This window comes from Rhipicephalus sanguineus, chromosome 3, assembly GCF_013339695.2.
Source record: "Rhipicephalus sanguineus isolate Rsan-2018 chromosome 3, BIME_Rsan_1.4, whole genome shotgun sequence".
Classification (NCBI taxonomy): domain Eukaryota; kingdom Metazoa; phylum Arthropoda; class Arachnida; order Ixodida; family Ixodidae; genus Rhipicephalus; species Rhipicephalus sanguineus.
Genome location: NC_051178.1, coordinates 204,828,641 through 205,110,835, shown reverse-complemented (window position 1 = coordinate 205,110,835; position 282,195 = coordinate 204,828,641). Strand labels below are relative to the sequence as shown.

The window sequence follows — 282,195 nt, the reverse complement described above, 5'->3', positions numbered from 1 at the left end:
CAGTCCATAGTCACAAGCGCTTTTACTGATATCTTTCCACTCCACACGCTGCAAGAAAAAACTGCATTCTTCAGATAAACCCGTTCGGCTCATTTATCTTGCTTATAACGGCCACTGTTTCTAGAGCAGCAATGGCCACACCCCCTTCTATTTAAGGAAACCATGCATCTGTTCCCCTTCGGCTTCTCGCTTTCATACACCCAGCGTGTAAAAGGTCTTTCCCACATTCGCCTACTGCGCATCGTCTTTGCGCAAGTACGAGAGTATCTCCGACCCCAAGCTTCGCGCCTCTAACCCACCTCGACGGCATTGTTGGCAGATTGCTCTCAATGGCTGAGAGAGACAGAGATAGAGAGAGATAAAAAAATATGTTCTTTTGTAATCGAGAGAGAGAGAGAGAGAGAGAAGCAAGGAAACACAGGGAAGTTAACCAGACGCACGTCCGCTTTGCTGCCCTGCACTGGGGAAAGGGATAAAAACAGTCACAGTTTCGCCGCAAGGGCGAAGCAATGAATGCGATAGCAAGAAAAGCGGCCCGGCCCGTGATGGACGCGCTGCTACGCTGCATAAACATCCGCCCACCGGCAGCAACTATACTCGCGGACAACTTTTCTTGGCAATGAAGCGAAGGCTACAGAGCCACAATGCACGTATTCTACCGCTAATGAATGTAGTCCCACAATTGCGTCCGTATTTTCTGCATGAGATATATAAAATGCTCCTTCATATAAAATGCTCCTACATGTAGCTTTTTCAGACGGAACGCAGTGCACACAAGCGAGATATTTGTATTTCCTTTACTTCATACGTTGTCACTTTGCGTTTTTGGGTGCGTGAAAATGTCGCGCCTTTTACCCGTACCTTACAAGTTAAGCAGCGTTTGCGTCGAAATGCAACGCTAGCCATCACTTTCCACGGCGTTACGAGACGCGCGCCAAACCAGACTACTTCGCGTAGCAGTACATGTTCAGACGCTCCACCCCGTAACTTTCCCTTAATTGCCAAGAAAAGTTGTCCGCGAGTATACCACGCGAGCAGACAGCGGAAGGGCAAGGTTCTCCCTGCGCAAATATTATAAGAAGCGAGCGAGTTGGCCGACGACTTTTAAATGCGCCCGTTTAGGGAGCCTTCATGTGCGCGCCTCCGCGGCCTCCGTGCCTCCGTCGGAGCACGGAGGCGCGCACATGATGTCTCCCTACGCCCGTTGCGCTCCTCGCGCCATCTCGCTGGTAATGAAGAAACGCTTATAAGCGCCTGCCGTCTCTGAGTCCTACCAGCAGTAAAGAGTGTGTATATAACGCTCGCCGTTAGTGTGTATATAACGCTCGCAATTCTGCAGCCACGCTGTCTATAGCTAGCCTCAGCATCCGCGGTGTTCCCAGTAAATCCCTAGGAGGTATGTGCCACCGAAATAATTGGGCAAGCGCCACTACTCGCTACTGGTCCCCTAAAAATGCGGAAGTCGCCGGCGGGCAAAAATGTGTGTGCCACAGAAGTTGGGCAAATCCCACTAATAGCCACTGGTCCACTAAATTGAGAACCAATCTATCTATCTATCTATCTATCTATCTATCTATCTATCTATCTATCTATCTATCTATCTATCTATCTATCTATCTATCTATCTATCTATCTATCTATCTATCTATCTATCTATCTATCTATCTATCTATCTATCTATCTATCTATCTATCTATCTATCTATCTATCTATCTATCTATCTATCTATCTATCTATCTATCTATCTATCTATCTATCTATCTATCTATCTATCTATCTATCTATCTATCTATCTATCTATCTATCTATCTATCTATCTATCTATCTATCTATCTATGATCCGATTATATGACGTTGCTCATTCATTCAAATAGATATTCTAAATCTAAAAGCTGTTCTCAGTAGCACTGTGATTGCCATATGAATGACGAAACGGCAATGCACAGCCAAAGAAAAGAATCTATGCGCTAAGGGATTATGATACTTCTAAAATGTTACATACGAAATCCGCTCCTGCGACTGAAGGAACTGAAGTCTGATGCAACGAATCATATACAGTTGTTGCGTCTGTAGCACCTGCAGGGCTATTCATTTTCATAAGCCCTGTTGAATAAGCGGGTGTTATATAGGAACTGCCCCCTCAAGAAAATGCTTGCCGTGAACATGCATCCTATTCTTTGTACGGCCCACATAGAAACAAAAAAATGGCTGCGAAATTTCAGCGCTTCTGAATTCGCCGCATCATGCAATCGCGTCAGATACGCACAGTACTGGCGTCAGAGGAAACTGTTGATGGTAATTTGGAAGGCAACCCGCTATTGCAAAATTCCCACTGCTTCCTCATCGGTCAATGTCGAAGATTTCGCGCCTCTGTACAGAAAGAAAAAAAAACGTGGAAGGAGGGGCGACGCAAAACGTGCCTTGTTGGTTTACAACCCCCTCGCGTATTCCAGACAGAAGTAATTGCAGTAAGCAGCGAACCCGCGAGAAACGAAAGAATATTATGAAATGTTTCGAGTGAGGAAAGAAAGAAAGAAATAAATTGTGAGAGCGGCATTCGAAGTTTATGACATGCGCATTGCTCAACTCCGCGTAAACGAATTCCGTCCGTGCTCCTCATTCGTGTCTCCATCACCCCAAAACACAAAACAAAAAAGAACGAATAGTTGACGCTGGCCGAAATACGAAGGCGGCCGTCGTCCAACCAACTGCATCATCGCTCCAAGCAGAAGCTCTGAAACTTGCGGCCGAGGAAAATGAATTCTGCGGTGCTTCGGTTATTTGGAGTTCGGGTGTTGAATGCTTGGCATACATAGGAAACGCAATAGAGCATTCTGGTAACAACGGACCTTCCTGCATTTCCTTGTCTGGCAAATGTTTCTGTCTTCAACATTCGCCATTAGCAATTCATGAAAACTGAAAATGATCTTGCAGCGTAATTTTGTACCTCTTAAAGGGTTCCGCAATGCGCATAAATTTACATTGAGAATAACTCGTGAATGAACGTTCTTTTTTTTATTTTTCTTGCAGCAATTCAACTAGTAGCTCGCATTGGGGGTATACTTCATCACAAGCATAGCATGCTGCAGTTTTTTTGTTTTTTTTTCAGTTTCCAAAGCTTTACTTACTCCGTGTGTTTTGGTATCTGTCTGCTGGTTCAGCTGTTGCGCTGCTTGGCTCGAGGATGCATGGCTCGAGGATTGCCTGCCATAGCGACCGCATTTCAACGCGACCGAAATGCTAGAACACCTGTGTGCCTTGATTTAGACGCACGTTAAAGAACCCTATAGTTGACTAAATCTGGGGGAAATGAAGTGAATTAAATCTTCGCTTTCTTTTTTCATCTTGCCTGTCCCCACCACGAAATAAGTGTCGCATTTGTGGCTTAACGATCCTCGCAGTGGTGCAGAAAACAACAATAACGCTGATTATACTCCGTTTTGTAATAAGGTGTAATAGTCAGTGTTGTTTTATAACTTAGCATAGACACACTTCAGCTTTTTCTGTGCAGTATGGTTACCCGTGAGTTATAACGCCGAGCTATTGCCAGGGAGCGATCGCGCAGCTGTACACTGTACTGTCTCTGTCCCAGGTGTTGCACGTTCCCGTAGAGTAATAGAGCCTCCAGTGTTGAGCAACCTGATCTCTGTGTCGAGCTACAAAGGTTGTTTTCAATTTAACTCGGGGTATTGAGAAAAATAGTGTACATGGGCGTACCTGTAATACCATTTAATACAATCAAGGGCTAGAGGAACGTTTTGTCTTATGTGTTTCTTTCCCGAAAGTGAAGCCAGCGTACCACGCAAGCGTATTTTGAGAAAATGCGGCTGTCTTAGCAAAGAAAGAAAAATCGCTGCCATCTATACCATTGAAGGAACAAAACTTCGCCGAGGTTGTAAAACTCTAACAGCCGCAGAATGAGACCGTTTCTCGTTGACACTGTGTGGCACACACGCACGCGTCTTCTATTTCCAGAGGCGGTTGAGTCGCTTTCGTAAGTCCAGCGCTTAGTGTAAATCAAGATGTTCGATTCAACGCAACAAAGAAAAAAAATGAGCTGCACGCATCTATGAAGCAATCAAATCGCCATTAATGCGTAGAAACTTCGCGTGGTCGACATTCTACAGTGACACACAAAACAACTCAATAAAGTTGGAAAGAAGCCATGAATTCGTGAAAACGCACACAATATCAACAGCTCATCACCATTAACAGCGTTTGTGGGTCATACAACATTACAGCAGTCTAACAGACAGAAATGTTAGAAATGTTACAGCACAAACAGACGGGGACAAAGCGAAGAAAAAATGAGACCCAGCGTTGATGTTTTGTTGTAAGTGTTGATGTTTAGTGCGTCTTGTATTTTCTTTTCACTTTGTCCCCGCTGTGTGCGCTTAACGTTTCTAAGGTGCAATACCAACCAACTTCGTGGGCAGAAGTGCTCGTTGTTTTTACGCACCTGAAATTGACGTGATAGCTTCCCCTCAAATCTCCGCTCTGTCCTTTTAGTCAAAAGCTTGCTTCTACGTTCGAGCACATGCTCTTTATTCTCTTTATGTGTCTGCTCGCTTCCCCGTAACTTTTCTAGGGTCGTATGAGCTGTTGTCCAGTACGTTTTCAATCACCCGGATCTCTTGTCAATCACTTGATGACCCAGTGAAATGGGTAAAGCCACAGCTTCTAGTGCGGACTTATTCGCCACTTGCCTAGAAACGATGGGTACTCGAGAAAGTACGCGAAGGATTGCCAAGCTACAAATGGTCCCCACTATAAGGCGGCATCTCATGGGCGACATGCTCATGCGCAAAACTACTACTTGAATTCTTGCACGAGAAAGTTTCCTGACGCTTTCATCCAATTTTTGTGAAATTGAATTGTCATGAAAGAAACGGCACCCGACCTCCAGGCGATTTGGCTAACTGCGGATCGAGAACGGAAATGCCGGCCCTGCACAAGAGCTGCGTGTTCTTAACCATCGCCTGATCTCTTCTCTCTCTCTCTCTCTCTCTCTCTCTCTCTTTCTTTCTTTGGTATATGACCCTGTGCAATTGGGATCGCTCTTTGTCCCTAACCTTGCCGATCACTTTTACGCCAATCACTTTTGCTTTTCGTCACGTCACAGGCAGTTCCGATTGCGAAATCCAAACGACGAAAGCTCGCACAGGCTTCGCCTTCCTGAGCGGAATCAAGCTTGGGTAACTCCGATGGCCACATAAAAAGGACGAAAGAGGAAAGAGGCTGATCCCTACTTAAACAGTTTTCGATATTACTAGACCACTACGTTCACGGAGAGTCTTTCTGTTTTTCGCTCTTTTTTAGCATACACAGTGACAAGCAAATGAGCCCTATTACTCAAGAAATCGATTGCTCATGATCTCAAGCTGTCAGTAGTTCACTTACTCGGCTCTGCTTCTTTAAAAGAAAGAAAGAAAGAAAGAAAGAAAGAAAGAAAGAAAGAAAGAAAGAAAGAAAGAAAGAAAGAAAGAAAGAAAGAAAGAAAGAAAGAAAGAAAAACACTCGATGAGTAATGCGCTCATGCTTACTTTTTTTTCCTCTTTGCTTTTTGTACTCACATTTCATTGTTCTTGTCATCTGTGTGTTTGTCGGTACCTCTTCTTTGCTGAGCATGTGTATGTGCTTTCGTGCACAAACGCGTGTTTTATATCCGCAGCGAGACACCAGTGGCCACCAGTGATTGGTTCCCATTACTTTTTTAGAAAAATTTACTGATGAGCATTTTCGTTAGAAAAGCTTACAGCGTCTGATATTATTATAGTTCAGTCTTTGCCTTCTACTGCTTTCGGTAAGTTTCTTGACGAGTATGTCGACTTTTCTAAGTTTCCATTTATAAATTGTTACCACGTCACTAGATAGATACAAAAATCAAGACAGAGAAATTTACAGCCGCGCGTTCGTAGCACGAAACCACAAGGAAAATCATGCATATTTCTCAGAAAGAAAGCTTCTCAGTTGCCGAAAAAATTCGTCCTGGTACGGGGATCGTCCTGGTACCGGGACAAACGCCTTTCCGAGGCGGTCGCTTTACAAACGGGTGGTTGTCTATTTCCCTTTCTTAACTCTTCCGCCAACTTGCGGGATTCCGCAGGACCGACTTGCAATACAAAAATCACTGCGACTTTTGCAAAATTCGTTTGAACTCTCGCTTACTAAAGCAGTATGACCTATAAGACGTCCTTTGTAAAATAACCCTCGAATAAATTGTCCTTGTAAAAGCGAGAGTTCAACCGCTGTACCTTCTAATGAAAGAACTGGCTGTGCTTGCTTTCATATTACTATTTGAACACATATCGAATGCAGAAATTCCTGATTATATAACAGGACAACAAATATGAATAAAACTGAATATTCATCCCAATAAAACGTTGAATTTCACCATCTGCTAGGAGCCAAATCTACATGATGAGTTGGATGAATTTGCAGATAATTTCGGAGGTAAGAAAATACTGTAAGAAAGGGTTCTCTAATTTGTAAATATTGCCGTAAGAGCAGGCATAGAATATTTGCTATCGAAATCTATTCGGCTATCTAAACTGTGTAAATAGAAAAATTAAGGCAGCTTCGCGTTGGTGGCACCAAGCCTGAAGGAAGTGCGGAGCTGGGCGGGCCTGCCTTGTTTCTCGTAATTTTTCTCTTTCTTTTCTCTTCCTCTCTGTTTTTATCTGCCTCTTTTTTGTCTTTGTTTATTTTTATTTCTGTCTTTCTCTATCATTTCTTTCTATCTTTTTTCCCTTTCTCTTTTTTCTTTCTCTCTCTCAATTTCTCGCTTTTTCTTTCTTTCTATCTCTTTCTCTATGTCGCTATTTCTCTCTTTTTTCTTTGATTTTCTCTCTCTTCCTCTTTCTGGCTTTCTCGCTCTTTTTAAGAGCGGAGCTGTTTAGGCTGGCCGCAATTTGTCTGTCGGAAACAGAAATGATGATCATCATGAACAGGCACGCCCTCTCATCGTCCTCTTCTTCGTCGTCATCTTCATCTTTGCTTGCTTAACAAGTGGGGCGATTTCTCCGCCGCGGGTTACAATAACGTGTTGGGCGAGAGAACGAGTACAGACAGAGAGAAAGAAAGAGACAAAGAGGGAGGAGAAAAAGAAAGATATAAAGAAAAAAGAAACATTCTTCATGAAATAGCTTCTTGGCGAGGCGGGATTCGAACCCGCGTTCCCACGATTCGAAGGCGAGCATCGTAACCACTCAGCTATCCAGGCATCCTATAGCATAGCATAGCATAGCTTTGTATAGTATAGTATAGCATAGCAAGGGGATGGAAAAGGGAAGTGAATGTGAGGAGGAGGGAAAGGGGGAGGGAAGAGAGTAAAGCATAACATAGAATGAGCAAGAGCGAAATAGAGAGACAGAAGTGTAGAAGGAGAAAGCAAGAGTGGAAGAGAGAGAATCAATGAAAGATAGAGAAAGAAATAGAGAGAGAGGGAGAGAGAGAAAGAAAGCGAAGAAATAGGAAGAGAAATAGAAAGATCAAGAAAGAGAAAGAAAAAGATAGAGAGAGAGAAATCAATCAAAATAAGGAGAGAAAAAAGACAGAAAGAACTGAGAGAGAGAAAAAAAAGTCACAGTTTCGCCGCAACGGCGAAGCAATGAATGCGATAGCAATAAATTCGAATGTAACGCGAAGAAAAGAAAGCAGCTTAAAATTGGCAGCGCGTCGCTCGAGCCCGAAGGACGCACGAAAAGAACGCACACAGGACGAGCGCGAACTATCGTGCGTCAAAGCTTGACACTTGAAGCGCACTGCTCAAACATAAAGCAGGACGCACGAAACAAACGAACAGGTACACACAGGACGAGCGCAAACTGTCACAGTTGTTACTTATTTCTGTTTGAACAGCGCGCTCCTTTCGCAATCGCGGCCGCTGCAGCGAACGAAGTGACCTTCGTACGCTTTTTGACTTCAGCGCGGACATCGCGGGGAAAGCACAAGACATACAACCCCCCACTCCACCCCCCCCCCTCCGGCCGCCCCCTTCTTTCCTCGAGATGAGCGCACGAAGGCGACCACGCTCTGTAGGCCGAAGAGCAACGGCGTTCGCCGGAGTGGAGCGACGATCTTTAAAGCGCGCGATCTATGTGGTGACCAAGAAAGTATGCTGAAGTAAATGGTGCTCGCCGTTAGCAGGCTGAAAGACGGTGCTGTTGGTGGCCTAACCATCTAACGCCGCGCGCTGCATAGCAAGAGGTCGCCCGTTAAATTCCGCGCATCGGAAACTTTTTCTGAATTATTTTTCTGTGTGGCTTTTACATATATATATATATATATATATATATATATATATATATATATATATATATATATATATATATATATATATATATATATATAGAGAGAGAGAGAGAGAGAGAGAGAGAGAGAGAGAGAAACATATACGGTGCATGACGGCGGCGACGACGACGGGAACGGCAAAAATCAGCCGAGACTGTCCATGCAATTGCTATCGCAACAAAAAGAGGAGAGGAACATAGAAAGAGAAAACTAAAGAGAAACAAAGAAGTGTCAGTGTGTTTTCCTGCGTATGTCAAGCAATACAGAATATTTGAGTTTGAACGTACACAGGTGAACTGAATTTTCCCATTTGAACTTGTCATACAACACTTGTGTACATATGAACCTATTAGACGTATATGAACCGCCATGTGATGTTCGGCAGTGCGTATTTTGTACATATGAACCACTTAGACGTATATGAACTGCCATGTGATGTTCGGCTGTGCGTATTTTCCTATGTGTTCTACTGTATTGCATTTTGTGCCCTTATTAATTTTGTTACTACATATTTTGTCTTCTAAGCGAGAAGGAATAGCCGGTGTCACTATAATGGCACCAACCTCTCCTATTTCATCATTTCAATAAAAAGAAGGCCGCCCAACTCCGCACTTCCTTCAGGCTTGGCACTAGTGCGAAGCTGCCTCGTTTTTTTAATCTCTTTTTGTGCCTGTTTCGTTCTATATCTTTCTCTCTCTGTCATTCTATCTTTTTGTGCATTTATTCCCTTCCTTTCTGTCTCTTTCTTTCTATATTTTTCTTTTTCTCTCTCTGTATTCGTTCTCTCGCCCATCAGAGATATTGCATGTGATGTCGGATGAATCGAATTTAGGTTTGGGTCTAGTACGCGGGATCATATTTCAGCCATGGCGACTGCATTTTGATGGGGACAAAATGCCAAAGCCCCATTGTACTTAGATATAGGTGCACGTAAAAAAAAACCCAGATGGTTAAAATTTAACACGAAGTTCCCTACTACGGCGTGTCTTATAATCTCATCGTGGTATTGGCACTTAAAAAACTGCAAAGTCTATTCACTAGTGGCTCTAGCGAAATCCGTAGTGCACTCAGAGCCACGGCAGCGCAGTACCACGGCCGCTCGATGAAAACACACCGTGTGTTTTCATCGAGCTTTTCAGTGCGTCTTAATGCTTCTCAAGGCGCGCGTACAGACAACACGTGACCACGTGTAACGGAGACGCAGGAAGACTTGTTATGGTATATTATTTTTTGTGAAAATTCAGCGGCACATGTTTCGGTTGCCAGCCATTGGAAACGGCTGGCAGCCTGCGTCCGCAGAGCTGCTATGAAAACCCAGCTAGGGGGGGGGGGGGCAGTGTAAAGTAATTAATCATGTACGTTTATTTCACATTGTGAACATTACTTTTAATTAATTATTAATTAATTAATTAATCGCTTCACCAGGTTCGTGTTCAATCTGCGATTATTTACTGTTGTACCTAAGATATATTCTAATGTTTTTTCTTAGGTGGCTTGTTTTTATATCTTGATCAATACATCAATGTTCACGAGCAAACGCATGTATGCGCGTGCGCAGAAGGAAAGAATGTGCACGAAAATCAAGGGCGGTTGCTCCAATTGAGACTTGAGTAATGTGCACTTTCTGTTGGCGCTGTTCAAGCGAGTATGGTGTAAGATTGTGAAATGTAGCGTCGTAGCGTCTTGAAAGTGACTGCTAATAAGGGACATTAACATAAACCAAATTCGTTTGATGCTCGTGGCGTCCATACTTGTGCTTTTTACTTCTGTTGTGTGCACACTGTATATAAGTCAGAATTTTCATCGCTTGCATAGGACAGCCGCCTTTGGACATGGTGCTACGAGTAAAGTAGGTTAAACGAACCACGACAGTGTCCAGCCTTTCCTAATCGAGTGCTTGCCGCCTGCGTTCTCTCGCCAGCAGCGGCGACGTAATCGAACCACGCCTTGTTTATATATGCTTGTTCTAAACGCGGCTACGAGAATAATAGAATCTCTGTATGAGGGGAGTCATTCGACGGATCATTTATGCCGTTTGTAAAAGCATACTAGAAGTTTACTCTCCCTTCTTTAACACCCAACCCCGTCCGTCCGTCCCCCCCCCCCCCCCGCTTTTACCCGGACAAGGAGAGCATCTCCAGCGCCTTTAAAAATATCCCTTTCCTTCCAACCTCCCCCTCTCTATTCTTGACAACGCTGCTTTTTATGTCTCGTGCGTGACAGAATTCATGATTCCTAAACCTCTTCACTACCGATGTAGGCAAGAAAAAGAGATGCGGTTTGCAAAATCTTATTTTACGTGGTTCCACAACCAACTTGAAAAGAAAAAAAGTCCCAGTGTCGCCACAAGGGCGAATCAATGAATGCGATAGTAAGAAATTGGAATCTCATCGGAAGAACGGCAAGCAGCTAGAAACTTGCTGCGCGCTGCTCAAGCACAAAGGACGCAAGAAAAAAAACACACACACACACAAGGCGAGTGCGAACTAACAAATGTCACAACTCGACACTTGCAGCGCGCTGCTCAAACACAAAGAAATACGCACAAAAAGAACGCACAGGTATACACAGGACGAGCGCGAACTGTCACAGTTGATACTTCAACTAGCCCCTACTTTGGCTCTTCTAGCTAGCAGTTCACTCCTTTCGCAAACGCGGCCGCTGGAGGTAGCAAAGTCACCTTCATGCGGTCTTTAGCTTCAACACAAAATCTGTGGTGAAAGCACAAGACGTACAAAACTCCCCCTCAACAGATAAGCGCACGAGCACGGTCGACAACGCCATGTATGCCAAAGTAGAAGTCGGAGGCGCACATCCCAGCTCCGGCGAAACACCAGAGAGATTTAGAATTGGGGACCCAAGAAATTTGCGAGCCGCCAGCGCGCATGCACAGGACGCAAGCCACTCTCGGGCGCTTGCGCTCGCGTTGTCCCAAGACCCTTTAGCGCCCTCCTTTGGGCGGCGGCGAACAAAAGCGGGAGAGAGAGAGAGCTCAAGAGAAGAAAATAAAGGTGGTGCTTGGCAGTGGAACATGAAGCCACGGCTCGCGTTTCCTGCTTGCGTCGGTTATGGTCACTAAAATAAAGCTCCATTTGGGTCTAGTCGGTACATATTCCTGAGGCTAAAATTACAGCGCAAACGCACTTCTTTCTCCTTCTTACTTCATATTTACTTCTTTGTCTCTGCACCCACCGGAATAGGATTTCATGTCTTCGCGTATCTAATACACTATCATCCTTACTTGACGTTTCGGTTTAGAGCTATTCTTGTGTGCGTATGTGCGGTAAGGTTGCCTTGGGCTTATATAGGCATTGGCGTATGGAAGAATAAAGCAGTTGCTAGTCAGCGCTTGTGTAGTGCGTTTCTTTTCTTCGTGGGTGTCTTGCGCGTTTGCGCTGTAATTTTAGCCTCGGGGTTCTGGTCACAGTGTAAGATATGTGATTCTGGTTCAGCTGTCTCGTTTCTTCCTCCCTGTGGCATAAGCCTACAAGCGCGAAAGCGTTCCCACTAGCTCGCGCCACCACGAGCCACGGGACACTCTTTCCCCGGCCGTCTGGCCACGAGTGGCGCAGCGCTACAACCCAAAAACAGAAAACTAGCGTGGGTCGCCAGCGCTACGACGCAAACTCAGATTGTGCAACGATGGCCCGCGTCTCGCATAATTTTAATATCGCCACGTGTGGCGTCCCGTTCGTTTCACCCAACGCCGCGTGCGTTTGTATTCTGCCGTTAGTATCCTGGAGAACGAGTCTCTGAGTGAATGCATCACTACGTCATGACATATGTGTAAATTTCAAATACGCATTATAATAAATACCATAAAAGAAAAAATGAAGCATGGCGTAGTTGTGTAAGGCAGCGCGCTGCGGAGGGAGGCGTCGCAAGTTCGAATTCCCGTTCGCGCACTTCGGAATTTTTTTCTTCTAAATTAATTTTATTTCTGGCTTTTAAGTATACGTACGTGCATATACATATCCGGGACATGATGGCGACGGCGACGGCTAAAATCTGCCCGAGAGTGTCCATATAATTGCTATCGCAATAAAAAACACATTGCGTGAACAGTTTCATTTTCAAAGGGTAAAAAATCAGCCCCAATGCCGTTAAAAATCAGCCCAAGCCACTAATGTTCACTTCTGCTGCTCACTCTTGGAGTATGAGTGAAAAACACTCTGGGCGACAAAGACGCGATGTTAAAGACGGCCCGCAAAAAGTTCGCAAACTCGCTTTACACACGAGTCGAATGGACACGTGACGTAATGGACGCACAACATGACTCCAACATGGCGGCTTAGATGACGTCAAGGTCATATAATCACGCGGCGATTAACCTGCGCCAGTGTTATAACGACGTCACTGGAACGTTATTGGGCCTCTGTGCAAGAATAACGAAGGAACCAGCATGCGATGTACCGATAACGCTAACGTGACATCACAAAGTTCGAGTGCCACCATGTTGGTGCTCCAACGTGGCTGTCTCAGTGACGTCAGTGCAAGCCATCTATATGCAATTGCAGTTATTTAATAATTTGCACGTTTCTAATTGCGGAGCAGTTTAAGGGACCACCTTATTGTCGTCTCGTGTCTCGCGTTGGCGTCACGCAGGTTCCACGTTTTATACACATAAGCCGAGCAGGCTGTACGTTTGGAACGCCAGCGTTTGCTCGTCCGTGAAGGCCAGCGTAGCCGAAAGGCTAATTCGTCGGTCCTAGCGAGCGAAGCGACCGCAAAACGCCAGCGTCGGGAGTTAGACGCACCGCACCCGTAGCAGCTAACAGTAGAAAAACAGTAGAAAGGAGACCATAAAACAGAAAATAGATAATCGCAAAACAAATCAGATAATCACAAGAAAAATACAGAAGAGGATAGAAAATATCAGATAATCACAGGAAATGAACAGAAAAGAGCGGACAAGAGCAGATAAACACAAGATAAACCAATGGAAGCGCAGGCAAATCAATGTTCCGCAGCTTGTACAGTTTTCACTTAGAGTGGAACTGGCAATAATTTCTTTTCTTTTCTTTCTTTTTTTTTTTTTGTTGGGCGCATCGAAATTTCCACCTACCTGTGGCACGCTGCACACCAGACTGGCGTACCAGGCGACGCCGAGCATTATCTTTCCGCGTCGGTGCGCGTCGTGCACCTTGAGTGGGTGCAGCACGGCGAAGTATCGGTCCACGCTGATGCACACCAGGACGGCCGAAGAAAGGTACGGTCCGAAGGCACGCATCATCTGCATCAGCTTGCACATGAGGTCACCGGCCACCCACTGGCCCGTGATGCGCCATATCACCTCAACTGGGATCATCACGAACGTCACGATCATGTCGGCGATGGCCAGGTGCATAATCATGAGTTTGATGCGCGACTTGCGGTGACGGTTGCGAAGCAGCGTGACAAACACGGGCACGTTTCCGCCCGCAGCAACGATGAACAGGATGCAGTAGACGATCACTTGAACCAGAGACAGTGTGCTGAACGAGAGCTCTTCGAGAACTTGAGCATCATCCATGGTGGCAGTAGCAGACGTGTTGCCGCTGTTGTGAGCGCTGGCAAAGTCCTCGTTGTCCGACGTAAGGCTGTCCACTGTGTGGTTTCTTCCGGTACTACTGGGCCACATGGCTAAGATGCAACGCCAGCGAACCTTCGTGAGCAAGGTAATAATATACTTGAAGCGGCAACTGATCCCGTTCCGACGCAAGGATCACTCGATAACGCAGCAGAAAAGTTTGTTCTCTTGGTAGGCGTATCGAAGAGCAGAACGGAGCGAATTTGAGTTCTCAACAGTGCTTCCGCACTTATACATCAAAGACTGGTCCACCGGCATATTTGCCGCCGGGTTTACGTAGCGCTGGAGAAAACTTCCGATACACCGAATTGTCCTGTTTTTCTTCGGAAGGACACTTGACTGTAACAGGCCAACCAACTTCTCTCTCTCTCTCTCTCTTTGCTTTAAGATTACCTTAGGGAGACATGATACCGCTTTTGGAACTTCTCCGTCGAAACTTTATAACTAAAAGAGAAGTTGGGAATAAGTTGCTCCGATGACTGTAGCGAGTGAAGACGGGAGAGGGCAGTGCCAGAGCTAACTCAGAAGTTTTCTCTACAGTTGCGCGCCGGTCGGTGTCCGACACTCGACTGGCAAAGAGGTGTGCGGTGGTGAGCCCGGTCGCTATAGCGGCCGCTTCCACTTTCCCGCGCATCGATCGGGCCACGCGCGCCCCCACCGCCCTGAGCCAATGGCGATGAGCCGGAATCGCGCTTTTCTCCGCCGCCTAGAAAGTGAGCGCTTATTGACGGTGCTGTACCGCCGGTAAATGTCAAAGAAGAAACAGTTCGAGGGATCGGAAAAAAGTCCAAGCCAGTGTCACCTCAAGTGAAAGCTGTACGAACTGTGGAGCATTGATTCCCCTCTGTTTCTTCCGTGTTTACGCTGTATTTAACTGTTCTTTTCTGCTCTTTTCGCGTGATTATGTGATATCTTCTATCCTTTCCAGTTATTTTCTTGTGATTATCTGATTTGTTTTGAGATTACCCATTTTCTGTTCTCTGGCATCCATTCTGTACTGTTTTTCTACTGTTTGCTACTCCGTGCGCGGTGCGTCTAACTCCCGGCGCTGGCGTTTCGCATTCGCTTCTCTCTTCCGTAGATCAGTGTCTAACCGCCGACGCTAGCGTTTCGCTGGCTCGGGCAGACGAATTAGCCCTTCGGCGACGCTGGCGTTCACGGGTACGCAAGCGCTGGCGTTCCAAAGGTGCAGCCTGCTCGATTTATGTGCATAAAACGTGTGACCTGCGTGACGCCAAGGCGAGACATGAGACGACGATAGGGCGGTCCCTTAAACTGCTCCGCAGTTAAAAGTGATAATTCGGCGTCTTGAACGAGTTAGAGGTACGCCTGCTCACCGCACTGAGAAACGTGAATTGTCAGAAACTCGGCGTTAAAATTCATCTCGCAGAAGCAATACGGTAGAGTTGCAAACTTTGTTTATCATGCACGGTCAAATATATCCCATTTACTCTTCGATGGGACGGAAATAGCTGCGGCTGCGAGTTTACATTGAGCGTATAGAGAGAGAAATAGATGAAAAGGAGAAAGGCAGGGAGGTTAAGCTGTTTGTAATAACCGGTTTGCTACCCTGTACAGGGGTGGGGAAATAGGGGTCGGAGAGTGGACAGAGAGAGATAAAAAAATAAAAAGATATGCACACATGCAGGACGTTCCAATCAGAGCCGTTCTGATAGACCAGTTGAACGCAGAAGGCGCAGTAGCGCCTGCACAGCCTTCTTCTGTGAAGTTACGTCCTGTCGGTGGCGCAGGATTCTTTCTTATGAAAGAGTTCGGTCGTCCATTTCATCGAGCGCGTTGCAAAGCGACCAAACGACTGTCTCTGCGAACAGTACCGTGAACAGTCGCACGGACCGTGTGCTTAGATTTAGGTGCACGTTAAAGAACCCCGGGTGGTCGAAATTTCCGGAGCCCTCGACTACGGCGTCTCTCCTAATCATATCGTGGTTTTGGGACGTTAAACTCCAGATATTATTATTAACAGTCGCACGGAATATGATTGTTTTCAGTATGAGTGGAACGGGCAGCTTGGTCGACCCGTTCATTGCCGATAATCCCACAGGGACTTGGAAGTGACTGAAAAGTTATTTCACGTCCTTTCTCAGTTAAATGGCGTATCTCTTCTGCAATCTCAATCTGTTCTTTTGTGAGTCGTTTGACTCTCGTAAACCTCTATCGCTATTGTAGAGGACGGTACGAGGTCTGCGCACAAAAATCATTCAGCGGTCCCCATTCGCATTGGCCAGTTGTGTAGGCAAAGTCATGGAGAGGACGATCTTCGGACGCCTGGAGTGGTACTTCAAGCGCAACAACACCTGAGCGCACAAGTTTACATTAAGCGTATGACCTAATTTTCATTCTTTTTTTTCTCACTCTTCTTCTCTCTTCTCTATCCTATCTATTAATCCCCAATTCTCCACGTGTAGGGTAGCCAACCGAGCCAAAGCTTGGTTAACCTCCCTGTCCTTTTTAGAAGCAGCAGCTGAACGGCGGCGTGGCCCACTCTAGTCTCTGGCTCTCTTCGTGATTGCCAATAAGGCAACATTTTTTTCCCTTCGGCTACAAGGATTGTTGAGGTATACATTTATAGTCGTTTCTCTTACTTTAACTCGTTCTCTTCTATTTTGTGTAATAAATAAATAAATAAATAAATAAATAAATAAATAAATAAATAAATAAATAAATAAATAAATAAATAAATAAATCAGTGGGCGAATGACAGAAGCGGATGTTTACGACATGCAATACACTACTAAAAGGCAGGCGGTAATGAGCCAAAAGAAGAAAGTGTACGTCCCTACGCTTTATAAATAGGAAACTTCCGTAATGCTAGAGTTAAGTAACCGACTTAGGGAAAGGACCATAATGCTAAAGTTGCGTCCCACGAGAAAGCAGCTGCGCTTGCTGACGCTCATCTCGTTGTAAAGACTAAGTTTATCGAACTGGGGCTTTATAAGACAGGCGCTAATGAGCGAAAAGAAAAAGAAAGTGTACGCCCACACGCTTTGAGATCCAAGTTCCTGGGATGTGAAAGCATGAATGGATGTAAACTGAACCTTCAGACCAAACTTTCTACCGTAATGTCTTTCATTATGGGTGGTGTTTGCGAACAGCAAGTTATTATCGATACTACTGCATATTGGATTGGAAAATATATATGTCCTGAAGGACGCGCTTAGCGCGTAGCGTGCGTCTCCCACGCAGAAACCGACAGAGAATATCTGCGTATGATCTCATTTTTTTTCGCGCATGTGATGAACAACATGATCACAATCATTTCACGCATGTCATGAACAGCATGATTCACATGACATGGTCTCGCGGCGTTCGCGGCCGTTTAAGTAAATGAATATATACCAAAATTGGTATGACGAGACATTTCCATATGACGAACATAAAAACGGATGATAACATAAAAATCATGACATGCATGTCATGTACGACATGACTTACATGCCACACTCGTGGCGCTCTCGCGGCCGTTTCGCTAGCTTGACATGTACCAAATTTGGTAGCGCGTGACAGGACTGTATGGCGAACACAAATGACAAGTGGTAACATGAAAATCATGACATGCATGTCATGTACGACATGACACACATACCACGCTCATGTAGCGCTCGCGGCCGTTTCGCTAGCATGATATACACCAAAATTGGTTTTGCGCCACGTGAATGTATGGCGAACATATATGACAGGTGGTAGCATGAAAATCATGACATGTACGTCATGTACTTCATGATTTACATGAAACTGCCTTGCTTGGCTTCCAGCCGTTCTGCTAACTGGATATATGCCAAAATTGGTATATCATGACATGAGTGCATCACGAATATAAATTAATGGTATATAATTAATGGTCATGCATTTTATATGCCAGAATATGTTTTATTATCATGGTATGTACTAGATTGTACATGCATGCTCGCAAGACTAACATGCGATATATAGTGAACTAGATTTCATGACATGAAGGACTTCATTTGCCTCAATGAGAAACAAGGCGATGTATGCAGCTTTTTGCTGGCTGCTTCGCGTTACACCAATTTCCACAGTGCGTGGGATCTATCGGATGTTTTTTTCTAAATGACCAGCATCTTTATTTTAGTAAATAACGTTTAATTCTTGTCACGGCTACATTATTAACCAAAACTTCTTAATCTCATCTGGCCACCTAACTTTCTGCCCCCCCCCCCCCCCCCTCGCGCGCTTGCCTTCGCTTGGAATCCAGTCTGTTACTCTTAATGAAAAGCGCGGTTATCTTGCCTACGCGGTACATGCCTTGCCCATGTTCATTTCTTCTGGCTTTCGGCAAAGATGTCATTAACACGCGTTTGTTCCCGGACTCACTCTGCTCTCTACTTGTCCCTCAAGGTTAAACCTATCATCTTCCTTTCCATGGCTCGCTGCGCTGTCCTGAATTCAAGCTGAACCCTTTTCGTACGTCTCAAGCACAGGGCAGGGTTAATTGTAGCAACATGGGAGAAACCTTTGCTCGGCAGAGGGCGTAGTTAGGCTGACGATGATAATGTTTTATTCTTGCATAGGAAAGACGAATTGGACAACATCTGCAGATATTATAGTTTGTCAGAAGCTAAGTACACAGGACTACGCAGCTTCATGCCAAGTACGCAGCTTCATGAAATATGAAATGTAAGTGTCCTACGGTCGTTCAGAACGCAAGAGAAATATAGGCTGCACTCATAGAACCATGGTACGCCTACCCTTTACCTTTCGGAGAGAGTAATTTCTTTCTGTTTGAAGCATAAGTACTCTCTGTCATTGCAAGTGGTGGCCCTATTGGAGAATATGAGCTTCTCGTTCCTGTCTGAAATATTTCGTTTGGCTGAGTACTGATCTCAGAATCTCTGAGAAAATTTCCCGGGACGTTCGGCTTTGAACCCAAATACATCAACACAAACGTATATCTGTATCGCAATATCAATTAGCTTAAGTATGTGATTAAGACGAGAGCAAACGGCGCTAAACACGGGACGGAGAAGAACGACAGACACAAGCGCTGTGTCTTAATCATGTACCAACCAGCCCAGTTAAACGTACTCCTGTATCTTAAGTACGCATAAGTGCTTGACTTCATGAAAATGAAATACCTTAAATGAATGGATCATATGCTCTTTTTGCGTGCAAAAGTGATCGCTGTGGGAGGAGCTTATATTTTTCTTAGATTGGAACCGACTTCAGTGAGGGCTCTCGCTAAGGTTTTTTTTTTGCAGTGGGAATTGGCAAAAACGAGTACCCTGGTTGAAAATATTAGCAGAAAAAAAAACTAGCTAGTTTCGACAAGCTCAGTTTATCCAGACTCTTAAACCAATGTTTACATAAACTTTCAGTGGGTCACTCTCATAGACCATGCACTACGTCTTTTTCTAATACGTCTTTATTAAAAATACACTCCGCTACTTCTACTACTTTCTGACTAATTTTTAATACGTCTTTATTAAAAACCCACTTCACTTCTTCTTTCCATGAATGTTCATTCGCGTAGCAGATTATTGCTGAATGGCCCCTTTGAAGAAAACTTCAATTACAGTTTCAGTTTATTATTCGGTAAGTTTATTATTCAATAGCATGCTCGTTTGTTCAATCAAATAAGCTATGCATTTTTTAATTAAACGTGTTGACAGCATGCTTAGTATTCACCGAACTATATGTTTGGTCTTTAGTGTTTAGCCGCCATAGCAGAAGCAACATGAGCACGATGAAAGTAGTTATGAAAGGCTTCCCTTGAAATAATCCACGTGAAAGAACTAAAAAAAAAAGGAAAGATTAGGGTAGCTTCGCACTAATGATGCCAAACCTGAAGGAAGTGCGGAGCTCGGCGGCCTTCTGTGCTTCCCTTTAGTTTTCTTTTTCTTTCTTCCCGTCTTTCCTGTTCTCACTCTTCGTTTTTTTCTGTCCTGTTTTTCTCTCTTTATTTCCATTTATTTATTTCCCTCTCACTGTCTAGTTCTTTCTCGATCTTGCTCTTTCTATGTTTCTTCCTATTTATTCATTTTCTTTCTCTTATTCTCTCTATTTCTTGCTTGATTCCTCTTTCTTTAAAACTTTTTCCCTCTTTCTATTCTTTCTCTTTCTTCGACTCTCTTTCGCTCTATCTTTCTCCTTCTATATTTGTTTCTCTCTATTTCTCTCTTGCTCATCTTGTTTGTGCTGTGCTTTAGCGCCCCCCGTCCTCTCAGTTTTCCAAACTACGTACCGACCGGCCCAGCACCAGACTCCTCTCCCGTCCTCCTCCTCACCCTCCCTTCCCTATCTCACTCTCTTCTTTATTCGTCACCCTCACTTTCTCTGTCTCTTTCTTGCTCTTTCTTCCTTTTCTTCTCTCTCGCTTTCTCGCTTGCTTCTTTTCTATCTCTCTCTCTCTCTTTGTTTGATTCTTTCTCTTCCTCTCGTTCTTTGTTTTTCTGACTTTCTTGTTTCTATTTCTGTCTTTCTCATTGTTTCTATGCTATTCTTTACTCTCTTGCCGGCCCATATCCATTTCTTCTTCTTAATTTCAACTATGATATCCTTAACCCCCGTTTGTTCCCTGACCCACTCTGCTCTCTTCCTGTCTCTTAAGGTTACACCTATCATTTTCCTTTCCATCGCTCGCTGCGTCGTCCTCAATTTAAGTTGAACCCTCTTTGTAAGTCTCCAGGTTTCTGCTCCGTAGGTAAGTACTGGTAAGATACAGCTGTTATATACCTTCCTCTTGAGAGATAGTGGTAGACTACCATTCATGATTTGATAGTGCTTGCCGAATGAGCCCCATCCCATCCTTATTCTCCTAGTTATTTCACTCTCATGGTTCGGCTCCGCGGTTACTACCTGTCCTAAGTAGACGTACTCCTTTACAACTTCCAGCGTCTCGCCACCTATCGCAAAGCGCTGTTCTCTGCCAAGATTGTTCCACATTACTTTAGTTTTATGCATATTAATTTTCAGACCTACGTAGCACGTCGGCAGGATAACCGGTGGTCATTAAGGGTAACTGACTGGATTCCAAGAGATGGCAAACGCGTGAGGGGGAGACAAAAAATTAGGTGGGTAGATGAGATTAAGAAGTTTGCAGGTATAACGTGGCAGCAGAAAGCACAGGACCGAGTTGATTGGCGGAACATGGGAGAGGCCTTTGCCCTGCAGTGGGCGTAGACAGGCTGATGATGATGATGACTCTCTTGCCTCCTCCTTTCCCTCCTCTTCATCCTCACATCTCCCCTCCTCACCCTCAGTTTCCTTTCCCACCCCCCTTGCTACACTATAAAAGGCTACGCTACGCTCTGCCAGCGTACCTGGATAGCAGAGTGGTTACGATTCTCGCCTTCGGATCGTGGGAACGCGGGCTCAAATCCCGCCTGGCCAAGAATTGTTCTTTGTGTTTATCTTTCTTTATTTCTATTTTCTCTCTTTCTTTCTTTCTCTATGTACTCGTTCTCTCGTTCATCAGGTTATTACATCCCGCGCCGGAGAAATTGCCCCAGGTGTCCTGGGATCGAAGAAGACGATGACGATGAAGAAGAGGACGAAGAGAGCGCGTAGCGGTTCATGATGATCACCATTTATGTTTCCGAATGAGAAATTACGGTGAGCTTAAACAGCCCCGCTGTTAAAAACCTCAGTACGTCCGTGTCCCAGCTTTTTCGGCCTACCAAGATAAGTGTGAGTGGCTCAGGGCGTTCAAAGAAAGAGAGCCCGCCAGAAGCGGTGGTGCTTTCTGCACGCAAAAAAAAAGTAGAAAAAAGAAACAAAGAATCAAAATTGCTGCTTACGTATTCGTCTCGGGTAGCGGAAGCGTTTGAGATAATAGTCAAAGTGTCCGTAAGCGGCAATAAAAAAAAAAAGAAAAAAATGTCTGGACATCGCCGTAAACATTGGCCAATACTCAGGGTGGAGACCCGGCTGATGACAGCCTTCAAGACAAAAAGCGATATTTCATTCTCTAGAGTTCTTTCTTGCATCATTCCTCTGATCATTTTCCGTTTGATTTATTATTAAAGACGTCAAATAATCATAGTCTCGTGAAGGACGTTATATGGCTACAATAAAGGATAATCGTTTCGTGATAATAACCCGGGCGAATGACGTAAAGCTTTCTACATATTTATAGCTTGAACAGGCACTTCCTTCACTTCAGCGTCATCACCATCGTACTCGACAGCCTATCTTATGTCCACTGCATAACGAAGACCTCTCCAAATGATCTCCATCCCGCCCTATCCTGCGAGAGCTGGCAAGGCTGTTCAATATAATTGTTTTCAATGCTGTCTGATAAGGCGAAGGGCTTAGATGCCTCATCAACGCCGATGATCAATTTTCGCGTTTGATGAGGCATCTATGGCCTTGGCCTTAATAAGAAAAGCGTCGTGTGGCTCGAGACGCCCGAACAGTGAGATCTATCGCTGCGCTCGTTCGAGCGGTTATGACAGAGCCAGGGGATGACGCTCAACCCAGGAAGAGGTGCATAAAAGCTGCTCTCTAAATGATGTAGCTAGTAGCACGGATGCTATAATTATGTGAATGTCTATTAGTGTGTTAATTTGTGTAATTTGGTGACGGTTGACAACTTCTCGATGATGACTGTCCTGTAATAGAAATGGAGTAGCCGGTGCCACGCATAGGCAACAACCTCTCGTTAAGCACATTTATATTATTGCGAATCATTTCTGCGGAATCGCGCAAGGTAGCAGAAGAATTAAAAAAGGCCAATTGGACAGCCACCCATTTGTAGCACGAAGCCACAACGAAATCCATACGGATCTCTCAGAAAGAAAGCTTCTTAGTTGCCGAAAAATTCGTCCTGGTCCGGGGATTCAGCCCGGGACCATCGCCTTTCCGGGGCGGCCTCTCTACCAGTTGAGCTAACCAGGAAGCTAGCAATGGGCAGCGCGAGGACGAATTCATCGACAACTCGAGAAATTTTACGGTAACCAAGAAATCTGCATGGATTTCGTTGTGGCTTCGTGCTACAAACGGGTTGTTGTCAATTTCTCTTACTTAAGCATATTTATTTTAAAAAAAAAGGTGCGAGGGTAGACAAAGAACATTTATTAGAGGCGCAAGATTCTAGTCGATGAGTCGATCGCTCTCTGCTGGGTGCAGTAAGCGCTTCGATCCCCACTGCTTCAAGCGCACCTCCTTTTGTCGCGAGAGGTACTACAAGTATTGTAAGTGCGCTTCTCCACTGAATCTAGAAGATTTGGTAGCCAGCATCTATGGGCGGGCCGGAGATCACTAGAGAAAGCCTCACGCCTTCTAATCATGGAAGGCGTACAGACTAGGCATAAAGAGACAAGGATAATACTATATATTGTTGGTTAAGATTGCATAATAGTGGTAAAATGACAAAAAGGTGACGACGCAGGAAGCCGAGGCTAAAAGGACGTCCACGTATTAGTTCTCGCAAACTAAAGCGTGCTGAATCTTTAAAAAAAAATCGCGTTTTCATGAGATGTTGTTAAGTAGAGGAGTTAATTTTCTTCATTATTTTCTTAATTGCCTTACGTGCCTTAGAAATGCGTTACTCTTTCTCTTGTCTTTGCCCACGTCGCCCCCTTCCCCTTCTAAGAGTGCACCACAGGCGCTACAGGTACGAAATAAATAAATAAATAAATAAATAAATAAATAAATAAATAAATAAATAAATAAATAAATAAATAATGCTGTACACGTTCTCAGTGTATTACTTTATTGAATTAAAAACACCTGCAACATTAGCTAACCCACTTTTTCATGGTAAATCATTCATTATTCTTATGTGAGGAGACCCGAAACAACCATGAGGTGATACACATTGAAACTTATTATTTATCGCAAGATACAGAGGCACTAGGCTGCTAGTAATCTCACCAGAAATTGTTAGCAATATAACCACTGTCAAGTCGACAGGCCGCACTACATCCTTGAAGAAAAATTACTTTGTGCGATATTGAATATCCCACTAGCAAAAAACAAAAACGCTTACAAAGGCACCGCGTAGCGGAAAGTAAACACTGCACGACACGCTAATCAGGGATGTCTGGAGTTGATTAGCATCTTCTTGACAGCAGAGACAAAAATGAAAAAAAAAACTGCAGATGTGGCACGAAAACAACTGGTGGCCTGAAATCCGCAAGTGTCTCCTTGAAGGTTGAATGGCTTACTTTATATCGCGCCGTACCTCTCCCCGGAACTGAACAAGTGCGTCAGGCCTCGAAATAGGCTTACAACTCCAGTTTTTGTCATATATGCGCTGATTTGTTCCTTTTTCTTTGGCCGCAAGCTCCTCATGATCACGTCCAATGTCGTCGTCGGCAACTCTTGGGAAATTTCTATTGAAAGCTTTCTACTGCAGCGCAGAACTCCTATATTTGTCTAGTTGGCGTTATTGTATTTGAGATACTCTGTTTTCGCGCCAACACACCAACGGTCGACCCTTACATCGGGCTCCAAGCAGAATCGCCCTAAGGCCGTCCTTCCTTCAGCATTTTTTTAAATTCTTCGTTATTTTCCCCGTATCGTAGTATGTGTTTTCAAACCACACTCCCTGCAAACTGACATCGGATAGCGCCGGCTTTCATAAAACAAACAGGATAACGGCTGTAAGAGTTGCAGATATACGCGCACCAACTTGCGCAAACTGGCGAGTTATTTGACGTCTGTTTCTCCAACCGTCTCGAGTCAGTGTATTGCTGTCGCGATGAAAACCTGCTGAGACGTGACTGTGCAAGAACAAAGCTATTCTATTTTTCACGGTGGCAGATGTCAAAACTTGAGCACGAAGTTATAGCTTTGGTTACGAGTAGTCCTTGTTTAGGTGAAGAGAACGAAACGTACCAATAGGAGTTCGAAATGCTGTCGGCTGAGCGGGGACTACACGACTCGACGTGTTCCCGAGGCTACATCGCTTCGAGCGGACGATGTCCTCTTTCGTAGGAACAAACACAGCAGCAGCCTCCGGTAGAAATGCAGGCCTTAGTGACAAAAGCTGTATGAAACAAACAAACAAACTGACATCTGGCAGAACTTGTGAAGAAGAGAACTGTAATCCGAGTGGAGCCAACCACAGCGATGACGTGTCCGAGGACGGGTCGCTGAATAATAGATGTGCACAAAGATGATATGACTCCGAACGTTGTTATTGTTCTTGCTCGAAAAAAAAACGAAAACGTGATATTTTGCTTTCGTCTATTTATAATCTTAACACGAAGGACAAACCTGCCTTATACAGGGTGGTCTTTTTTTGTTTTTTTTTAAGAATATAGATTTTTAATAAAAATGCTATTATAGTCAGGGCCCTGTCGTTCTCGCGAACGAACTCTACGCCGAGGCGGAAAAACTTCGCCGCACCTAAAGTTACAATAAAATAGGTACTAAACAAAAACTCGCTAATTAACTTTTTAATTATTAACTTTCACCTACCACGGTGGCCTAGTGGTTATAGTGCTCGACTACTGACCCGAAGATCGCGGGATGGAATACCGGCCGTGGTGGCCGTATTTTCGGTGGAGGCCAGAATGCTTGAGGCCCGTGTACTTAGGTTTAGGTGCACGTTAACCTCTGGTTAACCTTAACCTCTGGTGGTCTAAATTTCCGGAGCCCTCCACTACGGCGTCCCTCATTCATATCGTGGTTTTGTAACCCCTACAATTATTAATATTAATTCTTAACTTTTAGGGCCGTTGTTTACGTGGAAGAGTCCGAAATACAGGAAAAGAGAATGTACAAATTATCGCACAAATCTTCATCGACGACAGCAGAATTGGTGGCTATCTTTGAAGCAGTTAAGCTTATCTGCGAGAATTCTGAGCCACGAAAGTGGGTGATATGCACGGATAGCAAACCTGCCCTTCAACTAATCAGAAATGCGAGATCACTTTACAAAAATGGTGAAATAGCACAATGTATTGCAGAAACGGTGGAATATGCCTCAGCGCAGGGTCACAACATCGTACTCCAATGGATACCCAGTCACATTGGAATAAAGGGAAATGAAGAGGCTGACAGCCTCGCGAAGAAAGCATTGAACGAAGGACGGGATTGCGCAATCCCTGTGTCTGGGGCGGATATTCGACATTTTATAACGCAAGGAGCTAGCCATTGTTCGATGGAGAAGTGGTTTGATAGCCCTAAATCAAAGGAATCAGTACTTTATGAAATTGATCCACACAGAAAATTTTTCATAGTGACAGATCTCCCACGACACATACAGACTTTAATCCACAGACTTCGATTGGAAGTAGTCTACACAAACAGCTTCCTGCACAAGATACATCGACCCAACTCCCCTAAATGCCATTGTGGCCAAGCAGAAGAAAATGTTCGCCATATTCTTTCGGAGTGCGTTAAATACGCGAATGAAAGAGAAAAATTAAAGAAAAAATTAGCAAGTTTGGACAGACGGCCCCTCACATTAAAGAAATTATTTGGACCATGGCCTGAGATGCATCTTCAGAAAAAGGCGAACATCTTCCTGACAGATTTTTTAGTGGAGACCGCACTGGATAAGCGCCTGTGATAGACAGCCAGGGATTGATTTATATGAAATGTGTTAGTGCATATACTGATAGTAGAAAAGGAAGGTGTGCGGGTGAACAGTTTATGACAGTGTGAACTGCTGCAAGCAAACTGTGTATTGGTATGATATTTGAAGTGGTTTCAGTGTGCGGATTGTTCATGTTTAGGTACCGTTCAGTATTCTTTTTTTTTCGCTGCATAACTTCGTGATATGGAGTAGCCGAGGCAATATGGACCTCAACCTCTCCACAGCAAAACAGTTAGAACAGAACAGAACAGAACAGTTGTAGGACGTGACAATTTATGGCATGCCCATTTTATAAAAAAACGCAAGAAACCCACGTAACTTCAGATAATAATCACAAAAAGACCCTGATCGATGCGGTACCGAAAGTGAGCGCACCGGGCGCGCAGAAAATTCGTAAGCCCTGTTACGCCAGACCGGAAGCTCAAGTTACAATTTTTGAAAAAGAAAAGGCGCGTCGCAGTCATCGCAGAAGAATATGGTCTGCCAAAACAGCAAGTCGTCCCAAATAGCGTAATGGCAAATAGCCGAATGGACATTTTTAAATGCGGAGCATTTCTCAGTCGCGCCTGCGGCGTCGGCGGCGCCGTCCACACCCCCACTGCGCATGCTCGGCTCGTCTCATGCCGGCACCAAGCCTCTCCTCTCCCTCCCTCCTCTCCCTCGAACGCGGGCGGTGTGTAAACAAGCGGCGGAGCGCGCCTTCGGAATTCAGTCAAGGGCGTCTTTACTTGGCTTTCGCTTGACTTGACGCTTTGCTTGACTCGAGTAGATGCGATGGAAGCAACCAACAGTACCTTCAATCAGCGTCCCACCACTCGTTGAAGGCAACGTTACCCCACCCTCACCGTCGTCGGCGTCAACAACAGCAAGCAACGCAGAAGACAAGGCTGCGAAGAGACGAGCATACGACGCTGAACGCAAGCGTTTGAAGCGAGCTGCGGACCCGGAACTTCGTGCACGCTGGAGCCGTTCAAGTCGTACTTGGTGTGCGCATCGTGTAACAATTAAGCATTCCCAAACCATACCCAATTACGCAACATTCACGCGATACCCCCACCACTCTGCGATGCATTTACTCGAGTTCCCCCCGTGGGAAGATGCGGGCGACTTTTTTATGTTTGGTGTATAGTGCTTAGCTGTTCATTTGTTAAACTCGACAGAAGTGCAAAGAACTCGTTCTCTTGTCTGCGAGAGTAGCGCCGCAGTGGCTGCCGCCTAGTTTTAAGCTGTACAGTGAAAGAAAAAGTGCAAATTGCGGTTTTCTTGGGCACAGCGCGAAAGAAAGAGATAATCACTACACACCGAACGCAAAGAAAAAACTAAACCACCTCACTGTTTTGGCAAATGAAAAGTTTATTTCATCATCATCATCCCACTAAAGGGAACCATGAGGGGATGCGAAGCAGCATTGGGGGTGCACACCAAGTTTCCGTTTACGTTCACTCGGCGTTTCCGTTAGTGTGTGCGGTTTGCATTTAGTGTTTGTGTTATCATTACGTAGCGAGCCCTGCGCTGCTGCTGCTCCGCGACGATCTCGGCAGAGGTTGGAGTGCTGCTGCAACTGGCGCCGACGTTGATGTTACAATTCATCTGAACGGGAGCGAAGCAAGAATTACGGAAGCCGACCGAGCGCACGCGCTTATATAAACATGAAATGGGGGAGGGAGAGCATGCAGAGAGTAGGTTACAGGCTGTATTTGGCTGCGGCGTGGCTGCATCACGTGGGAGGAGAGGCTGCGCCGCAGCTGCAGCGCGGGGGAGGAGAGGAGAGAAGGCGACCGAACACCTGCGTAAAAGAGGAGAGTGAGAGAGAGTAGGCGCATGCGCAGTAGAGCGCGGACGCCACCGGATCAAGCTCGCTCATAAGATGCTTCGCAACTAAAAGCGGTCCATTTGGGTCTTCGGGACGACTTGCCGTTGTTCGAGACAAAATTCTGCTGCGACGCGCCTTTTTTAAAAAATTGTCACGTGAGCTTCCGGTCTGAAGAAGCAGGGCTGACTGATTTTTTGTGCGGCCGGTGAGCTCAGTTTCGGTATCGCCTCGGTCAAGGTATTGAATTTCGCTGATATTGTCTGAAATTACGTGCGTTCTTCACGGTTTTTAAAAAATGGGCATGCCATAAATTGTCACGCCCTACAACTCTTCCATGTAAACAACGGCCCTAAAGTCAATAAATAAAAACTTAAAAAGCTAATTAACGAGTTTTTGTTAATTGCTCATATGAATGTAACGGTAGATGCGGCAGAGTTTTTCCGCCTCGGCATAGAGTTCGTTTCTGAAGACGACAGGGGCCTGACTGTCATAGCATTTTTACTAAATATCTCTATTGTCTAAAAAAAAGGCACCCTGTATATTTCGTTCACTGGCGAAGCAAAGGGGGGAGGGATGTTCAGACACCCCTCCGAAATTTTTCATTTTTGCATGCGTATATTACACGCACACATACAAACACACGCACGAACATACATAAGCAGTGGTTAAACACTCTTCCCCCCCTCCTCCGAAAACAATTTCTGGCTGTCCCTCTGATTTCTTTACATTCTTTACGAACCTATACTCAATCAATAAACCGTGAGAAAACCACACCGCAGGATTAACCTACCAAATAATACAAGGTCATTGTGGCGATTCAAATAAGTCGTGGTTTAAATTTATTATTGGGTAACCATTTTATTCAGGAACAAATTTCTTGATATGTTTTATGTCACATGTCGTGTCTCGGGCGTCTTCATCACCGCTCTGAATATTGAATTTGAGACACAACCCTACCAATTTTGGGGGTGCCGATAATACCACCTACACGTCATACCGGGAAGCATCTTTTTTAAATCTATGTGCTATTCTGTGCATGTACGGCAACACAACCACCGGTTGCTTGTTTTTTTTTTTTTCTCTCTCTTTTACTTTCCTGGGGCTGTTTATCTCCTTCAGGCAGCATTCCGTCACTGCCAAAAAAACTCCGTTTGGAAAACCACTCTTTCGCAATCGCTCTATTTGCGAATTCATGTTTTGGTTCATTCTGTGCTGGCAAGATTTTTTTAGTGGCCTGTAACATGCAAGATTTTGTAATGCCTCTTTTTATAAGTTTCGTATGATCAGAATCATATGACATCTTTTTCACTACGTACCTTGTACATTCAACAGGGGTGCTCAAACCCCGCACTAATTTCCAAATTTAGGAACTGCTGTTGGTTGTCCACCGCGAACTCGAACGTGACGGCAAGGCCGCTGTGTGTCGACTGAAAACCAGCTCATGCATTATGTATAACAGAATCCGTGCAAGTGTCGGCAGGGGTGCACAAAGGTAGTCGTCCACGTAGCGGAAGTACTTCACGACTACCTTGCGTGCATCCCTGCCGACACTTGCGCACGTGTATGTGGTTTATGTTGTTGATTGAGTACTTGATGTTAGGCTGCACATGCGCTGAGTTGTCGGTATCGGATGACTATTGGCTGTGTCCTATCAAATATCTTCCTCTTTTCGTTCGACGCGAAAAAGCGAGGCGTCCAGAATTCAAATAAGTGGGGTGCTTCACAGTACGAAAACCTTGGCCTAAACTTAGCCTTCAAGTTTTTCTGGTGATGTTCTCAATCTTCAGCTGCTTTGTACGAAAGCTCAGTATATACTTCTTATCCTTGGCGTGGACTTTTGCAGCAGGCACACTTGCTTCAATTTTTCAGCATCGCTATTGCCGACGACTAAATCTGTATGCTCCCTCTTTTTTAGAACCGCTTAATCCTATAACCTCAATATATCCGGCTTTACTTCTGCGTTATTTGATTATCATTAAGCTACACATATGCGCGCTGGCGACTTCGAAGCTGCTGCAGTAACAAATATGCTTTGTTGGCAATCAGAGGAGTAAGCTACGCTGAGGCAGCATTGCTTGCTATAATTTTTTGCGCATGTGCACGATTTGAAATGTCCTGCCCACCATCGTGGTCCTGCCTCTGATAGCGGGTTGAAGTTACGAAAGAGGCTTATTCCTGAAACCCGTTAGATATCACGGCGCAGCGTAAAGGGCATGGAATGAAGTGCAGTAAAAGACAGAAAAAAGTGGAAAGGAGTGGCCACCTTCTCGAGATGAGTACCCTTCCCCATTAGAGAAAAAAAAAAGCGGTGTGTTCGCGACGGCTCTGGGAATCCATTCCACATTAGAGGCGGACACTCTACCCCTTGACCACTGCCGCGGGTAACTTCCAGTCACTATGGCCACGGTGGGCACCAGTTTTCGGACGGCTTACTGCTATACCATAGTGGTACAGCTATAATGGTACAGCTATGGTACAGCTATACCGCTGTACCATAGGACGTCTATCTATCTATCTATCTATCTATCTATCTATCTATCTATCTATCTATCTATCTATCTATCTATCTATCTATCTATCTATCTATCTATCTATCTATCTATCTATCTATCTATCTATCTATCTATCTATCTATCTATCTATCTATCTATCTATCTATCTATCTATCTATCTATCTATCTATCTATCTATCTATCTATCTATCTATCTATCTATCTATCTATCTATCTATCTATCTATCTATCTATCTATCTATCTATCTATCTATCTATCTATCTATCTATCTATCTATCTATCTATCTATCTATCTATGTAAGTGCTCTCGTGGTCACCTCGGCAAGGCATATGTAGTGAGTTTGCCGTCTCTCTCTCTCTCTCTCTCTCACACACACACACACACACACACACACACACGCACGCACACACACGCACGAACGCACACACACACACACACACACACACACACACACACACACACACACACACACACACACACACACACACACACACACACACACACACACACACACACACACACACACACACACCTCCTTACGCGCGCGCACAGAGAGACGAGAGCGAGGTAGAGAGAAAGAGAGAGAAAAGGGGTAGGCATTCAAATGGTATGCATTCAAAGAGGCGTACTCAACTCTCCGGAGAAACTCCGAAGTAATAAAAGCGTTCATAGTCGATTGTAGTTGTGGCCGCACTTCTCGATTATCGTTCTTTTTTTCCCTTGCTAACCGTGTACCCGGCTGTAGCCTATTTGGTGCACAATATAAATTGCGTTGACGGAAAAGAACACCGATGGTAGTGTCGAGTAGCATTTGCACTAGTACAATTTGTGAATTGAGCATGAAAAAGAATTACGGAAAGAGGAAACAGTCTGTGTGTGCTGTCATTCTCTAGCCTGCTTATGTGCACAGAAAAAGGGGAACGTGGAAAAGAAAACTATTGTCAAAAAATGGCAATTAAGTGAACGATTTATCGGTAAATCCACGAGATAGGTACGGTGTCATGTATCAGGTCTATACTGTCTTTTGCGGTCACAGCTATGACACTTTTCATGAGACCAAGGATCAAGTCCTCTAGCTTTGATTGGAAGGATAAAACAAGCCAACGTGCGCTGTTTCTTGCTATAGCAAAATGAGTAGCGTGTCTTGGCGATGGGCGACTACATGTAGGCTTATTAGTTTCTAGTGTTCCCACTATCGATAGTATCTTTACTTGCGCTTCATCTTGTTTTTCACGACAACACGTATCATTGCAATATTGACACAGGACTTAACGACCTGACGCAGGACCAGTCGACAGGACTTAACGTCACAGAAGAAGGCCGTTCAAGCGCAACTGCGCTTTCTGCGTTCAACCGATCAATCAGAAAGGCTCTGGTTGAAACACCCTGCCTGTGTGTGTGTGTGTGTGTGTGTGTGTGTGTGTGTGTGTGTGTGTGTGTGTGTGTGTGTGTGTGTGTGTGTGTGTGTGTGTGTGTGTGTGTGTGTGTGTGTGTGTGTGTGTGTGTGTGTGTGTGTGTGTGTGTGTGTGTGCTTTTTTTTTCGTTTTTATTTTATCTCTCTCTGTGTCCTCTTTCCGACCACTATTTCCTCACCCCTGCGCGGTTGAGCCAGCCTGCTACTAGTACCAGGTTAACCTCCCTGATCTTCCTTTTCATCTATTTCTCTCTCTTGACACCTCCTTCAAAGCGTCCCCGTATTTCGCCTACGCTGACGAAAATTCACTGCCTTCAAACAAATTTAACGCGCATGATCCTAATGCATATTCAAGTTGACAAGCAAGCCCGCATTTATGATGGGATAAAATGGTTCTAGAAATAACAGAAATCCCGCGTCACATTTCAATGTCACGGCATTTTGACCTTTAAAATTGAAGAAAACAACGGATAACAGTGATGTCATGCGTTATTTTATCAAGAGGTTAGATACACCGACACGGAGACGTGCGACACCTATGATGCAGTCGCCCTTAAACCTACTATATCGAGCGAAAATAGGAAACTGTCTTACTTTGCCCCTAAGCAGCATCTCGCGTAAACAGATGCAAATGACAGAGCAACGTCGGCCAGCGTCGTGCTCCTGGTTGTTTAAATGTCCGATATAGAGGAGGAATGAACATTTTTCAAAGAAATCTTTGTCTGAACTTCCAGCTTCGGGAGATTGCGCTCCGAAATGCGGGCGACATTCGAGAAGTTTTGCCGCTGACGCCTGGAAACGTCCCGCTTTCGTGAAGGAAACCTTTGGGGTCGATAAAAAGCTAACAGAGCATACTGCTCGATTCACTCGAAAGTGACATGTCAGCGTCTCAAGATCTGCTTGATGTGCGCAGCTGTGAAGTAGGTGCATATTTCCCCAAGGGCGTCGTTTCGTTTCGTCTACACATAGCTACAAAAAATGAAAGTACGGAAATTGCCATAGAAACGCATCTCCAACAGCTGTCCAGAAAATGTCCTTTGCCATTCAATCACGCCGCAACTTGGTGACAGCTTCTGAGCACCGAAATGACTTGCCGGGAGCATTGGGGGCCGCTCCCACATGAAGCGAGCATAGCACTCGACGCATGAAGATAAAGTCAATTATGGCTTATTTACACCAGCGACTCGTAGATGTCACGAAAACCGATTTGGTAGGTAAACGTGCGAATGGTTGCCTTCGTGGAAAAACTATTGTTTCCAATCAGGCCTTTTCGAAGGCCACACAAAGGAACACAGTTGAAGGGGAGAGTCTTTTCAGCTACTCACCTATAGCTGGAAATTTAACCTTTGCCACGCGCACTTTGTGTTAAGCGTTTCGTGGGACTTTCGCACCATTCCACATATAATAAAGTTTAGATTGCTTCAGTAAACTTCAAAGCAGTCTTATTGAAATACGCAAATGCAAACAAAGCGCCGTTTGTTGAGCAATAATACTGCATTAAAACGTGTCAGTCAATCTTCTGCTAAAGCACTACTCATCTATTTAACACTTCTACTAGGTAATTATGCTTTAAACACTATACATAACTTTTGATCTTTTTACACTGAGTAGAACTTTGAATTTCAATAAGTTCACAAACACTTCTGTTTCAATAGTCACATCGTATTGAAGAATACGTAATCCATTTTAACCTTCCATAACAACAAGTCATTCATAAATAAAATGACAGAAGCAGATACTACGACTTCGACTGTATATTTTAAACAGTTTTTGAAAACATACTTTGCTGTCAACAAATTAAATATCGGGGTTTTACGTGCAGAAAGCAGGATATGATTATAAGGCAAGCAGTGGCGGGGAAGTCTGAATTAACTTTGACTAACTGGAGTTCTTTAACATCAATCTAAGTGCACGGTGTTCCTCCACTGCGCCGTCATCGAAATGCAGTCACGTGGCCGGTAATCGAACCCACGTCCTCATGCTTAGCAGCGCAACACCAGAGCCGCTAAGCCACCATGGCGGCTCACTTTACTGTGCTAATCACATAACAAACAGCACAAGCCAAAACACTTAGAATTTGGAAAAAGGCGGTGGTATTGCGGCAGAATCTCTTAGAATATAAATTTTTCTGAACCGGTCAAACCACTTGCCAACAGACCAGGTTTCTTTTTCTGTAAGTATATTTTCAAATTACATATTTAGGTGAAATGTAAAAACATTTGCTGAAAGCTGGTTAAAACTGGTGTACCAGTTTTAACAAGCTTACAGCAAATACCACTCTGTAGAGCACTGATTCTCAAATGGGGGTCCCGTGGACCCCGTAGGGTCCCCCACGCGGACGCGGACCCCGTAGGATCCGCGAATCCATATTTGGGGGCCCGTGAAAGCCATCCCCGAAAAAAAAAGAACGCGTTTTTTGGAGGCACACTGCGTCCCATGACCACGGCCCCCTTGTTACTTTTGGTATGCTTCTTTGCATAACAATGTTGTACTGCGGCGGAGCTGACTAACGTTTCCTCTTCTACATGAGATGGCTGTAAAGCTTTTGTTCTACTACAGATGCACGCAAGCATTCTTTTTGGAGGCTTGCATACTTGAAGAGCAAACATAGCTAGAAACAGGTTGAATGTGGCTGCATAACGCACTACTTATTGACAAGCTGTTGAGATCGAATTGGCGTGGCACTTTAGTTTGACCATTCTCTGTCAGGGGGAAATAAAATGCACTGTACTTCACGCGGAATGTTGTATTGATTTATGACCCACCCTTCGCGCCCCCTTTTCTCTCACTGCAAGGTGTTCGTCATCTCTTCCACCGGTCCACAAGGGGTCCCCATAATATCCATCCCAGAGAACCACTGCTGAAAAGTGTTATTCGAAAACCACGAGAGCATTACTACGTGCTGCACAGAATTAGGATCCTTAGTGATACAAACGGCACGGAGAATTGAATGTTCTGATGGAAAATGTGGCGACGAGCAATCTCAGACGCAGAGGAGTCACGAAAGGTGACAAACAGTGAGACTAGGGCACGAGCAAGAAATTCACTGAAGGAAGCCGACCTTACCGGAGAAAGGAGTTTGTAAACACGCAGAAACGACAGTCTCAAGGCACGCGGGAATCCGAATCAAGTCCGAAGGGCACTACTGAAGATGCAAATTAGCACAGCAAAAGACAAATGGCGCAAGAAAATACGCAAAAACAAGCGCTACTCACAACTTTCGAAAAGAAGGTAGCGAGAGTTCTAGATATGCACATCCTCTTGTGGCGCATGCGCATGCAGAATAACAGCAAAAGGACACGTGCACATTAAAGGCGGCTGCGCAAGTGAAACCCTGAAGAAGTATGCGGTTTACGGCCAACTTATATTTTTGTATACACCGATCTGTGTTATTTTTTATGAGAGGCTAACAGTGAAAAAATACGGAAAACGCGTTACGGCGCTTGCTTAAAAAGGTTGAACCCGAGGATCGAGCGTCGCACCCTTACGTGGAACCATGAGCCACCATGAGTGCACGCTTTGCCTCCTTCGAGGTTTATTTTTTTGCGTCTGTTTCTTTAAGCGGTCGTTTAAGCAATGTTGGGTTAAACTGACTTACAATTTTGCGCAACTTAAGGTGATGGCATAAACCAACCCTCCGGAGCACTTAGCAACTGGCGTCCCATGCCCAGTGCGACAGCCTAGCCTGCAGCAGCGTACCTTTGAGCTAGCAGGCGTGCTTACTTCGTGTTTGTGGAGAGACGCCAGTGATGATGCTTGTGCATCTTTGTGAGTGCGTCTGTGCGTATTCACTTGTACGAAAGCGTGCACATGCGCCTACAAGCGCGCCGCCACAGCAGAAAGAAGGTGCGACAAGAATCGGCAATATTTAAGAGAGAACCATAAAAGTGAACACGCGTTGAGCCCGTAACGTTCTTACGCTCCCCGGCATAGCTCAGATAAAGCAGTGCAGGAACTGCACTGCTGTTTTTTTTCGGTTGCATCCGCGCATATCAAAGAACCGCACCATAAACTTCGCTGAGGCACACTTTGACAAAGTGCAGAAATCTTCGCGCGCAGCTAACGGTATAATTGGATAAACGACGGGGCTGACAGCGAAGGTAACCAGATTTTGCTCTGCACACAGCAACGAAGTTAAGAACAACGTTGCGCACCCTGCTGGGCTCTTGTCACATCCTGTCCTTAAAGTGCTACCAGTCACAAAAAAATACACAGAGGCTGCATGAATTGCACTGCTTGCAGTGTATAATAACCTTGTTTATCATTAAGCGCTTGACCAGTAGCAGCCGAAGCAGAAGGCTTACTTGCGCAACGGTGCCCTTGATTCTTCAAGTTAAACTGATGAATCCCAGATGCAGTAGATGAATCATTTAGCTGCAATTCCGAAGTGGCAACTGGCCTCACATAGCAGATCACCCCTGTGAGGGGCCTTTCATTCGACTGCCGTCATTTCTTGCCACGTGACGCCAGTGCCACGTGACGCCAGTTGGCAACAAAAGAAAGTTCCACACTCGCCTTCATGGCTGCGAGTGGCGCTGGCTAACACTGCCAGCATTACATAAGCATAAGTACCCAATAATGTGGATCGGAAAGCGATCGCAGCTGTAGCTCAATTAGTAGAGTACCGGACGCGTTATGGGAAGGTTGTATATCCGGCCCCTACCTGTGACAAGTTGATTTTTCATACACTTTCATTCCTTTCCATTCATGTTATAATTACTATACTACACTTAAAATATACAAGTAACGTCCCCTATATCTTGTTTAGGTTCATCGTCTCTGGGCTTCATTAGTTTCTGTCTAACAAAAGAAACGGGCCGTCAATCAGTCCCCCCCTCCCCTATTTCGATCATTTCTTCAATGTCACGGCTAGTTAGCGTAAATTTACACAAAGCGTTCCTTCAAGCGAAAGGCTTTGAGAATCATCGCCCTGAATTCCGTTTTTTTTATTCGCCAGCAAGACCATTCATCATTTCTGTGCCGTAAAGTTTCCAAGACAAATTCCTCCTCAATATGAACCGATCTGTTTTCAAGCCGCCTGCTTTGTCAGCAGCGCTAGCGTTTATCGGTTCGCCTTTAGAGCACCAAGAAATGTGAAAGGTGTGCCGCAAAGGAGCGCCGACGTTTTTTTTTTTTTCACAGCTCGACGCAACGCTTTGAACTGAATTAGGCTGCAAATTGCCCTCGCTAATTTTACGACCCAGTCCCAAGAATGACCTCCATCTCCAACCTCTGTGAGCCTCCTCCCCAGCGCCTTTTGTGACAGCGTGGCGTTTTACAGCCAGGCGTAACGGTTTCGTTCATTGCGCACTGTTCATGGCGCTTGTACATTCGCGGAAATCCACTTTCCTCGGTGGAGATTGTACTGTTTTTTTTTTCTTTCCTTCCCCTTGCTGAGGTGATATACGCTGCTGAATTCTCGCCTTTGAGAGGTGGCCGCGTCTATATGTGTAAGGTGCCAAGTGTGTACGCCTTCGCGCGCGAAAGTAGGAAGTGGGTTGTCGTGGGCCCGAACTGACCCGCAACGTACGCCGGTGCTCAAAGTTGGATCGTAGTTCCTGCGCGCGGGCCACCGCCCCGACGACGTTCACAGTGTTCATGTCTAAGATGGGCACGTGTTTACTTTCCGGGTGCGCGTTCTGTCGCCGGTGACGTGTCAGTGCTGTGCCAAACGCCGAATGCTCGGAATGCGTACTTCCTGTGCTCGCCAAGTGATCGGTATCTTCCCATCGTTTGTGCTCTAACTGCAGTCTGTCGTGTTGGGTGCACGCACTTGAGTTCGATTTCAAAAGGCACGAGGACGCAGCGCCAGTAGAGAATTTTCGTGTTTCACTAAAACCCCGATAGTTCGACTTTACGCTGGTCATGTTCAAGGAGAGGCCGCATAAAACGGAGGTTTACTTTGGTTAATTGATCTTATCGACCTTCCACTGATACGTGTGTTTGATTATAACATACATAATCAGACGCCGAACTGTGGTCCTTCTGTGACAAAAAGGTGCAGTTAAGCGAAGTTTGTGAGCTTCATAGTTTTCTTGTTTGAGAGCCTGCCTTACTTTTAGAGGGCTCGTATTCTGTTTGCGTACTCGAGAACTGTGAGGCTTTATGAATAATTTCGTTGGCATGCTGTCAGTCGAGAAATCCGAAAATATGTGAGGAAGTGGCCACATGTAGTTCTGCAGCCCTTTGACTAAACCTAAAGAAAGAAAAAAGAAATCTGGTATCATCCCGCTTTGCTGCACTGTATGTACGCGTACTATAGCTTCATAAAGTCCGACTGACGACTGCTTCCAAATAGATAAATTGTATGTATACTGTGAAATGCGTACCAGATTATAACACTTGCGCGCTATTTGTCATTTTGAACCGTTTAAATACCCGTCAGGTGCTAGAAAGCAACCGTGTTGAAGAGTTGCGAGGTGCTTGCGGACGCACACGAGCAACGCTCTCACTATAACAGCACATCACTTGATGCGAGTTCAGTACTCGAAGAAGACTCCTGAACATTTCTCGAAAGCCATCGTCCTCGATTGTTGAAGGTTAGCAGCGCTCGCTCTCAAGATACCACGAGGTCTCAATCCAAGCTTCATGTTGGAAACAATCTGGGAAGACGAACTGGAAGGTGTGACCTTTCCACGAGAATCCGAGAGCTCTGACGATGACGAAGATGACTTCACGCTATGCGTCAGGAGCTCGGCGCACGACGACACATCACTCGACTTCAGCTTCACATTGCCTCGTACTTCACACGGTAAGCTACACGCATCGCTGTTCTTCAACTGCGCGCTTGCAATTACGAGTTATCTGAAGTTGCTTAAACGAAAGACCCGTCAACAAAGAAAACGCCAGGCCTGCGCTGAAACCGCAGCACAGTCACAGCGAAAGCTGGAAGAGCGGCGTTTCTAGAGCCCGTTAAGCTCTCTTGGGGCAACAAAACAAGTACACTAGAAAGGTACCCACTACGCCATAAATCACAATTTTTATGAAGTTGGGAATCACCTACTAAGCCATTCTTCGTCATTGTGCGGAGAAGCGAGGCACCAGCTGCACGTCTGTAAGGCATTATGGGCACTTTGTTGACGCGACGACTGATGACGATGAAGAATTATGGCTCAGCCCTTTGTAATGGGTTGGAATCATTAAACGGCCCACCAGTTATGTTTTTGCATTGGGTGACGCCCGGTCGCTATTTCCCTCTCCCGTCATGCTGTATAACATACGTTGGCGTGGGAGAGATAGGGGGGGGGGGGAGAACTTTACTGAGACCCCGAGGAAATGGATCATGCGCTTATGGGCTTCCTTGGCAACCAATACAAGTGCACTTGCAAGGGACCCACTACGCTATAAATCATTGTAATTTTATTGAGACCCCGAGGAAGTGGATCATGCGCTTATGGGCTTCCTTATCCTAGGCAACCAATACAAGTGCACTTGCGAAGAACCCACTACGCTATAAATCATTGCAATTTTTGAGAAGTAGGGCAGCAAGCACTGTGCCATTTTTCGTCATTCTACGGAGAGCGTTGGTACCTGCTAAACGCATATAAGGCATTATGCGCACTTTGTTGATGCTATGCCTGATGACGATGAAGATTTATGGCAGAGCCCTCTGTAATGGGTTGGAAGCATTCAACAACCTATTCGTTGCGCAATTCGCATTGTGTGACGCCTGGTTACAGAATTCGCGTTGTGCGACGCTTGGTGGTTATTTTACTCTTCTACCACGCTATATTGCATATGCTAATGTGGTTCCTTCCCGACATGAAGCCTGTATAGGACCTTTTTGCAATGCAGTTTCAAGCACCGGCATGGCTCAGAGGTTGAATACTGGGCTCCCACGCAGAGGACCCAGGTCGAACCTCGTTCCATCCTGGCATTTTTTTCTTATTTCGTTTTTTTTTTCTTATTTCGAGCGATACTGGTTACGGACACCGGCGGCGGCGGCGGACAACTACGGCACCAAAAACGGCCGGTGAAATGATCTCATAACAGCTTTCGCTGTAAAAGCACGCGTACTATAACAATGTGCTCGGGCATCTATGAGGGCATAAAATGTCGTTGAAGCAGTTACGAGGTGCGTTGCTTATGGCGGCTTCAATAGGTATGTGGATCCAGCACAATTTAATCTTTTTGATGCATACCTTATAAACCTTTAGGTTTCACAGTCGCAACTGGAAATACGTGTCGCATAGTGAGAGGCTTAGAATTAATAAGGACGACTCAAATCCTTATATCATGCACAGTAGTCTCAGTTGGTAAGAATTCTTAGTAGGGATTTCAGCTTCGTTAAAATGGGTCCGCAGAAGCGAATAATCAGATACACCGGTTCATAATCGTTCTTAAAACTTTCTAGACTGGTTAACGTCCCTGCCTTTCCTCTCTCTCCTGATCCTTGCTTCCTTACAAGCGTCATTTAGAAGTAGTATTCTTTTTGCCGCTTTAGGAGACTCTTCATTTCATTTTCGCAAAAAAAAAAGCAAGAAAAAAAAGCATCCGAATGACTTTTTAACTGCGGCTACATTCTATGTGATTGTTAACGTAGCCATGTCATATACTAAAGTCAAGAAGCCTAGCGTCCTCGTTGTCGCTGAGGATCAAGAATGCAATCACTCCACTGATCTTTTAACGTCTAATGAACCACGTGCCTGGATCCCAAGCCTTCATCCCTGACGTCGACGATGTCTCAACAGCAGCGCTCGCTCATTCGATGCGCGCAAAAAGAAAATATTGATCGCAAGAGCAGCTTAAAGTGCGCCGCACGACTCCATCTTATCCGGCGTACGGCGAGTCAAAGGTACTCCTGCGTTACGCTTTAGTGGAAGACACAATAAAAACCAGACAGCCGTAAAGGAGGTGCCTAAAGTTTTTTTTTCTTGCGACACCACTGTCATGCTGAAGAACGGCGTTACGATGAAAGGATGCTCTGTCATCTTTCCTCGCGAAAGATATCTTTTCGCTTCAGTGGAGGTTGCTCTACGCTCTGTAGCTTTCTCCTTTATCGTGTTTTTCAGCAGACCAGTTGATACTTTGCAACGGCGAACAAAGTCACGTTGAAAGCGGTGCAAGGTTTGTTGCACGCTTCATTCGTTCTTACTCTGGACTGCATCGTCGTCGACTTGATAAAGAATTGTAAGCTGCAGCGGCTGCCGTGCTGGTGTTATGCAAAGGGATTTGCATCAAGGCAAACCAATTGCCCATTTATTGCACATGCTGTTACGATAAAGTACAGTGCGAAATCAATACATAGTATATAGTTCCTAGACAAGGCGTGCGTGTGCCCCGCCACGGTGGTCTAGTGGTTATGGCGCTCGACTACTGAGCCGGAGGCCGCGGCTGCATTTGCGATGGAGGCGAAGATGTTCGAGGCCCGTGTACCTAGATTTAGGTGCACGTTAAAGAACCCCAGGTGGTCTAAATTTCCGGAGCCCTCCACTACGGCGTCTCTCATAATCATATCGTGGTTTTGGGACGTTAAACCCCAGATATTATTGAGGCGTGCGTCAGGCCCGTAGCCACAAATTTTTTTCGGGGGGGGGGGGGGGGGGGGCACTTGCTGAAAGGCTTGAGTATTTGAGAAAAACGCCTATTTTCATTGTTTATTTTCGTTAAAACACCATGTATCATAAAAATTTCGGGGGGGAGGGGGCCCCCCTGGCTACGGGCCTGGCGTGCGTGTATGCAGGTCACTGTATACTGCCCGAAGCGGTTACTTTGGCTGCAGATTTCATATACTGCTTTTCAAGGATCTAGAAAGACGGTAAGCATTTTGGTTCAACTGAAAAGATGGTAAGGGTGCGTACCTCGCGTGGTCAGCGCAGAGAATAGAAGCAGAACAAATGGAAGCAGAACAAATGGAAGCAGTGCTATATTTAAAGCAGATTTGAACGAAAAAAAATTGTAGGAGTAACATTAAGAGATAGGAAGATAGTAGGCTGGGCCAGGCAACAGACGGATAATATCCCAGTTGATATTAGGCGAAAGAAGTGGACCTGGACCGGCCACGTAATGCGTAATACAGACAGCCGGTGGCCAGTTAGAGCCGAGGACGGCAGCGAGTTAGGTGAAGTGATGAAATGGGGAAGTTCGCAAGGATAAAATGGAATCGGCTCGCGCAAGACAGGGTAAATGGAAAATCACTGGGGAGGCAGTCACCCTGCAATGGATGTAAACATAGGCTGGTTATGATGCTGTTGTCTACGACAGTGATGATGAGGACAGTGATAGAGGAACAAATATTACTCACTGCTGCCCAATTTACCTAGTGCAGATTGACAAGCTCGTGGAAAAAACGGCGAGCTCTTGAGGGTAAACAAACGCCTGGAAAAGCGAGGAACCAACACGGCTCATTATAAGAGTGTCAGGAAACTGCTATGAATATTCAAAACTGACACTAGATTTTTCCGAAAAGGCTAAATTTCTCATTCAATACGCTAACAGGAAGTCTGGTTGATGCAGTGTTAGCTCCTTCGGAACGTTCATTTCTCATCTTTGTAACGTGGCGTCTCGCTTTCCGTTAGTGACACCTCATTACTGAGAAAATGAGACTTCGCTTTCGCTTTGTGTCAAACGCCTCCAACGGAAGTACACGCAACGTTGCCTGTCAGTGCAGCAGTCGGCGTAATCGTATGCAGCCTGTAGTTTGCGGCCCTCGAACCGCGCTATTTGTATGGTACTTTAACCTTGACCCAAATTACAGGTTTCAGATAGCTTGCCTCCCTTAAAAAATATTTCGTGCATTCAGGGACGCGATGATTTGTATTTGAGGATGTGCGACAAAGGAACATTTTAAATGTTTCTAGCCAGCTTACAATTATCGCCCTAGATGTACGCCGGCTCTTAATGATTTATTCAAGCAGCTACATGCTAAGTTCATAAACGAAGCTTTATAAGCCTGCCCCATCGATAAAACGAGATGCATAGAGAAAAGCAGAGAGGTTAACCAGGTTCCACACAGTTCGCTAATTTGCAATGGGGCATTGGGGCATGGGGGGGGAGGGGGAGGGGGAATTATATATAAGGAAAACAGATAGAAAGACACGCTTGCACGCGCGACAATTTCGTATTCGAAAGCGGTTGCAGAGCGCAGTCGTTTTTAAAATAAACTGCGGCAGTGTTTTGGTTACTTTCTGAGCTGTTGGCAGTCGAGTCCATTGTTCTAGAATGGACACAGAGTGTGAGCTGCTCATAAGGGCCACCTTATTGAGATAGTGCCAAAGATGATCCTTATCCTATGCACGGGCACGACCCTGTCTTTTCGTCCATGGTGCTCGTTACCATATTGAGAGGAAGAAAAAGAGGAGTTCAAGAAGCGTTTTTCTCTCTCCGTTTTTTTTCGCTTGGCCTCACAGGTGCTGATTCACCGGCCATTGTTATGCGAAATGCTTTTGTGTGCTTTTACATCGATACATCGCGAGACGAGGGTAAAGAAAATTGGCAATCCCACTCGAGAAGAGCATTGTCTTGTACTCCGCGGCTGCATTTTTAAAAGTACTCCGTGAGAGCTCACAACGCAGCTGTACTAGAGCTATTTCGTTTTTCTTTTCTTGAAACAGCGATAAATTTGCCGGAGTCAATTTGTCTCATTGCACACAAAGTCTCTGATAGCTGGTCCGTATTCTTGCGTAATGGTATCTGGCTGTTTTGCCAGGAGACCTTAAGCGTAACCTTCCGTTGAGGAGGACCGCAGACGAGGGAACAATTAATAATTCATGAAAAATCAATCGGCTCAGCTTATTAAACCGTTTTACATAATTAATACTCCGAATACACTTTCAGACGTATTGGCTGCGCTGATGAGATTATGAACGAGCGATGGTGAAAAATTAAAAGAAAATGCGAATGGGATCACTGTAATAGGGCCTGTTAATCCTTTTTTCCTCGGCGCGCTCTCGGTGCACTATGAATAAAAAATCACCACCCAAGCTCTCCATAACCATCGAAGCTGAAACGTGCGGCCTCAAGTGTTTCCCAAAGGGTTAATCCAGACGGTTCATTAAAGGTTTTTTCAACTATTGATTACGTCTGTTGAGAAATATTAACAGGCGTTTGCCGCCCGTGTGTTTTCTTCTTCATTTTTTCTTCTTAACCAGTTCTCTTAACCGGTGGGGAGTAGTGGGGCTTGCCCACTTTCAGTGGCACGTACGCGTTGGGAGCTCTTGCGCACATAAGACGGAGCAATATTGGTTTCACCTAACCATCTTGCGCGCTTTGCTCTGACTTTGCCAGCTTAGATCACATGCTCTGGCGGTGCCCCGCGTTACGGGGTTTCAAAGACGTTACGTTGTCCGATTGGGATGCTGCCCTACGCAGTCCGGATTTAGAAGCACAACTACGAACAGTCCAAGGGGCCCGCGACGTGGTGGAGAGGCCTATCTGTCCCAACGTTTAAGCGGCCCGCTACGTGCTAGTTCACGTCCCGAAGGACCCAAATAAAGTTATTCCATTCCATATACAGTTTCACCGTAAAAAAAATATATTAAGAGAAAATACAGCGTGAAAATCACGAATGAGGGTTAGAATACAACTAAGAGGCAATAATTTTATAATATGGAACAATTTCGAATTTGCCTACAAGAACATGATACGCTTTTCATAGTTTTCGTAATAATTCCTCTTTTTATCTAGCTCGCATACGTTACGCTGTTTTATGCATTCAAAGCGGAGTTCCAGTATTAACGATAGCGTTGCCTTCACGGGGATAAATAGACAGAGGGCATCATTCAAAGCGCCTTGGGTTTGCTAAGAAATGCTTCGCATTTAATATAAAGAAAAACAAGGAGAGCCGCCTAGCTCCGCTCTTCCTTCAGGCTTGGCACCACCAGGCCGAAGCTGCCATAATTTTTTTAAAGCATTATGGGGATCGATTAGATCCCCATGACGTACGGGACCCGATTATAAAACGCGCCTGCATCGACAGATGAAAAAAAAAAAAGCGCAGCTCCGTTACACGCTGCTAAATTGTGCTATTTTTTATATAGATAACTGAGACGACTAAAACGTTTCTGAGTATTAGGAATGAAAGTGATGACACTGAAGCATTGGATTCCTACAGCCGATAGCTAAACCCAGTTTCTATAATTTTGTTTTAAGCTTATCAATGAAACGTGAATGGTGTAAATGTTCATGCCGGGAAAACTGGATGGAGATCTTATAACATAGCAGCTGTGGTAACCGCTTATAGTTCTGTCAAAATGATTGCGGAGAATTTTCCTTAGAGGTGTCGGTTCCGTTTCGCTATAAAATAATGACCCTCTACTTGAACAACATGCAAGGGAAGGCGCGTATGCAATGGTATACAGCATGCGTGCCACTTACAAACTTCTTTGCAATATAGGCTATAACAGCGGCAGTTCCAGCGCCTAGCCTGTCATGTCCGTGATCTTGCCTCGCTTTCCTTTGCTGAACTGATTTCATAAATACTGACTACGTGAATGACAGCTGGGATGGCATGCACCGTATTCACCCATCCTATTTGGTTAAGAAGTTCAAACAGCATAATAGTTTACACCGTAGTTCAGCATTCTGATGTTTGTAGAAGTAATCTCGCCTAACCAGCGAAACGACCTTGGTCGTAGTACTTATGCAACGGAAGTGAGCCGTAAGAGTCGAGAAGTGCTAACAGGACGTGGAAGCCGGCTGTTATGCTGGAATTGTTGTGCACTCGCCTGCGACCGACGGCGAAGGACAGGGTGTTGCGAAAAGACGCAGAAAACGGCTTGATAGCGCCAAAACTAGGCTAATATCCGCATATTAAATTATTTTTTCGCATTTCAGATTTGGCAATGCCACCCGCGCAAAGCGCGAGCTGTTGTTTCAACAGGAACTACGTAAAGATATAAGACTGCGATTTGTACAGGAGGCTCACGCGCTGATTGAATATCGTATGAAAACATGCGTGGCTGGGCCGACATTCGCAGACATATGCCTCTACAATTGTCTAAGGGCTCTAATCTCAGTGATTACGAATGCTATCTTGTTTTTCCTCTTGCGAACTTGCCAAAAATTTTCGCTCTGGAGAAGTCCTCGCAAGCATTATGCCGGGACGTGTTTCGCATAACGGAGTCCGGCAATGCATCCGCTAAGGGCCTAAACTGAAAGGAAAAGTTGTGTAGAGGGGTGGGGGGGCGCGTTCTCGAAAAATATTACTGAATATTATTCTAGGGGACCCGGCCTGCTTGCCTGGTGATCAGCGGTACGTGTACACATACAAAGCTCCCCCTTCCACTGTAGAAATTGACGCATGTCTGGCGTCATTACTAAATTGAATATTTGGGGGCTCATGGGACCTACTAAAGGTTTGGAAGTACTGGACATAGAACATATGGTACCTGCTGTGCAAACTGAGCCTATGGTGATTTGAGCTTGCCGATGAACACACGAAGTGTGCCTAGCAATGAGTTTATCCTTCTATCTTTTCATCCCTTAATCTTTTTCCCCCAGCGTAGGGTAAGGATAGCAAACTTGACGCACGTCTGGTTGACCTTCGTGCCTTTTCTCTTGCTCCTTCATACAACTACATACATACATACATACATACATACATACATACATACATACATACATACATACATACATACATACATACATACATACACACATACATACATACATACATACATACATACATACATACATACATACATACATACATACATACATACATACATACATACATACATACATACATACATACATACATACATACATACATACACGGAGCCGTGCGTGCGTTGGAGCCTTAAGCGATTAGACTTTAAATGCGGCCCTCGCCCGTGTACGTAAATGAGCAGCGTCAGCCGCTAATTATACCATCGCGTCGGCTTTGTTGTTGCTCTTCCTCATTGTTTCGTTCTGTTTCTACCACTTTTGTTTCACTTCCGCTAAGTCAGAGCCGTACCGCAAAACAAGCCTCCGCCATATGGTATTCCTGTCCTCCAGTCGGCTCGTCTCGGTTTTCAATGTCGTCGTCAACGACCGTGCTCGCACGGTCGCAACAAAACGGGTAGAGCGAGGCGGCTGCGTCTTGGAGGTGAGTTGAGCGCCATTACACCCACTTCAAGGGAACGCGTGTGCTCGCCGCCCCTCGGGGCGAGCACTCTAGGCGAGACAGCAGGCGTGGGCTGCCCTTGGCGGCAGGAAGGTGTCGCACGCAGTCTGGCAACCCACGACTTCACCTGGGGGCTTGGATGAGATGCGCCCGTGTAAATGCATAACCGGAGGCGGCAGCGCTGCTTGGTTATACGAGAAGTCGTCTCCCTAGCTCTAATACTCACCTGGTGGCCTTCTGGCGTAATCACCCTGCGTAAAGACAACCGCGGTGCAGTGCAGCGGCAAGCTGTGAGGCTGGCATTGGTCGTATTACGTATTGGTCGGCTCGCTGGTTCGTTAATGTAATTGGAGCCGTGCAAAATGAACGTCCAAGAACGCAACAGCCTGTAGGTATTTAATCTTCAGAAACAAAATAGGTGAAAACAGAAGGCGTGTGAATAGGATAAAACAGAAGGTGCTTGAAAGTTCGAACGGTTGTGTAGCCATGCCGTCTATTTTATTGAGAGTTGTTTCGTGTGTGGTTGGTCACAGATGACCAATGTCATAACGTGCTTAAGCATTTGAAAAAACTATACTGGACATACAACATTACATATTAGCTCTGTTTCTTTGTGTTAGGTCTCTAAAGAAGCAGTGCCGCGATAAATAAGGAGCATTGGGTTTCTCTTTATTACGTGTACTTCGCTAGTGCCCAGCCGCCTTTACTAACATTATGCCCAGCATCAATATGTGGAGCAGCTTTTTCGTACGAAGAATTTATTGCGTGAATGCTTTGCGCAAATACGGCCGCAGTATACGTCTCTTCTTCCTGTTTCGTCCTTGTCCCTTTTTGCGCCACCGTCTTATACTTTAGGAACACCAAGAATTACGAACCCGTAATAGAGAACGGCTTAAATTTAATGGTCCACGTTAACTGTTACTGCAGCCACACGTCATATAGGTAAGAAGGAAAGAAGTGGAAATTTTAAGGGCTTGTTTTTTTTTCTTTGTTATACACAATATTAATGAGAACGTCATATAGGTAGTAGCACTGCGACGGTTGGTAGCAGGCTTGGGTCACCGTCATAAACCCGTATTTAGAAAACACATGCTGAATTTTGTAAGAAAGCACTTAAGAACAAGAACCTTTATGAATTCGGCTTCTGATGCTTGGGCTGTAAGGCAATGTAACGCGTAATTTACCTGATACCATTTTGTCGTCTTGGTCGTGCTGCACGCTTTTGTGCGTGATACAGTAGGTAAATGAGCACGTGCGCGACAACGCGTCTCGTATGTCGCTACTCGCTCTCTGTCTCTTCTGTTTTCTTTGCGTGCTCGGCTTCTTCACCGCGCGCCAAGCACGCCCTCATTACGACGACGGTCATCGCCTTCGCCGGGCGTGGACTCGTGGCCCTTAGCCAGCGAATGCGGCGTCGGACGCCTTCAGCTCACGGCATGCGAGGCGCCGTGGGCCGCAGTGTGAGGCGGGGCAGCGTCTCACCGCTGCGCCCGGTGCGCGCAGAGATTCTTACCAACTGTCCCACTCGAGCCGCTATCTCTTCCATTCGGACCCTCTTCCGCTCTCTCGTAACTGCTCCGCCCTTTTCCTCTGATGACTTCCATTGCTAGCTCGTTCTGAGAAGAGGCTGGCGCATTCGCCGCGGTAATGCCGGTTCATCTAGGACGGTCTCCGACGGCAAACGGAGACACAAAGTGGGAGTAATGGCACCGAGTACAAAACACCTTATTGCAGCCTGCTTCTTCGCTGCCATTTGATGTCTGCCTCGCAGGGTCACCGACTTGCCGGCTTCGCTTTTCATTCCCTCTTTGCAATATAGCTTTTACCTGGAGACACTAAAGCCAAGGGAATAGCGTCAGTATAGGCTCTATTGAAGCCCTAACACACACACACACACACACACACACACACACACACACACACACACACACACACACACACACACACACACACGCACACACACACACTGTGTGTGTATTGGGCCACAGTGTATGGGTGTGAAAGGCAATGACGCCGCGTCCTCAGGATTTCAACGTGTCACTTGGCGCTGTGGCAATAGCACTATCCAGACTGAAATGAGGAAACTAAATGTTGGAAGGAAGACCTCGTCCCGCCTTGGCTGTAAAAAAGGGGGTATTTTGAAGGTGAAAGTTGTGCCCTTGACCTTTGATGCTATATAGCATCTGTTTGACATGAAATATTCTCCTAGTGAGCCTAGTTCTCCTGTTTTTCTTGCTCTTTTTATTGTTATTACCATTCTGTGTTTGCAGAATGTCTAGAGAATTCCGTTCTCCTGTGCCCTTCCGAAAATTGTACACCGCGCTATGTCTTCCTCAACTTGAGTATGCATCGGTGATCTGGAATGGCATTCCTAATTCCAGCAGCAACGCCATTGAGCGAGTCCAGAAAAAATTCCTAAGCATTTACAACCATCGTTTCGCTAGAAATGACTCTGGATCTCGTTCTAACGCTGCTGGATTACTATCACTGCCATCACTTTGCTGCCGACGAAATCGCGCTGATCTGTTATTTCTTTACAAGCTTGTGCATGGTATCATATCCTGCCCTGTACTGCTCAAGTGTCTTAATTTCCGAATTCCACGTAAGCTGACCAGAGAGAATAGACCTTTTCATGTAACCGCCTGCCTCTGTGAACATTCGACCATTGGCAGGATACAACGTCTTTACAATGCTTACTTTTCGGAGCTCGACGTTTTTCACAGCTCCCAGTCGTTGTTCTGCTCCGAGCTTTGCACTGTACTTACATAGCCTCGTACACTGTTGACATTTTTTTCTCTGCCTGCGCATAGTTGTATATGTGCAATTTTATAACGTTTTTTATCCCTGATATTTTATTATGAATGTATGCCTTTGTTTTTGTTTTTTTCGTGCGCCAATACAAAGACCTTACGGTTGTTCCTGGGCACATTAAATAAACGTTTGATTTGATTTGATTATTATTATTATTATTATTATTATTATTATTATTACTATTATTATTATCATCATCATCATCATCATCATCATCATCATTATCTTTTCATCAGAGTTGCGTGTGCCTTTAAAGTAAGAGGCGTCCTAAGCGTTTTCAGAACTCTTTATTTCTGAAAACTTCGTGTAGCCATCACCCTTTCATGAGAGACACAGGCAATTAGTTTAGCGTACTGCAGGTCATTACCGAAAGAATCTTGACGTGTCGGCATCATCGCACACGTTTAAATCCAATATATATAAAAAGGCTTAGGCTTTTGTGCTCGCAGTTTGCTGGAAATGCGAAGAAAAATTGTTCAAATGTTGAAAATTGCAGCGCCCAGTTAAGTGGCAGGCAAAGAGACGAGAGGCACGTGGCGCTGGGTCTTCTCGCCTCTTTCCTAGCTTCTTACCTGAGCACTGAAATTTCAATTATTTGAACTATGTTGCACCAACCAGTCTGTCTACCCTACAATCTAAGAGAAAAAATAAAAGAGGATGTGTTACTCTTTTTTTTTTCTAAAAATAAACGTAAGTTAAAGAAAGAACTAAGCGATAAAACATCGCCAACCTCGGTACTTCGCTTATCGCATCTTGTTAGCATATACTGTTTCTCTTCTGCAGTGTTCAGCTTCTTTCCCCTTAAATAACCTAGTATGAATGGTTTAAACAACAACAACGATGACAGCAGTGACGACCACGACAGGAAGGACGCGGGCGATAGTGAAAAGGGCACAGTGCGCTATGTTAGTGGTGTCAAAGCGAAGCTCCTCACAAAAGCGAGAACATTGTAATCGCAGCGGTAGCCAGACACTCGATAAGCAGGATTTTGCGATAATTATCTCGGTAAGCAGGGTTGAATTGACTGGAATAATGGTTTCGCCCAGTTGTTTCGCTGGCATCGCTGCCGTCGCTCTGATGTAGACGCTCGTTTCCATATCCAAGAGAGCGCGATAGCGGAACTTCTGGTTGACGTCACACGCGGTACAGTCACGTGACCTGCGATAAACGTCATGTATGACGTCATTGGCAGAGAGGTACGTAGTTGTCGGCTCTGGTTGTGGCGGTAGTGATACTGACCAAATAGTCAGAACCTCGAGGCGACGCGGTGTAGATTACTGGCCTTTCCAGTGACAATGGTCAACCACTGACACTGGCAAAATAGCGGCAGTTATCCAATGTAAGGGAGAACGTTTCCCTTTCATTGAAATTTCGGCGGTGGTATGACGTCACACGTGACGTTTCTGCTGAGGTCACGTGACTCTCCCGCATGTGGCGGCGACGGGAAATTCCGCTATTGCACTGTTTAGGATACGAAATCTGTAGACATCTGCTCAACATGCCCGGTAACGTCGATACACAGGCAGGTGGTGCCCCGTCCTCGATAGCAACAAGAACTGGACGCTCTGGCGTCGGTCGCTTGCGTCACAGAAGCGGCCGTTAAAGTCGTGGGAGTAAGAACGATTTCTGTTGGTAGGAAACGCAATGATTGCGGAAATTCCACCTACGCCATGCCGAATGGCGGGCGCACGAACGAAAACGCGGAAGAAAAGTGATGGCTCAGAGTGTTGTATTCTTGCCATATACGAGGTAATATAGATAGTAAAAAAAAGCAAAGTAGTTTACGATAAGAGGCGCAATCTGTGCCGTCGTTTGTCAAGCCCGCGGTGTTGCTGTCGTGACCACTGCGCTTTATCCTTTCACCCATTCCGACGAGCGAAACAAAGCAGCAGGAGTAACTTACCGAACAAGGAACGAGATATTAAGTTGTTGCTACATGTCGTGTGCGTATGGCAGCTTTGGGAGCTGTGTACCCGAAGAAACTAGAGAAGGCAGACATAGATATTGCTATAGGAGACCCTATAAGCGATGTGACCCATTTTAAGAAACTGTCTTGTAACGCATGTATCCCATGTATCCTTCAAATTGTTTCAAATTGAGAGAACACGGAATTCACCATGGTTATAGAAAGATTGTACTATGGCTTAGTACGACAGAGGATTAGGTCAATACGCTGATACGTTTTCTATACCCGCAGGAAACGTTCTTTTTCGCAATGGTGGCTACACTGCTTTTCCTCTTCGCAACGGTTCTTGGAAAACGTTTTTATATTGGTAGCTATTTCGGTGTTGACTTATCTACACTGGCGTCTGTTGCAGGAATCGCAAGGTGCTTCGCTTGTACATAAGGAAAGTGAAAAAAGTGTAGTACCCCGAATTGAATTGGATCCTGCTTTTGGAGGCTTGAGGTTTGCGGTTTTACCTTGCGGCGAAGCAGTCTTCTCTATTGTGGTATTTCCGGAAACAAATGACTCTTGCGGATAACATATACAAAACATTTGAAGCAGTTGGTTTTACCTGCGTGAACTGACTTATTAGGAATTTTTAACGACAACGACGAAAGTGCATCTGGAGAGTCTCTAAGTAATGGTTATTGGATTAATAAGTAAATTGCCAGTGTAAAATACCACTTTGAATAAAGTCCAGTTAGTTCAGAAATATATTTAGTTTGGACGACCACGGGACATAATTGAGCAGATATGAAAACTCGGGTGTTTGCTCCTCTTTGCAGGCTGTGCCATTCGTAGCGGTAAAATCACATCAAGTGATATGTGCATTGTCGCAACTTGTCGGCTCTAAATAACGTACAGAACGATAAAAAAATTAAGACAATGTTGAGGTAACTCGGAAAATATCATCCTATTTCCGTAGCTTATAAAACAAGGTTCTGTGGTTTCGAGCACACGAGGCTGATGTTGGTCAATGGATTGCGCAAAAATGTACTTCTAACGATTCATGTAAGCTCTTACACGCAAATTTGCTGACTCTAATTTATAAAAGAATTTTTTCGGCAGCTTTCTTTCTGACAATGCCGAAATTCACGCTGTTTATTATGTGAAAGCATAATTGCATATCCTATTCTCCCGAAGCCCTTTACCCAACTTGGCGGATAAATCATTCATTTCAAGGAAAATACACACCAGTATGAATTAGGCCACGTGCGTCACCAATGGCAGGAATTTCATCAACTTAATATGCACATCTAATAGGGAAGCCTACGACAGTCGATCAAACAGCGCAGTACAGACATAAGCTTGCAGAAGTCCACAGTATTTAGTACGAGTGATCTACCTCGAGCTACAGAGCGTTTTGGTTGCTGACCGAGTGTAAACTACGTCACGATTCATTATATTCATCAACCGGTCACAACCATTTGCTCGAGTTTTCTCATTTTACGCTTAAAACGAAAGCGTTAGTGCCGACAACGAGGATGGCTTGGTGGGCTAGTTGGTATTTCATCTTAGCAAGGTTACAGCGCGCACAGACGGGAAAAAGTAAAGAAAAAAAATACACGCATCGCCACGAAGTGAATCATGACGAGTGGGCGAAGCTCTGGGTATCGTATGGGCGAGTAGCCGTACGTTACCCGAGCGTTGCCCCATATAATATAAATTGAGTGACATAAGGTGACTTTAATAAAGAGTCGGCGACAAGGCTAGATCCTAAGGCCCATAATTACGTTGAAGTCGCTGACTAGCATGAAGGGTTTGTGATTGTAGGTGTTTTATATTGTTTCGTCGCAATCATGATGGATATTAGTCTATTGTTAAACCTGATGTTTCACCGTGAGCACAGACAGCGAACAACAAAGGACAAGCCTCGACCCTAAGGTGCTTCGTCCCTAAAAACAAGACACAGCACTGTCAGTGCTGTGTCTTGTTTATTCTTCACTTTGTCCCCGTTTGTGTGCGCTGTAACCTTTCAAACGTGCCGAGAATGACTTGGAGTTAACGAGAGCGCACTCTCGCCGGTAAGTCCAGCATCTCTTCTGCAGTCAGAAGGAGTGGATTGCCTGCACATCTTCGATGCTTCGGTGAACACCATGGAAGACATACATGCACATGCAACTGTTTACCGCAAGGAAAAGACAAGAGAGGAGGAGGAGGAGGATGTGGTGGATGTTTAAGGTTGCCTGCGGATCTAGCCTCGCGAGATATGCAGGCAAGCCCCGCTCGGTTTTCTCCTTTCAGATTATGTTGAAAACATGATTACTTTTTTAAAAGAGAAGATGTGATGGGTGTAGGGTAGGGCGGGCCAAATGCGACAAAAATGTGAAAATAGCGAATATTTTATTTTATTTCACTCGTTACCATAAAACATCAATGCAGAAACTTTCTCTTGGGTACAAGGTATGTGCTACATAATTATGGCGATGCTGCGACTGTTCAAAAGTTTATTTTAAAAAGAAACAAAAAATGCACCAGATGTCTCATTTTGCCCCAACCTGCGGGGCAAAACGAGACGCTGCGTGAGCCAAACGAGACAGTGTGAAAAAATTTTATCCTTTGAGTTCTTGCAGTAGAAGCACTTCAAATTCACTCAGTAGGCCCCCACGCAGTCTTCATGAGCCCAGTCTTTGCACTCCACACATTGAATCTAAACGGAACCCGACGTTGTATTGCTCCAAAACTCCTTAAAAGCATTCAGTGCATTTTTCATGTCGTTTTCCTCCCAGGAAACTCTAGATGATATTCTCTTGTACGTCCGTACTATCCTAAACAAAAAATATTATATATAATGAGCGTAAATAAATGGTTCACTTAATACGACACTCTCTAAGGCAATTCAATGCCGTTTTGTCGCGTTTCGCCCCTCTCACATGCCCGAATTAAAAAAAAATTTGCCCTTTGGCCCACGGCACCAAATGAACTAAACTTTTGGTGGAATGTAGCTAGTAGTATAAAGTAACAACCTAAATAATTACAGTGTTGAACTGATGCCGGAGTAGCTTCATGCACGGATCCGAAAATTTGGCCGAGCAGAATTTCGCCCCTTTTGGCGGGTCACGAACACACTGACATCAGCCGCGCAATTTTTCCCGCGCGAACGCTGTGAGCAATCATCAACTTTTACACAAAAAACGTCGAAAACTACCAGCACCTATCGTTGAAATAGAGAAACAAAGAAAAGGTGCTTTTTGCATTAGCTGTAGAGGGCGGCAAAGTCAAAATGTCGCGTTTTGCCCCGCGTCTCATTTTGCCCCGCCTTCCCCTATATCAGGTAGTTTTAATGCTCGCGTGCCTCGGTTGCTCCACCTTCTAGCCCCGCCACGGTGGTCTAGTGGTTATGGCGCTCGACTGCTGACCCGAAGGTCGCGCGGTCGAATCCCGGCCGCGGCTGCTGCATTTTCGATGGAGGCGAAAATGTTTCAGACCCGCGTACTTAGATTTAGGCGCACGTTAAAGAACCCCAGGTGGTCGAAATTTTCGAAGCCCTCCACTACGGCGTCCCTCATAATCCTATCGTGGTTTTGGGACGTTGAACCCCAGATATCATCATCAGCTCCGCCTACTGCAATAGATGGTGGTATGATTCTAGTAGTCTATTATTTTTATTTTGTAAGTTTAAAAAGTCGGGGACGCAAAGTTAAACAACGCTGTTGTCCAAAACCAAGAAAAAAAAATGAGAGGCGGTTTGGCTCCGCCGAGCAACGTAGTGTTGTGAGAAAGCACATTCGAGAGCCTTAGAGAACACCGAACGTAGTTGTAATCGCGAAGAATGTACAACTGTGACAGGCATGCTGTTGAAACCACGAGGAACGCCAAGCCCTACTGGCCGAAGCAAACGTGCACAAACACCGAGAAACGCTTGGCCAAAGCATCGGGTCGCGACCAATTCCCCCACAGAGTCCAGCTAAAGCCGCGTGTTCTTTCCTGCCATTCGTCGCGAAATCTCGATACGTAGGATAGGAGTGCTTTTACGTTTAAAAAATAAAAGCAAAACAAAAAAAACGATAATAAAGTACAATACGACTCAAAGGGCTTACAAAGGAGTCCAAATCTTTGATTCCTGCAAAGCCGCTTGGGGGCTGCTAAAGCTCTTTGGGTTACAATTCTGCCTCAAAGCCGAGAAAAGCTCAGCTATTATATATGTCAGTTTGCAGAAGGCTGCAAGAACCATTAGGTTTCGCATTCGATTTATTATATGTTTTCGTACAGCACAGTCGCTTTGGTAAAACAATCACATCAAAAAGGTCGCATGAACAGAACTGCCTGCGTTACAGTATGCCACCAACGAAGTTCTAATCTCCAATTATATAGTTTGCGTAACGAAGGTTTAAATGTGGACCTTTCCGGAAAACGCGCAATTCGCTCTTGCCCCACCTCCTTGGGTATTATAGAGACGTCCCTCTGCCTGTTCTCTTAAATAATCCACTGCGGAAGGTCTTAATCCCAACATAATGAGACCTGTCGGGCAACCACTGCCTTTCAGAACGTAAAACGGCGAAGTCCTTGTTTCGACAAAGCAATAAAAACAACTACCGTATTCTCGCTGTTCTCGGATAGCGCAGAAGTGACCCTCGCAGCAGTGTTTAGCGACCTGCATTTTTTATATCGACAACTGGCTTCGTGCGGGTCTCTTTGAAGTCACCCGGAAGCCGTAAGGTGGATCTGCGTGTTCAGTTGTTTTAATCTGCGTCGCGCCGATGTTGCTATGCAGTAAGCATTCCGTTTCGCGATTATAACAGTTCAGCTTTTCTGTAATACACTAGTTTTTTCTGCAGCAAGACATCACCAAACCCGTATTCTCTGAAACCTATTCTCTATTCTTTGAACAGACGGCGTTTTCTGTTGCCTAGACGTTTCACTGTCCCATACTTGTACCATGCTTAATCAAATATAATCGTCAAACTTAAATTTCAATTCAACATATTTCCCGTAAGAGGGCGCTATTCACCTTTACGCATGTATGTATGTATGTATGTATGTATGTATGTATGTATGTATGTATGTATGTATGTATGTATGTATGTATGTATGTATGTATGTATGTATGTATGTATGTATGTATGTATGTGTGCATGCATGAGTGCACAGGAGAAGGTTACCACCAGCTTATACCTGCTTTCACTTGTTACGACGTTCCGCAGCTGAACAAGCGCCGCCACTGAATCTCTCACAGGGTTATGACGCCGCCACTGACTCTCACAGGCTATGACATAACGCACAAGATCGAACAAATTCATACAGTCGCCGTCGAACAAAAAAAAAAGTGTAAATACACGAAAACTTCACAAACTGTACCTTGTAACACGCAGTTACCGTATACCAGAATTCTCTCACTTCTGAACAGGTAGATGGAAATACACCTGCCTAGCAACGCAGCGGCGTGTTCTTGCCTACGTATGCACCCGTTACGCAAACACAGCCCGCATACAGATTATACATATAAGATGCGAGAACACAAAGGAGACAACATGCGGAGTGCTCGCAGGGGCGCGAACTGTGCACGCGCGGCCTACGTAAAGCGGAAGAAACCGAGTTACGGGCGCACATCTCCGGGGGGCACCCACCGACGCCACCGTCTGCGCGATCTTCCGACCGGTCGGCGAAGTGTGTAGGATGGAAGTGCGGGAATCAGCACAGGTGCCGCGTCTGGACGCGTCGGTGGCTAGCGCGTTTTATTCAGTATTTTATTTCTTATTGGTGTTTGGAAGGCGAATAAAGACCTCCAGCGGTCGGCGGGAAGCAGGAGCGTGAACTGGGACGGTTATTGTTCCGCCTCCGCTACAGCAGCAACGCCTCGATGAGTGTCTACACAACCATACGCAGCTCATCGCAGGCGAGGAAAAGGCCTGTATTCACCGGCGTCGCCACATATAGTGGCTTCGCGACCCGAACAAAGCCATTTCTATTCGGATTCAGACTATACCACGCATTTTTTTTCAATTGTTCTGTTGTTTTCTCTCCTTTCTTGTTTTATTTCCGTGCCGTGTGCGCGTTGCTTGCCGAAGGTGCAACCACGGAAACTTAGTATATGGGTTCGTGAGCAAAGGGAATTCTCCCGATTCCTTTCGGCTGGGAGGTGCTTTTGTTTGCCGCGCCCGAGACCTGCGCTACCGTCACTGCAGCTGCGTAGGGAGCACAAATACGAGGCGAAGAGCTCTCGATCAGGCGAAAACATATGCGTTTCTGGCAACAGCGAACGGGGCTTGGTGCACTAGTGATTTCCGAACCGCGAACACGGTTACGCTTTGCATGCGCTGATGACGGCCGCGCGGGTAGCATGCCCTTTCACTCGGCGCTACACCCGTTGATGCGGTTTATCAGTTTCTCATTAACGAGCTTGCTTGTTGAAGCTAATGAATAGGAGAGACCTCGGTAATTATCATGCACACAGCGCCTGTATTACTGAGCAACCTCGTACACTCATTTCAGTCAAGGTTCGCACTCTATTAGATGCGAAGTATCATAAGGCGGAGCTCAATCCGGTGGTGGTGGTGGTGGTGGTGTGCGGCGTGACCACCCTTACTGCGCATGCGCATACCCTCTCCACACACCTCCTCTCCGCTCACCCTCTCCCCCTACCCCTCTCCACTTTCCCTTCCCCTCTCTCATACCCCTCTCCCCTCCCCCTTTCCACTCTTCCTCTGAAACGCGGGCTAGACATGCCGAAATTCTCTCCTGCGCAACGCCGCGATGAGCTCGAGCGCATGCGCGTCCCTCCCCTTCTCCCTCCTCTCCTGCGCTGCCCCCTCTCGCCCGCCTGTCGACCGCGCTCCCCGCTCGCCCTGTGAGAAATAACGGCCAGGCTAGATGGAAGATACGACGCGCGTAGCGTGCCTCTTCGCGTTCCACGACGCGAGGTCGGTAGCATGCCCAACGAGCGCCAACGGAACGCGATCGTGCAAGTGCTCCGGCTTCGCATCGCCTCATGGTCCCCTTTAGCGGGAGATGGTGTAATTCTTTATGAAGCATCATTCGTGCGACTTGTAGTACACCGACGCGTGCGCGATACACGGCGATCGCTGGACTTTACTCTGCCTGGCATCCGTATTGCGCATATTCCATTTTTGTCCGATTAATTATCGGGTATTGTCATTTCATATTTAAGCGTTTTAAAGGAATGATTTAACGGAACAAGAGTCTAAAAGAATGTAGCGTATTCATTCGCGTTTGATACCACGCATATTACTGCCGTGTTTTACAGATTCAAGGATTGTCCGCGGCAGTAACCCTTGCGGCGCGTAAAATCACACAGACTTGAAGAAAGCGGGTTGTGCCAGCGTCTCCACACATACACATTTTTAAGCTTTCTATTTGAGTGGGCTGCATAGTTGTTGGCCAACCTTGTGATGAGAAACATTCTACTCCCAAACTATGACACATGCTATAGAGACCCAAATTTGATCATTCAATAGATATTCTATACTTCTGTGGTCATAGTCATGTAAAAGTCACGTCGCGAGCGTGTTTTAACGAGTAACCTCCCTACTGAATTTAGAGTTTTAAGCTGCATACGGCATCGTAGTTCATTCCTTTATTCTCATCTTTTTTTTTTTTTCGCATGGGAAGCTTTGGTACCTTGCGCTCAACGTGAAAATAACAAGAAAACTAACAGGTAATTTCGATGTGCTCCGGCAACAAATATATATATTCATAGGTTCCTAAAAACGTGCACACTCGCGAGAGGTAGCCACGCGAGAAACGACTGGACGAACCCAATGTTTTGTTTTCTCTGACGAGTTCTTCTTAAACAGATGAGTCATTGCCACTATCACCCAATGTTGAAAATTATTATTGTAAAAATTTAAGAAAGCTGCGCGAAAAAACAAAAACTCAAAAGGCAGTGAAGTGGAGAGATTTCTGCAGCGCTCGTCCAATCGACTTCTTTTTCCTTTGTGTTTTTTTCGCGCTGCTTTCTTAAAGATGAACCACGGTGTAAGAAAAATAATTTAGGTGTGGACACTCTCCGCCCGCCGCGAAGGAGAGCGCGTCCAGATAATGTTCGCCTTTAATACATGCGCCGGCCGCAGTTTCGTGGGGGGCGCTGCGACATGGGGGCTTAAGAAACCTATTGCGACGAGGCGAACGCGCGTTTTTCTTCATTTTGTTTTACACCTCATTGCATTTTTTTTAACCGTGCACGCTAGCAACTAGAGAAAGGAACGCATACCGCGTTTCTCGCGACCATGCTCGCACCCGACGCACATAGCGTCCCTAACAGCGTTGCGTACGTAAAAGCGCGGCGTCTTGCTTAGAGCGCGTGAGCAGTCTTTCTGCTCGCTGACTTCTCGGACGCTACGCACGCAGCTCGTCTTCTATAGTACATGCGCCGGCCGCGGTTGCGTGGGAGGCGCTGCGACATGGGGGCCGAGAGGGGGAAAGAGGCGAAGATTATGTGGACGCGCCGTCGGGCGGAGTGTCCACACCTAAATTATTTTTCTTACACCGTGAGATGAACGTATAACAACTGGCCTATCATTCAGCACTTCTGCATTCAGTATTTTAAAATTAAGATTTGGGAAGTTAGTTCAGACGAGTCCTTTATGAACTCTTAAAGGAGTTCACTTTAAATGAAGTTGTATTCACACAATGCTACCAATTGCAATTAATGAACAAAAACGAGTGGGCCAACGGCACAATGTCTGAAGATTTGGATACGTAACTTTTTTTTGTTCCGCCGGTTGTGCGTACAGTAAAGGTGACAAAGGGTGTGGATTTTTAAATGAATTCACTACCCTTCTGAATTTACTGACTCTTTCTACAGGTTTACTTGATTACGACCCCATATTTCTGCTTTATTTTCACTCACACACTTGTCCCAGCATCTATCTGTACATTCATGGTCATATATTGGAAGTCACAAAAGCGCTAAAAATTACTTTGAAATCAAATTACGATGTGTAGCATGCCTCACCAAATTTAATCTTTTGCGTGATGCTTGCTGTTAAAAAATATATAGGCAGGCGCGTCCCAGCCTTTTTCGAACAAAGCAAATGCAATTTCTCCTGCTCCTGCAGTGTCTGGCTAGTAGCCCCACAATGTTCAGACGTGACAAAAATGGCATACTTTTATTAACTTTCGTTCAGGACTTGTAAAAACAGCGCGAACTGCTCTTGTCGTTGTTCATAGAATGATGCGATTTTTGGGAAGCTAGGCCACCGCTACGGTCCGGCTTTCGCAGACACATCAAAATGTAAACCACAAAGACCACGGCATGTGAAGGTAATGTCAAAAAGGGCAAAATAACAGAAAAAAAGGGAGAATGACAGAAGGCATGAAACATCAATAAGTAAAATTAATTCATCGGCCATGTATAAAGAAAGCAGCTGCTGATAGAGAATTTTTACGTGTGAAATATACGAGCACGGCTTTTGGTGGCCACATTACGTTTTTTTATATATACACTTTTAGCCGCAAAGGTGCGAAATGGGAGTAAGTGCTGCATTTCGTCCCCGCAACCGGTAGTTCGTCCCCGCAGGGATTAACTGCAAGACGAGGGTGCCGTGTGCAAAGTGAGGGAGGAACTGTTAGACCACAGGGAGCAACGTTTACTCCCATGGAACTTTCCGGCGCAGTGGCGACCTCGAACGAATGGTCAGCATGCGCGTATTCAAAGAGTCCGCTAAAGAAATGAACTGTTAACAGTTTATTTAAGTGTAAAAGGTCTTGTCAACTACGGCAACTGCGGCAGAAGTAAAGTAATATCGTTCATATGGCATAATAATAAACAAATGTGAAGAAGCTTTCACACAAAAAAAAAAAAAATGTGCTCGCGCCCAAGCTGTATCAATGCGCTGCTTGGTGTTCTCGTCGTATGCACGGCAAGCTAGGACTCGGCGGTTTTGCGGTGTGTTGTGGATGTGTTCTCGTTTCGTGGTTGCGATTGCTGTCGCTTGTGGTGCACTGAATCATCTTCGCGTTGTGGTAAACGTGATCTGCTACTGGAATGAAGTGCTACCTATCGAAATGCTACGCGCCGACTGGGACATCGCCTGAGAGGTGAGTGTAAACAAGGCTGCCATCACTCCGCGTGATTTTAACTGTGTGCAGTTGATATGTAACGATCACCGCTTGTTTAACATTCACGTTCTGCGCGAACAAAACACGCATGATTGATGAGCTCGCGCGATACAGTGTCGCGAGTGCGCCCCGCCTGCTATAGAATTACAAGCATGATGGTTGGGCCATCGAAACATGGTAACCTCGGTGAAGGCTCAACATTAGCTGTAGCAAGTACAGCTGTTCAAAAATAGCTTTGTTTTCAGTGCTGCCCAAGTAAGCGTTGTTTATCAGAAATATTCGCGACTTTTTAAAAAACATTCACGTCAACTCCGCGCAATATCTTCTATAGCAATGTAAACAAGTCATTTGGGAAGATTGGCTGTTAAAATAATATGTCTAGCTAAAGCACCGCTAACACGGGCAGTCGGCGACGGCATCGGCGATTTCGCTCGTTTGTAGCGATGCTAGGAATAATTTATTTTTATATCTCTCAAATGAAGAGCAAGCTTCATTGCTAAATAAGTGGGCCCACTAGCGTGTCGCTGTGAAAGCGTGAAACGTTAAACTCCACCCCCACACCCCCCCGAGGACGGGTTTTTCGAACTTCATAACACATTCTGAACTGTTCCATTGCACTATATGGCAGGTTTTGTGAAAGAGCAGTTTTCGTCTAATTTTTACGCATGCAGCATTTCTAACAGACGCCTTGTGACGTAACTGCAAGTGCACGAACAGTTCTGCCGGAAATATTAATGCTTCTGCAATTACTTTTTCAGGAAATCGATGAATGAGAGCGTTGCGCCTCCTGAGAAACGTCTTCAACATCTTGCTGCTATGAACACGCTCTCAGCAGCTGTCGATGGTGCTGTTGCACTTCCTGACGTCGGCTGGACAGCATCCATTCGGATAAAACATTGCACTTTTCATTGTCTCTTCTATAATGCAGAGAAGCCATCCTATCTTCTGCATTCAACAAAGTTGCTCAATTTATGTGTACACGCGATGCTGCAGGATTTACACGAGTCGTTGAATAAACTTGGTTGTTTCTTTAGACGTTTTCGTTTTTTTTTTGTCATTAAAAAGACATTTTCATTGAACGATATAACCAACCGTGTTTTGTACAGTGAGAAGCGAGCAAACTTGGCACGTCGACGGGAGTATACATGAGACTGTTTATATATACATACATTCATCAAGCGCCCAAATTCGCTCGAAACACGCGCGCAGAAAAACCAATCCAACGCATTTTACAATTTCATGAACGTGATCACCGAATGGTTGCTTGCGAAACACTGAAGGCTGAAGTCTAATATAAGGGATCTTGCTACTTTGACTAACATGGCAGAACGCGCAGCTTCCAGACGGTGCCTGTACATATATAGCCCCGGTAATATTCACTCTGCTGCGTACTGGCATGTGGTATAGTGGTTAGCGTACGCGACTGCTGATTCAATGGTCACGAGTTCGAATCCTGTGTGTTTGTTGTGAATTTTCTGTAGTTTACTTCTGAATTTATTTCTGTATATTAATTGTGTATGTCGTCAAATGCGTGTATCAACCTCCAAATTCTCGGTAATTCAACCAGAAACTGTAATAAATTGATTTTTTTTATCCAGAAGGAGCAACTGTTAGTCCCATCAGGGGTAATAGTTCGTCCCTACGCAGCTACCATGCAATAAATCAGTTACTCCCTAAAGGGGTAACTTTTACACCCCGACATTTCGTCCCTCAAAACAACTGAGGACTAACAGTTCGTCCCCTGGCAGTTACTCCCTAAAGGACGAATCGTTCATCCCTTAAGGAGTAATGGTTGTGGCAGTGCAGTTACCCCCCAAAAGGACGAACCACAGACCCTTTTTCGTCCTTTGCGGCTTAGAGTGTATAACGACGTTAAAAATATACACAGAAATGGAGGCACAGATGACGATTAAAAACATGACGTGTCTTAACAACATACTGCCGCGGAGTTTCCTGCGGCAACTATGTGAAGCATACCTGATATTACCTGAAATTGACACAGTATATTTCTTCACGGCGGAGCGCTGCTACGCGGTGAATCCGCTCCTTACAGGAACCCTGATATGTTCGTTTTCGTGTGAACTCAAGGAACGGACAAAGGAAGAAAATCACGAGTTGCGCAGCAAGAAAAAAAAAATGACGCGTCGTAAACAGGCGGCAGCATTCCCCTACTACGTAAAGCCCAAGAAAAAGCCCCTCGTTGGATTTTTCAGCACGCTGGCCGGTTGCCCCGTCCACGGTGTAAGATATACACCGTGCCCCCGTCCGGATAGCCGCTCTTCGGTCTCGAAATGGGTGGCAGTGGGACGCCGCTGGACAAGACCAGCCGTTTGTCGCTGCGAAGAAGCCGTTGAAAGCCGCCCGCGGACTCTATAATCACGGAGAAAGGAAAGAAACAGATTGTGTGCGTGTGTACTGCCGCGCTGCTCGGTGCGTATAGCGCGCGCTGAATCACCCCCGCCTGCGTGCCATGTCTTACATTTGTGTTTTCTGTACACACGAGCGCGTATGTGGCGGCCGTTTTTGCTTTCGTTAGCGTTTTCGTCTTTATTTCTTTTGGCGCCTCTTGCGGGGGAGGCAGTGGACTTTGCGGATGGCTGACCGCGGAGAGGAAAAGGCTTCGTGAGCGAATCCCTCTCTCCTACGGTCCGCCCTCTCGCCGCTCTTTTGTTTGAGGCGCGCGCGCTTTCCACCTCTGGTCGCCCCCTTTCCACCTTTCTCCGCGCTCGGTGAGTAGCCTGGGCCACGGACGGACGCCCCGATGAAGGCGAAAAAAACGCGTGCTCCTCGCGTAACGCATTTGCCGACCGAGAGACGCGGTTGCTGATGCATGCCCTACCGCCGCTGCCTGTCCAGGCGAAGTTCGCGTTTCGTCACCCTGCCGTGAGCTCTGTTCTCGATCGTGCTCCTACTGGAGAGCGCGCGTCGTTTGTGTGGTGTGGTGGCCTCCCGCAGTGAAGTTCGGGAGACACCTGTCGACACCGTTTGACTTTTCGGATACCATTTGGTGAACCACGCTTTCGAGGAAGGTGTGTTGATCAAGCTGCTTGTGTGACGGAAAGTGCGACACCTTCGGCTTCGCAGTGCGTCCAAACTAACGCCTCCGTAGTGCTGCCACCGTTGCGACCGGAGACGTATGCGCCGTTGAGTAAGTGCCACCGCTGACGTGCGTTTGACGGCCGTGAAAACAGCGATACCACGGTTCTAGCGCTGTGTGCTGAGACCCAACTCTGCTTTACTTTATACCTGTTGTATTCGTCAAAACGAAAGTGTTAAATCGCGTGCGGGTTTTGTAGCAAAATTAGGGATGACGGTCTGTGTGTTTTATGGCATCAGAGGAAAGAAAGAAAATTATAGAATTGATAGAGGGGATAATCATTCATCAAAATAGTTTCCTACAACGCTGTTCCGCCTTCTAAATCAAAGTTTATATGCTAGTTGTGTGCATACACAAGGCTGAAATACGGCAATCCTACTAATGCTGCAGTGCAGCTAACAATATTGCCTTGCATATTAGCACTGTAACATTGCCTTGTATAATAGCGCTTAGGAAGAACGTGGATACATGCAACACGAAGCGCCAACTGAAAACTGTTTATTTCGGGCTGTTTCATCATACATAGATGCATGGGTAGCACCACAATTACAAAAACAACACAAAAGAACCACATTACACGTGCGCAAATGTACACCGCAATTCGAGAAAACAAGTATTTTAGCAAATGTGCATGACAAAATCGAAATTATCATTACTGAAGCATTTGTGATGACGCACGCACATGCAGGAGAATCTGTTGGTACGCATCAATAAACTTCTCATTAAAGGAAACTCAGTTCATGCGAAGGGGGTAACATTCAAAATGATAATCAGCAGTGTTGCGAGCGCAAACGTTACGGTGCGCATGCGCAGTTTGGTTGTTCTTTTATCTTGGTTTTGTAGCCGTGGTGCTACCCATGTATATATGTATGATGAAACAGCCCGAAATTAACACTTGTAAGTTTACGTTTTTTTTTTTGTCGTGTTGTGTGTGTTTACTTTCGTATCTTAGGTACAGCGCCGGTATTCAAGACAGTGACCAAGAGGTCCCTATAGCAGCGCTTCCAGCTAACAATAGCATTAAGTAACATGACATTTCATAGTGATTGGACGCATTGGCAAACTTCTCAAATTTTGTCAGCTGCTAAATTAAAGTTTGCTGTGTAACGACTTACCGCGATCAGGAAGTCGAATGACACACCCCGCAGTTCTCTCGTAAAGGAAGCTTGAAGTACGAACAGTCTTGCTTGCATAAAAGTACATTCGTTAGCAGAAGCAAGCAGTGGAACAACGTTCTTGTACTTCTTTCTGACAGCAGCGAAGGAAGCGTGTTTTGTCGCGTGGACGCGGATGTCCGGTGTCGGGGACGCTCTAAACGGTCACGTTTTTATCCTTTGTCTCTCCTCACGACTAATTAATAAGCGCGCTTCTGCGAAAGCCACCAAGATTGTGACATCTGCCACGAGCTACCAAAGGAGGACCGCGGCAGCCAAGGTGACTTAGGAATTAAGGTGATGGTTACGGTGATAATATAGGCGAGGCCAGCCTGGCAGACCTGGTCGGTAATTACTCCATCCGAGCGTCTTTTTCCACGTTGCCTGTCTCACCAGGTGTCACTTAATCCAGACTTACCCAGAAAAGTCAGTTACTTGCATACTATCCACGTTCTTTCTGGGAGAGGACTATCCATCTCTTCAACCTCTGGGGATACCTGCCTTTTGCAATGCTGTCCGGAAGTCTCCTTTTTTTTTTTTTTTTGTCAGGATAGATGGGCTAGCAGAACCAAACGTAGCGCTCTCTATCACGCTCTCGCACTTTGTGGCGTACAGTGCACGATGCAAAAGTAGCCCCCGTGACTTTTGAACAACCACGCAGGAGTACAGGCTGGTCTTATTTCTACCGTGTAGAAAAGGGTAGCTTCTAGGTGGCTAAGCAATACTTCAGTACGGGGCCGATGCGGTGGTTTCCGTAACACACGAAAGTAGCAAAACGTTAAAATGCTATTGATCTACGACAGCTCTCACTTTCGGCTGCCTTGAAAGCGCTTCATTAGATATAGGCCATTTGCACTTGCCTTGCGAATGAAGCCAACATGCGAGCATTATCTTAATTCTCCGTCCACCCCAGTTTTTTTATAATTACATTAAGTGTTACCAATAACTGGGGACAGAACTTGTTTAGAGGAATGCTTTGCGATAGTTTTTGAATAGCGAACCTGGTGTCCGAGAGAATGAAGACTTGATCTACCTGCCCGTTGTTGACCTTCCGCAATAGCGGTAGCAACGGAGGAACTCTCCGCATCTGTAGAAGATACCAGGTTGTTCAAAAGGCCAGATCATGCAGCCGTAATAAAAATAATTGTTGGGGTTTTACGTCCCTAAACCACGATATGATTATGAGGGACTCCGTAGTGGAGGACTCCGGAAATTTTGACCATCTGGTATTTTCTAACGTGCGCCTAAATCTAAGTACACGGGCCTGTATCATTTCGCCTCCATCGAAATATGGCCACCGCAGTGCCGCGACCTTTGGGTCAGCAGTCGAGCACCATTACCACTAGACCGCCGTGGCTGGTATGTGGCTGTTATTGACGATATTCAACGTGCAATGGTAAATATGCAAGTTGCTCGGTGGTCACCTATCACTTATAATAACAAAATGCCAAGCATGCTTGCATGCATTGTAGTTCGTACGCAATAATTTGATCATCTTTATTGAAACTAGTACGCGGGCTTCCACGAGAAACTCTGCAAGCATGTAAAAGTATAGAAAACAGGGCGAGTTGGTATGAATTCATTATTGAAAATTTCCAGCGCGTCCACAACAGACAAGGCCCCGAGGAAAGAAAGCAAACAACCGCTTGTTTGTCTTCTTTACTCACGTCTTTGCCTGTTGTGTGCACGCTGGAAATTTCCAATAATGTCTGCAAACTCCTTGGGTGGGTTGCGCATCAAGGCGCAGGAGATATCGTGCTTGTGGATGCAGGTCCTTAAAAATCTTGGCACAAACCCATGCAGTTCAAAATAAAATAATTAAAATATAAACAAGATTTCTTTTTGTTTAATACGAATATCTGTGTTAAAATCACAAAAGAAATAGAAGGGGCGGGGAGGAGGGGGTAGAGCTAGTAATAGGTAACTTGACAAAATAATAAAATGCTATTATCTGGAAGGTAATTTGGTTGAGAGAAAAACAGCTGTTTCATTTCTTATGTAAAGCTTAACGCTCATAGTATAAGCTGTAAAATCTTAAATGGCAGCCGCAAACCTTCCCGTCGCTGGGCGCGGGAGTCGGGGCACGCAAGGATAGTATACTAGACCTTAACTGTAAACCCATTGTGCTCACAAAAATTGTGATTTATGGCGTAGTGGGTACCTTTCTAGTGAACTTGTATTAGTAGCCCCAAGGGAGCTTAGAACGGGCTCTAGAAACGCCGCTCTTCCAGCTTTCGCTGTGACTGTGCTGCGGTTTCAGCGCAGGCCTGGCGTTTTTCTAAGGAAGTGAATATTCGATGAGGAGTGAGAAACTGTTCCGTCACCCCGTCTTTTCTACAATAAGAACAAAGCGAGCTTGACTCCGTGCTCTAAGTGTCTTAACTTCTTGTCTTTTGGCATCAATAGATTTTCGAATCATAAAAGTCCGCACATATCTCGTACAAACATAGCGACAATATCACTAGTTTCATTTATTTGGACACTGTTTTAATGGCGGACGAAAGGGCTTTGCCTGTGCTTTCTATATAGGCGCCATGGGACACAGCTGTACACTCTGTTTTTACATTGAAAAGTCTGGGCGATTGGAGAACTTGATGATGATTATGAGGACCTGTTCCTGGTGGCGCTCACCCACAAAGGGAGATGGGCAGCATGCTTAAGATAAAGAAAGATCAATTAAACTGAACAAAGCTGGAAATTTAGATTAAAAATCAGACATCGAATAAATGAAAATGCTTAACGAGCAAACGGTCAGACTATCGTCTGGACTTTCTAAAAGAAATAATTACAGATTTCAAACCAAGAATATGAACAGAGAAAAATAGACTAACACGGTAACCTTTTTGTTTCATTTATGTAATCAAAAACAGATATCTCTGTGGCTGTAACGTAACAAAGTGCCGCCAAATGATAGAATTACTGGAACATTTATTGCTAATCCTAACTTCTGAAGTGGAGCTACAAGGTATCTTTTTCTCTGATTAGAATAGCGGCGACAAAATAAAAAGAAGTGCTCTATTGTTTGCATTTCGTTGCAAAATATGCATAACGAGGACGCCTTGAGTCTAGCTTTATGTGGGTAATAATTCAATTGCGGAATTCTACATCGTAATCTGGTGTAAGAAACTTCTAAGTGGTGAGATAAAAACCACTGTTTTGCCGACAATATCTTAGATGCGAGAAGTCTTTAAATTTATCCAATGAGAATTTGCCCATTTCACTTTTCAAGCAAACATTTCTGAATATTAATGCCGTCGTGTAAGCCGTATCTGGTAAAATTGGGATGAGGGGTCCACTTAGTGCTATTGTGGCCAATGAGTAAGCCATTTCGTTCAAATATAATCCGCGGTGCCTGGTTCCTATAGCAACTGAACTTTTTGTAAGTTTGCCATTATTAGGTGACGAAACATACTAATGAGTGTTAACTTTGTTGCCACAGAAAGTGCTGTACATACTGAGGGAGAATCTGTAATTATCACTGCTGCTGATTCGCTTGAGAGAGGTTTGCGTAGTGCTAGAACAATTGCCCATAATACTGCAATGAATGCAGGAGTGTAATCTGCAAATCGAATTGAAAAAGGCAACTCAAGAGAAGGAGAGAAGACGCCAACCCAGCCTTTTCCTTTGATACCGATGCATTATTTGCAATTATATTGCTTATTTTGAGGTGAGCTAGATATTCTTCTGATTATTTAAATACCGAAATGGCATTTGTTTCTCATTAGAAGAGAACATATCGTCAAATTCTATGTGAAGGGTTCTATTGAGAACATGTGTTGAGCCAATATGTTTAATTTTTACATTCAATGGTTCTAGCAACGCTTGTACAAATATAATCTTTGGTGTGTGTAGTCGCGACCATTCTTTTTCAAAGAATAAACTCGGTTCTTTAATGAAAACATAAAATGATCGTCTCTGAGGGAACTGTGTCTCTAAGAATGTTTGAACAGTAAGTATTTTCAATCTGTTTAACAAAGATAGTAGTCGCGCTTCCATATACAAGACATTGTTTGCAACAAACTTTGGAAGTCCAAGGCACAAACGCATAGCTTCCCTTTCCAATGGTACCAGGGGTCTCATTTTATAAGTTGTGCTAAATAATTCTCTTCTAGATCCCGTTCTGCTGTTTCCGAGCTTCCGTAGCCACCTCATTGGGCGTGTAGCCTTTGAGTAGACTTCTTCATTATGACTTCTCCAATTTTATGTTTCATTATATATGATGCCCAAATACTTAAGGGAATCTACCTGTGGAATGAGCTCTTGACGATAAATCAGCGAGATGTTGACAGGCTCCTTAAAAGAGAACACAAGATGCGCGCTTTTCTTGACGTTCAACGACATACGATTATTTTGAAGCCATGATTCTAGCGTATTTAGATAATTTTGTAACGCCTGATATAGTGAGTTCAGATCATTATTTGTCGCGAAGAAAGCGATGTCATCTGCGTACACATGCAGTTGAATATTCTGATGGGGCCGAATGGAGAAGATATTAAAGGGACCGACAACTGGGCCGAACGTGTGATTAAATCCTGGCAGAAATGAAAAGACCGTGGATTACAGTGACAAATTCCAGCATCCTTTTTGCGTTCTGGGTATGATTTATATTTTTAAATCGTGCTTAAAAGTAACAAAAACCGGTATGTCGCGCAGCCTAGCGGAAGAGCCTTGAAGCTGGATTATGAAGTCGGTCGCATTGCTGTATGTAGTCACGTAGTCTGATGCTGTCATGCGTGCCATAATTGGTCCTCAAAGTTAGAGTATGTATATTATTATCTATCCCCGCTCTGTTCTGTGCTGCCCACGAGGTAAAAGGAGTTGCACGATGAGAAGCGGCGCTGCTTTCGCGGCCGCCAGTGGCCCATGTCCAGCTGCGGCGCATGCGCGCGGAGTGCACGCATGCGCAGTAAACCGCCGCGCTCGAACACGAAACGCTCTCGCGCTCACTATTTGCAGCATGTGTTGTCAAGTGTGTTTAAGACTTCATATTCGCCGCAGATAGAAAAATACTGATTAAAAATGTTTCACGGCTTTTTCCACGTTACCATTCCGTGGCTAGACACTCTGACCAGTTAGATTTCCGTTGCGCTAAAGAAAATAAGTGCCCGAAAAATTGGTTGTCAGTCCCTTTAAACTAAAGGGGCGACAGAGAGAGAGAGAGAAATAGATGAAAAGGAAGAGGGAGGGAGGTTAACCAGCACAGACCCTTGTGGTACGCCGCGTCTCTGCTTATATTTGTGAGATGAGGAACCATCTTTAAAGCAATAAAATTCCCTTTCTCTTAAAAACTCTAAAATCCACGCTGTTATGTAGTTTCGAAAACGATAATTTTCCATCTTTTTAATTAGTATCGAATGCTCAACCTTATCGTACGCCTTAGATAAATTCAGACTAACTAACACACAGCATTCTCGCCGACGCCGAACCTGCTGTATGCGACTCTCTAAATCAACATGCGCACACCATATTGAGCATCCAGATCTAAAGCCAATTTGAATGGGGTTTAGTATTGAGTGATCATCTAATAATTAATTAACCGGACATTTAAAACTCTTTCTATGAATTTAACCAGGTTAGACGGGAGTGGTATTGGCCGTATATTGTCAAGGGCTAATCCAATGCCCTGTTTTTTTAAGTGGCGGTATTACTTTGGAAAGCTTCCAATCTGCGGGTATGCAAGCATTTTTCAAAGAATAATTGATCATATTAAGGATTGCATTTCGAAATATTTCGGATATTACTTCTATCATTGTATAACTTGAAAGAGTATGTGTGCTGCCAATGAGCTTCGTCGTCTCTGGTATCGCTGAGCTTCGTGAGCACCTTCCTATGGCATGCAAGCTTATGCCGTGCTGTCGTTCTCCTCCCGCACCAAGGTCAGGGATGTCGCAGCGTCGAGTAAACTGAGCCATCTCTCAGACAGCGTATGCAATACATAGCTCACACCAAGCCGTTCGGTGATGTGTTTAAAGGAGGGCGGCAAAGCATTTCGAAGTCGAAATAATAATTCCTGAGGTTTTACACGCAAAAAACACGGTATGATTATGAGGCAGGCCGTAGTGGAGGGCTCCGGAAATCTCGGCCACCTGGTGTTCGCTAACGTACGTTGGCATCGCATGGTCCACGGGCCTCTAGCATTTCGCCTCTATAGAAATGCGAGCCCCGTGACCGGGATCGAACCCACGACTTTCGGCTGAGCAGCCGAACACCGTAACCACTGTACCACCACGGCGTACTTTTCAAGTGAAATAAAATTGTGGGGAGGAACTTAGAGAGAGAGAGAGAGAAAGACAGGCGGCGCACCGTTATCCTCCGTGTGGGTGTGGGGCAAAAGTGAGGTGATGTGATCGCCATTGGCGTACCCTCGGCCGCAGGTAACAGCTTTGGCCATGCGCGTGGAACCACTGTTTTAAAATGCTGTATAAGTTATAATACTAAGGCAAATAAGTCACGATTGAGTTGCTCGTACGTATGCACTCGTATTTTTTTTTACTGCGTTACTTCACCCTACGACACCAAAACACGCTGCACATTATTGTGCAGTCCGGCTACCTGCCTAAAATCCTCTATAGGGGCCTGGGGCGGCGATGTCGGGCATGTCGCAAGTGGCGTCAATTAGCCATTTGTAGCCCAGGACATGTCCGTATAGGAGATGACGCAAGTCAACAGAACGGCCAGCTCGAAGCATGGTCGATTTATCATCACTTCGAGCGAATTTATCTCTACTGCAACACTACACGAGTTATTATCTATCTTCGAAGAGCTGCTTAGTATTAAAGAAAAGGCCATCTAAGATCACGTGCGCAGCTCATCCGAAGCCAATCTTTCCTGACCTGTAAGCTCTTTGCAAAGTTCCAGGTCCTACGTAGGCTTATGCAGAGCTTAACGAACTCTGCGCTTCGCTTAAGCGCTCCTGTGAAAGAGCGTGCTTAAACATGTAGAAAAGGAACAGTCGAATCTGTTCGCGACAGCCTATTAATTACGCGGCAGATAATCGGATTTGCCGCGTGCTCCACAAGGAAAGATCGCTGCTACGTCGTAGATTGTCGCCAGTTGTGTAATTAATGCACTATGGAGTTTCTTTTTCATAAACGACATTCGTTGTTTAACCTACATTGTAGTGTTACGAACGTTCTACCCGAAAATCTCGCACGCCTCAAAGTTCTAGATTAATGATATACCAGGTATTCATGAGTCTTATTAACGTCTCTCTTCGCTGTTAATCAGGACTACATGCGATTACACATGCTCTGCTTTCTGTAGGCATGCGGACGCTTGGACATATTGCAGAAGCTCAAAAGTAGCCCTAAACAGTGAATGGTAATAGCAATTAGTCAGGGAATAATGCAACCATATGTGATGGCCTTAATACGGAGATGCCTTCAACTTTACTTTATTCAATACTGCGGAGATTATACAGGTCCAAGCAGGGTGAGGGCAAAAGCAAGAAACAAACAAAGAAAACATAAACATAATTAATACAGTTTGAAATAATCACAATGTGACAGAAGGCAACAAAGACTTATTCCAGTCAGTTACAGTTCGAGGGAAAAAAGAAAATTTCAATAAATCTATCCGCGTAAAATATGGTGTCATTGAATTAGGATGATGGTGGCGAGTGTGTCTTGATGTTGAAGGTGAAAGATAGGGTGAAGGATTAATTGCTAGTTTCCGATTCCAAAGAGGTAAAGAAATTGTAAACGTGCGGTTTCCCTTCTTAGTGCAAGGCATGGAATGCTGTTAGCCTGCATTAGTTCAGTGGTTGAGTCATACGAAGGAAATTTTGAATAAATAAACCTTACAGCTTTTCTTTGTACATTTTAGAGACGGGTAATGCTGGTTTTAGTAATACACACTCCGAATACACACTCTTCTTGTAAATCACGCTGTGTAAATGTCAGTGATATGAGAGTATAAGTGCATGATGTTGTGAGAAAAGAGGGCGGACGTTTAGTGCTCCTGAAAGTGGTTCGTGATATTAATTTTTTAGGATGCCATCAGCCAGAAGATCTTAAAGCGCACCTTTGACACCTTAAATGTTGAGCTTCACGAAGCTGACATTCATGAAGCAGTTCTCATGGGAAGAGTCGTGATCAACCCGGGCTCAAATGCTGGTCGGATCAGAAAAACAAAACAAAAGAAGAAACATCGGAGATTCAGATCGGATGATAAGATTAGCAAATTCGCAGGCACAGGATTGGCTACGTAGGCGCGTAGTTGAGATAACCTGAGATTGGTTAGCAAGCCCTTCATCCTACAGTACGAGTGAAATAATGTGATGGTGATGACGATGACGCTATGATGCTCTTTTTGGATTCCGTATGTGTGTGTGCCCGAAAAAGGAGGAACGAGCTTAAAATCTTTGTTTTAACAGCGAAGCTGTTTAGCAAATCGTTCCTTGCGAGTCGATCGCAGAAAACTATTGTAATAATACACGTTGGGATCGGCTGCGCCAATTTGTAATAATACACGTTGGGCTAGGCTATGGTGTCAGCCATGTTCTTTATTTAGAACACCCTCATCTTCCTCGTCTTCCCTCAGTCCTTCTCTAACTTCTTCACCACGTCCACGTACAACTATCATCGTCTTAACGGATATGTGCCACTGTGCGGCTACCTAAGAGCGAGTACAGAGAGAGAGAGACAACAAAAAAAAAGAAAGAAAAAGAAACAAACAAGTACAGAGATGGAGCGAGAGATATAAAGAAAGAGAAACATCTTTATGGAAGAAAATTCTTCACGCGGCGGGATTCTAACCCGCGTACCCTCGATCTGAAGGCGAGCGTTCTAACCACTCGGCTATCCAGGCACGATAGCAGTGCATAGCATAGCCTTGTGTAGTATAGTGTAGCAAGTGGAAGGGAAAGGGAAGTGAGTGTGAGGAGGAGAGATGTGATGGTGAGGAGGAGTGAAATGAGGAAGGGAGAGAGTAGAGAGTAGCACAGAAAGAATGAGAAAGAGAGAAACAGAGAGAAAGAAATGTAGGAAGAAAAAGAGAGAGAGAGAGAGAACATCAATAAAAGAGGTAGAAAGAAGAAGAGAGAAAAAAAAAGATAAAAGTAAAGAGGAAGCAAGCATCGCGTCGTCTAGCGATTAGGTACCGCACCACCGGGCCAAGCCGCGCATGCGCAGTAGCTAAGCCACGCCCACCGACGGAGACATCGCGCGCAACCTCCACTCTATAATGCATAGCCTGGCTGCGTACTCCTGAGGAGGAGGCCGCGCGCATCTCGAAGCAAGATGTGTCGGTCGACGTGGAGTACGAGCGACGACGGTTCCGTGCTTCGCTGTGCCAAGCTTTGCGCGACTTAGTGCAAAGTTCCCGCATTTTTTAAAGAGAAAGACCTGTATTTAAAGCACCGTTTAAAAGCTTTATGAAATGAAAAGCCCGTAATTCAGAACCGAATTATTGAACAACCAAAAAGAAAGGAACAGCCGAGGTGTTTAACTTGAAGAGAACGTGGCGAGAGTCCATGTAAAATAACACCGCATTTCTAAATACACGGCACTTTATTTACATTTCTTAAGCGCTTTTATGTGCCCCCATGTATTTCTGTTTACCTGCGATAAAGGCAAGAAAGGAAAAAAAAATGAGACATTAAAAATTAAGACTCGGTTTCATCAGGCATGTATGAAGGCTTCCTTGCGCTTCTCCTGTTTCTGTGAATGTGATCGCTGCACCAAAAGTAAAACAAGACAACAACACCCGCCGTAACAGCTGAGTGGCTAAGGTGTTTCTTGCAGAGCAGGGGGGCGTGGGCTCAACTTCAGACCATGTAGGGGTCCATTCGATGCGGGCGAAATGCAAAAAGCATCCGTGTACTTAGATTTAGGCTCATGTTAAAGAACTCGAGGTGGTCAGAAGTACTCCGCAGTCTCTACAACCACGCGTCTCGCAATCATATCGGACTTTCCGTTCGTAAAACCCCAGAATTTAATTTAAACGACAGCAGCGAAAAAGCATGTCGGAATCGTTTGGGCACAACGCTTGCTTTTTGTTTTTGTTTTTTTTTATACAGCGGCACTCGTGAACAAAAGAAGGCTCAGCATGCACTAAAGCAGAAACGAAGAAAGTGTGGACGATCAAATTCTGCGTGGCTCTAGCGGGGTTGGTCTACGAAAAATAAAACAGCCAGGAAACACAAGCATGGAGTTGCCGTTTGCACGGTTTCGCCGCAGCTCGCCTTTGCAAAAAAGTCGAGGTCACGGTCAGACGAGCGCCGAGCGCACGCGTCTTTCCCGTAACTCCTGCTTTTGTTTGAGATCGGAGACGTAGACCTTCACAACTTCATCGGCTACAGCGGACCGACGACGTGCGCGCTGAGCAACTGCTCTGATGCGCCCTGCACCGACCCCGGTCATCCCCCTGGCTCGCCCCGAACTGCCCTGTATGTGCGCGCCGCCCTCGCGCACACCTGCATTCCCTGTGAACGTTTCTGTGATGACGCAGTGGAGTGCCTCGCAGTGACAGTGCGTGTGGGTGGTGTGGACACTTCGGTTGCGTGTGTCTACGTCCGCCCGAACCTCCGTTGTGATTACGCGTTTGTCCCCCGCCTCGCCGCGGCGCTGACAGTTGACTGCATCGTGTGTGGGGACTTCAACGCTCATCACAACAGCTGGGGTTGCGGACTGACTGACCTTCGCGGCCGGTGCCTGTCGGACGCGATCGCCACCACAGGTCTCTCCATTCTGAACACTGGTGAGCCAACGTTTGTGCGCCGCAACACACGCCCCTCCACGATCGATCTGGCACTGGTGTCTCAGTCCTGCTCGTACATCTGGACACGAGCCCCAGACACTGCCGGATCGGACCATTACCCCATCGCCCTCTCGCCCAGCCACCCGAGTCGCGGGGCGAAGCGCGTGTACAGTGTCGTGAGGTGGCGTGTTTTTCGTGAACTTTGCGCGAAACCAACGCTCGCCAGTGACTTTTTCACTCACATAGCGGAGTGCGCGCGTTCAGCCACAACGCGCTGTGTTGTGCCTGCCGGCTCCCCGTGCCCTGACGTGAAGCTGCTGAATTTGCGCGCCGCTCGCCGACGTGCACAGCGCATTGCGACCCGCACGGACCGTGTCGAACATTGGACGGTGCACAATCGCATAGATGCGGTCTGCAGACGACAGGCACGGCGACTCAGGCGCAACAGCTGGTCCGGCGTCTGCTCGTCTCTCAGCGATCCACGTCGCCGTAATCGCGCCTGGCCCATCATGAGAGGACTTCTCAACCCAAGGGCCCCTCGCCACCCTGTGCTCGCGATTGCGGTGGCCCGCGGCATCACGGAGCTGGAACTTTCAGAGCTCTTAGCAGACGCTTTTACCCCAGCCCTCCCTGCGCCTCCAAGCGTGAGTGCCGGCACTCTCGGAGGCCACCGTCCGACCTTATCGCCCTCTGCGCCGACAGACGCGGCCGTCTCGCAGCAACTCGCTTGCCTGTGCGACGCCGAGTTCACTGAGCACGAACTCGCTCGTGTGCTCAACCGCAGACGTCACCGCAGCGCGCCGGGGCCGGACGGCATAACACACAGCATGCTGCGGAACCTCAACGACGACCAGCGCCAACTCTTGCTCGTCGCCTTCAACGAGGTCTTCAACAGCGGCGCCCTCCCGGATACCTGGCGTACAGCGTTGGTCGTGCCGGTTTTGAAGCGCGGGAAGCCACCGCGCAGCCTCGCCTCATACCGGCCGATATCCCTGACATCGGTGCCGGGGAAAACCATGGAGGCAATGGCGCTTCATCGCCTCCAATGGATAGCCACTGCGAGCGGCACCTTCCCTCCACAACAGTGCGGCTTTCGCGCCCTTCGCGCCACGGCTGACGCGATTGCCGCGGTTGTTGGCACCCTGGAACAAGCGCTACACGACCGGGAGACAGCCCTGCTACTTCTGCTCGACGTGCAGTCAGCTTTTGACTGTCTCCCCCACACGACGATCATCCAGGCGGTCTGTGCGCTTGGTGTGCAGGGCAAACTCCTGCGCTACATTGAAGCCTTCCTCGCGGACCGCTCACTGACTGTCCGTGTGGGGAAGGCGAACAGTACGCGCCGCCCTGTCACCACCGGAGTGCCACAAGGAAGCGTGCTGAGCCCGTTTCTTTTTAACTTGGTTCTAGCACCGCTCACCGAGTGCCTTCCCAAACAAGACGCTTTCACTGTGCACGCGGTCACCTACGCGGACGACATCGCCCTGTATGTGCGCGGCCCCACCCGATGCCTCGCCAGGGTGCGTAAGTGCCTCCAGAACGCCCTAGAGGCCGTCGCCGGGTTCCTGGACAGCATAGGACTGCGCATCTCGGCCGCCAAAACAGAGGCACTCCTCGTCCACCCGCGTGCCAGTGAACGGCGTACAACCCGCCCCATAACACTCCACGGTGTTCCGCTGCCCTGGAAAACCCACGTCCGCTATCTTGGTATCACCATAGACCATAGACTAAAGTGGAACTTGGAGGTGAGCCGTGTGAGACGTGAAGCACGCCGTGTCGAGGGTGCGGTCCGACGGATTCTCGCGCGAGGAGCCGGATGCCCGGCCTCCTTCGCGATGAACATCTACGAGGCCATGGCAATGTCCAAAGTGCATTACGCGCTTCCTCTGTGCAGCCTTCGCCCCATACAGTGGAGTGCCATCGACGCTGACCATCGCCGAGTTCTCCGCATGTGTCACGGACTCCCGCGCGGTTCGAGAGTGGCTGCCACGCTCGCGGAGACAGGCGCCTGGCCGGCGTCACTCACAGGCGAACTGCGCGCGCTCTACCACCTCGAGCGCCTCCAACGTGCACCGGATGGGGCCGCCATCCTGTCCCAGTTGCGGGCACTGCCCAACTCGCGTGTCGGAACACTATTCGACACGTTCGACTCTATCGTCGTGGACTCCGCACCCGAGATTCCCCCGTGGCCCCCCCCTCACCAAAGAGTGCCGCTCCCCATCGGCTTCGAGCTCTCAGGCGTGCGCTCGAAGCGCAACACACCGGCCTGTGCTATCGCGCAGGAAGCCGCAGCCAGAATGGACCAGGACCTTGATGGAAGGACACAGTTTTTCACTGATGCCTCCGTGCTTCGGGACCACTCTGCGGCCGCTGCCTGCGCGGCACCACAGCTGGCATTGAAGCGCCAATGCCGGCTCGCCTACCGCGCCTCCTCCACGACGGCTGAGCTGGTAGGAATACACCTTGCTGCCGACCTCATCCGCGAAACGCCGCAAGTCACACGCGCGACAATCTACACTGACTCGAGGTCAGCCCTCCGCCAGCTCGCCAAAGAGGAACGCGCCCCCCCACTCGCACAACGTGTGGCGTGGTCACTCCACAGTCTGCGCGAACACGGATGCGACGTGGCTCTCCAGTGGATACCGTCGCACGTTGGCATCGCAGGGAACGAGGCTGCCGATGACCTGGCAAAGACAGCACACGACCCAGCTGTTCCACTGACAACGTGCGCGGACTCCGTGGACTCAGCGCGCCGAAACCTTTGGCGAGAGCTCGTGCGAAACCACCCCGACAAGCGCACGGCCGCCGGCTCTCCACCACGCATTCTATCGGAAAACGTGCTGACCAGGAAAGAGCGGTCCCTCCTCCTCGCACTGCGGACAGGTTCCGTCTGGCCTGCTGAGCGCCGGCACCGCCTCCGCGGTGCGCCCTCGCCCCTCTGCAGTGACTGCGAAGAGAGGGAAACCGTGGCGCATCTCTTCCTTTCCTGCTCCGCCCTCTCCACCCACCGCGAAGCGCTCGCTCGTGCCTTCAAGCAGCTGGGACTTCCGTCTGCCACGGTAGATGACATTCTGCACCCGGTAGGATCAGCCCATCGCGTGCGCCCTGCCCTGCGCGCGGTCCTCAACTACATCGAAGCCGCGCAACTGGCCGACCGTCTTCTCTGAACCACGCCGACCAAGCCCCCAACAAACGGAACTTCCGTGTTTTTTTTTTTTCGAGTCATGCGTTTATCGCGTGTGTCCCCCCCCTTTTTTTTTCTTTTTCCCCCTCTCCCCCCAGTGATGTGTTTAACTCCCCCAGGCCTCCTCCTCCACTATAACTCTAACTTCTCCTATACTTTTCTCCCCTTTCCCCCAGGTGTCGCGGTTGTGGTGTCCTCGCCTGAGAGACAGTTACTGCGTCACTTACCCCCACTATTCACCTAATTTTCCCAAATAAAGAATCTCTTTCTCTCGGAGACGTAGACGACTCCCGAAGCAGACTCGTATGTGCCCATCTCTTGGACATGCCTCGTATGAAAAAGGCTGTATAAACGAGGCACCGAGGAAGTAGAATATAGGAGAACAAAAAGCCGCGCTGTTCGCAGAAAATACGCGACATGAACAAGGAGGGTTGCGCCGCCGTCACGAGCGCGGGTTAGTCACGCTAGAAAACGAGCCTTATGTTATCTCCCTCTCTCGCTTATCTCTCCGTCGTGAAAGAAGACGTGACAGAGACGGCGCTGAGTCATGAGCGGCGTGGTCAAGTCGTGAGGTGACTCGTTCGTTTGGAAAACGACCACGCGCTCGGTCCGTGATGGCGCCGCAGCGACGGCACGTGAGTCCCTCATTTTGGCACGTTGATAATTACGCCCTTTTCACGAGTGCTGAGAGCACTCGCCCGTATAGCTTATAACGCGAACGATGCGCGTACTTCTTTAAGCCGAAGCTTCGCGTAGTTGACAATAGTGCCTGAAAACACAGAACGTCTAGTGGGCGGAAGAGGCGAGGTTTGAAAGACGCTATTCGTATTTATTCTAACCCTTCCAACGCTTTCCGCAACCCACAACGGTGGTCTAGTGGTTATGGCATTCGACTGCTGACCCGAAGGTCGCGGGATCGAATCCAGGATGCGGCGGCCGCGTTTAGGTGCAGGCGAAGTGCTTGAGGCCGGTGTACTTAAATTTAGGTGCACTTTAAAGAACCCTAGGTGGTCGAAATTTCCGGAGCCCTCCATTACGGTGTCCCTCATAATCATATTGCGCCTTTGGGATGTAAAACTCCAGACAGACAGACAGACAGACAGACAGACAACGAACTTTATTGGATCCTGAGGAGTTACTGACAGGACCCCCTAACGGGAGGCCGTCCAGCAGTTATTATTATCGAACGCTTATCGCGGGGCAAGGAGGAGGCATAAACGCTTTAATCAAACAACAAACTGAGGTTCTCGTGGGTGGAGCCCCTATTCCAAGGCCCCACTACGTCGAACGGCTTGTTAGGCCTGGTTCAAGGTTGTCTACTGGCTTCCCAGGTCCTGCCGGGTGAGTCGCACCTCTCACGACCTTTCGAATTAGCTGCGTGTGGTGAGGTTAGGGAACGCGCTCGAGTAAGACAACATGGTCCTTCTCAAGCTTGAGCTTTGGATTGTCAGAATGTCGGCGTGTGAAACATGGACGCGCCTTCCTTACCGTTCGGAAGGTCGCATTGTTTCATTCGCAGCCAAACGGCCGTCGCGAATGGCACAGGGATGGCAAATGAAGGAGTCGCAGCGTCGCTGAGGCAATACGTCCCTATACTAGCTTCACATGGACGTAAATGTCCGTGGAAGGTGATGATGCAGGTGCTCGAACTTCAGGAAGACAGACATACGTGGCTCAATCGGCGTGTTATGTCAGCTTGGGAATGTGCTGAAAGTAGAGCTCAGACCATCAAGGACGATTTGTAACTCTTCGGGCCAGATAAGCGCAGGACAAATTCCTTTGACGAGCACGTTAAAGAGACAGAAGACACATAGATACCATACTGTGTTTCATCACGACAACATGCATGATACCACTCTAGCACTCGACATGCGCCAAATTATACAGGTATGTTTTTTTTTTCATTTCGGCCTTATAGAAATCTGGCCCTATTGTCATCGACACTCACTTGATCGCATATGAGATGCTTTCTCTGAGACACCACGTCTGAAATGTAGCTTTATGCGCAATAGCTTTTCTTTTAGTCGTTATTAGATGCAGCCGAGGTGCACAAGTGTACATAGTTATAGCGTAGCTAAGTGCAACACCTGTTCATAAGAAAAGGAGTAGCTGGTTGCATAATAATAATAATAATAATATAATAATAATAATAATAATAATAATAATAATAATAATAATAATAATAATAATAATAATAATAATAATAATAATATCTGGGGTTTAACGTCCCAAAACCACGATATGATTATGAGAGACGTCGTAGTGGAGGGCTCCGGAAATTCTTTAACGTGCACCTAAATCTAGGTACACGGGCCTCAAACATTTTTGCCTCCATCGAAAATGCAGCCGCCGCGGCCGGGATTCAGTCCCGCGACCTTCGGGTCAGCAGTCGAGCGCCATAACCACTAGACCACCGTGGCGGGGCATAGCTGGTCGCAGGTATGTACGTCAAGATTTCCTTTTGCTATCATGCGAATAAAAATTTTAAAAAAGAAAAAAAAAATACAGTGCTGAATTTATACATGTACAGGACCAAGGGCGTAGTCAGAAATTTTTTCGGTGGAGATTCAACCGGACTTTTTGTATGTTGGTGCGTGTGTTTTATGTGTACACATGCAAACGCATCCAAAACTGAAAATTGGGGGAGATGGGGTTCAAGCCCCCCCCCCTCTCCCCTCTACGCCATTGTTCAGGACCTCCGTTTCTTATTGATGTATGTACAGGGGGATGGAAAAAAACGGGAACAGCGCGGTCCGCTGTTTTCATCGCGATCTGACTTTGCTGGCAATAGAAAGATGCTAGAGTGGTCCTTGATTGTGTCATGGATGACTCTGGTGGCTTTTTATTGCCATCCAGGCTACAACCACTTGAAAAGAAACGCAAAACAGCAGAGAATGTAGATGACGCACTGTCCGCGTTTCTTTCCATCGCCCCTGTACAAATGCGCGCCATATAAGGTTGAGCTGTTCGAAGAAAGAAATTCAAAAAGTCTTTAAAAGAAAATACACACTAGCGAACAAATCCAGATTCGGGCACAACATTTGCTCAGCGCTTAAGCAGTCGTGCGAGCGGGATATTTAAACATACATTCTGCTTTAAAGTATGTCAAATAAAATCTCAAAACTCAGAAGATCACGAAGGAAGAAACATAATGTGTAGTATATATGTATACGTAACACATGTCAACTTCGTTCCCGTCCTTCTCTCTCCATACAGAGTCATCCTCCGCTTAGCGTAACGGCACTCTTTACAACACTACAGGCAAGTTGCGCTCTCAGAATGTAGATATGTATATAGGACGTCAGGCCTCGACCGATATGGCGTCGAAAGCGTTAAATGCGCTATATTCTCTTCTGCCCCCCCCCCCCCCCCCCAAAAAAAAAGAAACCGTATCGCGCGATATATTGTGATCGCCGTTGCGACTCGGTTCGGCTTGTTTGTTCTCCTTCATCTTCTATGACTCCCATTACCCTTGTTTTACCTTTATCTCATACGCGGTAGTCAACAGCAGATTTTCTCCGATTAACCTCTATGTCCACGTGGCTTCCTTTTCTCTGCGCCCCGGTCACCGAGCGTAATAGTGGACGTTAACCCGGTTGTTGAAAAGCGAAAGCGTGGGAGGCAAATGGCTTTGAAGAAATATGGATGCACGATTCCGCGTCCGCACTTCCGCGGGCCCACACACGACCCATGCAAACGGATCGCGGGTGGCCCGCTTCCATAGCGCGTGGAGGAGCACTTAGGAGAGCCCTCTTTGATGTCTGCCAGCGTATCTAAAGCGGAAATAAGAGCATAAGTCACAGCGTTTGAATTCGCTTTCAGCCCGTAAGTGGGGCATCCATAATCCTTATCGTGAATGGACCTTTTGGCTTTACGCTAGTATGTGCTACGAAAGATTTTACATACGTATAGGGACTTGCCTCGTCGTTTAGAGTTTAGCGTTTATGTGAGCATATGGGAAATATGCTCACATGTGCACACTATATTAAAACGTATTTCAAAACATCAGATGAATTTTAACAAGTTTAAGTATAGAAATTACTTTTATCTTCTTATCCCTAAATTATTTGGTCTGACTAACAAAGCAGCTTCCCTAACATAGCGCTGCCTGAACTCTGCAGCAGTGACTGACGCTCTGGCTTGCAGGTTGGCAGGAATCGTTCGAACGCGCAGATTAAGAGATCCTTTTGCTGTTGTTGTAGCGTGTACCTGAGCTGTACGGTCCCGGCAGGAACGGACCAAACTGTCGGCTGTTTTGGCGTTAATGACGACCATGAATGTGTGGGAGTCGGCGCGTAGCGACTGAGGTATAATGAGCCAGGCAGCTGCGACTGCGTAAGCGGCCGCGACCTCGAGGCTCCTTATTTACGTGGCACTTTCGCATTTGCTAGACCATAACGGCCCGATCCACGTGGCCATCGGTGATTGCGGCTCGCGATGCCAGCCACTCTTGGGATTAAACATGCCGAAAGTGCGCGGAACCGTTGAACACATAGGCGACTATATTTTGTTTGTTTTTTAAGGCGAAAACATTAGATGCTTCATCAAACGAGAAAATTGACCATCGGCGGCGTCAACACGAGTAACGTAAACAAACATCGTCACGTGATTACGTCGCCGTATGATGTCTCACATCACCGAAATTGGTGACGTCATCGTGACGTTATCTTGCTGTCACTTAACGTGACGTCATATGTTGACGTCATCACATGAAATCTTCGCTCTGTCAAAGGTGGGCCGATCACAGAGGCAGTGCAAAATCACGTTAGGTGCAGAAAGCTTTCGGAGGGGGGTGGGGAAGGATGAACACATCGAGGGAGAAGAAAAAGAAGATGGCTGTCGCCTTCAAGTTGTCTTAGGCGAATGAATAAGGGACCCTGCGAGTGTTTTTTTTTTTAAGCGTTGTGTTTGTGTTGTCTTCATCTGCTACTTACCTAAGCAAAAAGATAGAGATAAAGAGAAATAATGGGGAAGCATACTTCATAGCAAAGGCAGGCGAGTCAGCACGGCGTCATTTTGGCTATCAAAACAACAGATGTTGTTCCTGGATAAACATGTATGCTTCCACAAGTGCCCATGCCTGTCAACCGTTGGTTCCTGCTGGTTGTTTTCGACAGAGTATAAATCATGATGCTTCCTAAAAAAAAAGTTCAGTTGGCAGTCAGCGCTCGTGCCACTGCGGTTGTATTTTTGTTGCTGTCCTCATCTCTTCGCGCTGCTTCGACTAACATTTGCGCTTGCTCATGTTGCAGGTAGATGTAGTTGAAGGACAGCGCGACAAAAACGGTATATGGACAGACTGAACCACAAGACGAGCGCTGATAGCCAACTGAAACTTTAGTGCCAAAATACAGGCTACGTAATGACATCAGCCACAGCGCATGTGCAGAAAGGAAAACGAAGAAAAGCAAGATAAGTTTTAGTCTGTCATGACAAATTCAAGCACATCAGTTCTTTAATAAGCAAGACAAAGGAGGGCCGAGCGACTTATGCTTCCTACACACTGCTGTTGTGGGCGGCTTCCACAATTTCCTGCTGCGTCTGTCCTGTACCGAATAATGGTGTTTGAAAACTGGGGAACACATCCACAATAGCAAACTGATGTACTTAACTATCTCATGATAGGGTTACGTATTAACAGGGAAGCAGTTAAAGCTGGTAGTAAAACGTGTGACCGGAAAAAACTATCATCATCATCATAATTGGGTATGTGCCAGAGAAATTGGGTGAATCCCACTACTCACCACTGGTCCACTAAAAACGAAAAAGGCAATAGTTATCCCAAGAAATGGCTGCGAAGCGACGGCGGCGAGCCGAAAACCCCGAGTACGTGCAACGAGAGAATACTAGGGAACGGGAAAGGCAACGGCGGCTACGAGAAGACCCCGAAGCGATGGAAGCCCTACGCCAACGACGACGTGCCCGTAGATCTATGAGAGGTGCGAACGCACGGTTTCAGCGCGAGTTTCTGTGTTCTGAAGTTTGGACATCCGTGTCGTGTCTGTGACTGTCTGTGATTTACCTCGAATCTCTGCACTGAGAATGAACCTACAAACAACCTAGCAACAACCTAGAAGCAACCAAATTAGACTTCAGAATCTTCCAGTTTTGCTGTTTCAAGCCTTGCGCGACTTAGTGCAAGCTTCGCCAATTTTATATTTTCAGCGAAGCTTCTGTGAGCTACAGATTTCGATGGCGGCAGCGGCGGGGCACAATTCGCGAAGAACCCGGTGCCGGCGAATGCACAGAAATGACGGGGTACGCAAATAGGCTCTCGAAGATGCGCCGGTCGCATGCGTGTTTGTATGCTCCGTTGTCCAATAAGTGATGCTCTCTCTATCGTGGACTTGTAGGCGATCACCCGTTTCTGGTATGGCAATCTGATATGCTCACCTGTCACTTCACGTTGCCATATTTCCCTGTTGCCTTGCATTGCTGCATTTCGTTGTTTCACGCATGGCAATCGTTGTTGCCTGTAGCAGCAGAACTGCTGCGCGGCTGAACACATAAGCGAAGGTCCGATTCCCGACACGGAGGAAGGAAAAATTTAATAATTGCTGGGGTTTAACGTCCCAAAACCACGATATGATTACGAGAGACGCCGTGGTGGAGGGCTCCGGAAATTTCGACCACCTGGGGTTCTTTAACGCGCACCTAAATCTAAGCACACGGGCCTCAAACATTTTCGCCTCCGTCGAAAATTCAGCCGCCGTGGCCGGGATTCGATCCCGCGACCTTCGGGTCAGCAGTCGAGCGCCATAACCACTAGACCACCGTGGCGGGGCAGGAAGGAAAAAGTTAGGAGGGAGCATTGTGCAATGCGATAGAAAGAATGGAAGAAAGAAATAAGGAAAGAAAACTAGTAGGTCAGGCATGCACACACCAAGCTTCGTCTGACCCCATTTTCCCGATAGCGGAAGGGCTCCTGATATTTTTATCTTTGCTTTTCTTTTCGTACCGATCATTATTATGCACGTGGTGCGACACATGTCATTATATAACATGTGTTTCCGCATTAAATGTTAAATTTGGCCGTTGACCCTCATCCCGTGATATGCTTTCCCGGGGAGGAGGGGGAGGGGGAGTTTGTCGCGCTGTTTAACTATGCAAGCGCATCAACTGGCTCAGCTTTCCGTCTCACGGACACACGTTCTGCCATTTGTGCTGTGGAACACAAACGGGCATCCGGACGCTTCACATACGTTCCCAACACACACAGGCGCACGCGAAACACGTGTGTCCGCAAGTGTGCATATAAACGAAGATGGATGAGCTCAGATGCGCATATACGGACCTAAATACGAAGGGAAACACGCGCACACATGAGCACTCTCGTGCTAAAGGGTACGGCATGAATGTTCTTCTCATGCGTCCTGTAGCAGTATGCATAGTTTGCGTTCCACGCCGAGTTATGCGAAACATTTAATTACCAGACTTTCCTTAATTAAAGGTATTTGTGATCGAGCACACGAGCTGTTTCTCCATTTTCTCTAGTTACTCAACGTTGTTTCGTGAAGGCTGGCACATTTGGTATGTATGCGACGGTGTGGAATTGCGGCTTGGAATACGAAAACTGACTGGAGTGGAACGATCAAGACAAATCATGAACAAGTATATACATATACCGGAATCGTTAGCCAGTTTCTTAATTATCCATTTCGCTCTGCTTTGACTGGATTAGGGAAACACGCACCCTGGCTATACTCATGAAAGGCTCAGGGGGAACAATTGCCAGCTATATATGCCAGTGGTCATGCATCAAGACGACCAAGTTTGGCTCCTAGAATTGAAGAGACCGAGTTTCACGGGAAACTGGAGGCTTGTTGATGATCAACAGCGTGTGAACAAGAGATGTCTGTAGACACATTTTGATAACTAGACTAGCCTTCGTCAGGGCCCCAAAGATGGCAAGTCTTTCTTTTAAAGGGAAGCAAATAAACTCAGTTTAACTCCGTTTTATTCATGCTGGGAGGACACCAAAACTAGTTAACATTATTTTCTTTTTCCACTTTTATCAGCCTTTTGACTGCGTACACATTTTTCTGCGGTTTTTTTTAAGCTCTAGTGTGTTTCAGTTTGAAGCCGTGTGTTCTTCTTTGTCATTGGCTGGAAATACTTACCTGAGAGCGGAGACTGCGCCATACATACCGTATGTCAGCGGGGAACTTCCTATAGTGGTGCAGGATGCTTACAAAAGAAAGGAGTTTACCTAAAAGAACTTGAATACGCTCGTGTTTCATTGGTGTCCACTCACTCACTCACTCACTCACTCACTCACTCACTCACTCACTCACTCACTCACTCACTCACTCACTCACTCACTCACTCACTCACTCACTCACTCACTCACTCACTCACTCACTCACTCACTCACTCAATCAATCAATCAATCAATCATCAGTCAGATCAGTCAGTCAGTCAGTCAGTCAGTCAGTCAGTCAGTCAGTCAGTCAGTCAGTCAGTCAGTCAGTCAGTCAGTCAGTCAGTCAGTCAGTCAGTCAGTCAGTCAGTCACCTACGCACAGGCAAAAGAGTTAGTCAACTGCAACTTTATCGATCTCTCTTTCGGCTTCGACAGTGTGCTGGCAGTGGTAACCTTGAAACAGCAAGTGCTTTCTTGCTTCACGCCATACACGACGGACTGTCTACTCAGCGAAGGGTAATGGCCATCAGACTCGAGTGAGCAGCTGGGTCAACGCGTCTCGCCATTCGCCTCATTGACTCGCTTGGCCGCGACAGCGCACATTGCGTCAAGACACGTGTTCCTCGATTACCTTCCTAGCAGCCTGCATATCCCCAGGTGCCTATTGCTGTTGATGTTCATCGAACGCTCATATTCACTAGGGAATACGTACCAGGCCATGCACCAGAAAAGAGGATGATTTCTGCCGAACTGCTTTTTTTATTTCCGTTGGGATTATACAATGGCGGTAGTTCAAGTCGCTTTTCTTTCTTAACTAGGACGTTAATAACCATAATTTAGATATCGAAGTTGAATTGCCAGCTAAACTTTATCTCTCTTTAGGAGTGTTCAAGGTTAAACTAGCGTACCCAACTGGTAAAACGCGAGAAATCACTAGCAAGACGTGAGGCGCCCATAGCAACGTCCACTGCAGTCATTACGAATTCTACCGAAAACGACGGCAACAACAACATAAAATGGCACTCTCGTTAAGCGGGTAAGTGTAGCCTGTCGATCTTTGCACAGGGGAATGCTAAATGATCACGAGCACTCGTTAACCAACTGCATCGATAACTACGAGTCTTGTCAGAGCCTAAGCACCTATTTTGATCTTTCGTCTGTATGCACTGAATTGTCTCGGTTAGGACAAAAGAAGAAAGAATATTTCCATTGCGTAAATTTATTTTAATAAATATTGATATAATGGTCTGCAATAGACTCCGCGTCGGTAAGGGTAAGCAAAGCAAAAACGGCCGCCAGTCGTTGAAAACAGCGCGCTTTACTTAACTGTTCAGGAAACAGATTATCTCTCTAGCGAGGCATTCTAGTCATCATAATTCAGGCAGTTCACAGAGTTAACGTTATAATTACATAAAAATACGAACGGGTTATTTTCATCAAAAAGAAAAAAAACTCACTTGCGAGTCAAGTGTTCGTGCTGTAAGCGTCTACATTTTTCAGCCTGTTATTGTTGTTTAAAGTAACCAGCCCGCCTCGCTAACTGCATATATACGATGTCGATGTTATACGACGCGAAATATAGCGTTCCTTTTGATATGGAAATATAGTGAAAGCATCCTATATCAGAGAACATTAACTTACTTATTGCTAAACATAAGAGCCCCGAGAGGTCTTTTTTCTTGCCACTAAGGGTGCTCTTCAGCAATTAAGAAGGAACAGGAAAGGAAAATAGGACAAAGCAGTGCGTAGACCGGCTGACTACCCTGTGCTGTGATAAAGGCGTAAAAAATGTAAAAAGATGTAAGGGAACAATGAGTGTAGGTATAAGCAAGATAAGTGTAGACAGTGTAGGCAAGATAAGGAGGATCACAAATAGATAATAAGAGTGAGCACTGAGCTCGTAGAAGGAAGCACATCACGGCTACAAACGGCCTAGTGTTAATACAAGGTGTTTGGTGTTCCCTATAAACTGGAGCTTTCTTTGCCATGTACGTATGTGTCTAGGCTGTACGAATTTTTTTTCTGTAAAAAATGTTTTTCTAGAGTCTGGTGCACTGAGTGTCCCATCGACGGCTAGTGCACAACAGGTGCTCGATAATTTCTAGGGGAAAGTTAAAGACGTCAGAAGTACGAACAGCCTGTATTTGCGACTTAGAGAGAAAGAAAGTTGAATGGTGCCTGGGGCTCCATTAGCTTTCATGTTGGAGGCTTTTCATGTAATGTAGCACGTACTGTATGAGTGACACTTCAGTTTAACTTTTCGCTTGTCACTGTATTCTGTCCGTAGCATAGCACTTCTTTACAATACAGAGAATAGTGTGTCGTGTATGTTTATTGTTATCATGGTTGAATAACACACTGCCGTACGAATACCCGCCAGAGTGCACATGTGTCAAAATGTGTAGATGAAATCTGCATTCGTTAACCCGATATCTTTACTCGCGCTCGACAGCGGTAGCGCTTCGAAATTTTTTCTTGTTCGAGCTCCTTACGTTAGTATAGTTTTACGAAGATTAAGCATCGCAGCAGACAAGCCCCACTTTCGCGCTGTTTGCCGGGCTGTGACGAGAAGGAACGTCGTGAATATTACTATACTAGAAAAAACACAATTAAGCCCACTAATGACAATTTCTTAGCGTTCTATACTTGAGTCTAGTAATTAACGGTGCGTTACTGTAGACTTCGCTGCCTTGACACTCGTTCAAGGTGGCTGTGCTGGTAGGTCATCTTCGAGCATGTTGCTTACGCTACAAAAGTTTACAGGATGGCATTCGGACAACAGCCGTGAAGGACCGAAGGCTGCAAGCGAACAAATGCTTCTTTCGGTGCTAAAGTTGCTCCGCGCACTGCTTTTGATTGTGGGTTTTCTGCGATTTCTTTTATTTCGAGATCCGGGCACCAGAACGATGGCACCGTTGCATAGAAACAGCCTCAGGGCAGCTGTCGCTCAAAGACAGCTGCTAGTCGACAAGTCTTAGTCACCGTCACCACCATTTTCTTTATGCGAAAGAAATAAAAGGAAGAAAAGAGGTTTCTCACCGCTCCCTGTCTTTCTTGCATCTCAAAGAAAACTCTTCCAAGTCATCTTCTCAGTAAAACAAATCGAGGCACAGTTCGGACACTTCGGTAGCAACCCGTGTCTCATGCTTTTTGTATCACCTAAGGCTCTTTGCATACTTCTGCAGTTATTTGGGAAACAGAATGTTTGAGGAAAACAAGATTGGCACTGAAGACTCCGCGGCAGCACGAAAAAAGAATGTCATTCCAAGAACTCTAACACTCTCACACAGCATCTTACGCACGTGGATGAAGCAGGACCTTTGTTGACTCATTTGTTGACTCCTTGCCGAAATTTGCCTCTAAAAGGCTCTCGTATACTTCTATACACGGAGGATTTGGTTGTCGGTGGAAGTGAAGCTACGTCGGCCGCACATATGATACTGACTGCTAGTGACACATTGTGAAGCTTCATCACTTCGTTTTTTATTTATTTACTTTTTTGTTTTTGAAAGTGTTGCAATCGAAATATTCCCAGTAGTTTAACGTTAAGACCTGCCGGTCGCAATATGTTTTGCTAACTGACAGCGAGGCTGAACCGCAGTTATTATCACCAGAATTGCAGCCTTGACAAACACGCGAAGTATTCGTTACGCACAGGTAAGAAATTACGCAACAACAGACTTACTGTTAACTTCCGGGGGCTACAATCTCGTATCGACGACGTGAAGAATGCAGCATGCTGACAGCATAGGTCAGCATACTTACTTAATTGTTCACTAACGGCTCGCACTCGCTTCACATTCATTCCACAGGCACGAGAAACAGTATTAGCAACTGATGAAGGATGTGGGTGGACGTCAGTTTGAACTATTTGATGAGTTCCAGTGAACTTGAGTATACCTGATTAGCTGTGCGCATAGGTCGGCAAAAAATGTGGAGCTCACTCAGACTCACTCACGAAACATATCTTACCCTTAGAGCTCACTCGGACTCAGACTCACCAAACTTTTCTTCATCCGGACTCACTCGGACTCAGACTCACTATAATTTTTCTCAACCGGACTCACTCGGACTCAGACTCACCAAAATATAATTCACTCGAACTCACTCAGACTCAGACTCACGGCTCGATCTGAGTCTGAGTGAGTCTGAGTGAGTTGACTCATGAGTCCGTTAGCCTATAATTAGCCTTTTTCTGCCATAATGTCAATGCTCTTTAATGCTAATATCTCGCATAATCGGTGCGCTACTTAGCACCTTTTGATTTCGTACCTTCAAATACGAGTTGTCTGAGTTTGCAGCTCAATATGGACCTTTTTATTGAATGAGATGGCTCACACGAGATATTTTTATCAGTAAGTTCCCGTGAAAATGTTTACGGGGGGGAGGACAAGGCACCTCATCCCCCTCCCCCTTCTCAACTCACCCCGCTGATCAATAAATATTGAGCTGACGTATGAATGGTAGCGCGTTGAGGTATGTGGGACCATACGTGAGTATAAACAGGAGCCGACATAAGGCTGATAGTAATGCTGAAGTTGAGTAGATAGGACCATAGGTCGGCAAAAAATATGGAGCTCACTCAGACTCACTCAAGAAATATATTTTGCCCTTAGGGCTCACTCGGACTCAGACTCACCAAACTTTTCCTCAACCGGATTCACTCGGACTCAGGCTCACCAAAATTTTGCCCAACAGAACTCACTCGGACTCATACTCACAAAAACTTTACTCACCCGGTCTCACTCAGACTCACACTCACGTCTCGATATGAGTCTGAGTGAGTCTGAGTCAGTCGACTCATGAGTGAGTTTGCCGACCTATGGCTGTACGTAACAATATTTATTGCCAAGTTATAGTAAATGAATATCGGCTCACTGTGGAGACTTATGACTTCAAGTTGTTTCCATATGACGTGCTGCTCGTAATATTATATATACCTAAGAGACCTCTAAATGATGAAGGAGCCTTTAGTTTTGCTGGAGTTGGTGCAATCTCCGTTATTGTCGGGAAAGACTGGTCTTAGTGTTTCATCGTTGTACGCTTGTACGGTTAGACTGTTGGTTATTAATGTTAGTTATTTGTTGAAGCGCTCTACACATAATATGAACCGCAAGGAAGGCCTGTATATTACTTCATTCATAAAGCTGCCCCGCATACAACTGTTAATGACTACGCTCTTGAAGTCACTTGATATTTAGGAAGGCTTTCGACTTCGGTATTTCTGTCATCGTTCGTAAATTACAATGTGAACGTCAGCCGCGTGGTCTGGTAGTGAAGGGAGGAGGTATAAATTAACGGTGCCCGATCTACTATAGCTGTCTGTTGAACGTCGTCTTCTCTAGTGTCTTGCCTATTCGCGCAGTGAAGACGCCTCTTCCCCGTACAAACGCGCCGGTGTCTATATTCATGTGTTTCATGGCACCGCAATTGCCCACAGCGCTTACAAGGCTGTACGGGTCTGCTTGCTGTTAGCAGCTTTCCTCCCCTCATGTTTTATGTTGTGTACGATTTGCGTTTGCCATTCTTGAAGAGATTGTTTAGATTGCGAGATAACCTCTTGCATTGTGCGGGAATTGTTCGGAAAACAACTCGATGACGGCTGGTTGGTCCATCTTTACAACTTAGGACGAAACAGCGCGATTTAAGCAGTTCTCGTTTTCTAGTATTTATTTTTTATGCCTCTTTTTATAGTCGAGCTGTTTCATCCTCAATTCTTTACCTAACAGCGAGTTTCAATGTTTCACTTGGAGATCAAAAGGTTCACTGCATGTGCGAGGTTTCCCTTTCACTGCTTTGTTCAGTGCTCACGCAACGAATACACGCATGAAGTGCGGGCGTTTTCGATCCAGATTTTGTTAAAGGGCCCCTCACCAGGTTTGACAATTTTGAGCTAACGAGCGCAATGCATACACTGGGCGTTCACGATAACGTCTGCTAAAATTTGCAACGCTACGCGCCGCGGAAATGGGTCAAATTTCAAGGTGAACGCTGCTTGCCCTTCCCCTCGCGGGCGCGCTTTAGAGAATGAGGGGATGACGTACATGAGAAAATGGCCCTACGTAGATGGTAGTGCTGTGACATCGCTCCTCTACGTAGACGACTGTGCTCTGACGTCGCCAACAGTAGCACGTGACACTGCGATAATTATTTGACACGACATGTGTTGTTTGTGTAATTTGTTGCTTGAATAGATTAATAAAACTTGAGAGAAATAATGAGACACACAAAGGGAATGTGTGCGCCTTTTTTCATTTTTTTTTTTCGTGAATTGCAGCGACATGCGGGGCTAATGTGCCTCGCTTTCCCATGCGTTCGTGTCCCCGCGGTTAGCGCATCGAGCAGACGCCTGCCCTGGAAACGAAAGTAATGTTCTGGCGCGTTCGAGCACTCATTATGCTCATTTATTCTACCGCGTCGAAGTAAACATTAATGCAGCACTGGCTCATGATACCGCCGTTCTCGTGCCCGTACAAATGCCGCAACTTTCATGCCCGTCCCGCAGAAACAGGTAGTACACCACGGAGAACACCGACACAACGCCCACGACCGCTACATAAAAAAAAGTAGCGTCCATGCGACGCCCCTCGCGTGCTCGGGCTGGCTCGGGCATGTCATGCGCACGTGACCATGCATGCGCATGACGTGTTCATGCGTATGTGTCAAGTGAAGAGGGCAGGGAAGGGATTTGGCTTGCGAAGGCTACGCGGGGCGAGTGGCAAGGGTTTGAAACTCGCCTCCTCGCGTCATGGTTTCGCGCCGCTACAAATTATTGTTTTTCTCAGCTCGTAATGAACCGATTTCAAAAATTCTTGCGGCATACTGCTTTACATTCGGCACACAACAACTTCCAGCGTCTAACTAAAATTTGCTATGTGGCCTGGTGAGGGGCCCTTTAAACGTTAGTCTCTTTATTCAACTAGGGCAAATATTTGCGTTTCAAAAGAAGTACTTGCTAGAAAAGGTTTGCGTGGGAGTGGTTTTATGCATGCCATAAACGAACATTGTGAAAATCGGCGGGATGAATAATTTGTCGATTGATTATTAACAGTAATTTTTAATTCATTGCTGAATCACTATTGTTAAGCTTAAAGCATTAAGTGGCTCATCAGACGCCGGCCTTGAAGGACGCGGCGTGCGGTACCGCTGTTGGGCTAGTTGGTGCATGTTCAGTATAAATAGTAAACTTGGCGCCAAAAACACGATCACGCAGGAACACAAGATCTATCTGTCCATGTGTTCCTTGTGTTCCTGCGTGGTCGTGCTTTCGGCGCCAAGTTTACTATTCATACGGCACAAAAGCTCACGTGACCTTAGTAAGTTTAATAAAAATAAGACTAAAATCATGCTTCGAGCCGGAATCGAACCAATGTATACTGCGTGTCGGTCAAGGGCTCTACCACAGAGCCACCGCAGCGTTTGAAACCGACTTGAAAAAAAGACGCTGTTCAGTCATCGTGTCGAGTAAGGAGTGACGTTAACAGATGTAATATTGCGTGGTACAAACGTAAAATCGGGCCAGGCGTCACACCATGGGAATTGCGTCAGAAGTGGGCGGTATAGAAAGCTGCGATCCCATCAGAAAGGGCCGAGCTATAATCCATTGTCGTCATCAGCCACAGCATCAACAAGCTGTGCAACTACTCAAGTGACGTCCCAAGCTCCGATGATAATCATGTCGGTGACGATAATCAAATAGCCGCATGGGTTGACTCTCGCCTTCGACTCGTCTTAGGCGAACGCATAAGGGATGCTGTGAGTTTCTGATTATTGTTATTATTACAACAGAGCTATTATGCTCGATGTTGGCCATGTGCCGTCGATAGAAGATTATCATCATTATGAAACACAGACATAGTAAGAAAGGGAGGAGAGAAAAAGATAAAAAGACAGAGAAAGAAACAGAGAGAGAAAGCACAGCAGTGTATAGTATATATAGTAAAGCAGGGGGTGGACCGGAGGTAAGTAGTGGTGCTTCCGCGATTTCCGTGGCACATACCCGCTAGGCTAGAAAAATAGAGAGAAAGAAGGGGAATAAAGACAAAGATAGAAAAAGGAAAGAGAGCGAGCATAGACATGTATAGAGCATAGACATGTATGCAAGGGGTGTGAATGAGAGAGGTGAGAGGGTTAAAGCCTAGCCAAGCCAGGACCAGCCCGGTACCGACCACTGTTGGTGTGGCAAAGTCTTACGCGACTCTGTGCAAGCTGTGCTACTGTATTATTATTATTATTATTATTATTATTATTATTATTATTATTATTATTATTATTATTATTATTATTATTATTATTATAACAACAAATACAAACAAATGGAGGAATAAAGGCTGAAAGAAGGTTAGCAAGTGTACCCAGAAGTCCGCCTTATTTGAACACTAATATTTATGCCAGCGTTATTAAACACTGCCTTCTTGATTTATCTCCTTATCCTTTTTTTTCTTTCTTATGACATTTCTCTGTAGCTTTTTTTCTTCCAAGCTCCTTGTTAGTCTCCTTTTGTGTTTCTAAAATAAATATTTGGATAGTGACGCGCTCATCGAAAATTGCGCCGGGAATTAAGGAAAGCTGGGGATCTTTGAGGACAGAAAAGACAAGGCTAAAAATGAATAAATAAATAAAAAAGACCAACCTGAAGGTAAAAATGTGCCTTTCGGAAATTTTATAAGTGCTAGTTCTAATCGATATTCTTTATTTGAAGTAAAAAAAAATTATACGAGACTACTCTGATCGGTGTCACGATTGGAATATAGCAACAATCAGAACAGGGTATCGGATCGTAGTACACATACGATCTCCGAGGCGTTATTGAAAAACTGATCTGAAGAACGGTTCCGCAGCGCCAGTTTTTCTTTGAACGTTGCAAATGCTGGATAACATTTCAAGAAAAAGCTGCCGGAGGCATCGGCGCAATTTTTTTCTTTTTTGTCGTATAGCTGTACAATGTGAAATCGTAGCTCAGCTTGGATGGTTTGCTAGGCTGGGAAGAAAAAAAACAATCGCTGCATCCGCGGTCTTAAGATTTTGACTCGCGCCTTTCGGTAATGTGTTTATATATCTGTGAACGAGAAATAACAAACGGAGGAGAGGTGTACGTCGGCATGGAAAAATATGAAACGTAGTATATAAAAAAAGTATTATATAACGACAGTGGGAGGGCGGTTGAGGGAGACCCTTATGTTTGTTAATAAAGTAAGCTGACTGGCACTAACGGCCACTGTTTGCGTTCTCACAGAGTAAAACAAAAATACGCTTCTGGAAACTTGCACTTGGGTTTTATGTTTTACTTTCTTTCAAGCTACGTGGCCTGTGCGGTTGATATTAAGTACACGCTGGTTATACTTCATATTTTCTAGCACGCGCCATATCTGCGACTGGAAGTACCGGTCGGTGTTCCTGCTTTTTCAGTTCACGCCGCAAGCTGGCAATGTGCCGAAACTCCCCGAAACGTGTATGGCGGCATGTAATTTTTAAGTTTTCGCGCACAGAATTCAATTTTGTTCTTATAGGAGTGCGCTACGGATGAATGCGAGATGGAAGTGGACATTGGGTCGAAAAATAAAAAAAAATAGAACGAAATCACTTTTGTGACGAAAACATTTTATTCACCGCGTATTCAATATCAGTTACGTCTCTCTTCAATTTGTCTTTCGAGCGCTCGATCGCGCGATGTGAGTCGCTCATTATTTTTTCCTCTGAGTTCATTATGTTCTCAACGCAATTTCTCTTCTTTTCTTCCATCCCTATTTTTGTCTTATAACACATAGTTTTGAACAATTCAAACTTGAGAGAAGAACCTAATCAAAGCGTCTTGAGTCGGGATGGAACAACGTGTCATATGCCTCCCCTGCTTCTTTTCACTTTCTGCGTTGTTATCATATACCTAAATGTGTATGTGGTATATTTAATGGGCAGTTATTATCGAATCATTCGAAAGAAAGAACACAAGCAGGCGTTTTCTCGCATAGGTTTCTCAGTTATAGTTTTCTTTATTTGTCGTTTGTCGTTTGCCGTTTGTCGTTTTGTGTACGCCGTGTTACGCGTGCAAGTTTCCTCGACCAGCCTTTATCTGCTCTCACATTTGTTATCTTCATCTCTCCTTTTATGCTTCAACGATCGTTGTAAATGTGATGACACACCACCCGAGTTGCCTGGAACCTCGTTCCCTTCTTCCCAGGCGTGTTCTTTTGCATGTGATCAAAACAACGTCGTTTTCACCCGTATCACGCAATTGCTAGCTTCCACAGCAGGCGACTGACCGGCGGTCCGTACACAACCTTGGCAACCGCGGTCACGCGACACGCTAATGCCCACCGGTGTTTCTCTCTTTCTTTCCCGGAGGAATCAAACGGAACTTACGTCCCCTGCGGTCACTCGCGGAGTCCGCAGTGACTGCATTCGCTGACGAGATGCAAGCGCTTCTGAGAACACGCAGCACTCCAGCGTAACGAGATAGAACACACGTTGAAGAGCACGCTGCAATCTCACTTTGTGCGCACTGAATACACGCTCAGGAAGACGCGATAAAAGAAAAATGGGACGGCACAAACAGAATGGTTGTTCGGCAGGAAAATCCAATCGTCGAGCTAGCAGAAAATGAAGAAGAAAAGACGAATGACTTCGGAAATGAGGCCCAATAAAGGATACGGTTGGCGCTGCTGGTCACCGGTTGCTGATAACCGCAGTGTTTGGAGGTGTTATCAGCAACAGAATTCAGTAAGCCGGCTAAGGGAAAGTTGCATCCGGACAAGCCTTATTTTTCTTCCCTTTGTCCGCCCGATGAACCTTCGTGAGTACGGTAGGTTTCTTCTTAGAGAGTTTAGACATTTTCAGCCTATTGCAAAACTTCGAAAGTCTTTGAAGTTTTCCCGATAGGATATGGATACCGTGGACTTTATTGATGGACTTTATTGACAAGAGTCCTGAGAGAAATCCAGGCCGCCCTAAGGCAGCATGTCGGGTCCGTCCCACGGGGGAGCGGGTAGGCCAAGCCTAACCGCCACATTGTAGGCCCTCTGGATGGCTTGTAATTGACGGAGTCGGTCCGAGCTCCGTAGGTCGGAGCACCACCATTCTTCGGTGATTTGATTGGGACCCCGTAACAAGGGGCACAGCCAAAGCATTTGATCAAGATTGCTAACCTCGCCACAGTTCTGGCAGAGGGGGTCGAAGACTTCAGGATAGATGATGTTAAGAAGTGCTAGTTTAGAATGATTTCGTTTGAAACATGGGAAGGTACCCGTGGTGTTGATGGTGTTCCAACAGGCGGTGTTAGCCTTGCATACAAAACAGCCCATTTTTCCGCCCGAATCTCTCATGAGTCCATAGTATGGTTGCGTCACTATAGCTGTTGATCAGTCTCGTGTCTCGCAGGAGGGCGACCAGCAGACGTTGCACTCTCCTGCTCGTTCAAATGACATTTTAGGGCGTCTTGCATTTGATTATATACTCCAGGTGCTATATGAGTAGAGGCTTCTCATGATTGTGATTGTCACATGCCATGCACAGTCTCTCAGTTAAGCCTGATTTACATGTATTAAGAACTTTATACCGTGTGGAACTTTATAGTATACGGTCGGGATTTATCGTATTTCTGTCGCTCTAAGCGATTGTTCAATTTATTTATACTTTATATATATTTATATTATCTCGGTTGTTCTTGCTGTTGTTCTGTCTCATAATGACGTAGTTTGGTGGTGGTGGTCAAAACATTTATTAACCATTAAACGGTTACAGAGAGGTGATTGGTTTGGGGCCATATTGGCTTCCTCCCCTCAGAGTACTAGGTGGAGTCCCTATTCGAGGGCTCCATTGGCAAGCAACGCCGCCCGCGTGCGTTAAACCAGGGCCCTTTGGGCCTTGGGGTCTTGACAGCCGAGCAGGGCCGCCTCCCAGGCCTTTCTCCTGGGTTTGGGGTTGGGGGAGGGGGGATAGATGGGTTTGATTGGCACGCCCAGACTATGTGGAAGGTGCCAGCCATCTCACCACAGAACTGGCATGCGCCATCAAAGGATGAATTGAAATGCTTTAGCACCGCCGGGCACAGTACAGTGTTGGTGAAAAGTTTTAAAAGGAGGCGCTCTTTAGCGCGATCCAGTCCCTTACAAGGGCCCGGATAGCGCCGGTGCTCCTCCTTGTAGTAATCGGTGATGTCTTTGAGTGAAAGGGCCGCCAAATTGTCTGATTGGCAGTAGGTTTCCAAAGAGAGGGAGATAGCCCGGGAAGAGAGTGCCTGATCGGCCTGTTCGTTTCCCTGGAGCTCTTGGTGACCGGGGGCCCAGACCAGATTACGTGGAGTTGGATCGAGGTATCGGCAGCTAGGTTGAAGTATGCGCTGAGCAAGCGGGGAAGCCCACCCTAGCTCATAGTTCCGACAGGCCCCTCGCGAGTAGGTGATGATGTGCTTCGACGAGGGATAGGTGAGAGCCAGGACGACAGCAATCTCTTACGCGTGTGTTGCGCTGCAGGCGGCCCACACCACAGGTGGCATACGTTCGCAGTCGTACACAAAAATAGTAAACGGGCTCACTTTAAATGCCTACAGCGCAACACACGCAGTTTAAAGATGACAAAACCTTAGGCGCTGTAACGCGCATCTGTACCGCCCACACAAGGACGTGGGCGGTATAGCTGCAACTTTTCCTAAACAATCCAATCAAACGCTCTCGTTATTTACAGGAAGTGCCGTACTTCAATGAAAACGAATGGGATTGCCTGCGCTGAACCTTTGTTTATAACGCCGGCTTACGAGAGTCAAGTATTACGTGGAAGGTTTAGAGGGCTCAGGTGTGACGAGCTCGCCGAACGAAAACGGATTACCGCTGGAGAAAGCTTTCGGCGGCATCTCCGAATATTCGCTTCCTCTTTCTTATCTTGCAGTTGCTCGTTTACGATAGCAGCGGCTTACAGCGGGGTGTTAAATATAACCGATTCTCAGCGCACAAGAATAGGCACAGCGGTGCCTTATGAAACGGCTCTACAGTCATATATGACTGTAGAGCCGTTGCATCAGGGAAATATTTCTTATACCCAAATAAATTTATTCTGACAGAGTGAGTTACCAGCGTCAAGCGATCGTCGGCCTGCCTTGTTTAATTTCTTTCGAAAAGAAGAACTACCGGGCCGTTCAGCAAAAAAAAAAAGTTTGTTTTGTCTGTGATATTATTGCGCTCTGCCGTGCGTACACGTCACTTTGACGTGATAAACTTTCACAGTTTTGTGATGTCGAGTGGCATACGAGCGATATTTGCGTGGTTGGGAATTTGCCATTAACAAAGCGCTAACAGCGACAAAGACGCTGACTGAGTCATCGCGTATAATCTTTAGTCCTGGCTTATTGCGCATAACACTTTGTACGTGCCACATTTAAAAGGGGAGTTCTCGTGGTTTTCGCGGCATACGTGACAGATATAGGTGCGGCGGCCATGATTTTACCGATTGTGGCTATTTCGACGTGATGTCACCAGGATCCAGCTGTGAGAAAGTTAAAACAAATCACAGTTTCACCGCAACGGCGAAACAATGGATGCAATAGCAACAAATTGTCAACAAATTGATCCGACCTTGCGTAACTCTGCAAAACGCTGGTGTAGGAGAATACGGCCGCTCCAGGGAGAGAAGCAGTTTTCGTGCAGTCTCTTCGCGTTGAGAGCACAGCGCGTAGATCGGTATACGAGCCGTTTCCTGATGCTTGCTGAGATAGCGCGCGCGCCGGCGATCGCGACCGCGCCCTTATAATCAAAGTTCACAGTCTATACACCAGAGCACACCTGTCTTGCACCCAGGCTGCTGGCGAGCCGAGCGGATACTCTCGCACCCAGACGCCGGGCTGACCGGGGCTGCCAAAGCGCGCGAGGGCTGCACCAAGTAAACAGGGCAAGCTGCAGTTCTGAGGCTTTAAAGTGCGAAAAACTAGCCGTTCACGCCGCTTCAGCGTATAAGAGCTCGTCTCGGCACTACTGCGTCGTCTTTGGATACCAAAACAAGCTGCGCAACAAATGGATATTAGTGTTGTCTGCGACGATTACGACGCGCCACGGAAATAGTGCCGGTGCGGTGTTTTCAGCTTCGCCTCGAGTGGATAACTGTGATTCCAGCAAAAAAACTACGAGCCGAGTGAAAATGCGCGAGTAAGTACACTAACAGCGTGTGTTCTGCAGTGTGATGCCCACCTATTTCATTTTGCGAACCTAATTTGCGTGACACGCAGCTGGGTTGAAGGCAGGCGAGAACTTTATGTGGGGGTGCACTTCATACCTTTGAGCGTTTCCTTTGACGAAAATCTAGTGCAAGGTAAGGCTTTCAAGCACAAGCAATCAGCGTGCTTTGCCACTTTCAAAGTAGTATTAAGCTTTAGCGCTTTTGATGGCATCCACGCCTTCGAGATTTCGTCTTCAAAAGGTAATAAATGGCACGGTGCTCCTCAACAGCTGGCCAGAATTTCGTGCTTTCATTTCAGTGTTTGATGTCCCCAAATTTATTTGGACACGAGGCATCCAGCTGCACCTAATGCATATATTGGCACGTAAGTAAACAGTACTCGCGCCAGTGTCCTTTACGTCGCAGGCGTAGCTGACCGGCTTAACTAAGAGTAGCACAGTTTCGCTTGTAAAGCACCATCGTTACAAGAATAAAATAGCGCAGGTAGCTTCCAAACGGGATCGCTGAACGATACTTCAGGTTATACTCTCTGATAGCACGCTTTTGTGAGCAAGACGCATTATTGTAAGAGCGCCCGCGAACCAAAAATTACGTTCCGCGAAACTACCCGTAAAGCGTACTCTAATTATTACGCGATGCATGCTGAAATGATGAGCTTTCACAAAACTTTGTGCATAACTTGTAATATGGGGCAACAAAACATCGTTTCACTCTTTCGCGAGCTGGACAGCAATTACGATTCACGCGTACTACAGCGAGAACGTTTTTTTTTTTTTTTTTTTACAAATGTAACAGCGTACATATCTGAGGAGGTTGCTTCCGCAGCCCACTCAGCACGTACTGTATACATTGTGGACTTGCATGAGGAAGATGTTCTTGATGTTCCAATAAAATCAGCGAAAATGTCCAGGCTAGAAAAGACGCGAAACACGCTCTCCGACGGGCTGAGTTTCGGAAGTTTCACGTTTGCTCTGTGTAGCGTCTGCTGGCGTGGCAGCCCGCGCGTGTTGTTTCGTCGCGTGTGCGATAGATGGCGCGACGCGCGATGCAAATATGGCGATGCGCATAGAATTCGCTGTGTTCTGGTCTATAGCTGCTCGAGCGACACAGCCCCCTCCCCCCCCCCCCCTTCCCCAGCGTCCCTATATGTCCCTTCAAGACAGACGGGGCGTTTCCTCTCTTCGTGAGCAGCAATCAGGCCTTGCAAGCAGGGTGATGTTATGTTATGCGCCCTCCGTGCGATGGAGATGGGCCGGCTCGTTTCATCTCTGTTTCAGCCACTTTCGTCGGCCTAGCTAGCGCGGTTTTACCTGCGGGTAGAACATACGATGCGCGAGGGGATGTTAGCGATTTGGACTTTATACGGAACATTACGGCGACGGCAAAAACCCGTCGAGAGTGTCCATATAATTGCTATCGCAATAAAAATACAAGTATGTTGGGGAAAAAAAGATGGTTGGCCCTCTGTCATAGGAATCGGTATAACACGAAAGTGAAACGTGTCGTCTCAGAAGTAGTTGATTGCTTTAGTGCATTGGTATATCAGAGCTTGTATAATGTCTACTGCTGTTTGGTAGATGTAGCACCGCATTATGTGGACGCACTCACGTTGACGACTAGTGGCACATCTCCGTACCGACGACTAACGCCCATGATCATGATTTAACCCTTGCGGTAGCTGAAGTTCTTAACGTATACGTGGACACCGCATATGGGTGAATTCCGCGCAAATATGGCATCAACAAGCACATAAAAATGACACCATCTCCCGCTAAAGGGGACCATGAGGCGATGCGAAGCAGTGTTTCGGCATGTAGAGCCCGCGTTTCAGAGGCGGAGTGGTGAGGGGGAAAGGGGAAGGGAGAGGGGAGAGAGGGAGGGGAGAGTGGGAAAGGGGAGGAGAGGAGAGATGGGAGGGGAGAGGAGGAGTGGAGAGAGGGTGGTAAAGGGAAATGAGAGGGGAAAGGGAAGGGGAGAGGTGATGTGGAGAGGGAAATGGGGAGAGAGGGAGTGGAGAGGGGAAAAGAAGAAGGTTTGCGCATGCGCAGTAAGGGTGGTCACGCCGCACACCACCACCACCACCACCACCACCGGATTGAACTCTGCTATAAGATGCTTCACATCTAATAAACACTGATACTCGATATACACTCCTCCAAAGCGTCGTGAAACGCGAAGAGACACGCTACGCGCGTTGTGTCTTCCCTCTAACCTGGCAGTGAATTCTCGCAGGGCGAGCGGGGAACGCGGTGCGACAGCCAGGCGAGCGTCGGAGAGCTATTTTTCGATATGGATGGATGCTATGAGCGAGGTTTGGGCTAAAGCCACCACCTCGCGGTGTGTTAAACGAAACGAAGACGAAGTGCTTCTCTTGTGGAACACATCTTGCCCGTCTCTGCCGTTTTCTGGATTCTACACTGCAATTGTGGGGTCTGCCGCCCCCTACATCACGGTGATGGACGTGCAACCCCAAGAGGTTCCGTCTGGTTCCGGTTCAACCGCGGGGATCGCCTCGAGGAAGCGTGGTAACACAGCAAGCGAGAGCGAGGACACCGAGCTGTTCTCCGCATCAGGCGATGAGTCCTCCGAAGACGGCTTTCAACCTGTGTTGTACCGCAAGGCCAAACGAAGAATCATCAACGCATCGTCGGCGTCAAGCACAACCACTGTGAAAACTGCGCCTCAGCGGTGGCCCCACTCCATCCTGTTTGTGCCACAGAACGCTATCGACAATCTGCGTGTCCTCAACAGGCAAGCATTGTCTTTGTACCTTGAAAACACAGTGCCAAACGAGATCAAGGATATCAGGCTAAACACGAGGAAAAACATTTTGGCAATCGATGTGATGAACCCGAGTGCGCTGAGCACGCTGCAGCATGTAACGCAGCTGGGGAACATCAAAGTCCGGCCAATCATTCCAGCGGATGGTGCCACCGTAGCAGGTGTCATCTATGACATCGACACTGAAATCGCCAATGAAGACCTCTCAGTGCTTATAAAACCGGCGAATGAAAACAACGTCATTGTGCATGTAGGTCGCCTAGGTAACACACGTTGTGTGCGAGTAACGTTCAAGGGTGACAGCCTACCGTCTTACGTGAAGGTTGGCCATTTTCGTCACCAGGTCCGTCCATTTATACCGAAGCCTATGCAATGTTTCAACTGCCAGAAGATTGGCCACGTGAAGGGCGTTTGCAGAAATTCCGCAGTGTGCCCCCGATGCGCCGAACCTCATTCAGAAGACAACTGTAGTGCAACTACGCTGAAGTGCCCGAACTGTCATGGTGCTCACAGTGCTTCCTCCAAAGAATGTCCTCAGATAAAGAAGGAGATTTCTGTTCTGAAACAGATGGTGAGAGACAGCTCAACTCACAAAGAGGCAGCGGAAAAAGTGAGGCGAAGACGACGTCGCCGTCGAAGGTCGTCACGAAGGACAATGTCGCATTCAGTGAGAAAGTCCGTTCCTCCGGTTCCCAGCGCGGCAACCACCAACGCCGCTGAAACAGAGGCTACTTGTAGATCTCTCTCAACAAACGAATGGCCACCACTTAAGGAAACGCGACCAGTAGAGAAGCCACAGCAGAGGGAGCCTCAACCACAAGTGCAAGATGCTACAACGGCATGGCACACAGATCACCAAGTGGTAGCGATTCTGCGATCATTGATGAACGCCATTCGCATGTTGTTAGGCAACATGAAGACGACGTCAGCTAGAAGTGCCCTTCAAGTACTGGACGCTCTCAGTCCGGTGCTGGCAGCCCTTGAATAGACCATGGCTCAGTCACCGATGCCTTTCAGGGATGAGGTCCGGAATGCAGCAATATTTCAGTGGAATGCCAGAGGACTGAGATCGCGCATTGCTGATTTTCGGCGATTCGTGTACGCCAATAAGTTTCCCGTAATCGTCATCTGCGAGCCGAATTTATCCAGTGCAATAAGACTTTCTGGATACGAACCTTTTATGTCGTCTGCCATTACTGAAAGAAGCAAGGTTCTGGTGTTCATCGCCGCGATCTCACTTACATCCTTCAGCCTGTACCACCTCATGATGATAATCAATATGTATGTTTAAGAGTGAAAAAGAAGAGACTTACCATTACAGTTGTGGGCGCATACCTATCACCATCAAGTCGGTTTGATCATAAAAGATTACGAGATATCCTATCATCAGCCCCGGATCCATGTGTTATCATCGGGGATTTTAACGCCCATCATACTCTATGGGGAAGCCCGAAGACCGACGTGAAAGGCAGAAATTTGGTGTCTTTCGCCTCCGATAATGAACTTTTGTTGTTGAATGATGGCAGTCCTACATTTTTACGTGGCTCCACATACAGCAGCTGTCTCGACTTGGCTTTTGTTTCACGAAGCTTAGTGAGGCATGCGGGGTGGTTCACGGACATAGAAACGCATGGGAGTGACCATATTCCCACATACGTCAAGATTAGAGGATTGTCACCTTCCAAGATACACGACACGATACGAAGAGTGGACTGGACGAAATTTGAGTCTCGAATGGAAGATCAATGTCAAGACCACATACTAGACTTGGAACAGGCAATCAAGAGCACTGTACAGGAGTCTGTGCGTACCTTCAACTGCTCTTCGAAATTCACGGACTTCGACCTAGAGTTGGAGAGACTTCGCGCAATCCGGCGACGTGCTGAAAGGAGGTACCGACGCACGAAGGCCATTGACGATTTACGGACTGCCAGACGTATGCAGAAAAAGATCCAGCGCCGGTTGGATAAGGTCGAACTCCAACGCTGGACTGCTTTCTGCGAGTCGCTCGACCCTCAGTAAGCCATTATCGCAGCTATGGAGGACGGTACGAGGTTTGCGGTCATCCCCCGTTCAGAGGTCTCCATTCAAGGCGTTAGGCATTTACCAAAAGCGACCAGATATTGACGTAGCAGAAGAATTCTGCGCCAGATTAACTGGACAACTTACAGCACCCGACAGTTTACAACTTTCGAACAGCTGTCCACCACCACGTGACCCCCGCATGGACCTCCCCTTCTCCATCCAAGAACTGAAGGCAGCGCTCGCTTCGTGCAAACGTTCGTCAGCGCCAGGACCTGACGGAATCTCCTACAGAGCCCTGTGTCATCTGGGTGAGCGCGCGAGACTTGCTCTGCTTGAGCTATATAACGAATCTTGGCAGGAGGGCACACTCCCCTTAAGTTGGAAAACAAGTCGTTTGGTACCACTGTTGAAGCCTGGCAAGTCACCGCTGGAACTGGCATCTTATCGTCCGATCGCATTGGCAAGTTGCGTGGGCAAAGTGATGGAGAGGATGATCCTCGGACGCCTGGAGTGGTACATGGAATACAATAACATCTACCCAGGTACCATGGCCGGCTTTCGCCGTGGTCGATCATCAATTGATAGCGTCATCGACCTAATCACCTTCGTGGAGCACGAGAAAGGCCGCAAGCGTCTTTGCGCTTCTTTGTTCCTCGACGTCAAAGGGGCCTATGACAACGTTACTCATGAAGCCGTCCTTGCCGCGCTAGAAGACGTCGGAGTGGGCGGTCGAATGTTCAAATGGATACGCAGCTACCTCTGCATGCGATCCTTTTTTGTGATCACGGAGGACGGGGACACTTCCCTACACTACAGTTATCGTGGTGTTCCCCAGGGCGGTGTGCTCAGCCCTGTGCTGTTCAATCTTACGCTGATTGCTCTCCATACACACCTGCCAAGCACTGTTTGTTTGTCAACTTACGCAGATGATATCTGCGTCTGGACATCTGCGGTAACTCGCCTGCAGCTGCGAGCGAGAATCCAGAGAGCAGCCACTCAAGTTGCTCTGTACCTCCGTGATCGAGGCCTGGAAATTTCTACCGGAAAGTGTGCTCTTCTGGCATTTACGCGCAAACCAATGTCTAACTACAGTGTATCAATCAATGGTCAAAGTATACCGTATTGTCGATCACACAAGTTCCTGGGTGTCATAATAGACAGAGAACTATCATGGAGTCCTCACGTCTCGTACCTGAAAAAGCGGTTGGCAGGCATTTCTCACCTCTTCAAGTTTTTCGCTGGAAAGACTTGGGGAATGTCGCCCAGTGCTATGTTACAACTGTACAGGGTGCTGTTTCTCGGTTTCCTGCGATACAGTTTGCCTGCATTAACTAACGCAAACAAGACAAGTCGACGCATGCTACAGAGTGTTCAGGCCCAGACCCTCCGGATTTGTTTAGGCCTGCCTCAAAGTGCTTCAACAGCGGCGACCATAGCCATCGCCAAGGACCACCTCATAAAGACTCACATTGAGGTTGAAGCACTGAGGACCCACATAAGGCATCTTGCCCGGACACCACACCACCACCTAGCCTCTCTACCAGCGGACAGACCACGCACCTCCTTTTGCCGAACAGTAACCGCACACGGCGACTCTCTACCGACTGGCTTCACACCGGCGGCGAGACCTTCGGTTCCTCCATGGTGCCTGAAACAACCAGTCATCAACCTGACAATACCAGGCGTCCAGAAAAAACAAGATCTGTCAGCACCAGCTCTTAAACAGCTCGCTTTACTTCTATTGTACGAGAAGTATCACGACTCGACTCACGTCTACACTGACGGCTCCGTCCTACCGAGCAGTTCAACAGCGGCGGTCGTGATTCCAACGATCGCCACAACTATCAAGTTCAGGACGGCTCACCCAACAACATCGACGGCAGCAGAGCTCACAGCGCTTCGCGCCGCGCTTGCTTTTCATTAACGACCAAATGAGAAAAAGGTGGACGATTTTCTGCGACTCCAAGGCGGCACTGCAGTCTCTACTGTCGACTTTACGCCGCGGTCCGCACGAACTAATTGGTATTTGAGACTGCCGAGATGTTCCACCACCTCACCGAGAAAGGACACTGCATTACATTTCAATGGCTACCAAGTCACTGTGGGATTATCGGCAATGAACGGGCCGATCAAGCTGCCCGTTCAGCCCATACAGAGGACCGCGACCTGTCGATACCTCTTTCTAGGACAGACGCTGCTCGGAAGCTCCGCATGCTCGCTCGCCAATGCACCATGTCAAATTGGAATGAGCCACATTTCATGCATGCACGACTACACGCCTTTGATCCAACGTTAAGCCTTCGACTGCCATCAAGACTTCGCCGAGGTGACGCTACCGTTCTCTGTAGATTATGGCTGGGCGTCGCGTTTACCCATGCGTATGCATTTCGCATAGGGATGGCCGACTCCACCGCCTGTGAACACTGCGGCGACGAAGAAACGATTCGGCATGTTCTGTGTGACTGTCCGAAGTATAGAACACAGAGACAATCTCTTTGCCATGCTCTCAACAAGATAGACGACCAGCCTCTATCAGAAGAAAGACTTTTACGCCATCGTCCGGACATAACGTCGCAGAAGAAGGCTTTACAAGCACTACTCGCCTTCCTGCGATCCACTGGCCTGTCAGAGCGCCTCTGAGCGGAACGCTCTTGTGTGTGTGTGGTTGTGATTGTTTTTTTTTTGTTTTTTCTTATTATTTATTTTCTCTCTCTCGCTTTCAACTCCCTATTCCCCAACCCCAGTGCAGGGTAGCATACCGGATGCAAACTTCTGGTTAACCTCCCTGCCTTCCTCTGCTATTTCTCTTCTTCTTCTACACTTCTATTGGAAACGCGCCGAATGGGACGGTCGCAGCAACGGCGTGTTCTTTTTTTTCGAGCCAGGTGGCACACGTCACCACCATGTTATAAAGGGGACACTCATAGCATCCATCCATCCATCCATCCATCCAAGAGCACTGTGAGAGGAAAGTGTGAAAGATAAAAGGCGCGTTCACGTACCGTCCGTTATGTGTTTACGGTAGCTCAGGGGGCTAAACGTCCGCCAGCCATCGTCGCGAACCGAGAGGTCATGGTTTGGCTGTCAACGGCACATTTTCTTTGCCATTTGATGGCGTTCATTTTGCTGACGTATTTCCGTGAAGGAAATTTGTCATGAAAATCTTGGTGGACCCTGGCACAAAGCACTTTCGTGTTAAAATGTAAAAAAATACAAATGACGTCCCGGAGCCGACACGTCAGTTAAATTGTGTTCTATTTTTCCTACATGCTTGTATTTTTCAAGCGATATACAGATATGCAATGCGTCGTTGCGGTGGTATAGCAAGTGACATAGTGCGTATTTGTAACCGATAACAAGCTTACGTAAGCCAGGAGCGTGGTCATAAACCAGTGAGTCAACGTCCTCGGGACACAAGTCACACTCTACGCCTCTCTATAAGAAAAGCTGGCAACTGCCATCAAGGAGTGAAATAACTGCTGCATTTTCTTTATTGATGTGCAGGCTCAATTTTCGCATCGTTTGCGACTTAACAGAGTCCCGTTTCCAAAGCGCCGGAAAAATGGGAATGCAACCGGTGAATGAATCCTTCGATGTAGAGGAATAAGTGTACTGTAGCGAGAAAATATAACGGGAATCTAGCCATCGTCTCAACAAGGATGGCAGCCTCATGGTGACAACGTCTTCAGTTCCTGCAGCTAATCGCCTCCTCGCTGTGACAGACCTGGCGGGTATTGCTGTAGAAGCACGAGTTCCATACTCCTACTCTGCCACGTACGGGAGGATACAGGACGTCCCAGTTGAGTACTCGGATGACGACCTCAAGGAGTATTTGAGTGAACAAGGAGTCATATCTGCTAAAAGGCAAGTTGCTTACATTCCAAACGAAGATGGTGCTGTAACAGAGACCCGAAGACGCTCGGTCATCCTCGAATTCTCTAAAGACGCCCCTTTACCAAACCGAGTGTCATTTGGATTCTGCAGCTATCCTGTAACGGAATATATAGGATCCGCTACTCAGTGTTTCAGATGTCAAAGGCATGGACATATAGCGAAATATTGCAACGGCCCCATCCGCTGCAAGATATGCGCTGGAGCACATACGCATAAGGAGTGTACGTCACGTTCTCAGCCTCGATGTGCAAACTGTGGAGCTGACCATGCAGCATCATATGGCGGGTGCCCCAAAAAGAAAGCAGCTACCCTAGCACGGAGAATGGAGCAATTCCAGGGAAAAGCGCGGAAACGACGAGAACCACCACCGAATCCGGATGTGATATTCACATCTACAAATCAAAAGCAACAAGATACAGTACAGCGCAGCGACACAACCTCGAAAAAGTCTTTTGCATCAATCGTGAAAGGAAACCAGAACAGATCATCATCTGCAAAGAGCCAAGAAAAGCCCTCAAGTGATCCAGATGCAAGTGAACAACAAATGTCCCCAAGGTCGCAGCAGAGCAGGAAGAGCCAAGGAAAGCTGTTGGGTGGCAGCACCGTACAGGAAATATCAGGAATGCTGATCCCCATGATGTTCGCGGCAATCAAGGCTCTCCTATGTGCCAACCCATCGTCGAAAGACATCCCAGAGGCAGTCCTGGCTTTCGAACCACTAGTGACGACTTCTTTCACGGCGCAACGCCGTGATTCTTCTGAGTAACAACCATGGATTCGCTACCAATTGACTCGCCAGCGGTGTCCACCAACAAGCACCTTCGCACATGTACTATTTTCCAGTGGAATGCTCGCGGTTTGCGGTCAAAGTTACCAGACATTAAGTATCTTGCGCGAGTGTACCATTTCCCGTTCATGGTCATTTCTGAGTCTCGCGTCGACGAGCAGTTTAGGTTAAAAGGTTATTATTTTCATCATCCCAGGCGACAAAACGGAATTAGCCGACTCCTCATTGGATTTCGCAACGATGTGCCTGCATCTGTGATTGACGTAGGACCACATGACAAGAATGAGTACGTTTGCGCAACCACAATGATTGGATCTGAAGTGTTTACCCTAATCGGAGTTTACTTGGAACCAGGATCACCGTTCGATGTATCAAGACTCGAAAACTTGTTGACAAGCACTCAGTCTCCACATATTATTTGTGGCGATTTCAACGCACATAACGAGATCTGGGGCAGTTCATATACATGTGCTCGTGGTGCTAAGCTGGCCAAACTTCTTGCAAAATACAATATAGAGCCCTTAAATGATGGCAGCATAACTTACCTGAAAAATCCGAAGACTGTCAGCTGCATTGATGTCACATTCGTACAAGTCAAGTGGTCCCAATGTTTGGATGGTGTACAGACTTCGAGACTCGAGGAAGCGATCACTACCCTATCCTAATCGCTGCCCGTCATCTTCGGACGTCGCCCAGGAAAGTGGCACTGAAGTTGGTAGACTGGGACGCTTACACAGCAGTGGTAGACAAAGGAATCACAGCCTCGACAACGAATGCAGAATTAATACCGACAATAGCTCATTGCCTCAAAAAAAGCACCCGCTCTGTCGTCAAACGTTGTAATCTGCCAACGAACGACGAAGAATTCGAACGATTATGTGCCATTAGAAGGCGTGCCGAAAGGAAGGCTCTACGTACAAAAAATATTGAAGACCTCAGAGCTTGCCGACGGGCACAAAGGCACATACGACGGTACTTAAGCAAACTGAACCGAAAAAGGTGGAAAGATTTTTGTGGTACGCTAGATATACGAAAACCGCTCAGCAAAATCTGGCGAGTCATCAGAGGCATTCGCAAAGAGCCGCAACAGCTTTACCCTTTCCTCGCGCTGTCATTGCATGAGCGCGCTTCGCTGAAAGAGGTAGCAGAGCAGTACCGTAGGCTCCTTTCCAGCGGGACAACACCATCTCTGAACATTGCAAATCATCAGACTCGTACTCCTCGAGCGACCTTTTTTGACTTAGAGGAACTTTTCACAATTGAAGAGCTCAATGCAGCAATCGGCGACACGAACAAGAGATCAACTCCTGGCCATGACGGAGTGAGTTATGCAGCCCTCGCAAATTTAAGCCCCACATCTCGCCTACGTCTTTTGGAGTACTATAACGCCTCGTGGATAAGTGGGGAGGTTCCGAAGGAATGGAAACTAGCCAAAGTTATTCCTATATTGAAGCCAGGAAAGCAGCCAACAAATTACGCTTCCTTCAGACCCATATCTCTACTTAGTTGCGTAGGGAAGCTATTCGAAAAAATGATTCACAAACGACTCAATTGGTTTCTGGAGACTAAGAAAATTTACCAGGAGGAAATGAATGGCTTCCGTCAAAATAGGTCTGCCATTGACAATGTCATTGCCTTGATCGCATCAGTTGAAGAAGAATTGGCTTGTGGAAACACACCTACTGCATTATTTTTAGACATTAAGGCCGCGTATGATTCCGTCTATCATAAATCAATACTCGACGCTTTGGAAACCCTTGGTCTTGGAGGACGGCTTTACGCATGGATTGCAGACTATCTTCAAGGGCGCCAACTTTTCATCTGTACACCGGAGGGCCCTACAACGTTTCATGCCGTAGAAAAGGGAGTACCGCAAGGAGCTGTGTTGAGCCCAGTATTATTTAATCTAGTACTTATACATCTGAAAAGAAACCTGCCCCGTGGCGTCAGCATCACACTGTATGCGGACGATATCTGCATTTGGAGTGCGGCACGTTCCCGCAGAATCACCCAACAACGTCTCCAGAGAGCGCTGGCAAACATATCGGCCTACCTAAATTCAAGAGGTCTCAAACTGTCTCCTGACAAAAGCGTTGCTATGGCTTTCTCGAGGAGGAGAATGGAAAAATATCCACTAGTGTTGAGTGGTCGCACCCTTCCATACGTGAAGACACAAAGGTTTCTTGGGGTTACGATTGATAGGAATCTCACATGGTCTCCCCAAGTGAAGAAACTGACTGAGAAGATTTCGTCGGCATCGCACGTATTCCGATTTTTAGCCGGGTCACAGTGGGGCAGCGACTGCCGATCAATGGTGCTCCTCCAAAAGGCCTACGTCGACGGGACCTTGCGTTATTACCTGCCCATACTGCATAATATGTCGTATACAACCAAGAGAAAACTTGAGGCAGCACGCAACAACTGTCTTCGAATATGTCTTGGCCTTCCAAAGGGATCGTCTCGATTAGCAACTGTGGCAGAAGCCGGATGCCTGCCTCTTGAAGTGATATCTTCACAGGAGACACTTCGGATTCACCTCAGACACGTTATTCACAACAAGACCCACTTTTTAAAGAATATTTCTACAGCCAATGCCGCATCTAGCTTCGGGCAGGCCGTCGGAAGCATATACGCACGCATTTCGATCCCTGCTCAGGCGTCACCTATTATGCCAAAGAACATCTCACCCTGGACACTGGCACCGCTAGAAATTGTGCCATATATCCCCGGAATCAGTGCAAAAAGGAAAATGCCCCAAGCAGCAACTCATCAGATAGCGCTGGAGTATATGTATAAAGAATACGCAACCGAAACACACATATTCACAGACGGTTCTACAACCCAACGTAGATCGTCGTACGGAATTTATGTGCCCTCTACAGGACAATCCCTCTCGTATCGTCTTGAGAGAGCGACATCATCTACGTCAGCTGAGCTATATGGCATTAAGGAGGCTCTTATGTTTATACTACGACAGCAGCTGCCAAAAAAATGGGTGATATTTACAGACTCTAAAGCAGCCCTACAAAGTATGTGGAACAGGTATAAGCATGGTAATCACCAAAGTGTAGCATCTGATATCGCCTATCTTCATCACAAGGCTAAGATTGCAGGACATTACATTAAGTTCCAATGGATACCTGGCCATGCTGGTATTTCAGGAAACGAAAAAGCGGATGAAGCAGCCCGAAAAGGACTCCACTACCGGAATTTCAGAAGGATATTTTTTACTAAAGTCGACGCCTCGAAGTTCGCAAGAAAATATGCCTGTCAAGAAAAAGACCGCCTCTGGAATCTGCCGCTCCACCAAGATAACTGTCTGCGATGCATTGATCCAGAAGTGAGAGTGAAAATTTCCCCAACACTTCCTCGCCAACTTGAGACGCTGTACCATCGTCTTCGACTGAATGTGGCGTACACGAACTGTTATTTGTACCGCATAGGGCACACCACTAGTCCCTGCTGTGATAACTGTGGCAGCATAGAGACTGTGGAGCACGTATTACTGGAATGTTCCGCGTACCGCGATGAGAGACAGTTGCTTGAGCGACAAATGGACATGATCTGTCACGATCAGTTAACATTACACAACTTATTAGGCCCAGTGACCAGCCCTTCAAGGCAGCGACGGGTTTTACAGGCACTGTTTAATTACCTATCAAAAATCGGCCTAGTCGAAAAGCTTTAATGGTTGGCTATTTCACATAGCAAAGCCTTATCTTACCTGACACCCTCCTTGTAAATATTTCTATCAGGTTCACTTGCTCATTTCATTTTTTTTTATATTCTTTCTTTCTATTATTATTTCCTCCCCTCTCTTCTTTAATCTGTCAATCCCATTCCCCATCCCTACACAGAGTAGCATGCCAGCGGTATACTGACGCCGGCAAAAATCTCTGTATTTCTAATAAAGAGCATCTCTCTCTCTCTCTCTCTCTCGCTTGAAACAGTTGTAAACTATCGCTCGTTATTATAACGAGCCTAAGCCTAAGTCGCTTTGAGATCTTAAACCCCACAAACTAAACATTGTAACGACTTACACTGAAAGAAGAGCCAACAAAAGGCCTTGATCTCCACGTGTTCATATTTAGGTCGACGATTACCAAGTTTCAAATCCGGAAAAGCTTTCTTAAAAATCTCAGAGCTTCAGAAAGACTATAATGATCGAGTGCCTTGTTCTGCTGCGCCACCGTTTGTTGCCTCGAACTACGCTTGTTTTCATAGGTAAGTACATAGTTTAATCGTTCTTCCATTTTGTTGTTTGTCCGATAATAGTTTGCCCATCATTACTTCCTTTCTGCCAGTCAGCATGATTTTTGTAGACCGGCGTCGCTTAATGCAATGCCATGTCGTTTTTGAAGAAAATCTAAGGATGAAACATTAAATGGCAACTCGATATTGTTCAGAATCTAGTGAGACCACTTAGCGTTTTTGTTGAACTGGAAATTTCATTTTCAATTTGTCTCAACATGCCGAAAGAAAGAAATATATCGTTGCTGCTGGAGCGATGGGGATTTCTCCTGCCGTGTTTCCAGTAAAGCCAGCTGACGTATAGAGCTGATGCAACTCTGCGAACGAATGTAAGCTGATTAAAGAGGATGTCGCTCTGTCCAGCGTCCGGGTTTCCTTTAAATAGCACAATCTTTCTCTACTGCGACCCTGCACGCCTCCTGTCTGTTCCAAATTGGTAGCCCAATTCAGGAACTGAGCTTTACCCTGACTCTTACTTTTTTAGTGTAAACGCCTGGCCATTAACGCTAACAAGGAGGCAAGAGCTGTTCAAGAAGCCAACTTATCATCGTCAGTAATGTCACCCGACCCAACGGTCCCTTTTTTTAATTTTTGAAATCTTGCGAACCTATTTTTCAGGGGTACATGAGTTGACCGAGTCTCAGAGTAGGTTTTTGCGGCACGAAGGAAACACACTGAGTTATTTTCTTTTAAAAAAATGAAATCGATAAACTGTTAAGCTCTGAAAGATTATATTCTTTCACGGAATCGCAGAAGCAATTATTTTAGAAAATCATTTCTGCTTAATTCCGCAGGGTGGAGGAAAGATTTGTTCACTCACACAAAGAAAAGCTTGCTTATTGAAAAATTCGTCCGACGAATTTTTAATCAATTTTGAATCAAATAGAAAGCTTTTCTTTCTGAGAAATACGTATGATATTTCTTGTAGCTTTGTGCTTCAAACAGGTGGATGTCAATTTTCTCTTTCATAATCAATAATTTTCCGTGCTTAGGTAGGATTAAATCTGTAACTCGACCATTGGCATGAATGGGTGCGCGGCTTTCTAAACTTCGATTCACTCGAGGCGTGGTTGAAGCCCGGATCACAAAGGTCTGCCCGCCAGCTTCTTGAGATGCCGTTCTCAGCGCGCTAGTTCGAGCCGGTGTGAAAGAAAAAGCAATGAAACAGAAAACCACGCGGCCACTATGTCTTGTTTCTCCGCCTCGTTGTTGCCGCCGGCGCGTGGCGGCCGGTGCAGAAACGGCACGTAATTGCACAGCGCCGCGCTGTTCCAATCTACTGAGCGGCAACAAAGACAGCTCCTGGCTTATCCACCAAAGCTGCTACACTCTGAGGCGCTCACTGTACTCGTACGTGCTACATAGCGTAGCGTGTAAGCTGCGGAATAGTGGGAACGCGGTGTTTGGGAGTGTGAGGTGTCGGCGTACGAAGAAAAGGAACGGCCAGAGCCGAACTTTCACACTGCACATTTTCACGCTTTCGCTATCTTATACGCCCGTATACGGACGCGCGACGCGGAAGGAGTGTGCCGTTCCGCGGCCCAGTTTCTCTTGTACGGTTACTATGTCGCGGCCTTAGAGAGCCATTCTCTCGGAGTCCGCCTGCTTCTATATAGAAGTCTACTTGCTTCACCTTGCTCGAGTATAAAATAAAATCCCTGTCAAAATGCAAGTGCTGCCAAGGCAGTGGCCAAAATGAAGGCCTGGGATGGATGGGGTTTTCGCGAAAGTAGAAATCTCAGCCCACGATACGACAAAAAAGAAAGAAAAGAAGAGAGACTTTAGGCGGAGCGCCTTCCGCGCTTTGGAGGCAATCTATTTCAGTCGACGAGAAATTAACTATATAAAACAAGACGAAGGCGGAGAAAGCACATCTAAACCTCAATAACATCGAAGTGGCACCGTGTAAATTTATCAAATTTGCGGCTTGTATAAAAGCCGGCATTTGCTGTGCCATTTTCTCGAGTGCAAGCGAGTTGAGTCGAGTGCGTAAAATGTTGCATAGTTTTTTGTTTTTTTTGCCCCACACGACTATTAGGCCACTCGACTCTCTCACTTTGCTGACGACCCATCGCTCTAGCAAGTAATCAACTGAGAAAATCTAATGAGTGCTTTGGAAGCAGGAAGTGCGTCTATCGGTATGTTTTTGTGAGGGCATGATAAGGACTAAAAACATATGAGTGATATTTAAAAGACATCACCACACCAATAAAATGCATTTCTGGGCTATAGCTGGTGCATGAACAATTCCTAGAAAAAAAAAGATTATCTTCCTAAATTAGCTTTCCTAAAAATTATCATACATACTACAACAGTTATATGTTAAGCCTTAAAGTTCATACCGGAGATGCCCCTAAAATATTGTTCAGGTATGGTATCAAACATCTCTAAGATAAAGTAGGTCACGTCGTCTTCTTATTGAGCACGAAGCTGGTTTAAGTGACTGCGCAAGACTATGCCAAAGCGAAACAACACAACAACGCAACGTCAAAGAGACGCGAGACAACACCGCCACTCCTGTCATATCGAGGTTCGCCTTGCTCTCGCTCGCTCTACTGAGCGATAGTGTCACGACTTTTCGATTCTGTTTTGGTGAAGAAAAAAAAAAGGTACGCGCACCTTTCCAGCATTCACTTGATTTGAACGCGTGCGTTAAGATGCCCTTAATTATGAAAATCAGTTATCCTAAGGCTTTTACGTAAGCAATGGCAAGGAGATAGCGCAGAACCGTTTGTTGTAACCAGGGGCGTAGCCAAGGAGATGGGGGTTGGGGGGTTCAAACCACCCGAAAATTTTCAATTTTGCTTGCATATATATACACGCACTCACAAATACACACGCACGAACATACATAAAGTATGGTCGAACACCCTCTACCCCTCACCCCGAAAATATTTTCTGGCCACGCCACTTGTTATAACGCACGCGGCTGTGTTCCTTCGATCGCTTTCGCGCTCGCGTCCTACATCTGGTTAGGTCTGCACGTTAAACCATAACACGCTCCTCGCGAATATATTGTACTCTCTTCTAGCGAAGTAAATCGTGTCTGACAATGTGTCGAATCAGCTCATCATCTACGTATTTGAAAGCAGCGTACTACACAATCGGTCTGTCCGCATGTTCGAAGCAAACCTTTTTTCCACGTGCCTTAAAATATTGCTTGTTAAGAATTACTATAACGTACGACGTAAACAGCCAAGTAATGTTATTCCCCAGAGGCAAACAAGTTAAGTCTGTGTCGAGTCTCTTCCCGTGTGCAGCGTATCAGTGCGTAATTGGCTTGTTTAGAGACGCAGCTTCAATCCAATTTTCCGGCCAGCTTGTCAAACTAGCTCCACGTTCTGGGGACTTCTAAAGGAAGTTTCGTTTTGTCAACGTAAGTCTGATCCTAGAAACGTGCTCTTGAGGCGTCAGCCTTCGGGCTGAGGGTCGCTAGATGTCTTCCTAGAAAGTGACAACGTAAAATGTCTGAAGAACACGAAGAAAAAAAGGGGAGGTGGACATGAAAGAGCTCCTATTTCAAAGAGGCTAGAATACAAGTGTGTTGTTGGTAAAGCATATCGGTTTCTGATAAAGTGTAAGGAGGGTATCGCAAAAAGAATATCAGTCTATATATTACAATTTGTTGATATTATACTTAGCACGACGCAGACAATTCTCAAGTTATTTTTGTGTTTGACTTCCTATTTCTTGCTGCTTTAAAGTTTGTAACTTTAACGTGGCCTGCTTGGATAAAACTGAATGGTGAGTAATCGCACTGTATAGTTTTATACGAAAGTGTTTTATGCCGGGGTCCACCAAGTACATCTGTCACGGATATGACGTTGATAAAATGAACGCCAACGGGTGAGAAAGAAATCCAAGAAAAAATACCCCCCCCCCCCAGGGAATCGAACCCACGACGTTGCGGCCACGACGGCAAGCGCCCGACGCGCTACCGACTAAGCTAAATCGGGAGATGGTAGACACGGCGCGAACGCGCCTTATATCTTTCACACATTCTCTTTCGTGGCGGGCGGAGCGGGACGGTGCCGCCGTCTGTGAGATGTGAAAAGAAGTAATGCTTCACGATCGACACTTACTAGCGCTTACTCCGAGATTGCATGCGATATCGGAGGTCATGGTTAAAGCGTCTCGATACCAGAGAGCTAGACTGGCCGCGCTGGCGTCGCCGAGGCACCCTTGACGCAGTTACGTTCTTTGCCTTTGGCTTCCTGTTAGCGTGCGTCGGCTCATCGGAGTAGTGCAGCTTATACGTGCACCAACGGGATTTCTCCGCCGCCGACTGCTTCAATTGCGAGAGCACCGACTAACAAAACTGCTGCAATATGCGTTGCAGAAAGGACGCGATTTCGACGGGCGAATGTCGTGCCTTGGTGGAGCGAGAGCAGCGCCTGCGAGACAGAGGCCAGCGGGACGCACGCGTTTGCGGCTCAGGCTACGAACCTCTACCTCCCGTGTTGCTGAAGCGCAGTGTGTGTTATGTATGCACGAGCACAGGCGTCGGCTACCCATTACTAGGAAGCGCACGCCATGCCGTTTCTCTCCTTAAATGACGACGCTTTGAAGAAGTGCATACCGGGTACCAGTGTTGATTATGAGCTTGTTGATATCATCCTTGCGCGGGATTCACGATTCGCTGTGTCCAAATATATGTTCACACCGTCAGCTACCACAACGGTTTAATCACGATCATGGGCGTTAGTCGTCGCGATAGAGACATGCTGTCAACATGGGTGCATCCACGTCAAACGGTGCTATAGCTGCCAAACACGAATAGACATTGTACAAGCTCTCATATATCACTACACAATAAGCACTACTTCTGTGAAGACACGTTTCACTTTCGTGTTATACCGATTCCTATGACGGAGGGATCAGCCATGTTTTTTTTCTGACACGAAGGTTTCCGAAATATTGTGCATCGGCGAAGGTTAGTGCTTGCAATAATAAATGACCTCAAGCCGTGAAAACCAGCGTCCTGCCGTGGTGGCGCAGCTGCTTTGAAGTTGAGCTGTTGAGCACGAGGTCGCAGGATCACAAATCCCGGTCGAGGCGACCCTGTTTTGTAGAAGGCGAGATGCGAAACCGCCAGTGGTACGACATTTCGGCATTTTGTGCATGCAAAGAACCCAAAGGGGCCAAAGTATTGTCGGGAGTCTCGCAGAGAGAGAGAGAGAGAAGAAGCAAGGAAAGGGAGATAAGTTAACCAGACGTCCGGTTTGCTACCCTGCACTGGGAGAAGTGGTAAGTGGGTGAATAGAGATACAGAATGAAGGACAGAGAGACATAATCACGCGCACACTTGGGGAACACATCTAGCATTCAAGTGGTCGCACAGTCCTGTCGACTTTGAGTAACGCCTTTGAGTAACGCCTTTGAGTAACGTACTTCAGTAACGCCTTCACCGCCTTCTGCGCCACTGAGGTCCAAGCATGTTGAATCCATAAAACGGCCTGGAGTCCAGTTTGTTCAGAAACATCCGGATCGAGTATCTGTGGGTGTTAGCGTGCGCAGCTGCATAGGAAGTCTTCAGTTGTCTCTTCGGTTCCGCAGGAGACGCATGTAGAGGTTTCTGCCATCCCTATGCAAAACGAGCACGTTTTTGTGACTATAACACCCATGCAAAGGCGGCCTATAGTAGCGTCGGATCGGAGCGAGAAATTCACGGTGGTAGTTGTAGCTTCAAGGAAGGATCAAGTTCATGTAGATAACACCTTTGGAAGCTAAGAGACAGGAAAAAGTGTATGCGGCGTCCTTAGTGATAAGCTCATGGTTCTGACAACTGATATTTCAGAATGTTTTCGAAAATTATTCTGCGCGCTTGAGTTGGGAAAGAGTACAAGGAAAAATTCCGTCGAACCCCTATATTCTGGAATCGGCGTCGCTGAGCTGTGTTATGGCACCTCGTTTATCAGCAGCGGTGGATGAAGCATTTTCACTCCTTGCGTAGCTCATTGTTCAGAAAGAACTGGCTGAGTCTATTTTGTATCTCCTCCTCCGCTTTCCTCAGCATGCCTTCGCTGTACCTTCCTTCTCTTTTCTCCTCTCTCCCTCTGTCTCTCTCTTCGCCATCACTTTTATTGGTTCTCCATGTGGGCTCATAAAATATATATTGGCGTAACAAATGGCAGCGGTGATACCATCGGTACTACTCTAACCACGTTTAATACCGAAATAAAAGTAAAGAAATTGGCAAATGACATACGCTTTTCTATGTTTTATGTCCTTAACTTTGAACGTGGGTCAATTAAACCATTGCCCGCGAGTGTTCTAGCGTTATTTACTTGACGAAAATTTTTACTCTTACCACAAACAATACATCACCCACTATTGCATAGCCTATTAATGTTATAAACGTACATCATACGGACATAAAAACAGAAGCTTCTAAATCTTTTGCAAAACTATATGACAGTATATACGACAAACTTAACCCTGCAACCTACATTCACTCTCTCACTCACCCAGACACAGAAATAATAGAGAATCGCATATCGTGTATAAGACTAATACATTGCAACCAACGGAAATAAATGTTTCGAACGGAGTTCTTTAACAGATGCGTTACGCCAGCCCTCCATTTATTTGCGATCTTTAGGTCTGATTAAAATAGTCCTCACCATATCTAAGCACAGTGCACGGGTCTGTTTTCCGTGACATACATTGTCGCAATCTGAAATAGAACTTTCTCAGTTTCCATTGCTTTGGAATCTAGCGGGGTGGAGGGAGGGAGGTTGATGAGCACGCAATTCAGCAAAGCATTATAAGTAAAGGCGTTTCTCAACCGTATAATAGACTATTTATGTCAGTAACAAACGCGAGCAGCTTCTGTCACTTGCCAGACGGCAGGATCTAACTTAATCTGGCGTCGGTGGTCTCTCTCCGACCTACGAACAGCTGAAAATGGCAACGCAGCTTAGCCGAAGCACCGAGATGATTGCTCTCTTCTTAATCCCCGACAAAACAGAAGAAATAAACAGTGTTGTTAGATTCTAGCTTGGAGGATGTGTTCCCCGCTCCTATTATCTCTGTTGACCCAGTAAAATAAATGTAATTAGAATCGAATGAGGGCATCTGCGGTCGCACGGCTGCTTGCTCATTTATGCATATGTCTAGTTTCCTGATTCATTCTTAACGATGACGGCGAAGTTAAAACAAAAGTGTGCAGAAACCATTGAAGGAGTGGATAAGTGAAAAAAAAACATGAAATGAGGAGCTGCGGGTTCAAATATCTGCAGTTTATCGTACGAGTTCTTTGTTTACACTGTTGCGCGACTTTGTTAATTGAACTTCAAGACAACGCGGGAGAGAGAGAGAGAGAGAGACAAAGGCAAAGGAAAGGCAGGGAGGTTAACCAGGTCGTACTCGGTTTGCTACCATACACGGGGGGAGGGGAAAGGGGAGGAATAGAAGAGAGAAAGTAAGGAAAGAGATGACAACTAATACGCTCGCACGCATAGCAGCGTTCACCGCAGATAGGGAGTTTTAGAATAGGGTGTCCAAAGCTTTGCGTACGCTATCCTTTGTGTTTTTCGCCCCTGCGCGTGCGTCATACGCTGTCCTCTTGGGTAGCCAACGAACGCGATCTCTGCGTAACCTATTCTAAAACTGGGTGCGCGAAACTAGAGTGAAGGCGAGTCCTAGTTGGCCACTGTGCTCGTGTAAAGAAGAAACCGCGTTTAAATTTGGCATATAACGAGACAAATTGCACGAAATAAACCTCGAACGAAAACGCCAGAGTCAGGAAGCGTAAATGCAATGAGATGGTCTGCGATAGATATGACATGAATTACATTATACGAAGCCATCTCATATAAACGCAGAAAGGACAACTCACGGAACAGGTCTGATAAAACGTAGTATACCGTAAAGCCGTGTCACGGATACATGAAATCCAGGAAACACCAAAGTCAGGCCGCTGAAATCTATATAAATTTGGTCATAGAACGTATTACGAACTGCAATCAGTAAAGTCCAATATTATTACTCCCTTTCTGGAATGTCTGGAGGGCCACAATATATGTGCATTTGGCCGTGAGCATAGCATCTCTTTTTAGGCACAATGGCTGGTGGCCTACTCTCATTAAGCGCATATCATATGACACTTTTGAGTAGTCCACCGTGACTATCCTAGCAACAGATAACGCACGTCTACCTCGAGAACTCTTTGCACATGGTTTTACATGAAGGGTGGGTGAACGTGCAAATTAGTTGGGTTTGACGAAAGGCGACTCAACGGCGGCTTGAAAGTTAGCGTGCTTGACGTGAAGGAGGGCGATTGAGGGAATTGTTTTTAACACGAAAGTGTTTTATGCCGGGGTCCACCAAGATTTTCATGACGTATTTCCTTCACGGAATTACGTCAGCAAAATGAACGCCATCAAATGGCAAAGAAAAAAAACAAAGAAGAAGTTCCGCTGACAGTAGTCGAGCCCATGACCTCTCGGTCCGCGACAATGGCTGGCCGGAGTTTAGCCCACTGAGCTGCCGCCAAGCACATAACGGCGGGTACATGAACGCGCCTTTTATCTCTCACACTTTGCTCTCACAGTGCTCTTGGATGGATGGATGGATGGATGGATGGATGGATGGATGGATGGATGGATGGATGGATGGATGGATGGATGGATGGATGGATGGATGAATGGACGGATGCTATGAGCGTCCCCTTTATAACGGGGTGGTAAGGTGTGCCACCAGGCTCGAAAAAAAAAACGCGCCGTTGCTGCGACCGTCCCATTCGGCGCATTTCCAATAGAAATGTAATTTCGTTTAACACATCGCGAGGCGGTGGCAATAGCCCAAACCTCACTCACATCATCCATTCATATCGAAAAATAGCTCTCCGACGATCGCCTGGCTGTCGCACCGCGTTCCCCGCTCGGGGAACGCGGTGCGACAGAAGGATGACACGACGCGAGTAGAGTTTCTCTTCGCGTTTCACGACGCTTTAGAGGAGTGCATATCGAGTATCAGTGTTTATTATGTGCTTGTTGATGCCATATTTGCGTGGGATTCACTATATGCAGTGTCCACGTATATGTTAAGAACTTCAGCTACCGCAAGGGTTAAATCATGATCATGGGCGTTAGTTGTCGGCACGGAGATGTGCCACTACGCGTCAGCATGAGTGCCTCCACATCAGGCGTTGCTACATCTGCCAAACAACAATAGACATTACACAAGCTCTGATATACCAATGCACTAAAGCAATCAACTACTTCTGACGACACGTTTTACTTTCGTGTTATACCGATTCCTATGACAGAGGGATCAACCATCATTTTTTTTTCTATAGTCGGTGGCTGTCTTGATGAAAAATTCATTGCCGGTGCGTGGCGGATAATGCATTGAGCTTTATTGATATGACCTTAGGGCTGAGCACGAAAAAAAATTATGCAGTAAAAGTCTCGCAATTTTGTGGCGTACTGGAAGACTTGGTAGATGTGCTTTTTTGTTATGGTTATTTATGTAAATAAGGACATAAAAGCAACCACAATCTTACGGCGTGGTTTCGTATTAATTTAATTACATTGGTTAGAACGTGTTAAGCGGAATCCTAAACCGAACAAGGATGAAGAAGACAAGCAGATCAGGCGAGTTGGTGAGGTTCCATGATAGCAAGCATATTTCAGTTTGGGCCAGATTACTGCTTCCTAGTTTTACTGAAGGAGAAGTATTGGGTAGATTCCGCTTGAGGAAACCCAAAGTACTGTTAGCATCGTTAGTAATTTTAAGTATGTGCGTTGCCCAAGTTAGGTGTGTGAAATAGTAATGTCCAGGTAATTTTTCGAGATGGCGTAGGGATACCGTTGCCGTCAAAATGTGTTTAAATGAAGGGTACTCATGCGGCCTATGAAAAGAAACCAAGGGCGTTTTCTTAGTGTTCACAAGCATTAAGTAGTCATTGTTGTTTCATGTATCTCATTTTAGCACATCGTTTTAAAGTGTCAGGTTATTGTTTACGTCTATGATCAGGCGAAAAATGACGCCGCCATGAATAAACAGGCATAGACTTGAAGTAATAATGGGCATGCTCCTCCTTTCTTTCTTTCTTTCTTTCTTTCTTTCTTTCTTTCTTTCTTTCTTTCTTTCTTTCTTTCTTTCTTTCTTTCTTTCTTTCTTTCTGTCCTTCTTTCTTTCTTTCTTACTTTCTTTCTTTCTTTCTTTCTTTCTTTCTTTCTTTCTTTCTTTCTTTCTTTCTTTCTTGTTTGCTTGCTCGCGTGGTTGCTTGACTGCGTTGAGAATTCCACCGAGGACGGTTGTGTCACACTCTACCGAGTAGCAATTGTGATTAGGTGATAACATTTCATTTCGATAGTAATGATATAGACGCTCTCGGCCGGTTTTTGCCGTTGCCGTCTCCTTAATGTTCCCTATAAAGTCGAGATCAATAACACTGCCGCACGCATTGTATGTTCAACTCGCAACTAACAGCGTGCGAGCGCTGGGGACAAACGCAGCTGATGCAGAGATGAAATGAGCCGGCCATCTACGTCGCACGAAGGGCACATGCCATAACATCGCCCCGCCTGCGAGTACTGCCGTCCATGGCTCATCAAGCAAAGAGGAAACGCACCACGCGTCTTTCGTCGGGACTAAGGAGCATGAAGGCTCGGCGAAGGGGGCTCTCCCCGCTTACTTCACGTTGAGACGACAGACAGCGCGAAAACCACCTCGCTCCCTGGAACGTCCGCATTCACTTACACCAGCGTTTTAACGTGATAGCGTTAAAGAGCTCGTTTCGCAGAAATGCCGGTATCGGTGGCGTCGGCGGTGGCGTCTTTGATTGTGAGCAAAAAAAGCAGCGTTGGCCGTGAGTGAAAATTCGAGGTAGGTGCCAATAAAGATAAGAGCCGAAGCCCGTTTGCACTTTGGCTTTTCTCGCGGCACAGTTTAGGTCTCCGCTGAGAAGCGATTGGGAAGGCGATAGTGTGTGTGTGTGTGTGTGTGTGTGTGTGTGTGTGTGTGTGTGTGTGTGTGTGTGTGTGTGTGTGTGTGTGTGTGTGTGTGTGTGTGTGTGTGTGTGTGTGTGTGTGTGTGTGTGTGTGTGTGTGTGTGTGTGTGTGTGTGTGTGTGTGTGTGTGTGTGTGTGTGTGTGTGTGTGTGTGTGTGTGTGTGTGTGTGTGTGCACGCGTGCACGCGGAGGATATCGCTGTCGCGAAGCTTGAGGGTCCCCCACATTTTTGTAGAGTTACGCGAGATCGGATCCAAGAGCGTTAGCTGCTAGCGTTACTTCGTATAACATTGCAGTTTGTAGCTATCATTTTCTTGGTATCGCAAGCACCATGAGCGGGGCTAATAAGATCAAATAGTCCTCTTATCTTATTAGGACAGAAGCAGCGAAGACTAAGACGTTATTGTTATGAGGTAAATAGTCCCTCTGAGATGAGAAGCACCATGATATTCGGAAATCTCTGCGCTATGCGGGCTGCACATTTCTCTAAAGAAAAATGCCCTCGTTTTGCCATTCAGTTATATTACGTTTTGTTGTCGCTCTGCATGCAGCTCCCGAGCGCCCTGTCGCCGTTAATTTAGCGCCAGTATGATACACCAGACTAACTCCTCAATCAGATTGTCTTTGTAGATGCGTCTGCGTTGATACACGATGTTTCAGATATTATAGCTGCAGTGAAGCATTGCTCGCAAGCTGAATAGGGGTAGAAATATATGATAAATATGAATAACAGCAGTATGATTATTTTGCAATTGCAACTCCTTTGAACTTCAAAGGATTGTCCTTAAGACAGTACTATGTTTACCTCAGCGTTCTTATCTTGAGCATTGACATGTGCTTGGAGTTTACATAATGCCCTTGTCGTGTACCCCTTCTGTAGGAATGCACCCTTCATTTTTTAAAGTGACACTGGTTTGAACAAACGTTTTGATAATGTTTGTTGCGTTATCCGCGTGATACGTCAACACTATGCAGTACGAAATGTGTGAACCGATCTCCCTGGACATTGTATGACAAGGAGACGTCCTTACCACATAATGCAGGTAACATTAACAGCTGCATTAATCATTCCTGAACGTACATTTCCTGCTTACCGTGTTTTTATGTTACTGCGTTGCGCGAGCCATTTGTGCGCAATATACAAGCGAGTATCCAGTGTTTCCTTTTACTTCTCATATTCAACAAGGGTTTTTTCAAAAATGAACGTCTGACGTTACAGCAAGCGCTTGCGTCGTGCAGCGCACCCTCTATCCCCGTCATATGAACACTATACCCACTTTCTGAACTAATAACGTTTCGAAGCACTAAATATTGTACCGAAATAAAGGGAGGGGGGTAGTGTCTAAACTTTAGCAAAGTCAATCACATACGCTGAGACTACGACATTAATTCAGCGATTGCAGTACGGCTAGGGTAACTGAGCAGCTCTCTAATGTATTCGCCACTGATATGAGTCACTCTGATGTTAATTCGCTGTCTGGTCTGCAACCAGAGTAGCACCCGTTAAGCAAGCACGCGAGGGTTCTCTCGTAGTTGCGGGATCTCGCAATGGTGAAAATATCAAGTAACTGCTTAGAAAAATTGCATACCGGTTTTCTCCGAAATTTTGTTGTTGTTGATGAAATAATGTCCTGAAAAATAGCGATCCTTAAATATTAAGCCTGAATCATTACAAGTAGGAGTGAGACATGGCATCCTGACATACTGGGCTCGTTGACTTTCTATTTGCAACAGCATGCATATGGCTTTATATAATTTTGGCGAGGCTATCATTTCATAAAATTGTCGATATTTTATAGCGTGCAGGCGAATCAGATGTCCCGTGCCTGTTCGCCGTGCGAGTGCGCAATATTTGGCGTAGAACGGAAACGTGTTCTCATTTTCGTCATCAGCCGTCATACGACGACAAATCGAATTGCCCTTCATTTGACGTTTTTTCTGTTCGACACAGAGACTAAAGGTTAAGGCGTCCGGTTACAAAAGTTCTGCAAGATAATTGCTGTAAGACTAAACCTATGATGGCGCGGAAGGTCTCGTTAAACATTTCTGCAATGCCTGCAATCTTAATGCGGAATATTTTTAGATTATAGAGTGCCTTAAAAAGTACGTTGTGTGATTATAAGGGACAACTCACGATAGGCGTGCTATTGACGTGCTATTGACGTTCCATTAACGTGCTAAAATCACAATCGACAACACAAGTTGATAGATTTGCTTACTGATATTTCAAAGGTTGGCAACCCTTGCCGCCAGCATGATATTTGGTTGTGCAATGAATATATAAAAGGGGCACGAATAAATTGCCAAATATGAGCATATATTACAAATATACCTGCGTGTGTGTGTGTGTGTGTGTGTGTGTGTGTGTGTGTGTGTGTGTGTGTGTGTGTGTGTGTGTGTGTGTGTGTGTGTGTGTGTGTGTGTGTGTGTGTGTGTGTGTGTGTGTGTGTGTGTGTGTGTGTGTAAATTGAACAGACCCATAATGTCTGCACTCAATATACAAGGTGTTTCAAGAAATGTGTCCAAAAATCCTCAAAAGTCAGAGAAATGCGATGTTTGTTCGATGCCTTCACAATTACTTCTTCTGTAGCCGCAGGCATCTTAAACTGACTTAATACATAATTTGGGACAGTCATTAAGAAAGTTAAGTTACTTAACTTTTAAATTAGTGGAGTTAGGCAGCTTGTGTCAAATGGCAGAATTGAAGTCCTTCATGCGAAGAACCCATTGCAGCTTTGAGATTTTGGAAACGTGGTCTAGGGTAATAATTGCGAAGTATTGAAGTTCAGCCAAATTCAGCGGCGAAACCGAAACCGAAACGCGGAAGAGCGCAACTGCCGTATTCTTCTGAGACGTCCAGGATGAGCGAGCATTGGAGTGAACGTCGTCATATCAGACATGAACCGACTTCGTTGTGTCGGCGTGCGGGCTGCGCTTGCAGTTATAGCACGCATGGCGCACATACGTTAACGAACGCGAAAGAACTACACCTCCGTAAACGTTGTCTTGAACAGTGACGTCATTCTGGTAGTCCGCTTGTTGCGCTCACCGGGGCTTCGGTTTCGATTTCGCCGTTGAATTTGGTTGAACTTCATTACGCCGCAATAGTTACCAGAGGCTCCTTTTTCTATATCTGAAAGCTGCGATGGTTTCTTCTCAGGAAGAACTTCAATTCTCCCATTTGACATAACCACCTAATTACACTAATTGTAAAGTTAGTTAATTTAACTTTCCTAATTGCTGTCTCAAATTGTGTCCCTAACTGCCTTAAGATACCTGCCGCTACAGAAAAAGCAATTGTGAAGGCAGCGAGCACCTATTTCCTGATTTCTGAGGATTTTCTGACACCGAAACACCCGGTATACTACCGCTTCTGTAGTGTGGTGAAGATGACCAGTATGCGACTGCAAATTTGAACAAGATTATTACGCTTTACCAAGTGTAGACTGCAGTCGATCGAGTGCTAGACAGCGAGTACTAACGCTTAAAGAGTTCCTGAGCTCTATTCTCCGATGAAAGAAGCTCAATGTGAAAACTTCACTCCGCACAAACATGGCTGTTATATTTAGATTATGATGGTTCCTAGATGAGGCCTGCTAGTTCAATACCAAAACGGAGTTTGCTAGACGGCAGAAATAATTGCAATATAGTTTAATGTCCTTATTAAGGACTCATCATCTCGATGCTGAGCAAAAATAGTTAGATTCAGTGACGCTAGGTAGGGAAAGATCTCGAACATAACGGTTATTTCTGCTCGGAACTTGATTCTTTTTCCCGAACATGCAGGAAGTTTAGTCTTTCTTATCGCCCCTCTCCCCTCTTCCCACCAACCCCTACCGTGTCCCCACGAAAGAAAGAAAAGCAGTGCACAATAAACTAGTTTTCAAGTTAAATGGTATATGCTTTAATCGAGCAGGTTCTCTTTTATCCTTAACCTAGATATGCGGCTCTTTACATCGTCCGCACAGCAACTTAATTCCGTGTTCCTCGACTGATTCAGTGAGAACGTCGGTTAAGATATGCTCTAGGAAATCACTGCAGGTCATTAACACCGTCTGTAAGGTAAAACTCTCTTCCCTTGCAAAGTGGACCTCCTTCTTTTCTCGCAATTCAGCCGCGCCAGGTCGGGGGTGGTGAAGCACGAGCAGCCAAATTTTCCGCAAGAGCTCTAATTAGCTTAGACGCGTCATGGCCGCTTCAAGCATCGTTGACTTCTGACTCCGGTCACGTTCGCGTCATTTTGTTTTCTTCTTCTCCTTCTTCGTCTGAGGAGGATAAATGTAACAGTCAAACTCTAAACAACAAATAAGAAAGGGGGCGAGTAATTCGCGAGGAAACGGATCCTATACCAACACAACTGCGTGTTGCGTCGATCATTTTTCTTTGCTACCCTTGGAAGCGCTCGTCCGTGCGTGAGGTCGCTCGCTTTCGGTTTTCAGCGGCACGTAGCGAGACCACCATCGCTTCGGTGCAGACGCTCGAGGCGTGACCTATAACGTTGCGCGTGGAATGGTGTTTAGTCTTTTTTCCTCGTTTGTCTGTTTGAATTCCCACGACCTGCAGTGCAGCTGACATGCATTAAAGGTGAAGGGGGAATTGTATAGAAACCTGTAGTATTTCACCGCTATTCTGTGAAATTTCCGTGCTGCCGCATTGTATACCTGGACCTTACTCGCTGGACACGCTGTGTAGAGGAGACAGGCTGCGGAATTTTTCGGGGGCCGCGTGGAATTGCCGACGAGGTTGCAGCTTACATTGCGCAAACTCCGTTGGTGTGCCTTGACGTGTATATATATGCTAGGTGAACTTCGATTGAGAGCGAACCTTTGTTTTCGACGTACAATAAATCAGAAACGCAGGGATTAGCCACCTGTTTCTCGTTTATCATAAACGTTACAGACAGACGGTGACTGAAACAGCAGGTCTACTTGCTCGATACAGATCGAATCTTTTCTCTTGCCAAAACATTATGCCCGGGACAATAAAAAAATCGGGCACAAAACATGTAAAGTACTTCAAGGCTTTTCTGAAGGCATTGGTATTTGTGATGTCCACTGAGTTTAATAACAATAATAATAATAATAATAATAATAATAATAATAATAATAATAATAATAATAATAATAATAATAATAATAATAATATAGGAATCTCAATATGCTGGAGCTAAACAGAGCGGCAGATACATGGAAACCAGCAGGGTGTGATAGACATGGTTTACCAATGTGCGCGAGAATCGCGCAATTGCCAGCGCTGACCAAGGGAGTTGCACAACAACAAGGTCGACAAGTTGTTGTGCGTGAAGCACGCAGTGTTGAAGAAGCCAGCCAGTAGAACAGCATGCCTTTATTGCATGCTAACGTAACCGGAGAGCAACCTGGCTGCCGGTGGACAGCTAAAGGTCAGATTACAGAGTGGGGCAAGTTGGATAGTCGCCGCAGCTTATGAACGCTTCGGTGGGCTGATAAGCACAGTACGCGAAACAGTACGTGGCGTTATCACACTTCGTCACTGATATCGTACCACACAAACAATTCCATTTTTTTATGCTTTGCATTTGAGCAACACTTTTTTTTTGTACCATCGTCTTGTAGATTTAATGTGTTCGTTGTTTTTCTTTTTGGCGGTGACTTATTTGTGAGCTATTTAGTACACATTGACATTCACAGCGCAAAACGTATGCTTCATCCATGCTGACGCGTCGCCAAAAACTATAACGTATAGACTATGTTACGTAAGGCATATGGGCACCGCAATCATGGGCTGTTAAACGAATGTTTCCTTATTTTTTATCCCGTGACGCGAACTGATAAAGCCAGAAACCCCGAATGCACCAACCCAACAGTTTTCATGTGTATACGCCCACCGTAGCACTGTTCGCTTGGTTCAAGATAAAACACGGCAAGGTTAACAGCCCAGCATGAAGGCACCGAAACCCATCCGTAAAATAGTCTATAGCTTCCGCTTGGCTGTTCGTGCATCCGACAGACTAGACGCGGTTCTCGCGATAACGTTACCGCTTACCCACGCTCAGCGCTGCACAAGCACGATAGAGACGCGCATTCGCTGAGCGAGACAGGCACCCAAACGCGCCCATCCGTGCATACACCGCGAAGTTCACGGACCACGCACTCCTCCTCCGGCCACCGGAAGTCACTGGACGCCACTGTGCTTGAGACCGGATGTCACGTAACAAATGACGGATGACACGCACCAACTAACACATTTTCAGGAGGATGCAAAGCACGTGAGCCGCAGACCAGCGTTCGGTAAGGCCGCAGGCGACCGGCGGTTGACGGCTGCAAACACTGTGCTCTGCACACATCCGGAAGGGGGAGCTAGGTGACCGCAATGGCGGGGAAGAGATGTGCATGGGCTGCTACACGCGACCACATGCTTTGGAGCAAACCAACATGCAGTATTCGCGCATACGAAGAGCCTGTGCCTTCCAGCAATATACATGCGATAAAACACGAAAACGATATTATTGACAAATATTATCGTAAGACATCGAAACGGGTCAAGCAAGAAGATTGGCGATAACAGCGTAATTTTCAATGACGCGCGTTCCGAGTCCACGAGAGTGGTGTACTTTACCAAAGCTTTGACTGTACATGTCAGTTGGGGTGCCGCGACGGATCAAAGCACTTTGAAATTCGTTATGTCACATTGACGTATCAGCTCTAATGTAATATATCGCTGTGATATATTACACGGCGATAAGTGAAACTTTGACCTTCACTGTTGTAATGACCATATGTTACCAGTATAAAGTGATAATGTTATTCTCTGTATCTTCCCGCAATGAATGAGCAATACTAGGTCGTTTTAGTATGGCGGAAAGAAGAAAAAGCAATGATTTAGCTTTAGCGTGAGCATTGCATGCACCACACTGCGCATGCTCAGAATGTAAACGCAGCCAAAGCCCTGTTGGCGCATAGGCCAACACGACAGAAAAGTTTGGAAACAATCGTTATTCTTTTGATTTCCTTGCTTTTCTATCTGCAGATAATTAGACAGATGGATAGTAAATGCGCCAAAATAGAAGTTACCCGCCATGGTGGCCTAGTGGCCATGATGCTCGACTGCACACCTGATGGTCGCGGGATCGAATCCCGGCCGTGGTGGCCGCATTCCGATGGAGGTGGAATGCTTGAGGCCCGCGTACTTAGATTTTGGTGCACGTTAAAGAACACGAGTTAGTCAAAATTTCCGGAGTCCTCCATTACGGCGTCCGTCATATTTGTAGCCGTGCAGCCAACCTAAGTTTTCATAGCAAGACAATGCCGTAAGGTACCTAATTTGGCGCAAACTAGCCACCAAAGGCAACCTTGGCCAAAAACTTATTACAACGCACACACGTACAAAAGGAGAAAAAGGAAGCAAAGAAAAAAGAGCGAATCATTAAGAAGCTAAAGAAGCGGTGTTCCATGACGGTCTACGCTGCGCAATAGGCGCCAAAAAAGAGAGTTGTATTGTCGTTCTGATAAGAAAGCACAGGGCGTATGCGTATTCCGAAAACGACAAAAGCATGTGCGTTTCATTCTCGAGAGCGATGCTGCGGCCACAGCTCGTGCGATGTGCCTCCGAGTGAACGCAATGTTGCCGTGGTTCAGCGTCGGACTGTACGCGGGGAGCCTCTCAAATGGAGTCAAATATTGCGCAATTGTTCCTCTGGCCAGTAAACGTCTGGTTCATTACGTTAAATAGCCTTTGTTTGTTCGTTTATACAGTTGTTTGTTTGTCACGATTCTTTTTTCTTCTGGGAGATTGCTTTTCTCACTGGAGCGTGCTCTCCACGCAGGCGACGACGAGGTGCGGGTGTGGCTGACAGTTCCGAGCAGCGCGCTTCTCGAGCCGCTGATGAGCTCATCAGCGGCGGCGCTCGGATGCCGCTCATCCAAGAAGAAGACGGTTCACTTCGCGCTGCCCGGTCGCGTCATCCGTCCGTTGCAGTGGCGCGACGACGTCATCTGGGCGCGCGTCGAGCCCATCAAGGGACGCCGGCACGCGACCTCGACCGGTGGCCACCTGTTCCAGCCTCCCGCGACGGAGTCGTCGCCGACGACGGTGATCACCGCGGAATGCACCACAACAACCACCACCCACGTGCACCGACGTAGCCCCAGTAACTGTTCCTCCGTGGACTCAAATTACGCCAACACGTCCTCGCAGGAGGACAATCAGTCGTCGTCGAGCGGAGACTCCGTACCGGTAAGCATGTGCCAAGTCATAACAGACACCAGAAGCGGATATGAAAGAAAAAAAAAAGGAAAAGTTGGAGTGAATTTGGGTAGGCTTCATTTCCTGCCATGTAGGTCACATATTTTACGAGACCGCTGACATATAACCTTTTTTCGCTCGCTAATTTTGGTCGTTCTTTCCTTCTCGTCGAGAGGCACCTTCAAAGCGCAAAACTCAGTCTACTTCAAGGGCCGGCCGCGCTTCCTTTTGAGAGCTACTTCCACCCACATTGCTTTATTGTCGATGTAATTCCGTCTGTTTCCGATGGGCTTTCAGTCGATACTACACCTCAACAGACACACGCGCCAGCTTTTGGTCTTCTGAAGACTACAAGTGTGCTTTCGTAATAAACAACGTAAAAAAGGACGTTAGACTTGGAGGAATTAATAAAGGCGGCAGCTTTCCTGAGGAAGAAAAAGAAAGCTATTACGCAAACATAATATATAAAGTGCCCTTACAAAAGGTTATAAGACTACTGGCCTATATAGTTGGTGCCAGGAAATGCAAGGAGCGTCCACGGAAAGGGACGAACGGGGCAAGCACTCCTTCTAATTCCTAAGGGAAGCGAGAGGCTGAGTAGCGAGAACATTGCGAAGAAAGCCCACAAGAGCAGACAGGCCAGAGGAAACCAGAACTGCACGAATGGCACAATGCAACTTCGAAGATACAAAGAAGAAAGATTCGCCCAACACTTTAGTAATGGCAGGCCCAGCCTGATGGCCCAGTGAGACAGTAGGTTCTGCAACACAGCACTCTCGCTGCCCCATGTAGGAGGTACTCCCAAGTTAGGCCTGCTACGGTCTCGGTGGACATCACACCTCGAATAATCTGATAGCTAGGGCACTGTACCATTTGTTTCATCTGCGATCTGCTCGCTCGGGCGGAAACGCTCGGCCCTGAAGCAATGACTCAACCTTGAAATGCAGGCGTTCAGGGAAATTACTTCTTCGGTGAAAGCAAAGGCTACAGTTGTGCAAAGGCGTATTTGCTGCCGAGCATGTGAACAGATTCACTTGAATTACAGTCAAGGTTGATGCAATGTGTAATAAAGCAATGCAGTGACTCACTGAATTGCCACGTGCCAATACAAGCACACACACACACACCCACACACGTGTACACGCGCGCATGCGAGCATGGCAACAAGCATGTGCACACACGCGCATGCAAACCTTTCAGATGCCTTATCACGCAGTCTCCGTTCTCCCAAGTGCTCCCTGCGCAAATAATTGCAACTTCGCGATGCCCGATGATAGCCGGCCATTTCCTCGCACAAAGAATTGAATGGCAATTCCTAACTTGAAATCGGCACTGCGCTCGGTGACATAATTCTTTTCTCGCTTTATGGCGAAACGGCGTCAGTGTTTCCTTCAGTCCATTCGTTCCGGCAATTTCGCGTGCTCTCGTCCTTTCTGGCTTCGGCTCGCCTTTCGACGAGCCTGTCGTTTGCGACTCGCAAACTCGTTTCGCTTCTCGGGGGAGCTCTTGCCAAGAAGCTCGTATTCTTTGCCCACTTGCACGGCTGTCGCGGAGCCCGCAGCAATGGGATCTTTTTCACCCAAATCTCGTGCTCCATCCTCGACATCATTTCTGCTATTACTTTTTAAAAACTTGTTCTGAGGTGCACAATTTCGCCTTTAGAGAAGAATGCGATGCATGAGTACAGCGCGGCCGCGAGAAAGCGTACAGGTGGCTTGCTTTACCGGCTGCCAGCTGGCGCTGGGAAAGCGAAAGAAAAATAAGAATAATGCATCATTTATCAATGTTTGTCGCAGTCAGTGCGCATCATGTTGTCCTTGTTGAGGTGCTTCTTAAGGTACTTAGCTGAATGCTCATTCGATTAAGTTATGGCTGAAAAAAAACAAGAAAAACATCCCGATGGCGAATAGATTGAGAATCGCCAAGCGCGGAATCATGTTCAACAAAAATGATCGATCGAACTCTCGATCTCGTTCCGGATTGTCAAGGGGAATTTTAAGCCTCCACCACGAAAAAGAAGTATTAGAAATAATCAACTCTTTCGTGCTACGAAAACTAATATAATGTATATGCTGAGTAGGCGTACGTAATTTGTAGCTGCATTTTCGTTGATTACTACAGTACTTGAATTTCAGACTTTTTTTCTTTTTTTTTTCGTTTCAGAATATCGTCATTCTTACCTGTTCCGGACAACGGTCAATAGGTAAGTATTCAATAAGCTGCATGGATACAGCAATCATTATAAACAGCTGGTTCATCATAGCCTCACGCAAAAAAAGAAAAAAGAAAGAAAAAAACGCGTATAAGCCATGTAGCTGTGTTTTATGGTTAGGCGTCCTAACCTGACGACAGAGATTATTGCATGAATGGCGGATCCTGAGGAACATTGACTGATCCTATTTTCGCTATGACGTCAGAAGACTAACTCATAAATATTTACGTTTCATCCATTAATATTTCTTTTCTTCGTAAATTAACAATCCAAGATACCTAGTAAGTCAGTCTTCGCTGTCGCGATACGGATTTCTTTTTACGTACAAATTTTTGAAGCGTTATCTATCCTCTGCTATACTGAGCAATCATTTCTGCTTTAATTCCGGTATAAACGAAAATACGATGATTTCGGTGCATGGGACAGCATCTGAAAAGGCGCCAGTAGCCTCAGACGCGCTTCTCATTAAAAATCGTCTTAAATGCGTTCACATTGCGTGTGTCAAAAAATGAGTTGCCTACCTCGCCTATGTCTTTTTTTTTTTAATGTAACGTACAGTTAACTTATTTGGTTCATTAGGTCAGCTTTAAAGGCTAGAAAACGACGAAGACTATGCTGTGGCAGCCACCGCAAGTGTACATAGACTTAACTTCACTTTTATCCAACTTAATCTACAGTACTACTGAGGCGATTCAGTTTAAAAAACTTCGTATCCAGAATAATACTGCTAGTCGGTGTGCTCTCGCTCTTTTGAGTGGAAGATATATATATATATATATATATATATATATATATATATATATATATATATATATATATATATATATATATATATATAATATATATATATATATATATATATGTGTGTGTGTGTGTGTGTGTTGTACTGCGAAAGTCTCTCAATTATGACGTAAAAATACGTCTCAGAAATATATTTACCAAAACGTTTTAACCCGTCTTACTTAACGCGCGCTTTTATTAGCTGGCACTAGCTAAAAGTCAGTAGCAAGATTGATTATGTAATTAATGAGTGGCCACCGTATATACCACTGACATTTCTTACAGTTCACATCGGTTCTGAGTCGACATCTGTCGACAGCAACCCTAGTCAGCAAAGCAGTCGAAGTGACTCCGACTACCAGGTGAGCAATGGTCTTCTTCGGGATGAGCATGTGCTCGAAGTTATGACACTTGTGGGTGACTCTTACCCTTTCCCACTTACGCTTTCATTCTCTGTCGCTTCATTCTTCTCGATCTCACTTAAGATAGTATAGCAATTAGGACAGGAATGAAAACAATAAGCTAGGGATTACTCGACCACTGCCTGACCGCATTAAATGGTTTAGTCAGTACGTTAATCAATCAATCAATCAATCAATCAATCAATCAATCAATCAATCAATCAATCAATCAATCAATCAATCAATCAATCAATCAATCAATCAAATAAAATAAATAAATAAATAAATAAATAAATAAATAAATGTTTGTTCGCGCATTTCATTTTATTGCCAAAGGCTTAGGAGGAGGCTAATCGACAATATCTCGAAATATCTATCTCGTGGCTTGCCTGGCATGTTGCTCTAGCTTAATGTCATAATAAAGGAAACGATTAGCACATGACATGCGCTTGCGACAATAACACACTCCACTCAAACATACTGCCAAGCACACAACATACAAAGCATAGAGTCAAACTTTATGTTCAGTGCTTCACATAAAAAAGTTACAAGTCGTTGTAAGAGATGCTGCAGTCTTAGGCAATCCTTGGAGAGACAACTGAACCCAGAATGGCTTCGCGTGTTATTTTGTTTCAAAAAAAGGGGAGTTGGCTTTTTTTTTTTTTGCTTTCTCAACGCCCCAAGCCACACGTGTTGGGAACTACCAGTGAGAATGTTTAGTGACACCTTCATGTCAACGCTCGAGTTTCCACGAGGTTCAGTAACACGTTACGGTTGCGCTGAATAGGAAGAGTGCGAGACGAGTGCGAGAGCAAGGAGCCGTGAACGAATACATTGTTTTGTACTCCGCGCTCTCTCTTTTTAAAAAGAAAAAAAGAAAGGGAACGGTGGCGTACATTGTCTTCTCCAGCCCGTAAAATCAGCCAACTTGAACGGACGTTTCGGCGAGAGAGAGAATGCAGTCCCCGTGACGTAATGAGCCACGTGAGCACTCCAAGCGGGGGTGGATGGTAGCGCTGGCTCGCCGCGCTGCGGTCCACACGAATAAATATAGTAGCGGCTGCCCCACTTTTATTTCTCAAGGTCGTGCTGTATCACGCGAGCCGTAGCGCACAACCGTCCTAACTGGATTGCGCGGGCTAACGGTCACACGTGTTGTGCGTTGTGGATGTGCATCTGTCATACCCCGGTGTCGTGCTGCAGAAGGTGAGCCAGTGGCAACGCTTCTCGGTGAACTTACTTTAACTTAGATGTCTCAACGAAGCTTATGTCTTTCCGTGGACAACATTGCTACATGTTTACTGTAATGAAATATAGAACCGAGCCGTGGAACGTTTTCTGTGGGACCGCTATTCCGGACTTTGTTATGCAGTCAAATCGAAACGCGCGGGCGTGAAATCAAGCTACTGTTTTTTACTAGATAGAAAAAGATTTCAGTCTTGCTGTATAGACAGAAGGCTCTTTTATTGGAAGGCAGATATATTTGCTGGTCTGAAGATGACCGCTGGAATGCTACACTGCATATGCGAGGGCGACTAGGACTTAGCAATACATATGGTACATCCATAAGTCAGCAGGAACAATGTGGTTGTCAGTGTTGACTATGAAAGTTGACAATCGGCAGCATTGCGCGCGTAGTTGTGTGCATCGCTGTCGTCGCTATTCAGAAAAAACTAAAGTCAGTGTATGATGAAATGAATACCGGTTCAAGTGAAAAGGAAAGCTAGGGCCAAGGATCCAACCTGGACAATGTAAAAATCGAGGTTTCCATTAGATAATCACGTACTGATGTCTAGAATAGCATCTAGATAACCGGACAATTTTTGAACGATTAGGAACAACTCAAATTATGGATCTTAACAAAACGGCACATCAGGTTGTGAAGGCTCCACTGAGAAGTAGGTGTGTAGTAGAGCACTGCACGGGCCTGATTTTTCGGCCCGGGCCCGGCCCGGGCCAGGGCGTACATGAACGAACCCAGCCCGAGCCCGGCTACTTATCATTACTTATCATTACTAAACTTATCCAGGGCGCGCGTGTTCATGATCAGGCCCGGCCCGGGCCCGCTAGAGGATATTATTTGTTGATGATGATTGTTAATGATGCCTTGCGCTTTGTAGTGCGTAATCGGACAGAAAATCCGGCGTGTACATGCATCGAAGTGATGCTTTGCCCGCGGTGGTAGCTCAGAGCTTAAGCTGTTTAGCTAAATTCCTACGACCATGGCGGCCGCATTTCGATGGGGGCGAAATGCAAGAACACCCGTGTACTTATCTTTAGGTGCACGTTAAAGAATTCCAGGTGGTCGAAATTAATCCGGTCTCCACTACGGCGCACCTAGTAATCATACCGTGGTCTTAGCACGTAATACCAAGGAATATAAATGAAATGTTGCTTATATGGCACAAGGCAAGTCATTACAATAACAGTATAGTGAAAATAAAACATAGCATCAAAATTTATTTAAAAGAAGTGTACAACTAACATGAAAAAGCGGATAGAAGCAAACCCGGGACATTTTCTTTAATGCTGTTTTGTACACTCGCGTTGGAAATATTAATTACACATTTTTTTAAAAGAAGCTCATGAATAATAATTTGCTGCAGCGCGATAAAAAACGTTACCGTTATATATGGTGAACAGCCACAAAAAGAAGATGAGATATAAATCGTTCATATTCTAACGTCGTCACGGAAACGTTATCGCCATGTACAATATAATTATATAATCAAGCTAATTGGCACAGAATGCCTTAGACCATGCAAGGCATAATGTTCGCATGTGCTCGAAGGCCCGACTTACAGGCCTTTTAATGAGCGGGCCCGAGTCCTGCCCGGCCCGCAGCGTCAAGCCCGGGCCCGGCCCAGGCCCGCACATTCAAGCCTGAGCCCAGCCCGGGCCCGCCAGAAAACGCTTCGGACGGCCCGGCCCGGCCTGCGGGCCGGGCCGGGCCGGGACGGGCCCGGGCTTTCGGGTCGGCCCGGGCCCGTGCAGTGCTCTAATGTGTAGGGAGTCGGGGGAATGGGGGGGTTGGACTAATGTACCTGATTATTTTCAGTAAATGCGATTCTATAATATGCGCCTAAATCTAAACACACAAGCGTTCTTGTATGCCGTCACCGTTGCTCGGGAATTTATCGTGTAAATTCGTGTGGAGCTGTGTGTGGTCTGAGTCACCGTGGCGGGACCCCACGATGACACAAAAACTGCCAAAGGGTTAGGACACAAATGCCGCATTAGTGAACGCGAGCAGAAGTGTGGCTCTTTGCCACCAAATAATGGCGTTCACTTATGCGCTCAGCACAAGAAAGTTTACGCCAAGATAATGAAGTAAGCGCCTATTTTCAGTGTTGAGGACTAACTACTCGCTGTCTATTGATTCTACATGCTCGTTTTTGCATGTAAAGTTCAAAATCGTTCATATTAAACGAATTGTGACGAAACAATTTTTAAGTATTCTCCCGTTGCAACGTCAGTGGCTGTCTACTTTATGATGTCAGGTCGTATTGAATGTATGGAGTGAGGCTCTTATCATCCTGAACCAATTAAATATGGAATGCTTCAAGAGGTTATTATTAAACTTAGCGCAAAATAACACGGACAAAGTGAAGTGGTGACATACACAGCGCAGACTATCAACTGAAATTTATTGAAGAACATTCACATACATATACACAATGAACAAGACACGTGATGAAAGAATAAAAACGAGTTTTAGTGGCTAGCACTCAAGTAATCTATTTCGATAGGGTGCAACACTATCGGTGGCCTCGCGACACATGCTTCACCACATCTGTAGATACAGAACGCTTCCTCAATTTCTCGCTCCGTTTTTCCGTTAAATCTTGCTAGCACACTTGCTTCCGTCAGCCTGGGCGCGCAGCCGCAGTCCCTGCAATGAAGCGAAAGGTTCGAACATGGTGGCCCATTCAAAGAGGCTCTGTGGTTAAATAACCTATTATTTAAGCAGCGCTCTGTCTGCCCGACATAGCTTTTCCCACAGGACAAAGGTATGTTGTAGACCACTTTCTTACCACAGTCAACTAACTTTTCTCGGTGCTTGACGTCGCACCTGTAGTTCTCCCGACCTTGCCTCTGTAACTTCATATGCACCGCCGGGCAAAGCTGGCCAAGCTTCCTTCCACCTGAAAAAACCACATTACACCCATACCTGGCCCCTACCTTTTTCAACCGATGAGACACCCGATGAAGGTACGGAATACAAACAAAAGGACTGCTGTCGTTTACCGAACGCTTTTGTGACCCTCTCGTTTCCTTCTTCATTTTCTGGTAAAGCCTTTCTCCAAGGAAGGCCAAGTGCGCGTGCTCCGGGAACCTCGAATCCCTAAGGCGCTCCACCTGTCTCGCCCAGCAAAACGTGATTTTTTAGACGGAAGCACATCTCGCTCTGTGTTTCTACTCCAGCCTATATATCTGTCAACGCTATAAGGACTCCGACGAAACAAACGCTGTGCGATAAGCATATGAAACACATCTGCACCACAAGAAAACTATAAATTATCACAACACGTTGCTGGGCTAGTTGGTTCATATCCTGCGAAATTGTAACAGTGCAACCCAAGCCTTTCGATCAAAATAAGATTAGTGCGCATTTACCTGTGCGCTATGAATCCTGCGTGTGTGGGCCGGATCTTACCAATTTCCGCATACTTCGAAAAAGCAAGAATACCGCAGTACGAGAATTAATGGAGGCCCACTTTGTCTATGCCTGATGCCTGTATCAGCGATACTTCACTGACACTGCGCAGAGCGGAATTACAATTCTTTGAAGCCATGATTACATAAGCACGTGGTTATGTCTGTTTATTCAGCGCACATGTCTTTGCGCACGTGGCTGTGCTCTATTAAAGGGAACCTGTCTTATTCAAATAAATATGGTCGCCATTCCTGTCCTTGTTTCTTCGCCTCGTGTTGCGTTGTTACCATTTTGCAGCAAAAACTGTAATGGACACCGCACTTCTATTTCGCAAGGAACCCAAGCAAATTTCAGCAAAAAAAAAAAGAAAGTAGAGAAAGTGAATGTTTGATAAACACCATTTTCATGACTTTCTCGAAGTCTGGTGTATTATCTTTATGCGGCACTTACGATAACCGGCATTACGAGATAACCAACGAAATGTATGCATGTGCACAGATGCACGTTAGTAAATCTTTCTGTATATATTCTTTGTGTCGAGGTGCAGGGACGTAATCTTTGATGAAAACATTCCGGGAATAAAGTAACCAAGCTGCGTTTCACTAGAGCATGGAGCAGCGTTATCATTGCAAGTAAAACTTTTTAAAGAGCTTTTTCTTTTTCTCTGTCTTTATCGACGTAAGTTGCAAGATATATGGGCTCTCTTCTTTTAGTATGACTCCTTACCGTGATACAAGTCCGCATGAAACTTCGGTTTTCTGTGCGAAACCTGAGCGTGGCGGAAGTACGGGAAAAGTACACCGCACAGATAAAATCAAGCGGGATTTGCAGCGGTGCCTTTATGCACAATATTTCATTTTCTTCGTTGCATAATGCAACCCACCCCCCTCACATATTTTCCACCCTGATTTCGAGTAACGTCAGAAAAAGAAGAAAATGGCTTTCGCCTTCCAGTCGTCTTATATAAGTGCATAAGGGACCCTGTGAGTTTTTTTAATATGACCGCGTGGATTTCTTTACCGTGCATCTCAATCTAAGCATACCAGCGTTTTCACATTTCGCTCGGATGTAAGTGCGACCGCTTAGTCCGGAACCAAACCCACGGCTGCAGTTCAGCAACACAATACCGAGGCACAACCGCGTCGAATGGCACTGTGAATACTGGGCAGCGAATGGCAGTAATCGGTCGGCTGTACAAAAATATTTAGAAAGGTGCCCGTTTGCTTCAGTCATGAAGCTGCAGGCATAGTATGTATATGCGTAACTGTAATTTCTCCATCACTAATTGCGAAGAGGTACGCTGTAAGAGCGAGCGTGCTGTTGATTGAATTAATGTTGTAATTTTGAACCAATTTTCAAAGTATGCAATAGCGTGGCTCAAGTTGACTTAGCAATGTCTGAGGAATGCTTGGTCATTACGTTAATGCCTCTCACTTGCTTTATTTCTTTGTGTTGTTTTTTTGTTTCGTGAGAGCAATGAACAGAGACACTTTGGTTGACAAATATTCAGACTTCTTTAATTGCAATAACTGCGGTGCATACAACATAAAAAACAACAGCAAAGTGTTCCCTGAAGTGGACTGTAATTATCATAATTATAAAACGACACACGTAATTTCATAATTATGCAAGCTCTCGCGGCTAAAATTGTATTCGCTACGTTAGGAACACATCGTTTCGCAAATGTGCAGACAGCAATTACTGGAAACGGGATCGGTCATTTTTAATTACGAAAGTATTTAGGCATACGGCGCCGCTGCCAATGTCAGCACCCCGGAAAAGCCCTTATTAAATTTGTTGAGGATGATATCTAATGAGCATTTTGTTATGAAAGACTTTATGTGAATCATTGTAAGTACAGGAGGAGGTCTCACGATGCAGCTGTCAGGGGGACCGCATGTCAAACAACGAAACAGCGCTTCAAAGAAAGCATACGCTTTCTTCTTCTTTTTTTTTTCACCGGCTCACGGCTCTTTCTGCACGCATTCGCGGAGAAATGTTTTCGTCACGGCGCTTGTCACGTCAAAGTCAACGGCTCTCCAAGGTGACCTTCGATATAGAAACCTAAGGTTTTCGCCTCCAAATCGCTGAGGGGAACAACTCCCGCAAGCGATAACCTGAGAAAACTATCTCGCAACAATCATGATACTGTTGCAAACGATTGTTTGGACCCCACACTGTGTGTGCAAAACAAAAGTCATGCTTACTTTGAGCGTGCCGGAGTAAACAACAAAAGAACGTGTTTTAATTAGCATCGACATATTTACACAGCGAAAAATGAACGAGGACAGATGAGAGGACACAACACGGCGCCTGTGTTCCTTTTTGCGCTGCGTAAATATGTCGATGCTAAATCAGCACCTAACCTAAGCCACCGCTCTATCGTGCTTTAGTTGGCCCTAACTTGCTCGTATTTCAATTGTCCATGACTGTACACATCAGTGATATATTTCGGTTGACTTCAGTATCTCAAGCACATACACTGCACGACAGAATAACTGCAGTTACAGCACACAGACGTCTGCATGCGATCCGTGTGTTCCTCGAACACGTCAAATGCAATGCCCAGCACATGCCTTGAATTCATCTTCAGCTTGAACACACTTTCATTACGCGCAACGCTCTTGTAGCACACAGATTTTTGATGTTTTGAAAAAAAAACGTACAGGAAAAAAAAGCTAGCTTCGTATTTTTGATGAGATGGGTAGATTCAAGAGCATTGACTTTGAACTTGTAGTCTGAATATTCGAAATTTTCGGATTTCGAATCGAAGATTGCTATATCCATAAATACAAATATTTTTCGAACAGTTTAAAGATATTTTAATATGTCGACTGCCCGCTACTAAGGAAAAAGCGATGCAGAAGTACGATGATTTTACTGTCTCCGCGGGACACATTTATAAAACATGCGTTTACGTAAGCAAGCAGGCTACACTTGACACGGATGATGAGACGTTACCGGTATCAAACCGGACGTGCGTCTGGTTAACCTCCTTGTCATTCCTTGCTTCTCTCTCTCTCTCTCTCTCTGCTTGTTTGTTCCTGATGCTCAGTTCGTTGTTTAAATGCTAAAGATACGACTACTAGGACGTGAACACCATTTTATATCAATCGTAAAAATTACTACTCGATTTGTATAATACCGGTGTCGCACGGTGCCCTGCTGATCGCGATAGAGCGCGATCAGTAACAATTTCTCAACAGTGATTGGCTCCCTTTGCAGCTTGCATAGGGAGCCTATTGCAATCGTGAAATTCGATCGGGGCCAGGCCCGATCGCGATCAAAATGACCGTGTGACACCGGTGTAAGACTATGTGTCAAAAACCACTTTTCCCAAAACTACGCAAGTTACTACAAGCAAGTTAAATGGAGGCATCACAGAGCATACTTTCATGCTCCTTTGCAGAGCAAGAACGACAGTTCTGAGTTGTCTTCGATGACCGAGGGCTCTCCGCTGCCTCCACCGTCAGCACGGGGCCAGGACCAGCGGACGGGCGGCAGCGGCGATGTCCCCGCGGCCTGGCATTCGCCCAGCGGCTACAATGCTCCGAGTGTGTACAATGCGCCCTCATGGAGGACGCTGTTCAACGCTTGGAGGCCAGCCGAAGAGAGGCGGGACTGAAGCTGCGAAGCTACGAAGCGCAGATCCGCTCGCTTCAGCAGGCGAGTTCCCGTGTATTGTACGCACGTTGTATAGCCGTAGTAGCGTGATCATTCTGTTCACCGTGAAAGAAAAAGTCAGTGCTCATATGAGCTTTGATTTCGATCATCATTGCTGCTGTGCGTTTGTTGGCTCTGGAACATATATCGTTCGAGAATTTCTCGAACACGCTTCCCTGCGTTTCCTTTTCGTCTATTTCTCACTCTCTCGAACGCGCTGCAGTAATGCTGTGTAATAGGTGAGGAATAGTCATAACAGCAGCATGACGGTCCGTGATAACAGCGTTGCCGCAATGTCACAACATTTGACTACTGTAATGCACACGCGTTATCGAACTGTTCTTTTCTTTGCTTTACTATTGTTTTTATTCCATGTTTATTTCTCTGGGTAATCAAAGAAACATTTTAATGCCTTCCTTTATGTAACGCTTTTGAGTCCTTAAGAGGAAAATAAATGGCGAACCCGCACGCTCACACCTTTTCCACACAAATCACTTCTATGATATAGACAGACCACCTCAATTTCTGGTGCGTCTTGAGATAATTATGTCACAATGTGGTGACTAACAGTGAGGGCGACGTCCTTATGTGTTGTCCTTATTTGCACGAATAAGGCATTGATGAACAGAGAAGGATCATCACGGATAAGGTGTAAGCACCCGACGCTTCCATTCGAATAGGAGCATTATAAAACGATATACGATTCCCGCCACGAGAAACGAGTCATCACTGACGGACATTGTGACGCGCACAGAGCCTAGCGTCCACCTTTGACCTCAAGAAAACAAAACAATAAGAAGCTTGTTTTTTTAATCTGAAGAAATGCATTTGCAAAAAAATTGAACATCTTGGACTGGGAAGTTCTTTTGCGAGGCGTCTTCGTTTCCAGTTTTTAAAGCTCGCACCCTCACGGGCCAGTGAGGAATGAGGATGACCGTCCAACGCAGCAACAGGTCGGCGGTGAGCTCGTTGGTGCCCATCAAGGGGGGCCTCTCATCATTTGCGGCGAGCGAGCGTGCAGTTTGGCGCAAACAACGCTCGTACATTCGGTGGCTGGTCTCCGGCCTCGTCGCCGTTACGATCGGCGGCGCGGGAGAGTGGTGGGCGTGCGCACGCGACCAGTTTCTCAACTACGTTGGTTTTAAGCCGGCCGGCCGGCCGGCCTCTCTCGGTTGCGCAGGCGTGCTGCTCGGCGGAGGCGACGCTGCGTGACGAGAAGGCGCTGCACGCCGTGACGCGCCAGGAGCTGGGCCGGGTACTGGACCGGCTCAAGTTTTACACGGGATCCAGGATCGCCTCCTCCTCTTCCTCCTCGTCGGCCGCGCTCAAAGATTACAGGTGTGTGTGTGTGTGTGTGTGTGTGTGTGTGTGTGTGTGTGTGTGTGGTGTGTGTGTGTGTGTGTGTGTGTGGGTGTGGGTGTGGGTGTGTGGGTGGACACCGCACCGGGTGTGAGATACGCTTTCGGTGCTGTAGCGGCGAACGGAGAGGAGGGAACCTAGTGGTGTACGGTTATGGTAGTATGGTTATGCAGCTCGCGCCAACGATGGAGGAAAACAGCACGGTGGCGTGGTGGCTGCTCTATGCTGATGAGTATGACAGAGGGAGAGACGAGGTGCAAAGGCTGGGAGGTTAACCACGCACTCGCTTGGTTGGCACTTGGGGTGGGGGAAAGGGGTATTAATAGACAAGGTAAAGAAAAAAATAAGAGTAGAAGAAATGAAAAGTTAGCGTGCCTAACTCGTGCTGTGAAGTCGTTGGTTCGATTCTCGCTTTCAACGTCTGCGTCTCAGTGAGATTATTATTATTATTATTATTATTATTATTATTATTATTATTATTATTATTATTATTATTATTATTATTATTATTATTATTATTATTGTTATTACTTGGCTTGAATACATAGAAAATACGACTACAGGCTGACAACTGCTACCTAAAGAGGCACAACGCCTGCCTGCTCCTTCAGGGTAGGGGGAAACAGAGGAAATAAAGATATTGGGAAGAAAGAGGAACGAAAAAAGACAAAAACACAGACGTACACAGAAATAAGTAGGCACATGGAAAAATGTCTATAAACGCGAGGCCAAATCGGTATTGTTTAAGAAAGTATAGTAGGGCTCGATGGGCCTGGCCATGCCGAGCAGCACAACCTCCCGGGAGCAGGCAATCATCAAGGTGTAAGAACAGAGTGCACGCACGCAGTGTGTGCAGAACCGCATTGCGGTGATTCGCGAGGCAGTGTCGTTGAGATTCGTGGCAATCACGCCTAACATCTGTCTGGTGGATGCCTAACGTCTGGTGGACGCGCACTGATGGTCCAAGTAGTACATCGTGAGTAACATCGAAAAGCGGACAGGCATTTAAAAAAAAGACAATAAAGACAGCGACATTCATACATTGTTACCCCAAAATACGCGTAATCTTAAGCAGCTAGCCCGGATGTTAGTTAGGCCGGCATACATGAACTGGAGCACAGGTTCCTACTCGTTTTCGTTGTATCCTCACCAACGACTGGCAAGATTCATGTTCTGAGCAAAGTTTTTATAACGCGCTATCAATAATTTGCTATACAGGCATATGTCCTTGGAAAATGACTTAACCTGTTTAGACGCCACCTATGAGAATTGGTCGGTAAATGTATCAAATCGATATAACGTTATTTCAAGGCACTCAATAGTCTATTACAACAAAAATAATATCATAATATGTTAATTTATGTTGGTTATAGTAACTAATCCTAATTAAGTTGCAGTTAAATATCTATTTATCGTGACGTCATTGATGCTCTGTCTTGGCATAAAGAGGTTGAAATCTCAGGCTAGTAATATAGTGCAAGTTCATTTTTTAAATGCGAAGCATTTCTTAGCGAATGCGAAGCTTTGACCGTATCTATCTATCTATCTATCTATCTATTTCTATCTATCTATCTATCTATCTATCTATCTATCTATCTATCTATCTATCTTCTATCTATCTATCGTCTACTTCTGCGTCTATCTATCTATCTATCTATCTATCTATCTATCTATCTATCTATCTATCTATCTATCTATCTATCTATCTATCTATCTATCTATTATCTATCTATCTATCTATCTATCTATCTATCTATCTATCTATCTATCTATCTATCTATCTATCTATCTATCTATCTATCTATCTATCTATCTATCTATCTATCTATCTATCTATCTATCATCTATCTATCTATCTATCTATCTATCTATCTATCTATCTATCTATCTATCTATCTATCTATCTATCTATCTATCTATCTATCTATCTATCATCTATCTATCTATCTATATACTATATCTATCTATCTATCTATCTATCTATCTATCTATCTATCTATCTATCTATCTATCTATCTATCTATCTATCTATCTATCTATCTATCTATCTATCTATCTATCTATCTATCTATCTACTTGACCGTATCTATCTATCTATCTATATAGCCGCCTACGACTTCGTGCTCTCCTGGTCGCTTGGTTAATCGAATATGCACCAAAATTGGTATGGCGTAACATGACTGTATACGAACTAAATCATTTTTGGTTATGTGTCTATCTATCTATCTATCTATCAAAGAAAAATTATACTTTATCTATGGCTCGCAGGGAGCGGCACGCCGAACGACTATTATCGCCGAATCGTGGTGGTGCTATCTTCTATCTATCTATCTATCTGATCATCTATGCATCTATCTAGTATCATCTTCTATCTATCTATCTATCTCTATCTATCTATCTATCTATCTATCTATCTATCTATCTATCTATCTATCTATCTATCTATCTATCTATCTATCTATCTATCTATCTATCTATCTATCTATCTATCTATCTATCTATCTATCTATCTATCTATCTATCTATCTATCTATCTATCTAGTTATCACTATCTATCTATCTATCTATCTATCTATCTATCTATCTATCTATCTATCTATCTATCTATCTATCTATCTATCTATCTATCTATCTATCTATCTATCTATCATCTATCTATCTATCTATCTATCTATCTATTATATCTATCTATCTATCTATCTATCTATCTATCTATCTATCTATCTACATCTATCTATCTATCTATCTATCTATCAGGGGGTATCTATCTATCTAGCGCCTACGACTTCGTGCTCTCCTGGTCGCTTGGTTAATCGAATATGCACCAAAATGGTATGGCGTAACATGCTGTATGACGAACATAAATATTTTTTGGTTATGTGTCTTTGAGCAAAGAAAAATTATACTTTATCTGGCTCGCAGGGAGCGGCACGCCGAACGACTCGCCGAACGTGGTGGTGCCTTCAGCAAAATGATCATATGCAACAGTACCTTCGGAATGAAGTCAATGAAGACAAAAATATTATGCAGGGGGTTCAATTTATCCAAGGCTCGATAATCTCGCTCTTTCGTTGCCCCTAGTTATACAAATAGCAAAAATAAGCGGTGTACACAATCGCGTACATAGCGTGTCAAAGGGTTAAGTACGCTCTGCCCGTGTTCGCGGCTCACTCCGGCCAAGTGTGGTACACTGTAGCGAAAATCGCTCCTTCTTGCTACCCGTAATGTGCGTCGCTGTCGGTAGCCCTCATTAAACAACACACGATAAAGGCTGGCCCAACCAAAGGAGCTGTTGCAGATAAATGAGAGAATAATCGCATTACGCGTTGGGTTGTGAAAGTGCCGCCGCTCGCTTTAATCCTCATAGCAAGATTTCGAAATATGGAGCGATATAGCCCGTCTGCATTTCGTTATTCTTCTTTGCTAATATATATATATATATATATATATATATATATTATATATATATATATATATATATATATATATATATATATAATATATATATATATATATAATACTACGCAACATCATAACACCCATGTGACCCCCCTCCCCGCTTTCTTTTGTGCAGGGCGTTGCGGAATACGACGAACACGTCGCAGACACCCTGCCTCAGTTCAGCACAATGGAACCGGACGTTCCGGAAGAACAGAGCCGGCATGAAAGTGTGCGAATCAAAATGCCAGCATATTATCAGCATCCAGCAGACAAGGGGGTCCCACAACTCTGACATTGGCGTTCAAGTCAACCTCCTCGCGAGGTCAATAGATGATCGGCCGAAGCTGTCTGCAAAGGTAAGCTCGCCCCAGTATAATCCTTCTAGGCCCCTCCATATACACTGTGAAAATCTCCGCCTTAAATCATCCGTTTAATTATGAAAATCAACAACATCCAACCACTGTTGCCTTGAAGACACAACATTAAACAAAAATTACTTAAACAATTTTACACTAACAATTATCCCTGGACTCATCTCCATATCTACTTTTTTTAAAATTTGGAATGCCTGCCTTTAGGCGTTGTGCAACATGTTGTCACAGATACACAAAATTCAAAAGCCTGTCGCAGCAATTAGCCAGAACTACACGCCACCGTACACCTGATGCATTGACACTTACTTTGCAAGAATCAACACACATAAATATTATGTTTTCCTCGTACTATAAACGAACAAAGCTGTATATAATTAATCTACATCATAATTTTTATTAATATTGTTCGTTTTGTTTTGATTGGTCAACCTTATATTCACTCTATGTACCGGTTGTCGCCCCCCTGCTTTGACCACTTGTCCGTAGTGCTTGCTAAACCAATGAATGAATGAATTTGTCTCGGGCTATGTGTGCTAGAAGCAGCGTCCACAGGGTTTCCTTAGGTGGCGCCTTGTGCAATGTCTGCATAGTCTTTAGAATGAAGGGGGTCCAGTGCAGCTAAAGGCCGAGCAGAGCAGCTTATAAGTTTGCTGTGGGAAGCGTAGCTTTTGTCAGGTTTGCCCTCGAGGCTTATCGCCGACGCCTGCAAGAAGCCCACATGCGATAGGGCGATCTCGTAAAGGGATTTAGCTCGTTCTCGTCAGTGCGTGAAAACCGCACGCGCTCAGGGCACGAACAACGATCGATAGGCTTTATCGTGGTTCCACAGTGGCGTCTCGTTGCCACTAACGCTTTCAGCACCTGCGCCCGGACGGAGCGCGCGTTACAAGACTAGCGCAACCCTTGGAGGCCAGTGAACCAGTGTTAGCTTTTTACATCCTCTACGAAGTAAAATCAATGCATCTGCAAGCTTTCGGCACAGTGAGAGATGATCGGTTTTTTAAAAAGGTTGGTATACATCGCCGAGAGTCTGACGGAATGCCGTCTGATCTGGGGCATACATAATGGTATAAAAGGAAACGCCGGCCATGTTAAAACGCCGTCTTTGTGAACAAACAAAAAATTCATTGTGAGCAATGCTGCCGTGCGGAAGTGGAAACATCTTTCAAAATTTGTGTATTTTACCTTGCTCGGCGTTTTCATTGATTTCACTATGGTAAAAAGTTGTTCCTTTTTTCAAACACCAATTGCAATGGTCTTGTTATTCTTTCACTTGCCAGCCCGGTCGTAAACACTTCCATAGACGAACTAAAACTCCTGTAAGTTATACGGATTACGGCTTCGTTCGGTCTCTTAAGCTCCATCTCAATCAAGAGCTGCCCTGATTTAAGGCCTACTTCTAGCTGTGCAGAGGGATAGTGTCAGTGCACTTTACCCACACGACGGAAGTAACAATGAAATGGAAAGATGACACTAAAACGCTGCTATATTTTCCCTCTCTCTCTTGTCGTTAGTTCTTTTCAATTTGGCTGTAATTGGGTGTTCTACTACGAAGAGAATGGCGGAATCGAATGAGAAAACGGCGCAAGGCTAACCAGATCAGATAGATCCGCTTGGCTACCTACAGGTACGACTAGTGTCCGGCGGGTCTCGTCATTGGTAGCTGGGCCCCGTCGTCGTACCCATAGCCCATCATTTCCAGTGAGGAGATCGCGTTCTTACAGGAACATATGTTCAAGTTCAGAGTTACAAGAGAGAGAGAGAGAGAGATTTTCGTACAAAGTCTTCGGCTATTATAGTCCCGCGTCCGCTAGCATTGCGGCACTATAGGGAAGCGGTGACAGCAGCTCTCGCTAATCGGTGTCTTGCTATCTCAGTTCTCCGCCTTCAGAAAGGGAGAAGTGGGCACTCGAAACATCCGATGGGGAGCATGGTCGAGATCGATGTCCAGTGAGACACAACTGCACCATACGATGCCAACGTACGAGTCCCACGCTCGGCGATCCCGAGAACTCCATCGAAGAGGTTGAATCCGGGGGATTCGGGGTGGGGTCGTTGACCTCGGAGCAGATGACAGCCACTGTCTCGAGCACCTTTAAACGCTTATGCCTGCGTGCAGGTGAAACACCTGGTTCGATGGTATCCTCTCCAGCGGCTCCGTCCCACTTTGAGGCCGCCTCGCAAGCAGGGTGATCGCGATTCCCCTACCGGGCTTCTGCGTAAAGCAGGAAGGCAAGCCGCCTTGCTCGCCCGACCACAGTGCATAAGCTCCTTCCAGGGCTCAGCACACCTGTCCAAGCGCCGATCCCTGGGGGAAAGCTTTCTGGCCGACAGGTCCATGCACAATGGCGTCTGCCATGATGAATTTCAGGGCCATACGTACCACTACATAGTAGGCCGGGCTAATGGTAGGCAGAAAGACAAGAAAAGAAAGGAGGTGGAGGAAGGGAAGGAATGAAAGGCAGGGAGGTCCGGTTTGCTACCATCCACTGGAGGGAAGGGATGAAGGGATTAAAAGAAAAAAAGGAAGAGGGTACATATGCGCCTGTCCATTGCACGCCTACAAGCGGTCGCTTAAACCGGTCGATTTAAAAAAAAAAAAAAAACATTAGCAACGTTCGCGTCGCTTTGCTGGCCTGCGACGCGTAGGGCCACGATCCGAGGATCTTCTCTTCGGAAAACGGTCTGACAGGGGTCGATAATAGGCAAATGATCTCACCGGTAAACGGTCAGACCAGTATACATGCAAGACAAAAACCGGCTCAAAAGAAACAATGCTCTTAGTTATGTTTTCTGTACCTATGCCTATCACCGGTTTTTTACCCTGAATTTCTTTATCTATACTCGTAGTAGCTTTAGGAATGCAAAAGGGTTTCATTCATTCATTCATTCATTCATTCATTCATTCATTCATTCATTCATTCATTCATTCATTCATATTTGTTTGTTTGTTTGTTTGTTTGTTTGTTTAGGATACTATATTATAACTTGATCAGCTTCACAACTGGTCGTCTGAAGCACTCGTCAGGAATCACCTCTGTGCCACGACGTAATATCGTAATATACCGCCGCGGCTCCACGGCTTCTTTTCCTGATCGGCTGGTTTCACTTCCACAAGTATTGAGGTCCTCGCTTTGCATTTCATAATACGAAATGTATCAAGGTAAAAGCTCATTGCCTAACCCTAGAGTGGATTTCCTGAACGGCCGAACAGGGACCTGAATTGAAAACATTCATTACTCATGTTGGTTTCCAGGATACACAGACGTAGAAATTTGATGCAGCCCACCTAACGATAAATTGATGCAGCCGATCTAACAAGCATGCTTCTTTGTATGTAGGCAGGTTGGTAATAAAGTGTATTCGGGTGCAGAAGAATCTTCGCGCCGTTTTTTACAGGGGCAAGGCTGCGGGGCCGCTCCCACGTTGGACGGCAAGGCCAATAGCGCGACTTTGGCGCAGGCAGCTTTGCATTTTAGATTTTATTTTGGTTTGAATAGCATCAGGTATAACATATAGAGAGAGACGCACACAAATGTGGGAAAGGCGGGGAGGTCAACCAGAATTGAACATCCGGTCCGCTTCCCTTCATTGGGGGGAGGGAGAAGGGGAAAGAAAGAAGGGCATATATAGACAGAAAAACAGCGTAGAAGGGCATGGAAAAGAACATGGAAGAAGAGATAGCATACAAAAAACGCTTAGTCAGTGCGCTAGGTATGCGTGACTTATTAAATGCGAGTAAACTGTACTCCTATGCTCGGAACGGATATATATCAGCACTGTATGGTGCATGGTTTCGCGCTTCTGCATACTTCTTTGGCTTAGTGATTCCGTAGATACATTCAGAAAGCTCTTTTACAATAATTATGGCTCAGCTCAGGTAGCACTGCTAGCGACGATTGTTTATGACGAGCAGATACAGCAGAATGACAACTGCGACGTGTACGTGCCCTAACGGAAATAATTCAATATCAGTTGGTTGCTGCAAATTAATAGACTGTCGGCAATCACCCGACACGTTGTGACGATCGTCCACCACGACATGCAGTCTGTTTCTAGAGAATCAACTCATATTGACTACACTGATGTTAACAGCTACCTGAAATATCCCGGAAAACTTCAGCATTTAATAAGGTACATATACACAATAAGCGACTTTGTTTCAGGCAAAATACGTTCATTTATTTGTATTTATTTACTTATCAAATAATGCAGAGACGCAGTCCAGTCCAAGCAGGGAGGGTCACAAATGGTACAGTGAATACGTTTGGCAAAAGAAAACAATACTAATGCAGGGTTAGGATGAATAATTAGGCAAAGCAAAGCAAGGCAAAACAATAATAATACAAAATTACGATGTCGATTCAATTATACATTCCATTCGGTTTGTAGTACGAGGAAAGAAATACTTCAATAAGTTCGTTCTTGCGAAGTAAGATGTCAGTCTACGTTGTCTCATGTCTACTTTGTTGTGTAGTTCTGAGTACTAGCTGCACTCTAAGAAAAAAAAAAGAGTATGCGTGACTCTTTTCGGAGAGTTCTGACTTGCCACGTATAGGACTCTCTTTAAATAGTCACGGTGGCTCTCTTGGTGGGTCAGGGTCGGCTCGCTCTAGGAGAGTCCCCTGACCCTCTAGGAAGAGTGGAAAGACTATCATCCGGAGGATCACGTTACCACTTATAGGGAGTCAGACGACTCTTGCCGGTAACACTCCTACGGGGGTCAAGTGAGCCACACCGAAGCGTGAAGGGACTCCACAAGTATTTTAAGCTACTCCTTTGACCCTTGCTCTACTTTTGCGCGACTTACTGTTGAAAAATAGTGGAGTATTCATTTTAAGCAAGTGCAATAATACTTGCCGTTCTGACCAGCGACTGCAAAAAAAAAAAGAATAGTTCAATTTTAGCATTATTTTAATTAAAACTCATCAAACAACACATATTTTCTAGCAAGTTATATAGAAAGCGCGAAAAGATGGTCAGTGATTTTCCAATTAAGAAGTGAGGTATTTCCTCATTTACATGCTTGTATGAGTATAGCCAACTTAAAATGTGTGACTGTGATGTGCCCAATGTCATATGGTGCTAAATAAACAGCAGAAATTGGCATCATGTTTCCATATTTATTCTTATGATTAAGAATAAATCAAGAAGTGGTGGACGGCTGGAGACATCAGACTGTGTGGCTTGCTAGGTTCTCGCTCCTGTTCAGCGTGAGCACCATGAAAAAACGGTATCTGAAAATAAGAACGTGATATTATGATGAGAAAATGAAATTGCAGTAAAGGTTGCGAAACCTTTACTATAATATAATAATAAGTGGTTCACACAGGACATAATATACTTTACTATATATAATAAGTGGTTCACACAGACATAATTAAAGGCTAACAACAAAACAACAAATGCAAAACAGGCATGGTCAGGAACCAGTTTGTTGACGTCGAGATCAGGCATGTCATATGCTAGAATTACCGCACATAGCTCCCACAATCACGCACACTCACTCGATTCTGTAATAACGCCCAACGTCATCGCAGTGTATGCAAATCACGAAACAGCAAACAGAAACGAGGGAAGAGTGCACGGCCGCGGCCGCACCAACGCGCGCCGTCGAAAGTCTAAAGCTTTTTCACTTTACCGGTGAAGCGTGTCTAACTTGAATGACTACCGCGTACGTTCTGGAAGCACCGTACTATATCTGCACCTCAAAACTACCGTCTTTAAGCCAATAAAGACCATTATATATAGTGCGTCTGAGCGTTCTGTACACAGGCATTTTTTTTTTTTCACGTTCCCACGCGCCGAAGCACGCTACACACTCAAGGTCGATGGAAATGTTATTGAAGTAGACTAAAGTGCATCTCAAAACGACATCTTGCACATTCAGTAGCGCATGACACAACGAGCGATCAGCAAAAAATGACCCTTGATAATTGTTTGCATCGCTCACTATAAGGGAGCTTGCACAGCAACGCGCATAGCGGTGGCAAACTCGTTAACTGACAACTTTAGTTGGGCCTCCGCAACAGCCCTGCGGACACAGGCTGCTGTTGGAAATGGCTGGCAGATAACTTCCGCAGAGCTGCTGCAGACGCCCAGCTAAAGCTGTATAATTAGTGCCTACGAAAGCAGTACACTCACCGTAACTGGCGCCCCGTTGTTCCTGTCCGCAGCTCCAGGACTATTCCGTCCTCCAAGCGTCACCGCGTCACTTCGTGCACGGAGCCGGCGTCAACACCAACACCACCGAAGACGCGCATGAACAGACACAACCCGCGCAACCAACACGCAACACTTTCCAATAGACGAGGAGACAGGAAAACAGAAGCGGCACGCCACCCCGGCGCCGTTGTGGCGCGTTGCCTCGCCTCCGTCGTCAAGCCAACGCGCCACCACGGCGCCAAAGGGCAAGCGCGCGATATGTATGGCGTATACGGCGGCGCCGCCAATCGAAACGCGCTTCAGGAGAGTCCCGTGACTCCAGTCGAATTGCGAACTCTCTTTCTCTGCCTGTACCTTCCAAAAGGGGCCAAATGGACACCCGAGAGAGTCACGCGGCCGTGAACCTCTTTTGACTTTTTTTTTTTAGAGTGTGCAAGAGATATAAATCGGTCTACGGATAAATGATTAGTGTAAAGCAGATTAAGGAATTATAACCTCTGCTTCTGTCTTCTACGCTGGGTGGCTCGGGGCTTATAATTTTCGTAAGTTCGGGGGGTGGGGGGGACTGGGATCTTGAAAATTTGTTAAATATAAATCTGAGTTGTCGAAAACTTAGCTTTTATGTGGCGCACGCGAGCGATGTTGGTTTTCTGCACAGCGCGGCGAATAATCAATCGATGAATTCATGTACTATACCTCGAAAGATAATGAGTAATCTACTTTGTACGAGGGTAAAGCTTATACTTTTTAACAAAGAATTCAAAACTGGAGTGTTTAGGTCATTCTAAAATAATGTGCATTCCCTACTTCTCTGAGCAAACGGAGCAGTAATGAGTGTGTCTTTCCTGCTAAGCAATAAATTAAGGTGTGATAGTGCGTGTTTTATTTTGGTCAGATTTTTTTTTTTAATTTGTCTACTACAAAAAGCGGACTACTGTCTGTCTTGATTTTTCTACTGAATACTTATTTCATTTTTTCTCAAAGGAAAAAGAAGCCGTGATTAAGATGAATAGTCCTGACAATTTTTCACCCCCAATAAAAATAGCTGTCGTTGGTATTAAGAAAACAATTTGTATGACTTAATGTTCACTGCTTGTGTCGAGGTAAACAAATAACTGAGCAAGGATAACTATATTTTAGGGCAGACAGCAATTAGAACAGTACATGTGATAAAAAACTAAATGTAAATAACACGAAATGCAAGAGTGCATAGAAATGCAGGATTTATAAAAAATGGTAAGCTATAATAATCCAACGAGAACAGCTGCTGACATGTATTTAAAAGCAAGTGGGTCTTACAGTCAACTTTCTGTCTCTCATAATGAATAGGACCTTTTGAGATTGCCTAGCGGTGCTTATAGAGAATGCAGCATGGCAATGGTTTTGAATAAATGCATTGTAACAAGTGAACAAAATGTACAGAATTTCATGTATTTATTCTTATATTTAGGACACAAAGGCATTGAGAGCGAGTGAACTAGTCTACATTATATCCCCGAATAACACACAACGTTTTTTTTTTCTAGTGCGGTCAAGACTTCTGATGAGGGATAGAACATGTGGGGCCCAAAATCATCATGCAATGGTAAAGTTTAGAATTGAAAACCGCGTAGTAAATGTTTATATGGGTAGTAACTGTGCAGTTATTTACAAACAAGCCACTCCCTTCCTCAAGGTCACCAAATACAGGACCATGAATGCCACTGAAAGGCGCACTATAAATATGAAGGTTGAATTTCAGTTTCCGATTTCCGACAGCTCTGCAATCGAAGGGCTCTTTGTGACCGGCCATCGTTTCTACTTTGTTGGCTATAACGGCTGTTGGCGATAAATATAGCCAGCCTTCAGTGTCTAACCACCAGAAACAATAGCATAAAAATAAAAAATGGTGCTGCGCTGCTTCGCTGGTCGTCTAAATCGTTAGATTTACCTCGCGTGGGCTTTTGACTTCACTTGCGCGACTGTAGTGAAAGTCGTAAATTTTGAGCACTGAGCACAGAATGGCTTTACGCCACCATGAAAGGGAAAGCTAAAGGACACATTTGACACAGCTCCAGCTTCGGTAGTGTTGCATCGAAGAAACGAAAATCGATGACAGCAAATCGACAAACATCACTTCTTTTTTTTTGTTTTTAATCTGCCAAGAACACCATTCGGAAGCCGTGTAACCCGAACAATAATATTTCACGTCGCTTCAAGAACATTCTTTAAATACCGTAGACTGTTTTGTCGGATCATTACTTCGTGTCACTGCTGTTGAACAAAGGATGCAGTGAACACAGTAGCACGCGAGATTAATGGGGCAGGGTAGATCAATCCACTATTTTTGGAGCTATTTTTAGCCTTGCGGACATACTAGACACGAAAGAAGTGGGCTACAGAGAAGTGAGCTTTCGATACAGAAAGGGGTGGCGAGAAGATATGTCGCATATGTGGAGTATATAGTACGTAGCGGCTAAGCACACTTAGGTTGCTGGTGTTTAAGTGCAACGCTGCTGTAAAACACGACCATTTGGCACCCGAAGACATGGAGAATGCTACGAACGCACTCTTGTTAATGTAAGTACGCAAAATTATTACGGTTTCTGGTAACTATAAATTCGAGCTAACAGTTTCAAATACCTTCGAAACTCCCCAGCAAGGGCTTCTATCTTACACAGAATTGTTTGGAAGGGTTTCGATTCAAGTAAAACACACTGAAGCGGCGCAAAATAGACTGCATATTATGTACAGCTACTTCTACTTATTCCCTCCAAATGGCAATCTTTCCAATAGGAACGACACTCTTTGCCGTTTGTTGAAAGTGGCGCCGCGATCAAAGCACAGTAAAACACACGTTGCACACGCAACGATATAGATTGGCGGTTGTGACGTTCTGCTGCTGAGTAAAAGCTGGCTAGGTCAATAATTGCCGATATCGGCGGCCACGCTAAGGTTTACGTAAATTTAATTGGCTTACATATTGCTGAAAGAACCACGCTTCGGGAAAAACAAATGAGATTCATTGAAAAGAAAGGAAACCGCCTTTGTGAACAAATTTCAGTCGAAGCCAGGCAGCCAGGTACTCCCTGCATGCCTCGGAAATAATAAGGTGGTATCAGCCGTGTACAAAATACTGTTGCAACAATTTGTATGAAAGCCAGTGTCTTGCGTGGCATGATCGGGATATTCGTTTCAGATGCGCTTTTCTAACCTGAGACGCTATTTCACCGGAATTCCAGGGGTTAAAATACTGCTCATCACCTTCTAGCTTGGTCACCTTTTTATTGAATTTATAGGTTTGCAAAATGAACTGCATTCATTCATTCCGCTCCTGGCAGGCCCTACAATGAATTAAGTAAATGCTAAAATATCTTGCATGTTAGAATGCAGAACTCTCCGAACGCCATATAATTAGGTTTCACTCTGTGCAATACACTGTTGCAAGGAAGAGGCACATAACCAAAATGCGGCTAATTACGCGAGGCGCAAATATCGCCCTATCAGCGGCGGCATTCTTCATCGTCGCTAGCTGGAGTTAGTCGTATTATGCGTTCCTTTCATCGCACGAAACGTTCGGCATTGTATAAGCTTGAATACCGATGCTTGTTGATAAAGAAGGCTCTTTGATCTGAAACACAGTATCGCGTGCGCCTACATATGTGTCTGTATGTGTACGTGTGTGTGAGTGCAAGTGTATGCTGCAAGCTTCGATGAAAACTGCGAAGCTCTGATGAATGCGACACCCTTTTTTTTTCGGAGAAAGTGGCTGTGTTTGTCACTATTGATGTGTAATAAATGTAATTCTGTGCAATTTCGCATAACTGCGAGAAACGCTTGGAATGCGAAGAGGTTCATGTACTGAATGTCTCGTCGTATAATTTGATCAAGCGCGCATTTGAATCGCTACCTTCTGTATACGGTTCGTGAAAGGATGTAAATGTCACAAACCAGAAAGGAAAGCTCTCAGATATCTCTGCAATATGTATATTTGTTCCTTCAGTTTGAAAGCATGTAATACATTAGCACTAATGAAGAGACGGCTGTATATTTTATGTGCCATAATGAAAGCTAGCAATGTTAAACATGGAATAGATCATAGCTTATTTTTTCTTTATTTCTTTTCGTTAAATTGAAGTTTTATTTAGTTTCGTGTTCAGCCTGACATAAGCAAAAAACTTGACAGCCTCGCGCTGGTAGAAATGCCAGTACTTCGATCTCGTTTTGTCCTATTGAACCCTCATTGAATTCCGATACATGTAACATTGGCTATACTCAAGCTTATTTTCGGTTACTTCGATCGCGCGCACATCCTTTCCTGCAGCCTCCAAAAATGTGGTATGACTTCAATGTTTTAATATTGTAGTTCACGTACAGCCGTTCTAGCAGAAGTTAAAACTTCGAGGAAAACAACCTCAACGCCGTTTTTTGTTACGGCAACACCTGTTATAGGCTTACTCCTCTGGTCCTTTTGATTTCTGCCGGTGTCATCGATGCAGTTTCAATATTTCAAAGAAAGAAAACACAGCGTTGTGCCGCAAACAATCCTACTTTTCAGACGCTCTGGCCATCCGAAATCAGTAGATATTATTGATCTAGGAGAAGAGAGAAGAAATAGTAGAGAAGGAAATGCAGGGAGGTTAACCAGTTTAGGAAACCGGTTTGCTACCCTACACGTGGGGACAGGGTGGGGAGATATGCAGATAGAGAGGAAAGAGAGAGAGAAAGATAGCACACGACACAGCACACACAGAATCAGTCGGTCACTCTTGCGTGGTACGCGACATTTCTGTCACAGCCGCTTGTCCAGGTTCGTCTCTCTTAAAAACCTCAGCAGTGCCTTCGTCTCCTTCAGCTGCAATGTCTTCTGTTGACGACATGCAAGAATTGTTTCAAAAGACATTTGTCTAATGTCAAGGTGTGCTAGAACGGACGCCAGTGACTGTCTCTGAACATTATATATCGGACAGTCGCACAGGACGTGGTGTAGCGTCTCCTCGCAACGACAGGCATCCAGGAGAAGCCTATTGTGCCAGCAGCTCTAATACTCGTTCAACGCCCACTCAACAGAAGTGTACTGTATAGTGATAGCGTGGGCGCCTACGTATTTCAATACATTGCCTGCATGTGTGCATTTTTTGTCTTGTTTTATTTTATCTCACTCTCTCTCTCTGTCCTCTTTCCGACCTCTATTTCCCCACCCCTGTGCAGGGTAGCAAACCGGTTATTACTACCAGGTTAACCTCACTACCTCTTGCTTTTCATCTATTTCTCTATCTCTCTCTCTCTTGGCTCGCGTGTTCTCAGGAGCCTCGACTACCGATCGGCAGCGTTTTCTGACCATGCTGAAAGTGTTGCAGGGCCCCTTTAAATTCAACTGACTACGTGAGCCAGATACTCAAGCACTGGCAGTGAAGCTCCTATGCCCGCATAAGAGAAACCTGCTTTTACGGTATCGACAGAAACATTTTCTTGCCAGCCAGTAAATGCGCGGTCTGAGAAAAAAAGGCCTATACAATACACGTTGCCCCGTGAAATCGTTAGGAAACTTGCAGCTGTCACTGTAAGCCCTCTGCACTTAACCTCGCTCTGTCGCCGCCTATAGACCTACTCCATGTTTGTAAACAGCGGTAGGCGCCGTCGACATACTGAGGCGCTTGTAGCGACGTCGCGGCGCGTAGGTTCCGCCCAGCCCAAAGCTCGCCACCGCCCTCTATGATCACGTGACAACTGGCACAGCAGCTGCAAAGCTGCCTCCGAGCACCGCGCGTCGGGGCGCCTCCCGCGTGTTACAAGGGACGGCCGGGCGTCCGCGACACAGGAAGTTTTCGTGGCCCCAACAAGGACTCTGAAATAAATATATAAAAACTATGTTGACGTGCAACTCTACCTATGATGACCTCACCATAACATCAGGTATCTTGACGCCACGAATGTGACTGATTCGCGAAATGCCATCGACACTGCTGTAGTACACTTGTACGTATTAATTTGGTAACTAATGCAAGAACGGGCGTCTTAGCCCCGCAAGACGCTCTCTGCTACCGTATGAAAATGCGCGGAGTATAACATTACGAACAGATCCATAATCGTTACGGTAAATCCTCGCACATAAACAAATTTGCCGGGTAAGTTACTCATTCAAAAGTGAAAGGCGATCTCGGTGACGCTTTAATCGGCGATACAGCTGCGATAACGTATTAAACAATTACTACATGTCATGGACAAGGCTGCTACATATCTGTCAGGTTCACAAACCGCGGGTCGCGGCTCTGCCCGTAGGCTGATTCGAAACAGCGGAGGCCTACAGCCCGTAAACAGACTCGGAACATTTCGCGCTTGCAGTTCGCCTGTGGAGTGTGACAGACATGGAAATGTCTTAATGTGTATCGCAGCCAGAACAGTCGTGTCCATTGCACTTAATTGTGTTGTGTGTGTCATCGCAGCCGCATAAAATTTGGAAAAGTGTAGCCGAAATCGTGCTTTCGATCGCTGCTGCGTTAATGAACCGAGCCATGACTTTAGTTCACGCGAATACTACAAAATCCTTTTGACACCTCTGACTTCCACATTTTTCAATCGTGATGAATTCTCCGCATATTACAAAGCTACCACCGCTTATGTAGGTAGACATGCTTCCAATGGCTCCACAGAAGCTTAAATGCCAAAAAATGTGGTGCGGGATGTAATAATGACCCACTTTTGACAAAGCTAATCGTTTTCGTTAGGTAAAACGAGCCGCGCAAACCGCTCAATTTTTATCACATAACCGATGAGCCGGTGTCGCAGACGAGTTCTCATGTTTAGCAGCTGCGGCCAATTTCTTGCGACGGTGTTCGTAAAAAGAAAGCGGACAGAAGTTTATTCCGCCTCTTCTGTGCCTTTCTGCGTAAGTAACCGCAACATATCTCGTCGGTAGACCGTTTTTTCTTCGTTGCACGACGGCACACAGCGCACGCACCAGCGAAAACACGGCAGCAACTGCGGTAGGCACAGCGGCTTTTGCCTACCGTGCGAAACTAAACGCCCGACGACAGCGCCACCGCATTTTCGTGACGTATGTCGGTGGAATTCGTCTATACCGAATACGAAACACAGCTGCGAAAAAGACCAAAGAAGAAACGCCAGGCCTGCGCTGAAACCGCAGCACAGTCACAGCGAAAGCTGGAAGAGTGGCGTTTCTAGAGCCCGTTGTATCCTCTCTTGGGGCTACTAATACAAGTACACTAGCATTGTACCCACTACGCTATAAATCATTGTAACTTTTGAGAAGTAGGGCAGCAGGCACTGTGCCATTTTTCGTCATTCTAGGGACAGCCGTGGTACCTTCTAAAGGCATGTAAGGCATTATGCGCACTTTGTTGATGCTGTGCCTGATGACGATGAAGAATTATGGCGGAGCCCTTTGTAATGGGTTGGAAGCATTCAACAACCTACTCGTTGCACAATTCACATTGTGTGACGCCTGGTTACAGAATTCGCGTTGTGCGACGCTTGGTGCTTATTTACTCTTCTACCACGCTATATCGCATGTGTTAATGTGGTTCCTTCCCGACATGAAGCCTGTATAGACTTTTTTGCAAAGCAGTTTCAAGCACCGGCGTGGCTCACAGGTTGAATACTGGACTCCCACGTAGAGGGCCCAGGTTCGAACCTCGTTCCATTCTGGAATTCTTTTCTTATTTCGTTTTTTTTTTTTTCTTATTTCGAGCGATAGTGGTTACGGACACCGGCGGTGGTGGCGGAAAACTACGGCGCCGAAAACGGCCGCTGAAATGATTTCATAACAGCTTTCGCTGTAAAATAGGGTGACTTCACCGCAGACCCACGTTGGAAGAAAACAAGTTGTCATTCAGTAGTGCAAGGCCTTAGCAGCATTCAAAGGGGAAATCCTTTTACCTTTAAATGTTACGTAACCGCAACCTTAATTTTAGTATTCATGAGAAGTTTTATTACGCGTAAAGTTTCCCTAACTGAACAATACAGCTCTCACATGAGTACGTGAAATTTAAATGCTCAGCTAGTTGGGTGCGTTGGTTGAGCATTGCCGGTGTGTAAATGCGCTCAATAATGTGGCAATAAAGAGGACGCGACATACCAAAAAGTCATTCGGAGCTATAGTTAAGCTTCAAACAGGTAAACGCGCTCAGTAGGTGTGTACAAAAATAAGAACGACTGCAAAACAGCGCGAAAAACGAAGACACAGGAATAACAGACAACACCAAGCGCTGTTCTTCTGTTCTTCCCGTGTCTTCGTTTTTCGCGCTGTTTTGCGGCAATGCAACCATACCAGCAAACTCATTGCCAGTCTCTTTTAAAAGAACGAGACATATGTTGCATCGCTACAAAGTACGAGCCTAGAAGTGTCGCAGTTATAGACACAGCAGCAACATATGAACAGATAACAACGACGTATTCACTAGAAAACCCACATTACAATGACATCATTCGTTGTGGTCAACGCAGATGCGGTACGGCATAGCGGCGGTGTTCCAGGACAAGTCGTCCTGCAAGACGCTACCGGCGAACGCCGGCAGGGGCACGCGAATCAGCAAGCCCCTGCGCGGCGTGATTACGGAACGAGAGGCTGCGCTGGGCATTTTGAGCCGCGAGGTGAAGCTGCTGCAGGGAGGAGCGGGACCATCTGCAGGAACTGCTGCAGCACTCGCTTCAGGCGTGGTACCGCAGCACGCTGCCCACGTCGCCAAGGGCCTCCAGGAGCAGATCGAAGCGCTGAAGGCCGAGAATCAGAGGCTGCTGGACAGCTATAACGCCGAAAGGGTGAGTACTGGTAACGTCTTTGCGTGTAGATATCTTGATCGCAATTAGAACAGTGCAAAACGATCAAAGAGGCCAGCGCGTTTTGAAGAGAGAGCGACAGGGCGAAGTGTTTTTAATTCAAAAATGGTTCCTCAGGTGGGCTAGTTGGTTCATGAACAGCGCAAAAAACGCGGCGCAAGAACACAGCGCTGCAATTTTTTTTTTGAAAAGGCAGATATATAGCTATATAGACTGCCTACATATGCTCTGCCTTTTTAATAAAAAACCAGTTGATAGCGCTGTGCCCTGTGCGTTCACTGTCCCGGTTTTTGCGCTGTTTTACCACAATGTTTTTACTTCAATTTGGAGGTATTCCACGGGGAGCTAACTATAGCATCACTTTTTTCCTGTTTTCTTTTCTTTTTTTTAAACTTTTCTTTTCTTTTTGGTAATATCTGTTTTCTATTATCCCTTATTCTCCTTACGCCTTTCCCCTTTCCCAGCACAGAGTAGCCAGCCGGTCTGAGACTGGCTAAACTCCCTGTCCTTCCACCTCCTCCTCGTCCTTAGCGTTTTTTTTTTTTTTGGCAATTAAATAGCACTGAAGAGTAAATAAAAGCTATAGGAAAATATTGCATATACCAACCACTAGCGCTCGTTTCATGTGTACCTTCCTTGTGCCAAGTAACTTTTTATCTTTTTAGCAACCACTAGGTACAGGCACACAGGTTTTTTCTTTTTTTTTTGTTATTGCTATTTATTAAGCACATTCCTGTCTGTCACTGAGGGAAATGGATGAACCGCGACCACGGTGCTATAACATGATAAAAGACACTCCTCGCCCCCCACTTATAACGTCATACGCAGTGGCCTGCAACTTCGGCATATAAATAAAAAGGCACACGTTGCAGCGAGACATGCTGTTTCGATTTCAAAACCTAATTTGTCGTCGTCATCTTTATCCCCACAAGACCCAGTGTCCCAACGTCGTGGACAGCTGCTATTCCTTTTTAAAAGTCGAAGCAGGGTCGATAAACTCATATACTCTGCTGTAATATAACCTTTTGAAGCAGGTCACGCAAGTGTGTCAAGTACTTATTATAGTTGCTGCCGGTATTTCGAAGAGACTCACACTTTGCCTGAAAAGTATAAGGGACGGATGAATATAAATGTGCCGTGCATTGCGAATGTCACCATACTACGGGGCAATGAGACTGACAACTCTGAGCGAGAAACTTGCGTGTGGTGTTAACGTCTATATAATGCCGAAGCAAAAAAAAAAAAGAAAGAAAACGAGCTTGTCTTAAAACGCAGGCAGCATTTTTTCATTTTGTTTGGAAGAGACAGCTTGATAATATCATCTGGCTTAAAGTTTGTAATTTCTCAACAATATTCTTAGACTGACGGGGCTGAATTGAGAGAATTTGCTTAGGAAAGATCAGTTCGCTCAAGAAATTTCTAACGCTTCGTCAAACGCGTGTTCTAACGCTTGTCTAGGAAGCAAATGTCTGAAAAGGAAAAAAAAACACAATGACAGCATGATAGTGGGTACCGGTTTTAATGTTTTAATGTAACACACTGGTTTTAATGTACTTGCTAACATTAGAGATAATATAGACGTTGCTTCCGTTTACCCTGACAAGAATATTCATTGTATCTATCAACAAATTGCTCCAAATAGTGTTGAAGAAGCGCACACTGATGATATTCTTGAAAAGGCCTTCTTTGTTTCCAAGCTTGGATCTTTCAAAGGAGTAACGCATTGTAGCGTCAGCTAAATGCAAGCGAACTAAATCTGAAACGTGCAATGGCTGAGGCAATTTGCAAACGTCCCCACCCTCAAACGAAAGAGCGGTCCTTGAGATTTTATGAGGAAATTGCACCAGCTCGACATAAAAGCGGAGCCATCTGCGCAGACCTATAACGTGGGACGAAGTTGCAAAATGCACTTCGCTAAAGGTTTTACGACTAGGATGTGTAAACGAATAAGAATGTGGCTCCAGAGGGCGCTGTGTACGTGAATGCTGAAATGCGATGCCACGGGTACATTTCAAAGACCACACTCTGCAAAGAAAAGACAACGGCTTTTTGGGTGTTGCTCTTCAGTAGTACTCAGGAAAGTACGCCCAGCTAAATAAAAAGACGGTGCCTTCAAAACACGGGGCTTTCATCCAGAGCGGGTTCTTAAAAGAGTTCGTGAGTGTTCGGATATAATTTGCCCTGATCTCTTGTTTACAAGGAATGTATACAAGTGCAGCTTTTTTTTTGCTGTCTTTTATTACCATAAGCGGAATCATAAGTGAAGCTAATGTACAATGGCATAGCATATATATTGTTGCGAATATATTTAGGAACATGGCCGCTACAATGTATTTAAGGCGTTGGCAGGGTTCATTCACATAGCCTCTACATCTTTTTTTGCTTGTCAGTATAAAAAATAAGAGGACGAGATGAGTACACGGGACTGGTCCCGTACTCGTTCCCTTCGCGCTACTCTATTTTCCTCTCCAGTCACGAACCAGTTCACTCAACGAAACGTTTTATTGGGCCTTAATAAAGTTGAAGAGACATAGAAAAATTTCGTATAAGTGAACTAAACTCCTTCTCAGCTTCAAGTGCCATTATAGTGATGGCTGCGCCCAGTCTACGCTTTTTTTATCTTTTTTCATTGCGTTATGCTTACGTGGCAAAGCCTTAGCTTATTTTTTAAGCCTGAACGCTCTTATACTTTCTCAATGCAAAAACAAATCGCAAAAAAGTCACTGCCGAAAAGGTTTTTTGGCAGCGACTTCTGCAGAAACTGAGGGGAGTCTCTCGCACAGCGAAAGCGTCTGTTGTGTTCGTGCAGCACAAGCAATCTTTTTATAACATAGAGTGAACACCGTCATGAGGAACTTTATAAACATCCGCACTTTTGCATCGAGCCTCTTGTGTATTTCTTTCATTTATGACACTGTGTTGAAATCATCAGGATGCTTTGCTTTCTTCTTACCTTTAGCATATATAACATACAGCGGCAGTTAATGAGAAATTGCTCGAAACGCGGGAAACCTACCGAGGCGAGAAATTATTCGCTTTCAGGGCTCGCGATCGCGAAGAAGCTTGAATGGCCATATAAAGATAAGCGCAGTCTTGCTGCGTGTAAATAATTAGAATGAATTTAACATTGTCGAAGGTATAATTGCTCCGAAGGACGTTTACGGTGCATGAAGCAATACACTCGGTCAAAAACATTATCGCTGAACGCCTGCACCAATGTGAAAACTGCACTAGTGAAAATGGTCCCTGTTCAATTAACGATTAGTTAGATTCGTACTCGGTTGCTAGTGGATTTGTAAGATGCTGCCCATTTCTTAAATTTCTGGATAATGTGCGATGAATCTGTGACAGCAGTGCTTTTATGATAGTACATTGGGCAATAGTTATTCACTTGAAAAAGAAACAGCTGAGTCCACATCCCCATCGCCTTGATGTCTTAGCTATCTCTCAATTCCCCAGCCGAGAGCCAGACCACTGATGTCATGTAGGTCGGAGGAGCTCCGGCCTCAGTGACTGATTGTACCCCTTTGTACGTGTAGTGCTCTCCTTCTCTCTCTCTTCCTCTTTGCATTCCCCATTCTCTTATCCCCAGTGAAGGGTAGCAAACCCGGACGCTCGTCTGGTTAACCTCCCTGCCTTTCCTCTTCTCGCTTTCTCTCTCTCTCTCTCTCGGTAGCCTTGTAAGTAAGCTCCTTCTCAGACTTCTGCGTTTAATTTTTTGTAATCTGAGGATACTCACATGGAGTATCTTGAACAAAATATTTTTATGTCGCAATATTTCAGGATGTTTGCTCCAACCATTCATAATTACAGGCTTTTAGGAGTCTGTCTTGCGATGGTTCGGAAAGTGAAACGGCTCGCTTTCCCCTCGCGTGATTGCGCAGGATCCGCTTGCAGAGGCAAAGGGGTGATCTTTAGTGATTACCTATGCAAAAGAGTCCCAAGCAAAACCACAAACTTGAATGCTTCCCAAAAGTTGAATCCGAAAGTGAGCTTGGATATTGACGATAACCTGTCAGGTTTGACAACATTAGCAATATTGAGCATTTTCTGTACCCTCCTTTTTCGGTCTAATTTCTCCTTCAAGGAGCTCAAGATGTATTGTTGACTTTGTAAAATTTTAGCTAAAGATATCTCGGTTGCAGAAAATTATAGGATTCGTCTTTAAGCGGAAAATCAACCGTTCAGCTCAAGTTACCGGCAATTCTTTATCGCATTTAAACTTTTTTCTGTGTGTGTAATGAGAGGAATCTCGCACGTGAAATGTCTTCCTCAACTATGGCGAGTAATTGCTGTAAAAAAAAAATGTGCATTGTTGGCGGTAAGTTGCCCATAGCGGGTCTCTGTGTTTTGCGGTAGGTGCACAATAAGTGATGAGGAAAATGGCACCGCTCGATGTTGGATTACAGTGAGAACTTGCGGGAGACATTCATCACTGCTGAACCTTTCACGGCCTGTCACTGAGCCGTGCCAACCATGTGCTCATCACTACTGTATACCGCGGAAAATGGGCGCAGAAGGTGCCATACCTCCTAAATCAGTATCATACACCTTTAAAAACACGGCGCCAATGCATGACGGGATGCTGGTCTTACCAAGCAGCCTTTCCTCTCAACAAGGGTAGCTCACTACTTATCCTTACAATGTAACATGCATGACGAAGGAACAGGATCAACAACCTTAAAGGGACACTAGAGAGAAAACCAATTTTTCTCGCATTAGTAAATTACTCTTTCAGAATACAAAAATCACCACTCTTGCCGCGAGAGACGCATGGTAAGCGAGAAAACGTGAAAAAAAGAAAATGCGGATGTAAGACCCCGCACCGATCGGCGCGACGTCATAGATTTCGACAGCGTCTACTATAGTGCCTACGTATTTCCTGATCGGCAACTATGAAGTCAGTTGCCTTCTGAGGGGGCCAGAGACCAAGTTTCAGAAGGAAATAAGGAAGAAACAAGTGGAAACACAGGGAGGTTAGCCAGTTCTTAGACCGGCTGGCTCCCCCTGTGCGGGGGAAGGGGTAGGGGGAATAAAGATGAGAGAAAGAAGATGTTACAAAGAAGAGAAGAGCAAGAAAAAGAAAAAAAAAAGGAGAAGGAGAATACGACTGCTCAAAATCTGTCTCTCAGATAAGTTGTCCGCAAGAAACGCAGTAATGCCTTCAAAGTCGTCTGTGCTGAGGACTGACCCGGCCAGGGTCCCAGCACCCCTTTTTTCCGACAAAGAGCGATTATCAAGTGTATCCAGCGCATCGGAAAGTTCTTGTCTTTGCTCACTGAAACGGGGACACTCACTTAGAAGATGGGTGATCGTTTTCTTAGTAGCTGCAGTTATTACGCGTGGTGTTGTTGCCCATTCCAATCAGAAAGGAGCGTATAGACATTCGTGAAGGCCGTGTCAAGCCACGGGCGTCACAGAAGCGTCTCCTCAGCTCGAGATATTCCTAACGGAAGACGGAGCTGGAGATTGGGGCCCAAGCTGTGTAGACGAGCGTTGGTGAATTCCGCCGAGTTCCACTCTGCAAGTGTGAGTCACGTGCCAACGAACGAAACCTTGTAGCTGCGTCGGTTCTGGCGAACGCTATAGCTGTGGAGTGGCCACCGTCATGTGCAGATCTGGCGGCCTCATCTGCGCGGTCATTACCGTACACAGGGTGTTTCAGCTAAAAAGCACCAAGTATTAAATATTAACCAGAGGCGCAACGCGTCTCCAATTAGCGCAGTATTTTTCTGAGCCACATGCATAGAGCACGTCACAATATTTTTCCAATCTGCCAAGCTCGGCAATTAACGAAGATTGCTTAATGAAATTTCTAAATAGTAACTGTCGAGAGAAGTTTTTAATACAAAAGTTGTAGCGCTTGTTCAGGAAAATCGAATTTTTCAGTCTATGTTAAGATAACTCCCCTGCTAGAGTGTACTAGAAAAGGGGAGTGCCCGGAACGAGCTTCGAAAAGTGAAGCCCAAACAGGGTCAATCCGCTTGCGGCGCTGCGATTGGTAGTCTGCAATGTGTCGTCGTTTAAGAGTTGCGCGCGTCTCCGCCGAAGTAGTGCAGGGGTAGAATGGCCGCTTCCCACTCAAAAGGCCCGGGTTCGAATCGCAGCTGTGGATAGTGGGTTTTTATTCTTAGCGCCCCCTTTTATAGCTGTATTGGTTTTCCTTTGTTCCTTAAAAACTAGCTTCAGTGGCCATGTGTTGCTTCAAAAAGTAACGCAAAATGTGAAGTGAAATAGAATAAATTTGACAGTGAGCGCAGTTATTTGCAGCGCCACCGCCCGGTATTGAACGAAAACGTAAAGTATCGCCTCCGAGATTTTCGCGAATACGTAACTCGAAACGATATTTCACATTTTACGTTACTTTTTTGTAGCAACACATCGCAACAGAAGCTAGTTTTAAGAAACAAAGGAAAACCAATGCAGCTATAAAATGTTACACTAAGAATAAATACCCACCATCTACAGCTTAGATTCGAACCCGGGCCTTTTGAGTGGGAAGCGGGCATTCTACCCCTGCGCCACTTTGGCGGAGCCGCGCGCAACTCTTAAATGACGACACATTGCAGACTACCGATCGCCGCGCCACAGGCGGATTGACCCTGTTTGGGCTTCACTTTCTGTACATTGGTGCTGCGGCCGTTCCGAGCACTCCCCTGTTCTACTACACTCCACCCCTGCTTAATTTTTTCCGGCCTTTCTTTAAAGCGCGCGAATTTTTAAAAATATCACGTGACTGCCGCCAAACGCGCGGCGCTCTTAGTGCCCTCAAATGTAACTTAAACGAATTATCAAATGCTGCTTCGCGCACGCAGATCGATGAAACAGGTTATCGGTGGCTGGGATGGACGGTTAAGCGACAAAATTAGCATACCGTTCCAACGACAATAACGTAAAAAAAATCTTTCAGTAAAAAAGCGGCAGCCACAGAGAAAATGCTACATGAGACCGTAGGCAGCATTTGATGCAGCGTAGGCATTTTTTCTTTTCTTTTCGCACCAATGAAGGAACACATTGGAAGGGCCCCGGTTACAGCATGATGAAGGGCCTAGATAAAAGATTCACTCGCTCGTGGCGGCCGCTCTTTCGTAGATTATTTTTCTTTAGACGGTACGCCCCTATCATCATTTAGCGTCCATCACAGTCACCGGTAGCCTGCTCAATCGAACTTCGTGCGCGGAGCAGCCTTTAATAATTCGTTCAACTTACATTTGAGGTCACTAAAAGCGCCGCGCGTCAGCGGGCAGTCACGTGCAATTTTTATAAAAATTCGAGCGCTTTCTGGAAAAAAAATTAAGCAGGGGAGTTATCTTTGCACAGACTAAACAATTCGATGTTTCTGAACAAGTGCTACAACTTTTCTATTGAAGATTTTCTCTAGAGCTACTATTTAAAAAGTTCATTAAGCAATCTTTGTTAATTACCTAGCTTGGCTGATTGGCAACATATCCTGACGTACTCTTTATGGCTTAGAACAATACTGCGCTAATTGGAGACGCGTAGCACCTATGTTTAATATTTTTAATTCTTGGTTGTTTTTTAGCTGAAACACCCTGTATACCACAACGACCCGGTATCCACTGATACGCTATGCTGCGTTGTTTCTCGATTGCACGGTGGTGAAGAAGCCTTATATCAGCAACTAACCGCTCATTTGGTCCATAACGAAATGGCGACATAAGAAATTGAAAAGCTGTCTTGGAGTCGGAGAAGATGGACCAAGCTTGCGAAGGTTTTTCAACTATTAACTCTAGTGCTGCACGGATGGCGGCGAGTTCCGCAGCCGTCGATGATGTCAAATGCGATGTCTTGAATTTAATGGTGACGGACATCGCGGGAATGACCACTGCCCCTACTGGGCTTGCAGAGGAAACAGAACCATCCATGTAAATTTTAAGGCGTCCGCTGTGTTTCTCATGCAGGTACAATAGTGTGGCCTGTTGTAGGGCTAAATACGACAACTGTTTTCCCTTTCGGATTCCGGGAACAGTAAGAAGGGTTTCGAGTGGGTGTAGGCACCACAATAGTAACGGCGGTCTTGCTGCTTACGTGAAGTTCGAGGGAATCACTGCGCGATGTGATGCTACAGTACCGCTGAACGCAGAGAGCGACCTAGATGAGGGAAGTGAGGCGAGGTGGTGCGATGGAATCCGAGCGAAATGCCTGATGTGCATTCTTAAAGCATCGACGCGTATGCATGTAGCGATTGGATGGTCACGCGCGATGACGACAATCGCTGCTTTAGGTGCGCATCTCAGAAGGCCAAGGCATATTCTCAGTGCTTTCAGAAATTTTCGTTGAGCCAGTGTAGACGAAATACGAATAAAACATTTTGAAATCCATGACGTCATGTACGGAGATTTCGGCAAGAAATTTAAAAATGAAATTTTTCTTTTGATTTTCTCTTCTATTAATCAGCCTATGATGGTGAAGTTAACAAAATAGAGTTTTCATAGTATAATTTATCAGTCTAAGCTGATTCATTGTTTCACTTTAGTGTCCTTTTAAGCGTTGATTATCGAGCGTAGGTCGAGGCTGTCACCATATGGCACTGAAAACCAGGTTACTGCTTCTGCGCAGTTAGTACCTTCACAGATTCTTGCGTTATTTCAGAATGTTATGGCGTGAAAAATGCAAAGAAACACGACACATGAAATGAGCACCACGAGCGCCAATTTCCAACATGTTTATTGAAAAATTGTGCGTGAACCCGGTACACATTAAGTCGCGTTAACTGGGTTCTTCAAATAAACATTGATTCGTGGCTTACTAGGCATGCAATTCCCCCAGTATAAATTAGTACCAACTGCCGACAAGTTTATTTCGAAAACGGCGGGCAAATATATTCAGAATACAACCGGCAGCGCGCAATTTCTTTCTAAGGTAAACATTGCTTCTTGACTTAGTACCATGGCAGTGCGCATCATGTGTCTCCTGTATATGCAGCGCCCATTTATGCGTGGTAAGACGCAAACCAATGTTTAGCTTAGAAAGCAATTTCACGCTACTGCTTCTATTCTGGATACATTTACGTGCCGTTTTCAAAATAAACTTCTTGCAAGTTGGCGCTCGTTGTGTTCGCGGCTTCATGTCTCTTGTGTCGTCGTCTTTTTCGTGTCGTAGCATTCTTCAATAACTGTGTGCCAACAAGTCAAGACATAAGTTATACTGCAGCAAATGTTTTGGAGCGATAGTTCATTAAGTCATCGAAAGCAGGAAGGCCTAAAAAAGCCGCCTAGGTAGCGGACGGAATGAATTCGTGGTGGTGATTGTGGTGATTGTGCGAATGTTTCGTAGTCGATTATTTAAAGCCACAGAATGATCGTAACAGATCTCCCTGGTCACTGGTTGGCCGTTATATCTCTAAAAACAAAGAGCTGAACACACCAATAATTTATACTCTGGCCACATATTGCCGATAGAACGGTTAGGTTCATGTTTAATACGACAAGGAAGCCTTGCCCGGAAAGCTGGAGATTTGCTTCCGATGGCAGTGGAATAGCCCACCATGATAACAATGGTACTTAATGAGTAATTCTACCATGGCGCAGGCCAATAAATGCCGCCTTTTCGAGAAATCTCTGATTGGAGGTATTCAGGTCACTTCGGTAAGTTCTGAGTTCTACGAAGCTAATTAAACGCATAGTTTTAAGACAACGCTGAAATACTCAAAACGTGTACGTTAAAACGCTAACTCCCAACCCAACTTTGTTGGCAGGCACTTTGAATAATCCTTAACGCGGAATCTCTAGTGGGGCTTTGGGAAATCCTGAATGCAACTGTAATCCGCCAGCACGACAATTTTGCTCCGAAGGGCTGCATCGCCCGACAATTTAAGAACCGTTCCATTTGTGCCTTAAAAAAAAAACGTAGGACGCTAAATCCTTTAGTTCAGTGTTTCCAAAGAGACGCACAGGACCGCTTGATCAATACACACGTGGTATTATCGACCAACTGTGACCGCACCGAGTGACAAAGAAAGCAATGCTTCGTTGACAAAAGAATACGCGGTATTGCGTGTATTTTTGTTCTCTGCGCCTAAGGACAAACACTGCAGAATCGCTATCCTCAAACAACTTGTTGGTTGTAGCCATGTTGCTTGCTAGGAGCAACGGTAATTGGAACACATACTTTCGTCATCCGAAAACAAATGTCGACAACTTGTGCGTCTATGTCAACACAGACTTCGAAGGGAATTCTCGGATCTCTGACGCAATTTTTGCTGTACGTTATTATATAGCAAACCGTGGCTGGACAGTCGGCTTGTTTTCGCTGTGAAAATCATCACACTGACTCTGTTAGTTCTACTTCGTACCCAGCAACGCGTTACTTATTTCAGTTCGCTACCGTTGCTTTTCGCAAGCTTCAGCCATCAAACGAACAACGACTTTTTCTCTATCAATTTGTTCCACGAAATAACATGCAGTGAACCGGGAGGGTGGCGTACATTCTAATACAACAAAAGGCATCTTGGTCAAAATTTTTTATCATCGAAGGTTGTCTAAACTAAACCGATCTTCAGGATATTGAATCTCATTTATACATAGAAAAGCGAGTTTTAGAAACACGACAATATTTTTTTAGCGGAACTATTTCTTTAGCCGCAGTGGCAACCAACTGCCGCGTTGTCCTCCGGGCTCTCCTGACTTCTCAAGTTGTATTTGTTTGTAAATACCTTTGGGAACAGAATTGAAATTGCCAGTTATAGTCGATGAGCTAGTAAGAGTCTCCATTTTGTAAGACTTTACAAGATGTCATTGTTTTTTCAGTATTTAACGCAAAGTTACACTGGCGTGTCAGTAATTATCGTGCTTTAACAACGAAAACGCATTTCTTGATACAAGGTAGCAATTTCACCGACGGGCGACGCGTTGATTTGACAGTAATGACAAGGTGTTGCATTTCGCTTCGACTCCTCGGACAGTGTTTCTAAGAATACGCGGTTGAAAAATGTTGGTACTACGTAACATGCAGTATATTTATATTTACTGACACCGATAATAAATGGTTGCCAAATGCTTTTCAGACACTTCTTACCGAAAACCTCAAGGGCAGAGCTCACAGAACCAATCTTTCTTTAGTGTTTTTATTTATTTATTTATTTATTTATTTATTTATTTATTTATTTATTTATTTATTTATTCATTGCCACCAACTGGCAAGCTTCTATAATATGTCAAGCATCAGCATTGACTGAAATTTTTTCTTACCGACATTTTAGCGTAAGACGTCGTTGTGAATGCGGGCTCAGTTTCTGTTATTTGCTCGTTATAACATATTCTTCAAAAAGTATTATAATGTCCCATGTTAGTCGGATATTGCTGAATGTTGACTTGGAGGCCGTGGCTCATAACATTTTGAGAGTCGTGGAGTTATCAAAATGTACGTATTGCAAAATCTATAAGTTTCTTAATAAGTTCGATCTTGTTCGAATAAAGACGCGGAGATATAGGTTAAGCTCCGCTTAAAAGATAAGGAGTTGGGCGATTTTATGCGGTAATATAGGAGAACATGATTATTTACTAGTTGCTTAATCTTCTGTTTATTTGTTTAGACGTTACTAGCGCAAAAAGGATTGGCGTTATAGCATAACTGTACGTAATCATGAAGGCTCCTTGGCGCGGCAAGGCTAGTGCATGAACGAACGAAAAAAAATATAATCAGCGCAGCTCTGAGAGACTGTGTTCCACAGCTCTGCCCTTGAAGGTAAAATTTGGGCTATCTTTCGGGCCGAGGAAGCTGCCAGGACTCGAGAACTCCTGGCCGTCACCTAGGCGGGAAAATTTGCCCGTCCCAAAACGCACAGGACCTTTTATTAAATTTCTTTGTACGTATGTCGCACTAAGTCGCGCAAGGCTCGGTCACAGCAGAGCAGGTGGGCACGTTTCGGCTTCTCTTGTTAACCATCTGTACCGAATGCTTGAGCGCTCCTTGAGCGCGTGCCGGTTCATAATGATGATACTTTTCTATCTACGACACACGGCAAAACTCGACGATAACAGCTCTGCTCTAAGAAGAAGCAGTACGCACACACCTAATGTGTGTGCGTGTGGGGGTACATCTTGTTCTCACTGTACGTTCATGTCAGTGCTACACACAGTTCATTAAGTAGCAGTATGAGATTCTTGAACCTTGAAAATAGACAGATTTAGTTGGGCGTCCGCAACAACGTACGGACTGTTATGAAGTGGGTAGGCCCTCGGGTGCGCAGCTCGAGATACGGGGGGTCGTGGTATCCCACCGCTGCCACCACTGTTACGAATGGGGGTTTCGTGTCGAGGAAAGCCGGGAGGCTGGCGAGCCGATGATGCCGGAGATCGGACTTATCGCTGAGGAGCAGAGCAAAGAGGCCAAACGTTTATAAAACTTATAACAACGTTTATAGCAGGTAATAGCAGGTTAATAGCAGGTTATCGCAGTTTATAGCAGGTTATAGCAGGACAGAGCCTGCCAGCACGACCAAGTCGGCTGGGGCGTCTCTCTAACAACGGACCAGGCCGGTCTTAAATAGGGGACCAGTCCATTGTTGACAGGGTGGCTCTTTGGTCCCAGGTGTTGACGTTCTTCTAGTCTCCTGACCATCCGCCGGCCGCAGGTGTTGACGTTCTTCTAGTCCCCTGACCATCCGCCGGTCGCAGGTGTGGAGCAGCCTTTCCATCGTCCTCAGGAATGCTGCTTTCCGTAGCAGGGTAGCTTCGAAGAACGACTGGCGTCAATCGACGTGGCTGGCTGAAACGACTGGATTTCAGACAATGCATGCAGGGCTAAGTCCCTGCTTCCAGGTGGCAGGTGCGGGCCCTTTTCTTGGTCGCAGGGTAGACGCTGACCTCGATGCCTTGGACTTCCAACGAAGTGCAGGTGTTTATTCGCCTCCCCGTTCGGTCAGGTGCTCTGGCACAACAGGACGCAGCCTGCCAGCCATTTCCTATGGCAGGCTGCGTCCGTACGTTGTTGCGGATGCTCAACTAAATCTGTCCAATAACACGCGAAGTTTGTAACCATGAATCGGTCTTATCGCAGATATTGAACCTTTTTCGTTTTATGTGGCCTTCTTTCTTATGTTTTGACAGTTTCCAAAACGTTTATAATTCCTGACGCTGTAGTGTAGGGTAGCAGACCGGGCGCAACTTGGTTAACCTCCCTGTCTTTCCTTTGCATTTCTCTCTCTCTCTCTCTCTCTGGGCGAGAACCCCAGATGAAATCTTTGTGGTATCTTTTTGAAGTGTTACGATAAGCAAGAATTCTTTAAAAGGACTCGCATTTATCGAGAATCGCAGCGCTGCTGTGCCTATTTGTTCCCTAGATGTTCTTGCTCCTGTTTTTCTGAGCTCCAATTTTTAGAAATACTGGGAAACATGTTTACGCCGGGCAAGCGTACAAATGCTCCTTTCAGTGTGGAGGCAACCATTGGAAGTCCTTTCTAATGGTGTAGCAGAGCACGATCGCAGACACAAGAGCACCGTATGAACGTATGCTGCTGCTTTCAGATGGATAAATGCGAGCACTTGAGAGTGCTCGGAAAACGCAGGGCGCACGATGGTCTTGGAATAACCACATAGCATCGCTTCTAACGAAACTCCCGCATCATGTCATTTTTAAACCGTATCTTCGCGGCCAAACGCTGAGTACAAAATCAATTTGAAAGCATCACGCTGATAACGCTTGCCACGTTTCCATTTCATAGCATAGTCTTGAATTGAAGCACGTGCCGTCCTAAAGCTTGCATATCTTCCATTCTTTCACTATCCTTCGAGCGATGTCAGATTCCAAGCGGCGAGAGTGCTCGTGATGATTTCAAGTGCTCCCATGGATATTCCAGAATCAACATCGTACGACTATGGCCTCCGAGATCAGCTCCGGCAGCACGCCGTTGCTGGCTGCCGTTGCTCGCTGTAATAGCTAATCGCGGAGGCCCCGGTACGACCAATCCAGTGCAGCGGGTGGCAAACATCCATCATGTATTTGTCCAGTCGCGTGGGTAATGCAGCACGTAGTGAAGCGGTAAAGCGAACCGTGGACGCATAGAGACGCGGCCCTGATTTTCAGGCCTTCTTTCCTGAATCTTTCATCTTCGCTTTACTTTTTTTCTTCGAAGGCAGAAAAGATACAGAGAAGAGGGAGGGGAGGCTGTACTGCCGATCGAAGCATGGACTGCAACTGGCTCAAAGCAGCTATACGTTCAGGGATCCAAGGGCGAACGTAAAGAAAAAAAAATGGAGGAAACAGGGGATGTAGATGGAGGTGACGTAGGGCCCTAAACCTTCACAAATGGGCGCACCTTTTTCTTAACCAGCTAACACTTTCTTTCTTATAAAGAGCTGTTTTCGACTCGTTCATTTATAGCACCTTTACAAGATCCGTGTCCCCACTCTAAATGGAACCGATAAGCCGTCGCAGTTCCCGTGTTCCTTCTTATCCTCCTTTCTTTTCATGGAGGAAGGAGAAATTAGCCACGTTCTTCTCATTTGCGAAAGCTACTCTCACCTCGCACAATCGTTCAGTAGGAGGAGAAATAATTCCACGTTTACTAGCTACTAATCACCGCGCTTTGTGATGACTATTTTCCCTCGAGTTCGTGTAATGTTTAGCGCTCGGGCTGGTCTCGGCAGAGCAGTTTATTGTGCCTCTCTATTCCTAGCGGGCACTTTAGAAATGGATGGCAGTTAGACTGGGTCACGCTTCGAGCAAATAATTCTCGTTTTGCACTCTTCGCTGGAGCTTAACACAAAAAAATTTGCTTTCCATAGATATGTCCCCACGGTAATCAACTCCGTAGCTACGTTTCAGACAACTGGCAAATACTAGAAGTTATAGCACACATTTTGCATACCTGGCGAAGAGCTTAGAGGGATCGCAGATTGTGCGCAAGGAAGTGTGGCATTCTTCTAACTATTCTGTGAAAGACTTGATTAAGTGCCAGATGGTTAACTATGCTACGCCGAGAGAGATGCTCAGACGGAGCAATATCCGGCTGGTATGTCATACTTACCTCCGACTGTAGCAGCATTAGTACCGCTCTACCGCCACTACCGGCTTACATATTTATCTTCGTGAGTCGGTTTTCATGCGCTCGACAAAACAACTCACGAACATTCGGTAGACGTAGTAATCAGGAATCAGGAAGTGTCTCTAAACAAAAGTTCAGAGTCATTTTAGAGACAATGCGTTCACTGTGCTCTATAGCAAAACGACTCAGGCCCAAAGTTTGTTTTTGTTTTATAGTTACCCACATATGGTAAGGTGGACTACGCTACAGCCAGCCGTCCCAATACATAGTTAAAATGTTTCGACGGCTTCTTTCCCCATAAATACACAAGGTCCCTTTTTGTTGTTCATTCGATTCAGTTGTCTCCTTAGTGACCTTTTTAAAAAAAAAATCGCAGATGTAGAATTCTTGTTCAAGTGCATCGTAGATAACCTCCCAAGATACCCCTCGTGCAACCCTGCCTTTGCACTTAATGCGTTCTTTATTGAGGACGTGTACTTATAATAAATATTTAAAGGGACTGTCTACCGCTCGGAAAAATTTTTTTGGTTGTGGTGAAAATAAGATCGTTCGTCACATCGGCGGCAACGAGCGCGCTTTCGTCCCATAAAAAAAAGAATTATAATTTTAATCTGATGTTGAAAACCGTGAAAGAATGACCGCTAGCGTCACCCAACAGCAAAGTGGTCGCAATTTCCGCATTCTATAGGTGTGACAAAATATCCACGCAGGTGGACTTATTTTGCTTAAAAACAAATATGTAGAACTTGAGGGTGTATTTTCCGCTCTTGAAACAACTTTCGATTGCGTCAAAAAGTAATTTTTGCTGTTTTTTTTTTATCTCACGCGTCCAAAAAGACGCCTGGCGGCGCTGCCGACGCCGCCGCTTTCGAGTTCGCCTGCTTCAACACTCCGTGCTGGTTGTACCGTTACGCTGCACTGTCGTTAGGATGTCTCGCGCGTGCTGCGCTGTGAAGGCATGCATTTATCATCGCTACATCAGTACAGGAGTTTCGTTACATCGTTTGCCTGCAACAGCATACGTGCTCTATTGCTGTGGGCATTGCAGTACAGCGTTTGCAACGACACCTGCGTGACAGGTTTGCATGAATTAGAACCCAGTCGTTCAGTGCCTACTTACCAGTCGACATTTCCAAGGCGCCCAGCTTGCCGTGACGAAGGCCTGTCAAAGTCTGGGTCATCGCTTGTGCTGGCGCTACTCGAAGAATCATCGCGGTCCGGTGCGTCGACGTAGGGGTCTAAGTTTTGTTCCCTCATGCGTTCCAAAATTCTCTTTTCTAATTCGCTTAGGTTTCCCAACGGCATGTCTCGTCCCTTGATACGGTCTGCTACAGCGCCAAAAGCGCTGTTTTGTTTTTTTCCGGGTCGACTTGGCTTGGATTGCGGCAGCAGTGCTAAAATGAACGCATAGACTGCAATCATAGCAAAACGAATGTTCTGTAATCGTATAATAAGGCTTCATTTAACCGATGGCGCGCTTAAAACTACTGTTACATTCATTGCATTAGTGTTCAGCGAAAATAAAGAAATCCTATAGAAATGACATGTGCTTTCGGTTTTAAGTTTTACCGGCACTACAATCGTCATCGCGTCCACCAACCAGTGTTGTGGGGCGTATTCACACCAATGGAAGAAGACCGAACGCAGATCGAAAAATTCTGTTTTAAGATTATCTACTCACTTTCCAGAGAAACCGCTGCAAAGTTGAACACTTCAGACGGTACGCTTTCTATCGCAATACAAAGCGGAAAAGCGATGAAGGACGGTAGACAGTCCCTTTAAGCAATTCACATCAGTCCCTGAATGATCATTTGCTATCGTTTTCGAACTACGTCTTACCGCGACAGCATTGGTTTCGCATGATTTGCTGAAACCATGTACTTTTTTTTTACCCACTATGCCGTTGTAGTCCGGTCACATCCTCACACTCACCTTCACCTTACCATAATAGATGGAAAGCATAGGCGCAAAACCGTTCGAGCAGGCTTTGACATCACGGCTTTTTGCACTGCGGTCGTTCTCAACAATTTGGTGTCATTATTTTCTATTTTTGTTTCTTTTCCTTTCTTTCTCTCTGAGTTCATCGCCGTCTTCGCTATTGCGGCCACACTTTCGTCCATGTAGCGGGGTTCTCGCCAATGGATATAGCTTAGAACTTTGTCGATTGCAGCAGTTTTCGCAAAATATAACACTAAGATTAATAAGTCATTGGACTATCCTTTAGTCTTGTTGTTAATAAAAATCGCTTCAGACTAGTAACTGTCTCTGAGATGAGCTTTTCTTTTTCTTTCTTTTAGGTGATGAGGAAAAAGTATTACAACATGGTCGAAGACATGAAAGGAAAAATACGAGTCTACTGTCGTGTGAAACCTCTCACAAGGGATCAGCAGAACAAGGTACGCTTTTGAACGCCGTTTGGCTGTTAAATCCTACATGCCTTTTTGCTTCGGAGGCCAGCGTTCACTCATTTGTCTGTCGAATTGATGTTCTTGTATTCTTCTGCTGGTTTTAAGAATCTCAGCTCCATTAACTGACCTTATGCTTCAGCCAATCTGCAAATACGTGACCCTGACAAAGAATTTCTACGAACCCAATGCACACGACCAAATCCATGTGAAGCGATGTCTTCCTAAAATAGTCTGTAGTTATATCTCACATAAGTAGCAGCGATGTATACAATTTTATACTTTCATCTTACACAGCGCGAGCTTACGAAAATTTTGTTTGATGATATTCAAGGAAAGAAAGGTGAGGGCAGCAGTATGCACAAATATGTAACATATGTAGCTTTATGTAAAGATTCTGTTTTTCTTGTGTCCGAGTGGCACACATCAGTTCGGAAGGACTGGCCAAGGCTTAGCACACAAACGGTGACACATCTGAAATGGCTAAATAAAAAAATGACCAAATCTATGTTTAATATTATAGTGATATATTCCATTAAGAATCCAATGTGCAATAAATATAACATGCATACCTCCCTTGCCACGATTTGTCAGCTGTGCTTCACGCTGGCAGCACTCTTATCAAACCATGTACTGAAGCCATCCCAGAAGCAGCCTTCACCCACAGCCTCACACGGTATTTAGAGCCCCAAGTGCGCTATAGAAAAGAGCCCTAAAACAAGAGCCGTAAAAAAATCCAAGTTGCAGACCAACGCCAATATTTGTTGCGACTTTGAGCACATGTGCGCAACCTGGGCTGCTCGGAATAATGGGGCGGTGTGCGTGAAATATGGGGCGAAGCTGCTGCTGTTAGACAACATGAAGAGGCTAAAAAGGTTTTTCTTTTCTTTTTTTTTTTTTTGCTACCAATTATCTGCTGGACTAAAAACACTTCTGTCATGATTCTGCTGAGCTAGAACTATAAGAGAACCTTAGAAGATTGAAGTAATGAAAGAAATAATTGAGTGAGTGAGTGAGTGAGTGAGTGAGTGAGTGAGTGAGTGAGTGAGTGAGTGAGTGAGTGAGTGAGTGAGTGAGTGAGTGAGTGAGTGAGTGAGTGAGTGAGTGAGTGAGTGAGTGAGTGAGTGAGTGAGTGAGTGAGTGAGTGAGTGAGTGAGTGAGTGAGTGAGTGAGTGAGTGAGTGAGTGAGTGAGTGAGTGAGTGAGTGAGTGAGTGAGTGAGTGAGTGAGTGAGTGAGTGAGTGAGTGAGTGAGTGAGTGAGTGAGTGAGTGAGTGAGTGAGTGAGTGAGTGAGTGAGTGAGTGAGTGAGTGAGTGAGTGAGTGAGTGAGTGAGTGAGTGAGTGAGTGAGTGAGTGAGTGAGTGAGTGAGTGAGTGAGTGAGTGAGTGAGTGAGTGAGTGAGTGAGTGAGTGAGTGAGTGAGTGAGTGAGTGAGTGAGTGAGTGAGTGACAGAAAAAAACAATACGCGCATCATGTTGAATTGTCCTCGAGGCACGCCGAGTTGTAGAGCGACCTTAAGTGAGCTTGCTGACTTCCGTATTTCTCAAGTGCTATTGCGATGGCCTTTCAGGTTATGCAGAGTGTGATTGATGCCACGGACGACTACACACTGGTTGTGCACGCGCCGCGAGGTGACAAGGAGTTCACCTTCGACAGGGTGTTTATGCCGCACCATACGCAAGAAGACGTCTTTGGCGAAACAAACGTAAGATGAACTTTGTACTTCATTTTGAAGCAATATTCTACAAGTCCTTTACTTATTTCAAAAAACACGTGGCGTACTTCCTATTACTAAACTTAGTACCGAACAGGACATGTTCGTCACATAATGTAAACACTGAGCGAACGTTTTTGTTGGAGAAAATACTACGCCCATGGCCGTCTAGGAAAAATCGAAAAGCAATGAAAGTGCTCCAACGTTGTGTTTTTTTTTTGTTTGTTTTTTTTGAAGACACCAATATGTGTGATGATTACGGAGCGGACTATATTGAAAATGTGTACAGCGACTGCATGTGCGCTCTCTTCAAACGAAAGTTTTTGAACTTACCAAATGTAGGACGGTATATATGTGTATATATATTATTTTCGTTTTTTTTTAATCATAACAACCACGTGGAAAAGGGTAGCCGTCACCAAGCAATGGTGACAACTCATTCATTTATTTTTTATTTCAATAAAAAAAGAAACACTCTTTATCGTTTTGTTATTGCTGTTCTTTTTTATCTGTATCTGTGATAGTATAGGTAATACTCTAATCAATTTTCAGAGCATAGCTATCGAGATGAAAGACGCGTCGAGCTCCCTTGATACAATCATCTTGAAGTAAAGTGTGAAAAAGCGGGTCACAGCTGGTCTTACGCAAGGGCGCTTTGGATCCGAGTAAGTGCCAGATAGTAGCAGACTAATGATAGATCTACCAACCGCCGAATATAAGCAAATGTATTTACACAAATAGACGTTTACTCAAAGATCTTTTTGGAGCAGTCTGCTGTGTGTTGGAGCATAAATATTAGCGCGAACTTCATAACCAGGTATAGGTATTTGGTTGTGACGTTCCCGCTAATATTTATGATCGTCATTCAATAAACATATTGAATCATAGGCAGCAGCGAAGGTAATGGAAGGATTCATCTCTGCTAATAGAAACACACACACCATATCTCATGTTCCTGTGCAAACAATTTGATGAAAGTGACCTCGTAAGATATCGGGCCGAAAAGAGAGCACAGTATTTACTCAAGCTAAGGAGCCTTCCGTTTACACCTGTTGCTATGTCATTAAACCTCGATTATTGAAGCTTATGGCGACAAAAACAAGAACGGTACAGAAAAAAAACGGAAGAGTTATGTTTTCACGTCGGAGATGGAGACGTGCACATCAAAGCGAGAAGTTTTCTTTTTTCATTGAAATAAAAAATAAATGAAGGAGTTGTCACCATTGCTTGGCAACGGCCACCCCTTTCTACTTAGTTGTTGGGAAATTTAAAAAATAAGAAACAAAAATAATATGCATACATATATACAGTGCTACATTTGGCATGTTCAAAAGTTCTCGTTTCAATAGAGCTACGTATAATTCCATGCAATAAGTCATTTTGTTCCACAATGAAACGGTCAAGTGAGGCCATACGTAAGTAAGAAATAGCAATGCGCATTGCTGGACCAGTTTATATGTAAATCTGGGTGGTAAAAACGAACACAAATATACCAGGCGTACCATTATAGGTACCTTTCTCAAGGGCTTCCTCATTCCTGTTCTTTTTGTGCTTCTATCTCCTTTCTAGGAAAGACATTAACGCAGCACCGCGCGTCTTCTACCACAGGCTCAAAGCATAGGGGTGAACCGCTATGCACGATGTATTTATTACAACGTGTGACCACACTGACTCAATAATCCAACACTTCCACTCAGTCATTGTATGACTCCTCTCGTCAAATATTCGCTCAACGCGCCGTATAACAAGGCGAAAAAAGGAAGTACCCGAACAGAGATGTTGCCCTTTGTTTCTCACATTAACGGCGACTGCATTCTACCAGTTATGACGTTCTTGATATTTGCTTTCGCTCGTTCTGCCTTCCACGCGATGCCGTGTAAAAGGTCGACTCCTATATCATGCCACGTATGATAGGGCTCTGAAGGGCACCGCGGTCAAAGACGCATAATGGATCTCGGGGCTGGCGGCGCCTCTATTGTATCCTTTGCGTTCATTCGTTCTTTATGCCTATGTTCAGAGCCTGGTGCAGAGTGCCATGGACGGCTACAACGTGTGCATCTTCGCCTACGGTCAGACGGGCTCGGGCAAGACGTACACCCTCACCGGGGTCTCGAACACGGAGCAGTTACAGGCCGAAGGCATCGCACCACGCGCCTTCCGCAGGATGTTCGAGCTCGTCAAGGAGAACGAGTGAGTCTCGGAGCATGCACGCTTGGCCCCGGGGTGTCGGAGATTAAGTTCTCGCGATCGCTGCACCTGCGACACCAAGCGTGCCGACGCGAGAATAACTTTGCTCGGGCCTCGCACAAGCTGTGGGTTATTACGGGCAAGTTCAGCGAGTGCCTGTTGCTGCAGCAGATCACTCTCTTTCGGTGGCCCAACGGTTCGGCCTGACAGATAGACCGAGGCCTCACTAGAGCTAAGCTGAGCTTGTGCCATTTTCAGACATCTTTCAATTCAGAAAGTCTTATCGTGTACAAAAGAAATGTAAAGGACTGGGCGAACTTGGCGAATGTTTTAAAGCGGATGCTTCTCTGGGGAATTACTTCGTAAGAGCAATGAATGAAGTACCAAAATTAAGGAAGCTCGACGACTTAGTATATGTAAGTCATCCTTGAAAAGCTTTTAATCTGCATGCTTCACAACAACCATACAATTGCTTGTCCACCTCAGAGCGAGCATTCGGCACTAAGGTGCGTGCTCCAAATGTCTTTCAGAAAGATTGCGAAATGGGTCCGGGACAGTCCCCTATCGGTGGGCAAGCCAAGAAAAGGTAGTTATCTTGACGGGTCCACATGCAAGTGACAAGGTGTCAGACTGGGCTAGTTGGCAATCCATTCTCAAGAAACAGTACAGCAGAGGTCAAAGAAGAAGGGTGCAAGGACAGGCGCTGTTTTTGTGGTCCCCTGTAGAGACGGGCTTGGCTTAACCACTCTGAGCATAGGTACAAGGACGGCGCTTGACCCTTCTTCATTGTCAGTTGTCTCCTGCAGCGCTGTTTCTTGAGAACGCAAGTGTCATGGGGGCAGTGCTGGTGCCTGATCTCCCTGCTGCGGAGCAAGCAGTTTACTTTTCCAGCGATTCCCACGACATCTTTCCTATACTGAGTATCGATTTTAAAAAAGCGCTTTTCTGGTGTACGATTCCAGGCGCAGATTCATTGGAACATGCTCAAACATGTAAAAAATACTGCACCGACCGAGACTGATTTCTTTCTTTTCTTTTTCCTTCAATGGCTCCTTGCAGCGAGAATTTCGCAGGGTACTACAAAATCGAGTTTGTGCCGCGTAGGCACTACCGTCGGAGAACGACGACGACGACGTTTCAACGCAGACGTGGTTTCTTTGGCTTCGTTAGAAATTGCTCGACAGCAACGAAAATCTCGACCGTATCCGGATAGGAAGCTCCTCGGAAGCTTATGGGGACCTGAAGACTCCGGTGAGGACTTTCCTTTGCCCTGTCCTGCTGAGCCTGCTCGACCCATTGACTTGAAACACACAAGGCTGTCGTTTAGGCCTAGTGCGGCCGTGCGGCCGTACTCGCCCGACGAAGAAGACGTGCTGGTGGCAGATGTGGGTGTTTCATCTTTGCCTTCTACTGGACTATCGCACGTGACCTCATCCGCGCCAACTATGCAGCAGCAACGAGCAGACAACAGTTCGAAGACACAAGGTGCAACGCCCAAGGACAGTCCACTTCATGATGCGAGTGCGAGCCAATCGGAGGTCGTGTCGGCGGACAATGGTGACCCTATGGACGTGCAGTCTTCTGGCGGTCCTGTGAAGCGAGGTCCTCCTGTCAACGTGCTTCAACAAGACGTCATCGCATCGGAGCAACCAGCAAAAAAGGTAAGGGCCACCCCAGATAATGCCTCCACGCCCTCCCCTTCTCAGTCTTACCCAACGCCTACCCCTTCCCAATCCTATCGAGTTCACATCCGCCCCCTTTCATGCTATGACATAACTTCAGTGCCCACAAAACATGTGCAAAGGGTCATTGACCATGCTCTTGAAACCAAGGGATACAAAGGGTTCGCAGCATATAAATCGACCAACACGATTACTGTGCACTTGGCATCTCTCAATGATGTGCAGAAAATATGCACTTTAACATCTATACCACTGTCAGAAGATCGGCAGCTACCTGTGCAGTGCTACTTTGCATCGGGTCCTAATATACAGAGGTGTGTTGTCTATGGCATTGATCCGGAAGACTCTCCTGAAATAATATGTCGGGAATTGACTTCCACGACGCACAGGGTTCTCGCGGCCAGATTCATGGGCAAAAGTCGCACTTGCTTAGTAACGGTACAGGGCCCCCACTGTATCCCGGACAAATTTTACTACTACGGGTGTTTATTGCGCCCTAAACCCTATCTCCCTCGGGCAATTTTCTGTTACCGTTGCTTTCAACGTGGGCACATGCAGGCATTTTGCCCACAGCGTACTATTGACCCAGAAAGGCTCACACCAGAGGGTGAACCACGATATCGATGTGGCCTATGTAAATCTGATGAGCACGACATGACAAGCATAAACTGTCCGACTAAACAGAAGGCCACAGCGAGACTACGAAAGGCTATACCGAAAAACAATATCATAAGAACTAACAATCGCTTTGAAGTTCTTGCTGAAGAGCCGGAGGTGCTCACGGCAGAAGATACACAATGCCCAGAGACACAACTGTACTCTTCTGTGCTTAAACGTGGCAAACAGTCCCAGACTAAGCAGCAAAAGTTAGCTGCACCATCGCTTGAATCGGATGATGGCCATGATGACATTGACGCTCGGATTGACGCACTGGCCAGAGAGATTGAGAGACTACGCAAACATAAAGAATTAGTAATTCTGCGGCGTCAGAAAACAGGACCTACACGCAACGAATCCCTGGGTGCGAATTCCCCAGTTACGCCAGCAACCCGCCCGGCACAACAGGTCAACCAAGCTGTTTGGACAGCAGTTTTAGATCAACTTGCTCAACTAACGTTACTCATACAGGATTGCCTGCATCATGGCTAACTCTCTGCAGCAGCTGACACAGGATGGAATTCTACAGTGGAATTGTCGAGGCTTAAGCTCCAAGTTAGGAGAAATTCAAACCAGGCTTCAATACAACAAGCTACATGTATGGGCACTGCTTATTCAAGAGCATAATAAGCTCTGCTCCCTACATAATTTTAATGGGTATCATTGCCCGTCTATTAGAGATAGACGTGCAACGACAATGGCTTCAGCTCCGGGAAAAGCCGCAGTATATGTGTCATCGCATATTCCTCATACAGTGATTAATATGGAACCATGGTGTAGCGACAATCAAGAAGTTGTCGGTGTCCTGACACGACCATTGAAGACTCCTGTCATTCTAGTGTCTTTCTATGCCAGACCACAGCGCACACGTTTGAACTTGGGATGGATAGCACACCTACGTTCCAAGTACCCGGGCATTCCTATTCTCGTAAGTGGAGATTTCAATGCTCCACATACAGATTGGGGATACAAGTACAACTCTCGAAGAGGATGCCAAGTAAAAAACATAATGACTGACGCTACATTTACACTGTTGAACCATCACGCTGTGTCTACCTGTTCTGTGCGCACAGTATCTAGAACGAACGCTCCAGATCTCACGTGGTGGTTGGGTCCTGGGACGCCGCAGTGGCGGGTGGAGCCGGATACATGGGGCAGTGACCATATGCCAATCATAATTGGTTTACAAAGAAGATGCATAAAGAAAATTCGACGACGTGTAGCAATCACGCATTGGGATAAATTTCGGGAATCATCGATTGATAAAGTACCCACAGAGCCCTCGGAAATTCTTCCCGCTTTACAAGAACTGCTCCGCAGTAACACAATCATGACTACCGTTGACGAAGGACAACCTCAACCGGACCTCACTCTTTTGCAACTTTGGGCAAAGCGACGTCAGGCAGAAGTGTATGCGTCGAGGAATCCAGATGTACCAGGTAGCCGTGCTCGTGCTAACCATATAGCAGCAAAGGCGCGTCGGCACGAAAAGCAGCTTTCGCGACGACGGTGGCATGAGTGGTGTGAGAAACTTGGATCTGGCATGGGAAACAGAGCACTGTGGCGTACGTTCCGGTCGATGGAACGTGGTCCCAAGCAACCTGACCCTGCAGCAAGCGTTCGGTTAGCGATGCAAAGTACGCCACAAGAATTTGCAGAACAGGCTGCAAGAGCATTCTTCCCGAAGTATGACAGCGCATCATCTATAAACTGCTCCGAAATCGACGAGTCTGATCATAGTGCCACATCAGGTATATCCAGTCCTTTCAGCATGGCTGAACTAATAGCGGCGATTGAAACTTCGCACAAAGGAACAACACCTGGTCCCGACGGTATTCCTTACGAAGTTTTCAAGAACATGGAAGGTGAAGCTCTTGGCGCACTTCTACAGGCTCTTAATAAAGTATGGGAGACTGGGGACGTCCCATCTGATTGGAAACACTCAGTTGTTGTCCCGATTCCAAAACCAGGAAAGTCTCCAAATAACCTACAAGCTTTACGCCCAATTTCACTGACTGCGACCGTCTGCAAGCTCGCTGAAAAGATGCTGGCCACACGTATTTCCTGGTGGCTTGAACGAGAGAATAAATACCATCCGGCTCAAATTGGATTCCGTTCTCATTTGGGAACTGAAGATGGACTTTCTATCTTGTCAGACGACATTTTACAGGTTTCACCACACAGCCACGCAGTACGCACGGTTGTAGCAACCGACATAACGAAAGCTTATGACAATATAGACCATGAAGTCATTATTTCCAACCTCATCGAGCTGGGACTTCCGCCGCGGGTCGTAAGATTTATTTACTCTTTTCTTCACAACCGCACATTTGCTATAAGAGTAGATGGAAAGCCAGAAGGTTGCTTCACGTCCAACAGAGGTGTCCCACAAGGTTCCGTTTTGGCTCCTCTTCTGTTCAACGTTGCGCTAATACCTCTAGCTTGGCAACTACACCGGATTCCAGACGTGAAGTTTCTAATATATGCTGATGATGTGACTTTGTGGTCTGTGCATAAAGACGTCTCAAGACAAGCTCAACAGCTTCAACAAGCCCTTGATGTACTTGATAACTACACTCGGAACGCAGGGTTGGACATTTCCGCTCAGAAATCAAGCTATGTTGTGGTGGCTAACAAGGCAGGACGCAGAAAGATCACGCAGTGCCCCTTTACATTTACACTTGGTACAGTGACAATTCCTGAGGCTTCGGAAGTCCGCATACTGGGTCTTGACATTCACCGGTCCGGCAGTGGTGCGCACTGGCTCCGAAAAGTCAGGCAGAGTTCCACAAAAGCGCTTCATCTGATTCGCCGAATTGCATCAAAAGCAGCTGGAGCTCGTACTGATGTAGCTCGACGGCTCGTACGCACAGTTCTACATCCAAGAATTGTATACCAGGCACAATTTCAACGTTTAACTTTGGCACAGCTGGCACAGTTGGAGACCATTAACCGTGATGCCATGCGCACAATAACAGCGTTACCCCGCATCACCCCAATACCAACTTTACAGGAGCACGCCCAGCTTAACACCATTGCAGAGCTAATTTCGCAAAGGGAAAAAGCGCGTGAAATAAAAAAGCAACTTGTTCCGGTTGTTGCTGCATTGCATGCTCACTTTCAACGCGGGTCTCGTATTGACAATCAGTCCGATACAATGCCTCCCTGGGAATTCACCACCATCACATCTAATAAGACAACCAAGTTACGGCGCAGCGATACATCAGGCATTATTGACGAACGCTCTATCATCGATGCACCATGCGCTAACATCTGCAAAGTCTATACAGATGCTGCCATCCTACAAGACGGCGGAAGGACATCATTCCTAAGCACCACGCATAATTTCATTAGTGGTCACCAGCATTATCTATCTACGGAAGCCAGTCCTCTTGTAATGGAACTTCAAGCCATTCATGACGCAGTGCGGGATGTCACCTCTAAGCTGTCTACAATTCAGCAACTTGACGTATTCACCGATTCTTTAGCGGCTATCCAGGAACTCAAGAAAGTTCACAAGGTGATGGAAATCTGCGAGGCGATACATAAGATGAACCGCAATACAGCCACTTGCATCAGGGTACACTGGATTCAAGGCCATGCTGCGAACCCTCACAATATTGCTGCTGACCAACAGGCACACTGCCCTCCTAATACAGACCTCCCATCTATTCCCCTTCCACCTCAACCCCTAAATACTCTCCGTGCCCGTAAAAATGTTCTCCGGCAGGATACACGCGCTCTTATCCCACCGTGTGTCTGCTCTCTCCCCCTTCACCTTACTAGGGCGGAGGAAGTTGTGCTTAGGAGGCTTCGGGCAGGGGTGGCCCTTACACCGGCTGTTATTTCAACATGGAACTGGTCGCATTTACCAGTTGGTTCTACATGCCCGTACTGTTCTGTTCCGGTGATACAAGCAGATGCATACCACCTTATATGGACATGCCAAGGATTACAGTCGGAACGCTCCCGTCATCTCCTACAAGCTGGTCTTCGCTACAGTGACACAAACAGTTATGACCGATGGATACATGACAACACATTCCACAAGACACTTCTTCACTTCATACACAACACCGGCCTAACGGCGCACATTTAACACAAATATACAAAACAAATATTATGCCTTAAGGGCAAGTCTATGTCGCAAAAAAAAAAAAAAAAAAAAAAAAAAAAAAAAAAAGGCACTACCGTCTTATTTTTCTTCACAAGTAAACATGTTTAGAATTCACTTACACAACCTACGGTCGCGTATGCATGAATCATTTCCTCCGCGGAAACTGGTTTTCCCATATTTACCTACGTTTAGTCTTTGGTGTGTATAAGTGCTCTTTTTTTTTCGCAATAGGGAACTGCGCAGGCAAACTTACGCCCCTACAATCACGGCTTTCAACGGCGTGACTATGGACAGTGAAGGCATCAACACCATTCGAGCAAAAAAAAAAAAAAAGAAAACACGTATTCTGGCCACGCCGGGACGCGTGGGCGATCGGCAAACGTTCGTCGTGGCTAAGCGCTGAGCTTATTGATGCCTGTGCAAACGCGCGAGCGTGAGATAGGATAAAATTGCAGAATCACTACAAACGCGAGCGCTGTTTGCCTTCGATAGATTTTATAACATACCCCGAGGCGCAATGCGATAATGTTCACATTCTTCTTATCGGTGAGAAAGCAGGCAGCATTCTATATGCGCATATTTAACGAATTTTCATTATTGACAGTTCCGCGCGTAAACAAGAACATATAACTAGATTGTTTCTCTGTATTTAGTTCTGCGCTACATCTGATCAATGTTTGGTAACAACGATTGATGCGGCTGCGAATAAACGGAGCGACCCATCGCGCGGAACTTGTTTGCCACCATCTAGATCTGAGGCGACGTAACGTCCGTCTGCGAGCGTGCTTCAGATTATAACAGCCGATATAAAGATGTACACCCACCCGCCTAACCAAATAATAATAATAATAATAATAATAATAATAATAATATAATAATATAATAATAATAATAATAATAATAATAATAATAATAATTATTATTATTATTATTATTATTATTATTATTATTATTATTATTATTATTATTATTATTATTATTATTATTATTATTATTATTATTATTATTATTATTGCTTGATATGCATACAAAGGGACACAGAGAAAATAGGGAAAGAGCAGGCTGACAATTGCTACCATAGAGGGGAACAACGCTCGCCTACTCTTTTGGGAGGAGGGAAGATATAAAGGAAGTTAGGAAGAGAGAAAGACGAAAGAAGATAGGAGAGTAAAGAAAAAAAAAATGATGAAGACTCGGATCAAAATGGGTAAAAACAGAAACAAAAAATAAGGCAGCTCTGCACTAGGGGTGCCAAGCGTGAAGAAAGTTCGGAGCTGGGCGGCCTTCTTTGTTTCTCTTTATTGTTCTCTTTCTTTGCTTTGTTGCTTTGTTTTTCTCTCATATCTCTGTTTTTTCCCTGTCTTTTTTGTCTCTATTTCTATTTCTTTCTCTCTCTCTATTTCTCGCTTGCTTCCTCTTTCTTTCTTTCTTTTCTCTATTTCGTTCTTTCTCTTTCTTTGATTCTCTCTTTCTCTTTCTGCATTTCTTTCTCTCTCTTTCTCGATCATTCTTTATATGCTATGCTTTATTCTCTCCCCTTCTTATTTCCCTCATCCTCACCCTCACATCTTTCCTCCTCACTCTCACTTCCCTTTCTACCCCCTTGCTATACGATACTATGCAAGGCTATGCTACGTTCTGTCAGCGTGCCTGGATAGCCGAAAATAGTACACAGTATCACAAAAGTCTATAACACAGAGTTACACTACTACAGTCACTTAGCGACAATGAAAGTACAAGCACTGCCACAAAAACTGGAAGACTAACTTATAGTCCTTCTTTCCAGGGAGAGTTCTGCATCAGGTGTTGCACAGAAAAGGTGGCGAGGCTAAGCACCTCGCCAAGATTGTGTACCAGTACGGTCTGAAATCAAGTTCGTCGTAACTTCTTTTAAATTAATAACCATTCGGGTTATTGTGTGTACTTACTTATATTATATTATATTATATTATATTATATTATATTATATTATATTATATTATATTATATTATATTATATTATATTATATTATATTATATTATATTATATTATATTATATTATATTATATTATATTATATTGCTGTACTATTTTCATACGCATTCTATTAAATGCCATGGTCAAAAAAAAAAGCCTGGATAGCCGAGCGGTTAGGACGCTCTCCTTCAAATCGTGGGTACGCGGGTTCGAATCCTGCCGCGTCATGGGGATTTTCTTCCGCCAAGGTTTTCACTTTCTTTATATCTTTCTTTCTTTCTCTGTATCTGTTATAGTTCTCTCTCCTCCTCCACCATGGTTATTACAGGCCACGCCGGAGAAATCTGCGCACGTGTTTTGTCAGCGAAGCAGAGGATGAAGAAGAGGACTGAGATGCAGAATAGGACGAAGAGCGCGCGTGCCGATCATGATGAGATAGTTCTGTTCGCACTACCCGGCGCAACGAAAAGCTTTAAGAGCTCCAATGTGCACAGCTCCCACTAGTGGTGCAACCAACAGCGGAGCTAGTGTTCGACCTAGCTTCTTCTAACGTTTTTCTAGTAATGCCAAGGTTTTGCTAGAGATGCTAAGCTTTTGCTAATAGTACAAAGTATGGCTAGGCTTGGCTATTGTTCGGTTTAGGCCGTTTCCCCACCTTATGCACGTGTTACGTTTTTTTTTTTTTCGGCGGGAACATGTCACGTGACTAGTTGTTAAGGGATGTTGTGATTTTAGTCACGTGACTAGCCGTTACGTGGTTTTGGCAGCAACGTGTCATGTGACTAGTTACGTGATGCTAAGTCAAGTGACTAATTTTCACCTGTTGTTACGTGATTTAATCACATGACTAGGTTTACGTGATGCTACGTGATTTCAGCCACGGGGTTAGTCGATACATGTGGTTACGTGATTTTAGTCGTGTAACAGACTCGCCCATCAGAGTTATTGCATTCCACGCCGGACAAATCGACGCACGTGTTGTCGGAGCGAGGCAGAAGATGAAGAGGGCGAAGCGAGCGCATGCGCGGTTCCTGATGATGATCATTTCTGTTCGCACTACCCGGCGCAGCGGAAAGCTTAAAGAGCTCCGCTCTTAGGAAAGAACGCCTATATAAACCGGTGGCCAGCCACAGAAGCAAACAATTACATCTAAAGAACACATTTTAAATCTGGTTCTGTAAGTTGGGCACAAAAGTAAAGTTATCCGCTACTTCTTCCGCATGTCCATGGACTCCCCAAGAATGAAGCAGTCGTTCCTGGTGACAGCAACGTTCCTCGAGCTCTACAACGAACGCTTTGTGGACTTGCTCAAGGCGAACAGCAATCCGGAGGTAACGTTTACCGGCTAAACTCTAGTAGGTGCAATCTCTTTTGAAAGAAGTGTATGATACTCTTGAAAATAGAGACTTGATCGACCGTGGCCGGTCAAGAGCGGCCTGCAGAGACAACTTTCCGGCAAAGATATTTGTCCTCATCATAGCGAGCATATTTAGATTTGGCGACTTATCGGGTGAAGAGTTCGGAAGCATATGCTTCCTGCTACTCTATTTCGTTTACCTGTCTACCAGGGCACGGGGAATGATAAAAGTAAATAAATGAAGGCTATTTACATTTAAAAATGGAAATCAAAAGGATTGAAATGGTGGATGGAATGATGTCTTACTTCTGCGCTAGATTAGAAAGTGAATGAACATAAACTTGCCCGTTCAGTGGAGCCTAAAATAAACAAAAATACAGAGTTGTATTGGATCTACGCTTTCTGTAAATTGAAGCAGAATCATAGCAAGCAGTAAAGTCCACAGCACGTATTATGCCATTTTTAAAATATCTGGTGTTCACGGTTCAAGAACGTGCGCCAGAACAAAATGCAAGGCCTCCCCGTTGTTGCAAGTTTTCGTATCGAAACTTTGGACACAGAGGCATATATCTAATTACGAAAGAAAAAAATGACAACCACCCGTTTGTAGCACGAAGCCACACGGAAAACCATAAGGATTTCTCAGACAGAAAGCTTCTTAGTTGGCGATATATTCGTCCTGGTCCGGGGATAGAACCCGGGACCAACGCCTTTCCGGAGCAGTCGCTTTAACAATTGAGCTAACCAGGAAGCTATAGTAATTGGCAGAGTGAGGGTGGATTCCCTTATACCAATGTTGATTATGCCTTAAATAAGACGTCGTCGGATTTAACTCTTGACCAAATGGAAGCTAGGGGGTCTCTAAACTTGATGCTGTTCTCATGAACACTTTGTTGCAGGAGAAGCTCGAGGTTCGCAAGGACTCGAGCGGCCACACGTTCGTGCCCGGTGTGACGACAGAGGAGGTGTCCAACTCGGCGCAGTTGTGCGAATGCTTCGCGCGCGCTCTGAGAAACAGGCGCGTCGCTTGCACGCGCATGAACGCCCAAAGTTCGCGGTCACACTTTGTCGCCACGGTGGAGGTCACCAGCACGAACCGCTTGAATGGAGCCGTCCTCAGGGGAAAGGTACGCCGTCGTATATACATGTTGGCCCTCTCTCTCTCTCTCTGTTTGTTTGTTAGCTGCTTATTTTTTGTCTCTTTGTTTGTCTGTCCATTTGTTTGTTTGTTTGTTTGTTTGTCTCTTTGTCTGTCTGTCTGTCTGTCTGTCTGTCTGTCTGTTTGTTTGTTTGTTTGTTTGTTTGTTTGTTTGTTTGTTTGTTTGTTTGTTTGTTTGTTTGTTTGTTTGTTTGTTTGTTTGTTTGTTTGAGTGCGCGCATATTGGTCGACTTCCATGGTGCAAATTGAGTGCTTAACAATAGAGACGAGCATAACAGAGCACATATTTTCACAAACCACATGCAGGAGGGGGAAGCGGCAGGGGGCGGCCGCCTCCTCTAATCTCCAATCATCTAAAGGGGCGCCATCTCTGCCTCATATCTTTATTCAGTCGCGTCTGCATGCTTACGGCCATGCACATATTTCCGAGAATGGCGGCCAAGGACGCCTGATGTTGCATCGTAAGAACGGTTTACTTCCCACCATTACGCTCTGGAAGCCGAAGAGATAAAAGGCAGGCCGTGTTAGAAGGACGTCATCGCTTCATTTTCATGTTTTGCATCCATTGCGAAGTTAGTTTTCTTTAGGACTCAGCCACTTGTCTGGCACTTCTCAGCCACTAAGGTGACCCCCCCCCCCCCCCTAGTGAACCCTGCGCACGCCTATTGCGGCACTTGCAGGCAGATGGTTCCATTCCCGTGCGGTTGTTACAATAACGGAGCGAAGATGGGTGGTAGTTTGTGCCGGGGGATGGTACATGATATCTACCACGACTTTGCACAACCGCGTGGCTTCCATATGTCGCGCTTCTTGGTTTCTTCTAACACACTGCACAATAACAAATGATGCACAGAAAATATGAACGTGAACGAGATACAAATAGTTCTTCAGCTCTTCTTTAACATGTAGTTCAGTTCATTATCAGGTTTTACGCTTACGCTTCAAAACGTGTTGTACATTAAAAGTTTTTACCTTTCTTCCCCAATTCTATTTCACTGTTATGCGGCATTGTGCACTGTTCGGGGATCAATTATGTACGCAAAAAAAAAAATGTGCCAGCTTTGTTCGTCTCTGCTGGCTATTTTGTAAACTGGTTCTGGTCCCCGTGAAGCTGCTCCAAGGCAGCTTCGAATCTTGTGTCTTTTACTGCGTCATCAATAGGATGATAAGCTCGGAAGAATGGTCCATATTGTTGATCTTAAACCGGTGGCGTCTGCGTAGCTACGAATGGGGTGGGGGGCTTCAGAAAGTACTTTGTCAGGGAAGTGGCACACACACGCTCAAGCGCGCGCGCGCGCGCGCGCGCACACACACACACACACACACACACACACACACACACACACACACACACACACACACACACACACACACACACACACACACACACACACACACACACACACACGCGCGCGCGCACACACACACACACACACACACACACACACACACACACACACACACCACACACACACACACACACGCGCGCGCGCGCGCGCGCGCGCACACACACACACAGAGGGAGAGAGAGAGAGCCATATCAAGTTCGCATTCACCTTACCTCTTAATCCAACTAACGTGTAGATTCACCTGCGGTGCTCAGCTATTAACTTGTTTAGTTCTTCCGCATATGGACGCGCCTTTTCTGCTAACACAGGGAATATACCGGCGACGCCAATATCGCGAAACACGTTTGTGCGTACGCAGCTGTTGTTTTCTCCTTACCTGTACGAGCGTTCGCGTTAACGTGAGTGAGAGAGATCGATAATACTGCAAAAAAAATAATAAATAAAACACCGGAAGAGCGCGAATCAGCCTTTTTAACACTCTTACATCCCGTATACTCGGCAAAAAGCCACGTCGGGGCAAAAGCCATTGCAGAGTCACGGCATATTGATCAACACATTCATGAACACAATCTGCATTGTTGCGAGCTTTAATACGAGTATATGACTTCTGAGTGAAAACGCGCTTGATAGCAATACGAGAGGCATGGAAAAGCGATTCGAAAGCCTTTTCGGCTATAGCTTTTCAGTGATCCTTCTGTACGCATATTAAGCCGTTCGTCCCCGAATGTTGAGCGCTGCTCTTGTAGTGTTGGTCTTAAAAATGCAAATTGCCACGGCATAAGCTGGTGCGCTTATCGTCGTGCGTGGTTTTCAATACAAATGCAATGAGAGTATGTTTCGTTACGCTTGTAGATTCTTTCATTTTGTTCTGCAATAGTTCGTAGAAGCCCCTAATCTGTCGAAGTCACTAAATCAATGGGTTGTGCAATCATGCGCAATGCAGCATTTTACTTGCAAAACAGGTAGTGTTTAGTGCTGTCAGAATAAGCCCCGATGCTGAAATGTTCTCGAGCTCTGAACCCCCTCCTTTTTTTTTGTGTGCTAAAGCATGGTTTGCAGATATTCAGAGCAGCATATGTGCTGGCTTCGATGCCGTATAAGCACATAGAATAAACAGCAGCCTGTCATCTTAAAAGTGAACAACCTGACAGCCCACTGAACACGCAGTACTCGCGTACACTCAGCCTCTTTTTAGCGCGAAGCTGACCTTGCGGACTTTGTGCCGATGTCGGCGTTCGCTAAAACAGGCCGCGTGACCAGGGGGAAAGGAGGATCCTCGTAGAGAAGAAAGGGAAGGTGGTCACGTGATCGACCGCGGAGAGGAGGTGTAACTGAGAAGGGAAGCGAGTAAATTTTCTCGGCGAGACGGGGCTTGAACCCGAGCCCTCACGGTCCGAAGGCAAAAGTCATAGCCAATGGGCTATACACTCACGCTCACACAACATGAATTTATGGGAAGCACAGAAATTCGAGAGGTGAGTGGCCACGTGTGCCACTCGCACTTCCCCTGTCGCAGCGAATGGCGCGCCCGTCTGCGGGGCTCATTCTCGTTCCGATGTCGTCATGTTCGTTGAGCGGACGTGGTGCACCCGAGACGCCGAGCGCTAGCGACGAGACGACGGCGACGACGACGCCGGTCGTTCCGGCGGTGCAAACGCGAGCTTACTAGGAGGAGGCGCTGCTAGGAGATACGCAACAAAAGAGGGGGAAAAAACTTTTTTTTTTGTCGAGACTGGCGGCACACATGTCATCGCCCCGCTATAAAGGGGACGCTCATAGCATCCATCCATCCATCCATCCATCCATCCATCCAACCATCCATCCATCCATCCATCCATCCATCCATCCATCCATCCATCCATCCATCCATCCATCCATCCATCCATCCATCCATCCATCCGAGATCAGCGAGAAAGAACGCGCTCGAGATATCACGCCCTAGCGACGAGACGATGGCGATGGCGCTACCGGTCATTTCGCCAGTACCAACACGAACTTATGAGGAGAGATGCTCGTCACGAACAGGTTAGGAAGTATATGAAATACTTAGTGCCTGGTGAAAGGGGCGACGGCTTCGATGTCCGACGGTTTTCACGGCGTGGGACTGGCTGATTTTTTTTTCTGTCTTGATTTTGCAGCTAAGTCTGGTTGACCTTGCCGGCAGTGAGAGACTGGATAAGAGTGGAGTTGAAGGACATCACATCAAGGTAAGTCTGATTCTTCATAATCTCAAATGAAAAGCCAACACTGACGCTTTTTAACACTGCGTTGTGTCATCAACACGGGTGATAACACGCCTAAACGCTTTTCCAATTGGGCAACTTCTCATTAATTACATCAGAAGCCTACTTTGTCTCGCTTAACCGCTCTATTTTTAATAAGGGCTTCTAAGAGGTGATCTTAAGACTACAATGACAGGATAGAAAAGTGTGCATATTGCGCTGCATTCATGCCTGCGCGGGGTGCTTTTTTTAGGGGCGAAGCTCCTTAAGGCGGCACCCGTTCGTCCCTCGTAGTCGTAGTCGTAGTGCGTAACCAGTCTTACGCTTTGACCTCCAAGGTGGTGCCGGTGGGAGATTTTTCCTGTGCGTTGTTTGAACAATAAAAATTCGCAGCGTTAGCTAAAAGCCGACTTCTTCTGTCTCTCATTCCCATTAGCAGCCATTCTTTACCTCCAAAGTAGTGCCTGGTGAGATTTCTCCTGTGCGTGATTAAACAATAAAAATTTTGTTCAAAACGCCGTTGATTGATGAAATAAACCAACCGAAAGACGCCAGATGTTTGTAAAAGCAAAACGAAGAACGCCAGATGTTTCTAAAGCAAAACGAAAAGGCGCCAGCTGCTTAACGAAAGACGCCAGATGTTTTCTAAAGCAATGGTTTTCTAAACAATGAAAATTCACAGCGTACATGCAAAATTAAAGTGAGCTGCAAGTCGTCATAACTCATCGAACCTTTAGTATAAACGCGCCCGATCTCACGTCGGTGATGATGTACTGGGCAGAATTCACGGAAGATTCACGGTTTACCGATGAACCTCCGCAGCTTCGCCCACTCATCATCATTCACTCCGTGTATATGCTGTGATTTTAAGAAGGGCCTGGCACACATGCAGGGTAAATGGGTTTTACCTCTCGTTTGAAAATGCGCACTTTATTGTGTTGACTATATATAGCGCGCCTCCACAGTCTCCAGCAGGTATATAGGTACAAGACGGGAGGGTGCGCCATAAGTCACAGTTATATATAGTTATCACAACACTTTCATTTATACCGTCCATTTATCATACCCGCGACACTTGTTGAATTTCAGTACTTGACAACACTGTGTTCAAAATTATATCTTTTGTCTAATCCACTCCATGCCGCCTCAGCGGACGAGGGTTTACCGGATCACCAGCTATAGCGAAATAACATAGCACTATGAGGGCGATTTCTCCTCCGGGACACAAATCTTTAAACAAGAGCCGGGCGGTAGCGTGGCGCCTCCTGCAAGCAAAAGCGTATCCAAACCCAGTGGCCTTCAAACTCTACTTCCCAGACCTTTATTCCGGAAAATGCAAATTCTGCGAAAACGGGGCCTACCTCCATCATATCCTGTGGGCCTGCCCAAAAGCGGCTCGACAAGGCAAAATGGCAGATAGAGAGCGGTGGGGGACCTCGGCCCCCGATGACCAGAAATGGGCCGTCCAGCAAACAGCAGACGCCGCCAGAGCACATGGGCCGCCGTCTAGGCGGGGTTGGCCCTCTCCACAAACTGGCCGGAAAATAAAGAATTGTTTCGTTCATTCCTTACTAATTTGCCCCATACATTCAACACTTGGCAAAGCTATTAACAATCGTGATTTTTAACACGATAGTGGTTTATGCCGGGGTCCACCAAGTACTTCCGTCACGGTTATGACGTTGATAAAATGGACGCCAACGGGTGAGAAAGAAAAAACTACGAAAAAGATCCGTCGCTGGGAATCGAACCCACGACTTTGCGGCCGCGAGGGTAAGCGCCTGACGCTCAACCAAATAAGCCAACTTGACAGATGACGGGCACTCCACGAACGCGCCTTATATCTTTTACATATCCTCTTTCGCACGGTGCTCTCTGTTGGCGATGTAGGTAGGCGGGCGGAGCGGGGCGGTGCCGTCGTCTGTGCGAGGTAAAAAGAAGTAATGCGTCACGATCGACATTTACTAGCGCTTACTCCGAGATTGCGTGCGATATCGGAGGTCATGGTTAAAGCGTCTCGATGCCAGCAAGGGACACTGACTCGCGCTGGCGTCGCAAGGGGAACCTAGACGCAGTCACGTCTTTGCCCTCGCTTCGTGTTAGCGTGCGCCGTCTCATGGAGCAGTGCAGTTCCACATGCACCAACGAGATTCTGCGGCCGCCGACTGCTTCGATTGCGAGAGCACCGACTAACAAAACTGCTGCATACGCGTTGCAAAAAGGACGCGATTTCGACGGGCGAATGTCGTGCCTCTGGTGGAGCGAGACAGTGGCCAGAGGGGACGCACGCGTTTGCGGCTCAAGCTACGAACCTCTGCCTCCCGTGTTGCTGAAGCGGCAGTGTGGTAGTGTATGCATGAGCACAGGCGTCGGTAATCCATTACTAGTAACGCACACCGTGCCGCTTCTCTCCTTAATTGACGACGCTTTGAAGAAGTAGCTGAAGTGCATATCGGGGTACCAGTTTGATTATGAGCTTGTTGATGTCATCTTTACGCACAATTCACAATTCGTTGATTCCAAATATATGTTCACAACTTCAACTACCACACCGGTTTAATAATGATCATGGGCGTTAGTGGTCGCGATAGAGACATGCCGTCAACATGGGTGCATATACGTCAAACGGTGCTATAGCTGCCAAACACCAATAGACTTTGTAGAAGCTCTCATATATCTCTACACGATACGCACAACTTCTGTGAAGACGCGTTTCACTTTCGTGTTATACCGATTCCTATGACAGAGGGATCAGCCATGTTTTTTTCTACAAAGTATATAAATAAAATACGTCCAATGTGAACTCAGTGTGTAGGTAACCCGCATGAACGGTCGTGCGACATTTTCTACGTGCGCAGGAGACAAACAGCATCAACAAATCACTGTCGGCACTCGGAGACGTGATCCAGGCTCTCGTGACGCAGCAGTCTCACGTGCCCTATCGCAACAACAAGCTGACCATGCTCATGCAGGACTCTCTGGGCGGCACCGCCAAGACGCTCATGTTCGTCAACGTCTCGCCCAGCAGCGAACACGTCGAGGAGACCGTCAACTCGCTCGTGTACGAACTACCTTACGTATGCTCTGAAATGCGTACAAATCTTAATGGTTACACAACATTACCGACTTCAGCGTGTGATGATGATGGCTCATCAATGGCGCATTGTTCGCTTAGGCGGTGGTAGTGTTTCGTCGGGCGAGACTACCCCGGCGATAGCCGAAAATTGTTTCGCTTGAGCATCTCATGCGTTATCAGCAAGGCGTGTCATCGCACGTTTAAGTCTGTCTCTCGAACAAAAGCAACCATTAGTCGCAAAACTCGTTTCCGATTAATTATTGATTTTTTCATTGCGATCGCAGTTATGTGGACAGTCTCGACGGGTTTTTGCCGTCGCCGTCATGTCCCTCCCGTATGAAGTCCAAATTGATAAGATCCCCCCACGCATCGTTTGTTCCACCGCGGGTAAAAGCGCGCGAGCAGGGGTGACGAACGCTGCCGAAGCAGAGATCAAACGAGCTGGCCCATTTCCGTCGCTCGGAAGGTGCATGCGATAACATCACCCCGCTAGGGAGGCCTGCCGTTGAAGCAGACAGGAAACGCCCTGCCCGTGTCGCGCGAGCAGCAACTTTGAACTTTGAATCTAAGGGTGCGGTCGCGATCGCTGGCGCGCGCGCTATCTCGACAGCCATCACAGCGGGCGGCTGTATACTCTTCTACGTGCTGCGCTCTCAACGCGAAGTGACTATCTCTCCCTGGAGCGGCCGTATTCTCTTACACCAGCGTTTTGTAGTTACGCGAGATCGGATACAAAACAGTTAGCGGCCAGCCTCACTTCGTATAACACTACAATTTGTTGCTATCGCATTCATTGCTTCGCCCTTGCGGTGAAACGCCGACCTTTTTTTAAAGCGGTTCAGTTATTCCATATTACGACAGACATACCGAATTTGTGCATGCTCATATATGTGGTGTACTTTGCGTGGCCAACTGCTGTTAAATCTATCGTGAGAATTCAGTGTTGAAATATGTATCATGCCGGTGCTGAATTTGCAGCGACACCGCCAACGTTCTCACGTAAAGCAGGGCTCACCCGTCTACTTTGTAACACTGCCAAATATATGTCACAAAATCCACAGAATCATTCAGTTCGGACAACTTCTGCGGCAAAGCAATGTAAAATAGGAGAAAATACAGGCCGCACATGCGCAGGGCGCCCTCGGCATTCAGATGTTGCTTATATATATAAGGAACAAGAGAGAGTACGACGCGCGTTGGTTTTTGCGGTATGTTCACTGACGTTTCGGCTGGTGGACCAGCCGAAACGTCAGTAAACATACCGCAAGAACCAACGCGCGTCGTACATTCTCTTGCTCCTCATTCTACCGGGGCCAACGTGACTTCCTTGCTGCAACTATATATATATATATATATATATATATATATATATATATATATATATATATATATATATATATATATATATATATATATATATATATATACGTGTGTGTGTGTGTGGTGGGTATTTTGGTTTGACTAAATATTAAATCCAGCAGCTACCAATATGTGTAATTTCTGCGAACAGCCGTGCAGTCCGTAATCGCCTACTCGCGCTCTTTTCACTTTGCGCGCAATCCTAAAATGCGTATCACTATATTTTATGTATATTGCGCTCGTAGCCAACGGGACCTCCACGCGTGATTAATCTCCTGGAGCTGCGAATAATCTATTCTACTAACATGGACAGCCACAGCGCTTTTCCTAAATCTGCCCAGGGGATCAACGAATCGGCCTTTCGATTATCCTGTTTTATGTCACTCTCCCTTTTTGCCTACTCGAGTGAACGATTTCGGTAAATTGGTTTCTGTGGGCCGCTCCAAGCATCCTTACGTACAATCAGGCATTGTGCATGAAAGCGCACTCGCATGGAATGAGAGTCTCAATGCAGCTAATTTGCAGTGTTGCCACAGTTCAGCTGATAAGCACAGTTGCTAAGCTCTTTGGCAATACTAAGAGCTTTGGCTAAGCTCTTTGGTACTGTGGTGCGTGTTTGTGCGCGAAAGGTCACGCATATTGATAGGCCAATGACCAATGCCTGGCCTTTTGTGTTTCTCAACAATTAAAGTGTGGTCTCTGTCAAGAGAACAATGACAGTGTTCTCGCAATGTTCTGTAGTGTGCATTTGAACGGCGCATTTATATTTTCTGATTTGCTTCATCCCAGGTACGCTACGCGCGTCCGACAAATCACCAACGACATCATAAGGGCATCTGAAACGAAAGAAATCGCCAAGCTTAAATCTGTGAGTACATTTTGTGCGGGCACCATTGCTAGCTTGATAATGACTAAGTATATTTAAATGAAACAGCGCAAAATGACGCGAAACGTCGCAAATGGTACCCGCAAGGTCCTGTTTGTCAATAACCGGTTTTTTTTTCGTCGTTTTGTTGTGACTCGTAGAAATATTTTGCCTGAATAATTAGGTCTCATTAAGACCTCAGTATGTCAAAATATCTCGAGTCACTTTTAGGATATTGGAATGCAGTGTCGTTGGTGTTGCTTAAAGGAATCTAGGTAGCACGAATTTCACGGCGATGCGAGACCAACGGAGCACGAATTCGTACCAGCTATTCCAATTTAAAATGATATGTATTTATCAATTAGTAACCTAATCGGCTAAAGATTCAGATGCTTGATTCACCATAACATTGTACGCTTACCCTTCATTAGGCAGTTCTTGTGTAATCTCTTCCTCGCTGCTTCCTACGTATAAACTATCGAAACTAGCGTCAACCAATGTTGTCTAAATGGCCGTCCAATCAGGCTCTAAAGTTACCAACGTCTCGTTTTTCTTGTCTACGTTGTAGCGGGCTCACGAGGAAATGCGAGACAACATAAAAGTCCGCGATTCATTTGCGCCGGGTCGATAAAGCTGCGGTTTAGTAGCTTTGTTATGTGTTTCGCGGTGAAAAAGTGCACTACTCCTCTGCCCTCTGCCCCACTCGAAGAATATAGCCTGAACGAGAAACGGCACAGAACTCTGCCTTCCATTTCTCAATTTATGCCGACGAAAACTCGTCAAATGCCTACTGTAAAATGCGCATATAAATATTCTCCCCGAACTGCACAAAGTCGCTTAACTATCGTGTTTTTGAATCAGTTTATAATGAACGTACTTAATGAGACAGTGCAACATGAAGCCAACTAGGAATTACGAAAATATCTCACTTTTTCTCACAAACGATCGTTAAAGAACGCAGTCCAAGAAGCTGACTCATTATTAAATTCTAAGTAATTTAAGGCAAGGGGGAGGAATATATGAGGCAAGATGGTGCTTGAGCTAAAGGTGAAAATTTTCCAGGAGAAAGTGCGGTGCTGGGCGTTGGAATTCTCCTGTGTGTTGTTCGTGTGTTAATGAAGTTGTGTGTGTGTGTGCGTGCGTGCGTGCGTGTCTGTGTGTGTGTGTGTGTGTGTGTGTGTGTGTGTGTGTGCGTGCGTGCGTGCGTGTGTGTGTGTGTGTGTGTGTGTGTGTGTGTGTGTTTGTGCGTGCGTGCGTGCGAGATATGACACAGAATACGTTTTCTTTTTCATTATAAGTCGAACACTGCCGGCAATTATGATGATGAAATGCGAGGCCACGCATTCTGTTGCGTCGCGATGTGTTTCGAGGTGAAGCGATAGCTACCTCTTCACTGATGGTAAACTCGCACTTCCTTTCAGGTGATTGCAAAGCTGAAGAAAGAAATAGCGCCGTGAAGAACGACGCAACTTAAGTGGTGCAAAGACTACATTAAGATGAGTGGGCCGCGAACGAAAACGGCCGGCGGGCCACATCTGACGAACTTACGAAAGCCTGAAAGCGATTGTGTTTGTATGGTGTAACTCTTCCACGTCGGGCTTCAACATCGTCACTGTGTCCACCCTTCCAAAAGCCAGAGGGGTGTCATCGTAAAAAAAAGGAAGCTCCAACTGTGTTGATTCATGCAGCGAAGAAAGTACCTCGGGGCGAAGCCTTGGCCAATTTTCGTTCCAGCGTCTTAGGGACGTGCTAGGCACGGTTCGAAACGTCGATGAACATTATTACAGATGAGTGTCGGGCTAATTTCTGCGAATTACGGAAGTGATGCATATCAAATTAGCACAAGAAAAGACGAATGGTAAGAGAAAGAATAAGAAAACAACAAGCAGCACTCGTTCCTGTCGGTTTCATTGTATTGTCAATCGTCCTTTCGTCCGCTAATTAGATATGTATCAAGTCAGTAATTCGATTAACAAGGTGCCTGCTTCTCCAACTCAGTTTTGGGACTTCCAAGGTTGAAAGCGCACCTCCTTTTCCCGCTGCAGGACGGATACCCATGTTTCCTGCGCAAATTTCGATTGTCTACACAGCCACAACCAGGCACGTGACATTATCGCCCTTTTGAACGCACCAGCAGCGAACAACAATGTTCTAAATAAGCAGTCTCGCTTACAGTGACCTTAAGCTGAACGTAGGAATTTGGGAGAGAAATAAGCACATATTTCCTCTTGGACTGCACATTGTTTCACAGTTCTTATTTATCGCATCTGTAATTTCGCAGTAGTTTCTAGGCTGTTGAATAACGGATGCCTATCTGATCTCAGGTCCACAATAAAGCTTCGCGTTAGGTGTTAGAAAATTGTAGTCGTAATAAAATGTCATCGCAAACCTCGTTGTGACTTTTATTTCACTGCAAAAGGACACTCTCAACGTTCCGATCTGACGTAAGTTGTAATATCATTCCGGTGTTTATTGCTGCTGAACTATTTGGCATAACCTAACCTCGCTCTTCTGCGAGCATGGTTGCATTATTTTGTAGTAAAAGAAGTTAACAAAAGTAAAGCCATGCAGCTCCACGCAGTGAGAGCTGTCGAAATGCAGTGAAAGCTCTCACGCAGTGAAAGCTCTCATGCCAGCTGCCGCTCGTGACGAGCGGCTTCTTCCTCGTGCGTACGAGAAGTCTTGCTCATCTTCGGAAAGGGCGCGGCGCACATAACCGTGGCTCTTATACCCATAGCCAGTCGCCTAATCTCCACATCGACTCGCTCCTGCGCACCGCGCGGCCTTGCATTGGCTACCGCCTCTCCGGCCAACACCACCTATAGAAATACCGCTTCGTCCACCACCTAGGCAGTTACGCCATCTATAAGTGTATCTGGGAACCGAAGCGTGACATGATGGACACTCATCTGTCGTCAGGCCCAGCCCTACAACAGATCCGCTGTTAAAACATGGCGAAAAACCTGTGTCAAGTATGCGTCAGAACCTCGTGAGTTAAACTTTGCATGCCTTATCCTGGCGATGCATTCAGTGGCGTACCAACTCGTTCGCAAGTGGGGGGGGGGGGGGGGGGGGGGGGGGCTGGCGGCTCTCACTATGTCCGCCGTATATATATATATATATATATATATATATATAGAGAGAGAGAGAGAGAGAGAGAGAGAGAGAGAAAGGGACAGAGCGAGAGAACTACATTTTCTCTGAATTGGACGTGATTTTTTTTATATTCACAGAGATGATTATATGATTTACTTTTCAAAGCTCGTTTGTTTTAAAGGGACACTAAAGGAAAATATTAAGTCGACGTTGATCGTTAAAAGTGCTGTTCAGAAACCTCGTAGTGCTACTTTTATGCTAAGGTAGTGCTTATTTTGAAATAATATCACGTTTTAGTGGTCCGCATCGCGTTAGCGCACTTCAAGTAGCCCGCCTGAAATCAGACTTTCATACGTCACTGCTGCCGTGCCCAACGTTGCCCGCCTTTACTGCGCGGCCGCCGACACTAGTAGCAGCAGAGCGAAAGTAGCGGGACCCACAGCATCAACAACGGCCATCGAAGCCATCGAAGCTTGCCGCAATCGCCGCAATGGATGTGGACGGAGAACTTGACAACGAGACATTGGCTCGCGACGCTGGGCTCCAATTCAGCGACTAAGTCACTTCGATCGTAAGGGTTCATTCCGCGGCACCAAGTGAAAAGACACATCGGTTTCCTTGCTGCAGCACTGGCGTTGTGCACCATTCGGGCATCCGGCATGCAGTTAAGCGATGCGAGAGTGTTATGCGGTGGCAAGAAACGATAGCATTTGCCTAAAAGACAAAGAAAGCCTTCTTTTATTTCGTAACTTGTTGTGATAAGTGGACCCGAGATTGTAGCTCTGCACCAATTGCGAATGGACAGTCGTAAGGGGCGAATAGAGCAGCTCTGTTCGGCATATATTACGAGGTGTCAATTATGCTTGTATGAGACGTACAACGGAAACGAATATCCAAGTTTACATGTGAGAATAATTTTTTTGAAAACGACTAGCTTTGCATATTTTTGGGCTGTTGCTATGTTTGTTGCCGTGTATGAAGGTGTACAACCCTCGAAACTCGCATGACACGACTACATACTATGACATTATTAAACAAAAGATTGTGTATTTTCTACAAGTTCTTCACTGTATAAACCTGATCTCTCTTCCTGAGCCCCGACCGCTACTCATGCAAACAGGAACAGCAATCACGTATTCCGTGGCTGTTCTTACTTATAAATACCATTAGTGGCATTTATAACCACTACGCTTTCCCGAAACAACTACGCTTTCCCGGACCTACGCTTTGCCGGAACAACTTACTCAAGGGATAATACACGTGGAAGCGTAGTAGATTATAAGCCACTGAAAAAGAATGAAATAGCGATTGCCTGTGCGAACATTGTTCGTGATAGTTCGAAAAGCCGCCTTATTCTTGTGTCCCACTACGACACATGCTGCGTCTTACAGGCCTTGAAGAGCAACTGTGTGTCTAAGTTGGCTCATGAAATGCCCAGATTCATTAATGTTATATGCAGCGGGCTATGCGACGCTCGTACTGTGCACGAACTGGAGCTACAGCTACCACAAGCCAACGACAAGCCTCCGTGTCGTCCCCGCCCCGGAAGTACTTACACCGAGCTCTATATATTACGAATGAACCAAGTTTTCTCTCCTACATAATTGTGCAGCCACGATGACAAGAAAGCATGCCACCTACTCCAGGGCTTGGCTAAGCACGATACACATAGCGCCTCGAACGTCTCCTATCTCTGTTAACTCGACTGAAGTTACTCTTTCGAACTTTAGAAAAAAAAAAAACACTAGATCCATGGTGTATCGCCAAGCAATAAAAGTGCTTCTGCGTTTCTAGGAAGCTGCTGGTATATTTAATGACGCCAAGATTATGCACGCCTGAAATTCGCGAACTTTATCGCAGTTATGTCTTTCCGCGGGGAGACTTACACCATTAGCGTCCCTACACTTATATCATTTCACTTATGTTTTAACAAGACTGTTTATTACGTAACACTTATGTGTTACGCAATACAACAATGCCAATGTTTTGGTTAACTTTTGTTTTTACTGAGACCAATTTAGGAGAACTAGCAGTTCCCAACAAATAGCAATAACAATTCTATTTATTTGCATCTCTAATTTAGGAAAACCACACTAAGACTGCGGATCCTTGCGCCTTGTTAGAGATTTTGGTGTATCATCTTTAAATTAACTGTCTTTAAATAGCTGAGCGCAATTTCATTCGGCTAATGTTTTATTGTTAGATTCGTTCGAGCATTGCCGTGTTTCCGTGGAGCATACCATCTCCTGGTCGAATTTCGAAGGATGATTCAGGTACAATATGTGTATATGTACGTCGTTCCTGTCTTACATGAATACAGTAATCACCAAATTATTCGTATAGTTATGGGTGCTGTATTACAATGATCTATTGCATACACGTATCGTAGTCATTTCACGGCAGAAATTATCAAATAGGACTACCACGTCAACAGAAAACAGCGCTCTTTGAGGCCATTACGCGATTCGCAGCAGCCCCAAAGAATTCCGAACATGTACTCACAATGCTTTTTCTTCGTAAGTACTCTTTACCTTTTTGCCGTTTGTGCTTATAGACACTTTTCGTAAAAGGGCGCCCCAAGCGCCCTTCACGCGAACTACCGCAAACCGCCATGTTTAGGTCGCCGCAGCAGAGGACACTGCGAGACTGCAGGTGCTGGTGCGTGACATTTCGCTAGCGCGGCAGCCAGCTCGCGTGTTGTGAATCTTGCCAGAAACGTGTTGCTAAAGATGGTTCAAAAAATGTGTTCCCTTGTGTCACCAACGAAGCTGCCGCTACGAGAACAAAAAAAAGTAAGCCACGTACATTTGAAAATTATCAATGTAAACAAATACATGTGCTGCCCTCCGGCAATACAGTCTCGGGGTCGTTATGGCCGTGGAAGCGCTAGGCCCTGTACGTACGTAGGCATGTTGTGGATTTGTACTTAAAATGCTTGTCCGTGTAATGGATGACGCGGTATGGACCATCGTAAGCGCGTTGCGGTGGCTTCCGACATCGCCAGCTCTGCGGAAATATGGGATGTAGTGCGTTTGCTGACAGCGTGGTTCAGGGGCACGAAATGTGCGGGATGAAACTCGTAGTCTGTCGATGTAGCCGGCGCTTTCAGGGCATGGTGATGAAGCGGGTATAAGGCAGTAACGACGCCAAGCCACTGTAAAAAAATATATTTTGCCGAACAGAAGGACAAGGCTAGCATTCCAGTTGTCGTGAAGCCTCGGCGGGCCTGACTATACTCCGTTTCACCAATCAAGTGCAACGCTGTTGAAGCTATGCAAGAAGTTCGGTCAGCAAAATGTATAGCTACGCGCGTCTGTTTTTGTCTGTTTTCGCGGCTGTGAATGCTCGTGCGTGTCTAGCACGAGCCTGCGCCTGAGGCGTCGCGAACGGCTTATCTTCAAGCATTACTCAGCCTAAAAATGAAAAGAAATCACATTCGGCGCCTCAAAAAAGTTGAACTATTTGTTTGCGCTGTAAGTCTCGCTATACAGGGCACTGGCCGCTCGAGACTTCCTGCGTCACGCGCCCGCCTCGTTTCTCAGGCGGACACTGCCCCTCTTCTACGTCAGCGATCTGCTAAAACGTCGGCCTAACTCCGTCAACAGCTTGTAGCTCCGACGAGCATGTTTCCTTGCCCCGAGGCGGACGCCAGCCGATCCATGACTCGGTGTTCAACAGCCGCGCCAAATCGTTCGTCCATCCGGTCTACGGGCCGTTCTTACGACGCTGAAGTCAGTTGTACAGCCTTTGAAAAGCAAAGGCACGGTGGCATTCTTTCGTAGGTATATCAGAGACTGCAATTCAGTCGGCTGGCACGATGCATGGACAGTCTACGTATACGGACACACCCCCATGCCCTAAACATGGCGATTTCTATCGCAGAATACTGCGATCCGCCTGACGCCGCGCGCGCTTGGCGGCGGCTTCGCGGGCGCGCACCGCCTCGAGATCCGCCTGGCGCCGCGCTCGCTTCGCGGCGGCCTCTCGAGCTCGCACCTGGGGATCCTGCCGACGAGCACGAGCCGCAGCGGCCTTCCGCACCCGGCGCTCCTCGTCGTCCATGGTCTGCCAAGCAGCACGATCCGGCAAGCGCTCTCGTACCGCGACGATCCGGGGAATGAGAGATCCCCGCGCAGCCCGCGCAGCAGCCAATCGGAGAGCAGCTGCACCGCCAACGCCATCTAGCGTACCTTCACCCAACCGCCGTATTGTACGCATGTCTATGGGACAGCGCCCTCTCGGAAACGAGACGAGAAATGGAGATGACGACACAGAATGCGTACAGCGCCATCTAGTATATCGTCACCCAACTGCAGTTTGCATGCATCTCTATGGGACAGCGCCCTCTATTGTACGATAAGGGAACACTGCGGGTACGCCGGATGGATTGATAACCGACCAGGTCTCGCTATAAGGAGCTTCGCCCCTAAAAAGTCAGGTTTCTTTTGATAGAAGTAGATAGAAAGAGAAAATAGATGCAATATGGTCAACTAGACTTAACTATTTGATACCCTACCTGTAGGGAACGGAACAGGGGTGTAAAAGCGAGAGCGAGACAAGACATAACCTAAATGATTCACAAGCATGGCGCAGGATAGCTAAAGTCGGGCACTTAGGTCAGACACAATCAGAATTGGAAGAATCGCTCGTATGGCTCTCTGATTTGATAAACTGTGAGCCGTATAGTGTACAAACTATTTTTTTTCTGCTTTCGTATAACAGCAGTAGCGACTACATTACCACCAACGACGACGAAAGCAATAACAAGGTCTCACATTGAAACAAACTACGTCAACATCAAAGATTTAAAACCTTATCTGTCCCATAAATGTCAACTTCTGAAAAACGCGTCGAATTAGAACAAGTTGAGTGCTGTTCCTTTCACCTTTTAAGTCACATATTAGAAATTAGGACATTAACGTACCTTACGAATAAGTTAATAATGAGATATGGGAAGCGGTTGTCACCAAAACTGGTCAGGTAGGCACGAAGGTTCAAACGTTGGACTCGTTGGATTCTGCCGAATGCAGTGTTTTACGGGATAGTCGATAACCTGTCTATTTGATAATCAGGGATATGGAAACCTGCACTCTAGCTGTCACTTGTTGTAGATGCGTCCATGAATGCAAATGTAAGTGAATTCTATTTGCTGGAGCGTGAGGTGCTTTGATTTTTTACGCTGTATATTACCATACTTTTTTCAACAGCGAAGTTGTTTAAGCTATCGGTAACTTGTGCTCTGTAGTGCAAACCTCCACAGGTGGGTATGCGCCACAGGAATTGTACGGGCAAGCCCCATTACCGAGAACAGCAGGTGCGAGCATTAATTAAACGAATACTTTGCTCGGCGAAGCGGAGCACGTGAAACACGTGAAAGAGCGAGAGTCAGAAAGAAAGAGAAAAGATAGAGAGAAACAGAAAGCAAGAGAATGAAAGAGAAGGAGAAAATAGAGAGAAATAAAGGGAACAAATTTTAAGACACACAAAGATAGAAAGTCAGAGAAAGACATAGAAAGAGAGAGAGAAATATGTAGAAAAAAACATACAGGATAAAGAGATAGAAAGACCAGAGAGCAAGACAGAAAGAGGAAGAAAGAAGCAGAGAGAAAGAAAGAAAGGGAAGAACAAGAATTAAAGATAGAAAGAGAAATAGAGAAAGAAATTAATAGGAAGAAACAGAGAGAAAATTTAAGAAAGAAAGAAAGAAAGAAAGAAAGAAAGAAAGAAAGAAAGAAAGAAAGAAAGAAAGAAAGAAAGAAAGAAAGAAAGAAAGAAAGAAAGGAGCGAGGAAGGCCACGAAGCTGCGCTCTTCCTTTGGCACCACTAGTACGGAGCCGCCATAATTTTTTTTTATTGATAGGGTGTTCAACTCCAGATAAGGTGTGACGGGCTGCCAGAATAGACAGCAGATATCAGAAAGCAGAAAATTGTTTTCCTTCTCCAGTACCTGATGACGATGATGTTGACGCTCCTTGGATGAATGGCACGTATCCACTCGGGGGAATCGGCCAAGAGTCTGGCGGGTCATATGGTCTTAATGTTTTTCAAATCCTACTAAAGGTTATGGCGACAATTAGAAAGATGAGTAAACCGCTTCTTAGTAGAGTTATATTACAATGAATCGTAATTCTAGACTACTAACAAAGCCATTTTGCGTGAACCTTAAAACAACCCTATAAGCTTGTAAAGTGTCCTCATATCGTCCACTTCTGTCCATCGCGAATAGAGTAAGTACAGTAAAAACTCGTTAATTTGACCCTTCCGAATCATCCATAAATTGGATGATTCGGACGTGTTGCCTGGTCCCGGCCAGCATACACATTGTTTAATGGCATCAAACTCTCGTTAATTCGGTCATATTTGGCCGCAAGCCTGTTAATTCGGACGACCTTCGGAGCGCGCCGAGCGCGAAGCGCCGCAAACGTGCGACGCAGAAGAGCGAAAACGGCGTTCGCAGACAACCGAAACGAAGCGGTGCGGACAGCACCGCTTCGTTCACATGCGGATCCTCCTCTCAGCAGCTTCGTTTTAACTTGACTCGATGCGCGCGCAATGTCACAAAACTCAAGCATGACGGAAGCCGTTGAAGATAAAGAGCTTTTAGCCGCCGTCAGAATGCTGGCATAAAACTAGCTTGCTACATCGCGATGGACGAACTACCAGTTGGCGGCCATTTCACCTGCGAAATAACGATCGTCACGTGCGCGTGGTGGTGGTGGTGGTACGTAATAAAGGAGAGCTGCAGGGCGCGTTTCGGGCTAAATAAACGCCGGAGTCTGGCGCCGTGGTTGCATTGCGAACGAAGTCTCAGATGACGAAAATTGAGGCTTTTACACCGCTCTTATGCAAAATAAATACAGAATTTACGTGTTCATCAAGAAAATGAAAGTGAATTGATGTAAAAAACACCTGTTTAATGTTTTCCTGATAGTCTCGATAATTCGGCATTCGATTATTTCGAACACTTTTTTCCGGTCGAGTGAAATCCGAATTAACGAGCTTTTACTGTATAAAGTATTGTTGATAAGCTAGCACAACGTAGGAAGAGCGCCTGAATGTAAAGATTGGCTAAGCGAGCAACTTTTAGATTGCCGATGCTCAATTTGGATTGCTGATGAGCAAGTCGAGCAAAATTCACGCTTAAAAAAGAGGTAAAGAATATATTCTACCAACACCTATGCCACGACGTCGCCGCGAAAATAATTCTTGTGGCTTGAATAGACATGCCTCATACAAACCTGTAAATTTGAGCATTTCTCTAATTTTAGGCGTGTTTTCGTTTTCTTCATCCTACACATACTGAACGAAAAGAAGAAGGAGGAGAACCTGCCAAGCCTGACTAGGAAAACAAGCACTCTGCTGAAGGTACGTTTTGTTGGACCTTCCTTTGATATTTTACATAGCGCTATAGTTGTCGACTGTGCAGTTTATCACGTGTTTGTTTCTCACATGCGTGGCTTATTACATGCATAACTTTTTCCAAGTAAATGCAACCTAAAAGAAAGACCCTGTTGTCACTTGAGCTGCAGGCCGCAACACGCAAACGGCGGAGCCTTGGAAGAAAGGAAAACTGGCTGACGTTACACACATTCCTCATTTCCTCAGCACGAAAGAACGAAGATTATAGAGGAAACGCAATAATCTAGTCGTTTCCGTGTCTCATCTACAACTCTCGCTTTTCGCTGTAGAAATATTGATCAGAACCTTGCGTCTAGCTAATGTTATCTAGCTACGGTTTTCCGAAGGATGTAGGTTCGGTCCCTACCTGCGGCAAGTTGATTCTTCGTCCGTTGTATTTCTTTTCTTTTCTGTCATAATTACTGTACTATAGTTAAAACATACAAGAAATGTATATATGCCTTCCATAGCTTCACTGCCTTGTTTAGTAAGTCGCGCAAGGCTTGAAACAGCGAAGCTGGGCGATTCTGAAGTTTGCTTCTAGGTTGTCGCTAGGCGACGGTACGTTGTTTCTACGTTGCTTCTCAGCGCAGAGAGGTTCGAGTTAAACCACAGACAGTCACAGGTACGACACGGATGTCCAAACTCCAGAGACAAACTCGCACCGAAACCAAGCGTTCACACCTCACATATATACGGGCACGTCGTCGTTAGCGTAGGGCTTCCGTCGCATCGGGGTCTTCTCGCAGCCACCATTGCCTTTCCAGCTCCCTAGTATTAGGCAGTTTTAGAATAGCGTACGCAAAACTTTGCGTTGGCTTTTCGCGCAACTGCGTATGCGTCGTACGCTAACCGCTTGCGGGCTCCCGTTAAGTGACGGAAATAGCGGGCCGCAAACGCTAACGCTAACTTAGCGTACGCTATTCTAAAACTGCCTGTTATCTCGTTGTACGTACCGCTGAAGCACTCTGTACAGATTCTTCAGCGAAGCTGAAACGTGTTTATTACTGGGTTAATCCCGACGGTTTAATAAAGCGTTTCTCAATTGCTGGTTACATCTGTCTAGAAATACTAATTGGTGTTTGTCGCCCGTCTGTTGCCTTCATATTCAGTGAACCAGCGATGAGTAGTGGGATTTGTCCAATTTCTGTGGCCCATACCCGTTCATGATGATGATAGTTTTTTGTACACATTTGTACACACCATTTTTTTTACGGCCGACTTAAGCAGCTGCGCTGTTAAAATAAACTAGCCATCGATCAATCACCCTCTTTCGTTGTTTCATAGCGAGTGTCTCGTTCCGGCAGACTCGATGTCTTACGTAGTATGCGTGGGTCTATTGGTCAGCTTCCAACTCGTAATAATCCTTGCTACGTGACGCCAGCCGCAAAAAAAACAGCGTTCCACACTCACCGTCATGGCAGCGAGCGGCGCTGGCTAACACTCCCAGGATTACACAAACATAGATACCTAATAAGCTGATGGGAAAGCGGCCGCCGCTTTAGCTCATTTGGTAGAGCATTGGACGCGTTATCCAAATGTTGTAGGTTGGGTCCGTACCGTACGGGTGCCTGAACCCGTTGGGAACGGGTTCAGGCACCCGTTCCTGCGTTGAGCGGCGTCGCCGTTGTAGTCGGCGTAACCGGTAGAGCAAACGAGGACGAAAGAGAGACTGCCCCAAGGAGTTTTCCACTATGACAGCCAGCGAGACGCTGTGTTGGAGTCTGCAATTCCTCGTGCCTGCTCGCGCATCTTGTGGCAGCGCAACGCATGCATTTAAGGGCCCTTTATAGTACGGCGCAGCGTTCGCGTCAGCCAGCGGTGGCGGAAGTTGGCGACGCAGGGTTCACCACGTTACGTTGCCGCGAAGACTGAGCCACGGCCGGAGTGGAGAGGAGTACGGGCGTGACCGAGCATTCTATATATACTCCCACTCGTGCCGCGCCCCGTCGCCTTGACGCATGCGCATTTCCTAGCAAAATCAAAACCCCTAAACATCTGCGCTCAGGATTCGCATTAAGCAGTATCGTAATCGACGGTGAATTTTTCATCCACTTTGATTCATTTCCATTGATGTCATAATTACTATACTAGAGTTAAAACATACAAGTTACGTACCCTATGCCTTCCTTAGGTTCACTGTGCGTTGGTTTCATCAGGTTGTGTCTAACAAAAAGAAACGAGCCCTCGATCAACCCTCCCCCCCTCCCCTTTTTTTTTTTTCGTACGATGTAAAGGTATTATATTGAGCATGGCCGACTCTGTGCAACACGTTAGTCAGTGGAAACGGAATGAACGTTCTCACGGATTCTGCGTGCTGCAGTTTGTTTCCCGCCACCGGAAATCGACCATGTCCCGCACGCTACAGTGTCGTACCGCGTGGGTTGCGCTCCTGCTCTCTCTGACGCGAGCAGCGCAGCCACCCAACATCGTGATGATCCTCGCTGATGATCTGGTAAGTAACGCCAGTACGGCTGCCCTGATCGTCATAGTGTAGCGCGAAGACACGAATACAAAGACACGGAAACGTGCAACATGTGTCATTGTATTTGTGCCATCGCGCCACACTATGACGATCAGCAAACACCATCTATATAGGCCAACAACGAGTCCTCCTGTAGAACATGGCTATCCTACTCGATGTTAACTATCGCCGCCTGCAGTCTTCCATGTATAATAGGTCATGGTACTAGCGAAATAGGAGATGAGGACGAGATGAAGAAACACGGGACCACGCTAGTCCTATGTTCCTTCATCTGATTATTCTCGAAACTAGCTAGCCCATCTTTCCGCCTTTCCATGTATACTTCCATATTCCCCATATAATCTTCCATATTTTATAATCTTCTATGTAATCCATAATTCCATACAATCTTCCACATCTACTTTCATATATATTTACTAGACTGCGGGCCGGTTTCATAAGGTTCTTGGTTATTATGTCCCGCATCAACATTGAATAGAACAGTTTTTTTTTTTAATTCGAGTGCAAGAGCTTCTTTTCTTCACATACACGCTATCTGATATCTGGGTGAGTTACCGTTGCTTCGTCATAAGAAAACCTAGTTCAGAGACTCGGACAAGCAAACGAAACGACAAGTACTGCTTTTATTCTTGTTTGTGTACCGCCTGTTTGCTCTGTGCTTCTAAGGGGTAAGCTTTTATTTCACTTCCACCTGCTTACGAGGACGTTCGCTTTGATCTTCAGAGCAAGCAATATCGAGGACCGCATTCCCAAATTTCTCTTAGGCTACACTTGTTCACAAGAGGAAGTTCCAGACATGTTTGGGAATGGGCCTATTACTATAAAGAAGGTCCCCGGCCATAGGCAAATATCATTTACGAAATAAACGCTTTGTGAATGTAATATTTTCATCGTCGCATAATAATGCTAATAAAGGTAACGCAGTGAGAGTCTGAATGCTAAACTATGCCAATAAATGGTTTATGTTTTCCATTAATTTACGTTTTTCATCAGAGCACACTCGAATTTGCGTGGTGATAGCCAAACCGCCCAGGACGTTCCTGAAAATACCCATATCACCATAACCATAATTTGAAAGCACTGGTAGAAGAAAGAGAAAGCACACGGTGTTGCGTGTTCAGATATACATGGATGCCTTGTTTTTCTCTTTTCTAGTGATCTCCACAAGCATGCAACCTAAGTGGGCTTCTGAGTGGAAATTTTTACTGTTGCGCACCAAAGCTTCAAGTTCTTCCGCCAACAAAGATAAAACGTTCGCTAGGCTTTCCAAAGTGCGATAGGAGTCGAGACATAACTCTGCTTGATGTCATTTCTTTTTAATTTTTTTGATTACCTCCTGACACTATTCTAGAATCATCTTGTTTGACGCGTCATGGTCTAGGGGCACCACGTTAATGCTTCAGAATGATAGCCTTCTTTCTTTCTTTTTACGGCCTCTGTGATCCCTGGCAATCGATAATATTCGATACCAGGGGCACAATGATACAGTGCAAGTGCACACAGCAGTAACATAGGCTCAAAAATATTGTTCCTTATGTCTCTCTCTTTGCTGCGATGCTGAAGATAATGGATACAGCACTAAATATGTGCCACTAATGAGACCAAATTGGATCATCGGGCTCAAGGATCGAAGCTAATCATTTTCCAGTACACTGGTTGCATTTTACCTCATGATATTTCGGTTTTCTTATTAACTTGACAGGGTCATTAAAGTTTAAAAATTAGATTGACCTGTGTTATATTTCAAAGTAGTCTTGAAAGACCAAAAAGGTGAGCCTTAATGTCAGAGGATGTTTGAGAAACCAGAAGAGACTAAAAAATGAAAGACAGCTGGTGACACCGCCTCCAGGTCTCCGCATCAGCTCGCCTTGACGTCACAGGTTTTAACATCTACTAGGACGTAGTCAGCTTTTTCTATGCAAGAGTAAGCTATGTTTTATTATGTAATTACATTTTCTGCTGATAATACCTCAGTCTTATAAAATAAAGTCAAGTACATTTCTAGTAAGTTATAAGACATTTAAGTTACATTAAACTCTTCTTAGTGCTACTTACCTACACTCCATCCACATATTGGTATGTTTTGACTTTTGAGGCATAGGATGCCGGGAGTGAACATTTATGACTATTAGTCGTATGGCCGATGTGCCAGTTGCGGCGCTTCAAAAAATATAAAAATATCTCACTGTTGCTCTGAACATAGGCGTGCGCAGGGTTCCCCATTAGGGGGGGGGGGGTCGATGGTTCATCGCAGCGCCTCCCCGCCCTACTAAGTCAATGTACGAGGCAGATTTTGCGCCCCCTCCCCTCTTAGGTGGCTAGGAGGGTCAGTGTATGGATCAGATTTTGCGGCCCTCCCCTTAGGTGACTAGAGGGGGCGGCCGCCCCTCCTGCCCCCGCATAGATTTCTTCCGCATAGATTTCTTCCGCATAGATTAATTAATCAATTGTCGTGGTTTAACGTCCCCAAACCATCATACAATTATGAGACACGCCGTAGTGGAGGGTTCCGGAAATTTCGCCCACCAGGGGTTCTTTAACGTGCACCTAAATCTAAGTACGCGGGCCTCAAGCATTTTTGCCTCCATCTAAAATGCGGCCACCGCGGCCGGGATTCGATCCGTCTTCCGCATAGAGGCTGCTCAAATACGCATAATTGTATTATGCGGCAAATAATGCGCATCGATAATACTCGTGCGTTAACCTGCTCAATATTGAACTTCCCCGTAATTGATGTATGCCTGTGATGGCCCTCAGAAGATCATTGCGACAAAAATCTAAACCACTCAGACAATACTGGACCTTATCGTCATTCGTTAGGTTCATTTAAACATTCGAAATGCGGTGCCAGGCTCTCTCCTGTCATATGGATTTGTCGGCATGCCCCTACTTCCGAAATTCCAGCTTCTATCGCACTCAATGGCACCTCATGTCCTGTGAACGGAAATGAATCACTAAGAATGCTTCCTCGATTGTGATTACTAGCTCGTTACGCCCATAATTAGGTTTTATGTTAACTTTTTTTACGAAGGGGAAAGTAGTTTCTGCCAAACAACAAGAATAATATATCATATATGTAAATTTATATGCTGTAAACATTAATCATTATGAACATTCACTTAATTCTGTGTCTAATATTGTATACTCAGGCTCTTCCTAACTTACCGTTAGTTTCTATTCTACTTGCATATTTTGTTCCTTTTTTTTTCTTATTTCTTGTGTGTATGTGCTTTAGCACTCCCCCTCTGTAATGCCTCTGGCCCTGAGAGGCACAATAAAATGAAAAATGAATGAAAATGCAAGGTGCGCTACCCTGAAACTATAGTCCCCATTGGTTTTTGCACAATAACATTGAAACCGGCGCAAGTATTCCCAAAATACTTCACGTGGTCACGCACTAGCCTGTTGTGATAGGCAACATATTATTAGGTATGGCCGCCGATCAGTGGCGCGATGCTTTTACGAATGGAAGCATTTGTGAAAATTCGGATGTCATCGGATAATTCACAAATATTTACACTTGTATGGAATCAGCCTGTATTGTCGCACTGTTGCCTTGGTAAAATTGTATGCGCGCTGCACAATTCACCGCTCATGTACGCACCTATATGATGTCAATCAAGCACGTTGAGGACCCGGACCAACAGCTTGACTTCGCAAATCTTTTCGTTTTTTAGAACTATTTGTTAGTTGCCGTAGAATAATTAAGGCTCGCACTTGCACACGAACTCCACCAGCACTGTCCGATATTTGTTGCAGCTAGCTAAACAGAGACTCCTCCATGTGTTCTACGTGCTTCCGCTTTGCAAGCCATCCAGCTGAAAGGTCAAGCCCTGTAGGCTTTATTCAATAAACGAACAAAAGTGAGAGCAATAGACTGGTCTCCTGTCTCGAACAAAACAAACAGATGCGGTACCATATTAGCGTGATGTGCTTCCGCCCTTTCCTGTAGCATCGAGAATAGTGTTTCGCATTGTCGACGTGTACAATTTTAGCCATTGTGCGGGCGTGGCTGTTTATGCCGCGGATCGGTGGCGCAGGGCTGGCACGACGTGAGTTACCATGGTTCGGACCAGATCCCGACGCCCAACATCGACGTGCTCGCCATGGACGGCGTGGTGCTGGCCAACAACTACGTCCAGCCCCTCTGCACCCCGTCTCGCGCTGCTCTGCTCACGGGCTACTACCCCATACACACCGGTGAGACTAAGCACACTCAACCAATCGATATATCTCTAAACCAGTTGGTTTAGGTCAGGGGTCTCAAACAGGCTGCCCACGGGCTGCATGCAGTCCGGCCCGCACATGACTGTTTCCGTGCCATATTTTTTTATTTGTTAGTAGGTTCATGAGCTACACAGACATGACTGGTCTCAAGCATTTTTTTTTTTCATGAGGCACTCCATGCGGTCACCATGTATCGAACCGTGAAATAAAAACTCTACATTTCAGAATCGGCGTCCAGATTATAGTAAGATCGGTATCGATATGCTGTTCGAATGCTGACTGCTAGTCACCTTCAGAAATGGCCCTTATGTGAGATATGGGAAAGGCCGCCTTTCAAATGGCAACGTTAGCTGACACTTTGTACAAACTACCCCTCTCCCCACCTCCCACCCCGTTCCAGCCTTCTTTCCTGTCCTGACCCTTGCGTGGCCAAGTTTCGTGTCTGCAGCCCGCTATCTGAGGTGAGTTTGTGACCCCTGGCTTAGGTGGAGCCTCTGCTACATTACTCGTACATATTATGTTTAACCTTGTTCTCGTATTCGCATAACATTCCCCACATTGAGTATACTATTGCTAGTACCTTTGTTCTAAATATAGTTTTGTGTGTGATAAATGTAGAATACATGCCAAAGGGATTTGCGTAACTTGAATCTCACTTTACAATAACGAAGGGATTTTACATGATACAGATCAGCGGTGTACTGTTCGTAGTCATCCCGAGTTATATATTAAGTGTACGCCAAGTCATCTTGTTGGGTAACTTCGATAATTAAAATTTCTATAACTTGAAAAGTAGCTGAGCGTGTTCAGAATCACTGAGCAGTTATTCCCATGACATTACTTTTTTTTACATGATTGCTTCCCCAGGCTGCGCGAAATGCACGCGGAAATGACGTCATTTCAAAATCTGTCGTCGCCGCCTTCTCTCACGTCTGCTTCACCGCGAGTTCAATCACACTTTCAAAGACCAAATACCGCATGCCCTTTGTTACGAAAGCTAACGAGTTATTATTATTATTATTATTATTATTATTATTATTATTATTATTATTATTATTATTATTATTATTATTATTATTATTATTATTATTATTATTATTATATGGTTGCGGCTGGCATATTCCCAACAACGATTCTGACGAGGTTAAGTGCATGGGTGCGAGTGCTCTTGCTTCATTTTACATCGGTTACTTTCGCTTTAAGGTTTTGCAAAACCCGACCGAGAAATTTGCATATACACACGCACCACAGGCGACGTCAGTTTCTTTTGATGCGTAGAATTCTTTGTCGAGACGATAGAAAAAATCAGTGCGAAGCCAGAAAACCTCTTTGGGTCCAACTTGCAAGTAACTAACACCCATATAAGGAAGCACATTCGAGGTGCAACACAAGGTAAACGTGACCCGCCAAGGTGGTCTAGGGGTTATGGTGCTCGACTGCTGTTCCGTAGGTCACGGGATCGAATCACAGCCGCGGCGACCACATTTTAGATGGAGGCGAAAGTGCTTGAGACCCGTGTGCTTAGATTTAGGTGCACGTTAAAGAACCCCAGCTGGTCTAAACTTTCGGAGCCCTCCACTACAGCGTCTCTCGTAATCATATCCTGTTTTTGGGACGGTAAAACCCAGCAATTATTATTATTAGGTACACGTGAGAACGAAAGCGAAGACAAATATTATTTATGCAAGGAATGTTAACAGGACAATTTTGTGCAGGGCGGAGAGTGATAATGGACTATGGCTTGATGAACGATATCGCTCGCTATCGCTCGGTTGATCACACTTTCACTTCCGGGCCATTTGCGCCACATTCCAATCATGTTTGAATGCAATATCGCTCGTGTTTTGTGAGGCAGCTGGGGAACGTTAACGAAGCCTTGCCAGCAGAACGTTATCAAGAGCGCAGTGACTAGGCGTTATCCGAGCACCGAAATAATAAGGCATCTCCCTACCAGATTTTATTTTTTTTGTATAAAATTAGTCCAGCGGAAAAATGGCACATTCACACGCGCACGCACTCACACGTTCACGCAACCAAAACATGCATGCAGCGCTGTCTGCGTGAAAGTGTGAGTGTGTGAACGTGTCGTTTTTCCGCCCGATACATTTTATACAAAAAAGAACGATCAACCAGTTCAACATCAAGTTCTCCCTGCCAGTATTTCGCCACACTGTGTTTTTCCATGCGCGATAATCTTATGCGACATCCTTGCCGCACTTGTTTGCACTGCATGTCATATTAGAAATAACCACTATACCTTAATCTACTGGGATAGCACAAGTTGCGACACCTCTAGTGCTTTTTTTGTATAAAAATAACCCAGTGCGAAACTGCCGCATTCACACGTACACACACCCACATGTTCATGCAACCAAAACACGTACAGTGCTAGTTGCGTGAATGTGTGGGTGTGTGAATGTGTCATTTCCGCGCTCAATGCATTTTATACAAAAAAGAACGATCAACTAGTCCAACAACATGTTCTCCCTGCCAGTATTTCGCCACACCATGTTTTTTTCATGTACGATAACCTGATACGACATCCGTGCCACACTTGTTTACACTGCATGCAGTATTAGAGAAATCATAATACCATAACCTTCTGGGATAACAGATGTTGGAGAGGAGGGGGCGGGGGTAGAGTATCAATGTTTTGTAATCACTGTGGTATAATGTATGAAGCGAGTTAGATTTCCGTAATCCAACGTAGCGCCAACATCAGCGCAGTTCTGTTTTCGAGAAATTTCGGCTCGTTTGCAAAGTTATTGCAACGGCGGAAATTCGATAGCACAGGTTTTATTGAAGTCAGAGCCTTTCCACTGTTTGATATCGAGTTCCATGTATAAGTCTACGTTCAGAGTCGTTATGACGAGAAAAACACGAAATCGCACGAGGTACGCGAGATACCGGAAGCACGGCTTCACCTTTCCAGTCGTTTGCTTGTACAGTTGAGCGTGTTATCTATCATTTTCATATATATATAAGTATCAATACAGACTTACTATGTTAGCAACACGTTTAACGAGGCGTTTAAGGTCGCATGCTCTTCTGAAACGTGAACACTGAAAATGGGAATGTAACTAAATTTTTTCCACCGCTTCGCAATGTACTCGAACTGATGTCTTAGTCGTACACATCGCATCTTCCTAGAAAGATAACGTAGGTTAAAGTGGCGCTGTGTCAGACACGCTTTATAAATAAGTACGCCTTTTGCACACCGCTTTTGAGTATGAATAACGGTATCCAAAACAAAAAGTACATTTTACGCCTAAGCTGTTTGCAGCAAACATTTCAGCATATGTTGATGCTAGACAATTATTATCGAAGTCGTCTGGCTCGCAAATGCACTAACGAAAGAAAAGTCACACATAAGCCGATTCAAATGTTATAGTTATGAGACTTTTTAAGCTGAACCGTGCACTCCGCAATACTGCTGCGAGACCCCGCAAGACATCGCGAGAACTTGTGCGCAGTTTCCCAAAGAATATTTCCAAAAACCCTGCGTAGAGACTTCCGTTGCGTAATGTTTCGCATTAAGCAACTGGAAATCTCGAATTTCGGTAAATCCCTACACTGGGGGTTCCGGAAGCGTAATAGAAAGCCCCGAATTGCGGACGCATTACTTAATGCGCATTCATTTGTCCCTCCGAAATTCGGGTGAGTAACCTTGAGGCAAAGCATTGCGCAACTCGTTCTAGCACAATACAGACACGAGGGCCCAGTAAGCGGAGCGTATGCCTCAGTGGTGAAATATTTTACTGGTAGATTATACAAAATGAGTTCTGGCATTACATTACATTCCATCGGGCGATGCGTGGTCGCATATTGTGGATTGACGTATGCAGGGTCGCGGAACGGCTGTTTGACGTGGCGGCATGGGTGGGACGATACTGGAGGCAGTGAAGTACTGAAAAGCATTACAGGGCTAGGAGACCGACCAAACAGACGCACCACACCTTAGGCACCGAGAAAGCAGGCACACAGAGCTTTGTTTATTAAAAATATTGTACTCTTTATCACATTGCTGAGATAAGGGCATCCAGATACGGTCGCCGTTCTAGTGCGTAGTCATGCAGAGAACAACAGTCAGCAACGAGCACACCTGTTTAAGTACTTCAAATGGGACTACATTTACACTGGTTTATGAGTTACAGGTAAAACTCTAACGAAACCCTCTTTTACGAAGATACTGATTTAAGAAATTTCCATTCCCCAGTAGGCACCCATAGGGTTCAATGTTGCAATCAATCCGAATTAACGAAACATAGCACCAAAACCGATTTAACGTCGTTATTCCTCAAATAAATGAGTAAACAAGCAGAGCCTTCGTTATAATATTAGAAAAGACGGGTTTTCCTTCGAGTGTGCGCTCTAACATTATCGCGGTAATCGATCTAGGCGCCCTAGTCACGGCCCTTGGTTTATTTTGACCAGGCTGCATGCCGCGCCCATGCATGGAACAACGTACTCAACAGCCGGTAGCGCTCTTACGTAACATATGTGGCATTACGGGTGGCGGTGATTTATTCTTCACGCAATATGCTCCCACAGGAACACTATGGCGGTTGCTTCTGTTATTTCATGGTTTATGCGACAGATGGTACTGATCACCTCCGCGCAACTTTCCTGCTCAGCCTGCTGGCGATCACTGAGATCATTCTTTGCCCCCGTCTTTACATATCGGCAGCCTGTCATAGCTTCACGTGACCGTCTATGCCTGCATCGCTCGAACGTGGGATGCTTCATGCCCGTGCCGCCCACGTGGACTTTTCACAAGCGCAGGCGTGGTCTTGCGGCAAATACAATGCCGTGGTAGCTTTTGGGTGCCGGTATGCGTTACAAATTCAGATTTCGATTGACCCAAAAATTCCCTTCTCAATTTTACGAACGTCCCGATTTAACGAAATAATTCGAGCGCAGTCATCACTTTGTTAAATAAAGTTTCAACTGCAATAGATATTTTTGTGGTGAACCGAAGAAATGTCGAGACTTTCGACACCTGGCGAGAATCGCCCAGCCATCGCGAGAACTGGCAAGACACTAGAGCAGGGGCCTCAAACTCACCTCAGCTAGCGGGCCACATTCACGAAATTTGTCACAGTGGCCGGGGCAGCGAAGATGGTGGAAGAGGGAGGAGGGGGGAGGGGGGGAGAGAGAGAGTTTAAACAAAATGTCACTTAACGTTGCCATTTGAAAGAACGCTTTTCCCACATCCCATATATGGGTCATTTCTGAAGGGGATTAGACGTCAGGTTTCAAAAAACATGACGATACTGATTTCCACAATACTGGACGCCGATTCTGAAATATAGAGTTTTCGTTCCACGGTGATGTTTCAACTCATAATGACTGCATGGTGTGTCTCACGAAAACAAATGCTGAGACCAGCCCCGTCTCTCTAGCTTACCGGAACAAAACGCTATTAATTGTAATAGGCGAGAAAATAATGCTAGTACTATTTAGCAAAGTCTCAAAACTTCATTCCGCGCGAAGCCGCGGGCTGCGTGCTTGAGACCCCCGCGCTAGAGATACAGCTAGACCTGCCGATATTTCTCGAGACCATCCACAGATGTTCCTAATGACTACTGAGCATTAATATCAAATTGACGTTCCGCCCCACGGCTAGGTCGTCCCGTCATGAAAAGAATTAACGCAGCGGATAGGTTAAACGCTATCGATCGACATCAGTATGTGTGAACAGTATCTGGTACTGAATATTGTCACGTTGTTGTGACAATGAAGAAGCAAGCGGTCAAATAGGTAAAGACTGCATTGTTTATTGGATGAACTTATGCCCCACAAGAGGGACACTCACAGCACAAGCAAGTAACACTCTCAGTACAATGATAGCGGATGGAAAGGTCGCCGGTCGTCAATAATCTGATCGTCGGTAAAACACGCCGTCTCTTATACATGCGTGATCGTAGATTGTAGCCTTATCGCTGGTGTTCGCGTTAGCTCCAGTATAAACTCAGCTACTCGCGTCGTGCGCGCAATCTTATAAGAACAGTCTAAAAAAATCATGGAGGTTCCCAAGTATTCCGGCGCGGCCTGCGCCGAGCATTGGTGACATGTGTAACAGTTTTCGTTACTGAAACCCGGTCGCGTTAAAGGGGTGCTTACACGAAAATTTTCTGTTGTCTTTTTTGCGGCAAATGAAAGGCCAAGCCGCCAGAAGCCTAGAAAATGTACTGGTAAGCGTGGGTGCACCCTGAAAAGTAATTACATGTTCTTAAAAGTTAGTTTCGGTTCATACTGTACCCTGATCTCATGACACGATATGCATATAGGTGTGCGCCGCGTTCTGCATTAGGTCAGAACGGTTAATAGGGCAGGTTGCTGTGCTTCCATCTTGAACGAATAAACAGCGCGAAAAAACGAGGACGAGCAAAGGAACGACAGACACGGGTGCTGACCGATCTGATCGTTGGTGATCTGATCGCCCGTGTCTGTCGCTCCTTTGCTCGTTTTTTCGCGCTGTTGATTCGTTCTACATGAGGGGGTGTCAAGTTTCACTGCAGCCTCCGCCCCCCCCCCTCCCCTTCCGAAAGAAAGCAAGCACCGCAATTGGTGCAAAGATGAGAAAATGAAGTGATGTCGCGCTTCTCCCGAAGGCCTCCTATTGGTCCTCGGCTTTCCAGGGTATAGGTAGGAAGTAAACAGATCTTTGAAGTCTTATAAGGTGAACTTGTTGGCTAGTTGGTTGAACATCTTGTATCAGGAAACCGCGGTAAAAAGGAGGACGAAGCGTAGGAACCAACAACACAGCACGTAAAGCGCTATATGTGGCGTGTTGTTAATTCCTACGCTACGTCCTCGTTTTTACCACGCTGTTTCGTGATACAATATCTTTGAATGCATCACTATGGGTTCGGTTCTTCGTCACCATAATTGTCAAAAGAACGTGCTAGCCATAAGCTGCGCATGACGTGAAGGGTGCGACTTAGTAATGTTATGGGACAGAATTGGCGCTTCCCGTTTAAATTATTAGGCGATGCCCCCCCCCCCCTCTACTGCAATTACTGAACTTCACACTTGCTTGAAACCGTCTCTGTATGCAGGAGGTTAGCATGGCAGAGTAAACTCATCTTCGAAAATGGGTGTCAGTGCCCCTTAAATAAAAAAACAAACGAGCGTGGCGATATTTTATGGAAAGGCAGTTTAAAGGTGTTTGAGCGACGAGAGCGGCGCATGCGTCCAAGCTCTGATTCAGTCAAGAAAGAAGCGCAAACAATGAACAAAAGAAGTGATCGATCCAATATGTGGAAGGGAATGAACCACGTGTCCTATGTGTCCTGCTGCAATCAGCAGCTGTCGGAAGAGGCGATCGGTAGCTACTGCTACCAGCGCCGACATTCGACTTCGCTATGAAACCAGTTACACTTTAGGACCGCTCCATCTTATCTGCGTGTTCTTTCTCTTTTTTTTTTTTTGGAACGGTCTTTCTTTTTAAAAACTCCGAGCTCAGGTACCTTCTTTTACTAGCTTCGAGCAAATGTTCGAGCTATCTATGCTCTCTCAGGCACGGGGATCCCAACTAAAGAGCTACGTTTCCGCACTGGAAGCGGCGTTGTTGTTATCATCAGAGCCGGAGCGCGATGGTGTCTCGTTGAAGCGGTTCGAAATAGGGCCAGTATTACGACTAAAGAAACGAAGCAACGGCGATGGCTCTTTCCTCTGATTGTACTCTGTTTACCCGTTATACCGATCGCTCCCTCTACTCCGCTATAATAAGCTCCGCGGAACATTGTTGCACTATCTCTGTAAACGTTCGCGTTTATAGATCAGGCCTCTGCCGAAGTGCTGAATTTTCACAATTCTAACTCGGAGCAAACATCAAGTAACAAAAGTTGAGCGCGTTTGGTGCTGCTTGCCAGAACAAAAAAAAAAAAAAAAACTAATAACGCGGTGATTTCTTCAACTTACTTATCGCACTACATAGGCGGATGTAGCCGTATTCATTGAAAACACCGACGTGAACTGCCATAATGCGTTAAACGAGAACCCAAACAAAGTAACGGCAAATCACATTCTCGAGGGGATATTTAATGCGCTGACACAGCAGAAAGGAAGGACCAAATCAAGTAAGTCGAAACTTTATTTCAGATTTATTGATTAGGTTTGAACCATGAAACTTTATTCAGTGTCCTGTCAAAATTACTGTTATAACGTGTTCTTAAATTTGGGATAAGAAACGCCAGCTGATGCCATTTTACACAAACTATGAAAGGCGCAATGCGCTAAAATTCAGTGTAAATTAGAAGACACGGCTATTCTCAATAGCCCCAAATGACGAGAGAAATTGTTCAAGCTTATAAAACTGAAAACAAGAGAAATTACCCCACTTCCAACCAGTTTTCAGTCTGCAGAAACAGCGAAGCTGCGGTTCTCCTGTGTTTCTTTTGTGGCTACCGCTTCATCCGCGACCGAGGCAGTTTCGCCATCTATGGGCGTATCTGGGAACCGGTTTTTGCGGGACGACTTTAGGCACATTCCTCGGTCCGCGCTTTCCCGTTTCACTCTGCGACTATTGCTTCGTACGCGACCGAGGCAGTTACCGCCATCTATGGGTGTATCTGGGAACCGGAGCGTGACATCCAGCGCAGACACTCATCTGCCGTCAGGCCCAGCCTTGTATGGCCAGAGGAATAATCGGTAAGAAGAAGGGCTGCCCCGTGACGAAAGAGGGCTGGCGTAAGGGGGGAAAACAGTGCCTTGCCGACAGGTGCGAGAGTGAAGCTTGGTGGAAAAGGGGAACCACTGGGAGGCGCGCCAGGGCGCGCCAAGATGATCTAGGGTGAGGCTCGGCAGAAATGGCGAACCACTTAGAGACGCCAAGAGGGGCGAGGGTGAGGCTCGGCGGAAAACGCGTCAGAACCCAGCTGTCTGCGACAAGTAGGTCAGTGAGTGAGAAGTGTCGTAGTAAGTGAGTGAGAAGTAGGTCGGGGCAGTATAGAGAAGGGCGTCGGTTCTTCGGGAATTAGCTTTTCCAGAATGCCCATGTCTCCCGATGAAGAAGCCGCCCGAAATAGGCAGTAGAAAGGCAATAGCCTGACGAAGGCTATTGCTTGTTTCGAGCCGCATTGTCATCATGTTTAATTTGGATTGAAGTGCCAATGACCGTGAAGTGGAACAGGGTTACCTGAACCATATCAGGTAGTGCTCATGTGACCTTTAGCGTAACCTTTACTAAGGTCCGCACACAAACTTTGTATTAACGAGCACCGATAATGGTGTGCTATAGTCTCCAATAATAAACTAGGCACGTGTACTGTAGGTAACTCAATGATTTAGTTTCTTTTGGAGTAGAATATGCAACGTGCGTCAACGGTTGAGGGTGCCTTTGGTTCTAGCAGTTGGGGCGTATATACATTGAACTACGCTTGCGGTGCACTTTTAACGCAATTTTTGTCACGTGTGCTCGTGTCATTCTTGCAGGGACGCAGCATTCAAGTTTTCGCAGCGCGCAACCTGTCGGACTAGACCCCGACTTAAAGCTGTTGCCAGAGTACCTCAAGGACTTAGGCTACTCAACCCACATGGTTGGCAAGGTGAGAGGCAGTAGCAGTAAGCTACTACGCACTATCGCAACGCGTTTGTCCGGTGACCCTTATAATCTCATTGCAGCACGGATATTGCTTTATCGTTTGGTTTCTTTCTGGTAAGTGAAGAAGAAGAGTGAATGTGTGCAAGCGCTCTTGGAAGACGGTGCATCGAATGAAAATGAAAAATATTCAGCCGAAAAGCTCGCAAGGGTGTTTCTAAAATATAAAAATTGATAATCAAACAATTCATAAACGAATGATGGTACAATTTACATTCATTCTAAACCCATCTTCTTTAGGCTGCGCTCTTTTCTGCGCCGTGAATGCTCTCTTACAATAAGCGTAAAGTGGCAATAATGGGGGAGGATGGGAACCAGCGGCAAGAAATCCGCGAACAAATTTATAGATTTTGTTTGCGGTGTGATGAATCAAATCCTGCTCACGTGAGGACGTCTTTACACCGAACAGACAGATCAGTGTGTGAATCGCCGCTAGCTGTCAGCAAAATAAAACGCTGAAAAAGGAAATGAGCTTACATTTGCCTCATCACTGCGGGCAGCATACAAATGCATGCTAATTTTGCTTTCTTAACTGTCGTCGTAGCGCATTGGTTATGGAGATCATGTTCAGCTGTAGGTCGCGTGTTTCATATCTGACTACGGCGCGGCGGCTGCGTTTTGACAGAGGCGAAACGTAGAGACGTTCGCGAAACTTGACTGGTGCGCGGCAAGGAAATCCAGGCACTCACTCACTCATTCACTCACTCACTCACTCAATTAGTTAATCAAATATTAATTAATTAATTATTTACCTCAGCAGAAAGTATCGATGTAATCTATAGCGATTTCAGAGAGGCATATGATACGGCTAATATGTGTATCAGGCGTATCATCGGTGACATTTTTCGATGGTGACGGCTAAGGCCCTTGGGCCAGAAGCGATAATGGGACCGTATCATACACCACATCTTGTGCCTGTAAAAAGATTTTTCTTCCACTTATGGGTTGCGTCTTTTTTTCTGAGCTATATCCGCAACGCCCTTTAAATAAGATGCTCTTTATCAAAAAAGCTACGAAGTTAAAAGTTGTGCACTGAGCGTTGATTGTTACAGCGAAAACTCACATATGCCAATCTCTCAACACGCACTATCTGACAAACGTCTTTGTCAGACCGAAGAATTGACACACACTGCAAATTATGGAAGCACTAGGCACTGAATGTGCATATTAAAATATTCTGTAAATTTTGCATCCACTCACATATAAAGAAAAAAAATAAAATGATCATTCGATAGATTGACCAAACGCGTACTATGTGGGGTTGCATGAAATGATTATCCTTTTGGAGTAGCTCTTGTTCGTGCGTTGCTCTTCTGTCATCATGGCAGCATTCGCCATACCCATTGACTTTCATGCCAGATCGACAGGTTTTAATAAGTGTCCATCCTCATACTATGTCTCAGGCAACGCTACAGCATTTTTAGTGCATCTATTTTTGGAGTCCGTGTGTGTAGTTAAGCGGCTGTGACATTTATCTTCAAGCAGTCATCGACGTGAGAAAGAATAACTTGCGAAGTACTCATGATTGATTCTGATCTTCTGTATGTAACCGATAGTGAATCCTATTGCAGTGGCACCTGGGATTCAGCAAGGATGAATACAAGCCGACAAACCGTGGCTTCGACACATTCTATGGAATTTACAACGGCGAAGTCGATTATTGGACCCACTTCAGCAGAGATGTACGTCAATCATTTCACAAAAAAAAATTGTCCATAGCCATGTGCCATTGCGTTACATGTTTCGATTAAGATTACAAAGATAACGAATAGTGATTAGGGTGAACTGCATTTCGCACAGGGCGGAGACTTAAAAGAGGAGATACAAGACACTGAAGGACTATCTTATTAGTGTAATATTTTAATCGATGGGACAACAGTTATAAATGTTCTACTAAAATTATTTCTATTTTTCGCGATTGTTTCAAATATCGTGTGTAAACCCGCCTCGTAATCTTAGCAACTCAAACCCATGTTTCTCTCCGTATTCTTGTACCCTCTGCCTGTCATGATCCTAGCCAGGCCCGTAGCCAGGAATTTTTTTCGGGGGGTCCCACTTGCTAAAAACCCTGACTTTATGAGAAAAGCACCTATTTTATTACTTATTTTTGGTAAAAACACATACTTCAGCAAATTTTCGTGGGATGGGGGGGCGGGCCCCTAGCCCCGCCCCTCCCCTCCCCCCCCCCCCGGCTACGGGCCTGATCCTAGCATATTCTATGTCAATGTGCTCAAAGATAATTAATGAATAGCTCTGAATATTCGGGAGACAGTTCGTAGCTTCACCCTTGTAATCAAAAGCTACACTTTCCAGCTCGCGTCTTATTTTCGTCATGTACTGCTATCGTTTAAACACAGGAAACCTATGTAATTAATATTATCTTTAGATTCTATAGGTTTTAATTAAGAGTCCTTTCAAATGCGAAGCATTTCTTAGCGAACCTTAGGCACTTTGAGCGTTTCTATCTACGTATCTATCTATGTAGCCGCCTACGTCTGGGTGCTCTCGTGATCTCCTCCTTAGCTTGGTGTAGACCAAAATTGGCATGTGAAGCGTGATAGGGTTTGAAGAATATAAATCTCTGGTCATGACATGAATAACGTGAAAATGCTGTCGCGTACGTCGTTAAACCCTTTCTTCCATACACGTGTGGCACATACCCGTATACAACGGGCCACGGCAAGCGGGTATGCGCCACAGGTGATTGACAGTTGATATCTAACGGCGAGATCAAACATGCGTAATTTAAATACCAGAGCGTTAAGGAAAACCGACATCGGCAGAGCTGACTCGACGAATGCAAAGAATGAAAATCAGTATCCCAGCAGGAATCGAACCCAAGCATTCTGCGTGGCAATCAGGTATTCTACCACAGAGCCATGCAAGGCCTTGAAAACACTTTGTAAGAAGACGCAATGCATGCGTAATGTCGGTGCAATTGTGGTTGCAGTGCTGGCTATCTAATTTTACAACAAAGCAATAAACGTTACCTATGTACTCCTATGATACAGGCGTCATGCCGGGTTAACGTCAATTGTGGTTCCAGTGTTGGCTCGCTTTCATAGAAGTCGAATAAACTTTATATTTGTATACCTATGATTCAGCAAACTATATTCAAGCGTTGCTCGACCCCGGAGGAATGCGCTAATGAAAGTTGCGTATGATATTCTCATCGCCGCATTGTAAAGTGCTCTTCGTTTCGATAATACTCACGTCTGTGCTCTAAAATGGGTGCTGACGTTACGTCATACCATAATTCACGCTTTAAACGCCAGTGTAGTCGACGTGCCTGGTAAGGCCACGATGGGCACAGAACTACTACGCTTACAAAAACACTTCGATCCACCTTGTAACGCTTGGCCAAAAAATGCAGCATACGCTGATTGCTTCGCATGAAACCGATTCCCACATGGCGTGGAATCTGCCGAATTATTTAATGCTACTGGGCTCTGCATACGCTTTCATTTCGTATGAACAGCTCTTGCATGTCATTTGTGCAGATGATGGCGATGCAGCGTGCGCAGATTAATGCCAGTGGTGCTACTATTTTTTTTTTTTACATTGAACTCTAATCAGCCGTCGCTGGATATATCCGGGCATGCGCTGAAGTCGAATAAGAGACCGCTGCTCGGAGAAATGGGACGATATCTCACCGCTCTCTTCGTCAAAGAAGCGATTGAAATTATCGGAAGCCAGAATAGCAATAAGGTAAGCACATTCGCCGCATAGCAACTTTTATTAATGAGAAAAATGTAATATGATAAGAAAACATCGCTGCCTTGTCGGTTATGTACGGGTTACTTTCAAGCGATTCACTTATTATCATCCCTTCCCGATAGTGGCCAATCATGGCACTTGCGGAAGCGTGCTTTATGCAAACTAATGACGAATAAGAAAGAACAGGTAACGAGAACGAATTGTTGCAAAGAACTGACAGGGTCCCTTATGCATTCGGCTAAGAAAACTCGAAGGCGAAAGCCATCTTCTTATTTTTCTTCTCAGTCATCCTCCCCTACCCCCCGGCCCTCCGAAATCTTTCTGCACCCAACGTGGTTTTGCACTGCCTCCGTGATCCGCCCACCTTCGACCAAGCGACAATGTCATGGGATCAAGACATCACGTGACGTCGCCTTATGTGACGACACTGTGACGTCACGTATTCTGGCGATCTGTGACGCCATCACGTGATGATGATTTTCTGCATCACTCGTGTTGATGCTTATGGTCAATTTTCGCCTTTCATGAGGCATCTAAGGCTTTCACCTTAACCCTTTGTAGGACAGTGGTAGAAATGTTTGCCAATTTTTCACTGCATTTCAAACACGCATAATAAAAAGTAGCAGTTGTTCCGTGTACGAATACAACCGATGAGCGAAGCTCCTTAGAAATGGGGCGCAAGCGACTATGCGCCTGATCTCGCTGCTGGCTTTCATGAAGGCGGTAGGGTGGGGAGCGGGTGGGGAGAGCGTTTCCTGCACTCAGTGGCGTAAACGTCTAAGCGAGTGAGTGTGCGGCGCGCGTAGCGCAGGGAGAGGAAGACAGGTGGCAGAGGGGTGCGAGCGGTGATGCAGCGGAGACCTTCGACGGCGGCGACGGAACGCCGCGCGCTTTCGGCGTGCGCAGCGTTTCATTAGAGAGTTATAGTTTAGCGGGCTTAACGGAATAGCGGGCGTACCGGAATAGCGGAACCGAAATGCGCATGCGCAGTACCGTACGTGAGCCGTAGCGTTTACCGTACGCACGCTATTTTTCAGATTTAGCATTAGCGTGTTTGCGTGGTTAACGTAGTGTACGTAAAACATGGCGGCGGTTTTCGACGCCCGCTTCGAACTGAATTTAGCGTAGATGTGGACGGATCCACTTCTCTCGTGGCAAACGACTGTGCGAAATGGCTTCGCTTGCCTTCAGGTAGCTTCGACGACACGGTATTACGGATAACTTAGCGTAGTTTTTGAGATCGCTTCCCATTTCGAAAGTCCCTAGGCCTATCCAGAAGATCGGTGTAAACAAGTCAGCAACATGAAAATTTTCGCTTTTGGTGCTTAGTTCATATTTATTTACTTTTATTTTCACTAAAAACAGGAGTAATATTGCTGCGTGCGGGGATACAGGCAAGCATTCTCGGTTTTGTTTGTAGCGCCACCGACATCGACGGGATGGCACAGTGAAGAAAGAAGAGGTCGGACGTGACCTCGTGCGGCGCGGCAGCAAGGCTGGCGCGAGGGGCGCAGAAAAAAAAGAAAAAGTTGGTTGGTTTTAGGCTTCGGCGCTATACGGACGTGTCGAGTCGTTTTCTTATGTGTGCGCCACAAATTGGTGACCCGGACGTTTGGATCAAGTAGCAACTTGTGCCTGCTCATAACGTGCAACACGAAACAAAAAGACGTGGAGCCATGTCAACCACCGGCAACGAACGCCAGCAAGCCTCGACCAACTCGGCCAACGCAGAGACCTCTTCAACCGCTGCGGTTATTTCGAACACCATCCGACTGCCAGAGTTCTGGGAACGGAACCCCTCGGCGTGGTTCATCCAAGCAGAAGCCCGTTTTGAACTGTCGCGGATTACGTCCCAGACTCGCAAGTACCTCCTTGTGGTCGACGCGCTTCCAGCGGCCCTCATCGACGAGATTTCCGACCTTCTCCATTCGTTCGCGCACGACCTACCAGAGTCGCCTTACGACGTAATTAAGGCTGCTATACTGGACCGCACGGCTATGTCGGAACGCACACGGTTGCAACAGCTACTCTCAATCGAACAGCTCGGCAATCAACGGCCAAGCCAGCTACTGCGTCGATTCCTTAATCTGCTCGGCCCACGCGTTTCCACTGCGGACAGCACCTTCGTCCGTGAGCTATTTCTTCAGCGCTTGCCCAACCAAGTCCAGATGGTGCTGGCAACTGCTTCAACCCAGAATTTGTCAGAGCTCGCCACGTTGGCTGACAAGGTTATGGAAGTTGCCAATCCACTTCCAGTGGTCGCAGCTGCAATTCCGGCTTCTGCATCGCACGCCGTCAGCCCTTCACTGACAAAGCGGTCCGAGCCAGAATCACCATCATTTCCCGTCGCTGAGTTATGCGACAGACTGGAGAAGCTTCTGGTTGCCACTACTCGTAGGAGCGCTTCTCCTCCTTCACGTCGACGGCGCCGTTCTCCATCTTATCGACGCTTCTCATCCATCGAGAGCCAGCGCAATAGTGAATCACAGCAGTCTGACATCTGCTGGTACCACCGCCGTTTTGGCGCTCGCGCGCGTCACTGCCTCCTCCCTTGCACCTGGTCGGAAAACTGTCCGGCCGACCGCTAGCGGCGACAAGCGGTCACGGGCCTACCCCATGTCGCCTCTTCTATGTCAACGACAAGGTCACTGGGCAACGCTTCCTAATTGACACAGGCGCACAGGTCAGCATTCTCCCTGCTACACGAATGGATCGCACCGCTACTCCCATGCTGTACTTGCAAGCTGTGAATGGAACGCGGATTCCAGTATTTCGACAACGGTCGCTCACCCTCAACCTGGGACTACGAAGACCGTTCCGCTGGCTGTTCATGGTCGCCGACGTTCCTTCTGCCATTATCGGTGCTGATTTCCTCACCGACCATGGCCTCATTGTCGACGTCAAGCGACAACGTCTCCTAGATGCGACAACTTACCTCTCGGTGAAAGGCATTGCTGCGCCTGGAACCACAGATTTAGCCCTCTCTTGTGCTACGGTTTCCAATGAACCCTTCGCGGCTTTGCTACGAGAATTCCCTGACATCACCGCACCGCCTAATTGGAAAAAACCAGTGTGCCACGACGTATGTCATCACATCGTTACTGTCGGACCTCCTGCTTTCTTCCGGCCACGTCGCCTTGCTCCGGACAAACTCAAGGTTGCACGTGCAGAATTTGAACATATGCTGGAATTGGGAATTATTCGCCCGTCCGCAAGTAACTGGGCATCTCCACTCCACATGGTGCCCAAGAAATCGGGTGACTGGAGGCCATGCGGAGACTACCGATCTCTGAACACTAAGACAATTCCGGATCGGTACCCGTTACCCAACATACAGGATTTCACTGCCGCTCTGCACGGCGCCAACATCTTTTCGAAGATTGACCTTGTCCACGCCTACCACCAAATTCCCATGGCCGAATCAGACATACCCAAGACGGCTATTACAACACCATTCGGACTCTTCGAGTTTTTGCGAATGCCGTTCGGTCTCAGGAATGCCGCTCAGTCCTTTCAACGTTTCATTGACACAGTCACGCGTGGTCTACCCTTTGTTTTCGCCTACGTCGACGACTTGTTGGTGGCCAGCAAATCTGTGGAAGAGCATTTACAACACCTTCGTTGTCTGCTACAACGTCTATCTGACCACGGCATCGTCATCAACGCCTCGAAAAGCGAGTTTGGTGTCACTAGCTTAGTCTTTCTCGGACATCACCTGGACACCAGTGGCATCCGCCCACTTTCATCAAAAATTGAAGCAGTCCAGAGCTTCCCTAGGCCCACAACGATCACGAAGCTGCGGCAATTCCTCGGCATGGTTAACTTTTACCGCCGCTTTATCAAGAACTGTGCCGATATAGTGGCGCCTTTGGACCGTCTGCTTACCAGCAAGAACAAGACGTCCTTACTACCTTGGGACTCCACTGCTGAAGACGCCTTTATCAAGATCAAAGGCGCGCTCGCCAACGCTGCCTTTCTTGCCCACCCCAACCCCACGGCATCTCTAGCCCTCATGAGTGACGCGTCTAGCACAGCCGTGGGAGCGGTTCTCCAGCAGCGTGTTGACAACTCATGGCAACCATTAGCGTTTTTCTCCAAGAAACTCAGCCCAACACAAGGTCGTTACAGCACCTTCGGTCGAGAGTTACTTGGAATTTACCTCGCCATCCGACACTTTCGCCATATCGTCGAAGGTCGACCATTTACAATTTTCACGGACCACAAGCCGTTGACATATGCGCTTTGCAGAGAGTCGTCGACGCACATGCCACGAGAAATCCACCATCTCTTGTTTATATCTGAATTCTCCACCGACATCCGACACGTCAGCGGCGACCAGAACATACCTGCTGACACTCTCAGCCGCGTGGACGCCGTGACATCACCTGCAACTCCTGCGCCACTCGATGTGCCGACGCTCGCAGCACACCAAGCTAATGATCCCGAGCTCATACAACTGCGCTCATCTAAAACAGCACTGCGATTGCACGATATCCTGCTTGATGGCGCCAACCTCGTCTGTGACACTTCTACAGGCACACCCAGACCATTTGTCCCTCGCACGTTACGCAAACAGCTTTTCGACACGCTGCACCAGCTCGCTCACCCCGGCGTTCGTGCCTCGCAACGCCTTGTTTCATCGCGTTACGTATGGCCACGGATGAACGCAGACGTACGCGACTGGGTACGTGCATGTACACCCTGCCAACGTGCCAAAGTCCACAGGTACCCTGTTCCCCACACACGCCAGTTTCTCCAGCCTGACCATCGTTTCGATATTGTCCACATCGACATTGTCGGACCACTACCACCGTGTGACGGATTTCGCTACCTGCTCACAGCTGTCGACAGATTTACTCGATGGCCAGAAGCGACCCCGCTTCCAGACAGCTCTGCTGCAACCGTCACAGCAGCATTCGTCACAACATGAGTTGCCCGCTTCGGATGCCCTACCAAGATCGTGACTGACAGAGGACAGCAATTCGAGTCTCCCCTCTTTCACGAGCTCCTACGCTTGCTTGGCACGCATCGTCTTCGCACGGCTGCCTACCACCCCCAGACCAATGGCCTCGTAGAACGCTTCAATCGACAGCTCAAGGCAGCACTGATGGCCCATGGCACGCCATCGCAATGGGTTCAACGTCTGCCACTGGTACTTCTGGGTATCCGCTGCGCCTTGAAATCGGACTTCGGGTGCTCGAGCGCGGAGCTCGTCTACGGCACTCCGCTCCGTCTGCCCTGCGACTTCTTCTCCCCAGGACCACCCTCGGCAGCTCTGTCTACTCACGAATACGTACACCTTCTTAGGGACTTCTTCCGGGATCTTAAACCCTGTCCGACACGTCCTCCTCCAGACCGCGCACCATACATTACATCCGACCTGACCAATGCAACCCACGTTTTCCTGCGCTTTGGACCTATTCGGCCTGCTCTCCACCCACACTACCTCGGGCCCTTTCCGGTATTGGAGAAACGCGAGTCGACATATGTCGTAGATGTTCATGGCAAACCTGACACCATCGCACTGGAGCGCCTGAAGCCAGCCTACTGTGAGACGACTCCCACAGTCGCCTGGTTCAATCCAGTTCCACATGTCTCCGTTCCCGTCGCTGCGGACACTACTTCAATCCGCAGAGTTTCCTGGCAGTGCTGATTTCGTACGCAGACCATGCTGCTCTCTAGGGGAAGGAGCTATGTAGCGCCACCGACATCGACGGGATGGCACAGTGAAGAAAGAAGAGGTCGGACGTGACCTCGTGCGGCGCGGCAGCAAGGCTGGCGCGAGGGGCGCAGAAAAAAAAGAAAAAGTTGGTTGGTTTTAGGCTTCGGCGCTATACGGACGTGTCGAGTCGTTTTCTTATGTGTGCGCCACATGTTCTTTTCACTTTTAAAGACGATAGTCTTTCTTGGGGAACTTAAACGCAGAAATTTTGGTCTGTCTTTCTGTCTTTCTGTTTGTCGGCACGTCCCTCGATTCAGCCACTCGGCCAAAGTTGAACCACTTGCCCAAGGGCCAGCCGTCTTGAACTGGTGCGGCTGTTCATACTTGTGAACGTTGTCGATCAAAAGGTAAATATCATGCATATCTGAGGTGCAACATCACTAGGTAAGTATTAGGTGGCGTGTTCCTTTAATAGAAAATGCATACATACGTACTTTTAAGGACCCTAGTTTCTTAAGCTGCGCTGAAAATGCATAAGAATGGAAGCTTGAGCGAGTTGGTATGCGTTCATCTTTGTTGAAACAGCGCTCACTAGACGACGACGAAGTAAAAGAAGGCACAGGACAGGCAGCGCCTGTCCTGTGCCTTCTTTTACTTCGTCGTCGTCTAGTGAGCGCTGTTTCAACAAAGCTGAAAATGCGACTGCGCTGACATTTGCCTTCCTCCGTGCCCTTCGCACGAGCTCATTGTTGTGTTTCGGTTTCGGTTCTGTATTGCACTGTACGAATGCTATGGGTTGGTGTTGAAAAACTTTAGTTTTGAGAAGGCCAAGAAGGTGAAAAAAAATATTTAAAAAATGAAAAAGCAGCGTTGTGGGCGGCCTTCAGGCTGCCGGTTGTGGGCGCCGCTCTGGCGTTCCTGTTTTACCCAGGCGACGTGTAAATAAAAGAGTGTGTGGATTGTACTCGTTGAGTGCGGACGTTTCTCTGCTTCAGCGCTTCGCGCCAAACCGCGTTTTCGGGCTGGCTGGCGTCCCCGCCGGTCGAGTTGGTCACCGCCGGTCTTCGCCTGCTGCTGCGCCGGGACTACCAGCACGCAACACAGCACTCATGTTTCCCGACGTATTGCCAGATGGCGTCCATATCTCACACAGCGCCTCTTCTATCGTCTTTACACGACATTTGCAGCGAAGCACGCAGATACGCGGCCAATTTTTTTTAACGCATTCACCCTTCGCTAGGTGGCGCCACCATCCCGGCTTGGGCACGTAAACGCTATCCCGCTAAACTAAAACATGCTTTCCGGTACCAACGTTTGCGGCACGGTAACGCTATTCCCTTAACCCCCGCTATCACGCTAACACTAAACTATAACTGTCTATTGTCTTTTTGCGCCGGCGCCGTGTGCGGAGAGCGTCTGCTTCTACTTTCGACAAAGCGCCCTTAGTGCGCTAGAATGATGGTTGTCATTTTACAATTTACAATAAAGGTGGTGAAAGTGAAGATGACCATTATAACCAGTTGTGCACAGAGTTTATTTATTTTAACCTCGAATTTCTGGTGCGCTAGAACAAAACCGCTCAAGGCCTAAACATTTCCTCTTTAATCACCGGCCACTGCAATCCAAAGCGATGCTTAAGACAAGGGAGCTTCAACGGCGACGGCGGGGTGCGGGCCTAAGGAGCTTCGCTCCTAAAAAACGGTCAAAATACTTACTTGTGGTACCATCTAGCGAATTGAAGAAGGTTACTTTGAATTTTTATTATTGCGATAGCAATTATATGGGCACTCTCGGCTGATATTTGCCGTCGTCCGTCGCCGTCATGTCCCGTATATATATATATATATATATATATATATATATATATATATATATATATATATATATATATATATATATATATATATATATATATAAAGCCACCAAGAAAAATCAGAAAATTATTTTTCCGAAGCGCGGAATCGAACGGGCGACCTCTCGATGCGCAGCGCGCGGCTTATAGGTATTAAGCCACGAGGTGTACGTCTCTCAGCATGCTAACGGCGAGCTATTTATAGATCTCATTTAATTCAGCATGCTGTCTTGGTCACCAGCGAGATGGCGCGAAGGGCGCGAGGGGCGCGCTTTAAAGGTCGTCGCCCTGCTCGTTGCGATGCGCGCGCGCCTGCTGCCTCGCCAGGTGCAATGGTGTGGTCGCTTGCGCACGCGCTTATCTGGTGATGGGGGTGGTTTGTATGTCGTGTGCTTTCACCACGATGTCCGCGCTGAAGTTACAGAGCGTACGAAGGTCACTATGCTCGCTGCAGTGGCCGCGTTTGCGAAAGGAGCGCGCTGTTGAAACAGAAAGAAGTAACAACTGTGACAGTTGTTAGTTCGCATTTGTCCTGTGTATAGCTGTGCGTTCATTTCGTGCATCCTTCTTTATGTTTGAGCAGCGCGCCTTAAGTGTCGAGCTGTGACAATTGATAGTTCGCGCTCGTCCTCGGTGTGTTTTTTTTCGTGCGTCCTTTTCGATTGAGCGACGCGCTGGAAACCCCGGCACGATGGTCTAGTGGTTATGGCACTCGACTGCTGACCCGAATGTCGCGGGATCGATTCCCGGCCGCGGCGGCTGCATTTTTGATGGAGGCGGAAATGTTTGAGGCGCGCGTGCTTAGATTTCGGTGAACGTTGAAGAACCCCAGGTGGTCGAAATTTCCGAAGCCCTCCACTAAGGCGTCTCTCATAATCATGTCATGGGTTCGGGACGTTAAACCCCAGATATTATTAAATTTGAGCGAAGTGCTTGAAATTTTGAGCTGCTTTCCGTTCTTCGCGTTGCATTTCAATTTGTTGCTATCGCATCCAATGCTTCGCCGTTGCGGCGAAACTGTGACATTTTTTTAACTTCTCTACGACATGCGGCACGGACAGCAAATTGAATTTTGCACGTGCCTTGATTACTGCTCGCTATCTGTTGCAGTGGCCTAAATGAGCGCTTTGAAAACATTACATGCCTGTGAAGTGTCTCATTTTACACGTTTACTAAACAGAACCTGGTTACTAACTTGCTACACCGAAAATGGTTTTCGCTGCCCTTATTATTCAGTTTTTTAACAAGAAAGTGTTTTATGCCGGGGTCCACCAAGTACAACCGTCACGGATATGACGTTGATAAAATGGACGCCAACGGGTGAGACAGAAAAAAACCAAGAAAAAGATACCCCGCTGGGAATCAAACCCACGACGTTGCGGCCGCGACGGCAAGCGCCCGGCGCCCTACCGACCAAGCTAACTCGGGAGATGCGAGACACGGTGCGAACGCGCCTTATATCTTTCACACATTCTCTTTCGCGGCGGGCGGAGCGGGGTGGTGCCGCCGTCTGTGAGATGTGAAAAGAAGTAATACTTCACGATCGACACTTACTAGCGCTTACTCCGAGATAGCACGCGATATCGGAGGTCATGGTTACAGCGTCTCGATACCAGAGAGGTAGACTGGCCGCGCTGGCGTCGCCGAGGCACCCTTGACGCAGTTACGTTGGTTAAGGTCTTTCTTCGCCTTTCGCTTCGTGTTAGCGTGCGTCGGCTCATAGGAGTAGTGCAGCTTCCACGTGCACCAACAGGATTTCTCCGCCGCCGACTGCTTCAATTGCGAGAGCACCGGCTAACAAAACTACTGCAATACGCGTTGCAGAAAGGACGAGATTTCGACGGGCGAATGTCGTGCCTTGGTGGAGCGAGAGCAGCGCCTGCGAGACAGAAACCAGCGGGACGCACGCGTTTGCGGCTCAGGCTACGAACCTCTACCTCCCGTGTTGCTGAAGCGCAGTGTGTGTTATGTATACATGAGCACAGGCGTCGGCTACCCATTACTCGAAAGCGCACACCGTGCCGTTTCTCTCTTTAATTGACGACGCTTTGAAGAAGTGCATACCGGGTACCAGTGTTGATTATGAGCTTGTTGATATCATCCTTACGCGGGATTCACGATTCGCTGTGTCCAAATATATGTTCACACCGTCAGCTACCACAACGGTTTAATCATAATCATGGGCGTTAGTCGTCGCGATAGAGACATGCTGTCAACATGGGTGCATCCACGTCAAACGGTGCTATAGCTGCCAAACACGAATAGACATTGTACAAGGTCTCGTATATCGCTACACAATAAGCACTACTTCTGTGAAGACACGTTTCACTTTCGTGTTATACCGATTCCTATGACGGAGGGATCAGCCATGTTTTTTCTAAGAACCACTGTCGGGCTTGATTTTGGCTGGTAATGTTAGTCCTAATAGGGCAGCGGCAGCGGCAGCGGCACAGTTGCACAGTCATCCTATAATTCATCCTAATTGTTGATTCTTACCTTGCCAACAATAAGGAAGTCATCCTAATTGTTGTTCTGCAGGTTTTAAGAAAAAAATTTAATTTGAAGGTAGTGCCTAACAAAGGGTTAATACAGCCTACGCATTGCCCACTTGCAAGGAGCCAGCCTTGTTTTTGTCCACAGCCTTTCTTCCTGTATTTCGCCCCGACGGCCGTCCACTGCGGCGGCTTGAACGATTCACTCCAGGCGCCCAAGGAGTACGTGGCCAAGTACGCCTACCTCGGCGACTACGACAGGCAGATTTTCGCCGGTACGTCAATGCGCGTTGCGAGCGTTAGGCTTGTTCACACCGGCGACTAGCAACGGTCGCGCGACTAAGCTGGTCGCAAAGCTACTGGTCGCAAACGGTCGCAAATGGCCGTTTTGGTCGCAAAGCGACTGCTTTGGCTCAGTCACTCGCTGCTCGATTTTTCAGTCGCGCGACTGCAGTCGCAAACGTCTGAACCAATCAGATGCTCAGGAACATGACGTCAGCCTATTTTACGGGGCAACGGCAATGCGAGCTGTATACGAGCAGACGTGAATTCTATGTGGCGACGCGTATAGGTCGCACGCAGGTGTGAACATCGGTCGCTTTGAGTCGCTTTTTGACCGCCAGTCGCAAACGGTCGCGCGACCGGTGCTTGTCACCGGTGCGAACCAGCCTTTACCGAATACGTTAGGTGCGTCGACTTTAAGAGTAAGCATTCCCGTTTTCCTTTCACAGCGTTCTTTCCACTATCAGTAACAGTTTCCATGCTGGCCAAATGTTTGTGCGTACGCTTGCGGTGAAAAGCCTTTAAATGGCTTTAGAATCCAGAGTGGCGAGATGGAAAAGAGAGCAAGTAGAAAGCGACAGCATTTCTGAGTCGTGAAACAAAAAAAGGAATAGCACGATAATTCAAAAGCCATAAGCCATTGTTGTAAATGACGTAAATACTTGCGATGTCGTTTATGTCAAAGCTATAATCCATGGTTTATAAATAATGTTGGAAGCCTTACGTAGCTTGTTCGGACCATATAGCATGGCAGTGCTGATTAAAAAATAAAAAAATAAAACGTATCGCATATGAACATGGCTCCCAATGTTGCTCTACTGTGGGGTTTACTAACAATATTCTTGCCTTCCTCCGGTACTTTCATATTGATACTTAATATATAATTCGGGCGCAAAGATTAGTTTCAACGCCAAGCGTGTTGACAAAAACTGGCTTTCTTCGCTACTGCGATTCCCTGGAGGCATAACCACGCAACATTTGCTGACGTTTTCTGAGCACAAGATATTATCGCGCGCGAAAGTATATATTATTATTTTTTCTGCTTGAATCCCCTTCGCTGTCTTTTATCCTTCCACAGCAGGATTGTGACTACAATGTTCTTCATTGGCTCCATGGCGGCTGTTTTAGTGTGCATTTACTGGCATAAAGTGACGGGCATGGCAGTAGCAGCAATCGTCTTTCTTTGTTCGCTTCTATTCCATGGAAATTATAATATTTTCCATAGAAGCTTCACACTTCCGCCTTCTTTTTAGTCTCGATAGGGCAGCGCAAACTGCACTGATGCTCGTGCCCTCACTTCAAGAGTATTTGATACCATATTAATAAAGAATACTGCAGCAGATACTTGTGTTTTCACACCCGCATGCAAACAGGCACCCTCGTTATCGCAATATGAAACGAGCTTCTGGTCCACCCTCACGCAATCCCCAAATATTTAGTTTTTGGTCAGCTTTATGCCTATTTCGCTTTTCTCAAACGGCCTCGAGTATAAAAAGTAGGGCGTGTGGCATTTTCTCTCTTTGTTCTTTCTGCTCAGAGGGAGATAAAACACCGCTAGGGTATTCAGCGTCGTGCCTCGGGCGATACGCTTAACGATTCGAAAGCGCTGTGATGTTCGTAGGTTCGAGGCGAGCTAAAGGCTGTGTTCCCGTGCCCACTATAGATACTCTTCCTTTCCTATTCCTTGAAAATGTGCGGGTCCATCTACGTCTTTATTTTTCTTTTATTTGGCGTGTTTTTCACTCCGCTTAGTAATGTTTATATTAGTACCCCTGTGAGGCTATGCCACTTAAAATGTGCGCACATCCTAAAGTGTCTCTTGCGAAGGTGTCGTAAACAGAGTATATTGAAGAGCTCTAAGCTGTACATAAAAAGGAGTTAATATAACTTCACTCGATCTGAACACAAGATTGAAGAAATGCGATAAGAAAACAGTATACATTACTTATCAAAACTTCTATTCGTTCGGACTTTTTCTTTTCTTCTTGAATGGAAGGGCTCTTGTGCAAGAAATATTGTGCATTTCAACGAGTATTCAAGTCGCGCATAACCATAGAAATTGGCCTCTTGTAGGCGCCTGTAGTATAGGAGTCAATAAAATCTAAAGAAGCCCTGAAAAACCTCTGGGCAACAGAGCTCTTGCTTTCTCACGACAGACCGAAAGCAAAGCTTCAGATGGAGCAAGATACTGTACAGTAAGTGAAACATATGCGCCAGAAAGGGAAGGAAAACGGTCTCACCAAGAGGTCTCAGCCTTACCAGCAACATTATCCTTCGTTGGCTTGTTTAAACCGTTGGCAATACAATGAGGGCTGTTCATGGCAATTTTAATGTGACCACGTTATCGTGATCAAGTCCATGTTGAAAGTGGCAGAGAAGTTTGCGATAGTGGGATATGCTTAAACGTTTCATGCCAATTTTGTTACATCGCAAAGCCACCAGGAATTATTAAATATTTTATGACTTAGTAATTGCCAATAGTTTTTGTTATTACAAATTCTGTGCTTTCTTTAGCGTCAGCACTTACGGTCATATTGTTCAGCTACAGGTAAGCAGAAAAGGCTGTATGAGTCTCGACATCTTTTTTGTGCAGCAGACAAACGTGCTCTCATTGTAACCGATGCGACGCGTCGTTGCTGGTGCTATGAGGGGAAAAAAATGTTGCAGAGGAAACCATTTCCCTCGGGTCGCACCCGCATCGGAGAAAAAAGAACAGAAAGAATAAAGAAAACAAAACGCCCGAAGTGCTTTTTTCTTATCCACATATTGACTTCAGCTATTCTATTCGTATGATTCCCCTGTGAATGTATAGAGAATTACAGTCATCGCAACAGAAAATGATTAGCACAAGTGACCGTCGCAGCAAAATCGCGTCTATAGCTTTCAAAATTCTGGCTTTGTGATGGTCTATTTTATGCTGGCCACTTTAACAAATGTTTTAACTCCGGCTTTCGGCACTTGTTCTAATCTTTTCCCGCTGCACTTGTGCCTATTCACATAAAAAAGAGGACGAGATAGCTGCTGGTCTTCTAAGGATCAGTTAGTTGTTCGTCGCACGTAACGCAGGAAGCTTGGCTGAGCTGGACAACGCGGTTGGTGCCATCGTGGAGGCCCTCTACAAGGCCGGCCTGCTGAACAACACGGTGATTGGCTTCTCAACCGACAATGGCGGTGCGCCCGTCGGCTTCTCGCGCAACACGTCGCCCAATTGGCCTCTGCGCGGCTCCAAGGGCACCGTGGCCGAAGGCGGCGTGCGAGGTCCGGGCTTCCTCTGGACGCCGCGTCTGGCCACACGGGCCAAGGCCACTAGACAGCTCTTCCACATCACCGACTGGCTGCCCACATTTTACGCAGCAGCCGGTAGGCAAGCTTAGGGCTTGAAGCGGCAGAAATTTGGAATATAATAGAGGTCAGTAATTAATAATTCTTGGGCTTTTACCTCCCAAAACCACGATATTACTGTAAGGGACGCCGTAGTGGAGGGCTCGAGAAATTTCGATCACCTGGGGTTCTTGAACGTGCGCTGTTACAAAGCAAATGCGAGGGTCCTGGGCCAGCTGTCTCCAAACGAGTTTTCCTGCTACTTGGACTCCCCCCCCCCCCCTCATTTCTGAGAACGGATTTACCTACACCTGCTGTCTTTTCCCTGAACTGAGCGCTTCGGCGGGAAGCTGGCTGCTACACGCGGGTCCCCTCCGTGGGACGCGTATTTGCATCGAGTGTGCTTTTGGCTAAGGCTGGTGCCTTTGTTCGTAAAAGGATTATCAGTTCCCCGAGGTGGCATTGTCTCCCCCCCCCCTTTTCTTCCGAACTGGTCGGACGTGGAGAGTGAGAGTGTAGTGGTCCCTGGCGTGCCATCCTGGGGGCGGTGACCTATGTGTCGAAGAGACGGACTCTCCGAAGGCATGCATGCTTGTGATTGGACGTTTGCTAGTTATGCAGCTTCAAAGGCATGCTCATTTGTGATTGGACATTTGCTGATTAAGGAGTTTCCCTATCTTGGGAATGAAGCGTATTTAAGGAGCAGCAGAGCGTCTGCTCGGGACGGATCGATCGGACTAAATGTCGTTCTGACGATCCTGTCCTCTGGCATGTTGTAAATAAACTTCTGTAAAGTTTCCTCAACGCCGGTCTCTCTGCCTCGGCTTCCTGCTGTTCCGGACGTCCCTGGGCCTGCGGTACGACTCCCGCCACTCAGCTCCACGCTACCCCCTGGGTCCACATCGGACAACGACCCAGCTCGTAACGACTGGTTGCAGCGGTGGGATGGATCCGAATACCCACTCGTAACAACTGGATGGCAGCGACGGGATTCTGCTCACGACAAGTCGCAACAAGCTCGTGCCAGCATCGGGATTGTCTCCGCCGTGATCATGGCTGCAGGGTGTGGTGAGTGCTTGACTTTTCTTCACTGAGATTTTACCAGGCTTTGTCTCGAGTTTTGTACGAAAGGTGGTAATTTTGGGTAACTACTCTACGTTGACCTGTGCATGGGAACGTAGCGTCTTAGTAGTAGTGAAGTTAGCAGCACTTGCAGCAACCATGAATCTGAAGGCACTGAAAAAACCGCTTTTGCTAGAGTTAGCCAAAAGTTTGGGTTTGGATGTTCGAGAACAAATGAGAAAGCCAGAGATTATCGAGGCTATTGAGAACCTTGAGGCAGACGACGACAAGCTCTCAGAGTGTCTAGAGCTAATTGAGGAAGAAAGAAATGAGAGGCTTAGGCGCGAGGCTGAAGAAAGAAAAGAAAGGCGCGAAGCGGAAGAAAGAAATGAGAGGCTGAAGCGCGAAAAGCGAGAGGCAGAGGAACGCGAAAGGCGTGAAAAGCGAGAGGCGGAGGAATGCGAGAGGCAGGCTCGGGAGCGAGAACATGCTCTCAAAATGAAAACACTTGATCGTGAAATTCAGGCGATTCAGTGGCAACTGGCGCAATGTCAACTCAAGATTTTCGAGATAGACGAGGACATTGTGTCTTTTCTCGTTAAGTTTGAAAAGGTTTGCGAAGATGTTGGTGTTAGCCGAGACCTTTGGTTGGAGAGGCTTGTCACGTTGCTGCCGCGCGAAATTGCATGCGTTTTGGAGCGCTTATCCACGGAGGAAGCGCAAGACTTTGATAAGGCCAAAGATGCCTTGTTGCGCCACTTAGGTGTTTCAGGTCCTGCTGACTGCGAAAGCCGAGGCAACAAAGACAGCGCTGAAGCGCTTGAGGATGACGCGCGCCGTAAAGCACTTGAATCTGAGACCCGTCGCGAGGCGCTAGAGGCCGAAGCCCGTCGTGAGGCGCTTGAGGACGCCAGGGCGATAGAGGAGGAAGCGCGTCACAGAGCGCGAGAGCAAGAAGCACTTCGCGTGGCGCAAGAGGCCGAGGCGCTCCGCAGGGCGCGTGAGGATGAAGCGCGTCGAAAAGCGCTAGATGAGGAAGCGCGAGAACAAGAAGCACTTCGTGTGGCGCGAGAGACAGAGGCGCTACGCAAAGCGCGTGAGATTGAAGAGTGTCAAAGGCGCGAAGAGCAGGAGGCCGACTTCGAAGGCCAGAGAAAAGGGGTTAACCACGAAAGCGATAGAACGCCCGAAGCTGAAGAGACATCTCAGGGCGAGCTGGCTGACTTAGAGAGTGTCGGGACTACCGTTAGGTCAGACTCAGAGATACCTAGTAACGGCCCAGAGGACAAGTCAGTTCAGCCGCTTAAAGTATTGGCAGCGAAGGTCGAAGGCAGCGCACTTGAGAGTACTAGTGCCGAGACTATGAGCGCTGCGAGCCGTTCGGTGAGAAAAAGGCGCCGACGCAAGCGAAAGGCGAACGCAAAAGAGACCAGTGGCGGTAAGCGTGCTAGGGCGCTAGCCAAACGCGACGACCGCATTCTTCGAGACGCCAAGATAAAGGCTAGGCCTGAAATCCCAAAAATGCGTGCTAGGACAAGTTCCAAGTTGAGAGTCCCGCGGAAATCTAGATCGGACGTGAGGCGCGTCGCGAAGAAAAGAATTTCAGTGAAATTCAGATGCCGAAATCTTCGCCTGGTCTCATCCTTTTCGCGGCCTAGTCGAGGCAGGAGCGCAGCGAGATGTCGCGTACGCCAGAATCGTGACAAAGGCTGTCCCCCACCGTGGCTAAAGGCTGACGGCTTAACCCGGAGGGGCACAATGGGCAAGCGATGCCCTTTGTCAGAATCGAGAGGCCGCGGGTCAAAAGTCGCCGCTACTGAGCGCGTCGGACAGGTTTGTTTTTTGTTCATTTGTCGAGACCGGACCCCTCGAAATCTGTGGCATGCGCGTCTCCCCAGAGCTCGTCTGAAGGGGCACCGCATGCAGATAAGCACATGCAGTGTAACGTTGAATACTAAGAATTTACCTTGTATTCAATTTTGGAAAGGATGTGCTTGATAATGTTTTGTCGCCTGCCGATGAGGAAGGAATGCAGCGTTGTTTTGTAAATTTTTACATTCCTCTTTATCGCAGAAGCAGACACTGGGGTAGTTGTTTGGTTATTTGTTTGTTTTCTTAAGAGACATGACCGTTAGCGCTCGTGTAGAGAGCTGTGAATTGTTTTAAAAGAGATGTAGGCTGATTTAAAAGCCTTCGTTTTAGATACCTTTGTTTTGACAGCTAGAAACATAGCTGGTAGGGCTCGAGTAGAGGAGAGCTGCTCGTATACTATAGTGGTTACAGAGATGAAGGCTGAATGTTAAAAGCCTCTGTTTAACGTACTACTTATGTGTTTTGGCGTTATGTGCTAGTAAGCGTGTCAGTATGGTTTTAACTTTTCACTTTGTATTATGGTATACGTGTGAGTTTGATTTTCAGTTTTATTTCGTATTTAGTTTGCAGCGTTTTGTTTTCTTAATGTAGTACTCATTTGCCAAGTGCAATGAGTAAAAGGGTTTTAGCCGAAGGCTAGGGTTGTGTGCGATTCAGGGAACTTGATGGCGTCGGGTACTCTGGCTTGGTATTTAGGTTCATTTTTTTATGTGACAGGTTTACAATTGCCATTTTTTTTTGTTGATGTGGTCGTGCTTCATCACGACATGTGTTTGTGGATTTGAGCAGCCTATTTCAGGTTTGGTTGTTGGAATTGCTGCTGCTATTGTAATTCAGAACAGGTCACTTTGTTTGGAGCAAAAGCCTGGTGGGTCTCAGGGAGAGAGTACGGGCGCTTGCCTGCTTGGCGGTTGTGGTTCTCGCGTGGTTGACACAGGTGCTGTCTTTCGAGAAGGAATGTTGGCCAGCAGAGCAAGAAGTTTTTCTCCGAATTTGAACGACGCTACCAGATGTTCGAGATCACCGGAGGTGGCAGAGGAATGCAGCAGAGCAGCATCGGGGTGTGCACGACTTCGGCATACCAGCATTGTCTTCATCGACCTCTCCCCACAAAGGTGGTTGACCTTTGTACGTCGAGGTCTCGGCCTGCCGCCGGGGAAGCTGTTACAAAGCAAATGCGAGGGTCCTGGGCCAGCTGTCTCCAAACGAGTTTTCCTGCTACTTGGACTCCCCCCCCCTCATTTCTGAGAACGGATTTACCTACACCTGCTGTCTTTTCCCTGAACTGAGCGCTTCGGCGGGAAGCTGGCTGCTACACGCGGGTCCCCTCCGTGGGACGCGTATTTGCATCGAGTGTGCTTTTGGCTAAGGCTGGTGCCTTTGTTCGTAAAAGGATTATCAGTTCCCCGAGGTGGCATTGTCTCCCCCCCCCCCCTTTTCTTCCGAACTGGTCGGACGTGGAGAGTGAGAGTGTAGTGGTCCCTGGCGTGCCATCCTGGGGGCGGTGACCTATGTGTCGAAGAGACGGACTCTCCGAAGGCATGCATGCTTGTGATTGGACGTTTGCTAGTTATGCAGCTTCAAAGGCATGCTCATTTGTGATTGGACATTTGCTGATTAAGGAGTTTCCCTATCTTGGGAATGAAGCGTATTTAAGGAGCAGCAGAGCGTCTGCTCGGGACGGATCGATCGGACTAAATGTCGTTCTGACGATCCTGTCCTCTGGCATGTTGTAAATAAACTTCTGTAAAGTTTCCTCAACGCCGGTCTCTCTGCCTCGGCTTCCTGCTGTTACGGACGTCCCTGGGCCTGCGGTACGACTCCCGCCACTCAGCTCCACGCTACCCCCTGGGTCCACATCGGACAACGACCCAGCTCGTAACGACTGGTTGCAGCGGTGGGATGGATCCAAATACCCACTCGTAACAGCGCCTAAATCTAAGTACAGCGGCTTCTAGCATTTTGCCTCCACCGAAATGTAGCCGCTGCGGCTGGGATTCACGATAGAGGTCAGGTTTAGCAGAAAGGTGGTCTAATCAAGATGCACTGTTTTCTAGATTAGCTTTTTTCTCGAATTTGTGAACTCTTTCGGTAGTTTGTGAACCGCGAGTCAAATCGAGCACACACTTAGTAACGATAGAACTTGTTCTTGGGCGAGCTGGTGCCTAGGTTTGCTAAACATCTTATTCCTGGCGCAATTTTTTGAAACATGAAGAAAGGAAAGAGCAGAGACGCTTCTCCGACGCTCCTTGGCGCTCCTCTGTCCCTTCTTTGTCCTTTGTCCATGTTTCAAGCTTTGCGCCAGGAATAAGATGTTTAGCCCACACTTAGTAACGTTTGCACGGTCGGTCGGCAGGAGGCAATATGAAGAACGTGCCCCAGATCGATGGCGTGAACCAGTGGCAGTCGCTGACACTTGGAGCACCGTGGCCTCGTAAGGAGGTGCTCTACAACATCGACCCCGTGTGGGGTCAGTCGGCCATACGCGGCGAGCGCTTCAAGATCATGGAGGACCGCAATAACACAGTGTACCCCAACTATGAGTGGTACGACCCAGTCGGCGCCGTGGCTCCCGACCACTGGAACACGCTTCACGAAGCGAGGCAGGCTTGCCTCGCCGCTCAGGTGCGCTGCGTCATTCAATAGGATGTATTCGTACGGCAAAAGCGCTTGCGTACTCGGAGCTCTAAAGGGGAAGGCAGGTGTGCGTGTGTGTGTGAAGGGGGAGGGGGAGGGACTTGTAGTGGGGCGTATATCAATGAGAAGAAAATAGTTTTCACTTATTTCTGAATGAGTGCTAATGCAGGAATTGTGGTTATGCGTATCACCTGCACCAGTGTGTATAACCTGGTGATACACACACTCACAACAAAATTGCGCTGCCGGCCACAGAATATTTCTTGGTTGCATTTATACAAACAAATATTACAAGGTGAACTTAGTGCCTGCATGCGCAACCGCTTTGGAGCTCTGAACGACGCAACATACAATGGAAATGTGAAGTCTCGCGTGTCCACATTACTGCGCATGTGTCTTCACGTGCAGGTGCTGTCATGCTTCCACGGCAAGACCTTAGAGACACCTAAGGAGCTGCCGGATGCTGTGTTGACTGATATTACGATACAGGGAGGACAATACTGTCACCCATCCATGGGACCCTGCATGTACGACCTCGAGAACGATCCGTGGGAAAGGGTCAACATTTATCGCCCTGATCATCCCGTAAGCGAGCCTACGGCTTTCTTGCACTTATCCTTAAGAACAAACTTTAGCCCAGTCGTTTCACTATGCGAGTACTTGTGTAGCAGAGAATCACTTAAGGTACCCTTTAAACGAATCAATCTAAATAATTTTGAGCATTAAATTACTCAGCTGTAACCCCACAGCAATAAAAAAGAAAAAAAAAATCGCCGCCCAAGCGCCCCGTACAGATGTGTAACCAGCGAAGCTGAAACTTGCGGTCCCGGTGTTTATTGCGAGCTGGGATCTATCGAAGTGTCTTCTGTTGTAGCTTTTGATTTCTCTATCACCACATTTAACAGATGCGTGTTTCAAACTTTGCGTTTGGGGACGTTAGCGTAAAGAATATTAAGAAATGATTTTATGGGTAACGATTCGTGCTGCCGTGGGTATCATCCCTAACTATATTATACTGACAGAACCTGAAGAAAAACTAGTGCAAGCGCGGAGACCCTTCCAGATAGCCATTTCTAGCACTGCTCCTTTATAGTTTCGGTGCACTCACGGACTCGCGGACCGCCACATTTTTTTCACGTTCTAGCCATATACAGCTTAACAAACAGTAAAAAGTATTAACACAGCAATGTTAGCGCTTATAAACTACATGGTTATCATGGGAATGGTACCTCTGCAGCTTAGTAGGTGCAATGGATTAGCCTTTAAGTGTAAAATAGCACTTCAGATTTGGCCGAATTATACGCTGTTTTGATGTACGCAGCAGCTGTCCTTCAGATAGAAAGAAGAAAAGATGACGCAATTGTTTCGGAAACGAATACCGTACCACTGGTATGCGTTACGCATGAAATCTCTATTTTGCTGCTGCTTCTGTTCCCTCAGTGAAAACGTGAAAGACAAAAAAAGAAAAAAAAACTCATCAACCTTCACGTAGTATCGCGAAAACACGGGAAGAACACGGGCGACTGGGTTTTAATACCGTCATTGCAGCTGACGTCTCCTCCTACATATTATATATATGCCGTTTACATTTTACCTGGTTTGTAACAGTCGATTCAGGCATACCAAAAAAAGAAACAGAAACCTTCCTCTTTAAATTGTAGCATTAGGAATCTACGACGCCGCGGCGCACATTGCCGTCGTATTCTCTTTCCGTTTTTCCTCATTAGCGGCCGGAAGGAGTCCATTTCGCCTTCCGGATAAGGCTTTGCACGAACTTCACTCTGCTCTGAGCTATGGTTTATACATTCTTCGGAACCCGACAGTTTATTTTTCTTCTTTTCATTTTTCTCCTGAGTCGCTTGTCATTCTGAAATTCCATCATGGTGGTTGAAGAAACTAAAGATTCATTTTATAATGGACATTTCTTCTACATCTCGGTATAAATAGAAGCGTCAGATGCTGGTTTGATGCTTTGACAGTGCTGGAAGCTAGCAACTGCTATATACGAACCTGCATTAAGATGTCGACGTACTTAAACGTATAGTGAGGAGCAGAATGTTAAATGATGGTTCGATCTAGACAGAATGTTACGAGAAGCGTCCTCAGAGCAACGTTAACTGCATAGCCGCAGCTATACACATCCTGCTACTTTGTAGCAATATCGTAACATGGGAACAGAAAACGGAGCTTCATAACTTTCTACGCTGCACAGCGATGAAAAGTAGAGGGCGCCTTCATCGATCTTGAAGCACAGAAAAGATAACACGTGGATTATACAGTTGAAAAATGAGAGCTCACAGGACGAAGCACAGTAGCGGGTATCGAGGAATGAGACGGAAGCGTGACGGCATCATTTTAGATATTTCATAGGTTCAGGCTTTTTATTGCATTTTATGTTTTTTTATATTGTCGAAGTCATCATTATTATTATTATTATTATTATTATTATTATTATTATTATTATTATTATTATTATTATTATTATTATTATTATTATTATTATTATTATTATTATTACTTCAAGTGAAAAAATAGAATATTGGAAATGACGGCATACATTAAATTGTTACAGCGTTTGCCAGGATTTCCAAGAAATCATCTACAATTGCAGATTTCATAGATGAGTACAGCACAAATTTCAGCCGGTTTATTTGTAGCACAGTGTGCTCCTTGCAAAGTAGTTTATCGATTTTGTTGTTGTTGTTGTTGTTGTTGTTGTTGTTGTTGTTGTTGTGTTACCGACTACAAGACTTCATAGTTGTTTCCTTTCCTTTGCAGTCCTCAAAAAGTTTTCTAGGTATTTAGAGGCGAAATAGATTCTAGGATGACACACCTCCATCTGGTCCTTTGGCTGTTGACACGAAGCACGATTCACAAGAAATCGCAAGGCAGGGGTAAAAATAAAAAAAACTCGGTTGAATCCTTTACCACAGCCATTTTTCAAAGCGTATGCTCGAGAAATCCATCCGTGCGTTCTTCCGTCCTTCCTTCTGTCCCTGCGTCCGTCTATCGATTCATATAAGACGCTGTCGCTGTGAACATGACATGTTGACAGACTGAGTGACAGCGTTCCCACACATACAACCTTAGATTTCAGTTCCTTCTACTATACTTGTTCCATACTTCTTTCATTCTCTAATACTATGTACTTTTTTCCCCTTTTTCTAGAGCGCTGAAGCCAACCAAAGATACTTCCTTTTTAGCAACCTTGGAGTTCCTTTTCTTTTCCTCGTTGTCCTTGTCAGCGGCGACATTTGCAAACAGCGAGCGGCAACTTCTTCGCTCGCACAATGCGAACTTGAAATCTATGCGCTCGCCTTTCGCGCAATCTGATAGGCTTTTTGTGACAAATAGCTCGTGTCAACATCAAATGCGATAGCATTGTTGACATAAGATCCCGCTCTCAGACTGCTAACAACAGAGAAATCAACTTTCAGTGCCCTTACGTTTTATATTACCTTTTTAACCCTTGTATTTCACTTTCCCGACTTTCAGCCGTTTATACAGACTACCCTTTATCAAGGAGATATAAAACTGCTGCTGCGTTTGTCTTGCGAGCGTTGCTATCCGTTTACTTGTTGTTCTTCGTCTGCATAACGTAAATTTTGCTGGCGCTGTATAGAAGGCGCGTGCTTGTAACATTTTGTTTATATCGGAGTATAGGGAAGCCAAGCTCAAGTTTGGGCGCGACGCTCGCGCGTCCGAGCGGTGCGTTAGTGGGGATAGACGCTTCCGGCGAAGGCGGTTTGTCGCTGGATTCGGCAGCGGCGGCGGCAAGAACACGTGCGCACATGCGCCCTTCATTCGGCCCGGGGCACTGCTGGTTAGCAATAGTTAGATTGTGACGCACCACAGATGCGATCTGAGAGTTCTGCGATTGCACGGCGCGGGATGGCAGTGCGTTCGCGAAAGTGTTCGCGCTTTGCGTTCGCTCTGTGGATATTCCCAGTTATGATAAGAGCAGTGGTGGCGCTCGACGTTGCTTTGAAAGCCTACATGTAGCGGTTCTTTCCTATTTTCGTTATTTTCCTTCATTATTAGCTGGCCACCTACGTAGGTATACGTCATACCTAGGTTAGTGCCGATATCGGCTACTCGTTGCGGTGAGTTGTGATCATTAAAAAATAGTAAAATCGTTTAAATAAAATCGCTACGTAATGCGACCGCTGTTCTTTTTTTTGTGTGTGCGTGTGTGGGAAATCACAATCATCCAACCTACTCACCTTGCAAGCAATTGTGATATCCGCGAAGTTTTCTGTTTGTAACTATCTGGCTGCTTTCAGGCTGGCGACGATTCTTCCTGCGCTGAAACTTTCGACTCTGCAGTTTCCGCGTAACTTACTGCTTAAGGCGTGTTATGCAATGTATCGAAAGTGACGGAACCAGTGAACAAGTACTGGCAGGCAAGTCTTCATTAACACCATTTCCGTAAAGCGTGCTGAGTTCGGAAGCTCGAGTGAAATTTGTCTTTTGGGCTCCTACAAGCGCACGTAAGTGCTAGCTGCTCACGCCGGTATCGATCTGCCTGAACGAGGTTAGTTGAGGTACACCAAGTCGCTTGGCAATGTTAATGTAAAAGTCGTTAGGTCATTCGGTGTTTCACAGCTGGCTAGCAACAATAGGGTGTCCTTTCCGCGAGCTGCATCATGGCAAAATTGATCGAAGCTGAACTAAAGACCTTTGCCCATCACAGTTAAGATTGGCATCAAAACTCTGGTGGGTCCGGCCGCCTTAGCATGATCTCTGGCAAACCTATAAATTTCGTCAAGTTCTTTAAAACAGACCCATCTTATCGAAATATTGTAAGTTATTTCATACACACGATCGAGAGAAGCTTATACAGTACAGATTGCAATCAAAGCACTATTTACAGCAGTTTGAATCAGCGTGCTCTGCGAGTTCTTTAAAACATCATCGAAGCGATATCGTGTCGCGCTGGACGCCTGCATAATAATAATAATATCTGGGGTTTAACGTCCCAAAACCACGATATGATTATGAGAGACGCCGTAGTGGAGGGCTCCGGAAATTTCGACCACCTGGGGTTCTTTAACGTGCACCTAAATCTAAGTACACGGGCCTCAAACATTTTCGCCTCCATCGAAAATGCAGCCGCCGCGGCCGGGATTCGATCCCGCGACCTTCTGGACGCCTGCAGCATATCCTGGAGTTGATAAGGTATTGTTCGTTATGATACCGTTTTGCAGCGCGTATCAAAAACAAGGACACCACAGAAACATGAGGACATACAAAACACGTAGCGCTTACGTTTTTGTGTCTATTTTTATGTTTCTGCGTCGGCATTGTTTCTGATGCACGCTGTCATAAGCTATCATGACTCAGCAACCAGCCCACCATTACGTCTTAAGCATGTTCATTATGAGAATTAATGGTCGCACGTGCCGGCTTCAGTATATGAAAAACGGCACATATAAAAAATTTCGACGAAACTTCTAGATTGCACGCTTTGTAAGCAAAGTGTTTACAGTTAATCTTATTCGCCCTGATTGCATTGAGGAAACAACGATCTGCAACGCAGTGAGCCCGAAACCCCTTTATCGGCAACTTTCCGTGCGTACTGTAGCGTTGCGCAAAATGGGCTTTAACGGTTCTATAACAAAACACGTGGAGCTCGATAAGCCTTAATGAACCACGAAAGACGACTTATTAGATAAACGATGTACTCCTAAAAATTCTGCTCGCCGAGTTTGACCTTATGTAGTTGGTTTGGAGCCTGTTCGTAAAAATAGAACGATGTTGGGAAGTCTGCAGTGGCTTAGCTACTTATACAGCTTATTTGTTTCTCGTTTTTCTTCTTTATTCATGTCGTCACACAACGGAAAAAAACATGGCTGATCCCTCCGTCATAGGAATCGGTATAACACGAAAGTGAAACGTGTCTTCACAATGTCTATTCGTGTTTGGCAGCTATAGCACCGTTTGACGTGGATGCACCCATGTTGACAGCATGTCTCTATCGCGACGACTAACGCCCATGATCATGATTAAACCGCTGAGGTAGCTGACGGTGTGAACATATATTTGGACACAGCGAATCGTGAATCGCGCGTAAGGATGATATCAACAAGCTCATAATCAACACTGGCACCCGGTATGCACTTCTTCAAAGCGTCGTCAGTTAAGGAGAGAAACGGCACGGTGTGCGCTTTCTAGTAATGGGTAGCCGACGCCTGTGCTCATGCATACAAATACACACTGCACTTCAGCAACGCTGGAGGTAGAGGTTCGTAGCCTGAGCCGCAAACGCGTGCGTCCCGCTGGCCTCTGTCTCGCACACGCTGCTCTCGCTCCACCAAGGCACGACATTCGCCCGTCGAAATCGCGTCCTTTCTGCAACGCATATTGCAGCAGTTTTGTTAGTCGGTGCTCTCGCAGTTGAAGCAGTCGGCGGCAGAGAAATCCCGTTCGTGCACGTGGAAGCTGCACTACTCCGATGAGCCGACGCACGCTAACACGAATCCAAAGGCAAAGAACGTAACTGCGTCAAGGGTGCCTCGGCGACGCCAGCGCGGCCAGTTTACCTCTCTGGTATCGAGACGCTTTAACCATGACCTCCGATATCACGTGCAATCTCGGAGTAAGCGCTAGTAAGTGTCGATCATCAAGCATTACTTCTTTTCACCTCTCACAGACGGCGGCACCGCCCCGCTCCGCCCGCCGCGAAAGAGAATCTGTGAAAGATATAAGGCGCGTTCGCGCCGTGCATAGCATCTCCCGTCTTGGCTTAGTCGGTAGAGCGTCGGGCGCTTGCCGTCGCGGCCGCAACGTCGTGGGTTCGATTCCCAGCGGGGTATCATTTTCTTGGTTTTTTTCTTTCTCACCCGTTGGCGTCCATTTTAACAACGTCATATCCGTGACGGATGTACTTGGTGGACCCCGGCATAAAACACTTTCGTGTTAAAAATAAAGAAAATTCTACTTAAATTGGATAACGTATTGCAAAGGTTGAATATTAGCAAATATAACGATCTTTGGAATGTCTCTCACTATCGCAAGAAACAAAGCTTCAGGCGAGAAAAAAAAAGTTGACAGTATTTTTTTCACTAAAACAAACGTCGGTAGAACGACAGAAAGCTGAGCTAGTTGGTAAGTATTCATTCTAAAAAGACCTTAAGTCTGCCCTCACCAAGTCGTGCGAGCACAAAATGAGTGATAGCTTTAACGCACAGCTTACGCGTCTTTTAGATGTAGGTTATCCCCGTGGTGTAGTGGCCAATGTCGCTGAGCGTTTAATGAAATTCATTATGCTAAGTCCGAGCATGGTTGCAGAAAGCGATAGGAAGAAACATGTTGCAGGTATACCGTACATTCATTGCGTATCTCACAGGCTAAAGAAAGTAGGAAGTAGATACTCCGTTAATGTTGTTTTCACGGCTGCCAGTAAGCTAGGTAAGATATGTGTCGCTGTGCAGAGGAAGAATGAGCGAGTAAAAGACAAGAAGCGAACCGATATTTGTTCCGTAAAACACACAAATTCACTGATTGCCGTAAAAGTGTGGTGTATAAGGTTCCTTTCAGCTGCGGCCGCTTCTACGTAGGACAGACGGGCCGCTGCATTACTCAGAGATTATTAGAACATAAAAGATCACTAACCGGAGGCTCACCTTCTAATCTATCGTTACATTGTCGAGATTGTAAGTGCACGCCAAAATGCAATGAATGCGCAGTTTTGTACTGACATAGGAATGAAGAAACGAGTCTGATGATTGAGGCATGGCATATCGAGAATAGTGGTAGCGCATGCGTGAGCCAACCATCGATTAACTTGCATAAAGGTGAAATCAAATGCCTTAACAGTTATCTTTCGCGTAGGCCCCCACGCGTGCCGGATTAATAGGTTCGCCTATTGCATGGGCATGCGCAGATAAGTTTCCGTGCATTCTTTCTTTTCCGCCGTTGTGCATCTATTCAGTTGTTAGTCGGCGTTTGTGGTGTCCTGACTTCTTTCTTGTGTCCGTGTTTGCACGCCCTGTCTTTTTGAATAAACGTCGGTAATAACTGATTATATGCCTTAACAGTTATTTTTAATTCCATCTCTCGAGAGAATCGTTTGAAGTTGTGCATTGTAGGCAGAAGCTGCTAAACAAAATGTTATTTTTCTTCCTTTCGCGATTCATTATCGGCTGCCACGAAGTAACCACGTTGCAATCATTATACTAAGCTCATGAAAAAATGTAGCTGTGAACGTGCTTCCTACATACGCAAACCGAATAAGCGACGGTTTAAAAACTGCGTATTAAGAAACCGTCCACCAACTTGTGCAAGTGAATAGTTAGTCTGCGAACTAAGTTTAATTAGCGAGGTACCAGCACTATTTGCAATAGCTGGCAGTGTGCAGTACCTCGGGCATGCACATTATAAAACGAGGCGAGCGATCGCTGACATTGTCAGCCCAAGATTATCTAACAAGCTCAGAACAAGCATATCCCTTGTAACAAGGGCGCATTATTCAGCGCCACCTACGAGCTAAACTGCTGCTTGCGACATAGTCTGCGCGAATGCCAGCCACTATTCTAGAAGTATACGCGTTCAACGTCTATCGAGCAAATTGTAGCGAGACGCAAAATTCGTTATGCTGTCCCACTTCTTCCGCTATTATCGCTTACTAAATCTGAAGTTACCTCACGGTCTCTCAGGAATACATGAAACTGCGGGGACGACTCGACGAACTAAAGCTAACGATGAAGAGCCCACTCGTCGGCTTGCCGGATCCCAGGGCTGACCCTCTGCGCCGAGACGGTATCTGGGAATCGTGGCAAGACTGAGGGGTGATTATGTTGTCTTCTTCCATTCACCGCCTCGCGTGCGATTGTTGCTTTCGGTTCATCGAGGTATGTTACTCGTTTTTCTTTCGTTAGCGCCGCCGTCCCTGAGGAACCAGGCGCTGGAGCAACGCTCGCAAGGACTGACAAGCTCATCAGTGGCGCAAGTCCGAATGTGTGACCTTTGTCGTGGCTTACCTCGTGGGACGGAGCATCTTCTCTCGCGAAACGACTTGTCTCTTTCGTGCTTTTCTGTCATGTGCGTTTCGGTATTTATATGTCTCGATTGTCTCATTGCCGGCTTGTTTCGATCCCCGCCATTGCATTCGGGCTGCACCGACACAGCGCTGCAGCACTGATTGGTGGCCCGTGCGCCCGATGAGGTAGGATGCGGGTAATCCTTTCGATAAGGCACTTGCCTCTGCTGCTGCTTTCACTTGTTTCAGCGCGGCTACAGCGTGAACACTGTGATTGTATCGTAACCCGCTGGCTGATAAACACGTCTTCGCGCTAGTCCTGAAAGCACGGGACGCTATACTTGCGAACGCTAAGACTGTTTATAGCTACTGCTCGTTAATTTGTCCTAATGTTAGGTACGCAGCAAAGGTACGCTAGTGAAAAAAGTTGGGGAGGGGCGAAGCATGTAAGGAAGGGTGTTTCAGCTTCACTAACGTGAAACCTGGGGAGGGGCGTTGAAGCATGCGGTGTGCGCCGGTGTTTCCCACAGCAACATCGCTGCTAATGGGCAATGAGAGACAGAAAAAGTAGCAGCAGCAGCAGCAGCTCGCAGCAGCATAAGAAGAAGAACGGCCTGACCGAGGTAATTCGCCGCATTGTTTTCAGATATTTCTTTCATGAGGCACTAGTGGTGCATAAAGCCCCTCCATCACGTCTACTGCCGCTTTTTTAAGTAGCGCCAAGCATTGTTCCGCCGCCGTCGCCTAGTTCCGGTTCCGGAAGGAAGTTATTGGCCCACCTCCTTCCGCTTTTTCCTTCCATCTTGTTTCCACACACGCGAGACAGCAATTATTTTTCTCTGCTACAGTGAACTAGAATATCTTTACCTCTGCCGCCGAGGGAATTTTCGCTCGGTGTTTCTGCGTCGCGAGGGATGCCGCCTCGCTGCTGCGCACCAGGCTGTCCGACGCGATGGAATACCGGCAAATCCGCCGGCAGGAAGGTTGCGGAGACAGCCGAGAGGCAGGACAATCAGGCGGAGGCGGGGGGTGGGGGAGGGTGCAACCGGGAAACATCATGGCGGCACGTCCGCTTCCGCTGCGGGAGATCCGGTTCAAAGGTAGAGGGAGAGGGCGAGTTGGCGCTACTTAACCTGGTCGGCGGAAAACTCATGGAGGGGCTTTAGTGGTGCAAAGCCTGAAACCGGGCATTTAGGGAAGGGTGTTTCAGCTCCGCTAACGTCGTCGGCTATTAGTTGGGCTAACTGTTTCCTCCTTCATTTTTAGTGGACCGGTGGCGAGTCAAGTACCATCGCTTTGCAGATATGTTTGAAGAAGTGGTGATTCAAATTGATGACTTTACCGTCGAAATCAAAGTTTGTCTCTCTGGTTTTAGATAAACTTGAGCGCCTTGGTAAATTTCGTCGGGAAATCCTGCACCGTTGCTAAGCCAAACATAATGTTTTAGGCAGCAACGACAAACCTTTAACTCATAATATGCATAGTATGGACCGGTGGCGAGTAGTGGGATTTACTCCATTTTTATGGCGCATACCCGTTTATAATGGACCGTGACTACGACATGACACGCCGACAAGCAGAGACCCTAAGGTGCTCCGCCCCTAAAACGCAACTTACAGTCTGCTGCACGCTATATGCCTGTAAGCTGCGGCGGAAAGGAAATTAGCACAGGTGACCGAGGACGGGAGCAGCAAATTCGCGACACGCGCCATGCTCTTGTTCCCGAGCGTGGCCTTCGCGATTAGCTCCGACAGTGCAGCGTTGCCACGGCGCGCTATCGAAGCTATATGGCGGAGGCCACGTCTCGAGCTTGCCAATAACGAATGGCAGGCGCTGTCCTTGTTTTAAAGCCCGGGTGGCCGGCAAGAAGCAGCCCTTTTTGAAGGCATCACTTGGAATGTTTGTGGCGATATTGCTTTTCTGGTCATCGGACACTTGTGCTAATCTGTTTTCGCTGCAGCTGTTTAAAGCACGCCATAACCTTGCACGGTTAAGAACTTGCAAAAACTTGAGTACTAGTAATGCCTGAACTCAGATTCTCAGCCCCTGCTGGTATAAATAACCAACAGTTTCATATAGTGACCTGTATGTTTCCAGAATACGCAGCAACTGCGACCCGCTTGTTCTTGGTGACGACGATTTTCTAGCAACTTCAGGCGACGCATGCAAAAGAAGTACGACACGCTTCATTTTCGCTACTATGCCGTTTTAATTTGTGATCGATGAAAAGTACAGAGACGTTCAATTAGTTTACTAGTGTAATTACAACGCAATTAAACGCGTTAATGATATTAAATTCATGTTATGTGAAACATTAACATAATGAGTTACATTTTCTGCACATTAAAACACTGGTGTGTTGTACAAACATCTGCTCAGCAAGCCTCGCTTCTCTTTTCGTGTTGGGTGATTAGTACAGGAGCAATATTGTCAATCCTTTAATGCGCTGTCCTGAGGTGGGTAACTCAAATTAATTGCGTATTAGACACAATTCTCGACAACTTCTGGCGGAACTTAAGATACTTGAGTTCTCTTCTGCTAGAAACGTTGACCTGACGTGACTATTCATATTTTGTGAACAGCAGTAAACGAAACACGGTACTCTGCCAAATTTACAGAATATGTGCTGCCAAACGCTTCTTAACAGACAGTGAACTGAACTCGTCTATTTAAAGCTAAATGTTTGCAGACAGTGTGATTGAAACGAACAACACTGCGAGTACGAACCTCCAGCTAATGTTTTAAGCGAGAGGAGGAAACAAAATTTACGCAATTAGGAAAACAGCGGTGTAGGCACAAAACGACCGCTACAGAAAAGCTGGAGGACGCAAGACGTTTCGAAACAGCAGCATTTGTAAACCACCACCACTGCTACCATTTCGTTACGCGTAATCGTGCCGAGAACACTTTTTTATAGTATGTGCCAGGAAACACAACTTTTGTGCTTACCCACCACAACGCTTGGATAGCAGCAAACATATCTTCCACAATGGAAGTAAGAAGTATATTTTTAATATAAGTGTTGGTTACATTAAATTTGACTAAGCCGCTGTCTCGCATTTTGGTTTATACTGGTGTGTCATGATAACCCTAATTGTTAATGGTGTTTTCTTCGATTTAACTATCTTGTTTATTCTCACGTGTACGCGCTTGTAAGGATATTTCTGTACTATATCGCACAGCGCGCCGGGCTCGATTGAAGTGCAAGTTTTCACCCACTCCTTCCACTAAACTCGAGAAGTATAGAGATAAAAAACATTCAAACGATGCGTGCGAGAACTCAGATTGAGCAAATTTTGCGGTGTTCTCGAGTGCACCCGTGCATTTCGCCACCTCCGTAGCTTCCACGTCTATACTTTACAGCTCTGGATATACGTATGCATAACGACACCATCATTAAAACGACGGCGCACCAGCGCCCCAGACGGCTACCACAACAGGTAGCCGGTGACGTAAGCGAGAACCGCTGACGTCAGCGCGGTTCTTGCGGCGCTGGCGAGCCGTGTCGTGCCGGAGGGGTCGACGTCGACGCACACTGACGTCTCGTAGTTTCGGCAGAAGTTGTACAGCAGCCGGTTGGTCAGCTTGTCGGCGTACAGCTCCACGTGCTGACGGGCGTCTTCGCCGCAGGCATTGGATAAGCGGTCGCCCAGGCACTTGTGGTACGAGTGGTAGGCGCTGCACGAGAAAATTGGAAAATTTCGAGCTAGACCTAGTGTTCTCGAACAGTCCCAAGTTCGATAACTCGGGAAGTTTTTCCCGCGTTCTGTGGAATCAGTCACAACGCCGTCGAATCGACTGACTGCCGCCGAGTGCCACCGAAGCGCGGCGGCCACTTCTTTCGAGGGTAGGCATTGCCATCCGTTTCCTGAATGATATATAGCGCTGATCTCTGGATGGAAGTCCTAAGTGTTCAGTGGTTGATATAATTTAGAGACGTATACGATAACGGCGATAAAAAGTCGAGAAGAGGCTGATAGAACCGGAGTTCTCAGAGGCGTACAGCATCTAGTACGTAATAAACAAAAATGAAAAAAAATCTATAAAGGAGATAGTATGCTGGAGTGCGATAGATGAAATGACACCTTATTGAAAAAAAAGAAAAATACTAGGTGACTGCTGACTAGATGACCGCCGTCAGCATCCACATAATCGAATAAAGAGGAGGAATATTCTCACTTAAATGACCCAATTTCGCCAAGAAGTTTTAAAATATTGAACTTAAGATAGATATTTCTCGGCCAACCTTATCTGACTGTCGCGACAGAACTGGAATTCTTGTAGTGTATTCATGGTAATACGGACTTCGTAATAAACCCGCTTTTTCGCACAAGGCGAAAAGTATTGAAGTACAAGAAGGTAGCATGAGCTCTCTGGTCGTTTTATCGACGGTTTCAGCCAAAAGTGAAGAGCGCCAGAACTGGTGCCACTCCTATAGATGTGGAACGTCGATTCCTAAAAAATGCACACACAAAGAAGAATAATAAGTTTTTCGCGAAATCGTTCATTAGAGTGTGCTTTCATTATGCAGATGAAGCTTACGTTAAAATTTTCTGTGCTGCGGCTCATACAGACTCAGATAAAGCTATTTTTCAAAAATCGACGGGGACTGGGAGAGGGGGGAAGTGACGGGGAAGTCTGACCTTGAAATTGTGATTGCTGATGATAACAATGGTGCAGATTAAATTTATGTCCGTTCCACTGAACGTCCCAAAAACACAGTAACCTCTGAAAAGATATCGTGAGCTCGTGACTTCCAGTCACACACAGACTTAAAAAGGGCAAAAGGGAAGGAAGGAAAGGATGCCCGGATGCCCTAACATCCCTACCCCCTGAGAGGCGAGGGGTGTCCGGGCATCTGGACATTCTCCTTGGATCCGCGCATGCATTCATAAGTGCTCGGGCCATGTAGGAATCATTAATAATTGGTATTAACAACGCATAGACGATAAGGAAAAGGGACAGGATAAGTAGAGGCAAAGAGCACTGTTTTGCCTCTTTGCTTGTACTTAGCGATATTTGCCTCTTTGCCTCTACTTATCCTGCCCTTTTTCCTTAACGTCTATGCGTTGTTAATACCTCATTAATGGATCCTTATCCAATTCGCCCAAGCTTTCGTTCTTACAAGCTATGTCTGGTAGTGTATATATAGATGCACGCACCAGCAGACGTCGTTCGTGTTGGTGAGTCCTTCGGAGTACTCCTTGTACTGGTCCTTAAGGGTGCGCAGCCTCTCGGAGCACTGGTCCCCGCTGTGGTTGTAGTTGCGCAAGCAGTTGATGTACGTCTTTGCCTCTGCATGTAATAGCCGCAAAAAATTAGGAACAACATCATAAACAGCTCTGCACGAAGAGTTTCTTTTTTTCGTTCTTTCAACAGGTCTGAAAGGGGGCAAGGGTTAAAGGTCATAGGAACACCTGACAGAGCCTCGCTCCATGTGATATTGATATGCTTACAAATAACCCAACCGTTGTGAAAATACTATAGTAAATACTACGACCTGTTGGGCCAAAAGTTAAATGCTATATGATCGCCGGACGGGTCCCCGGCTCTCTGTTACATGAATTTATAAAAGCGCCTTCTACGATTAGTAGTACGACAACCGCAGGTTCGTGGCCTTCTAGTACAAAGTCAGGCACAATTAGTACGTTCCATTCCATGCAGACAAGCAAGAAATGTATGTTGCTTCTTTTGCCAAGCCCGAAAAACACCGTACTGAATATTTTTTTCTATTACCATAATTCACATCTGACAAGTCCTTCTTTACATGTCCCAACGCCGACAACCTAGCGTGAATGCTAATATGCGTTATACAATCCTTTAGGGCACCCTAAACAACCTCTGACAAATACAAAGTACGAGCGCGTTACTCTCCTGGCAGTTCCCATCCTTTCGGCGCAGCTCGTCACGCCAGCAGTCTGTTCACGTGACGTCATGAGGAAATAAGCTCTTGATTGGCACATATACGAGAAATATCAGTTGTGAATTGCCCTCTACCCTGCTTTGCCATGCAGTCGCACGCCCGTTCTGTCTTTTCTCGCATGACTATCGTGCGCGATCAGCTGGTTTCACTTCGTCTTGTGCGTCTTCGACTGCGCAAGCGGAGATAACAGCGTGTTATATAGTCGAAAAGCGCGAAATCCCGATAGGCGCAACGCTTAGTGCTGATAATTTGTCCACGTGTTTTATGAAGAAATAAGTGGCGAGGAGGAGATAGCGCATGTATAGGAAGGATAGTGAAGGCGAGAAAGAAGCCACCTTTTCGTCGTTGAACTCGGAGTGGTTTAGGGGCCCTTTAAGCGACAGTTTTGCGCAATGTGCTAGGAACGAAGCATAGAACTACTACGCATGCGTGGACCAGCCTTCGAATAACTTGCATAAGGAATGCCTAAACATTTTATCGCGTAGATCTGCGCATGCGCCTGATTAAAAGGTGGCGCTGCCCTACCTGAGCATGCGCAGGTGTGTTTTGTGTTTGCTTGTTTTTCCGCCGCCGCGCGCCCTTTCGGTCGACAGCCAACGTATGTGGCGTTTGGTTCTCTTCTTCTGTGTCCATGTCTGCACACCTCACCGTCTTCCGTGCTAATGGTGAGTTTTGGTGGTGCTCTGCTGTAGATTATCGCTCGACGGACACATAAGCTTCACAAGACACAGGAGTTCCACAGACCAGACGCGAGCGCGTCGCCGCTGAAGGTTGAGTCAAGCACAGCGGTCGGTATTTTAATCTGAAGTGTTTCTCGATGCATTAAGCAGACTCAAAATTTCCAGGTAAGATTTGGATTATCTTATTGCGTAATGACCGGCTGTTGACCCGAAAGTCACAGATTCGATCCCGGCTGCGGCTGCCGCATTTCGATGGAGGCGAAATGCTAGAAGCCCGTGGACTGTGCGATGTCCGTGCACGTTAAAGCACACCAGATGGGCGAAATTTCCGGAGCCCTCCACTATACGGCGTGGCTCATAATCATGTCGTGGCTTTGGCACGTAAAACCCCAGATGTTATTTTCTTATTACGCATTTTCAGTAAAAAGGCAATACAGGAATTAAGTTTGCTTGCAAACCTAGTCCCCCTGCTCAAAAGTAGCTGAGCTTGTGGTACAGATAAGAGCAGCACAGATAATTCGTTGCCGTGCACATGGTTACATTGTTGTCACTCCACGGAGACGAAGGTCACGGGTTCGTCGACAGTCAACACAGGTGCCGTAAGTGTGCGATAACGCTACTCCGCACAGGCTTTGCTGGAGCTTTAAAACAATGTCTCTGTGCAGAACCCTCCCGAAAAGGCCGCTACGACAGCTCATGCGAACCGTTGGGACGCGAAAATCGATCGACAGATCACGTAATCGATCCTGCTAACGCCTGCGTATTAAAGTCTTCAACCTTCGTATCCCTTTCTTTTTGAAAGAGACTGCCGGCAGCGCGCTATAATATCCTGTCTAAATTTCTGTATTCGTAAATCCTAAGAAATAAAAGACAAAACGAAGAAGACCAGCCGGGAGTGCTATTATGTAGACTTTGACGCGCTTCCATCGGGCTGACTGTAATTTCCTCTTATCTACTTTTACAGCAGCACCGCAGAAGTTTTGCAGGTCCTTTCTTTCTTACATCCGCGCAGCCGCCCAAATTGTCTCGCTTTACTATTTCTTATTCTTGTCTTTTTACTCAGTGCCTCCCCGAACACCCATTTGTCAGATTGTCTTCTTTATAGGCGTGGCGCGGTTTCCTTTCAGTGCTTAAACTTTGTCTGTATTTTATTTTCCGTGTACCACTGTATCGAACCATACTACTACACGTTTAAAATTAGTGTCCACCTTCTGCACAAATACCAGCTAGAGAGCATTCGATAAATTATATTACTTCTACTGCTACACTGAACGTGGTACATAACGTCAAATATAAAAAAACATAACTCGCCTTAGGGGATAAAATTTATTTATGGACGATACTGCTCTTTTTTTCTTTATATATGTGGAATCCATTATAATTCTATATGAATACTGCTCTTCAATTGGTTTATTCAAAAAGCAGTTTTTTTTACTTATTGATTTACTATGTCTATATCTATTTTTAAAGACTGTCGTGCGGCGTCCAGTTCTCGTTTACCTTTATCTTTTTTTTTCTATCGCAACACAAGTTTTCCTGTAATATTTTTGTACTTGCTAACCAACCAACTTTTACTGATAACTTTGGGCACTAGGTCCACCTACAGCTCGCTGCCATCGGACATCCTTCTGTATATTTATAATTGTAGGGCTTTTTATACTATTGACCTCGTGGGCAAACCCTGTATGTGTTATGCCCAAATAAAGTTTACTTACTTACTCTACAAAAAAAAAAAAAATATCTCAACTGAAAGTTAAGTCACGTATTGACACGCGTCATGGTTGCCTTGTTTTCAGTCGCGTACTCCCTTGTTGCTTTTACTATTTTAAACCCCCACGGTAGCTTATAATTACGGCGCTGCAGTGCTGAACTCGAAGTTCATGTGATGGCGTCGTCACGTGACGGTAGTCATGTGATGTCATAGCGACGTCATGATGACGTCAGTCATGTCGCAAATTTTGGCGATCTGTGACGTCATGATGACGTTCGATCTCGTCGAAGGCGGCCACGTTTCGATAGAGCGACCTTGTACCTAGATTGTATCTAGAAACCTTGTACATATATTTAAGTGCGTCTGATTAAAGAGGTCCACGTGTTATAGAAGTCAATCCGGAATCCTTCACTGCAGCGGACCTAATAGTCGAATTGCATTTCTCGTGTATTAAACCTCATAATTCATTTTTTAGGACTGTTTTATTGAGCGTCTTCTTTTTCGTCGTGTACATTACGTTGTTACGCTTCGCTTGACGTCCTTACTCGCCGAATGAAAGTTAACGAAAAGGCGGATCCGGAGACAGCATGCTTAGTCTCTACAAACAGCATATGCTCCTATCTACAATACGGTTATTTGTTACCCTGCTATCGTCACGAGCAACATTATATTTGCCCATGTAAGGCCTGTCGTCGTGTACTAGCCGTACTCTAGCAAGAGGTCGCAAACATTTGGAAGGAAAAATGAAGAGCTTTATTTTTATGCAACAGCCATAGTCACTTTAAGTGGAATCGAGAAACACGCAATTGTTTGCTACTGGCAATATAATCGTGTCTATACTCAAGAATTTTAGGGCGAAAGCCTTATATGCCTCATCAAACACAAAAATTGACCATCGGTGGCGCCAACACGAGTGATGCAAGAAATCATCACGTTATGACGTCACCAAATGACGTCATCATGACGTCACAGGTCGCCAAAATTTGCGATGACTGTGACGTCATGGTGAGGTCGCTGTGACGTCACATGACTAACGTCACGTGATGACTCCATCACATGATGTCGTCGCTTGGTCAAAGATTGGCCGATCACGGAGGCAGTGCAAAACAAGGTCAGGTGCAAAAAGCTTGCAACGCCTCCAATCCCGGACAGTGTAAAACCACGTTGTGTGTAGAAAGCTTCCGGAGGGTGACGGGGCAGGAACAATACATCGACTGAGAAGAGAAAGAAGGTAGCTTTAGCCTTCGAGTCGTCTTAGTTTAATGCATTAAAGACCCTGTAAATCTTTGTTTGCGTGCTTATGTCGTCAAAACACCTCAAGTCTGCTTAGCAGTTATGATGTGGATCGCCTATACTATAATCGGTGTTCAGGCGCGAAGTGTTCTATGTGGCACATGTGGGTACTTGACAATTGCTATTGGCTCACTCAATGTTGAGTATTTTATTCGGGCCGGCTTGAAATCTACATATCAGAAACCTGAATCGCGCATTAGAAAGCGCACATTGCAGGTTTTGCGTTTGTGCACGCAACAGTCCTGGCGTACTTTTTTTGCATGGGTTGTTGCGTGCTGTTGTTATCCAACGTACTACATGCGGCTCATACTATGGTGGATTTGCTAGGAAATGCGCGGACCATTAAAATACTGAGTAAAGATATGAAACTTTTGAGCTTCTATATAATATTTAATAATGAAAAGTTTCTCAGCGCGCACACAACAAACAAGGACCTGAGGAAAGAAAACAGCGCTTGTTTGTCTTTTTTCCTCACGTCCATGTTTGTTGTGGTGTGCGCGCTGGGAAACTTTCCATGATGAATTCCGACCAACTCGCCAAGTTTTCTATACTTTTGAATTGCTATAGAATAAGCGCTCTTGATATGCGAAAGTATGTGTTAGGATTACAGCAATAACAACAGGGAGAATGTGCACCTAACTATACAAATTCAATACAATTTAGCAGGGCATTTGTTCGGACTCTACAAGAACTTCCTGGACAGCAAAGCAAACATATGTCTGTGACTGTGGCCTAAAGTAGATGGCCCAAACAAGACTAACTGGTACTTTTATATTTTAAATGACAGCGCAGTAAAAATAGCGGACAGGGAGGACCGAGCGGTTTCAGCGAGCTGTCTGCTTTCTGTCCACTTTATTTTTGTTGAACGGTCTGCTGAAATTTCAACCATGATCTGCCAGAAAGACCAATCGTTCAACGTTTGGATTCCATTAATTCGAGGCCAAGATTTCATAGGGGTGCTCCTGATACTATTTTTGTTGGAATAAGTGAAGTGGCGACGGGGTAGAAGGAAGTGATGGGCCGTTTCCTGCAGATCACAAAAAGAGCAGACAGCGAATGCTGGGCAAATACCTTCTTGGAACGAACCCGTCCCCAACCTCATTTCTACTGGCGCCCACTTTAAGTGCACCGCCTCGGAACAAAAGTACGTCAACGAGATGACTTGGTCAAACGTGAAATGTGATTGAATGCGTTGGCTCTTTTGTTCACGAGGTTTCGCGGAGCGCGTCCATAGTTGTGACTTGATTCAAACAGTTCCTGAATTTCACTCGTACTTATTCGAAACTAATTATTTAAATGGGCGCTTCAATCGAGAATAGACTGATTTTGTTCATGGTGGAAGGTGTAAAACAGCGCAAACACAGGGACAGAAGATACGAACGACACAAACGCTTTTGTCCCCGTTCATATCTTTTCGTATGGTTCGTTCGTATCGCAGCGACGGCGGAGAATGTTCCACATTAGCAGCCGTGGCTGCGAAAGGCGCTGGCTGTCACTACCAGGATTACACGTAATACGTAGTAAATCAGACGGGGGCAAACGACTACCGCCGTAAATAAATTGATAGAGCATCGGACGCGTAATTCGAAGGTTGTGTTCGGGTCGCTCGGGCAGCAACTGTGAACTTTGATCAATGGGCGCGGTAGCGCGCGCTTTTTTGTTCCTACCCTTGTACAAAAGTGCCATTTCGCACTACCCTGAATAGAAAATTTCACTGGTTACGCAATAAACAGCACACGCGGCGAATAACTGAATTAGAGATAAGCATTTATTAATGAATATCTAGCTGTACGCTAGCAGATGACGTGAACAACCGAAATCGATGTAACAAGTTATTGATGGATGCCTGGCTATGCACTCCAGGATATGTATAAATCATTTATGTCTAGTAAATGTAAGGGGCGACATGCTCGGGATACGATGGATATGGCCTTGGATATGAGGAGCGCCGTAATGGATTACTTCGCAATAACTTTTGCGAAGCGGTGGTTCCCTTGCGTAAACCTGAACGTTTACTATAACCGCAAGGCAATTTTCGTATACGTTCCGCCCAGTCTTGATGCTTGTTCAGTGAGTTAAATGCCCTACTTAGTGTTTCTGAAGCAGGGGTCAGCAGCCGGAAAGTCATTACAGTATGGCGCAAATGAGTACGAAAGAAATGAAACGTGAATAAAAATACATGTGTTCTTAAAGCTCAAGAGTTCGGTTTGTCTCGCCGCGCTTAGACACGATAGTGAGCACTGATTAAAGGAACAGATAAACAAGAACGAAAGAAGGTTCTCGGTATTCTTCATTCATTTATTTCTTCTCAGAGCAAGAGCATCGACTAGTATTGACGCCACGAGACGTGGCACGCGAGAGTTTGTTGGCCTTTTTCTACACTAAACGTATACCGAAATCCTCGTGACGCTGGAGAATGAACGGGTGTTACACATCTGCGGTGATGTGTAGCACGGACATAGTTTATGTATGCCTGTGCATGTGTTTGTGTACACGTACATACACACATGCAAACATTTCGGGGGATTTAACCACCCCCTGGCTACGCTAGGCTACGCCAGTGTTTGCTGTGTGTTGCTGCATATTGTCACTCTGCCGTAACGGTGAAGAAAAGCCGGACGCAGTGGGTAAACACGAAGTGATTTAATGGGGCGAACTTGTGCCGGGTAACGGAAATTACAAGCGACACTCGCTGTACAAAGATAACGGTGAGCACGGACGTCCAGCGTCGACCAATCTGCTCATGTGTGAAATGCGTCGGCTTTTATAGATGTCTTATCGAACTTGCCAGCGTTATCGCTGGTGCCCGGGTTAGTTCCAGAATAAACTGTATCGTTCGCGTGCAGCGCACAGTCTTCACGGAAGATTCGAAAATAATCTGAAATTGCGTCATAATCTGAAGTGCGTCATAATTCGCGACTGAAGGGGCTAGACGACTATTCCGTATGAAGCTAGGTGTAGGCGAATATCTCTAATAAGATTAGAGCATTTTGTTGTTTTATTTTATGTTGCCCTAAAATATTTGAACGTAGCTGTTTATAAGAAAAGAAATACCCGCGCTTCCGATTTAATTCACTGTTGTAAGGTGTCCAGAAATTCCTATGACTATACACTCATACCTCATCCACAGTTATTACTTGTTTACTATACCTACATATAGTGTTCTCAGTATTTATTCCCTTACAGTCTTTCCCATCCTTCTGTCTCTGTTTCCTTCCTTATATATGATAAAAACAAGGTAGATGTGCAAGCACGGACACAAGAGTAGGAATAAAGACAACGCAAACACCACACTTCTCTTGTGCACGTGTTTGCACGCCCAGCTTATTTTATCATGAATCCATACTAAGTATAGCTCAACTTGCTTTCGCTCTGAATTTCCTTTCTTCTTTGCTCTTCTACATCCACCCTTTTTTCTTATTTACAATAGCAGAATGTCTGGCTCTCCAGATATGCAATTCAACGGCCACATGTATCGAATTTCTTACCTATAATAATTTGGTTTCAGAGTTTTAATATTCGCACACCGCTAACAAAAATTTCATAATAGTCCTTCTAATTTGGGCGCACGTTTTTATGATCAACAAGGAGCACTAAAGAATATTCGCGATCTTAAATTGCCTCGACCGTTACTTTTCTAATTTCTTCTTTTTAATTTTAGCGTATTGCACGTGATATTTAAGGCGGTTAAAACTCAGTTGCTCGACGGTTTCCGCCGAGTTGATTGCTTCAGTTTCCCCTCGTCCGAAACGGGAGATCTGCAAACAGTGAAGTGGTGTTCCATCTCTTTCTATTCATGAGCTTGATGCCTCGGCTAAAGAAATTCAGCATAACGAGATTTTTCACATTTAAACAAGAGCATTGAAAATTCAGCAGATATGAAGATCGGGCAGACCGAACTGGCGCGTCCATGTGGAACAACCTCCGACTATCGCCTCTGGAAAGTTGGTTTTACCAACTTTCCAGAGGTAGCGGCGATTTCGTCGGCGTACTTTAACTGAGAAAAAAATGTGATCCAATTAGAGAGATCTTTCTGAACAGAAGAGAAACGGCGGCTCGGCAGTGAGCCTGTTTTGAAACTCTATTTTATTAGGCAAGGCGCGTTTATCCATGTCGAAATTTGGCAAACGTAGTGAGCTTCATGCATAAATACTAATAATTTTTTATCTAAACCCGGAACATTGTAATCTTGGAATAAAGAAAAACAAAGAATCGCTGCTTACCATTTTGCCTACTTGCTCTACACCCAATCTTTAATAATAATATCTGGGATCTTACGCCCCAAAACCACGATTTGATTATGAGAGACGCCGTAGTGAAGGTCTCCGGAAATTTCGACCATCTGGTGTTCTTTAGCGTTCACCTAAATCCAAGTACACGGGCCTCTACCATTTTGCCTTCATCGAAATGCGACCGCCGCGGCCGGGATCGAACGCGCGACCTTTGCGTCAGAAGGCACCCTGACCGCTATACCACCGCGGCGGACTACACCCAATCTTTACTGTTCATAAGATAATTTATTCGCTTTCTTTAGATTTTCTCTCCAGGCTTTCTTTCTGCACAGAATTCTCCGGCGTCTGGAAAGTTAATTCAACCCTACAGTCACAAGCATGCGTTTTTTCCCCGTTTTCGCCACAATTTCGTCATTACAAGTGAGTAAATTGAGGTTTGGCTTGTAAAAAAAATAAAAAAAGAAGAAGAAAACATCAAATACTATACTTGCGCGTCGCGTTTCAGACAACAAAGGTGGTCAAGCTTTGAACAAGCTGACCATCCGCCCTCTGCTTCCTAAATAGGCTCCTAGTTGTGCTTGATAAGCACCGGTGTCACGGGAAAAAGGGGAGAGGATCCGACAAGTCGATAGGTTACATTCGCCAACACCTACCCCGTTGCCCTTTTATACATGTGACTACTACCAAGGGGTGATTCTATTCTAAGAAAAAAAAAACATGTCAATCATCCAACGTCACAAGGAGGAGGAACTGAAGGAAAGTCAGGAAGGTCATCCCAAACTTCTCTATGCGTGCGACGCCACAACAACATGCTGACTCCAAGGACAGATTGCGTGCTCAGCGCAAGTGCACTGGCGTACTCACCGCTATCTAGAGCGTCCCGGCACTTGAGCTCGGCCGTCATGCGGCCACTCTCGACGAGCAGGCCCAGCCGGTTCCTCTCCGAGTCAGCGCAGCGTCCGATGCGAGACTCGATGGCGCTGAACAGGATCTCCAGCTCCCTGAACACATTATGCAAGAGAGAAATACTCTGTAATGAGCGTTCGAAAACTTTGAAAGACACTAAAGAGAAAAAAAATTTTTCTCGTGCTAGCAAATTAGGATTTCGCAATACCAAAAGCACCACTTTTACCGCGAGAAGAAGCTTGGTAAGCGGAAAAAAAAACACGCAAAAATAAACTACATGCGGCGACGCCGCCTTGAAGTTCCCGCATCAGCTAGCCGTGACAGCATAGATTTTGACGGCGCCTTCTTGTGCCTATGTGAACGTTTATTGGCAAAAATTGTTTACATCGTGTTATAAGGAACTCAGTCTTAACATGCCAAGTCTCAGGAAATTTCATTGAATCCATGTGGCCTAAATACACAAAAAATATCTTGAAGGTCGCCACGTCGCGGTGACGTTCACGCGCTATAGTTTCGAC

General features: G+C 46.0%; 5 protein-coding genes across 9 annotated transcripts in view; 3 read left to right on the top strand and 2 right to left on the bottom strand.

The window, feature by feature from the left end:
- LOC119385236 (adipokinetic hormone/corazonin-related peptide receptor variant I) overlaps positions 1–13,951 on the bottom strand; it is a 61,837-nt gene extending 47,886 nt beyond the window's left edge. The window contains exon 1 of the mRNA XM_037652732.1: positions 13,358–13,951. Coding sequence (XP_037508660.1) covers positions 13,358–13,912 — 555 coding nt within the window. The 5' untranslated portion in view covers positions 13,913–13,951. The remainder of the gene's footprint in view (positions 1–13,357) is intronic.
- Positions 13,952–38,727: 24,776 nt separating this feature from the next.
- On the top strand, positions 38,728–146,979 carry LOC119386263 (uncharacterized). The gene is made up of 5 exons (XM_049414281.1): positions 38,728–38,877; positions 134,886–135,295; positions 137,468–137,507; positions 138,582–138,658; positions 146,764–146,979. Exons 2-5 carry the CDS (start codon positions 134,945–134,947, stop codon positions 146,977–146,979), a joined length of 684 nt encoding a protein of 227 aa, XP_049270238.1. The 5' UTR covers positions 38,728–38,877; positions 134,886–134,944.
- A 968-nt stretch (positions 146,980–147,947) lies between these two features.
- On the top strand, positions 147,948–210,629 carry LOC119386262 (uncharacterized). Its single transcript, XM_049414280.1, has 13 exons — positions 147,948–148,117; positions 148,164–148,355; positions 151,951–152,173; positions 166,802–167,116; positions 184,439–184,537; positions 186,116–186,250; positions 188,277–188,449; positions 198,099–198,189; positions 199,115–199,342; positions 202,862–202,930; positions 205,804–206,006; positions 208,170–208,248; positions 209,667–210,629. The coding sequence occupies exons 1-13, from the start codon at positions 147,948–147,950 to the stop codon at positions 209,700–209,702; spliced, it is 2,013 nt and encodes a 670-aa protein (XP_049270237.1). The 3' UTR covers positions 209,703–210,629.
- Positions 210,630–218,652: 8,023 nt separating this feature from the next.
- On the top strand, positions 218,653–267,375 carry LOC119388139 (arylsulfatase B). 2 transcript variants are annotated; one of them, XM_037655787.2, is made up of 12 exons: positions 218,653–218,706; positions 221,063–221,194; positions 225,265–225,424; positions 234,890–235,002; positions 236,627–236,737; positions 238,632–238,763; positions 248,927–249,053; positions 252,127–252,420; positions 257,672–257,940; positions 258,361–258,537; positions 266,610–266,741; positions 266,832–267,375. In XM_037655787.2, exons 2-11 carry the CDS (start codon positions 221,090–221,092, stop codon positions 266,736–266,738), a joined length of 1,617 nt encoding a protein of 538 aa, XP_037511715.1. In that variant the 5' UTR covers positions 218,653–218,706; positions 221,063–221,089; the 3' UTR covers positions 266,739–266,741; positions 266,832–267,375. The 2 variants fall into 2 exon arrangements, with proteins under 2 accessions (XP_037511715.1, XP_037511716.1); XM_037655788.2 differs by lacking the exon at positions 238,632–238,763.
- A 2,973-nt stretch (positions 267,376–270,348) lies between these two features.
- LOC119388138 (uncharacterized) overlaps positions 270,349–282,195 on the bottom strand; it is a 266,896-nt gene continuing 255,049 nt past the window's right edge. For all 4 annotated transcript variants that reach the window (XM_049413829.1, XM_049413830.1, XM_037655785.2 and 1 more), the window contains 3 exons: positions 281,636–281,772; positions 272,095–272,227; positions 270,349–270,610 (listed from right to left, as the gene is read on the bottom strand). In XM_049413829.1, the coding sequence (XP_049269786.1) occupies positions 270,361–270,610; positions 272,095–272,227; positions 281,636–281,772 (520 nt within the window). In that variant the 3' untranslated portion in view covers positions 270,349–270,360. The remainder of the gene's footprint in view (positions 270,611–272,094; positions 272,228–281,635; positions 281,773–282,195) is intronic.

Bases quoted from the DNA above. Each gene is read 5' to 3' on its own strand.
- LOC119386263 (XM_049414281.1), top strand. From the start codon at position 134,945: ATGAGCTCATCAGCGGCGGCGCTCGGATGCCGCTCATCCAAGAAGAAG. The intron at 135,296-137,467 runs GTAAGCATGTGC...TTTTCGTTTCAG, and splicing joins CGAGCGGAGACTCCGTACCG to AATATCGTCATTCTTACCTG. The intron at 138,659-146,763 runs GTGAGCAATGGT...GCTCCTTTGCAG, and splicing joins GAAGTGACTCCGACTACCAG to AGCAAGAACGACAGTTCTGA.
- LOC119386262 (XM_049414280.1), top strand. From the start codon at position 147,948: ATGACCGTCCAACGCAGCAACAGGTCGGCGGTGAGCTCGTTGGTGCCC. The intron at 152,174-166,801 runs GTAAGCTCGCCC...TGGTCAACGCAG, and splicing joins GGCCGAAGCTGTCTGCAAAG to ATGCGGTACGGCATAGCGGC. The intron at 206,007-208,169 runs GTACGAACTACC...GCTTCATCCCAG, and splicing joins GAGACCGTCAACTCGCTCGT to GTACGCTACGCGCGTCCGAC.
- LOC119388139 (XM_037655787.2), top strand. From the start codon at position 221,090: ATGTCCCGCACGCTACAGTGTCGTACCGCGTGGGTTGCGCTCCTGCTC. The intron at 257,941-258,360 runs GTGCGCTGCGTC...CTTCACGTGCAG, and splicing joins AGGCTTGCCTCGCCGCTCAG to GTGCTGTCATGCTTCCACGG. The intron at 258,538-266,609 runs GTAAGCGAGCCT...ACGGTCTCTCAG, and splicing joins TTTATCGCCCTGATCATCCC to GAATACATGAAACTGCGGGG.